The following is a 288,358-nucleotide window of genomic DNA, read 5'->3' as shown; positions in this document are numbered from 1 at the left end:
TCTGATGTTTCTTCTTTTCCTGTTTCTAATTGCAGTGTAACAGAGGAAGTGAAAGGAATGCAGGTAAAGTGTTTAAGAAAATAAGTGCCATAGATTATCTTATCCAAAGAGTCTTGACTTAATAGAAGACATCCTGGTTTTATGCCAAACTCTCTAGGATACTCACTGTTTTTAGTGGGGGGAACCACACAAAACCAATAATGTTCATAATTAAAAGCTTGAGTAAATACATTATAATTGATATTGCTGTCATCACAAGTTGTTTAAAATAATCTCACCTGATCAATTAAACAGCTTTTTGTTGTATATGTCAGTTTCGGCAGATGTTCATTGAATCTAAAAATTCCAGCCCTAACTTACATGGATGTTCAAGTGGAGAGATTTGGAAGTTGCTAACTTTTTGAAGTAATTAGATAAGCAGGCATATTAAAAAATGAGTGTTCAAAGAATCTCATTAAGTTGCATGATGAACTATAAAAAATTTAGCAGATTATTCTGTATACTGAATGAATCAGGCTGCCTGCAGGAAAAGGTTCATTAGAGACCAAGTATCACGATGAAAGTCAAATCAAGACTGCACACCTAAGTGAAATTCTGATACTGCTTAGGGAGATGTATGCCATATGAAGATTTTCTCATTGTTCTGAAAAGGTCCTGTATGTTCCAAAAAAATACAAGTTTTTACTGGAATAAATGAGTGGGGGGAAAAGCTGATGTGTAGTACAGCACAGATATGTTGGGCTTGATTTTCTTAAGGCTTTGCAGTCTTTATTTCTTTTTTTTTTGGTGTTGCTTATTTCATGACATTCATCTAAGAAACCCTTAGCTGAACATCTGAGGACAAAACACAATCTAGTGTCTCTGTCTCTCTATCAAGATTTGATCTAATTAATTTTGAATGTACTGCATCACAGATAAGGTAGAAAAGCAAAAAAACCCGATGTCTGTCTTATTTTTCCGACTTTGAATATAACTTGAGCAAAGTCTTTATTATTTAGTTATGTTTTAAATTATGCTAGGGAAGATATATTTAACTGAATATTGAAGGCGTTAACAGCTTTTGTTATGAGGAAAAACCTACTTTTACAGTTTATACCTGTATATTTATATATGCTATAAAAGATGGAATCTCAGATTTTTTTTCAGTTTAAGGAAATCATATATTGTATTGACTTTTTTTTATTTGAAATGCAAAAGTAAATGGAGTGAGCATTTGAAATGGCTGATTATGGTTGGTGTAACCCTTTTAAAAAAGAGCCTCTGGCTATGGATTATTAAAGCTACTGTGCACATTTTACCTGTTCTTCTATATTCTTAAGTGGGCCTGATATGTATTTTCACTTAGGATACATAAAGTTCTATGCTATTAAGTGTGAACATTTAAAATATCTTTATGAGATCCAAATACTTATTAGTTAACCCTTTGTTTAGTGACAGTCTTGAGTCAGGTAAACATAGCTGCTTAAGCACATGTACTATTTTTATTATTTAAGTCACATGCATTCAATCATGAGAAGTCCTGCTACAGCTTTAATACCAGCAGAGTCATATGTTTGGGGATACAGATCTTCTCTTTTGGGAAAGATTAAGTTTCTGTAATTTATGCAGCATTAGCAATAGATTTAAGCAATATTTTTTTTTATACACACCTTATCATATTCACTCTATACAGACCTGAGAGGTTGTGGCTTGCTATAGGTAAGTTTTTACATCTAACAAGGCAGTGGTTAGAAATGTAACATTTTTCTGCAATATCAAAACAGTTTTCAGTCGGATTAATTTTAATAGCAACAGTATTTGTCTTAGACGATCATTATGAAATAAACTTGTGTGGAAGTCACATTTATTTGAAGATGGCTACTTCTCTGTGGATGTCTTGTTGGTTTTATTTAAATCCATTTGAGTTGCGGTAGCAAATGTAAAAAATAGAGATCTCTGCTGAAATAGGCAGCTCTTATAGTCTTCATATTTCTTCTGCTGCTTCTGAGATAAATGGAGGGGGAACAACCCAAAAAGATTGTGAGTGGGTCTATCTGTGCAGGAAGACAGGCACAGCACTTTTAGAATGTCCCCTTGGCAAAAATAATTAAAAAGATGCAATAGAGGTTTGGGGCTCCATCCTCAGGCTTCAGGAGTAGTTCATCTTTTTCTCATCCTTTTCAACACACGTCAAGAAAAATGCAGAAAAAGTCTGCAGTTATCTTCCTTTTCTACAAGTGATACCAACCGATAAAAGGGTAAATTTTATTTTCTGTAGTGCTTCATGGGTTAAGAAGAAAACAATATGGTAGATGCGCATCTGTGATCAGAATTAGTCTGCTGTATTTGACTAGAACGTTGTTCTGTCACTTATCTGCTCTTTGTATCAGTCCTATGTAAGTTCTCCATTTGCAAAATGTCAATGTTAAATATTTTTCCAAGTAAGAGTATGTACAAATGATGAATTAATGAGTTCGGGTATAATATTGGTCTGTGACTTATCAAATTGAAATAGAATTATTTTGTTCCTCCTGTGCATGCTAAGAAATGTCAAAGCAACATAACAGTGATTTTGAGGATGGACATTCAACGGGACATCAGGTATGGGCACCACATTGCGTCTACTGTTACAAAGCCTCTTTAGGAAAAAGTATTTATGTACTCAAATGTTGAGAAAATAATCATGAACAGGTGATCCTGTACCATACCTACAGATTTTTAAAGGCCTACTCATTGCTAAATTGAATCACTTTGTTCTCCTTAAGTAAGAACTTCTGCATTATTTTAGGAAAAATGTGTCTTTACTTGCTAGGTGCACAGAATCATAGAATCATTTTGGTTGGAAAAGACCCTCAAGATCATTGTGTCCAACCATTAACCTAACTCTGTCACTAAACCATGTCCTTAAGAAGTTCATCTACACATCTTTTGAATGCTTCCAAGAATGGTGACTCCACCACTTCCCTGGGCAGCCTGACAACCCTTTCTGTGAAGAATTTTTTCCTAATATCCAACCTAAACCTCCCCTGGGACAACTTGAGGCCATTTCCTCTTGTCCTATCACTTGTTACCTGGGAGAAGAGACCAACACACTCCATGCAACAGCCTCCTTTCAGGGTTGTAGAGAGCGATAAGGTCTCCCCTCAGCCTCCTTTTCTCCAGGCTAAACAGCCCCAGTTACCTCAGCCGCTTCTCATCAGACTTGTGCTCCAGACCCCTCGCCAGCTTCTTCACCCTCCTCTGCACTCTCTCCAGCACCTCAATGTTTTTCTTGTAGTGAGGGGCCCAAAACTGAGCACAGTATTCAAGGTGGGGCCTCACCAGTGCTGAATACAACAGACTGGTTAATATAGCTTATGCTACCAGGTCTTAAAATTCCTTTAATGTTCTTTTAAGGAATCTCCTGAGACCTCTTGTGTGAATACATCTGATACAGGTGGGTGTTTTCATTTACTTTTTAGATATTTTTTTTTTGCTTTTTGAAACTTGTATTACTCATGATCTTTTTATTCTTGTGCATATGAAAACTTGCTATTTTGCATAAATTAAACTATGGCTAGGCGGTTACCAGCATGTAATGATGAACAAAGCAGCTGCAGCAAAATATGGTTAGCTGGTGTTTAAATACTCTGGTATATATTAGGTACTTCACACGCATAGCTGTCACCAAGGCAGATGATTGCTTCCTTCTTGAGGGAAAACAGAAAAGAGCAATCATCTGAAATTTGTCCTCCTGTCATTTGAGAGTGTAATTTCAAATATGTATTTGAATGATAAAATAATTTCTGCAAAGTTAGAAAATGTAACCTTGTGTTTTCTCAACCCGTGTAGTGAAATACAGGAAACGAATTTCAGAGGCGTCTGTAGCTTAGCTTCTTTAAGTGTCCTTTGTGTCTTTTGCACTCATGGGATAAATGAGTGATGCAGTTCAGACTCTGATAGCTTCATAGCAGTGTGCGATAATATGATTATCCACTCCTCCTCCTCCTCCTCCTCCTCCTCCTCTTGTAAATGTTCTACGAAGAGACTGGAGAGGATTTATAGCAGCCTTGGTGAGTCCCAGCTATCTCCAAATGCAGTAGCTTCTTAGAGATGTTGGATTGGATTCCTCACTTAAAAATGGAATTCACCTAGGTGTTCTGGTTTGGGGGTTTGTGGAGTTTGGTTTGGTTTGGTTTTTTGTGTGTGTGTGTGTTTGGGTTTTTTTAATATACAAAAGGTTAGCAACAGGACATGCCAACTCTTAAGAAAAAAAGAGTATTTCTAGCTGCTTTAGCTAAAATTTTAGTTTTAGCAGGTTTCTTCCATCTTTAGTATTCATTCAGAGACACTTCTTAGCGAAGGCAGTGTTTCTTCCAGGTTTTATACAGTACTTTTGTTCTGAAAGTATGCGAAGCCTATCAACAGCAGGTACAAATAAACCAAACAGCTCTCACCTGTACATGAAAGTATTGGTATTCCCTTAATTGGGAAAATTATTAGGTCTACCTCCTTTGGTTTCACAGGAAGTAGCATGGCAAAGTACAGTGATATGTGAACAATTCCCTGTATCTATTAGGGTAGTATCACAGAATAATTAATTTGGAGAGAAAGGGGAAAGTTCAATCTGCGTTGTATATTTATCTAAGTGTATTTAAGTTTAGAAGATTGTATCAAAGTCAAAACATAATGTTTACAGTTACCTCCCTACTAATATGTTCAACTCTTCTGTAAGATATCTCTTTTAGGTAATGATATCTCTTTTAGATGACATTGTATTGAGTGCATTTCCAGTGAAATAACTTCCTGTATTATTGGTGAAATTTTTCAGAGAGAATGGTGGAAGTTTTCATTTTTTCTATGTCTCCTGCACTTGAGCAACAAAGGTGTTCCCGAATTTCCCTTTTGGCCCTTAAAAACACTTCAGGGATCCCTGGAGCAGATACTTGATTTTTTTTCTGTTTTGTGCCGTGCTGTGATCCTCTGCTAATAACGTTCTAGTGATTTGAAGTATGATTGACAATACATTGAAAACATATTTAAAATTACACTTTTGTGATGTTTCACACCTAAAAGGATATTCAATTTGTATGCACATCAACTTGTACGATACAACCTCCTTCTAGTAACTTGTAATTGACATGATGGAGTCAACCATTCTTGGACACTTGAGTTACCTTTATACAAGAACCTCTCATTTCTATAGCAGTCTAGTAATTTCTGACTGTTTAGGGAGCAGTGTGCCAGATTTGTGCCCAGTTCTACTGGATAAAGAAAACTGAATGGCAGAAAGCGAGTATCAGCTGTTAGAGCAGCAATTGGGGGCTGAAACTTTTCCAGATGATAACATTAACATTTTCACTGCTTCCTCCACTATTGATGCTTGGTAACTGGTTTCCTGTGGATAAAGTGATAACTTTTTTTTCTTTTAGTCATGTGGGAAGAAACTTTGATAATCTGACAAGTATGGGTTTCAGTTCTAATAAAACAATTCTGCTGGGGTCAGGTAAACTGTCAAAGACGACCCTCCGTTTGCTCAACATTTTCACCAGATGATGTGAAATTGTGTTGTTTCCCACAAAGATACAGTTTCTTTCATATGTGTCTTTATTTTAGCTCTATGGCAGCAGGTGTCCACAAAGCTTTAGGTGATGACTGCAGTGACGGGGACAAAAACGGAAGATGGGATAAGTTGGAATATATTTTCATTCGCTTTTTAATAATTTAGGGATAGTGTAAAGAGGCAGCGATGTCGTAGGTATCATAACCAGATCTTTCACTCTTTTTTTCCATTTTCAGGGGTATTCTCCTTTCCTCTTTCCCTCCCTGTGATGAACATGATCATGGGACAACGATATAACAGCCAGGGAATTTCAGAAATGAGAAGTTAGAATGCAGCTACATGTTTTCTGATCATGAAAGACTAAGGCTTTAGCTAGTGATGAATTGGAAGGTCTGATACACCTAGCAAAGAAATGCTTTATTGTGTTTCATTCACAAACATACCACATAGAATACCTAAAAATTAAGTTGGAAGATTTGGACTTGCTTTTTAATATTATTAAGTCTGTCTTATTTCTTGCCTTGGCAGTTCTAAGGCAGTCTTGACAAGAAGCAACTAGGAAAAGGAAGCATAGTAGAAGGTCCTTACTATCTTTGTTGGGAAATTTAGGAATGTAGTAGGAAATAAGTGGGAACGATACCTTAATTAATAGTGAATCTTGCCGTTCAGTACTTAGAAAATATTTCCCATCTGAAATTGTTAGCGTAAATCTTGAAGAACTGGTTGCAAACAAGTTATCTCCACTCTTTGTTCCACTCATGCCACTTAGGACTCTGTAAGCCATGCTTTTAAATTTGACTTGAAATGGAAAGGTAATACAGATAAACAGTTTTAGTGTAGAAACGAGTTTTCTAAAATGAAACCTGTTAGCAAATGAGTCATACAGGGTGTGTTTAAAAACATTTCTGGTTTGGTTTTGAGTTCAACTAGGTTTTATTTAGTATTTATTTTCAAATTGTAGGTGAAGAAAGTGATACCGACACAGTTTCAGTAAGAAGAAAATTTCAAGACATTCACTTACAGGTAAAAATTTCTGATGTCTAACGCAATGGAATAATTTTATGTTCAATAGACATGATTTGTAAGAAACAGTGCAGACTATATCCAATTTTTTTTTTTTTTTTTTTTTTTTTTTCCTACTTTGTCCTTTGAACCGTGAGGTGTGAGTTGATCCTCACTTCAGTAATTTTCCTGAAAAGCCTAAATTTGAAGGTTGTAGAGAAAAAGGGAGTTTTAGCTTTATTTTGGGTTTGGGGATAAGGGAGATTAGGGGCACGAAGGATTCTGTTACATGGTATGGCTTCTGTTTCCTACTCAAGTTGCCAGGGATGTATAAATTATCCAGGTAGATATACATGGAGATATATAGATTCTCATATTTGGGAAAGGGATTAAAATATGACACATAATGTAGAATTTGCAAAAATAAATAGCCTTTCCAAGATTAAACTGGTAACTCTTAAAAATTGATACTGAATTCTGACTAGACATTTTCTTCCTTGTCTGAAACTTATGAAGGCCCTTAGGACCATAACTATACAGGACCTATTATAGCAAGGAGAGAGTAGGAGAAGTCACAAATAAGGTTTGGTTGTTACTTCTAATGTGCAAAAAATTGAGGATATTAGATTGTGTCTTCTGTTTGTTTTTCAGTGAGAATGTCGAGGTTCGTCAAAAGGTCTGCATTTAGCTTCACCAGTGCAAGAATTGATTGGTACAGCTAAATTTTTTGGAGGTTGGTCAAATATTTTAGTTACAAAACATGTTTCTATTAAAATTTATTAGAAATATTTAATGTATTGAAAACACAGAGGCACTGTTTATCCAACAGAAAAGTTCAACGGACTGGATTCTTGAAGAGAAGACAGACATGATTTTGCTTATGGCAAAATGTGTTTGAAAAAATAGAAAATAAATAACTTGTATACATAAAAGCAGCTTTTCTTAAATAGCCCCAGGAAAAAAGAAAATGCATAGTTAGAAAATTCAGAAGCATTATGCTCCATTAAATGAAAGCGTAGTTTTTTGTTTCTGGAATGTCATGAATGGCTTTGGGTTGGCTGGTAACTGGTACTCAAAGTGGTACTTTACTAGTAAACTTCCTTTTTTCAGAAGTTCTCCAGACTTGATGCAAACCTAAAATAGAATTTTGGTGTAAATACTTCAAGCCTAACAACTACAAAAAGCATTACGTTAATCATGCTTTATGGCAAGCAAAGCTGCGTTGGTACTAGCCAACTACAATGCTTTAAAGTAATATAAAAATAGAGTAACAAAACCTGTTGGATAAGGCTGTTCCTTCTGTTCAGAAATCACGAAGAGCAAAGCATTCTTCCTCTACAATGAAAACATTTTAGATCTCTCTCTATCTATCTATCTATCAAGCTATTTTAAGATGGGGGAGGGGCTCCAACACATCTCTTTTCTGTCTTCTATACTCTGTGAAATCAATATGGTTAGAAAAACCTTTTATTTTTTTCTTCCTAATAGATTGTATGTTAATAATCCATTTAGCCTGGCAAAAAAGCTTAATGAAATATGCTATTACAGTAAGGCTTGTTTCTAAGTCATATACATTAGTGGAAGTGCCCTAATAGATTTGGGGCTTTTTTTCTTCTTCTTGTTTTGTTTTGTCATTAATTTGGTTGGTTTTTTTTAATAGGCAACCAAGCTGCTGTTTGCAGAAGGAAAACAAATTTTTGATGACAAGTATTATTTCTGTGTTTCCGATTCTGATTTAAATTGGAATTATTATCTGGAAAAAAGTAAAGGTTTGAAAAAAAAGCTGTTTCCCTTTTCAGTCTCAGGTTTAACATCTACAGTATTTGAGCAGTCCCACTTCTCTAGGACTTTAAAAATATTCTAGCAAAACAAAAGGCATGAAACTTGGATTTCTAATACAACGTACCAATGTGTTAAACCTCACTATCTATAGTTCTTTCTTAAACATGATTTAGGAAATTGCATAGGTGTGGGGAGATTAAGAAAACAATATTTATATGTATTCCTAGCTGAACACAACTGAGTTTATTTTTAAATTTATTTTCCACAACTCTGACTTAAACACCTGGTTGTATTTCAGGGGAATGTATACAAACATACGTGTGACTTCAGGTTGTTTTGGTTTTTGTCTTTGCCATAGGAGCTATTTTTTTGTCGGGCAACACTAGTTGTATCTGAGAAACAACAGCAGTTTTCATTTACCCTATAAAACCATAGTAAAGGCATGATCAGAGACATACAGGTGCCACTCTGAGTTCTCTATGTTTTCCCAATGTCCGTTTCAAGTTAATCTTACGTTCCAAGTACAAAATACGCGAGAGTTTGATTATATATCTTAGCTTTACAGATATACAACTCGCAGCTCTTTCCCACGTGTTCTTGTACTACCCTTACAGCTGTTGCCAGTTTGCTGTTTACATTTATAACTGAATACATTAAATATTTACTACTTTGGCAACAGCAGCAATAGAAGAAAAGCTGAATGCCTGTGCGAAGAAAAAAATTCGCCTCCTCAGATAACTACACTGCTGTCCCTTTATGTATAATAGCAGATGCAACCCATGACGGTTAACTGGTTGTGCTGGTTGTTGATGGAGAGTGAGAAATAAACAGAAAGAGAAGTCTATTAGACTAATTATAGTCTGTTCTGAAATAGTCTCTTGTATTCTATACTCTAATTTTAATTATCATTCAAGTAATTTACTGTCAAATGTAGCAAAAGCAGATTATTATTTTTTACGTATTACATATTTCTTCCAAAGAACCTGTAGCACTGTGTTCAGGGGCATTCTCACTCTATTGCAATCAAATTGCATATTTTTAAAAAAAATTGTTATATCTTTGAAAAAAAAAAGTCCTAAGCAAAAATTAGGCCCCTGGAAATAGTACATTATGATTCTAATGGGATAAGCTCAAATTTCATCAGGGTTTTCTGTCATAGTCTATCTCCGATGGGGAAAAGTAAGAGCCATGGTAGTTTGTTCATAAGAAACTATATTGAAGCTATTCTTAGACTAATGCGCTCCTCTGTGAAAGAGTTCATCATATAGCCAAAGGTTTCATGAGAAGGACGATTCTCGTTTTATTGTTCCAAGCTGGGAAGTGTAAGTGGCAGAAGTACTATATTTAATCATTATAAAGGTGAGAGTGTTTTGACTATCTAATACATGAATCTCTCTAGTATTAATTATATATTCCTGTTCTGCTGTTCTTTCACTTCTATTTGGAAACAGGGTCAAACTTGGAGTTGCACCCAAGTAAACACCTACCTTAGGTAATTTGCTCCATCTGGATGATGTTTTTACTTTTCTGAGCTTAGGGATGGAGTTACTCGTCTCCTCTTAGTATATTTTACAGTGCTGTAAACTATATTCAACAACAAAATACAGGCAAGTAAAAGACTTTCTAAAGACATAGTTACTTGTGCCTTTTCTCCTTTTTAAATCTATTATTGACGACTTTCTCTACCAACAGAGAAAAAACACGGGAACAAATAAACTTTTGGTCACTTGTCAGGTTTTCTCTTTGCAGGGCTCGTTATACTGTAATTGGAGGGGGGTGGAGAGGAGGAAGCAAACCAAAAAGAATAACCAAACAAACAGAAGCCCCCCAGACATTCTAAACTTTCCTGGATTAATTTCTGCAATTCAATACTACTGCAACTCAAAGGAGAAGATATAATCTTGTACTTACCTTTGGGGGCAGGGGACGGATTTAACAATTTGGGGCTAGAAATAGGTGTTTGTCCTCCTAACAGCATAAGAATAGGTAGCAGAAGTACTATGTTTGGTTCCTTCTTGTTCTAATGTATTTTGTTTAGAGAATCTCTCACAAAGGCTAACAGGAAGATACCATACTTCGACCAGTTTCTCCTACTGAAAAGGAACGTGAGGTGCGCAATATAGATACATGTCTAGCTGGACATGCCATCTATGGTATCGACTCATCATTCATACAAGCAGATTAATTACTTTGGTTGCTACCGGATTTAAAATGATCATCTGGAGCACAAAATTATTTGCTTCCTGTTCTTTCTGCAAATTTGTCAAGATGAGATAAAATTAGTGTTTTCCCCCCTCTCCAACTGAATGGTGAGATAAATAATATTACATACTAATGACCCTTAGATAAAGAAACCCATTAGAAGACTGATGAATGTTAAATTAGCATTAAACATGCTTCCACCTGTGTGAGTTTTTAAGGCACGATTAATTATCCGGAAAGGATTCCTTAAACTGCAATTAATTACTGCACAACTAATTGCTTTGTAAGTTATCAGCTTCATACTTCAGAAGGGAAGCAGCGCATTGTAAAATAAGCCTTCAGCACAGTAAATATATTAAGCACAAAACTAACACCAATCCTTAGTCTTCATTAATAAACCTTAATTAAGGAAGGTTTAAGCTGTCGATGATGACTCATCATCATCATGATTATTATTAATAATTTCAATTCAGAACCCTGACCAACTTGCTTGGAATACTAGTGCTCTACCAGTGTGTTTTTACTGCTGATTTGTTTACAAGTTTATAATACTGAAAAGATAACACTTACCTGTTTTTGTTGTTTCTAGGAATACTCCCCACCCTTAATCCAACAGACAATCAAGTTATGTTGGCAAACCTTGGATGCTCTTTTGTGTTGGACCTGGCAGCATGAATCTATCTCTACAGCTGCCACCAGTCTTTAAGGTCTCCAGCCTTTTTTTTTCCACCAGCTTTCTTAAAAACAGGAAGCGTGGTTCAGGCTTATGCAACCTCACTAGCAAACTGACAGTCTCCTTCAGTGTTTGCCTCATTCAAATGTGTAATTTCCTTCAAAGGAATTTGAAATTCATTTGCATATGTAATTATGTATGTCTTTATTAGTGTATTTATTATCCACCTGTCTTGCCACAGAAGAGCATGTACAGGAATATTAGTTCCATTTTATGTGATATAAACCTGCTTTTGTGATATTCACATGAGACCCACGCTCTAAGTCTTCCTGTTTGTGATGTTGTGTTGAATTCAACAAAATTATTTAGATACCTCTTAAACTAAATTACAGATCTATATTACCTAGGTGTGCTATTTGACTCTATCTCTTGAGATTTCTAAACCAAGCCTGAAAGTTCATCTCCGAGAGAGACTATGGTTTAGCTGAAATAGGATTCAGAGGCACAATGCAAAAATGATACCATTGCCAGCTCTGGAAGGTCAGGTTAGGATATCATGATATGTTTCCTCTATTCTTTAAAGTCTATAAATCTGGACCCACAATCCAGAACATTTGTGGAAAGACAGGGTACATCAGCATGTGGCTTACGATGTGTATTTATCTTTAAAATTTAATGAAACATGCCCGTGTTTGGGTAGAGAAGCCATTGGAGTAGCTTCTTCCAGAGGAAGATTGCACTCTGAGCACCGTCAAAGAAGTTTTCTCTTAACTTCTGAGGGTTTGTTTTTTTATTGTTTTTGTTTATTTGTTTGTTTTTGCAGAGCAGAAGATTTTATTTCCAATCGTGCATAATGTAGAAGGCGGAACGGTTTCTCAACAGAAAAAGTGAATCACATGACTACATTTATCTTTTTTGAATACCTACATTGAAATAGCCCTCAGTGTAGTCTAAGGAGCAATGTAAAACATTGTTCTTCAAGAAAAGTTCTTATGTGAGAAAATATCCTTTGCAGTATATGCTTATTTGAGATGTTATTTCTTTGGAAAATTATTTTTACATTAACTGCCTTAGATCAATGCTTAAGAAAAAATTTACTGGATTAGAATCCTATCTGAACATGAAGGAGCAGGTTAGTCTTGATTATAATATAATATAACCTTCCATCTGAGTCCAAAGGTGATATAGGCTCTTAACTATTTAGAGCTTTATCATAATGAAGAGAGTTGATGAGGAGAAATTAATATAAAAACGCTGAAAATTGTGGGAGTTCTTCCGCTTTATACCGTTCTTGAGGTAGTAATTAACATGATGAAAAATCGCATGAAAATGACACTATTTTAAAGTGGACATAGCTTTGGCATCTGCCAGCAACTGAATTTAGAGACCACACTCATAAATACGAGTAGAATCAAAATTTCTCATCGATAAACCAAAAGGCACGGGTCCATCACATTTCACTGAAAACCAGGATATATAATAGAACTAGAACTCCTTTTGGTAAGTGATGCATTCTATCATCTGTAGTCTGAACTGTGGCTTAAAGCAGGGAAGACATAGAGTTTTATGAAGTGGAGACTGCAATTCATGTGTTTGAAAGTAAAGGTTTTGTCACAAGCCCAGGGAAGGAGAAGGACTCAAGCAGTTATAAGGACTGGATTGAGTCATTCCATTTGTACGATCAAGTGAACAGAAGAGTCCTGGGGCCATCTGATAGGAGTCTGCACCTCAAGAGGAGGCCTCTTGTTAAGCAAAGAAGGATCTTGTACTGAAAGAGAAGCTGGGGAGAGTGGGAGATACGCATTGTAATACTGGAGACAGTTGCTTAGTTTCTCAGCTAAGAGCATGAGGAGTAAATCTACTGAGGAGTAAGTCTATTGGATTGGACACGAGCTTGGTATGCTATTTTGAGCAGCCTGCAACAGAATGGAAGCTCTCTTCAATAGCAAGAAATTATTTGCTGCAGGCTGTAAAATCCATTGTGAATATAAAGGACTTCTTACTTCTCTTTTTTGTCCTTTATATCAGTGTTACATTAAAAAACTTAGTGAGCCAGAGCATGCTTAAAGTACTGTTATTCGGGATGATAAAGACAAGGACAAATCAAGTCCAATTTTAGAAAGATGGGACATAAGGTAATATTAGTCCATCTACATCTATTGTGCACAAAGACATTTCCTCTTCTTTTCAAAGTCCCCAAGCTATAAACTGCTGGGTGCATATTCTGGGAAAGTATCTCTGACTGCTTGGCTACTTATGTGATCTTTGGTAAACATATGCTGCTGATGTCTCCAATGTAAGAATCTATGTCAAGTGGACATGTGACTTGGCTGGGAATAGCTGTTGGTATTTAAGTGCTTGGAGAAGGTAAATGGAGTATTATTAAATATTGACGTGCACAGCTGTATATGAAGGAGTAAGTCTGCTCAAATGGAGTCAAGCAAACAGTAATGTTTGGCTAAAGGCTTACATGATTGAGTAAAGCTGACTGAGATAACACTTGACAAAGTTAAAAAAAAAAAAAAAAGAGCTTATGAGGTAGTATTTTGTTTGTTGTTTTAGAGAACAACAAAGAGAAGCATCCTAAAGTAGGCATGAAAGACAACTCTAACTTAGGGAGGAAAGGCATACTTAGAAAGAAGAGCGCAGGTCTCAAATTTCTTTCTTTGAGCTTAGCTAAGTCTTCCTAAGCTTGATATTAGTGTACAGAAAGGGGGGCAGGGGAGAAGTATGTTATGGATGTAGGGGGCTGTTGTTGCTTTTTTGTTTGTATGTTTTTGTCTTGAATATACATTGTGCCATCTACAGAGTGGAATAGTTAGAAAACCTGGAAGTGCCTGTGTTCAGTACTCATGTTCTAGTAGATGGTAACTCACACTTACTATGAAGTTCCTTCTACATGTGTGTTTATCCATCAGTGGTATATATGAAATTGGAAGGTTTACACTAAATTTTTGAGGAAGGGGATATGTGGCAGCAGCCAGACAGGTTAGATATCTGTATCTAACTTTTGTGATGAGATAGCAGTGTTGCCATGGAGCATGGAGCTAAGGCAGTGGCCGACCAAGGAAAGATTATAATAGTGCTGAGATCCCAAGAGAGGAAGTGAGCCAGTTTCCAGAAGCAATACAGTTATCAGAATTTTTATATTTAAAGGGCTTTTCTGGTTGTGGATGAAGCATGGAAGGATGGAATGTTTTACTGTTGGTGTCTTAAAAAGGTAACAACACCCTTAGCAGTTGCCAGCAGGCTCTTCCAAGCCTGGAATTTGCTCTACATGAGCAGAAACCTCAAGGGAAAAGAATTTTCAGCCTTATTGACCTGAAAGCAGTTTCACAGTTTCTTCCTTTCCTCTAGCCTAAGAAGTCAAAAAGCTGTCTTGAATCCTTCCTCTCTGTTTTCAAAGAAGAAAGTGTTTTCTATGCCCCTGCAAGAAGACTTCTGGGGACTAGCTTAAATCTTGCTCCGAAAATGAGCGTTAAAACTAAATACTATATTTTTCAAGTGTATTTAAAGAAAATGCAAATTTAACAGGCAGCTGGCACGAGGCTTCAATGCATTGGACTTGATAAATCTGCATCTCTTATTTACTTAACAAGTAAATCTTTGGAGTTTTGCACAGGTCCATGTGGTGGGTTCGATAATCAACGTCTAGGATACCTGCAGACTGGTCCCTGTTTGCGTGGAGACAGTGTGCCTGAAAGTCTGTGTTCGTTAGCACCTGCTCTATCTATGCGTCGCTCCACACGCGTGTGAGTCCATGTCTTTCTCTCCACGAGCATGTGAGTTGATTTTGTTGCACAAGTGCATCTGCGCTAGTATTAAGCTCAGCGGAGTGTGTCTGTTGACACTTGGTGTGCGTTGGCTGTGCCTGTGTGTAACACAGCACAGTCATGACTGCTCAAGTGAACAGAGAAAAGGGAAACCATCTAGGTAGAGGCAACAAAGGAAAGCCGAGGCCGGATTGACATTTGCTAGACAGAGACGGATTCGCTGCGCTGATATTTCTCAGTTACACGAGAAGAAAGCTGAGCAGTAGATAGGCCAGAGAAATGTTTCCTAAGAGGGCATTTAGCGAATGAACAGCAGTGTGCGCAGCTTTCAGGAGCGTGCCTGTAAGGTGCCCAAACCAGCACAGCCTGTCTTCAAAAGCTAGTGCCTATGTGACTGCATTGATGCACGTTCCCGTGTCTGTGAGTGTATAGACGGCTGTTTCATGTTCACACAAAGGTAAATGGTCCGGTTTTTCTTCTGTGCGTGCACACGCGACTACATTCTCGCTTGCCGACAGAGGTAGGTCTATGCATGCAAAGCTAAGTGGTACAACACGTTTGCATATGTTTTGGTAAACAATCGAGTGTGCGTGTTCAGGCAGCGGCATCTACGCAGACGTCTCCACAGATCCAGCTCTGAAAGCCCCGCACCCCAGGACTTGAATGTATAAACAACCAATTGCACCCGTGTGCACAATCACATATTCAGAGGGGCGTCTTTAATCTCACAGAAGCACGAACGTATTTGCGTTCAAGCATATATCAGAAACAAGGTGTGAACAGAGGAGCTGCTGGTATTTTCTCTGTTCGGTGTGTTGTAGTGCATTCTCTGTATAAGGCAGTAGATGGCAGCAAACACCGTGAAATAATTAACCTCAGTCTAACCCTAGGTATATGCAGTTGTTTCTTACTATAGATGCATTGGATGCTAAAAATTCCCCCAAATTGTAATGAATCTGCAATAATTGTGTGAATACAAGCATCGCAAGAGCATCCAGTTTTTGGAGCACTTATGGAGCATGACAAAGCCAGACAGAGTCTGACAAAGCCCCACAGAGCCCAACAGGGCTTGGCAGAGCCTGATAGAAGTCGACAGGGCCCGACAAATACTGACAGCACTTGACAGCAAACAGTGGAGTCTGGCAGGGCCTGACAGAGGCTATCAAAGCACGACAGAGCCTGAAAGAGCTCACCAAAGCATTACAGAGCCCAACAACGCCTAGGAAAGCTTGAAAGACCCCAACAGGGACAAACGGAGCCTGATGGAGCCCGACCATACCCAACAGGGCTCCACAATATCCGACAGAGCCCTACAAATCCTGACATGGCCTAGCAAAGCCTGATAGACCCTGCCGAAGTCTGACAGAGCCCGACAAATCCTGCATAAGGGAAGAAAGCCTGACAAAGCCCGGCAAAGCTTGACAGAGCCTGACAGGTGTTGACAGAGCCTGACTAAGCCTCACAGTGCCTGACAATGCTCAACAGGGCCCACAGAGCCATGCAAATCCTGACAGAGCGCAACAGAGAACAACAGATTTCCACAAAGCTATATCGAGCAAGTCAAATCCTGACAGAGCGTGACAGGGCCCGACTGAGTAGGACAGAGCCCGTAAAGCTGGACACAGTTTCACATTGCCAAACAAAGCCTGACAGAGTCCCACAGAGACCAACAAAGCCTAACAGAGCCAGAGGATCCTGACAGAGCCCAGCAAACCCGACAGGGATAGACAAAGGCTGACAAGGCCTGACAGAGCCTGGGTGCTTGTGGAAAGGTTTCTGCCTGTTTTTCGGTGAGGAATGGTGTGTGTGCACGTGGAGAAACAGAAGGCATAGCAACTAGGTTCCAACACTGCAGAAGGCAGAAGGCAAGATTTCCCATGCTCTCTCTTTCTCTCCCTATAACTATTAAACGTTGTAAGGAACTGATCTTTTACTTATGTGACTGTGTACTAGCTGCGGTTCCAGTAACATGGAGAGTTCGATCACCTGAGACATGAATCTCTGTTGCACTTTGTCAGGCACTTTTTGGCTTAGTCGGGCCCTGTCAATACCTGTCTGGCTCTATCAGGCTTAGTCAGGCACTTTTGATCCCTGTCATACTCTGTCAGGATTTGTTGGGCTTTGTCGTGTTTTCTTGCCATTATTCAGGCTTTGTTGGGCTCTGTCGGGCTTTCTTAGGGTCTATCGGGCTCTGTCAGGCCATGTCAGGATTTGTAGGGCTCTGTCAGATTTTGTCGGGCACTGTAGGGTATTGTCGGGCTCTGTCAGGCTCCTTTGGGGTTGTTGGAGTCTTTCAAGCTTTGTTTGGCCTTGTCGGGCTCTGTAATGCTTTGTTGAGCTCTTTCAGGCTCTGTCATGCTTTGATAGCCTCTGTCAGGCCCTGCCAGACTCCACTGTTCGCTGTCAGGCACTGTCAGGATTTGTCAGGCCCTATTGAGTACTGTCGGACTCTGTCAGGGTTTGTCACACTCCATAAGTGCTCCAAAAACTGGACACTCTTGTGGTGCTTGCATTCACAGAATTATTGCATATTCATTACACTTTGGGGGAATTTTTAACATCCAATGCATCTATAGTAAGAAACAATAGCATAAACCTAGGGTTAAACTGACGTTCCTTATTTCACGGTCTTTGCTGCCATCTAGCGTATTTTAGAGAGCATGCAGTCTGTTTCGGTGGGGCTTCTGAGGAGCTTCAAGTCTCAGCTGATCGACCTCTGCACGTTAGCAGCTCTCCTGGAACCGCAACTGGTACACAGTTGCATAAGTAAAAGATTGGTTTCTTACTTACAACGTTTAATAGTTTTGCATAGTTACATGTGGTGGGCTCGACTATCAACGTCTAGGATACCTGCAGACTGGACCCTGTTTGTGTGGAGACAGTGTGCCTGAAAGTCTGTGTCCGTTAGCGCCTGCTGTATCTATCCGTCTCTCCACAAGCATGTGACATGTCTTTCCCTCCACAAGCATGTGAGTTGATTTCGTCGCACATGTGCATCTGCGCTAGTGTTGAGCTCAGCGGAGTATGAAGGCCTACCCGTGAGAACGATGGGAGTAAAGGAGTATCCGGAGATGTTAAGGATGTACCCATGAGAGAGAAGGGAGTAGAAGAGTAACAATGATGATAGCAAAATCAGCCAGTGAGATGTTACTGCTGTAACTTGTAACCAATAATGAAGAGTCACATTAATTGGTAAAACTGTATAAAAATGCACTTGTGGCAATAAAGGGCATCTACTACTTTCATCCTGGAAGAACTTGGTGTATGTCGTTTGTCCGTCTCAACCACAACATATGGTGACCCCGACGTGATTCTGCATGAAGACGATCTCGCATGAAGAAGAGACAGCAGTGAAGCTGTGACAGCCGGAGACGAGCTGTGGAGACAGAGCCCGGTACAGCTGATAGAGCAGCAGGGGGGAGCTGCCGAAGATCCGGATCCTTGAAAAGACACCACACCAAGAGTTGGTGAGCTACCGGGAACAGGGGGGGTGGAACTTATCTAAAGAAGATGGTATTATATTATCTACATGGAAGTTGCTTCTGAAGAAGCAGGGTATTAGCTTTCTGGAATTGACTTTTACGAAGGACTAAGTTACTATGGGGCAAAGCACTAGTGAAAGATCCAAAGCAGCAACTGAACTGTTAATAACATGGCACTTGTTGCTAGAGACTTTGAGAGGATTAAAAGAGCAACGGGAACATGCAGAGACAGTGGAGGGGGGTGGCTTCTCTGGACTAGATTTGGAAAAAAAAAAAAAAAAAAAAGCACTGTTCCAAACCCCGAACCCACCTGTTACTAATGATTCTCCAGCACCATTCAAGTCCACGTTATCTGATGACTTGGATGAAGATGAGGGTTTGCAGCATATTCTTGAAAAGTCAAAAGGAGTATGTATACAAGTTGCCCCGAGATCAGATAAAAACCATGAAAGACTCAAAGCAAAATTAGACCTATGCAATGTATCAGCTATAGATCATTTAGGACGGAACTATGGGGATTTGTTGAAAGGGGTGGGTATACCACAGCTCTTGGAAGAGACACTAATTGTCACACCACAACTACAGGCACTGATAAGTTTCTGAAATCCTGAGGCAGTCAACAGACCTCGCATATCAAGCTATAGTAGAGGTGTCTGAAACCAACAAAGCAGCCAAATCGTTTATAACTACTATCAGGGTCCCAATGAGAATTACATGCAATTTATTGACCATCTTCAAGAGGCCATCAATAAGGAGGTTGAAAACTTAGAAGTTAAGGAAGCACGGGTGTTGAGATAAGCAGTAGAGAATGCTAATGTTTGCTATCAACATGTTATTTGCGAGTTTTACAGTACATATTACATGCTTCTGTGTATTGCCTTTCTGAAAATCAAGCAGCTTGTCAGGAATGTGAGTTAATTGTTTCACGGGTTGCTATTAGACTTGTTTCTTTGTGGTATAAGTACACCGTAAAAAACCTTCTCCCCACTTTTCCCACTCACACTGCAAGCAGCCCTGTGCTTTTCCCCCCTCCCTCCCTCTTCTCATGGCTTTTACTTACGAGATGGGGTCAGAAACTACTGTTTTCAGTTGTGTTCCTAAGAAATCGGTATTGGGAGGTGTTTTAAAACATAGGAAAGCACTTGGAAATATGAGGAAGGAAGATTTTGTGAGATGTTGTAATTAAGGGTGGCTGCTGTATAAGTTAAATGATTGGGAAAAGTGTTCGGAGAATAGAATCTTGAAGTATAACACTTTGTTGCAATTCATGTTGTTTGTAAGGCAAGAAGAGCAGGACAAAATAAATCTCTACAAGAGATCATTAAATCATTTCAGACAGTTTTACAGGCGGAACGGTTTGAATTTCAACAAGCTGAGAGAGAATTAACTGATAACACACAGGTCAGAAAACTTGTTAAAGTCTGCAAGATGCTTTCCTTATTAACCTGTTTTCTTTGTAGGTATCTGTTTGTTACAGTTTTGGTAGGTCTTTGTTATATGGTACGATAAGTTCGCAGACTGTTAAATCATGAGAATCTGTTGACTCAAAATGTGCATTTTGTGATAATACAGAAGATCATGAGTAATTTAGTTTTTTACTGCGTGAATGTGATGGTAAAATTTTTGTGTGTAGTAGGTGTTACTTTTCTTTCTAGAATGCTAGCTTTATTCCGGTATCCAGACTTGCACAACTCTGTGATAGGCTGTGTCTCATCTCAATGTGCTGGATTTGGCTCTTTTGTATGCACATCAAGTAAAGAATCCTGGTTTTGGAATAACAGTTGCAGCACACCAGATGAGACACTAATAAAAGCCTTGCCCAGTCCAGCTTGTTGCTGCGGCGGTGGGGGGGCGGGTGCCGATTGGGCTCCAGCGCGCATTGACCTGTTTTGTCAGGGAGACCCAGCGGCACCTCTACCTGGCTGAGCAGTGATCGGCCCAAAGGTGCAATGCAAAAATCGAGATATTGTCTTGAATAAGTGTAACTGTGATCCATCTGCATATTTGAACTTGGTATTTGGTTTTCATATCTGAGCTCAGCATTTTAATTTGCATATTTCTATTTGGTACTAAAATAATTTTGTTTGGGGAGATAATTACAAAATGGAAACTGGTTCCACTGCTAAAATTCCACCTTGCTCCCCCTTAGGATGCATCCTTACACATTAGAGTAATTGCTTATATTGTTATCTAGTAATTTTGAGACCAGAAAAGAACTTAAATTGTTAAACTCTGCTTTGCATTAAAACAAACAAACAAACAAACAAAAACAACCACCAACCAACCAAACACCTAAATGCTATGTTGGATGTGAACTTGGTATTGTATGAGGTTGTATTTAAAAGCTGCTAGAATATGAACTGATTTGGATTTAGGAAAATGGATTGATGCTTAATATACTGTTTTTTGACATCTGTGAATTGTAAAAGGTAAATGGAGCTGAGGAGTGTGGCTCATTTGGGAAGCTTTAAACTAGGCTCGAAGGGGGATGGGGTTGTAGCTGGGCTTGTCCCAGTGGGGCAGCATTCTAAAACTGATGAGGACCAGGTGGCCTCCTATGCCCCTAGGGAGAAATTGGTGTGCTCTGCTCGCTCCCTGAAATGCCTGTACACCAATGTGCGCAGCATGGGGAATAAGCAGGAGGAGTTAGAATCCTGTGTTCGGTTGGGAGATTATGATCTGGTGGCAATTACAGAAACATGGTGGGACAGTTCACATGACTGGAATGTGGTCATGGATGGCTATGCCCTTTTCAGGAAAGACAGACCAGCCAGGCGTGGTGGTGGAGTTGCTCTCTATGTGAGAGAGCAACTACAATGTGCTAAATTCTGCCCAGGAGTGGATGACGAGCGAGTTGAGAGTGTATGGGTCAGGATCAAGGAGCAGGCTTGCAGGGGTGACACTGTTGTGGGCGTCTATTACAGGCCACCAGATCAGGCTAAGGAAGTTGATGAGGCCTTCTATGGGCAGCTGAGAGTGGCCTCACAGTCACAGGCCCTGGTTGTTGTGGGGGATTTTAACTTCCCTGATGTTTGCTGGAAGGACCATTCAGCCAGCCAGCCACAGTCCAGGAGGTTCCTCCAGTGCACTGATGATAACTTCCTCAGATGGTGGAGGAGCCGACTAGGAGAGGTGCACTGCTGGATCTCATCCTCACTAACAAGGAGGGTCTGGTCGAAGCAGTAAAGGTTGAGGGCTGCCTGGGTTGCAGTGACCATGAGATGGTGGAGTTCAGCATCTTGTGTGGCAGGAACAGAATAGCAAGTAGAATTGCAACCCTGGACTTTAGCAGGGCTAACTTTGGCCTTTTCAAGCAATTGCTGGGGGAAATCCCATGGGCAAGACTGCTTGAAGGAAAAGGGGCCCAAGATAGCTGGATTGCATTCAGAGATTGCTTCTTCCACGCTCAGGATCAGAGCATCCCCACACATAGGAAGTCAAGGAAGGGAGCCAGGAGGCCTGCGTGGTTGAATAGGGATCTGTTGGGTATGCTCAAGCAGAAGAGGAGAGTTTACATGTCATGGAAGCAGGGGCTGGCCACTTGGGAGGAATATAAGGCTGCTGTTAGAGGATGTAGGAAGGCAGCTAGGATAGCCAAAGCCTCCTTAGAATTACAGTTGGCGAGAGGGGTCAAGGACAGCAAAAAGAACTTTTTCAAATACATAGCAGATACAACTAATACCAGAGGCAATGTAGGCCCACTGATGAATGGGGTGGGTGCTCTGGTGGCAGAAGATACAGAGAAGGCAGTATTACTGAATGCCTTCTTTGTCTCGTCTACTCTGCTGGAGGCTGTCCTGGGGAGCCTTGTACCCCTGAGACCCCAGATGAAGCCAGGTCAATGGAGGAGTTTGCTTTACTCGATGAGGACTGGGTTAGGAAGCAATTAAATAGTCTGGACATCCATAAATCCATGGGTCCAGATGGGATGCATCCGTGGGTGCTGAGGGAGCTGGCTGAAGTCATTGCTGGACTACTCTCCATCATCTTTGCCAAGTCTTGGGAAACGGAAGAGGTGCCCGAGGACTGGAGGAAAGCAAATGTCACTCCGGTCTTCAAAAAGGGCAAGAAGGAGGACCCGGTAATTATAGACTGATCAGCCTCACCTCTATCCCTGGGAAAGAAATGGAACAGCTTATCCTTGGTGCCATCTCAAGGCATATCAAGGATAAGAGTGTTATTAGGGGCAGTCAGCATGGCTTTACCAAGGGTAAGTCATGCTTGACCAACCTCATAGCCTTTTATGAGAATGTAACAAGGTGGATGGATGATGGCAGAGCGGTGGATGTGGTCTACCTTGACTTCAGTAAAGCCTTTGACACAGTCTCCCACAGCATCCTCACAGCTAAGTTGAGGAGGTGTGGTCTAGACAATAGAGTAGTGAGGTGGATTGCAAACTGGCTTAAGGAGAGAAGCCAGAGAGTGGTAGTCACTGGTGCGGAGTCTAGTTGGAGGCCAGTATCTAGTGGAGTGCCTCAGGGGTCAGTACTGGGGCCAATATTATTCAATATATTCATTAACGATTTGGACGAGGGAATTGAGTGTACTATCAGCAAGTTTGCTGATGACACTAAGCTGGGAGGGGTGGCTGACATGCCAGAAGGCTGTGCTGCCATCAAGCAGGACCTGGACAGGCTGGAGAGTTGGGCGGGGAATAAGCTGATGAAATTTAACAAGGGAAAGTGTAGAGTCCTCATCTGAACAGGAACAACCCCAGGTTCCAGTATAGGTTGGGAAATTACAAATTAGAGAGCAGTGTAGGGGAAAGGGACCTGGGGGTCCTGGTGGACAGCAGGATGACCATGAGCCAGCACTGTGCCCTTGTGGCCAGGAAGGCCAATGGCATCCTAGGGTGTATTACAAGGGGGGTGGTTAGTAGATCGAGAGAGGTTCTCCTTCCCCTCTACTCCGCCCTGGTGTGACCCCATCTGGAATATTGTGTCCAGTTCTGGGCCCCTCAGTTCAAGAAGGACAGGGAACTGCTGGAGAGGGTCCAGCATAGGGCAACGAAGATGATTAAGGGAGTGGAGCACCTCCCTTATGAAGAAAGGCTGAGGGAGCTGGGTCTCTTTAGTTTGGAGAAGAGGAGACTGAGGGGGGACCTTATTAATGTTTATAAATACATAAAGGGTGAGTGCCATGAGGATGGAGCCAGGCTGTTCTCGGTGGCAAACAATGATAGGACAAGGGGTAATGGGATCAAGCTGGAACACAAGAGGTTCGACTTGCAGCTCCACTTAAATTTGAGAAGAAACTTCTTCTCAGTGAGGGTGACAGAGCACTGGAACAGGCTTCCCAGGGAGGTTGTGGAGTCTCCTTCTCTGGAGACATTCAAAACCCACCTGGACATGTTCCTGTGCGACCTCACCTCCAGCAGGGGGGTTGGACTAGATGATCTTTTGAGGTCCCTTCCAATCCCAAACATACTGTGATAGTGTGATAACTCTTGAGCTGGTTGGAATTGTGTATGAAGTGTGTTATGGTTGGAGTGAAATGGGAGAACAAAAAAGCAACATATCCCAGGCCTGTGCCTGAACATGGATTTCAGGCCTGTGTGAAGCTGCAAGATAAACTCAGCTCATTGCAATCGAGGACTTTGCCAGAGCCTCCCACTTCGTACCAGTGATTACGCCAGCTGCGTGGCCTTGGCTACATCCGAACTGCAGCAAGAAGACAAAGAAGAAAAGAAAATGGAAAAACCTGTTTGCCCGCTGCTAAGTGGAGAAAGGGGGGCTTTACTCACCCCGCTCTGTCTCTTTTTTTTTTTTTTTTCCTGGAGTATTGTAATCCATCCTTGTTGTGGCATCGCGTTGCTTCTCTGCTTTGAATCAGGGGTTGTTGGTGTTGTTTCTTTTTGCTTCTGTCTTTTTTTCCTAGGTTTTGACACATCTGGGGAGAGAGCTCATCATTTTACCTCCTTGCTGAGGTCGGTCTTTTCACACTGGTCAGCTTTTGGGGGTCAGAGTGCTCAGTGCTTCTCTGGGTCAGACTGGTACTGATTTGCGTGTGGAGTGGAGCCAGGTTGGTTTGATGTGGAGTTCGAACTGATCTGTTTTCATGCTGGGCTGGAGATCCTGCCATCTCAGATGGGGGCAAGAGGGAGGTTTTATTCCCCCCTCCCCAGCGATGTTACTGCTAGGGAACTGTCATACTGCATGAAGGAGAATGAGGGTTGAATTTTAAAGGCATTGCCAGTGGATCCATAGTTCTAATGAAGCTGGGAAATTAAACCAAAATTTTTTTTTTAATAGACTTATTCTGTGGTAACTAGTTGTAAGAGACTTCTCAGTAAATTCACCGTACTAGTTTTTGAGGCCATGGGAGAGAATGAAAGAAAGGCTGTTTTTTGAGACCAATAGAATGCCAAATTTGGAACAAAGTTTTGATACATGAATTCTTGTAGTTTCCAGAAAGTCCTATACCTCTCTTGGGTCAAGGTTTGTTAAGTAAATTGTAAGCTCAAATAATGTTTTCTGAGAATTGTGTTTAGTTGCATGGCCTACAAGAAGCTGCTTGGATGGTGCAGATCTGCTTGCTGCAAGTGAGAAATCTCCAAGGAAATTTCAAATGCTGCATTTCCACTAGTATTAACAGCCAATGTTTCGATAAAGCAAATACTACACTGATAGAACTGAAACAGAACTTCGATCCGGTAAGGGAAAACAATATCCAATAAATATGACAGCCAAAATGGTGTTAGAAACTTTGAGGAATAAATTTATGGCCAGCTTAAAAGCTAACTGTATTTGATTGGACTTGCAGATTTGTCTGTTTATAGCTACAACATAGAAACAACCTATTAACCTATTTATAGCTACAACATAGAAACAACCTAAATTTGAGTCTTAATAGGCTATGATCCTTTTGTCATACATGTACCATTTGTGAAATTTAATTTTGATTTTTTATTTGCAATCTACATCCTTGTAAATTACACTAGCTGATTTTTTTTAACAGTACGGCTTTTGGCATGGCTAAATGTAAATTGATGCAGAACCTGCAAGTCTTCAACGTCAGGTCACAGATCATACTTGTACTGGGTCTGATCCTACATACTTGCACAGTTTTTGTTGATGGTTCTGGGAAGTCTCATAAAGCTGTAGTGGTCTGGCATGAAGATAACAATTGGCATCATTCTGTAAAAATTATTGAAGGTTCAACCCAATTAGCAGAACTTGGCGCAGCTTTACATTACTTAGAGCTTTTTAAGGAGGAACCTCTAAATTTGATTTGTGATTCTGAGTACATAGTCAACGTCCAACACACACATCTGATTCTGAACTGTTTTGGTTTTTTTTTTAACAAAAAGGGGGGAGAAGTAGGGAAAACACCACAAACCCAATTGTCAAAAGCATTGTATGTGATGAATCACTTATATCTAAGAGGTGCAGCCTAAATTTGCCCTGTGATGAAACACTTTGCAAGTATGGCCCAAAACCATGCTAAATCATAAAAAACCTACATTACTTATGGCCAAATCACTAGTTAATGGTAAATGGAAAAGGCCACATCAATTGATAACCTGGGGAAAAGGTTATGTTTGTGTCACTACAGGCCGAGGATCGAAGTGGATTCCTGCGAAATGGGTTAAGCCATGGCTGAATAAAGACAACAAAGACTTGACGGATGCAGACGGACAGGAGGAAGCTTAGTTGTGAGGACTGTTTCAGATGTAAACCATGGATCCTAATTCAGTGTTATAGATGCTCACAGACCTGGTGGTCCAGAAGCCTATTAGCAAGCAGGTGGTGTACCTTCTGTGGAGAATGGCAATTTGAACAAACAGCAGGAGAGCCAAAAGGGTGATATTACACTTAGATAGTCAATGCAAAAATGAGGTAAAATTATGAGACATTCCTACCATAGTATCTACTGCACTCCTCCTCCCTAGTCTAGCAGCTGGTAAAGCTTTAGGAGACATATCAAAGTTAAGCTATTGGTCTTTTAAACAGGCTAATCTAACTTCTGAGATACTAACTCAATTAATAGTAGATGTTGATGGTATTAGGCATGTTACCCTTCAAAATCCTGTTGCTAGAGATTTTTGTTGTTATCATAAGGACATGGTTGTGATGAATTTAAGAGCAAGATGTTGTATTAACTTGTTTAATCATTCTGGATCTATTCATTGTACTTTAGACAAACTAAACCAGCACGTTAATAAGATTGCCATAGTAGAATTAGGGTTTGACAAATAGTGGGTAGTTGTTTGATCTTATTATGTAAGGCTTAGCTACATTATATGTAACTGTAATCATTGTTGTTAATCATATGTTGTATGCTGCAGTGTATTTCAAAGATGATTCCGCGCATTGTAAACAAGGCCTGGCTGGTTCAGAAACAAAAAGGGGAAATAGTGGGAGATTTGTGGAATTTTCTTGAGGTTGTTGTGTGGATGGCTTTCTATTAGATGGAGATTTATTTCTGAACTAGCCAAAGGAATCTCAAGGCCAGCTCCAAGGCTGAAAAACAGCACCTGCTGTGGGAGTGAGGCCTCAGGGCCTCAAAAAGATGTAAATCAACAGACCTATTAGCAGTGAGACTCGGGCGCATGGACAGCTCTTGAACATGGACAATATTCAATCAGCTAATGCATGCTTGGAGCATGGACACGTGATCAGAATATAGTTGCATATATAAGGAGGCTTGTTTCTGTAATAAATGGCTTTGCTTGAATTCCTATCGAATTGTGTGGAATCCATGAGTTTTCGCCCTCGCAAGCCTCGAGCAGGTGCTGGACACAAGCCCAGAGGGGTGAAGGGACACACCGACCGGCAGCTGAGAAGGTGGGGCGCTGCTTGGTGTTAAGGAGCACGGCCTTTTCTGGTGAATTAGTGAAGCGTTTCCTTCTTGCTTTGCAGGCCGCCTTTGGAATCAGATGAGCACTTGCGCTGAGCTGGGCTAGAGGCCAGAAAGAGCGTGGGGCTGGGGACTTGTCCCAAGCACTACAGTCATTTTGTTTCTTGCTGTCTTAGGTGCCATGAGTGACAAGGGCTTCAGCGTCCACCTCTGGAATGAGCAGGTGAATGGAATGCCATGGGAGTTTTGTGGAAGTGGCAGTTGTGGAAATAGTTATCACCGATGGATGCGATACTTATTGCTGGCACTGACTGGCTCTTCTTGCTGTTTTTTTGTTGCTGTTGCGGATGTTTTAAAGGAGTCTGGTGACTGCAGGAAGATGCCCACTAGATGATGCGGTGTTTCTTTTTGTTGCGGATGGATTCAGACCCATGCCTCTCTGAAAGCTAAGTGAAGGGACCAGGGCAGGGAAGGCGCTGGGAATTGCAGGGAGAGGTTTTAAAGTTGGTGTAGGGGATGGGATGGTCCAGGTACAGTCCCGTTTTGCCACATAATTAGCCGTGCAGCTACGGTATTTTACCTGTATTTTCACCACATTTTAAGTTGTTCACATACCTTATTTTACCTGAACATTCACCACATTTTTAGCAGTGCACGTGCCTTTCTTCACCTGTATATTCGCCACATCTTTATTGATGCAGCTGCCGTATTTTACCTGTATATTTGCCCCTTTTTTAGCAGTGTGTGTCCGGTGTTTCACCCGTATATTCGCCACGTTTCTAGCGGTGTAACTTTACTTTACCTGGATGTTCGCCACATTTTTAGCACTACAGCTACCGTATTTTACCTGTATATTTGCTACATTTTCAGCAGTGCAGCTACCGTATTAAACCCGTATATTCGCCAGTTTTTTATTGGTGCAGCTGTCTTATTTTACCGGAATATTCACCACATTTTTAGCGGTGTGTATGGGGATATAGCGGAAGATCTGGCGAGGAGGTTAGTTAAATGTAAATACGTTCAAGTGACTTGCACCTGTCTGTAGAAAAAGCACATAGGTCACACTAATTGTTTTACTGACCTTGTGTGCTTGATGAGTAGGACCTCTGTGTTAGATAACGTAGGCCTGTGAGAAACTCTAGGCACCTTATCACTATGTCTGAGATTCCTGCTTTGTTTTGAGAAAGAGCGGGAGGCTGCGCCTGCCTGAAGCCTTGAAATACAGGCGAGCTCAGTGGCCCAGTGATCTTCCAGCAGGGCTGAATTCACAAGCACCTGCCTCCCCGCTTGTGTCACCTCTGCCTGGGAGCTTAGGTGTGGCTTCGGAGATCCCCCAGTAGAGAGGTAACTAAAATAAAACTTGCTCTTTGCAATGCATTCATGGTCTCTGGCTCTTCTTGCAACGTGCCTGCGTATGTGTACACACAGTGTGTGTACCGTATTTTACATGTAAATTCACCACATCTTTTGCAGTGTAACTACCGCATTTTAACTGTATATTCGCCACAATTTTAGCGGTTTACGTACCCTATTTTACCTGTGTATTCGCCACATTTCCAGCGGTGCAGCTGCCGTATGTTACCACTATATTTGCCAGTTTTTTATTGGTACAGCTACCGTATTTTACCTGTATGTTTGCCACTTTTTTTGTAGTGCGTGTCCTATATTTCACTAGTATATTCTCCACGTTTTTATCGGTGGAAGTACCGTATTTTAGCTGTATATTCATCACAGTTTTAGTGGTGCAGCTACCATATCTTACCTGTATATTCGCCACTTTTTGTATTCGTGCAGCTACAGTATTTTGCCCGTACATTCACCGCATTTTTAGTAGTGCGTGTACAGTATTTTACCTGTACAGTCGCCACGTTTTTAGCGGTGCAGCTACCGTATATTAACTGTATATTCGTCACAGCTTTAGCGGTGCAGCTACCATATTTTGCTTGTATATTCACCATATTTTTAGTGGTGTAACTACCGTATTTTTCCCATATATTCACCAAATTTTTAGTGGTGCATCTACTGTATATTTCCTGTACATATCCACATTTTTAGTGCTGTCGCTACCATATTTTTCCAGTATATTCATCACACTTTTAGCGGTGCAACTACTGTATTTTACCCGTATATTCGCCACAATTTCAGTGGTTCATGTACTGTATTTTACCTGTATCTTCATGAAATTTTTAGCAGTGTAGGTACCGTATGTGGCAGAATGCAACCCCCCCTCTCTCCCCCTCCCTCCTTCAGTATGGAAGGAGTGGGCACATCTCCCTCTTTCTCTGCTAGTTGAGGCTAACAGCTTCTTTTGTTTGGCCCCAGAGCACCCTGGCCAGGGCCATTAGGAGAAGGGAGTGCCAAGGCACAATGAGCCGCGCCCAGCGTGGGGGATGTTTGGAGGCTTCAGGGGCACCCACAGACAGTGTGGGGGTGCAGAGAAGCTTCTAGAGTGCCTACAGTCAGATCTGATCAGATAAAAACAGGATTCTCGTCAAGACTCCGCCCATTGTCGTGGGTCTCTCGGAGCACGAGCAAGATGCTGCCGCCGAGAGCCCCTCTCCCCGGGATGGGGACTCCGCTTGCCTCGCCGCCACGGATGTGAGTAAAACTTCTCGCAGGATTGCGAGTATATTTATACTTTTCGTGCACATATGCACGTATAACTTTCCGCGCTCCATATGAGCGCGTGTAAAATTTACCCTCGCAGAATCGCGGGTGTATTTTCCTCCTGTGCACATATGCACGTGTAACTTTCCGTGCACATTTGCACGCGTACTTTAAATTATTTCCTCGCACAATCGCGAGTGTATTTTCCTTCTGTGCACACTTGCACGCATAACTTTCCGTGCCCAATACGAGCACGTGTATAAATTATTTCCTCGCACAATCGCGAGTGGCCGCCGAGAGCCCCTCGCACAATCGCGAGTGTATTTTCCTCCCATGCTTCCACATAAGCACGTGTAGGATTCTGTGCACACTTGCACGTGTAAGTAAATTAACTCTCGCAGGATTGCGAGAGTTAATTAGCTCTCTCACAGAATCGCGAGTGTACGCTTCCCGTGCGTGTATCTCTTTAAAAAATAATCCTGCACCGTGTTTAGGCAAGTGTGTATTTCTCAGGGACGGGTCCGGCATTGTTTTGCGTGAAGCCACGTGCATGCACACTGTGGACCGCCTGTTGTATTAGTTGCTGCCTTAAATAATTTTCCTCAACTGATATCCGAATCTGTATCTAAGTCACTTTTGGAGTGCTAAAACCCTGTTTCTCACCGGTTTAATAAAAGTTGTTCTTGGACCTTGTTGTCCCTTAAATTAACCTACGGGGTACCTCCGTGACACCGTACATTGCCTGTATACCTGCCACATATTTTGCGGTGCAGGTAACGTATTTTAGCTGTATGTTTTCACATTTTTAGCAGTGCGTTTACCGTATATCTCCTGTATATTCGCCAAAATTTTAGCCATGCAGCTAGCATGTTTTACCTGTTTGTTCTTCACATTTTAAGCCGTGCAGCTGCCATTTTTTACCTGTATATTCGCCATTTTTTTATTGGTACAGCTACCGTATTTTACCTGTATATTTGCCACTTTTTAGTAGTGCGTTTCCTGTGTTTTGCTAGTAGATTCCCCACATTTTTATTGGTGGAAGTAGCGTATTTTAGCTGTATATTCATCACAGTTTTAGTGGTGCAGCTACCATAGTTTACCTGTATATTCCCCACTTCTTTATTGGTGCAGCTACAGTATTTTACCCTAATGTTCACGACATTTTTAGTAGTGCGTGTACAGTATTTTACCTGTATAGTCACCATGTTTTATAGCGGTGCAACTGCCATATATTACCTGTATATTTGTCACAGTTTTAGAGGTGCAGGTACCATATTTTTCCTATAAATTCACCATATATTTAGCGGTGCAGCTCCTGTATATTACCTGTATGTTTTCACATTTTCAGTGGTGAAGGTACCATATTTTTCCTGTACATTCACCACCTTTTCAGCGGTGCAGCTGCCGTATTTTACCGGTATGTTTGCCACATTTCTGGCGGTGTAGCTTCTGTGTTTTTCCTGGATGTTCGGCACATTTTTAGTGCTACAGCAACCATTATTTGCCTGTATATTCGTCACAATTTTAGTGGTTAATGTACCATATTTTTCCTGTATATTCTCCACATTTTTAGTAGTACAGCTACCGTATAGTACCTGTTGTCGAGGGTTTAGTTTGCAGGGTGACAATAAAACCCTAGCAGATGTATTGTTAACCTCCTCTTCCCCCCCACTTCCCCCTTTTTTGCCTCTCCCTCTCCCCCCTTCCCACTAAGGACAGGTGATCGGGAGGAAAAGCAGGACAGAGAGAAGAGAGTTGGAAAAAATTAAAAATGTTTTACTAATGCTACTAATAAGAATAGAGAAAATAATACAAAATATACAAAACCAATCTTGAAAGTCTCAGCAACTGCACAGCCTGCACCCAAAGTCCTGGATTGGACTCTGCAGCCAATCGGAGGTGGATTCAGTCTGTCACAAGGCCTCAGTTCGCAGGGACAACTAGCAAGGTCCTCTCCTAATGTCAGCCATGAGGAAAAAGGGAAAAGGGCCGAGATCCTCGTGATCTCCCCCTTTTATCTGAAGTATGCGTGTGAATGGAATGTTATACACAATTGGTCAGTTTCTTGATCACCAGTTTCTCGTTGCCCCTCTCGTGAGATGTCCATCCATGCTTATCAGTAAGTTTGCATTCCATTGCTAGGTTTACCAAAATGTGTATCTGGTTCTTCAGGAAAATGCAGCCAATATGAAGGCTTTAACTGACAGGCAAATTCACTAAAAGAGAAACTTGTTTTTAACAAAACCAGGACATTCCACCCCTTATAATATGCCATTCACGGAAATACTTAAACCTTATCAATACAATCTATCAATACAATCTAATTAATCACTACTACTATATATATACATATGTACATATATACACAGGAGTAATTAATCTTAATCTGTGGACCATCCTTTGAAAAGTTCATTAAGTTCATTTTGTCACAGCAGTCTCCCAGGGCAGGAAAAAATGTTACATCAAGTGCATCTCATGACCACTGTTTGTGGGTTAAAGACATCAACTTTGAAGAAGTTGTCAGGCGCCACTCAAAGCAGCTAGCTCTTGTTTCATCATCACTGTCTTGATCTGAAAGACACTTATTAAACACTGTTAGTACAGCAATTGACATCATGGAGTTCAGTATTGCATATTTTCACCTAAAATCAATCCCCTTGAGGTACACACCTAACTTCTCCATCCTTAAGCATCACCCACCAGGTGCTGCCAGGTCCCTGGGCAAAAACAATCCCAGGAATGGGCTTGCCTTTGCCTGAGGCAGGAGTAACCCAGACTGCCTTTCCTAACATGTTTTTCATGTGTACTACAGGGACTTTATCTCCTTCTACAGTCCGTAGAATTTCTGATTGGGCAGGCCTGGCTCGATTGGTTGATCCCCTGGTGTTGACCAACCAAGTGGCTTTTGCTAAATGTGAATCCCAATTTTTAAAGGTTCCACCACCAAGTGCCTTTAGTGTAGTTTTTAGCAAACCATTGTACCTTTCAGTTTTCCCAGAGGCTGGTGCATGATATGGAATATGATATACCCACTCAATACCATGTTCTTTGGCCCAATTGTCTATAATGCTGCTTTTGAAATGAGTGCCATTGCCTGACTCAATTCTTTCTGGCGTACCATGTTGCCAAAGGACTTGCTTTTCAAGGCCCAAGATAGTATTTCAGGCTGTAGCATGAGGTACAGCATATGTTTCCAACCATCCAGTGGTTGCTTCCACCATTGTAAGTACATAATGCTTACCTTGACGTGTTTGTGGAAGTGTAATATAACCAGTCTCCCAAGCTTCTCCATACTTATACTTTAACCATCGCCCCCCATACCATACAGGCTTTAACCGTTTCGCTTGTTTGAATTCGACGCAAGTTTCATGTTCATGAATAACCTGTGAAATAGTGTTCATAGTTAAGTCCACCCCTCGATCGCGAGCCCATTTATATGTTGCATCTCTACCTTGATACCCTGAAGCATCATGGGCCCACTGAGCTAGGAAAAGTTCACCTTTATGTTGCCAGTCCAAGTCCACCTCAGCTACTTTAATCTTAGCAGCTTGATCTGCTTGTTGGTTGTTTAGATGTTCCTCAGTGGCTAGACTTTCAGGCACATGAGCATCTACATGACTAACTTTCACAGGCAGGCTTTCGAGGCGAGCAGCAATGTCTTGCCACAGTGTGGCAGCCCAAATGCGTTTACCTCTGCGCTGCCAGCTGCTTTTCTTCCATTGCTGTAGCCACCCCCACAAGGCATTTGCTACCATCCATGAGTCAGTATAGAGATAAAGTATTGGCCACTTCTCTCGTTCAGCAATGTCCAAAGCCAGCTGGATGGCTTTCACTTCTGCAAATTGACTAGATTCACCTTGTCCTTCAGTGGCTTCTGTAACTTGTTGTGTGGGACTCCACACAGCAGCTTTCCACCTTCGATGTTTTCCTACAAGACGACAGGATCCATCTGTGAACAGTGCATACTGCTTATCAGCCTCTGAAAGCGTATTATACGGTGGTGCTTCTTCAGCACATTTTACTTCCTCCTCATCTGCAGACATCCCAAAGTCTTTGCTTTCTGGCCAGTCTGTAATCACTTCTAAGATCCCTGGGCGATTGGGATTTCCAATTCGAGCTCATTGCATGATCAATGCAATCCATTTAGTCCACGTAACTTCGGTTGCATGATGTGGAGAGGGAACAGTCCCTTTGAACATCCAGCTCAGCACTGGCAGTCGAGGTGCTAGGAGGAGCTGTGCTTCAGTGCCAATCGCTTCTGAAGCAGCTCGAACTCCTCCATATGCTGCTAGTATCTCTTTTTCAGTTGGAGTATAGTTGGCCTCAGATCCTTTGTATCCTTGACTCAAAAAACCTAAGGGTCGACCTCAGGTTTCTCCTGGTGCTTTCTGCCAGAGGCTCCAGGTAAGTCCATTATCTCCGGCTGTGGTGTAGAGCACATTCTTAACATCTAGTCCAGTTCAAACTGGTCCAAGGGCCACCACATGATTTCTCTCACGCTTAATTTGTTCAAAGGCTTGTCGTTTTTCTGGGCCCCACTCAAATTGGTTCTTTTTTCGAGTCACTCGATAGAGAGGGCTCACAATCTGGCTGTAGTCAGGAATATGCATTCTCCAAAAACCTACAACGCCCAAGAAAGTCTGTGTCTTTTTTCTATTAGTATGTGGAGACATGGGTGCAATTTTGTTGATCACATCCACTGGGGTCTGACGACGGCCATCTTGCCATTTTATTCTTAAAAACTGGATCTCTCGTGCAGGTCCCTTGACCTTGCTTCGTTTTATGGCAAAACCAGCATCCAAAAGAATCTGAATTATTCTCTCACCTTTCTTGAAGACTTCTTTCGCTGTGTCGCCCCATACGATGATGTCGTCAATATATTGCAAGTGTTCTGCAGCTTTACCTTGCTCCAGTGTGGTCTGGATCAGTCCATGGCAGATGGTAGGACTGTGTTTCCACCCCTGGGGCAAGCGATTCCACGTGTACTGGATGCCCCTCCAGGTGAAAGCAAACTGCGGCCTGCACTCTGCTGCTACAGGGATAGAGAAAAACGCATTAGCAATGTCAATTGTAGCATACCACTTAGCTGCCTTTGACTCCAGTTCAAATTGCAGTTCTAACATGTCAGGCACAGCAGCACTCAGTGGTGGTGTATCTTCATTCAGGCCACGATAGTCTACAGTTAGTGTCCACTCGTCACTAGACTTACACACTGGCCAGATTGGGCTGTTAAAAGGTGAGCGAGTCTTACTGATCACACCCTGGCTTTCCAATTGACAGATCAACTTCTGGATAGGAATCAAAGAGTCTCGATTGGTGCGATATTGCCGGCCATGCACTGTTGTGGTAGCAATTGGCACCTGCTGATCGTCAACCATCAGCAGTCCTACAACAGAAGGGTCATCTGAAAGACCAGGCAAATTGGACAGCTGTTCAGTTTGCTCAGTGTCCACAGCTGCTATACCAAATGCCCACCTATACCCTTTTGGGTCCTTAAAATACCCTCTCCTGAGGTAGTCTATGCCAAGGATGCACGGAGCATCTGGACCAGTCACAATGGGATGCTTTTGCCAGTTTTTTCCAGTTAGGCTCATTTCAGCCTCTACAACAGTCAGTTCCTGGGATCCCCCAGTCACTCCAACAACATTAATGGATTGCGTTCCTTTATAATTAGAAGGAATTATTGTGCACTGAGCACCAGTGTCCACTAAAGCTTTGTACTCATGGGGGTGTGTTGTACCAGGCCATCGTATTTGTACAGTCCAATAAACTCTCTTATCCCTTTCCTCCACCTGGTTGGAGGCAGGGCACCTCTAATTTCTGTTTTGCACAGTGTCTGGGTGTGAATTAGAGGTTCCTTCAAGAGCATCAGAATCTCTTCTGCTCCTTTTGTAAACTGGAGCAGCCACCTTCCTAGGAGTTTTTCCTTTTATTTCATGTACTCGTTCTTGAAGTTCTGAAGTAGGTCTTCCATGCCACTTATTCATGATTTCTCCCTGCTCATGTAGGAAGAACCACAGTGAACCTCTTTTTGTGGGCTGCCTCTGTCCTCTCTCTCGAGATTGGAAATGCCTTCTCCTAATAGCTGAAACATAGGTTTGTACAGGTTGTGAATGGTAAGTGTCTTTCTGAGTTCTTTGATTTCTTGCAACAGCTTTTCAAACCGGTCATCAGATTTTTCACACAGTTTCTCCACAGCAGAGACACAAGCCCATAGAGAACCAGCAAGGCTGTCCTCAAAGTTCCGGAGCTGCTCAATCACTTCAGTAATATCTCGTACACCTCCAGCTGACCAGACCATTCCTGCCAATGACTTAGCATATGCAGGTGGTGCACTTTGTACAAATCTGCACCACAGAGGTCGTGTACAATTGATTCTGTCTGGGTCTGTCCCCTCTTGGCTGTTTGGTCCAAAATAGATGATCTCTCGCACAGCTAATTCTCTCAGGAACTGGATACCTCTCTCCATAGTATTCCATTTCCCTGACTTGGATATACAATCTTCCTTGTAGGGAAATCTTACTTTCATAGCTGCCAGGAGTCGGGTCCAGAGGGTAGTGGCTTTAGACTCTCTTAAAATTGTCCTATCAATGGTGGAATCTTTTGACAGAGATCCCAGCTGCCTGGCTTCACCACCTTCCAATTCAGTTGTTTCTGCCCCATTGTCCCAGCATCGGAGCAGCCAGGTTAAAATATTCTCGCCTTCATGACGACTGAAGTCTTTTCGCAGATCTCTCAGTTCACCTGGAGAAAAGGACCGAGTGGTGGTCACTTCATCTCCTCCCTGTGCTGATGATGCCCCTTGGGTTGATGTTGGCCCTGTGCCATCACCTGTTGCACAGGTAGTCTTTCTAGTGACTTTCTTACAACCGGCAACTGATGCTGATATGGGTTCACCATCATTTGATTCATTTCCAGAGTCTGAATGACTGTCACAGTGATTGCTGTGGTTACAGCAGCAACAGTGACCAGTGTGTGAAGAAGGGGGGGCTGCCTTGTTAGCCTTTGAGGCTGGAGAAGTTCTGTTATCTGCAGCGAACTTGGCAGAGGAACTCTGCGGAGGAGCTGTAGCTTCAGCCTGTGTAGCTGCGATTGGGGGGGCAGTGGCTGCAGCGGCATCTTTCTGTGTTTTGCTCTTTCTTGAGCGGCTAGGAGTGCTTTTTGCTAAAGCTTCCGAAGACGCACCGCAAATCTCAGGACTAAAAAGAGACGCAAACCTCCTATTGAACCTCATTTCTCTTAACAGTAAAACAAACTGACACACATTCAGCAAACCAGATAACACCATCACTGTTCTATCAAAGCTCCAAGGATATTCAAAGCTCTCTAAAACATTTGCAAACTGTCCCAGCGAAAAAACGAAAGTATTGTTACTCAGCCTTTCTAAAGATTCGCTCGACCAATTAGCAAACACAGAGCCGTACCGCCTTCTTATATCTCCCGAAGGCTTTTCGAGGTAAAGCAGAAATGAGTAGAAATACATTAGTGGCCGGAGTATAATGGAATAAACCAGTGCCAAACCACACAATATCACCAGAACCATTGTCCAGTTTCTTGTTGTTGTACAATGAATACTTCGATTCAAAAGGAAACCCCAACACAGTTATGGAATCAGTGAGCACAATGTAGAAAATAACTGATACAACTTTTGCCATAACATCTTTAAATCTATGTAATTCAATTTTCCTTAATACCACTAACTAATGTGCAAAGCAAACAGACACATGAGTATCACAACTCTATGAGTTGGCACAGGGCCAAGAAAAATAAAAGGTACGTCAGAGCAGTAGGAAAGCCAAAAATCTCAAAATTTATCCCTTTCTCTCGCCCCATGTTGGCCACTAATTACCTGTCGAGGGTTAAGATTGCGGGGTGACAATAAAACCCTGGCAGATGTATTGTTAACCTCCTCTCCCCCCCCACTTCCCCCTTTTTTGCCTCTCCCTCTCCCCCCTTCCCACTCAGGACAGGCAGTCGGGAGGGAAAGAAGGACAGAGAGAAGAGAGTTGGAAAAAATTAAAAATGTTTTACTAATGCTACTAATAAGAATAGAGAAAATAATACCAAATATACAAAACCAATCTTGAAAGTCTCAGCAACTGCAGAGCCGGCACCCAAAGTCCTGGATTAGACTCTGCAGCCAATCGGAGGTGGATTCAGTCTGTCACTAGGCCTCAGTTCGCAGGGACGACTAGCAAGGTCCTCTGCTAATGTCAGCCATGAGGAAAAAGGGAAAAGGGCCAAGATCCTTGTGATCTCCCCCTTTTATATGAAGTATGCATGTGAATGGAATGTTATACACAGTTGGTCAGTTTCTTGGTCACCGGTTTCTCGCTGCCCCTCTCGTGAGATGTCCATCCATGCTTATCAATAAGTTTGCATTCCATTGTTATGTTTACCAAAATGTGTATCTGGTTCTTCAGGAAAATGCAGCCAATATGAATCTGCAAGTGCAATCGAATGCAGTTAGCTTGTACGGTTGTCATAAATTCTATTCATCAAAGTTTCTAACTCCATTTTGGCTGTCATATACATTGGATATTGTTTTCCCTTACCGGATCGAAGTCCTGTTTCAGTTCTATCAGTGTAGTGTTTGCTTTACCGATACTTTGGTTGCCCATACTAGTGGAAACACAGCATCCAAAATTTCCTTGGAGATTTCTCACTTGCAGCAAGCAGATCTGCACCATCCAAGCAGCTTCTTGTGGGACATGCAACTAAACACAATTCTCAGAAAACATTATTTGAGATTACAATTTACTTAACAAATCTTTACCCAAAAGAGGTATAGGGCTTTCTGGCAAATAGAAGAATTCAGCTGTTAAAACTTTGTTCCAAATTTAGCATTCCATTGGTTTCAAAAAATGGTCTTTCTTTCCCACAATCTCAAAAGCTGTCACGGTGAATTTACTAAGAAGTCTTTTACAATTAGTTACCACAAGATAAGTCTATTAAAAGATTTTTGGTTTAATTTCTCAGTTTCATTAGAACTATGGATCTGCTAGGGATGCCTTTAAATGTCACCCTCAGACTGCCCTATTCAGTATTACAACATTGCTGCAGTGGCGGGGGTGGGGATAGAAAACCCCCCTTTCACCACTTTAAAAGCGGGCAGCCAGGTTTTTTCTTCTTCTTTTTGTTTTTTTTTTTTCTTCTTGCTGCAGTTTAGATACAGACAAGGCCACGCAGATGGCGTTAATTGCTGGTTCTAAGTGGGAGCTGCCAGGGAGCTAAGTTTATCTTGCAGCTTGATACAGGCCTGAAATGTTCAAACAGTACAGCACAGGCCTGGGATATTTTGCTTTTTTATTTTCCCAATTCATTCCAGCCATAATACACTCTATATGCAATTCTAATTAGCTGAGCAATAGTTACATTCCTCAGCCCCATTTACCGTTTGCAATGTCTTACAGAGTTTAACAACTTCAATTCTTTTCTGGTCTCAACATTATTAAATAACAATAAGAGCAATTACTCTAATGTATAAGGATGCATCCTACGGGGGAGCAAGGTGGTATTTTAGTAGCGGAACCGGTTCCCATTTTGTAATTATCTCCCCAAACAAGATTCTTTTGGTACCAAATATAAATATGCAAATTAAACTGCTGAGCTCAGATATGAAAACCAAATACCAAGTTCAAATATGCAGATAGATCACAGTTACACTTATTCAAGACAATATCTCGATTTTTGCATTGCAACTTTGGGCCGCTCACTGCTCAGCCAGGTAGAGGTGCCACTGGGTCTCCCTGACAAAACAGGTCAGTGCGCGCTGGAGCCCAATTGGCACCCGCCCCCCCGCCGCCGCAGCAACAAGCTGGACTGGGCAAGGCTTTTATTAGTGTCTCATCTGGTGTGCTGCAACTGTTATTCCAAAACCAGGATTCTTTACTTGATGTGCATACAAAAGAGCCAAATCCAGCACATCGAGATGAGACACAGCCTATCACAGAGTTGCGCAAGTCTGGATATTGGAATAAAGCTTGCATTCTAGAAAGAAAAGTAGCAGCTGTCACACACAAAATCTTATCATCACATTCACGCAGTAAAGAACTGAGTTACGGTCTTCTGTATAATCACAAAACGCACATTTTCAGTCCATGGATTCTCATTATTTAACAGTTTATGTACTTACCGTACCATATAACAGACAAAGACCTATTAAACTGTAATATGCTTAAACAGGTACCTACAAAGAAAACAGGTTAATAAGGACAAGTATCTTGCTGAGTTCAGCAAGTTTTCTATGACTTGTGTGTTATCAGTTAATTCTCTCCCAGCTTGTTGAAGTTCAAACCATTCCGCCTGTAAAATTGTCTGAAATGATTCAATGATCTCTTGTAGAGTTTTATTTTTGTCCTGCTCTTCTCGCTTTAGAAACAGCAAAGTGTTATACCTCAAGATTCTATTCTCCGGACACTTTTCCCAATCATTGAACTTACACAGCAGCCACCATTAATTACAATATTTCACAAGATCTTCCTTCCTCATATTTCCAAGTGCTTTCCTATGTTCTAAAACACCTCCCAGTACTAATTTCTTAGGAACATGACTGAAAACAGTCGTTCCCAACCCCATCTCGTAAGTAAAAACCGTGAGAAGAGGGAGGGAGGGGGGGGAAGCACGGAGCGGCTTGCGGCACGAGTGGGAAAAGTGGGGAGAAGGCTTACAGTGCACTTATACAAACATTATCACAAAGAAACAATTGTAACAACAACCAATAAAACAATTAACTCAGATTCCTGACAAGCTGCTTGATTTTCAGAAAGGCAATACACAGAAGCAGGTATTCCGTCATGTTCTGGTGGTTGTTATGGTTTGTAAGTAACTGGAAAGGTGAAAGAAAAATCGCCATTCTCCACAGCATTTTGCATCACCCCTTTGTGTTCTGCCATCTTAGTCATGAAGGGGTTACTGTGTGCTGTATAAGCATCGTTAAAATCAGGCAAAGGAGGTGCTGAGGGCAGAGTTTTAGACTCCTGACCCAGCTCCACACAAATTCCGGCCTTATCTTTACACAGCTGTGATGGCATTAATGATGGATATAAAACTGACTCTTTTTTGAGATCTACAGAGACAGACTCAAAAGGATAAGTGCTGTCAAGACTCAAAATCATTAGCAACCTGCTCATTTGTGTTTTTCTGTCCATCCTCTCAGATTAGGAAAGGAGCTACTGCTCAGGCAGTACATGTAGCAGGCAGAGAACTTGTTTACCTCTATAGCCTGACTGTGACAGAGAGCAGAAGCCTCCAGCTTCGAATAAAGGTATATGGCTCAATGTGAAAAACAATGTTTTATGCTCAGGCCTGCACTGATTTTTGCCTTACAGCAGCCATGTGAGAGAAGGTTCACCTATCAAAGGTAACTTAACTGCCAAAGAAAGTTGTTCTAAAAATGTTTGTGTGTCAATACTTAATTTTTATTTCCACCTCCTCTGCAGAAGAACTGTGAGATAATTTAAGACAGGTCACTACGTAGTTGTCACTGTGCTTACAACCAACACTGTAATGAAATACTCGCTTTTGAATTGCTAACCATCAAATACCACTGGCTCTGGCTTGAATGTCTAGTTGCTTTCAGTAAGGCCTGAACTTCTCAACTCATTTAAAGCTGCACTGCTTATAAGAAACCTAGACTGACCTACATCCCATACAGAATACCAGAAAGACTGGGAGGGTGGGTGGGAGTGAGCCGCAGAACACCAAAAAAGACCACAGGGAAAAAGAAGCAGGGGAAGAAACCTGGAGAGGAGGTAGAGGCGATCAGGCTCCATGAAACAGACATCATGGCTTGACAGCCTCTGGCCCTAAGGAACAAGCTCTAGAAGAAAGTCCAAATTTCAAAGTACGGAAAAGAGGAAAAGGAGAAAAGACAAAGGTGATGAAGAGGCATGTTCATGTTGTGACTGTTCTATGACTCAGATGATACTTGACAACTCAATTGCTTCTGCAAGTGCTCAACAAAACCTTAAACAGAAAGGATATGATATTTTGTCTCAGACTCTGTCCAAGATTTGCCTCTTCTTGCTGCCTTAATGGAACTAAAAACTTTTCCAACAACGCACCGTTGAAGGAATAGCCCAAAAGAGGTCATACACACTACCCTGTATAGGCCTAGCTCCTGCACAAAGGTACAAACCAAAACTGCCTTTCAAGATTGACAAGGAATTGACATTCAGAAGGAATCGGATTAGTAATATTACACATTAGGAATTTGAGATAGTGATGATCTGCCCCAGCAGTTTTTTATACCTCAGGACAGTGCTGGGGCACTACCGCTATTGCACTTTATTTCTCATGGACCAAGGGAATTAACCACTCAAGATGTCTTCTGTTTCTTCAGAGAGGATGTTCAACAGCCCAGCAAAACAAAGGTACCTTTTGTTGTTCCTCTCTATATTATTTTCATTAGCTGTCCAAATTAGTAAGGTACCAACAAGTGTGTTGGAATGCAGAATTTTGCATGCTGTGGAAAACTGTTTGTTTGGGAAACACAGTAATTTCTTCTCTCCCAGGTAACTAAATACCCTCTGAATGCCAATGATACTCGAGCGCTGTTTTTCACAACTGAGTCTGAGCAACTGATCTAAAGAGAAAATGGTCGATATTCCATTCTCCTATCCCATGAGCCATCTAGTCTTCTGGCATTTTGAATATACATAGCAATTACAGATTTTTTAAACTCCATTTTTCTTGGAAAACTCAAAGTACACTCAGAATAATAAATGAATGTGTGTTGTAGGAAAACAGGAAATTAGGATTTTAGGCCTATATCAGTGTTATAAGCTGTGCTGCTAAGGCTGAAAGTCTCAGCTTGTCCCCTGTATAGTCCTTACCCAGAACCATGAGCGTGGTTACCTTATGCTTGCTTTGTACCCTTAGTTAAGACATTGATAAATGCTATTCTTAGGGTTGCTGATTTCTATGCTAGACTGGTGAACTATGGATAACAAATGAGACAGGTGTAACTTCAAAAGAAGCTAGCCCTGCAACCTGATGACCTGTCGTTCTGTACTTGCCAAGAAAGAAGAAGTGGAACCTGCAGACCACTGGAACGGAAGGAACCTGAGGATATCGACAGTGATAGATATCGACAGTGATAGACAGTGATAGATTTTGTTTAGTTGCATAATACCTGTTAGAACCCTATATAATGACTAGTTATACTGCTGTATGATTGTCACTCTCTGAGGAGGTGACCCAACGCTGCTGTTCCTGTGAATCTTCTACAATAAATACTGCTCAGAGTAACCCACAAGAGTTCGAGTCTCTACCCAGCGCCTACCTACGACCTTTTTTTTTCAGTTGGCACCCCACAGATGGGACTCTGCAGCATAAACTGAAACAACGGGACCTGGCCAGGGACAGGTGAGTTCGAGTCTCTCCTGTTCTCCCGATTTGTTTCTTTTCTTTATATTTTTATTAGAGTTCAAGTCTCTAAATATATTTACAAGGATGGGGGCTGGACCCTCAGTTCCTAAAAATACGCCTTTGTCTGAAATGATTTCAAATTGGGGAAGATTGTCAGGAACCTCAGGGTTGCACATAAAAAGATTAATTGCCCTCTGCCAAGATGATTGGCCTTTTATAAGCAGAGTGGCTGGGGCTTCCCTTGATGATCGGTGGCCGATTTATGGCTCATTTGAAGAAACTAAATTGCAGTCTCTCCGTAAAATCCTGGAGGACCGCCAGCCCCAACAAATAGACTATTTGTATTTGTGGTTTGAATATGCTGATATACGAAAACGAAAACAACTCCAGAAGAGCATGAATAAACACCAACTACTTGCTTATCTGGATGGTGAAATAAGTGACAATTCTAAGCCCAAAACTGATTCACCTGCAGGTATTTTCCCTATGACTTTATCCTATGTGGCTAATCCTAGAGCTGGTCGTAGTAATGCTGGCAACCAGCCACCGCTTCTCGGGGTAACTACACATTACCCCTGGAAACCAGGTGATCTTTTACTCTGGCATGATAAAATGCCGCGACTCCTTGATGACGCGGAGCGATGCTCTAAAATAATTCGAACTATTGCCCGAGATTACTCACCCAGCTGGAATGATATGCAAACACTTTTGTCCGAATTATTTACACATGAGGAGAAACAAAAGATTCTGGCTAAAGATAAAGAATTGGCTGAACAGACACAGGGACATAATCCCTGGCCAGACCAAGATCCAAATTGGAATTTACATGAGGAGGACCAAAAAGCTACCTATTTAGTTGCAATTGATAATCTGATTGAAGCAATTCGAAAGTGTGATGAAACAGTGACTAATTGGTCAAAAGTTACAGAGTGCCAACAGGCTCCTGATGAACACCCGGGAGACTTTTGGCACGGCTTGAGAAAAGCTTTAATACAGTATGGAGGAATGACCGAAGATAATTTTCAGGAAACACTGGCTATTAGCATTTTTGTCAATCAGTCAGCCCCTGATATTCGAAAACATTTTCAAAAACATATGCCTGGCTGGCAAGCAGAGAATTTACAAAAAGTGCTCTCTGTTGCTAATTTTGTGTATAACGGCCGTACAGACGAGCAACAACGTAAGCTACAATTAGAAAGGGAGGCTGAGCGCCTTCGGCAGGAGAAAGAACGTGAGGTCGAATGTAGACGGTATCGGAGAGAAAGACAGGAAGATATGAACTTACTATCTGTAGCCATAGCTCAGGGGGTTTCCGCAACTCGGGGACGTGGGTATCCCCGAGGAGTCCGAGGGGTATTCCGAGCTCGCTTCCCTCGGGGCCGGGGACTCCTCGGCAGAGGAATCGGGATGGGAAGTTCCTTTCCACCCATGGGGGGTTCTTTCCCTGTTACAAACCCTGCTGTTACCAACCCTACGAATGACGCAATGCAATTAACCTGTTTTTGGTGTGGTAATTTAGGACACATGCAACGTGAATGCCCGTTGCGACCCCAATATCAACCAGGAGCTACTCTACCTGCACCTGCTGCCACTGCTGGTAGTCAACTTGGTGGTATTACTGACGCCCCTTCTTCTCCGCCGCCTCCATATCGTCGTAGCTACTCTCAGTAAGCATTGCATAATGACCTTAGAAATTTCCTCTACAGGCCATGTCTTAGCTGATGTTAATGGAAAATCAGTCTCTTTCTTAGTAGATACTGGGGCTACACTCTCGCTTCTCAACTTTGATGCGCCACAAACATTGCAGGAAATGATCGCTATCAAGGGTGTTACAGGCTCTGTGCTTAACCATGCTCTCTCTAAACCACTCCCTGTTACTTTAGGCGATAAAGTTACATGGGCTCGCTTTATTGTTGCACCGGGGGCACCGACTTCTTTGCTGGGACGAGATCTCTTACAAGAGTTTGGTACTCAATTGACCTATGGTAAAGGTAAAGCTAAATTGATTTTTATTGGAAGTGTTTTCACTCTAGATCATACTCCGAAGAAAGAAGTGGCCATTCCGTGGGAATTGCGGAATGTCCCTTCTGGACTTTGGAGTTGTACAACTAAAGATATTGGTCTTTTGAAGTCTGCGCTGCCGGTTGTCATTAAAACTAAAGGTGGTCCCCCTCCTGCTATTAAGCAATATCCAATACCAGCTGTTGCATTACCGAGTTTGCGAAAACAAATTCAAACCTTTCTCGATGAAGGGATTCTAAAACCTATTATGAGTCCATTTAATACCCCAATTCTTCCAGTTAGTAAAAATCGACTAGATGAGGATGGAGATCCTGAGTACCGTTTTGTACAAGATTTACGGGCTATCAACGATTATGTTGAAGCTCCGCACCCAGTTGTACCAGATCCAAGTTTAATTTTAACCGAAATTCCATCTTGGGCGCACTGGTACACTGTTTTAGATCTGACAGGAGCTTTCTTTAGCATACCTGTAGCAGAAGAAAGCCAACCTTTGTTTGCCTTCACTTGGGAAGGTCGCCAATTGACTTGGACTCGGCTCCCTCAAGGCTTTACTGCTTCCCCTACCTTGTTTTCGCAAATTCTCAAATATGATCTCCAAGATATTGAATTGCCAAACAAATCTGCACTGATTCAATATGTTGATGATTTGCTTGTTGCTAGCCGAACTCAGGAGGCCTGTGCAATTGATACAGAGCACCTTTGCATTCGACTATATCATAAGGGTCATCGTGCCTCATTAGCTAAGTTACAATTCTGTGAACCAGAGGTAAAATATTTGGGCTTTGTTTTAGCAGGAGGAGTTCGAAAGATTAATCCCAACAGAATCAACACTATTCTTCAAATTACACCACCTGTTACTAAAAAACAAATGAGAGCTTTCCTTGGCCAAGCCGGGTTCTGTCGACCATGGATTTTAGGGTTTAGCGAACTAGCTAGACCACTTATTGAAACTACAAAGGACAAAGCTCCAGAGCCAATTGTCTGGACGCCAGAATTGTCTGATGCCTTTGCATCTTTGAAGCAAGCCTTAGTCACAGCCCCAGCTTTAGGCCTGCCAAATTACTCAAAACCTTTCACTTTGTATGCTACCGAGAAGGGTGGCATTGCAAAGGGGGTCCTAGTACAACCTCATGGACCCTATGAAAGACCTGTGGGTTATTATTCAGTTGCTCTTGACCCAGTTATCAAAGGGTCGCCACATTGCCTTAGATCAGTAGCAGCAGCTGCGGAATTAGTGGAAAAAGTTCGCCCACTTGTTCTGGGTCACAAATTCATTGTTGCCGTGCCTCATGAAGTTGAACTTTTACTAACCCGATATGCTACCAAGTCTCTCTCACCGCAGCGCACACATCGATACGAAGCCATCCTGTTACTGACTGATAATATCTCTTTAAAACGGTCAAAACCCTTAAACCCATCTACCCTTCTACCTGAGGTGCACCTTTCCAATGACCCACACGACTGTGTGCAATTCGTCACCACTTATTCTAAAACCAGAGAAGATTTGCAAGATGTTCCTCTTGCCCACCCTGACCTTAACCTGTTCACAGATGGATCAAGTTACTATCTGCATGGTAAGCGTTTTACTGGTTTTGCTGTTGCCACTGAAAATCGTGTACTTTTTGCTGAACCTCTCTCTCCAGCACTTGGAGCACAAGCCGCAGAACTAATTGCCTTGACTCGTGCTGCAACGTTTGCTAAAGGTCTCCGAGTTAATATCTATACAGACTCTAAGTACGCTTTTGGCATTTGTCATTCTGTTGGCGCACTTTGTAAAGAACGCGTTTTTTTGACCTCCGCCGGTCGTACTATTGCTCATGGACAATTAATTCATGATTTGCTGCTCGCTATCCAGGAACCACGAGAAATTGCTGTTATTTACATTCCTGCTCATACTAAATGCCTTGATTCTTTCGCTCATGGCAACGCCTTGGCCGACTCCGCGGCGAGAGCGGCAGCAGTCCACGATGCATCTCCTGCTACAACTGTGGTTGCTACCCTTCTTCCTTTTCCTGTTGGTCCTGCCCTTTATGATGAACTGGATGAAGAAGAGCTCAACAAATGGAAACGCTGGGAAGCAACGCAACAGGACGGCATCTGGAAACTAGGTGATAAACCCTTATTGCCTATGAGGTATGTCCTTCCTCTAACTCGCTGGATTCACGATCGTACTCATGGGGGGCCTGAAGCTGTAGCTTCTAAAATCCAACAGTTGTGGGCAGCGCCTGGAGTTTACAGTGCTGCAAAACGCCTGACTGACTCTTGTACTCTTTGCAAGAAATATGGGGTCACAAAGGTCACAAAAGTCCCTGGCAAGCGGCCGCCTGCTTACTTTCCTTTCCAGAAACTGCAAATTGATTTCGCAGAACTCCCCCCTTCTATGGGATATAAGTACATTCTTGTTATTGTTGATCAACTTTCGCACTGGGTGGAAGCCTTTCCTACTCGCAAGAACGATTCGAAAATTGTGGTTAAGACCCTGCTTTGTGATATCATTCCGAGGTACGGTATCCCTGAAATTATTGATTCTGATAGGGGACCGCACTTTACTGCTGCTGTTCTAATGCAAGTTTATGTTGCTCTTGATATACAGGTTGCCTTTCACACGCCCTACCATCCACAATCTTCCGGACAGGTAGAGCAGATGAATCGCACTATTAAAGATAGTTTGGCAAAAGTCACTGCAGACACAGGTCTCAAATGGCCTGAAGCATTACCGCTTGTTTTATGGGATCTTCGTACAACTCCTCATGCTACTACTAAACTCAGCCCTGCTGAAGTTTTGTTCGGGTGAGTTTTGGCAGTTCCGTTTACCTTTATGTCTGCCAAAACTGCCCTCCTGGAAGGGGACGAGGCAGTAACGCAGTACTTGCTCTATCTGCAAAACAGTTTTACTCGGATCAGAAATTATATGCATTGGTATCAAGGAGTGACACCAGAAATTCAAGAATTGCGTAACCTATCTCAGATTGTTTTACAGAATCGAATGGCTTTAGACATCCTGTTAGCTTCGCAAGGAGGTGTCTGTACCATGCTAAACTCCAGTTGCTGTATGTATATCGATCAGAGTAAGCAATTGATAACTGAAGTGGATAAAATCTGGAAAGTTAGTCATGTTATGCAGCAAATTCAACAAGATGACGCTAACTGGGGTGTCGCAGACCTGTGGCAATGGATGACTTCCTGGTTTCCTGATCTCGGAACGTTAGTGAAGAAGATTTTGATGATTGTCATTGTCATTGTAATTGTCTTTGTGATCATTTTTGTTTTGATTCAATGTATGTCAATGTTTTGTAATTGTTGCTGTAATCTCTTGAATCAACAGAAGCTTTATTATCGTTATCAGTAAATTGGGAAATTTTAAAGAGAAAATGGGGGACTGTTGTAGGAAAATAGGAAATTAGGATTTTAGGCCTATATCAGTGTTATAAGCTGTGCTGCTAAGGCTGAAAGTCTCAGCTTGTCCCCTGTATAGTCCTTACCCAGAACCATGAGCGTGGTTACCTTATGCTTGCTTTGTACCCTTAGTTAAGACATTGATAAATGCTATTCTTAGGGTTGCTGATTTCTATGCTAGACTGGTGAACTATGGATAACAAATGAGACAGGTGGAACTTCAAAAGAAGCTAGCCCTGCGACCTGATGACCTGTCGTTCTGTACTTGCCAAGAAAGAAGAAGTGGAACCTGCAGACCACTGGAACGGAAGGAACCTGAGGATATCGACAGTGATAGATATCGACAGTGATAGACAGTGATAGATTTTGTTTAGTTGCATAATACCTGTTAGAACCCTATATAATGACTAGTTATACTGCTGTATGATTGTCACTCTCTGAGGAGGTGACCCAACGCTGCTGTTCCTGTGAATCTTCTACAATAAATACTGCTCAGAGTAACCCACAAGAGTTCGAGTCTCTACCCAGCGCCTACCTACGACCTTTTTTTTTCAATGTGGACTTATGGACCATTTGTGGTCCCATATAAGTCAATGATCCCATTGGTTGCAAACTGAAACAGAATTTCTTCATGCTAATATCTGAAGAATATAAGAAATGTTTGATTTATTCAGAATCTTATTAACCTTTTATGCAGCACAGTATTTCTGTGGGCTACTGCAGAAGGTTGTAGTGAAGGAATGAAATAAGTATTTTGGAAACACTTTAAAAAAATTAGTAAGGTGTTAGCACCATGACAATTTTCCTTTTAAAAATGAATGAAATATTCATGGAAAGGGTTGACACAGTTTTGAGTGTATCAAACGAAACTAAACTCCCATCAGGCTTCAGGCACAGCTTTTCATTCTTAGCATCCATTCACATGTTCTTTCTATCCCTGTCCCCAAAGCAAAATTATGTGGGGATTTTTTACACTGGCAGCATACCTCTGGCACATAACTTTAATGATTCTGGACAATATGGGAAGAGTTTGCATGTTTCCTCATCTTTTTATTTAAATTACAAATATTTGACCAACTGCTTCTATCCTGGAGGATTTCAAAACACTTCAGATTTAAAACACAGCTCACTCTTTAAGAGAGCTGCTAACACTTAGAGGAAAAAGTTGAACATTTGCAGTTAAATAGTTTTTTATTGTTCCTTGTTCCTTTTTTATACTAAAGGTGCTTACATCAAAAGAGGATCTTTATTCCCTTACCCTCATTTATTTTTTAATTAGGTCAGTCCCCCTTCTGTTCACCAGCTCAGCCTCTAATGGCAGCGTCAGCTAGCAAGCAAATTTGGTGAAGACCGTTTGTCCACGTGCACACAGACTAATCCTCACCAAAAACCACGCAGAAACCTATCCACAAGCACTCAGGTATGTGCAGCCACTACCACGTGCACGCACATGCAGCTAGAGAAAAGCACCCACCTTTTCACACACTGATGCGTAAGCAAATGCATGGCCACAAACATGCACACATCCGCAAGCGCGCCTACTCGCACCTTTTGACAGAAAGACGTACGGGAAATGTACTGACATGCCTGAGGGTAAACACATCTGTTCATGTATAGCGCACTGCACAAACGTATACATGGCTGCACGAGAATACACATACGGAGGGTACCTGCAGATATGTGCTTGTTCTTGGACGACCCTCTGCGTGAAATCATTTGTGCCTACCAACGTTTGTCTGTCCACATGTGTGTGCCTTGGTGCTGGCTCCATTCATGCTTAAGCTGGAGTGAGTGAGTGCACAGCTGCGCTGTTTGTTGGCGAGGTTCCGCGTGTTAAACAATGTTGCCCAGTGCTGCATTTCTCATGCGGACCGATGCAATGGAGCTCTGCTAGTAAAGGAACAAAGACAGTCGCAGGCAGTACTGAATGCTGCTCCGTGGTACCTCTCTCCTACGGTAAATGCTTCACAGTCGCCTGAGGAAAGACGCTTAGCAATCGATCTCCAAGAGAAACGAAACAGAGCATGCCATAACGCGAAAGAACAGCATGGCATCTCTTCACAAGCTTATTCCTGATCCTAAGCTGAGGGCAAACACTTGTGTGCTTGTGGGAGAGCATGTGTCTTTCCTGTAAGCATTTGGGAGTTTTGCGCAGGTCCATGTGGTGGGTTCGATAACCAACGTCTAGGACACCTGCAGACCGGTTCCTGTTTGTGTGGAGACTTTGTGCCTGAAAGTCTGTCTTCGTTAGTGCCTGCTGTATCTATGCATCGCTCCACACGCGTGTGAGTCCATGTCTTTCTATTCACGAGCATGTGGGTTGATTTCGCAGCACAAGTGCATCTGCCATAATATTGAGCTCAGCGGAGTGTGTCTGTTGACTCTTGGTGTGCGTTGGCTGTAACACAGTGTGTAACACAGCAGAGTCATGACTGCTCATGTGAACAGAGAAAAGGGAAACCATCTAGGCAGAGGCAACAAAGGAAAGCCGAGGCAGGACTGACGTTTGCTAGACAGAGATGAATTCGCTGCGCTGACATTTCTCAGTTATCGAACCCACCACATGGACCTGCACAAAACACCGAAACACCTTGTAAGCTTCTTGCTCAGGCTGATAAGCATTTCATTCTGAATCCTCTGCAGATCTCGGATTTACTCCTCATGCTCTTAGCTGAGAAACTAAGCAACTGTCTCCAGTATTACAATGCGTATCTCCCACTCTCCCCAGCTTCTCTTTCAGTACAAGATCCTTCTTTGCTTAACAAGAGGCCTCCTCTTGAGGTGCAGACTCCTATCAGATGGCCCTGGGACTCTTCTGTTCACTTGATCGTACAAATGGAATGACTCAATCCAGTCCTTATAACTGCTTGAGTCCTTCTCCTTCCCTGGGCTTGTGACAAAACCTTTACTTTCAAACACATGAATTGCAGTCTCCACTTCATAAAACTCTATGTCTTCCCTGCTTTAAGCCACAGTTCAGACTACAGATGATAGAATGCATCACTTACCAAAAGGAGTTCTAGTTCTATTATATATCCTGGTTTTCAGTGAAATGTGATGGACCCATGCCTTTTGGTTTATCGATGAGAAATTTTGATTCTACTCGTATCGATGAGTGTGGTCTCTAAATTCAGTTGCTGGCAGATGCCAAAGCTATGTCCACTTTAAAATAGTGTCATTTTCATGCGATTTTTCATCATGTTAATTACTACCTCAAGAACGGTATAAAGCGGAAGAATTCCCACAATTTTCAGCGTTTTTATATTAATTTCTCCTCATCAACTCTCTTCATTATGATAAAGCTCTAAATAGTTAAGAGTCTATATCACCTTTGGACTCAGATGGAAGGTTATATTATATTATAATCAAGACTAACCTGCTCCTTCATGTTCAAATAGGATGCTAATCCAGTAAATTTTTTCTTAAGCATTGATCTAAGGCAGTTAATGTAAAAATAATTTTCCAAAGTAATAACATCTGAAATAAGCATATACTGCAAAGGATATTTTCTCACATAAGAACTTTTCTTGAAGAACAATGTTTTACATTGCCACTTAGACTACACTGAGGGCTATTTCAATGTAGGTATTCAAAAAAGATAAATGTAGTCATGTGATTCACTTTTTCTGTTGAGAAACCGTTCCGCCTTCTACATTATGCACGATTGGAAATAAAATCGTCTGATCTGCAAAAACAAACAAATAAACAAAAAAAATAAAAAAAAACAAACCCTCAGAAGTTAACAGAAAACTTCTTTGACGGTGCTCAGAGTGCAATCTTCCTCTGGAAGAAGCTACTCCAATGGCTTCTCTACCCAAACACGGGCATGTTTCATTAAATTTTAAAGATAAATACACATCGTAAGCCACATGCTGATGTACCCTGTCTTTCCACAAATGTTCTGGATTGTGGGTCCAGATTTATAGACTTTAAAGAATAGAGGAAACATATCATGATATCCTAACCTGACCTTCCAGAGCTGGCAATGGTATCATTTTTGCATTGTGCCTCTGAATCCTATTTCAGCTAAACCATAGTCTCTCTCAGAGATGAACTTTCAGGCTTGGTTTAGAAATCTCAAGAGATAAAGAGTCAAATAGCACACCTAGGTAATATAGATCTGTAATTTAGTTTAAGAGGTATCTAAATACTTTTGTTGAATTCAACACAACATCACAAACAGGAAGACTTAGAGCGTGGGTCTCGTGAATATCACAAAAGCAGGTTTATATCACATAAAATGGAACTAATATTCCTGTACATGCTCTTCTGTGGCAAGGCAGGTGGATAATAAATACACTAATAAAGACATACATAATTACATATGCAAATGAATTTCAAATTCCTTTGAAGGAAATTACACATCTGAATGAGGCAAACACTGAAGGAGACTGTCAGTTTGCTAGTGAGGTTGCATAAGCCTGAACCACGCTTCCTGTTTTTAAGAAAGCTGGTGGAAAAAAAAAGGCTGGAGACCTTAAAGACTGGTGGCAGCTGTAGAGATAGATTCATGCTGCCAGGTCCAACACAAAAGAGCATCCAAGGTTTGCCAACATAACTTGATTGTCTGTTGGATAAAGGGTGGGGAGTATTCCTAGAAACAACAAAAACAGGTGTTATCTTTTCAGTATTATAAACTAGTGAACAAATCAGCAGTAAAAACACACTGGTAGAGCACTAGCATTCCAAGAAAGTTGGTCAGGGTTCTGAATTCAAATTATTAATAATAATCATGATGATGATGAGTCATCATCGACAGCTTAAACCTTCCTTAATTAAGGTTTATTAACGAAGACTAAGGATTGGTGTTAGTTTTGTGCTTAATATATTTACTGTGCTGAAGGCTTATTTTACAATGGGCCGCTCCCCTTCTGAAGTATGAAGCTGATAACTTACAAAGCAATTAGTTGTGCAGTAATTAATTGCAGTTTAAGGAATCCTTTCCGGAGAATTAATCTTGCCTTAAAAACTCACACAGGTGGAAGCATGTTTAATGCTAATTTAACATTCATCAGTCTTTTAATGGGTTTCTTTATCTAAGGGTCATTAGCATGTAATATTATTTATCTCACCATTCAGTTGGAGAGGGGGGAAAACACTAATTTTATCTCATCTTGACAAATTTGCAGAAAGGACAGGAAGCAAATAATTTTGTGCTCCGGATGATCATTTCAAATCCGGTAGCAACCAAAGTAATTAATCTGCTTGTATGAATGATGAGTCGATACCATAGATGGCATGTCCAGCTAGACATGTATCTATATTCCGCACCTCACGTTCCTTTTCAGTAGGAGAAACTGGTCGAAGTATGGTATCTTCCTATTAGCCTTTGTGAGAGATTCTCTAAACAAAATACATTAGAACAAGAAGGAACAAAACACAGTACTTCTGCTACCTATTCTTATGCTGTTAGGAGGACAAACACCTATTTCTAGCCCCAAATTGTTAAATCTGTCCCCTGCCCCAAAGGTAAGTACAAGATTATATCTTCTCCTTTGAATTGCAGTAGTATTGAATTGCAGAAATTAATCCAGGAAAGTTTAGAATGTCTGGGGGGCTTCTGTTTGTTTGGTTATTCTTTTTTGTTTGCTTCCTCCTCTCCACCCCCCTCCAATTACAGTATAACGAGCCCTGCAAAGAGAAAACCTGACAAGTGACCAAAAGTTTATTTGTTCCCGTGTTTTTTCTCTGTTGGTAAAGTCGTCATAATATATTTAAAAAGGAGAAAAGGCACAAGTAACTATGTCTTTATAAAGTCTTTTGCTTGCCTGTATTTTGTTGTTGAATATACTGAGAGGAGATGAGTAACTCCATCCCTAAACTCAGAAAAGAAAAAACATCATCCAGATGGAGCAAATTACTGATGGTAGGTGTTTACTTGGGTGCAACTCCAAGTTTGACCCTGTTTCCAAATAGAAGTGAAAGAACAGCAGAACGGGAATATATAATTAATACTAGAGAGATTCAGGTATTAGATAGTCAAAACACTCTCACCTTTATAATGATTAAATATAGTACTTCTGCCACTTACACTTCCCAGCTTGTAACAATAAAACGAGAATCGTCCTTCTCATGAAACCTTTGGCTATATGATGAACTCTTTCACAGAGGAGCGCATTAGTCTAAGAATAGCTTCAATATAGTTTCTTATGAACAAACTATCATGGCTCTTGCTTTTCCCCATCGGAGATAGACTATGACAGAAAACCCTGATGAAATTTGAGCTTATCCCATTAGGATCATAATGTACTATTTCCAGGGGCCTAATTTTTGCTTAGGACTTTTTTTTTTTTTTCAAAGATATAACAAATTTTTTTAAAATATGAAATTTGATTGCAATAGAGTGTGAATGCCCCTGAACACAGTGCTACAGGTTCTTTGGAAGAAATATGTAATACGTAAATATAATAATCTGCTTTTGCTACATTTGACCGTAAATTACTTGAATGATAATTAAAATTAGATTATAGAATACAAGAGAATATTTCAGAACAGACTATAATTAGTCTAATAGACTTCTCTTTCTGTTTATTTCTCACTCTCCATCATAGAATCACAGAATCACAGAATCGACTGGGTTGGAAAAGACCTCAGAGATCATTGAGTCCAACCCTTGGTTCAACTCTAGTCCGTTTACTAGATCATGGTACTAAGTGCCATGTCCAATCTCAGTTTAAAAACCTCCAGGGACAGCGAATCCACCACCTCCCTGGGCAGGCCATTCCAGTGCCTGACCACTCTCTCTGTAATGAATTTCTTTCTAATTTCCAGCCTAAATTTCCCCTGGCAGAGTTTAAGCCCATGCCCCCTTGTCCTATTGCTAACTGCCTGGGAGAAGAGACCAATCCCCACCTGGCTATAACTTCCCTTCAGGTAGTTAGAGAGAGTGATGAGGTCACCTCTAAGCCTCCTCTTCTCTAGACTAAACAACCCCAGCTCCCTCAGCCTCTCCCCATAGGTCTTATGTTCAAGTCCCTTCACCAGTCGTGTTGCTCTTCTCTGGACCTGCTCCAGCACTTCAATGTCTTTCCTGAACTGAGGGGCCCAGAACTGAACACAATACTCCAGGTGTGGCCTCACCAATGCAGAGTACAGGGGAAGGATCACTTCCCTTGTCCTGCTGACCACGCTATTTTTGATACAGGACAGGATACCGTTGGCCTTCTTGGCCACCTGGGCACACTGATGGCTCATGTTGAGCTTCCTGTCAATTAGTACCCCCAGGTCCCTTTCTGTCTGACTGCTCTCCGGCCACTGTGCGCCCAGCCTGTAGCGCTGCAGGGGGTTGTTGTGACCAAAGTGCAGCACCCGGCACTTGGCCTTATTGAACTTCATCCCATTGGAATCAGCCCATTTTTCCAGTCTATCCAGATCCCTCTGCAGAGCCCTCCTGCCTTCCAGCAGGTCGACACTCCCTCCCAACTTGGTGTCATCAGCAAATTTGATGATGATGGTCTCAATCCCCTCATCTAAATCATCAATAAAGATGTTAAACAGGACTGGACCCAACACTGACCCCTGGGGAACACCACTAGTGACTGGCCGCCAGCTAGATGCAGCCCCATTCACCAGCACTCTCTGGGCCCAGCCTTCCAGCCAGTTCTTAACCCAGCGTAGAGTACACTTGTCCAAGCCATGGGCTACCAGCTTTTGCAGGAGTATATTATGGGAGACAGTGTCAAAGGCCTTGCTGAAGTCCAGATAGACCACATCCACAGCTTTCCCTTCAACCACCGGGTGAGTCACCTGATCATAGAAGGAGATCAGGTTGGTCAGACAGGACCTGCCCCTCCTAAACCCATGCTGGCTGGGTCTGATCCCTTGTCCATCCTGAAGGTGCTGTGTGATTCCATTCAGGATGATCTGCTCCATAACCCTGCCAGGCACCGAGGTCAGGCTGACAGGCCTGTAGTTGCCAGGGTCAGCTTTGCAGCCCTTTTTGTGGACTGGGGTAACATTGGCCAATTTCCAATCATATGGGACCTCCCCAGTGAGCCAGGACTGTTGGAAGATGATGGAGAGCGGCTTGGCAAGTTCTTCTGCTAGCTCCCTCATCACCCTAGGATGGATCCCATCTGGTCCCATAGACTTGTGAGGATCCAGATGGCTCAGTAAATCACCAACTATTTCCTCCTGGAATACAAGGGGCCTATTTGGCTTCCTGTCTCTGTCAACCACCTCCAGAGATGAGTTGTCCTGAGGGCCACCTGTCTTACTGGTAAAAACTGAGGCAAAGTAGGTATTAAGTACCTCAGCTTTCTCCTCATCTTTGTTAACTATATTTCCCTCAAAGTCCAACAGAGAATGGAGGTTTTCCTTGCCCCTCCTTTTGTTATTAACATATTTGAAGAAGGACTTTTTATTATCCCTGACAGAATTGGCCAAATTAACTTCAAATTGTACTTTTGTTTCCCTGATTTTTTTTCTGCATGATCTAGCTATTTCCATAAATTCTTCATAAGTAGCCAGCCCTTTTTTCCACAGTCGGTAAAGTCTCTTCTTATTTCTGATTTCATTCAGAATCTCCCTGTTTAGCCAAGCCGGTTGTATTCCCCGACGGCTAGCCTTTCGGCACACTGGTATAGCCTCTTCCTGTGCACTCAAAACCTCCTGCTTGAAGCATGTCCAACCCTCCTGGGCCCCCTTGTTTTTAAGCATTGTTTCCCAGGGTATGCTCTGAACTACACTTCTGAATAGGCAAAAATCTGCCCTCCGGAAGTCCAGCGTAGAGGTTTTGTTAATGGTTCTCCCTGCATCTCTGAGTATTGAAAATTCTATTATTTCATGGTCGCTATGCCCCAGGCGGCCTCCAACCCCTACATCTCCCACCAGCCCTTCTCTGTTTGTAAACAGTAGGTCTAGCAGGGTCTTGCCCCTGGTAGGCTCATTTACCAGCTGATGAAGGAAATTGTCCTCTATACACTCTAGGAACTTCCTAGACTGCCTCTTCTGTGCAGTATTGAGCTCCCAGCAGATATCCGGCAGGTTAAAGTCACCCACAAGAACAAGGGCCGTCGATTTTGAGACATCTGCCAGCTGCTTGTAGAATAATTCATCTCCTTCATCGTCCTGGTTGGGCGGTCTATAACAGGCACCCACGAGGATGTCAGCCTTGTTGGACTTCCCTCTGATTCTGGTCCACAGGCACTCAACCTTGTCACTGCTGGCCTCAAGTTTAACAGAGTTGAGTGACTCTCTAACATATAAAGCCACCCCTCCACCTCTCCTACCCTGCCTATCTTTTCTGAAGAGCTTGTAGCCACACATAGCAGCACTCCAGTCATATGAGTCATCCCACCATGTTTCTGTGATGGCAACTATGTCATAGCTTTCCTGCTGCACGATGGCTTCCAGCTCCTCTTGTTTGTTGCCCATACTGTGTGCATTAGTGTACATGCACTTCAAGTGGGCAACAACCAGCACAAACAGTTAACCGTCATGGGTTGCATCTGCTATTATACATAAAGGGACAGCAGTGTAGTTATCTGAGGAGGCGAATTTTTTTCTTTGCACAGGTATTCAGCTTTTCTTCTATTGCTGCTGTTGCCAAAGTAGCAAATATTTAATGTATTCAGTTATAAATGTAAACAGCAAACTGGCAACAGCTGTAAGGGTAGTACAAGAACACGTGGGAAAGAGCTGCGAGTTGTATATCTGTAAAGCTAAGATATATAATCAAAATCTCGCGTATTTTGTACTTGGAACGTAAGATTAACTTGAAACGGACATTGGGAAAACATAGAGAACTCAGAGTGGCACCTGTATGTCTCTGATCATGCCTTTACTATGGTTTTATAGGGTAAATGAAAACTGCTGTTGTTTCTCAGATACAACTAGTGTTGTCTGACAAACAAATAGCTCCTATGGCAAAGACAAAAACCAAAACAACCTGAAGTCACACGTATGTTTGTATACATTCCCCTGAAATACAACCAGGTGTTTAAGTCAGAGTTGTGGAAAATAAATATAAAAATAAACTCAGTTGTGTTCAGCTAGGAATACATATAAATATTGTTTTCTTAATCTCCCCACACCTATGCAATTTCCTAAATCATGTTTAAGAAAGAACTGTAGATAGTGAGGTTTAACACATTGGTACGTTGTATTAGAAATCCAAGTTTCATGCCTTTTGTTTTGCTAGAATATTTTTAAAGTCCTAGAGAAGTGGGACTGCTCAAATACTGTAGATGTTAAACCTGAGACTGAAAAGGGAAACAACTTTTTTTTCAAACCTCTACTTTTTTCCAGATAATATTCCAATTTAAATCAGAATCGGAAACACAAAAATAATACTTGTAATCAAAAACTGTTTTCCTCCTGCACTTCAATTAAGGGCTGAAAATATTAAAATAAAAAAGTAAAACTAAGAGTTCTCCTGCTGCCTGGAAACACCAGGGAAAAAAAGGATTCCTGAATCAGAAAAATAAATGACAGCATTCAGGATCAGGAAAAAGGTACATACTTAGATCAGAACTTTATTTTAGGTATTTACTCTCTTTCAAACAAATCACAGGGTTGTAGTTTCTGTCTCAGTTACACGTGCTTCACTTCTCTTATGCAACAATACTGGTTTTGCTCCCTGAAAAAAAAAATAAAAATAAATAAATAAATAGAGTTTGTAGGAGAAGAAGGAAGGAGGACAAGGATGACTCTTATTAGTTAGGCACGACCTTGAGACTTTAAAGCTCTTGCCTTTGACACAGACTTCTTGTAGTTTTGGACAGGTTGCATAGGATGCGAATGCCGAGTGACTAATTGTAGACTAACCACGTTCCAAGCACTGCTGGTTCTTGACGTGGCCTGACAACATCTTCTCAAGGTATGATGTCCCTTTCTTTTAACTCCTTCTCTGAAAAATCAGAATGATATGTAGCTGCTTCATGGAGGTGTCATCCCTCCTCAAGAATGTCTGTACCTTGTAAAAAAGTGCCTCTCAACATGAAAAGTAGTATTGCTGTGATGGAGAACCCTCAAACACCTTTGGGAGAACTCTAGGAGAAAAGAAAGGACTGGAAATTGGTTGTTTAGTATAAAAGGAAGGAAGGATAAATGGCCACTGGAAGTAGAATGTGATAAAAACAGCTACAAGCCTGTCAGAAAGTTACATCTCTGTTTTGTCCCTTTTAAAAGAGAGTTCTGATATGAAGGAAACCTGCATCATAGAATTCCATGTGATTTGTGATTTTTTACTACCAAGGATTATCTTCTCTTGTTTCAACATCATAAATACATCTCTGGCTTGAAATAAAACAAAACTAATAGAGCTTTTGCAACCCCAGCATAATTAGGGAACAAAGCCCGTAAAGGAGCTGTCCCCAAGATGAGCTGGAGCCAGTCAACCAGGATAAAAAATCTCTGTCTTCTCAGCAGGAGCACATCCATTGCCTCCGCCACCTGTGGCTGGCAACACAGGAATGTGTATTCCTGTATTCTTTTACCTCAGCTTTCCTTTACGGACCAAACAAAACATCAGCCCCCTGAAGGAATCCAGCTACAGCAAAACCAAAGAAGTGTGTTAAGAACCTGCTCTAATCCCATCTTGAGAGTACCATCTAGTCTCTCCCCTTGACTGCTCTGTTCCAGCTAGACCTTTTAATGCAATATTAGTGGAAGTCCTTAGTTTTGGGGGCCAGGCTTTATTTCAAACATTCTGAATCTAGAAAAATATAAAACATGCCTCTAGGGAAGGTGAAAAATCTAGCTTCAAGCTCCTTTCACTCGTATTTGGCTCAGCATTTCCTCTGTAAAGGAAGGGTTTTCACAAGCCATTTGCAGCAACGCCAATCACTTTGGCCACTAGACTGTCACAAATAGGCTATTTTCTTCAGCATGGTTTGTGATGGAAAATCTGTATGAGTTAGGTTAATCGAAGAATTAATTAAATGGCAAAATTCATTTGGTGCAGGGGGAGTTCCTTCCTGTATTTCTAACATGGCTCCAAGGAGAGGTGAGCTCAGTGCAAAAGGAGGCTTTCTTTGTTTAAGTTGACACACCTTTTCCCAAGTGATTCTTCAGGAGCTGTTCAGGTTTTTCTCTGTAGTAGTTCACTGATTCCCAGCCACTTCTCCTTTGCACTACAACATCTACTTTCTCAGGAAGGAGAGCGAGGATATGAGTACAAGTTGTTTTAATAGGAAATGCAAGAAAAGACATAACCAGCCTTTGAAATCTGTTGCAGAGATTCTTAAACCCTGATGGTCTTAGCTATTATTCAGAGACATTTCCAGTGAAGTTGTTTTGACTGAATTAATCTTCAGAACTACATTCACGAACTCCAGAATTGAGCCCAAAATTTACTGCAAATAATAAGTTAAAGACAGTTACAAAAATAATTTCAAAGCTATTGACTTTTTTCTTTATCGATTTCTGACTTTTACTGCATCTTACAGGTAAACCAATAGTCCAACCTTTGGCCGAATTTCTATGAAATAGTAGTTCTGTTAACAGCTTCTTGACATTGCTCTCTTGTTATTTAGCATCTGGGTTTGATATTAATTATTTAGCTTGTATAGCAATGGCTGTCACAGAGTAAACAACAAAATAGTAGCTTCAATTACAGAAAGCAAAAATCAGCCCACCACAAAGAATACAGTAAAATTGTTGACAACACAAACTATGGAAATCTTTTCTCTCAGTTGCAGAAATGGACTGCCATTTTTCTGTCTGGGGAGTTTTGGCCTTTCTGAGTTTGGCTCTTGTTGTTTCGTTGATACTGAACATTTCATACTATATGAAAAAGAAGCAAGGTAAGTAATGTCTCTGTAAGGAATGGAGTTTGAGGGGTTAAAGTGTTTGCAGAGAAAGCCATCACTGCTTGGAGATTTCAAGCCAACAAATGGATTCATTATTTTTCGGCAAGAATGATTCTAGTAGAGAGCATGTAACTTTCAAACATGTTTAGGGGAGCCAGGTATGATTATACAATGGTTGCTAGCTGCCCAGTCCACTGCCAAACACAGCTACCTGAGTCCATTCTCTGAAGAAAAACCAACAGAACACGTACAAGTTGAGGAATTAAGTTTTGGCTAAATTTGTATTTTTAATGTGCATTTTTAACATCTGTAACTTCCTTTATTAAGGTGTACTTTTCATGTAACTGGTTGTTATTCGTACTTTAGTTTAAAAAGAATTTTAAGTAGCTGCACTGATACAAAATACATTTGAGAAAATTTTATCTTCCCAAAATTCCTGAATGCTTATTTGAATTTCAGATTTCATGCACATTTTATGCTTAATTAGTTTGTTTTGAAAAAGTCCAAATTGCTTTTCATCGTGGGATGCTAATGTAGCTCTTAAATCAATGTGTCACTCACAATAAGGAACTGGTTTGTTTAATTCATGTTAGAGGGCGACTACAGTCATACTCTTGTTTCGGTTAAAATTAACTATGACTTTCAACAGATTTGATGATGCCATTGCAACCTCTCTTATGCATGCAATTCTGTAGATTTAAGTTGCACATCCTCACCACGCCCATTCAGAGAAAAAGTGCGTTTCCACAGGGAAAACTGCACCTGTGCTATATGCACATGGGTGCTCACGCAAACACTAGCAGGTTCAATCACGTTAAACACACATACGTACATAACCTACATAAACAGGCCTATGCTTATGAACTGAACTCACCAAGTACAAGCGAATTAGAATATGACAGGATATTAAAAGAGCTGCTGGAGAGCTGTGGATGAGGGAGTGCCTTTTTGGTTTGTCTTTTAGTGCTGCTAGGCAGAGATTTCTACAATGAAAAATCACAGTCATTTAAAAAACTAATGCTGAGCAAGGTTTTGGTAAGGTTGGCTGATGTTGCATTGCTCATTTAATCGGAGCTTACTGTGCTAAATTCAGGAGTTCTGGAGCAGAAGATAGAAAGTCAAGCGTTCCTGAGTTATTAATCAAGCTCTAGCAACAAATCTCTTTGGAGCCAATGCCTCTCTGCCTCAGTTTCTTTTCTGCATGGTCACTCTTTCTGAGATATACGCAGCAGAACTAGCAAAATAAGTAAACAAATCCTTCGCCTTGTAATATAAACACATGATGCACCTCCCTAGGCAGAGAAAAAGATGAGGTAGAAGCAGAAGGAGAAGGAAATAAGAAATTAATCACAGGTGTTACAATACATTTTGGGGGACTTGTAAACTAATGTGGACTTTGCAGCCACAGGACAGGGTAGCACACCAACATTTCTTGTATTAGTCACAAGTATTTGAGAAAAGCAGGGGGACAAATGAAGTTCCTCAGAGCCAAGAGCATTCCATTTTACTGTCTACGGTGAAATCAAAAGCATGTCAGTTGGACAATTATCTGAAGTGTTCTAAAAATAGCATGTTTCATTTGCTCTTTCTTTTTTTTTTAACAATTTTTCCTGCTAAAAAGTATAAAGACTATGAAGACAACATTCCAAGGTAAGATTGATAAAATATTTCTTTCTGGAAAGGTTAAAATAAGCAATAAATAATGAGAGATGGCTTTGGAGGGACAGCATAGGGAAAAATCCAGTATGTCATGAAGCCCGCCTGGAAACACCAGAGAGCACGCTGGTTGTGGAAAAGAAAAATCCGAAGAAAACAGGAAAAAAATCATGTGGAAGTGATGTACTAAAAAATCATGTGGAAGTGATGTACTCCAGTCATTTCATCAAAAAAGAAATAATTGCATGTTAATATGAGAATTTTGTATACTGAAGTGCAAGATATAGAGATAAAACAATATTTACTATCACTCAAACTCAGTAAGTCTATAATAATTTAAGATAAATATCAGAAAACAATAAGTTACAATATAAAAAAACATGTATTTACATTTCATACCCTTATTTTATACATGATGTTCAAAAGCAATGAAATGGAGTCTGCATACAGCTGCTGGATACCTGATGATCTGTTACAAGTCTGTTTCTCTTATCCCATAGTAAAAAAAAAAATAGGCCAAACGTTAAAAAACAGAGATGGAAAGGGTCTCATGTCAACCAAAATATAAAAGGCCCTTGAAACAGAAATATAAAAGCCTTCACCTGTTTCCCCGAACCAATCCTCAATTACAAATTTACCTGAAGTTGGGAAGTCTCTGTTTTTAAGAGCATTGCCCCAAGAGACCCATTTATTGCTTTAGTTTGTATTGCAAAGCGGGCTCAGAGGACATGAAGTGGGTTCGTTTCAGTGATCAATAATACCTCTAGAACTACATCAAACGGTAGCTTAGTGGTCTTGAGATTAGCTTTATACTTAAGTAAGTTCCAGGAAAGAAGAGTTCTATTCTTGGCTAGATAACAAATCTCTCTTCAGAACATGCACATAGCCATTTCTGTGCTGTGTCCCTGCACTTGTTTCCCCCCACCCCGATATTTTTGGTCTTGTTTTTCAGATCACATACAATCTGCTTGCTACTGCCACATGCGTGTAAAATGTTTAAAGTCTAATAGTGAAGTCCTAAATCAAGCATATTCTGTGAATTACAAGTATTTTTCCGTTGCCCTTCTAGCTATGATGGCTACTACACAGAAGATGACCCAGTTTATGGCAATCTCAATCAAGATATTTTAGGTAAGCTTCACTTTGAGAACACGTGTCTGTTCAGAGGCTGTGATAAATGTGTAGTTAAAAACTGACTGACCAAAACTTTCTGTGTTTCTCAACACAGAATTAATACCAGCTTGGGATAGAACTGCAAACCATCGTACTGCACTACTCTTTTTAAGACCAGGTCTCATACTGAATTGGATTTTTTGCAGTCCAAATGATCCTGTTCAGCCAAATATCTCAAAACCAAGAGCTGTTCTTCATGTAAAGCTGCACCAGTTGAAATAACAGCTTGATCCATGCAGTTACAGCAATCTAAGACACATATTACTCCCTGCCCAAAGTCAATGCTCCCACACAAGATGGTACCCCTAGCAGTCTAAAATGACGCCCACTTAGTGAATAATGAGAAACTTTCCATCCATATGAACAGAAAATGCTTTTCATTTTCACAGTATGCATGTCTGAATTTCTTAGCTATTCGCCCTTCTGTTAATAGAGAAAGAGATCTGTATGTGAATTCAAAAAAAACCAAACTTCTACCAAAGTAAACTGGGGGAAGTTGGTTCTGTAACAGGGAGGAGCTGTTAATTTGATCTTTTAAGACTCAGTAGTGTGCCTTAATAACTAAAACATTTTTCTACTTTGATAAACTATAGAGGAATGTTGCTACGAGCAGATGAAGTCCCAGCCTCAAAGGCCAGTTAACCAGCTACAGGTATCTCTAAGTTTAATTCTGGATTTCTGAATTAGGGTAATGTGGTCTGTCTCAGAATTTTTGTGTGTATCCCATGACAATATATAACAAAAATTTTCACACTGCTCATCACGAAAATTACCATGCATTAGTGTCGTAGTTCATCAAGAAATTTAAGCACGGACTCGACCCTTTGTTCCATCTGGGACATTAATGAGGGAGCAGGAGAATTATAGACAGCTCATTTCCATCCATATGGCATAATAAAGCTCGGTCACAGGCATGCAGATCAGGCTGAATTGAATTCTCTCTCAGGATACTTCCAGGTGGTGGAAAATTTTTTTTTTTTTTCTCTTTTAAATCTAGACATTTGCTTTATTAACTTCACAGAAACAGACTAACCTATGAAAATTCCAATATGAAAAATGTTTGATAATTTGGCTTGAAAAACACAGAGAAAAACACGGGAAAGACACACGAGGCATACATTTTGCACTGCAAATGACATCATATTTACAGACGAGAATCACCCATCTTTAGTTTTCTGCACAGACCAAGCCTTTGAAAAATATAACTGGATTATAATTTAAAAAACAAACAAACAGAAACAGTAAGAAGAAAAGGAGATCAAATAATGTCTTACATCCCAAAGAACTTGGACCAATTATATAAAGTACCCTCTGTCCCACATTGAATCTTTCCAATAATAGCTGCCATAACCCTGTGGAGGGGTTTTGATAGATAAAGATTTGTTGCTGAATTAGTCTGGCTCAAAGGAATCTCAAGGCCGCTTCGAGAAGCTGAGAACAGAATCTGCTGTGAGAAAGAGGGGCCTTCCTCAATCAGCGGGGTCCCAACATGGCGTGAATCATTGGACGTATCATCAGTGAGACTCCAGCGCATGGACAGCCCGTGATACTCATTTAGCGAATCCATGCTTGGATCGTGGACGCGTGATTAGAATATAGTTGCATATATAAGGAGGCTTTTTTCTGTAATAAATGTCTCTGCGTGATTCACATTGAATCGGAATGCTGAGTTATTTATCGTTCCAACACTACCCCAAGAACACGAGTCATTTACTGTTAGGTTACGTTGGTCTGTTTTCTGTGCTGCCACAGCTGAATCATTTGTACTTTTAATGAGCTAATTTGGGTAAACTTCAGCCACTATTATGATTACGGTGTAGACATACTCAAAGTCTTAGACATAACTTTAGAGCAAGCATAACTACTGAATATTAAAGTGCATGTTCATCTAGGTGGAGTCTGCCCATCAGATGTGTTATGCCTCACTTGATCACAGTGTCAAGGGAAAACGCAGAAAGCCGAGGAGAAAGAAAGGCCTTTCATTAGAGGAGGATGAAGAAGCAAGATCATCTAACCCCACCATGATGGCTTCCAAAGTTAGCATTTATCTCAACAGTGAGCAGCTGGCTGCTGAAAACACGACAAACGTAGAAGCATTCATGATGATCCCATGAGATTAATGGGCTTGATTCATACTACAAAGGAGAGAACATTTGAAGTGGCTTCATAAACCAAATATGTAATCATAAAGTGATATCTGCTTCTTCGTTCTGGAAAAACAGTGAATGATTAGAGGCAATAACCTGACAAACTGACATACTAAACCATGTTATAAAATGGGTAAGTTAAGTGTTCTAAAGTGTCTTCCAAGCACATTTAGAGACTGAGCAAGAAATAAGATCCAGACTGCCACTTTGAAGGACCTGCCCTTCTGAAGACATTTTGGAAAGGAGTTGTAGAAGCTGGTATCTCAGCATTCACATGGTATTGATTCCAGTAAAAATTAATCCTTAGTTTAAAACAACCATCAACTTTCAAACAGTCCCAAAAGACCCACCCTGTTGTCTGTAGAGCTCTAGCAGAGTATAACTACTCTTCTATATAGGTTTTAACACCACCTTTGGAAGGAAGTTGTGTTTCATGCTTGCACACTTAACGATTTAGTTAAACTAAAAACAGATCATCTGTTCGACATTTTATACTTCCTTACGGTGACTGGTCTATGGTAATAACACAACATATCTAAAGCTAATTGGAGAATAAGTTAATAGTTTGTTTAAAGTAGTAATTGCACATCTTGCAAGATTTAACAATATCCTTATATATCTTTAGTTTCCTTCTCTGAGCAATACCAGGATACATCTCAAATCTCAACTCCTCTACTAATGTTATGTTGTATCCAGCCCACATTAAAGATATTAGCCAAATATCTGTAACATTAAATCTCCTAGGGAGGATTTTTTCCTTCTAATATTCTATGTGATGTTTAATATTCTGTGTGGGTTTTTCACTGCCATTGTTTCATCTATTTTACAAAAGTAGAAAGAGCCTTTTTATTTCCCCAAATAATTCACATATTGTGTGCACATTCATCTTAAGACTTTAAACTCATCAGATGGTAACCTTTTATAGAGTGGGGGTTTATTTTTATGTTCCAGGAGTCATTAAGTAGTAGAAGCAGGAAACAGTAAGGCATCGTGATGTATTAGGCTAGTGCAAAAGGAATTGTGGCTTTCACACTGTTGAAATTTTCCGTTTGATATTGGGATACATTCTTAAATAAATGTGGTTATTTTATGCATCATTTTAATGTTATTTTCTTGCTTTATGTTTTTTCTTCTTTTTTCTGCTTTTTTTTTTTTTTTTTGCTAATGACTTATTACTTGCTATATATTTTATGTTTATTTTAGACTATGGAAATGTTAGACAAAAATCAAAATTGAGTGGTTTTCTTATTCAAGTTCAAAATGAGTCATAAAGCAGTGAAGACAGCTCACAACATCAACCAGGCATTTGGCCCAGGAACTGCTAAGGAACGTACAGTGCAATGGTGGTTTAAGAAGTTTCACAAAGGAGATGAGAGCCTTGAAGATGAGGAGGGTAGCGGCCAGCCATTGCAAGTTGACAATAACCAGTTCAGAGCAATCATCAAAGCTGATCATCTTACAACTACAGGAGAAGTTGCTGAAGAACTTAGCGTCAACCGTCCTACGGTTGTTTGGCATTTGAAGCAAATTGGAAAGGTGAAAAAGGTGATGGATTGATGGAAAGTGAAATTTGTACAAAAACTGACGATGACCAGCTCTGTGGTTGGACAGAGAAGAACCTCCAAAAGACTTCCCAAAGCCAAACTTGCACCAAAAAAAGGTCATGGTCACTGTTTGGTGGTCTGCTGCCGGTCTGATCCACTACAGCTTTCTGAATCCTGGCGAAACCCAGAAAGTATGCTCAGCAAATCAATGAGATGCACTGAAAACTGCAAAGCCCGCAGCCAGCCCTTGGTCAATGGAAAGCGCCCAATTCTTCTCCACGACAATGCCCAACCGCACGTTGCCCAACGCTTCAGAAGTTGAATAAATTGGGCTACGAAGTTTTGCCTCATCTGCCATATTCGCCCAACTGTCACTTCTTCAAGCATCTTGACAACTTTTTGCAGGGAAAAAGCTTCCAATACCAGCAGGATGCAGAACATGCTTTCCAAGAGTTTGTCAAATCCCGAAGCATGGATTTTTATGCCGCAGGAATAAACAAACTTATTTATTATTGGCAAAAATGTGTTGACTGTAATGGTTCCTATTTTGATTTTTAAAGATGTGTTTGAGTCTAGTTATAATGATTTAAAATTCACAGTCCAAACCGACAATTACTTTTGCACCAACTAATAATGTGCCTACCTCTAAGTGTCAGAGAGTTCTGCCTTCTCAAAATAAGGATGTTAGAGCCTTTAAAATCCATGCAGAGCACAGTGTCAAGGAGTCTGAAAGTCTCAAGCACATAGAGCCCTGCAAGTGTTTCAGGTCCTAAAAAATAAAACCCTGAAAGCAGTTACAAGAAACAAACAAAAAAGCCCACAGTACAAAGAACCAACACCTCTTGTAAAGGCAGAAGTGGATGGACATATCCAGAGATGTGACAAATAGCTTGGTTCTTAGGCTGCAGAAACCAGGCAGACTTGGAATTAAAGCAACCATATTATCATGGTCTTAGACTGACTACCATTGGATAAGCAAAAGTAAATACTGTCAAAGCATTGATAAAAACCATTTTAATGAAGAAACATTAAATGATGACCCTTACTAAGAGCCTAAGCAGGGGGAAGGAGGATGGCAAATCCAATGCCAAAGATCCAAAGCTAAACACAGAGATATCAGTGCATGAGATACTAACTTAATTTAATTAGATTGGAAAGACTTCTACTTTGTTCCTTAGTAGCAGCAAAATAAGTAGTAAAATATTTATCATACAGTCTTGCTTAAACTTGCATATCAAAATTGTTTGAATACCATTAATATGCAAAACATTTATAGAAAATTTCAGTTTAGCTGGCACCAATCAGATCCAATACTCAGCCCTCTGAGATGATTAAAAGAGAAAGCCGTCTTAATCTCTCAAGCAAATAAACACATGACCAAGAGTCCATTTTCTACTATTTTCCAACATACAGCATCCCTCATTTCATGTGTATTTTAATGCAACTTGTGTATATTTTGTATAAAAGTTGCTATTTCCCAATTTTCTCACAGCATTTGCACTCTTGATTATGCCTTTCCTCTAAAAATCTCAAAGCCAAAGAACTTCTACGGGTTACCCAGCTTCCATCCGTCATTTCAGCCTGATCATTAATTTAATGGAAATGAAGTACACACTCCTCTCATCCAAGTATACATAATACAGTAAGTCCACTTCACAGCCTTTAGGTGCATCTAGTTTCCTCTGTATTCATAGTCTCTACTGTTTAGTCTAGCTATTTATTTATGCCAATTTTCAGCAGCTGCTTTCCCTTGCAACATAGCTTGCTAAAAGCAGGGCACTTCTGTAAATATTCTCCTTCAATGCATGCTTCCCTTCCACATTCAGTGACTGCTTCCATTAAATTATTCACTGCTGCTCTCACAGACTCTCCCCGCTTCAGGATCATCTTTAATGGCCTATCAACTGTTTCCAACGAAATAGCGCTACCACATTCCAGATTTAGTTTTATTCCTCAAGCTCGTTACCCTCTGTCTGCTTAAATAAGCAACTTAACGACCTATTTTTCTTTTTCTTCTTTTTTTTTTTTTTTTTTAATGACTTTTGGGGATAGTTTTCAAATGACTACTGAATTCTTACGTGAAATAGCACATCCAACATTGCTTCATCTTCATGTCATTGGAGAAAGACCTATATAAACTATCACAGATTAGTTAAATTTTAGCTTCAACTAATTACAACAAAATAAGGAGATACTAGGTTCTAGGTTTATGCTGTCTCAGTAACCTAACCTGTTTTTCCAGTGCTCTTCATAAAAATTTTGAAGCAGAGGGAAGCAGTATGAAGCTGTTTTTTGTCAGGGATTGGCTCAAGGAGCGTGGACATGAGTCCACTGAGCAACTGTACGAGCAGAGCCCATTTTAGGCCTGCATGTTTTCCTTGTGGGAAACTGCAGCGGGTCTGTGGAATCCTTGACAGAAAATATGAGAGTAGAGATCAGCCTTGAGATATTAAGATTTACCCTTGAGAAGGATGGGAGTAAAGGAGTATCCGGAGAGAGGAGAGATGTACCTGTGAGAGAGAAGGGGATAGAAGAATAACATGGATGATAGAAAAATTAACCAATGAGGTGTTAGTGCTGTAACTTGTAACCAATAGTGAAAAGACACATGAACTGGTAGAATTGTATAAAAATGCACTTGTAGCAATAAATGGCATCCATTACTTTCATCTTGAAAGAACTTGGTCCATGTCGTTTTTCCGTCTCAACCGCGACATGTGGTGACCCCGACGTGATCCTGCCTGAAGAGGATCTCGCATGACAAGGTGACAGCGTGAAGCTGTGAACAGCCGAAGAAGAGCTGTGGAGACGGAGCCCGGTACAGCTGATAAGAGCAGCCGAGGAGAGCTGCCGAAGATCCGGATCGATTGAAAAGACACCTCACAAAGGAGTAGGTGAGCTACCGGGAACAGGGGGGGTGAAACTTATCTAAAGAAGAGGGTACTATATTATCTACATGGAAGCTGCTTCTGAAGAAGCAGGGTGTTAGCCTTCCGGAACTGACTTTAAGAAAAATGTTACTATGGGGCAAAGCACAAGGTTTAGAGGTTAAACCTGTGACAGCATTTAGTGTGTCACAATGGATGGACTTGGGGGATAAACTGCTTGACAGTGCTACCCAAGGAAACAACTGAACTGTTAACGACGTGGCGCTTGTCATTAGATACTCTGAAAGAGTTAAAACAGCAACAGGCAGAGGTGGCGGAGGGGGATGGTCTTCCTGGCTCTCCTGGGCCAGATACGGAGAAAAAAGCAAGATTAAGTACTACTCCGATCTCCCCTGTTACTAAAGATTCGTCAAAACCGCCCAAGTCCATATTATCTGACACGGATAAGGATCCGTGGCACTTTCTTGGAAAGTTAAAAGAAGTAAAGGAGGAGCGTATGTATGTGTGGCCCCGAGATCAGAAAAAACTATGAAAGAGTCATATACATATGTGTGGCCCCGAGATCAGATAAAAGCTATGAAAGACGCACATCAAAAAACAGCGTTGGGTTATAAACAATCTCGGGAGGGGCCCTCGAAACACCGGTCAGAGCGGTGCGTTCGGCCGACTGCTCCACTGTCATTAATCACAGCTCGAACCTCTCCTCTACCATCACCAACCGCGGTTCTGCCGTCTGCGTCACCACCATTGATCACAGTTCAACCCTCTGCCCCGCCGCTATCAGTCGCAGAAGAAAAAAATGGACATTTTTTTTTCCTATTCCCCCTTGCCTGGAGATTTAGGTGGGGAGGACCCCCCCGTGGTGAGCCAGACCAAGCCAAATAACGTAATTCCTATGGATTTGAGTCCCTCCAACCTGCCCCCGCCTCCCTCCCACACTGCTGAAAAGTGAATTCCTGAGGGTGGGGGTAGAGTTTCAGAGCATAAACCGACCTTACCAAAAAGCTGGGATTTACCCCCAGTTTCAATTACAGTTAAACCACGGGACCCTGTGCGTTTCTGGAAGAGACACTAATTGACACACCACAACTACAGGCACGATAACTTTCTGAAATCCTGAGGCAGTCAACAGACCTCGCATATCAAGCTATGATAGATAAAGGTGCCTGAATCCAACAAAGCAGCCAAATCATTTGCAACTATTAATCAGGGTCCCAGTGAGAATTACATGCAATTTATTGACCATCTTCAAGAGGCTATCAATAAGCAGGTTGAAAACTTAGAAGCTAACGAAGCATTGCTGTTGAAATTAGCAGTAGAGAATGCTAATGTTTGCTATCAACATGTTATCTGCAAGTTTTACAGTACATATTATGTGTTTATGTGTATTGCCTCTCTGAAAATCAAGCAGCTTGTTAGGAATGTGAGTTAACTGTTTTACTAGTTGTTTTTCAGTGCGCCGTAAAACTCTCTCCCCATTTTTCCCAGTCGTGCTGCAAGCAGCCTGTGTTTTCTACCCCTCCCTCCCCCTTCTCAAGGTTTTTACTTGCAAGATGGGGTCAGGAATAATTGTTTTCAGTTGTGTTCCTGAAAAACCAGTATTGGGAGGTGTTTTAAAACTTAGGAAAGCACTCGGAATTATGAGGAAGGAAGTTCTTGTTAAATATTGGAATCAGTGTTCGCTGCTGTTTAAGTTAAATGATTGGGAAAAGTGTCCGGGGAATAGAATCTTGAAGTATAACACCTTGTTGCAATTAATGTTGTTTTTAGGGCGAGAAGAGTAGGACGAAATAAATCCCTACAAGAGATCATTAAATCATTTCAGACAGCTGAGAGAGAGTTAACTGATAACACACAGGTCACAGTAAACTTGCTAAAGTCTGCAAGATGCTTTCCTCATTAACCTGTTTTCTTTGTGGGTATCGGTTTAAGCATGTTGCAATTTTGGTAGGTCTTTGTTATATGGTACGATAAGTTCACAGTCTGTTAAATCATGGGAATTCATTGACTCAAAATGTGCATTTTGTGATAATACAGAAGATCATAAGTAATTTAGTTCTTTACTGCGTGAATGTGATGGTAAAATTTTGTGTGTAGTAGCTGTTATTAGTAGCTGTTATTTTTTTTTCTTTTCTCTAGCATGCTACCTTTATTCCGGCATTCAGACTTGCGCAACTCTGTGACAGGCTGTGTCTCATCTCGGTGTGCTGGATTTGGTTTTTCCGTATGCACATCATGTAAAGAATCCTGGTTTTGGAATAACAGCTGTGGCGCACCAGATGAGACACTAAAACAAAACAAAACAAAAAAGGCCTTGCCCAGTCCAGCTCGCTGTGGGGGCCGATGGGGCTCCAGCATGCACTGACTTTTTTTGTCAGGGAGACCCAGAGGTACCTCCACCTGGCTGAGCAGTAAGCAGCCCAAAGGTGCAATGTGAAAATTGAGATATTGTCTTAAATTGGTGTAACTGTGATCCATCTGCTTTTTTGAACTTGGTATATGGTTTTTGTATCTGAGCTCAGTATTTTCGTTTGCATATTCATATTTGGTACCAAAAGAATCTTGTTTGGGGAGATAATTACAAAATGGGAATCGGTTCCACTGCTAAAATTCCACCTTGCTCCCCCTTAGGATGCATCCTTATACATTAGAATGGTTGCTTATATTGTTAGAAAAGCATTTAAATTTTTAAAATGCTATGATAGCTGTGAATTTGGAAGAGGTTGTATTTAAAAATTACTAGAATATTAACTGATTTGGATCTAGGAAAATAGACTAATGGATTTATGTTTCTTATACTGGTTTATGCTGGTTTTTGACATCTCTAAATTGTAAAAGGTAAATGTAGCTAAGGAATGTAACTCTTTCTGTGCTACTTGAAATTGCATATAAAGTGTAGTTGGAATGAAATGGGAAAACAAAACAGCAGAACATCCCAGGCCTGTGTGCAGCTCATTGTAACTGAGAAGTTTCCCAGATCCTCCTACTTCGTACCAGCCAGTATGCTAGCTGCATGACCTTGGTTATATCTACACTGCACAGAAAGAAAAAACAACTGGAAAAACCTGGCTGCCTGCTTTTAAAGCAGTAAAAGGGGGGTTCTCTCTTCCCCCCACTGCAGCGATGTAATACTGAATGGAGCAGTCCAAGGGTGAAGTTTAAAGGCATCCTGAGCAGACCCGTAGTTCTAATGAAACTGGAAAATTAAACCAAAAATTTGTTAATAGACTTATTCTGTGGTAATTAGTTGTAAGTGACTTCTTAGTAAATTCACCATGCTAGTTTTTGAGGTCATGAGAGAGAACGAAAGAAAGGCCATTTTTTGAGACCAATGGAATACTCAATTTGGGACAAAGTTTAAAAACATGAATTCTTATAGTTGTTAGAAACTCCTATACCTCTCCTAGGTTAAGATTTGTTAAGTAAATTGTAAGCTCAAATAACGTTTTCTGAGAATTCTGTTTAGTTGCATGGCCTCCAAGAAGCTGCTTGGATGGCGCAGATCTGCTTGCTGCAAGTGAGAAATCTCCAAGGAAATTTCGAATGCTGTATTTCCACTAGTATTAACAGCCAATGTTTCGATAAAGCAAATACTACACTGATTGATCTGAAACAGGACTTCGATCTGGTAAGGGAAAACAATATCCAATAAATATGACAACCAAAATGGAGTTGGAAACTTTGAGGAATAAATTTATGACAACCTTACAGGTTGACTGCATTCGATTGGACTTGCAGATTTGTCTATGAAACAACCTGTGGCTATTGTGGGACAGTATGATGAGAATGTTAACAGACTGATATACTGCTTGTTACTCTGATCGAGAAAAGCAGGGAATGAATTTAAGTTTCAATAGGCCATGATCCTTTTGTCATATATGTACCATTTGTGAAATTTAATTCTTATTTTTTTTTATTTTATTTGTAATCTATGTCTTTGTAAATTGCACTAGCTGGTTTTCTTAACAGCACAGCTTTTGGCATGCATAAATGTAAAATGTAAATCGCTGCAGAACCTGCAAGTCTTTAACATCAGGTCATAGGCCATACTTGTATTTGGTCTGATCCTACATACTTGCAAAGTTTTTGTCGATGGTTTTGGGAAGTCTCATAAAGCTGTAGTGGTTTGGTGTGAAGATAATGACTGGCATCATTCTGTAAAAATTACTGAAGGTTCAACCCAATTAGCAGAACTTGGCACAGCTTTACATTACTTAGAGCTTTTTAAGGAGGAACCTCTAAATTTGATTTGTGATTCTGAGTACGTAGTCAAGGTCCAATGCACGTATCTGCTTCTGAACTGTGTTTTTTTGTTTTGGTTTTGTTCTTTTTTAAAACAAAACGGGGGAGAAGTAGGGAAAACACCACAAAACCAATTGTCAAAAGCATTGTATGTGATGAAATACTTTGCAAGTGTGACCCAAAACCATGCTAAATCAGAAAGAACCTACATTAGTTATGGCCAAATCACTAGTTTATGGTAAATGGAAAAGGCCACATAAATTGATAACCTGGGGGAGAGGTTATGCTTATGTCTTTACAGATCAAGGGCCGCAATGGTTGCTGGCACAAAACGTGAAACCTGTGTTATCTTCCTGACAATGATTGTTGCAGCTGCTGTGTTTTGGATGCCCGCACAGACAAAGACTAACATGTGGAGTACTTTAGCCAACATGACTGGCCAGGACTCCATATGCCTAGCTATGGCATTTCCGGAAAACCCGTTCCACACATGCTTGGTTGGCATCCCCCTTGATGACTACAGCAGCATCACACAATTGTTTCAAATAGTGGTCAGTGCAAAGGCACTGCATCAAAATGTAATAATATTAACATGGCACCTTGGATTAATTGCCTCCTGGAAGCAGATCTTGAACCACAGGAACTGGAATTGCTGGCATCTGTGCCCATGGACACTTGTATCCAGTCGGTTTGTGAAAAGTGCCAGGACAATATGCTAAAGCATGAATGGATAAAACTGCAAAATGTTAATGCTACCCTTGGTGACTATAGAAATGAAACTCGTCGGTGCAGTGCCTCGCAGAAGAATCCAAGGGATGTCATTGATAATGTGGGAACAGCGACCCCAAAACCTCCTGTATGGTGTATTCTTGATCTGTGGAGATAGAGCCTGACCAGGAATTCCTTCTAATGCTGTTGAAGGACTGTGTATTTTGGGACTATTAACTCTCTTAACGCCCAATGTATCTATGATAATAGATAACAGAAGAGCAAGACGTGTATATGAGTCAAAATGTGATGATAATGTAGATTTCTGGGGATCAAGGTTAAGGGTTTTAGGATCTCTTGTATCTGGTGTTGGCACAGCTTAAAGCTTGAAATATTTTAGAAAAATTAGGATGCTGGCTAGTTAAGCAAACTAACAGAACTTAAAAGGCTTTAAGTGGTCTTTTTCTAGATGTAGATTCTGTAAGACATGCCACCTGGCAGAGTAGGGCCGCGATAGATTTTTTGTTATTAGCTCAAGGACATGGGTGTGAAGATTTTGATGGGATTTGTTAAATAAATTGCTTAGTGGTTGAGGGTTTTTAAGATGGTTGTTATCAGTAGTGAAAACAGGACTGATCATTTTGATGGTTGTTGTGGTTGTGTTACTAATGTTGCCATGCATGATTTCTCTGCTGAAAAGGGCCCTGCAGCGGACAATGAGGGCAGCATTTTTAGCAAAAATTAAAAAAAGGGGGAATTGTGGGAAACTGCAGCGGGTCTGTGGAATCCTTGACAGAAAATATGAGAGTAGAGATCAGCCTTGAGATATTAAGATTTACCCTTGAGAAGGACGGGAGTGAAGGAGTATGCGGAGAGAGGAGAGATGTACCCGTGAGAGAGAAGGGGATAGAAGAATAACATGGATGATAGAAAAATTAACCAATGAGATGTTAGTGCTGTAACTTGTAACCAATAGTGAAAAGACACATGAACTGGTAGAATTGTATAAAAATGCACTTGTAGCAATAAATGGCATCCATTACTTTCATCTTGAAAGAACTTGGTCCATGTCGTTTGTCCGTCTCAACCGCAACATTTCCTCAGCCGCGTACTCGCAGTTTTTATTAACAGTAAGCTTCGCATTCAAGTATCAGTTCAATGAAACAGTGCGGAAAGAGTAAACAAGATGAAACATGGTGGAAGAAGCAAAATTCGTTGGAAGGGAAGAAGTATGGAGCTCAAAACAGAAGAGAGATCAAGTATCACCACGAAATTTTTGTGAGTCTCACACAGGTATACTCCAGTAGTCATTATAGCATCTGACAATCACTGCAGATGCATCTGTTTAAACAGTATTGTTAGGAAAAAACACCACAGACTTTTGGTTATATCATACTTTTAAGAGTCTTAAGACTCAAGTGGATGTTGGAGGGTCAAACTGTAAAAATAATTGTGTAAGCTTCTCCCATTTTTCTTTGCTATTGCTAGCTATAAAAAGGGATATGCTTACCTTCCAACACCTCAAGATTTTTCAAGAACCACCTCTTAAAATTATTTCAAAGTAATTTTCATGGAGACAATGAACTATTGCTGTGTAGCTTACCTTCCTACTTTGGTAAGCCTATATTCAGGTTGCAGTGCAGACATCGTATCTAGAGTCAGAACGTGTCCAAAACCCAATTCCAGTTTACATTTAATTTGCTTTAGAACAGAAAACATTGAGTTATGTAATCTCTCAGTATTGGTGTACCAAGCAATACTGGGAAATAACTACCTCAACAAACTCAAGGAGAAGGTAGTTCATAAAGCATATTCCCTACAGTTCATTTATGTCTGGAACTGGAAGAAAAATGAGCCACAAAAGCATTTCTAAAAGACAATCTTTTTTGCTGTTGTTGAAGGAAACATAATACACAAATTATGAGGGACAGAATGTGTGTGCATATTGCAGAAGTTCTTGTCTTACTGTAAACCTCACTGAAACTAGCTTCTTGTTCCTTTCAAGAAAAACACTTCAGATAACAAGATTTTGGTTTTAAGAGCTAAAATATCATAAAAACTCCTGTGTGCCCAGAAATGAAGTAAAGCCAAAGGAATGTGATTTTTTTCCTTTTCTGGAGCTCAGAAAGCTGACAAGGGGCAGGGTTGATAAAACAGAGTGTACTTGACCTGACACCACTAAAATAATCTCCTTGCCAAGAAAGAATGCAGCAATGAAAACCTGTGGGACCCAGCCACATCACTGATGTATTTGCTGTAGGGATACAAACTCCTCATGAGCATTCACATACCTGAAATAAAATGTTGAAAGCAGATAGTTGTTGAGAACGGGATTTTATTTAGAACGTATATTTTGTCAGAACACAGAATATAACTGTCAAATTCACTGAAACATATAAAGTTTTATTGAACAATCCACTCTGTGAGCTATGTAGAAAACTTAACATAGCAGGCATATAACAAGTCATAGTGTCTAATACTGCATTTCAATCATCCATCCCAGTTTAGAATTTTTCATTTAGTGTCAATACCCTTATAAAGCGCAAACAGGCAGGAATCCAGCAAAAAGAGCTTGATTCTCATCTTACGACTAATATGTTAAGAATCAAAGCGTATTAGCAGATAACAAGAAAATACTGATCACACTGTTAGAACAAACACTACTAACTACAAAATTTAAACTTTGCCATAGAACGGAACCCTGATTCCCTGCAATACCTGATGAAGCCAAAGGACTAAGCGCCCTCTCAGAAGGGATGAACCAGTCCTGAAGATTTACATTACAGGTAAGCATAAAACAGGACTAACTGCATGACACATACATAAAATACATCCCTAATTCTTGGAAGAAGAAAGAAAAACAAAACAAACCCAAACTTTATAAAGCAAAGTTTTTTCTGTAGCAGTCCATGAATGCTCCTTGGTGGGTTTCAACCAGGAAGTCACCCAAGCGATTGCTGGGATTTGTCATCTTTACCCACAGCGTAGCTTAGTTTTCTGGATACCCTATAGAAAAGAATGGTTAAGATTATAAAGTAAATTACACAAAAATACTATGCCTGCCAAAACTCTGATGAACAGAATGAAATTGAAACAAATCATCAAAGCAAGATATCTGAACATCTTGACTCTAAACAGCAGCAGGACTCCTTGTCCACATTCCTATGTGCTCTCAGCTAGAGAGAAAACTTTTCATCCTATGTCATTTTAATGTCTCCGTAATGCTACTCTCTTAACCTAAATTATATAAGTATCTCTTAAACTTCCCGATGTAAGCTCGGAATGTATTCACCAATAGCTAAAAGGGATAGATACAAGTGAGAATGTAATGATTCTCTTGCATATTACTTAAGAAACGGCACATTTTGAACCATTTTGGTTTACATCTGACAATTCAGTATAGCACTATAGCTGTACAACAGCAGTCACACAGAGCTCAAGAAAAGTTTTAGTTATGAACATTGCTTTTTCTGAAATACGTCTTTCATAATCACCTTCTCCAGAAAGGCTATCAAGTTTGAGACAGGAAGACAATACTGGTTTCTTTCCACCACCATTCATTACAAATGCAGCATTTTGCCACGTGGCTTAAGCATAAAACTTCTGAGGGCTCTGTAGCCATTAAACAAGAGCTTCACTCCTTGGAACCATATACAAGAACGACACACTACAGGCCCAAGGAAGCTTGTCAGCTGGCAGTCCATCTGAGTTATATCTAAAATAATAAATGCGTCTACAAGGAACAGAAAGAAGGACTGGAGTAGCTATTCAGTCAAGCCATCTTACTACCTTACGTTCACTGGCCAGCCATGCTGAAGTCTGGCTAGTTTTGTCCAGACACTTGCTTCCCAGTGTTTGAGTCTGCAGGTCTGATTAGCTTGGGCTTTCCCAAGCATCCGATCTGATTTTCATTCTAGAAGGACACATGTAAGCAACAGCCTCCACACCTTTAATATAGATGTAAAGCACCAAGAATTTCTTTTGGATTTTCTTTTTGAGGAAGAACTTACCTTTTGCGACAGTACTGTGCATTTCTGGGACTGCTGTAATTCTTCACTGCACTAGGCCAACCAGAGTTGGTACCTGCAATCCCAGATTCTGGTGGCAAAAAACAGTAGTATGAAAAGGGTAAGAACAATGCTGAGTAGCATGGACACTACTGTATGTTGTTAAAATGTTAGCCTGTTAAGACATGGGTGTGGCAGAATGCAAACCCCCCTCCCTCCTTCAGTATGGCACATCTCCCTCTTTCTCTGCTACTTGAGGCTAACAGCTTCTTTTGTTTGGCCCAGAACACCCTGGCTCCTGGGCCATTGGGAGAAGGGAGTGCCTAGCCGCTGGGCGCCAGAGGCCAGTGTAAGGCTTCAGGGGCACCCACAGCCAGTGTGGGGGGTGCAGAGAAGCTTCTAGAGTGCGTGCAGTCAGATCTAATCAGATAAAAACGGGATTCTCGTCGAGACTCAGCCCATTTTGTGTGTGGGTCTCTCGGAGTACGAGCTTAGCCACTGCCGCCAGGAGAGCCCCCCCTCCCCTGGATGGAGACTCCGCTTGCCTTGCCGCCACGGATGTAAAACTTCTCGCAGGATTGCGAGTATATTTATACTTTCCGTGCACATATGCACGTATAACTTTCTGCGCTCCATATGAGCGCGTATAAATTTACCCTCGCCGAATCGCGGGTGTATTTTCCTCCCGTGCACATATGCACGTGTAACTTTCCGTGTACATTTGCACGCGTACTATAAATTATTTCCTCGCACAATCGCGAGTGGCCGCCGAGAGCCCCTCGCACAATCGCGAGTGTATTTTCCTCCCGTGCTTCCACATAAGCACGTGTAGGATTCCGTGCACACTTGCACATGTAAGTAAATTAACTCTCGCAGGATTGCGGGTGTATTATAAATTTACCCTCGCAGAATCGCGAGTGTACACTTCCCGTACTCACTATGAGTGCATGTATCTCTTTAAAAATAATCCCGCACCGTGTTAGGCAAGTGTGTACTTCTCCGGGGCTCAGGGCCAGCTCCGGCATTTTTTTTTGAGTGAAGCCACGTGTATGCACACTGTGGACCGTCTGTTGGTTGTATCAGTTGCTGCCCCTTAAATAATTTTCCTCAGCTGATATCCGAACCTTTGTTTAAGTGACTTTGGAGTGCTAAAACCCTGTTCCTCGCCGGTCTAATAAAAGTTGTTTTGCACTCTGTTGTCCCTTAAATTAACTTACGGGGTGCCTCCGTGACAATTTTGGCGTAGTCGTGCAGGATATCAGAGACGGAGGAATTATTTGGGGGGTTGAGTAATATCTCTGCAGTAATCTGGGGTCTTGCAGTTATGGGGGCTGCGGTGTGTGCCAGTTTGAGTGTTTACTTAAAGATAACACAGGATCTGTGTAAACTTAAGGACCGAATGGAGGAAAACCTTTCGCGGGAGAGTGAACAACTTGACTCTTTAAGGCAGGACCTTTCGTGGCAAAGCAAACAGTTTGACTCTTTAAAGAAAAACCTTTCGTGGCAAAGTGAGCAGTCCGAGCTTGTTAAGCAGGACCTCTCGCGACAAAGCGAACGGTTTGACTCTTTAAAGGAGGACCTTTCGCGGCAAAGCAAACAGTTTGACTCTTTAAAGCAAAACCTTTCGTGGCAAAGTGAGCAGTCTGACTTTCTTAAGCAGGACTTTTTGCGGCAAAGCGAAAAGTTTGACTCTTTGAAGCAAAACCTTTTGCCGCAAAGCAAACAGTTTGACTCTTTAACACAGGACTTTTCGCGGCAAAGCATACGGTCGGATTATTTAGAACAGAGGCTTGGCTTGTTACAACAGAAACTTGGCTTTTTGGAACAAAAACTTGAGTTTTTGTTATTTAATATAAGAGCCGCCTCTAGCGTCTCCCCCGTTCAGGCGTGCCCCTCGGCCCCCCCGCTTCTCGACAAAGATACTGATTCTGAAAACAGTGTTGATGTGTGGGGGATAGAAACAAAGGACGTGCGTCCTCTTATTAGAACTGAGACACATACGGATGGACAAGGCAGAAATCCACGCACGGCTACCCATAGCACGCCATATTCAGGACTGGAGCTAGGGGATTTACAAACTAGATTCTCACGGAAGCCGGGCGAGACAGAGACTGAATATCTTTGGCGCGTTTCGCTTACTGGGGGTGATAGAATATTATTGAGTAAGGACGAGGCCACAGGTTTCTGGGGCCCAGGGGTATTTTTAAGTGATGGTCCAGACGGTGATCAGTCCATTACATCTCGTGTAGCTTACTGGGTTGGTGGTATAGATCCCATGGAACGTGGGGAGCCAGTGGCAATTGTTATAAAAGGTTTATCAGATCTTGCCGAGGGAGTTCAAAAGGCGGCTTGTATACAAGCAATGTATGAAAGAGGCCGGCAGTCCCCCCCTATGGCGGCGCCGGTGGATCCGGTCCACCTTCGGCTGCTTATTAAAGGATTACCGGATGCCTTAAAAATATATGTCCAGTCCCTTAAGGAAAAAATTCAGGGGGCTATTGATCGTAATAAGCAAAATCCCCGAAGTCCTCCTGAACATGTATTAACCTGGGTGGAAATTTTACACAATGTGGTTACACATGGGCGCGAGATGGGGTGGGTAGACCCGAGCGGCAGCCCGTGTAGAAGCCGGACGGTCTGGAAGACGAGCCGAGCCGAGCCTCTTCAGGGACCGCCCCCCACCAGGCCGCCCCCCCCCCGTCACAGAAACCGGAGCGTTTTGGCTGCCAGTCAAATCAGAGTAGCAGCTTGCAGCGGAGCGAACTCTGGTGCCGCACGACCGCTTTGGGTGTGCCCTGAACACTGCTACATAAGCTTTCCACTGAGCATTTACAGGAGCTAGTGGAATATTTAGAGGGAAGATCAGAGAACAAAGAGGAGGCACCAGGAACCGCCCCCCTCCCTGAGGACAAGCGAAACACTAACCCTTTCCTATCCTCACAAAGGGAGCCAAAAAAACAGTAGAAGCGGATGGGAACCAGGGCCGCCCCACCCGCTTTGTATTTTCTGGCCAATGGTCCAGAGCCATACATATATATCCCCGTGGGTCCAAGGCGGATAAGTGTGAAATTTCTAATTGACACGGGCACACAAATCAGTGTTTTGAACAGGCGGCAAGCTGACAAACTCGGGATTAAACCATCAAGGAAAGCCATCAATATAGTGGGGGTAACAGGTGTAGCAGAGAGGTGTCCTTTAGCTCGAACCCACCTTTTGCTGCCTGGGGAAAAGCGGACAAGTATTAGTTAAAATTTGAGGAAGGCAAAATAAACAGATGTTCACCTCAGATAAACAAATTATTTACAATTAACCAGCAATGAAAATGCAACAAGGCAAGAAACATGCAAAGAAGTACATTTCTTCTGCTATTTTCTTCTTGTATACCAGTTGACAATATTTCAAGGCATCTTCTTCAGTATTTTCCTTTACATGTTAGTTGTTATCTTGATGACAAGTTTCATAAAAATAAACCAAACTTAGTAGGAAAAAAAGTTCATGTTATGTTACAGACATGCTTTAAACCAAAATTAGATTTTAAAAAGAAAATCAAAAGATTAGCATTTTTGAATCTTAAACTAAGCTAGTTTTGGTGGTGTGTTTTTAAAATTCTAAAATTCTACTGTCCTGAATTAGCAAAAGCCTTTTTATCCAGGCTAACAATCTAATTCACCTAAGCAAGTGACAGTAGCATGCAACAAATCAATTGCAAGTTTTTGTAAAGATGAAGAATCCAAACAAAAGCATGTGGTTACTCAAGTGTAGGATTAATAAAGTATGCATTTCCTGCTGAACAGGTAGATATGTAAAGTAAAAGCAACAGCAAATTTTAAATAAAATAGAAAAAAGGAAGGGAGAAAACCAATGGGTATAAGCAACACTTTAGTAGGAAAAGTCCCAGTTAACCTAAAGAAAAGCTTCTTAAATTGCTGTTTACATGTGATTCAGAAAACCCTTTTCTGTATAGATTCCTTAAAGGAACACTTGAACATACCCAACTGTTACTGAGGAAGAAGAGCTGTCACCTAGACAGCAGTCTATTGAGATTTGTAGATCTACCCTTGAAGAAGTGCTTGTGATTGCTAAAGCAGTAATTCATAAAGTCTCTGAAACTAACCTTGCAAGGAAGTACCAGGAACACCAAGAAAAGTTTTATCTGATGCAGCATGAAATCCAGAGCCCTGAGAATAAAGCATTAACAGATTACATCGATGGAAAAACTCATGTATTATGTCACAGCTTGCCTCAGAAGAAATGACTGGGAACCTGGAAATAAGGGCTGGATTTAATATTTAAATCCACAAGTCTAATGATTTCAGTAGAACCCGGTAAAGTTTAATTGGTTTGCCTCAATTCGTTCACCTACAAAGTGTTATCATTTCAGAAGGACACCACCTTAATTAACAGGCTCACTGTCTGAGATTATTTAAACCAGTGACACAGTCCATTAAAACACATGATCCAGGAGACCTGATATGACTTATATTTTAGCAAATTAAAATCCCCCAAACCCCAAAGATGTAAAACAACTCTACTGACCAAATAGCACAAGAAGTAAGCTGCCACTTGCTTAAAAAGCTTCCAGCTCTAATCTATTTTTAAGCCCTTTTCCAAATATCAAAGACTGCACAATATTATAGTTTTACAAGGTCCTTTAACTACCTCACTCTGGCAGTTGTAACTGTCAAAAATGCTGGGGTTACTGACAATGTATGGGTTCAAAAACCTCATGCCGTTGGTCTGAAGTTCAGCGTTTCTTCTGTGAGCAATCTGTTCACATTTTGTTGAAGAAAGATAACGTTCCGGTATACCTCTCAGTCGCTTTACTGGTGAACAAAGAGGAACATTTTGGAAATTCCCCAGTCTTTTAACTCTGGGAGATGCAGATAAAGTTTGAACAGGTGAGTTAACCAGAGCATTTACAGTTTCTGACATCTGTACTCCTCCATACTTCTTTAAATTTGAAGCTCTCTGAAACCCAGGAAGTTTTGGAACACCCCCACTACACAATTGCTCATAGATCCTGTCAAATTCTCTATCACACGGTGTATGGGACCTCACAGAATGACTTAAATTACTCTTCACTAATCTTCCTTTACCTTCAAGGTTCTGTGAATTTGCAAGAGATCGTGTCAATGTCAAAGGCTTTTGGATTTCTTGGGGACACAGCTTGTAGTAGAGCTTTTCAAATGCATCTTTGTATTCCTGGGGCATCTTTGAAGGAGTCTGCTTTGTAGACAATGAGGAAAATAAGTGCTTGTGCTCGAAAGAAATTTGTCTTTCAGAGGTTATTTTTTTCAGGATTTATGAGCAAAGTATTTGATGCTCTTGCAAAATAACAGTTTGCGACATGTGTAAAAGCATGCTTCCTTTCCTTCAAAGGAAGACCAAAAAGGACACAACAGGCAGTCAAGTGCTCCTCAGGAGGACTCACATCTGGGGACAGACCCTGAGCCTTCCACCCTGATGTGTGTGAAAGCACTCAGAGGAATTGGCTACAATCACTTACATGTTAACACTGTCAAGCAGAGGGATGCCAGACTAGAATTTAGGGTGTGCCTACAGCCTATTCACTGATCTGCCAATGGCATGTGCATAACCTTGGGCAAATGACTTAGCTCTGTGCCTTGGGTCTTCTCTCAAACAAGGTTAATAAATCTTACTATGTTTTGTGAAACAGTTTGACATCTATGCCAGAGAGGCGTAAGTCATGGCATTCATTCAGCACATCAGTGACATTTGTCAGTCTAGGCAGGAGCCACATCTACAAAATGTCAGAGAGAGGAAAGGGTTTGGAGCAAAAGCCAATCCAGACAGTTTCAGCTGGTGCTGAGAAATTGTAGAAAGTGGTGAATAGTGAAAGGGGCAAGCATTCCTCATTCCTTTGCAAGGAAAATCTCATTCTTTGCTTCAATGATAGTGCAATTCAACTAGGTCTGATTCCTGAGCTTTGTGCCCTCAGTCCTCAACGATAAAAAGCTACCTTTGTTCTCACTTCTCCATTGCCACATGTAATAGAAAAGGGGATTGACCATTTCAAAGTAATGGCTGCCCTAGTAGTTGCTTGTCCTTCTATTCACAGACATGGTGGTTGAACTTGGGATCTGCCTTTATAAATGAGCTTACAGTTGGACGTATTTCAGTCATCAGAAGGCTTCAGAAGCAACCAGGTACTGTGGGTTGAGCCCTGCCACCAGACAAGCACCCATACACACCCCCGTGGGACAGGGGACAGAACAGGAAGAACAAATGCAAGAAAACTTGTGAGTCAAGATAAAGACAGCTGAGAAGGTGAAGGAAAGAGGGGAACAAGAACAACAAACTCTACAAGAACACTGCAAAGGCAATGACTCCCTACCTCCTATAAGCAGAGCTTGCTGAGCAATGGTCAACATGGAAGGAAAAAAAAAAACCTCTTCTTCTTCTTCTGACTAAGTTTTTACTGCTGAGCATGACATTATATGGCATGGAATATCCCTTTGGTCAATTTGGATCAGCTGTCCTGCTGTGTCCCCTCCCAACTTCTTGAACAGCCCCAGCCTACTCATACTCACTGCGGGGAGGGGGGGTACAGGGGGAGAGAGCAGAGTGGGGAAAAAGAAAAAGCCTCATGTTTGCATGCACTGTTCAGCAATAGTCACATAATTAATATCTTGCCAACACTGTTTTAACCTCAAACCCAAAACACAGCACCACACGGCTGCTATGAAGAAAGTTAGCTCCATCCCAGCCACACCCAGTACACCAGGAAACTAAACAGCAAAGTCCCATTCTGGCAGAGGACTGATTAGACTGGAACTGATTAAATTACTTCTTCACAAAATTAAACATGCTCTTGAACAACTGAGTTCAGTAAACAACCTTCAAAGAATGAGCAGCCCAGGAAGGGCAGCCTTAGAGCCTGCTCTGATTCCCTTCCAGCAGGCCTGCACCCCATGTTTGGAAATATAGAGCTAAATAATGTTACTCTGCCCAGTACCACGTTTAGGAGCTTAGCAAAGTATTTGACTTGACAGGGAAGATTTCCTATTTCTAATAACTTGTAATTGACATGATGGAGTCAACCATTCTTGGACACTTGAGTTACCATCGTCTGGGTGCAGCGGGATATTAAAAAAACAGTCTTTAAGGTCAATAACAGTTAAATGCCAATTTTGAGGAATCATAGTAGGGGACGGGAGTCCAGGTTGGAGGGCTCCCATGTCTTCCATAGCGTCAGTAATTTTCCTAAGGTCATGGAGCAAGCGCCACTTGCCAGTTTGTTTCTTTATAACAAAAACAGGTGAGTTCCAAGGACTGGTAGAAGGTACGATATGCCCTTTCATTAACTGTTCCGCAACTAATTCTTGGAGGGCGCGAAGCTTTTCCAGTGGTAGGGGCCATTGATTTACCCAAATAGGAGCATTGGTTTTCCATGTCAATTTTAGGGTGTCGCGCACCTCAATGGCCCCACCTAAAAATGGGTCCGAATGGACATTCCCCACTGAGACAACACATCACGCCCCCATAGAATCATAGGAACCAGCAACACAAAATGTTTAGCAGAGGCCATATGCCCCTCCGGACCTTGAATTTGGATTAGCTCCAAGCTCTGGTGACTACTACCAGTCCCTCTGATTCCTGCTAAGGTTTGGGAAACATTAGCTAAAGGCCATTGTGGGGGCCATTTAGTTTGCGATATCACCATAACATCAGCTCCTGTGTCAATAATTCCACTTAACACAACTTGTTGGTCCCCACGAGTAAGAGTACATTGATATACAGGTCGCTTCTGAGAAATAGCCTGTACCCACAAAATTTGTGGGCTCCCTGTAGATCCAAACCCTCCCCGTCTGTGTTGAGGCTGACTAGAAACTGGGGAGTCCACCCCTGTGGGGATCAATATCAATTGCGCTATACGGCTACCTTTCAGTACTGTGCAGGGGGGGAATGGGGTCCATGCCATAATCTTAATTTCATCAGTACTGTCGGAGTCAATGACCCCTGGTAGTACAAAAAGTCCTGACAATGTTGTAGATGATCTTCCTAACAATAGCGCTTGTGTTTTAGGGGGTAAGGGTCCCGTAATGTTTGTTGACAATAAATGGACTGAGGGATCAAGTAACGTTACTGTGTGAGAGGTTGCCAGGTCCAGTCCGGCACTGCCTGCTGTTGCTGGGCAAAGACTTGAGGCACCGTTGCCTCCCTCTGCGGGGGCTGGAAGGTCTGAGGTGGTGCCTGCACCGGCGCCGTTGGCTGCGACACTTGTGTCTGCGCGCACCGCTGCCCCGCGCTCCGTGATCGGTTTCCCTGTATCGGCTGGCCCTGAAAATCATATCTGGACTGACACTGATTAGCATAATGACGCCCTTTTCGGCATCTAGGACAAATCCCAGGAGCCTGAGGTCTGGTACTAGTATTGGTGGTTAAGCAATTCCTTTTTAAATGACCAGGTTTACCACAACCAAAACAGGTACCTGCCCCTTCCGGGCCACACATGGCTGCAAAAGCGGCGGCCGTGGCTTCAAATTTATGATCCACAGTACCAGTTCTGTTGAAGGCTTCTACCATTTCAACCAATGTGGGGTTTGGGTTAAAGAGAGATTTCACAAGTTTTTTTACAGTCCGTATTAGCATTTTCAACACCTAGTTTCAATAATAAAATTTCTCGCACATCTGCATTATCTATGTGTCAGTCTAAAGCCTGTTTCAGTCTATCAATGAACTTCATATAAGGCTCTCGGGGTTCCTGGGTTATCGTCGTAAAGGCTTTCTGCGGCTTTTGTAAATCAGGAACCTTAAAAAAAGCTTTTTTCGCTTCTTCATGAGTAGCCTCAAGAGCTTCCCAGGGGATGCGCTTGGCTTGGGCTACTGGATCAGAGTGCTGACCCATTCCTGTGAGATGTTCTATAGTCAGTGCAGCTATAGCTGCATTATTGTGGTGTGCATAACCTCCAAGAACCGTTTGAAGCCCCCCCCTCCAATGTGTTTCCCATAAGGTATACTGCGTTGGGGTCAACAACAGTTGTGCTAACGATTTTAAATCATTTGGAGTCATAACATAAGTATCAAAACCAGAGGATAATAAACTTGCAAAATACGGGGAAGAAAGTCCATGCTCAGTAACAGTACGGCGCAATTCCTTAACCACCGGAAAAGATATAGCCTCCCGCTGTGGTTGCTGCCCTCCTCGGCCCTGATATATGACAGGGGCCACAATAGTCTTAGCAATGTCCAAATCCCCCTCCTTCAAGGCTTGTCGCCTTATATTTACCCAAACATCATGTGGGTCAGGAGGGTACAAGTCTGGCTCTTTTTCAGGATCCACCGGTCCCAGGTCAAAGGGGTCCTCCTCAGGGGGGTACCCTGCAGCACTCACTTCCAGAGGCAGCGCAGTGGGTCCCACAGAAGAACCACCTTCCCCCTCCTTTTTGTCTTTTGGTCCCTTTTCCTGGGCTTTCAAAGTTTCAAAAATACTTCTCCACCACAAGAGCATGCGCTGTGCTTCGGCGTTCCCCATTGTTGCCGCATCCCACAGTTTCATCCCCACGTCATCCCAAAGTTCCCACGTAAAAAATAGTAGATGCAGTTACAGTGGGTATTTTAGCTTGCACCCATTTAAGCATCGCTTTAAGATCGTGCCCAGAAACATTCTTTCCATGCTTTTGAAGGAGAGCTTTCATCAGCTCATATACGTCCCTCTCTGGGGAAGACGCTTGATTTCCCATGTTTCCCACAGCTCACCTCTCTACTCCGGAGCGATTTCAGGCCAGCCGGCTCCTGCTTCCTTTCAGCAGCTCATTCAACGTTCTGTGGGACTCGCAGTATGCCATGCACATAGGTGGTTCTTGAGTCCTGGAATCACGTTGTGCGATCACGTCGGGGTCACCAATTTGCCGCGATGGAGAGACGGGACACAGCTTGATGCAAGCAAAATGTCAACTTTATTGTAATTTCTAACATATTTTACACCTATCCTAAACAGCGCGTCACACGCTGATTGGTTTGTTATTCTTGCTAGATACCTACTGATTGGCTAATGTTTGTTTAGGCAGTTGCTATCTTGATTAATGCACTCTCCTTAGTGTAGCAGAAGTAGCAATTCCTTCTTGACAACCTTAGTAACTCCTAATTCTTATCTACACAAAGGGTTTAGCACATCCTGTCTTTAAGTACTGTTTCTGTTTTTCCTCACCAGGGTCTGTGACCAAGAAGCTCCAGCACGTTTCCTTTTATCAACTGATAAGTGTTGGGAGTTTTGCTGATGCCAGCCAAATCCTGTCCCACAAAACGTACTGACATGCCTGAGGGTAAACACGTCCGTTGATGTATAGTGTCCTGCATAAACGTATACGTGGCTGCACGAGAATACAAATATGGAGGGTACCTGCAGATATGTGCTTGTTCTTGGCGTTATGGCATGATCTGTTTTGTTTCTCTTGGAGATCAATTGCTAAGCGTCTTTCCTCGGGCGACTGTGAAGCATTTACCATAGGAGAGAGGGACCACAGAGCAGCATTCAGTACTGCCTGCGACTGTCTTTGTTCCTTTACTAGCAGAGCTCCATTCCATTGGTCCGCATGAGAAATGCAGGACTGGGCAACATTGTGCAACACGCGGAACCTCGCCAAAAAACAGCGCAGCTGTGCACTCACTCACTCCAGCTTAAGCATGAATGGAGCCAGCACCAAGGCACACGCATGTGGACAGACAAACATTTGTAGGCACAAATGATTTCATGCAGAGGGTCGTCCAAGAACAAGCACATATCTGCAGGTACCCTCCATATGTGTATTCTCGTGCAGCCACGTATACGTTTGTGCAGTGTGCTATACATCAACGGACGTGTTTACCCTCAGGCATGTCAGTACGTTTCCCGTACATCTTTCTGTCAATAGATGGGAGTGGGAGCGCTTGTGGATGTGTGCATGTTTGTGGCCACGCATTTGCTTACGCATCAGCGTGTGAAAAGGTGGGTGCTTTTCTCTAGCTGCGTGTGCATGCACGTGGTGGTGGCTGCACATACCTGTGTGCTTGTGGATAGGTTTCTGTGTGGTTTTCGGTGAGGATTAGTCTGTGTGCACGTGGACAAACAGAAGGCATAGCAACTAGGTTCCAGCACTGAAGAAGGCAAAAGGCAAGTTTTCCGATGCTATCTCTTTCTCTCCCTATACCTAGTCGTGCAAAGCAAGCCCATAAGCCTGCGATCTTCAAGAGAGCTACAAGGAAGCATGCCGAACAGCGAAAATACCAGCAGCTCCTCGGTTCACACATTGTTTCTGATATATGCTTGAACGCAAATACGTTGGTGCTTCTGTGAGATTAAAGACGTCCCTCTGAATATGTGATTGCGCACACTGGTGCAATTGGTTCTTTATACATTCAAGTCCTGGGGTGCGGGGCTTTCAGAACTGGATCTATGGAGACGTCTGCGTAGATGCCGCTGCCTGAACACGCACACTCGATTGTTTACCAAAACATATGCAGACGCGTTTTACCACGTAGTTTTGCATGCACAGACCTACCTCTGTTGGGAAGCGAGAACGTAGTGGCGTGTGCACGCACAGAAGAAGAACTGGACCACTTGCCTTTGTGTGAACATGAAACAGCCGTCTATACACTCGCAGACACGGGAACATGCATCAATGCAGTCACATAGGCACTAGCTTTTGAAGACAGGCTGTGCTGGTTTGGGCACTTTTCAGGCACACTCCTGAAAGCCGCGCACACTGCTGTTCATTCGCTAAATGCCCTCTTCGGAAACATGTCTCCGGTCGATCTACCGCTCAGCTTTCTTCTCGTGTAACTGAGAAATGTCAGCGCAGGGAATCCGTCTCTGTCTAGCAAACGTCAATAATGCCTCACCTTTCCTTTGTTGCCTCTACCTAGATGGTTTCCCTTTTTTCTGTTATAGTGTTTTGAGAGCTGTTTAATGTTCACTATTTATAGAATGTTATTGGAAGTCGTTGTATTACTTAGAAGATGGCTCATGGGATAGGAGAATGGAATATCAACCATTTTCTCTTTAGATCAGTTGCTCAGACTCAGTTGTGAAAAACAGCGCTTGAGTATCATTGGCATTCAGAGGGTATTTAGTTATCTGGGAGAGAAGAAATTACTGTGTTTCCCAAACAAACAGTTTTCCACAGCATGCAAAATTCTGCATTCCAACACACTTGTTGGTACCTTACTAATTTGGACAGCTAATGAAAATAATATAGAGAGGAACAACAAAAGGTACCTTTGTTTTGCTGGGCTGTTGAACATCCTCTCTGAAGAAACAGAAGACATCTTGAGTGGTTAATTCCCTTGGTCCATGAGAAATAAAGTGCAATAGCAGTAGTGCCCCAGCACTGTCCTGAGGTATAAAAAACTGCTGGGGCAGATCATCACTATCTCAAATTCCTAATGTGTAATATTACTAATCCGATTCCTTCTGAATGCTTGTCAATCTTGAAAGGCAGTTTTGGTTTGTACCTTTGTGCAGGAGCTAGGCCTATACAGGGTAGTGTGTATGACCTCTTTTGGGCTATTCCTTCAACGGTGCGTTGTTGGAAAAGTTTTTAGTTCCATTAAGGCAGCAAGGAGAGCCATATCTTGGACAGAGTCTGAGACAAAATATCATATAATTTCTGTTTAAGGTTTTGTTGAGCACTTGCAGAAGCAATTGAGTTGTCAAGTATCATCCGAATCATAGAACAGTCACAATATGAACATGCCTCTTCATCACCTTTGTCTCTTCTCCTTTTCCTCTTTTCCATACTTTGAAATTTGGACTTTCTTCTAGAGCTTGTTCCTTAGGGCCAGAGGCTGTCAAGCCATGATGTCCGTTTCATGGAGCCTGATCGCCTCTACCTCCTCTCCAGGTTTCTTCCCCTGCTTCTTTTTCCCTGTGGTCTTTTTTGGTGTTCTGCGGCTCACTCCCACCCACCCTCCCAGTCTTTCTGGTATTCTGTATGGGATGTAGGTCAGTCTAGGTTTCTTATAAGCAGTGCAGCTTTAAATGAGTTGAGAAGTTCAGGCCTTACTGAAAGCAACTAGACATTCAAGCCAGAGCCAGTGGTATTTGATGGTTAGCAATTCAAAAGCGAGTATTTCATTACAGTGTTGGTTGTAAGCACAGTGACAACTATGTAGTGACCTGTCTTAAATTATCTCACAGTTCTTCTGCAGAGGAGGTGGAAATAAAAATTAAGTATTGACACACAAACATTTTTAGAACAACTTTCTTTGGCAGTTAAGTTACCTTTGATAGGTGAACCTTCTCTCACGTGGCTGCTGTAAGGCAAAAATCAGTGCAGGCCTGAGCATAAAACATTGCTTTTCACATTGAGCCATACACCTTTATTCGAAGCTGGAGGCTTCTGCTCTCTGTCACAGTCAGGCTATAGAGGGAAACAAGTTCTCTGCCTGCTACATGTACTGCCTGAGCAGTAGCTCCTTTCCTAATCTTTAGGTCAGAAGAAGTTGTCACATCACTGGAGAATAAAGCAAGGGTGAACCAAAGCCTGGTTATCGTATTTTACCTGTATATTCCCCAGTTTTTATTGGTGCAGCTACCGTATATTACCTGTATGTTCACCACATTTTTAGTAGTGCAGCTATCCTGTTTTACTTGTATATTTTCATATTTTTAGTGGTGGAAGTATCGTATGTTACCTGTGTGTTCGCCACATTTTTAGCTTTACGGTTGCCGTATTTTACCTGTGTTTTTGTCACGTTTTTAGTGGTTCACGTACCATATTTTACCAGTTTATTCGCCACATTCACGTACCGTACTTGTTGAATGATCTTTTTAGAAGAAGAAGAAAAAGAAGATGATGCACACCAAAAAGCGACAGAGGAGGTGAACTGAATGCAGTAAGAAGGTGAGTCAGCGTGTGGTGTCAGAGAGCAAGATGGGGAATCCTTGGGAGCCAGCGCGATCCCTGAGGAGGAATAAGGAGCTGAAAGGATCCGACGAGGAGCCCTGAGGATGACTGGGGAGCCTTGGGGAACTGAGGCATGACCTGGGGAGCTGAGATGAGTTTTGGGGGACCTTGGCCCTTGGGAGAATGGAGGAGACCTGGGGAGGACTGGAGAGTCTTGGGGAACGGAAGTGAGTCCTGGGGAGAAGGGGGGATTCCTGGGGAATACAGACAAGCCCTGGGTAGATGAGGTGAGCTTGGGGGACCCATGGAGAGCATTGCAGAGTCCTGGAGAGACCAAGGCAGATCAAGTGAGGCCTTGGGAGCCCTGGGGAAATGAGACAAGCCCTGGGGAGAACTTGGGTGCCTTGAGGAATCAAGGCGAGCCTTGGGCAGGACTGTGGATCTCAAGGGAGCCGTAGGGAGATGAGGCCCTACCTGGAGAGGGAGGCTCTGGGGAGCCCTGGAAGATGAGGGGAGGCCTTGGGAGTCCTGGAGAGGCAAGGCAAGCCCTAGTTTATTTTTTAGAAGAGATTCTTATGGAATCTAAGTCTGCTCTGTCCTTCAGTCCTTCCCAGAACATAGTTCTGGTAGAAGTTAGGTAGGATGTGTGGTCTTGCTAGAAATTCAGTGTAATGCAATAGGATTTTGATTATTTTTTTTTAAGGAAATGTAAGTACATAATTTCAATAATAATATAGTTACTGCATTTAATGAGCTGTTGGGAAGTAAGATGTGGGAAAGCAAGATGTGTGGTTCCAGCCACCTGGATGATAAAGGAAGATCAATACTAACATGACCATTTGGACGGTGAAAGACATAATACTTACATAATAATATCTAAAGGGCTTTGGACAGATTACTTTGAAGTTTGTTTCTCGTAATTGTAAGAAGTTAGAGCCCAGACTAGTGAGAATGGCATCTCGGGCCGGATAACCGCCCCCATGTGCCTGGGAAGTGTGTTCTTAATAACAGTTAGTGGAAAAACACCTTTTTGTAAACATCTTAGTCCATGCTCGTTCCTGTAAATCCTATAAATTGTCAATGGTGAATAAAGAAAGCAGCCTAGGCCTAGGTCAGCTCTCAGCTTGGCCACGCTGCGCTCCTTCCTGAACAAGATCTCTGCCTCTGCGTGAATTTCTGTCTGCGTCCCAGTATGCGTCGCTCCTAATCGCCGCAAATGGTGCCCTGTGCGAGTGTGTGACCCCTGGAAGCTCTTCATTGAGCAGTGTGTTTGGCGGCGACCACGCAATCCAACGGGTGAGTAAATTTTATTTGTGGCCACATTAATCCCTACGGTATAGATAGGGACAAGCAGTCCTTGTTGAATGAGAGAGCTGCAGGATTGCGTTAGTATAGGGCAAGCCGCTTCTCAGGAACATAAACTGTATTTGCAGGTTTTACTGCAGCTATTACGTTCTTCTGGTTATCGTACTTCTGAGAAGCAGGTAGCTTTGCTCCTGGTATGGGTGAGAGAGAATTGTGTTTGGTTTCTGAGTGAGGGGACTTTTGACAGTAAAATTTGGAAACAGGTCAGGGAACAGCTACATGCACAAAAGAATTCAGTTCCCAATAGTTTACATATTACTTGGAGATTTGTAAACTCTGCACTATCGCAGTTGCAGTCGGCAGAGCACATACTGCAAGGGCAAACAGGGGAGGATGGACAGAAAAACACAAATGAGCAGGTTGTTAATGATTTGAGTCTTGACAGCACTTATTCTTTTGAGTCTGGCTCTGTAGATCTCGAAAAAGAGTCGGTTTTATATCCATCATTAATGTCATCACAGCTGTGTAAAGATAAGGCCGGAATTTGTGTGGAGCTGGGTCAGGAGTCTAAAACTCTGCCCTCAGCACGTCCTTTGCCTGATTTTAATGATGCTTATACAGCACACAGTAACCCCTTCATGACTAAGACGGCAGAACACAAAGGGGTGATGCAAAATGCTGTGAAAAGGCTATGGAGAACGGCGATTTTTCTTTCGCCTTTCCAGTTACTTACAAACCATAACAAGCACCAGAACATGACGGAATACCTGCTTCTGTGTATTGCCTTTCTGAAAATCAAGCAGCTTGTCAGGAATGTGAGTTAATTGTTTTATTGGTTGTTGTTACAATTGTTTCTTTGTGATATTGTTTGTATAAGTGCACTGTAAGCCTTCTCCCCACTTTTCCCACTCGTGCCGCAAGCCGCTCCGTGCTTCCACCCCCCCCTTCCTCTTCTCATGATTTTTACTTACAAGATGGGGTTGGGAACGACTGTTTTCAGTCATGTTCCTAAGAAATTAGTACTGGGAGGTGTTTTAGAACATAGGAAAGCCCTTGGAAATATGAGGAAGGAAGATCTTGTGAAATATTGTAATTAAGGGTGGCTGCTGTGTAAGTTCAATGATTGGGAAAAGTGTCCGGAGAATAGAATCTTGAGGTCTAACACTCTGCTGTTTCTAAAGCGAGAAGAGCAGGACAAAAATAAAACTCTACAAGAGATCATTGAATCATTTCAGACAATTTTACAGGCGGAATGGTTTGAACTTCAACAAGCTGGGAGAGAATTAAATGATAACATACAAGTCATAGAAAACTTGCTGAACTCAGCGAGATACTTTTCCTTATTAACCTGTTTTCTTTGTAGGTATCTGTTTAAGCATATTACAGTTTAATAGGTCTTTGTCTGTTATATGGTACAGTAAGTTCATAGACTGTTAAATCATGAGAATGCATTGACTCAAAATGTGCATTTTGTGATAATACAGAAGATCATGAGTAATTTAGTTCTTTACTGCGTGAATGTGATGGTAAAATTTTTGTGTGTAGAAGCTGTTACTTTTCTTTCTAGAATGCTAGCTTTATTCCGGTATCCAGACTTGTGCAACTCTGTGATAGGCTGAGTCTCATCTCGATGTGCTGGATTTGGCTCTTTTGTATGCACATCAAGTAAAGAATCCTGGTTTTGGAATAACAGTTGTAGCACACCAGATGAGACACTAATAAAAGCCTTGCCCAGTCCAGCTTGTTGCTGTGGCAGTGGGGGGGCGGGTGCCAACTGGGCTCCAGCGTGCACTGACCCGTTTTGTCAGGGAGACCCAGTGGCACCTCTACATGGCTAAGCAGTAAGCGGCCCAAAGGGGCAATGCAAAAATTGAGATATTGTCTTGAATAAGTGTAACTGTGATCCATCTGCATATTTGAACTTGGTATTTGGTTTTCATATCTGAGCTCAGCATTTTAATTTGCATATTTATATTTGGTACCAAAAGAATCTTGTTTGGGGAGATAATTACAAAATGGGAACCGGTTCCGCTACTAAAATACCACCTTGCTCCCCCTTAGGATGCATCCTTGTACATTAGAGTAATTGCTCTTATTGTTATTTAATAATTTTGAGACCAGAAAAGAATTGAAGTTGTTAAACTCTGTAAGACATTGCAAACGGTAAATGGGGCTGAGGAACGTAACTATTGCTTAGCTAATTAGAATTGCATATAGAGTGTATTATGGCTGGAACGAATTGGGAAAATAAAAAAGCAAAATATCCCAGGCCTGTGCTGTACTGTTTGAACATTTCAGGCCTGTATCAAGCTGCAAGATAAACTTAGTTCCCTGGCAGCTCCCACTTAGCACCAGCAATTAACGCCATCTGCGTGGCCTTGCCTCTATCTAAACTGCAGCAAGAAGAAAAAAAAAAAAAGAAGAAAAACCTGGCTGCCCGCTTTTAAAGCGGTGAAAGGGGGGTTTTCTCTCCCCACCCCTACCACTGCAGCAATGTTGTAATACTGAATAGGGCAGTCTGAGGGTGGAATTTAAAGGCATCCCTAGCTGATCCATAGTTCTAATGAAACTGAGAAATTAAACCAAAAATCTTTTAATAGACTTATCTTGTGGTAACTAATTGTAAAAGACTTCTTAGTAAATTCACCGTGATAGCTTTTGAGATTCTGGGAAAGAAAGAGAGACCATTTTTTGAAACCAATGGAATGCTAAATTTGGAACAAAGTTTTAACAGCTGAATTCTTCTATTTGCCAGAAAGCCCTATACCTCTTTTGGGTAAAGATTTGTTAAGTAAATTGTAATCTCAATTAATGTTTTCTGAGAAATGTGTTTAGTTGCATGTCCCACAAGAAGCTGCTTGGATGGTGCAGATCTGCTTGCTGCAAGTGAGAAATCTCCAAGGAAATTTTGGATGCTGTGTTTCCACTAGTATGGGCAACCAAAGTATTGGTAAAGCAAACACTACGCTGATAGAACTGAAACAGGTCTTCGATCCTGTAAGGGAAAACAATATCCAAAATATAAGACAGCCAAAATGGTGTTAGAAACTTTGATGAATAAATTTATGACAACCTTACAAGCTAACTGCATTCGATTGGACTTGCAGATTCATATTGGCTGCATTTTCCTGAAGAACCAGATACACATTTTGGTAAACATAGCAATGGAATGCAAACTTATTGACAAGCATGGATGGACCTCTCGTGAGAGGGGCAATGAGAATCTGGTGACCAAGAAACTGACCAACTGTGTATAACATTCCATTCCCATTCATACTTCATATAAAAGGGGGAGATCACGAGGAGCTCGGCCCTTTTCCCTTTTTCCTCATGGCTGACATTAGGAGAGGACCTTGCTAGTCGTCCCTGCAAACTGAGGCCTAGTGACAGACTGAATCCAGCTTCGATTGGCTGCAGAGTCCAATCCAGGACTTTGGGTGCAGGCTGTGCAGTTGCTGAGACTTTCAAGATTGGTTTTGTATATTTTGTATTATTTTCTCTATTCTTATTAGTAGCATTAGTAAAACATACAGGTAAAATACCGTAGCTGCACCAGTACAAACTGGGGAATATACAGGTAAAATACAGTAACTGCAAGACTACAACTGTGAAAATATGCAGGTAATATACGGAAGCTGCACCACTAAAAATCCGGAGAATATACAGGAAAAATACGGTACATTAACCACTAAAATTGTGACGAATATACAAGCAAATAATGGTTGCTGTAGCACTAAAAATGTGCCGAACATCCAGGAAAAACACAGAAGCTACACCGCCAGAAATGTGGCAAACATACCGGTAAAATACGGCAGCTGCACCGCTGAAAAGGTGGCGAATATACAGGAAAAATACGGTACCTTCACCACTGAAAATGTGAAAATATACAGGTAATATACAGGAGCTGCACCGCTAAAAATATGGTGAACGTATAGGAAAAATATGGTACTTGCATCGCTAAAACTGTGACGAATATACAGGTAATATACGGCAGTTGCACCGCTATAAAACATGGTGACTATACAGGTAAAATACTGTACATGCACTACTAAAAATGTGGTGAACATACGGGTAAAATACCGTAGCTGCACCAATAAAAAAGTGGGGAATAAACAGGTAAACTATGGTAGCTGCACCACTAAAACTGTGATGTATATACAGCTAAAATATGCTACTTCCACCAATAAAAATGGGGAGATTATACTAGCAAAACACAGGAAACGCACTACTAAAAATGCGGCAAATATGCAGGTAAAATACGGTAGCTGTACCAATAAAAACTGGTGAATATAGTGGTAATATACGGAAGCTGAACTGCTGGAAATGTGGCGAATACACAGGTAAAATAGGGTACATAAACCGCTAAAATTGTGGCAAATATACAGTTAAAATGCGGTAGTTACACTGCAAAAGATGTGGTTAATTTACAGGTAAAATACGGTACACGCACTGTGTGTACACATACGCAGGCACGTCGCAACAAGAGCCAGAGGCCATGAATGCATTGCAAAGAGCAAGTTTTATTTTAGTTACCTCTCTACTGGGGGATCTCCGAAGCCACACCTAAGCTCCCAGGCAGAGGTGACACGAGCGGGGACGCAGGCACTGGTGAATTCAGCACTGCTGGAAGATCACTGGGCCATTGAGCTCGCCTGTATTTCCAGGCTTCAGGCAAGCGCAGCCTCCCGCTCTTTCTCAAAACAAAGCAGGAATCTCAGACATAGTGATAAGGTGCCTAGAGTTTCTCACAGGCCTACGTTATCTAACACAGAGGTCCTACTCATCAAGCACAGAAGGTTAGTAAAACAATTAGTGTGACCTATGTGCTTGAGCGTATTTACATTTAACTAACCTCCTCGCCAAATCTTCCCCTATATCCCCATACACACCGCTAAAAATGTGGTGAATATTCCAGTAAAATAAGACAGCTGAACCAATAAAATCTGGCGAATATACGGGTTTAATACGGTAACTGCACCGCTGAAAAATGTAGCGAATATACAGGTAAAATATGGTAGCTGTAGCACTAAAAATGTGGCAAACATCCAGGTAAAGTAAAGTTACACCGCTAGAAATGTGGCGAATATACGGGTAAAACACAGGACACACACTGCTAAAAAAGGGGCAAATATACAGGTAAAATACGGCAGCTGCATCAATAAAGATGTGGCAAATATACAGGTGAAAAAAGGCATGTGCACTGCTAAAAATGTGGTGAATGTTCAGGTAAAATAAGGTACGTGAACAACTAAAAATGTGGCGAAAATACAGGAAAAATACCGTAGCTGCACCGCTAATTATGTGGCAAAACGGGACTGTACCTGGACCATCCCATCCCCTACACCAACTTTAAAACCTCTCTCTGCAATTCCCAGCACCTTCCCTGCCCTGGTCCCTTCACTTAGCTTTCAGAGAGGCATGGGTCTGAATCCATCCGCAACAAAAAGAAACACCGCATCATCTAGTGGGCATCTTCCTGCAGTCACCAGACTCCTTTAAAACATCTGCAACAGCAACAAAAAAACAGCAAGAAGAGCCAGTCAGTGCCAGCAATAAGTATCGCATCCATCGGTGATAACTATTTCCACAACTGCCACTTCCGCAAAACTCCCATGACATTCCATTCACCTGCTCATTCCAGAGGTGGACGCTGAAGCCCTTGTCACTCATGGCACCTAAGACAGCAAGAAACAAAATGACTGTAGTGCTTGGGACAAGTCCCCAGCCCCACGCTCTTTCTGGCCTCTAGCCCAGCTCAGCGCAAGTGCTCATCTGATTCCAAAGGCGGCCTGCAAAGCAAGAAGGAAACGCTTCACTAATTCACCAGAAAAGGCCGTGCTCCTTAACACCGAGCAGCGCCCCACCTTCTCAGCTGCCGGTCGGTGTGTGCCTTCACCCCTCTGCGCTTGTATCCAGCACCTGCTCGAGGTTTGCGAGGGCGAAAAATCATGGACTCCACACGATTCAATATGAATTCAAGCGAAGCCATTTATTACAGAAACAAGCCTCCTTATATATGCAATTATTTCCTGATCACGCGTCCATGCTCCAAGCATGCATTAGCTGATTGAATATTGTCCATGTTCACGAGCCGTCCATGTGCCCGAGTCTCACTGCTAATAGGTCTGTTGATTTACATCTTTTTGAGGCCCTGAGGCCTCACTCCCACAGCAGGTGCTGTTCTTCAGCCTTGGAGCTGGCCTTGAGATTCCTTTGGCTAGTTCAGAAATAAATCTCCATCTAATAGAAACCCATCCACACAACAACCTCAAGAAAATTCCTCAAATCACCCACTATTTCCCCTTTTTGTTTCTGAACCAGCCAGGCCTTGTTTACAATGCGCGGAATCATCTTTGAAATACACTGCAGCATACAACATATGATTAACAACAATGATTACAGTTACATATAATGTAGCTAAGCCTTACATAATAAGATCAAACAACTACCCACCATTTGTCAAACCCTAATTTTACTATGGCAATCTTATTAACGTGCTGGTTTAGTTTGTCTAAAGTACTATGAATACATCCAGAATGATTAAACAAGTTAATACAACATCTTGCTCTTAAATTCATCACAGCCATGTCCTTATGATAACAACAAAAATCTCTAGCAACACGATTTTGAAGGGTAACATGCCTAATACCATCAACATCTACTATTAATTGAGTTAGTATCTCAGAAGTTAGATTAGCCTGTTTAAAAGACCAATAGCTTAACTTTGATATGTCTCCTAAAGCTTTACCAGCTGCTAGACTAGGGAGGAGGAGTGCAGTAGATACTATGGTAGGAATGTCTCATAATTTTACCTCATTTTTGCATTGACTATCTAAGTGTAATATCACCCTTTTGGCTGTCCTGCTGTTTGTTCAAATTGCCATTCTCCACAGAAGGTACACCACCTGCTTGCTAATAGGCTTCTAGACCACCAGGTCTGTGAGCATCTATAACACTGAATTAGGATCCATGGTTTACATCTGAAACAGTCCTCACAACTTCTCTCCCTCCTGTCCGTCTGCATCCGTTAAGTCTTTGTTGTCTTTATTCAGCCATGGCTTAACCCATTTCGCAGGAATCCACTTCGATCCTCGGCCTGTAATGACACAAACATAAACTTTTCCCCAGGTTATCAATTGATGTGGCCTTTTCCATTTACCATTAACTAGTGATTTGACCATAACTAATGTAGGTTCTTTCTGATTTAGCATGGTTTTGGGTCATACTTGTAAAGTGTTTCATCACAGGGCAAATTTAGGCTACACCACTTAGATATAAGTGATTCATCACATACAATGCTTTTGACAATTGGGTTTGTGGTGTTTTCCCTACTTCTCCCCCCTTTTTGTTAAAAAAAAAAACCAAAACAGTTCAGAATCAGATGTGTGTGTTGGACATTGACTATGTACTCAGAATCACAAATCAAATTTAGAGGTTCCTCCTTAAAAAGCTCTAAGTAATGTAAAGCTGTGCCATGTTCTGCTAATTGGGTTGAACCTTCAATAATTTTTACAGAATGATGCCAATTGTTATCTTCATGCCAGACCACTACATCTTTATGAGACTTCCCAGAACCATCAACAAAAACTGTGCAAGTATGTAGGATCAGACCAACTACAAGTATGGTCTGTGACCTGATGTTGAAGACTTGCAGGTTCTGCATCAATTTACATTTAGCCATGCCAAAAGCTGTACTGTTAAAAAAAATCAGCTAGTGTAATTTACAAGGATGTAGATTGCAAATAAAAAATCAAAATTAAATTTCACAAATGGTACATGTATGAGAAAAGGTTCATAGCCTATTAAGACTTAAATAAATTCCCTGCATTTCTTGATCAGAGTAACAATCGGTATATCAGTCTGTTAGCAATCTCATCATACTGTCCCACAATAGCCACAGCTTGTTTCTATGTTGTAGCTATAAACAGACAAATCTGCAAGTGCAATCGAACACAGTTAGCTTTGAAGGTGGTCATAAATTTCTTCCTCAAAGTTTCTAACACCATTTTGGCTGTCATATTTATTGGATATTGTTTTCCCTTACCGGATCGAAGTTCCGTTTCACTTCTGTCAGTGTAGTATTTGCTTTATCGAAACATTGGCTGTTAATACTAGTGGAAATACAGCATTCGAAATTTCCTTGGGGATTTCTCACTTGCAGCAAGCAGATCTGCACCATCCAAGCAGCTTCTTGTAGTCCATGCAACTAAACACAATTCTCAGAAAACATTAATTGAGATTACAATTTACTTAACAAATCTTGACCCAAGAGAGGTATAGGACTTTCTGGAACCTACAAGAATTCATGTATCAAAACTTTGTTCCAAATTTGGCATTCTATTGGTCTCAAAAAACAGCCTTTCTTTCATTCGCTCCCACGGCCTCAAAAACTAGTACGGTGAATTTACTGATAAGTCTCTTACAACTAGTTACCACAGAATAAGTCTATTCAAAAAAAAATTTTGGTTTAATTTCCCAGCTTCATTAGAACTATGGATCCACTGGCAATGCCTTTAAAATTCAACCCTCATTCTCCTTCATGCAGTATGACAGTTCCCTAGCAGTAACATCGCAGGGGAGGGGGGAATAAAACCTCCCTCTTGCCCCCATCTGAGATGGCAGGATCTCCAGCCCAGCATGAAAACAGATCAGTTCGAACTCCACATCAAACCAACCTGGCTCCACTCCACACCCAAATCAGTACCAGTCTGACCCAGAGAAGTACTGAGCACTCTGACCCCCAAAAGCTGACCAGTGTGAAAAGACCGACCTCAGCAAGGAGGTTAAATGATGAGCTCTCTCCCCATATGTGTCAAAACCTAGGAAAAAAGACAGAAGCAAAAAGAAACAACACCAACAACCCCTGATTCAAAGCCGAGAAGCAACTCGATGCCACAAGGATGGATGACAATACTCCAGGAAAAAAAAAAATTAAAGAGACAGAGCGGGGGGAGTAAAGTCCCCTTTCTCCACTTAGCAGCGGGCAAACAGGTTTTTCCATTTTTTTTTTCTTCTTTGTCTTCTTGCTGCAGTTCGGATGTAGCCAAGGCCACGCAGCTGGCGTAATCACTGGTACGAAGTGGGAGGCTCTGGTAAACTCCTAGATTGCAATGAGCTGAGTTTATCTTGCAGCTTCACACAGGCCCAAAATCCATGTTCAGGCACAGGCCTGGGATATGTTGCTTTTTTGTTCTCCCATTTCACTCCAACCATAACACACTTCATACACAATTCCAACCAGCTTAAGAGTTATCACACTATCACAGTATGTTTGGGATCGGAAGGGACCTCAAAAGATCATCTAGTGCAATCCCCCTGCTGGAGGTGAGGTTGCACAGGAACATGTCCAGGTGGGTTTTGAATGTCTCCAGAGAAGGAGACTCCACAACCTCCCTGGGAAGCCTGTTCCAGTGCTCTGTCACCCTCACTGAGAAGAAGTTTCTTCTCAAATTTAAGTGGAACCTCTTGTGTTCCAGCTTGATCCCATTACCCCTTGTCCTATCATTGTTTGCCACCAAGAACAGCCTGGCTCCATCCTCATGGCACTCACCCTTTATGTATTTATAAACATTAATAAGGTCCCCCCTCGGTCTCCTCTTCTCCAAACTAAAGAGACCCAGCTCCCTCAGCCTTTCTTCATAAGGGAGGTGCTCCACTCCGTTAATCATCTTTGTTGCCCTACGCTGGACCCTCTCCAGCAGTTCCCTGTCCTTCTTGAACTGAGGGGCCCAGAACTGGACACAATATTCCAGATGGGGTCTTAGCAGGGGAAGGAGGACCTCTCTCGATCTACTAACCACCCCCCTTGTAATACACCCCAGGATGCCATTGGCCTTCCTGGCCACAAGGGCACAGTGCTGGCTCATGGTCATCCTGTTGTCCACCAGGACCCCCAGGTCCCTTTCTCCTACACTGCTCTCTAATTTGTAATTTCCCAACCTGTACTGGAACCTGGGGTTGTTCCTGCCCAGATGCAGGACTCTACACTTTCCCTTGTTAAATTTCATCAGGTTATTCCCCGCCCAACTCTCCAGCCTGTCCAGGTCCCGCTGGATGGCAGCACAGCCTTCTGGCATGTCAGCCACTCCTCCCAGCTTAGTGTCATCAGCAAACTTGCTGATAGTACACTCTATTCCCTCGTCTAAATCGTTAATGAATATATTGAATAATATTGGCCCCAGTACTGACCCCTGAGGCACTCCACTAGATACTGGCCTCCAACTAGACTCCACACCATTGACTATCACTTTCTGGCTTCTCTCCTTAAGCCAGTTTGCAACCCACCTCACTACTCTGTTGTCTAGACCACACCTCCTCAACTTAGCTGTGAGGATGCTGTGGGAGACTGTGTCAAAGGCTTTACTGAAGTCAAGGTAGACCACATCCACCGCTCTGCCATCATCCATCCACCTTGTTACATTCTCATAAAAGGCTATGAGGTTGGTCAAGCATGACTTACCCTTGGTAAAGCCATGCTGACTGCCCCCAATAACCCTCTTATCCTTGATATGCCTTGAGATGGCACCAAGGATAAGCTGTTCCATTACTTTCCCAGGGATAGAGGTGAGGCTGACCGGTCTATAATTACCCGGGTCCTCCTTCTTGCCCTTTTTGAAGACTGGAGTGACATTTGCTTTCCTCCAGTCCTCGGGCACCTCCCCCGTTTCCCAAGACTTGGCAAAGATGATGGAGAGCAGTCCAGCAATGACTTCAGCCAGCTCCCTCAGCACCCACGGATGCATCCCATCTGGACCCATGGATTTATGGATGTCCAGACTATTTAATTGCTTCCTAACCCAGTCCTCATCGAGTAAAGCAAACTCCTCCATTGACCTGGCTTCATCCGGGGTCTCAGGGGTACAGGGCTCCCCAGGACAGCCTCCGACAGAGTAGACAGAGACAAAGAAGGCATTCAGTAATACTGCCTTCTCTGTATCTTCTGCCACCAGGGCACCCACCCCATTCATCAGTGGGCCTACATTGCCTCTGGTATTAGTTGTATCTGCTATGTATTTGAAAAAGTTCTTTTTGCTGTCCTTGACCCCTGTTGCCAGCTGTAATTCTAAGGAGGCCTTGGCTATCCTAGCTGCCTTCCTACATCTTCTAACAGCAGCCTTATATTCCTCCCAAGTGGCCAGCCCCTGCTTCCATGACATGTAAACTCTCCTCTTCTGCTTGAACATACCCAACAGATCCCTATTCAACCACACAGGCCTCCTGGCTCCCTTCCTTGACTTCCTACGTGTGGGGATGCTCTGATCCTGAGCGTGGAAGAAGCAATCTCTGAATGCAATCCAGCTATCTTGGGCCCCTTTTCCTTCAAGCAGTCTTGCCCATGGGATTTCCCCCAGCAATTGCTTGAAAAGGCCAAAGTTAGCCCTGCTAAAGTCCAGGGTTGCAATTCTACTTGCTATTCTGTTCCTGCCACACAAGATGCTGAACTCCACCATCTCGTGGTCACTGCAACCCAGGCAGCCCTCAACCTTTACTGCTTCAGCCAGACCCTCCTTGTTAGTGAGGATGAGATCCAGCAGTGCACCTCTCCTAGTCGGCTCCTCCACCATCTGCATGAGGAAGTTATCATCAATGCACTGGAGGAACCTCCTGGACTGTGGCTGGCTGGCTGAATGGTCCTTCCAGCAAACATCAGGGAAGTTAAAATCACCCACAACAACCAGAGCCTGTGTCACGGTTGAGGCGGACAAATGACATGAACCAAGTTCCTTCAAGATTGAAGTAATAGGGTAATAGGTGCCATTTATTGCTACAAGTGCATTTTTATACAATTCTACCATTTCATGTGTCTTTTCACTATTGGTTACAAATTACAGCACTAACACCTCATTGGTTAATTTTGCTGTCATCCATGTTATTCTTCTATCCCCTTCTCTCTCACGGGTCCATCTCTCTCACGGGTACAACTCCATACCTCCGGATACTCCTTTACTCCCATCCTTCTCAAGGGTATATCTTAATACCTTCAAGGCTGATCTCTACTCCCATATTTTCTGTCAAGGATTCCACAGACCCGCTGCAGTTTCCCACAATTCCCCCTTTTTTTATTTGTGCTAAAAATGCTGCCCTCATTGTCCGCTGCAGGGCCCTTTGCAGCAGAGAAATCATGCATGGCAACATTAGTAACACAACCACAACAATCATCAAAACGATCAGTCCTGTTTTCACTACTGATAACAACCACCCTGAAATCCCCCAGCTACTAAACAATTTATTTAACCAATCCCATCCATCATCAACTTGTAACTTTTGTACCCCTTCTTTCAACAATAGTATGCTTTTATGAATTGACTCAGAATGATCTGACAAGTTCATACAGCACATACCATCAAAATCTTCACACCCGTGCCCTTGAGCTAATAACAAAAAATCTATTGCAACTCTATTCTGCAGTGTAGCATGTCTTACAGAATCTACATCTAACAAAAGTCCACTTAAAGCCTTGAAGTTCTGTTAGTTTGCTTAGCTAGCCAACATCCTAATTTTTCTAAAGTATTTAGAGCTTTAGCTGTGCCAACACCAGGTACAAGAGATCCTAAAACCCTTAATCCTGATCCCCATGAATCTACTCTGTCGTCACATTTTGACTTATATGCATGCAAAAAATGTTTTTCCTGTGTCGCTTTTCTGTGATCTACTATCATGGATATTAGTATTATTACAGTTTGTTGCAATGCCTCTGCACCGACCACTATTTTGAAACAGTTGTGTGATGCTGCTGTAGTCATCAAGGGGGATGCCAACCAAGCATGTGTGGAACGGGTTTTCCGGAGATGCCATAGCTAGGCATGTGGAGTCCTGGCCAGTCATGTTGGCTAAAGTAATCCACATGTTAGTTTTTGTCTGTGCAGGCATCCAAGATGAAGCAGCTGCAGCAATCGTCATTAGGAAGGCAACACAGGTTTCACATTTTGCACAGGCAACCATTGTGGTCCTTGATCTGTAGAGACACAAGCATAGCCTCTCCCCCAGGTTAATAATTCATGTGGACCCGTCCATTGTCCTGTGCGCAAATCCCGCACCAACACTTTTGCCCCTGGACCCACCCTTTCTTGGGCCACTAAAGAGGAAAAGTGACGTAGAATGGGCGGCATCTGGGCATCATCAGAAACCTGCAAGAAGTTTAAAACATATGTGACTTTGGCCAAGCGTGCATCAGGTGGTTCACCCAACATTCCCCCTTTTTGTTTTAAAAGAAAACGCTTGAGTGTTCCATGAGCACGTTCCACAATACTTTGCCCTGTGGGAGAATGAGGAATACCTGTAACATGAGATACTCCCCAGAGCTGTAGAAATGAAGCAACTTTTCGGGATACATATGCTGAGCCATTGTCTGTTTTTACCTGTTGTGGAACACCCAAGAAGGAAAATGCACGCTGCCAATGACGTATTACCTCTCGTGCAGATTCTGCAGTATGAGCAGTGGCAACGATAGCAGAAGAAAAGGTGTCTATAGAAACATGAACATACTTCAAGCGCCCAAATTCAGGTACATGTGTAACATCAGTTTGCCAAATTTGCAAAGCTCGAAGGCCACGGGGATTGGTACCATAATAAGTAGGAATATGCTGACCTTGACAATCAGGGCACGCAGCAACAATAGCACGTGCCTCAGAATTTGAAATGTCAAAGTGTCGTCTCAAGGCACGATAGCCTTGATGATAGAAATGATGTGACGCTATTGCCTGTTGTTTAACATCAGGAACAGGTCCTAAAGTCACTGCTGAAACTAGAGAATCTGCTTTTGCATTTCCTTCTATTATGAAACATGGTAACGTAGTATGACTTTTAACATGCATGACATAATATTCATGATGACACTTCTGAATTTCCAGCCATAACAGTTTTAAAATACCAAATAACTTTTCATTAGACACATGTCCCAATACAGCTTTATCCAACCATTGTACAAGCCCAGCCACATAAGCAGAATCTGTCACAATATTCACAGGGCCAGGAAAGGCCTGAAGCGCCATGGTCATTGCTCTAAGTTCAACCACTTGTGGTGATCCTTCCTGATATTCTACTTGATGTCGCCACTGTGGCCCATCCTTCCAAACAATGGCTGCCTTGCCCATCCTTCCTGATCCATCTGTAAATACTGTAGGTCCATTTACTGGGCTCGATTGATTCAATTGCTTCTGACCAAATCTTACCTGACTGCCTAATTTAATCACTGGATGTGAGGGCAAATGATAACTGATTTGACCCGTATAATTCATCATAGCTGCTTGTAGTGCAGAACTATTAGCCATACACCACTCAAAATAATCACTTTGCACAGGAAGCGTGATCGTTTCTGGATCTCTTGCCATTAATTCCATGCAACGTAATCTGATTTTAATAATTACCTGAGCCACCAGTTCAAAAAGACCTGCGGCTGTCTTTTTTGATTTGGCTGGCAAAAAGACCCACTCTAAAATATGTAGAGGATCTCCCCACTTCTCATGCTATTGTGCGATCACAGCAAAAGGAATGCATTGATCAATCAAAACAATTGCTTGTACAGACACTGTCAAATCAATTCTCCATACGTGCTTACTACTGATTGCTTGTTCAATTTTCGCAATGACCTGCTGTGCTTCTGTTGTCAAAGTGCGAGGGGCAGAAATATTAGTGTCTCCTCGCAAGAGATCAATCAATGGCTGCAATTGAGAAGAGGGGATTCCTACATAAGGCCTTACCCAGTTGATCATTCCTGCCAATTTTTGCACATCATTCAGTGTTTTGATTTTTACTTGCAGTTTTATAGGTTGTGGTATCACTGTCTGATCCAAAATTTTCATGCCCAAATAAAGCCATGACTGTTGTCGTTGCACCTTCTCAGGTGCAACAACCAGCCCATACTGATTTAATGACTCACGTGCTGTATTTTCCATTTCACTCAATTCTTGTGGCGGCCAACAAAATGTCATCCATATAATGATAGCAATACCCTGATGGAAACAAAGCACGTACTGGACTCAGAGCTTTTGCCACATACCATTGACATATGGTAGGTGAATTTTTCATCCCTTGTGGCAGCATTTTCCAATGATACCTTTTCGCTGGCTCTCCATTATTTACAGATGGAACAGTAAAGGCAAACTTTTCCATGTCTTGTTCTGCTAAAGGAATAGTAAAGAAACAATCCTTCAAATCTATTACAACAATTTCCCATTGCATTGGAATCATTGTAGGAGAAGGTAAACCTGGTTGCAAAGCTCCAATAGTTGCCATAACCTCATTAACCTTTCGTAGGTCATGTAATAATCTCCATTTTCCAGACTTCTTTTTGATAACAAACACAGGAGTATTCCAAGGGCTATGTGAGACCTCTATGTGTCCCGCAGCTAGCTGTTCCATCACAAGAGATTGCAGGGCTGTAAGTTTTTCCTGAGCAAGGGGCCACTGATTGACCCATACTGGTCTTTCAGTTAACCATTTTAGTGCTAAAGTGGGCCGAGAAACACCCTGCATGACAGTGACCCCTGCTAAAAATCCATAGCTATCCGTACTCCCCACTGCCCTAGGCAATCCCTCCCCCATAAATTCAGCGGGGCTGGGGCCACATAAGGTCTCACTGTAGCCCTTTGGTTTTCAGGATTAGCAATCACTATTGGTTTAGCTGACATCAAACTGTTTGCGACTCCACCCAGTCCCATCACACCTACAGTATTTGAAACCAAAGGCCAAGAAGGAGGCCAGTCCTGTTGTGAAATTATAGTGACATCTGGTCCTGTATCAAGCAGTCCAGTAAGGGTCACCTGGCTGGGAACAAAAGCATTCATTATGAGTGTACAAACCATTTGTGGCCTTTTCTCTGACACTGTTTGAGACCAAAAAATAAGTGGCTTTCCAGTTGAACCAGGTCCATTGTCCCCACGAAGAACTTCCTCAGTCCTAGGAACAGAACTCAAAAAGGGCACAAACTGAGCTAAAAGCGTTCCTTTTTGTGTTGTCACAGGTGGTGTCGCTGTGGAAACCAAGGCACAAATTTGTCCTGTGTAGTCCGCATCAATAACCCCCACGTGTACCATTAATCCTCGCACGGTACTACTTGATCGTCCTATTAACAAAGCACTCAGTCCCCTGCCAATTGGCCCCCAAGCATCCAGGGGCACTTTATGCACCTCTTGAGTTGTTATAGTTACTGTGTGGGTGGTGGATACATCCATCCCGGCTGCTCCGCTGGTTTTTCCTGATAGTGCGTCACAGAGGACTGCATGTGCACTGACCCCAGAAACGGATTGCACGGGTTGCAAAGCGTTGTTGAAGGAGGCATTTGTGTCTGCACGCGCCCCTTCACGCTCTTCTTGCCGTTTCCCTGTGGCAGTAGCTGTCCGTTAGAATGATACCTAGAATGGCACTGCTTAGAAAAATGTCCCTTTTTTCCACATTTGAAGCAAGTTACTGAGGCTGTATCATAGACAGGTGTGTGTACAGCTTTTGAAGCCTGTTTGTTTGTATGTGGACTGATGAGTCTTACATGACCATTCCGACCGTGTTCATAGCACTTTTGATCTTTTCTTTTAGCTGCTGCCATAGCAGCAGCAAGTGCAGTCATTTTATGTTCCACTGAACTGACCTTGGCACAAGCAGTTATCATTGCTTCTAAAGTTGGATCCCCTGCAAAAGTTTCAATCACTTTTTGGCAATCTGAATTAGCATTATCACGAGCTAGCTGTTTTACTAGCAGTCCCCGGACATTCGCATCGAACACCTGACGTTCGACAGCCGCTTGTAATTTTTCAACGAAGGAAAGAAACGGCTCTTTAGGACCCTGCTTGATAGCGGTATATCTCTGTTTTGGTTCTGCCAGCTCTGCTGTTCTAATTATAGCCTGGATCCCTATGGCCTTCACTTGCTCAAGCACTAGAGGAGGCCATTGCGCTTGAAGTTGTGGATCAATAAACCACCCCGAGCCCATCAATACATCCACACCAGTAGCAGAACGGGGATCAGTGTCTGGGAAGTGTACGTTTACCACTGCTTGTGCCTCAGCCCTTTGCTGCCAAATACTTCGAAACACTGAGAGCTGTACAGGTTGAAAAATAACCTGAGCTAACTGAGAAACATCGTAGGGTGTCATAGCTTCCATAGATAACAAACGTAACAGCTGCATAACCACAGGGGAGTTAGGCCTGTACTGAGCAGTGGCTTTTTGCAAATCTTGAATTACTTTCCAGGAATATGAAACATGCTCATGGGGCTCACCCCCTGCAGGGTTATGGTATATGATGAGAAACGCCATAGAGTCAACAGGTTCAACGGGTGGCGCCTCAGTAACAGGGGTAGGAACCGATATAGTTTCAGATAAGTCCCAGTCCCCCACCGCCATAGCTTTTTCCTTCACCCTTTTCCAGAAACGCACAGGGTCCTGTGGTTTAATTGTAATCGAAGCTGGGGGTAAATCCCAACTTTTTGGTAAGTTCAGTTTACGCTCTGAAACTCTACCCCCACCCTCAGGAATTTGCGCTGCAGCAGCGTGGGAGGGGGGCGGGGGCAGGCTGGGGGGACCCAAATCTATAGGAATTACGTTATTTGGCTCGGTCTGGCTCACCACGGGGGGGTCCTCCCCACCTAAATCTTCAGGCAAGGGGGGATAGGAAAAAAAATGTCCATTTTTTAGTTCCGCGACTGATAGCGGCGGGTTGGGTGGTGGGTTTTGACGAATCTTTAGTAACAGGGGGGGTCGAAGTAGTACTTAATCTTGCTTTTTCCTCCGAATCTGGCCCAGGAGAACCAGGAAGACCATCCCTCTCCGCCACCTCTGCCTTATCCTGTTGCTGTTTTAACTCTTTCAGAGTATCTAATAACAAGCGCCACGTTGTTAACAGTTCAGTTGCTTCCTTGGACCCTTGGGTAGCACTGTCAAACAGTTTATCTCCCTAGTCCATCCATTGTGACACACTAAATGCGGTCACAGGATTAACCTCTAAACCTTGTGTTTTGCCCCATAGTTCCGGAAGGCTAACACCCTGCTTCTTCAGAAGCAGCTTCCATGTGGATAATATAGTACCCTCTTCTTTAGATAAGTTTCCCCCCATGTTCCTGGTAGCTCACCTACTCCTTAGCGAGGTGTCTTTTCAACGATCCGGATCTTCGGCAGCTCTCCTCGGCTGCTCTTATCAGATGTACCGGGCTCCGTCTCCACAGCTCTTCTTCGGCTGTTCACAGCTTCACGCTGTCACCTTGTCATGCGAGATCCTCTTCAGGCAGGATCACGTCGGGGTCACCAGATGCCACGGTTGAGACGGACAAACAACATGGACCAAGTTCCTTCAAGACTGAAGTAATAGGGTAATAGGTGCCATTTATTGCTACAAATGCATTTTTATACAATTCTACCTGTTCATGGGTCTTTTCACTATTGGTTACAACTTACAGCACTAACATCTCATTGGTTAATTTTGCTATCATCCATGTTATTCTTCTATCCCCTTCTCTCTCACGGGTACATCTCTTCTCTCTCCGGATACTCCTTTACTCCCATCCTAATATCTTCAAGGCTGATCTCTACTCCCATATTTTCTGTCAAGGATTCCACAGACCCGCTGCAGTTTCCCACAGGCCTGTGACTGTGAGGCCACTCTCAGCTGCCCATAGAAGGCCTCATCAACTTCCTCAGCCTGATCTAGTGGCCTGTAACAGACGCCCACAACAGTGTCACCCCTGCCAGCCTGCCCCTTGATCCTGACCCATACACTCTCAACTAGCTCGTCATCCACTCCTGGACAGAATTTAGTACATTGTAGTTGCTCTCTCACATAGAGAGCAACTCCACCACCACGCCTGGCTGGTCTGTTTTTCCTCAAAAGGGCATAGCCATCCATGACCACATTCCAGTCATGTGAACTGTCCCACCATGTTTCTGTAATTGCCACCAGATCATAATTTCCCAGCTGAACATAGGATTCTAACTCCTCCTGCTAATTCCCCATGATGCGTGCATTGGCGTACAGGCATTTCAGGGAGCGAGCAGAGCACACCAATTTCTCCCTAGGGGCATAGGAGGCCACCCGGTCCTCATGAGTTTTAGAATGCTGCTCCACTGGGACAAGCCCAGCTACAACCCCATCCCCCTTCGAGCCTAGTTTAAAGCTTTCCAAATGAGCCACACTCCTCAGTTCCATTTACCTTTTACAATTCACAGATGTCAAAAAACAGTATATTAAGCATCAATCCATTTTCCTAAATCCAAATCAGTTCATATTCTAGCAGCTTTTAAATACAACCTCATACAATACCAAGTTCACATCCAACATAGCATTTAGGTGTTTGGATGGTTGGAGGTTGTTTTGTTTGTTTGTTTGTTTGTTTGTTTGTTTTTGTTTTTTTTGTTTGCTTTGTTTTTGTTGTTGTTGCCGTTTTTTTTTTTTTTAATGCAAAGCAGAGTTTAACAATTTAAGTTCTTTTCTGGTCTCAAAATTACTAGATAACAATATAAGCAATTACTCTAATGTCTAAGGGGGAGCAAGGTGGAATTTTAGCAGTGGAACCAGTTTCCATTTTGTAATTATCTCCCCAAACTAAATTCTTTTAGTACCAAATAGAAATATGCAAATTAAAATGCTGAGCTCAGATATGGAAACCAAACACCAAGTTCAAATATGCAGATAGATCACAGTTACACTTATTCAAGACAATATCTCAATTTTTGCATTGCACCTTTGGGCCGATCACTGCTCAGCCAGGTAGAGGTGCCGCTGGGTCTCCCTGACAAAACAGGTCAGTGTGCGCTGGAGCCCCATCGGCACCCGCCCCCCCGCCGCCGCAGCAACAAGCTGGACTGGGAAAGGCTTTTATTAGTGTCTCATCTGGTGTGCTACAACTGTTATTCCAAAACCAGGATTCTTTACTTGATGTGCATACAAAAGAGCCAAATCCAGCACATCGAGATGAGACACAGCCTATCACAGAGTTGCGCAAGTCTGGATACCTGAATAAAGCTAGCATTCTAGAAAGAAAAGTAACAACTACTACACACAAAAATTTTACCATCACATTCACGCAGTAAAGAACTAAATTACTCATGATCTTCTTTATTACCACAAAATGCACATTTTGAGTCAACGCATTCTCATGATTTAACAGACTGTGAACTTATCGTACCATATAACAAAGACCTACCAAAACTGTAACATACTTAAACAGATACCTACAAAGAAAACAGGTTAATAAGGAAAGCATGCTGCAGACTTTAACAAGTTTTCTGACCTGTGTGTTATCAGTTAATTCTCTCTCAGCTTGTTGAAGTTCAAACCGTTCCGCCTGTAAAACTGGCTGAAATGATTTAATGATCTCTTGTAGAGATTTATTTTGTCTGGCTCTTCTCGCCTTAAAAACAACATGAATTGCAACAAAGTGTTATACTTCGAGATTCTATTCTCTGAACCCTTTTCCCAATCATTTAACTTATACAGCAGCCACCCTTAATTACAACATCTCACAAGATCTTCCTTCCTCATATTTCCAAGTGCTTTCCTATGTTTTAAAACACCTCCCAATACCGATCTCTTAGGAACACAACTGAAAACAGTTGTTTCTGACCCCATCTCGTAAGTAAAAGCCATGAGAAGTGGGAGGGAGGGGGGAAAAGCACAGGGCTGCTTGCAGTGTGAGTGGGAAAAGTGGGGAGAAGGTTTTTTACGGTGTACTTATACCACAAAGAAACAAGTCTAATAGCAACCCGTGAAACAATTAACTCACATTCCTAACAAGCTGCTTGATTTTCAGAGAGGCAATACACAGGAGCACATAATAGGTACTGTAAAACTCGCAAATAACATGTTGATAGCAAACATTAGCATTCTCTACTGCTAATTTCAATACTAATGCTTCCTTAGCTTCTGAGTTTTCAACCTGCTTATTGATGGCCTCTTGAAGATGGTCAATAAATTGCATGTAATTCTCATTGGGACCCTGATAGTAGTTATAAACGATTTGGCTGCTTTGTTGGTTTCAGACACCTCTACTATAGCTTGATATGCGAGGTCTGTTGACTGCCTCAGGATTTCAGAAACTTATCAGTGCCTGTAGTTGTGGTGTGACAATTAGTGTCTCTTCCAAGAGTTGTGGGATACCCGCCCCTTTCAACGAATCCCCATAGTTCCGTCCTAAATGATCTATAGCTGTTACATTCCATAGGTCAAATTTTCCTTTGAGTACCTCATGGTTTTTATCTGATCTTGGGGCAACTTGCACACATACTCCTTTTAACTTTTCAAGAATATGCTGCAAACCCTCATCTTCATCCGAGTCATCAGATAACGTGGACTTGAACGGTGCTGGAGAATCATTAGTAACAGGTGGGTTCGGGGTTTGGAACAGTGCTTTTTTTTTTTACAAATCTAGTCCAGAGAAGCCACCCCCCTCCACTGTCTCTGCATGTTCCCGTTGCTCTTTTAATCCTCTCAAAGTCTCTAGCAACAAGTGCCATGTTATTAACAGTTCAGTTGCTGCTTTGGATCTTTCACTAGTGCTTTGCCCCATAGTAACTTAGTCCTTCGTAAAGTCAATTCCAGAAGGCTAATACCCTGCTTCTTCAGAAGCAACTTCCATGTAGATAATATAATACCATCTTCTTTAGATAAGTTCCACCTCCCTGTTCCCGGTAGCTCACCAACCCTTGGCGTGGTGTCTTTTCAAGGATCCGGATCTTCGGCAGCTCCCCCCTGCTTCTCTATCAGCTGTACCGGGCTCCGTCTCCACAGCTCGTCTCCGGCTGTCACAGCTTCACTGCTGTCTCTTCTTCATGCGAGATCCTCTTCATGCAGGATCATGTCGGGGTCACCATATGTCGTGGTTGAGACGGACAAACGACATACACCAAGATCTTCCAGGATGAAAGTAGTAGATGCCATTTATTGCCACAAGTGCATTTTTATACAGTTTTACCAATTAAAATGTCTCTTCATTATCGGTTACAAGTTACAGCAGTAACATCTCACTGGCTGATTTTGCTATCATCAATGTTACTCTTCTACTCCCTTCTCTCTCACGGGTACATCCTTAACATCTCCGGATACTCCTTTACTCCCATCTTTCTCACGGGTAGGCCTTCATATCTTCAAGGCTAATTTCTGTTCCCATGCCCTCCGTCAGGGAATCCATGGACCCACCATAGTCCCCCCCACACACGTCAATCCTTCCTCGGTTTTGCTTTATTTCCTCTACCTAGATTATTTCCCTTTTCTCTGTTCACTTGAGCAGTCATGGCTGTGCTGTGTTACACACAGGCACAGCCAATGCACACCAAGTGTCACCAGACACAGTCCGCTGAGCTCAACACTAGCGCAGATGCACATGTGTAACGAAATCAACCCACATGCTCGTGGAGAGAATGACATGGACTCACACGCGTGTGGAGCTACTCATAGATACAGCAGGCGCTAATGAACACAGACTTTCAGGCACACTGTCTCCATGCAAACAGGGACCGGTCTGCAGGTATCCTAGATGTTGACTATTGAACCCACCACATGGACCTGCGCAAAACTCCCAAGATTTACTTGCTAAGTAAATAAGAGGTGCAGATTTATCAAGTCCAATGCATTGAAGCCTTGTGCCAGCTGCCTGTTAAATTTGCATTTTCTTTAATTACACTTGAAAAATGTAGTATTTAGTTTTAACACTCATTTTTGGAGCAAGAGTTAAGCTAGTCCCCAGAAGTCTTCTTTCAGTGGCATAGAAAACACTTTCTTCTTTGAAAACAGAGAGGAAGGATGCAAGACAGCTTTTTGATTTCTTAGGGTAGAGGAAAGGAAAGGAAAAAACTCTGAAACTGCTTTCAGGTCAATAAGGCTGAAAATTCTTTTCCCTTGAGGTTTCTGCTCATGTAGAGCAAATTCCAGGCTTGGAAGAGCCTGCTGGCAACTGCTAAGGGTGTTGTTACCTTTTTAAGACACCAACAGTAGAACATTCCATCCTTCCATGCTTCATCCACAACCAGAAAAGTCCTTTAAATATAAAAATTCTGATAACTGTATTGCTTCTGGAAACTGGCTCACTTCCTCTCTTGGGATCTCAGCACTATTATAATCTTTCCTTGGTCAGCCACTGCCTTAGCTCCATGCTCCATGGCAACGTTCTGCTATCTCATCACAAAAGTTAGATACAGATATCTAACCTGTTTGGCTGCTGCCACATATCTCCTTCCTCAAAAATTTAGTGTAAGCCTTCCAGTTTCATATATACCACTGATGGATAAATACACATGTAGAAGGAACTTCATAGTAAGTGTGAGTTACCATCTACTAGAACATGAGTACTGAAAACAGGCACTTCCAGGTTTTCTAACTATTCCACTCTGTAGATGGCACAATGTATATTCAAGACAAAAACATACAAACAAAAAAGCAACACCCCCCCCCTACATCCATAACATACTTCTCCCCTGCCCCCCTTTCTGTACACTAATATCAAGCTTAGGAAGACTTAGCTAAGCTCAAAGAAAGAAATTTGAGACCTGCGCTCTTCTTTCTAAGTATGCCTTTCCTCCCTAAGTTAGAGTTGTCTTTCATGCCTACTTTAGGATGCTTCTCTTTGTTGTTCTCTAAAACAACAAACAAAATACTACCTCATAAGCTCTTTTTTTTTTTTTTTTTTAACTTTGTCAAGTGTTATCTCAGTCAGCTTTACTCAATCATGTAAGCCTTTAGCCAAACACTACTGTTTGCTTGACTCCATTTGAGCAGACTTACTCCTTCATATACAGCTGTGCACGTCAATATTTAATAATACTCCATTTACCTTCTCCAAGCACTTAAATACCAACAGCTATTCCCAGCCAAGTCAGATGTCCACTTGACATAGGTTCTTACCTTGGAGACATCAGCAGCATATGTTTACCAAAGATCACATAAGTAGCCAAGCAGTCAGAGATACTTTCCCAGAATATGCACCCAGCAGTTTATAGCTTGGGGACTTTGAAAAGAAGAGGAAATGTCTTTGTGCACAATAGATGTGGATGGACTAATATTACCTTATGTCCCATCTTTCTAAAATTGGACTTGATTTGTCCTTGTCTTTATCATCCCGAATAACAGTACTTTAAGCATGCTCTGGCTCACTAAGTTTTTTAATGTAACACTGATATAAAGGACAAGAAAGAGAAGTAAGAAGTCCTTTATATTCACAATGGATTTTACAGCCTGCAGCAAATAATTTCTTGCTATTGAAGAGAGCTTCCATTCTGTTGCAGGCTGCTCAAAATAGCATACCAAGCTCGTGTCCAAGCCAATGGACTTTGCTTCTGTAGCCAGTCAAAGCTGACACTGTACAACAGAGATTTCCTCTTGGAGAGCATATTTATTAACACACTACCAGAACCACAAACCCAGAAATCCTTTGCTGCATTCTCAGTGTTCACCTTTCCATTATGCCCCAAATTATCTCCAAAGGAGTTTATTCCTTGTAAGCTTCTTGTTCAGGCTGATAAGCATTTCATTCTGAATCCTCTGCAGATCTCGGATTTACTCCTCATGCTCTTAGCTGAGAAACTAAGCAACTGTCTCCAGTATTACAATGCGTATCTCCCACTCTCCCCAGCTTCTCTTTCAGTACAAGATCCTTCTTTGCTTAACAAGAGGCCTCCTCTTGAGGTGCAGACTCCTATCAGATGGCCCCAGGACTCTTCTGTTCACTTGATCGTACAAATGGAATGACTCAATCCAGTCCTTATAACTGCTTGAGTCCTTCTCCTTCCCTGGGCTTGTGACAAAACCTTTACTTTCAAACACATGAATTGCAGTCTCCACTTCATAAAACTCTATGTCTTCCCTGCTTTAAGCCACAGTTCAGACTACAGATGATAGAATGCATCACTTACCAAAAGGAGTTCTAGTTCTATTATATATCCTGGTTTTCAGTGAAATGTGATGGACCCATGCCTTTTGGTTTATCGATGAGAAATTTTGATTCTACTCGTATTGATGAGTGTGGTCTCTAAATTCAGTTGCTGGCAGATGCCAAAGCTATGTCCACTTTAAAATAGTGTCATTTCCATGCGATTTTTCATCATGTTAATTACAACCTCAAGAATGGTATAAAGTGGAAGAATTCCCACAATTTTCAGCTTTTTTCTATTAATTTCTCCTCATCAACTCTCTTCATTATGATAAAGCTCTAAATAGTTAAGAGTCTATATCACCAATGGACTCAGATGGAAGGTTATATTATATTAATCAAGACTAACCTGCTCCTTCATATTCAAATAAGATGCTAATCCAGTAAATTTTTTCTTAAGCATTGATCTAAGGCAGTTAATGTAAAAATAATTTTCCAAAGTAATAACATCTGAAATAAGCATATACTGCAAAGGATATTTTCTCACATAAGAACTTTTCTTGAAGAACAATGTTTTACATTGCTCCTTAGACTACACTGAGGGCTATTTCAATGTAGGTATTCAAAAAAGATAAATGTAGTCATGTGATTCACTTTTTCTGTTGAGAAACCGTTCCCCCTTCTACATTATGCACGATTGGAAATAAAATCATCTGCTCTGCAAAAACAAACAAATAAACAAAAACCATAAAAAAACCAAGCCCTCAGAAGTTAACAGAAAACTTCTTTGACGGTGCTCAGAGTGCAATCTTCCTCTGGAAGAAGCTACTCCAATGGCTTCTCTACCCAAACACGGGCATGTTTCATTAAATTTTAAAGATAAATACACATTGTAAGCCACACGCTGATGTACCCTGTCTTTCCATAAATGTTCTGGATTGTGGGTCCAGATTTATAGACTTTAAAGAATAGAGGAAACATATAATGATATACTAACCTGACGTTACAGAGCTGGCAATGGTATCATTTTTGCATCATGCCTCTGAATCCTATTTCAGCTATACCATAGTCTCTCTCGGAGATGAACTTTCAGACGTGCTTTAGAAATCTCAAGAGATAAAGAGTCAAATAGCACACCTAGGTAATATAGATCTGTAATTTAGTTTAAGAGGTATCTAAATACTTTTGTTGAATTCAACACAACATCACAAACAGGAAGACTTAGAGCGTGGGTCTCATGTGAATATCACAAAAGCAGGTTTGTATCACATAAAATGGAACTAATATTCCTGTACATGCTCTTCTGTGGCAAGACAGGATAATAAATACACTAATAAAGACATACATAATTACATATGCAAATGAATTTCAAATTCCTTTGAAGGAAATTACACATTTGAATGAGGCAAACACTGAAGGAGACTGTCAGTTTGCTAGTGAGGTTGCATAAGCCTGAACCACGCTTCCTGTTTTTAAGAAAGCTGGTGGAAAAAAAATAGGCTGGAGACCTTAAAGACTGGTGGCAGCTGTAGAGATAGATTCATGCTGCCAGGTCCAACACAAAAGAGCATCCAAGGTTTGCCAACATAACTTGATTGTCTGTTGGATAAAGGGTGGGGAGTATTCCTAGAAACAACAAAAACAGGTAAGTGTTATCTTTTCAGTATTATAAACTTGTAAACAAATCAGCAGTAAAAACACACTGATAGAGCACTAGTATTCCAAGCAAGTTGGTCAGGGCTCTGAATTCAAATTATTAATAATAATTATTATGATGATGAGTCATCATTGACAGCTTAAACCTTCCTTAATTAAGGTTTATTAATGAAGACTAAGGACTGGTGTTAGTTTTGTGCTTAATATATTTACTGTGCTGAAGGCTTATTTTACAATTCGCTGCTTCCCTTCTGAAGTATGAAGCTGAAAACTTACAAAGCAATTAGTTGTGCACTAATTAATTGCAGTTTAAGGAATCCTTTCCGTAGAATTAATCTTGCCTTAAAAACTCACACAGGTGGAAGCATGTTTAATGCTAATTTAACATTCATCAGTCTTTTAATGGGTTTCTTTATCTAAGGGTCTTTAGTATGTAATATTATTTACCTCACCATTCAGTAATTGAGGGGGGAAAACGCTAATTTTATCTCATCTTGACAAATTTGCAGAAAGAACAGGAAACAAATAATTTTGTGCTCCAGATGATAAATTTAAATCCGGTAGCAACCAAAGTAATTAATCTGCTTGTATGAATGATGAGTCGATACCATAGATGGCATGTCCAGCTAGACATGTATCTATATTCCGCACCTCACGTTCCTTTTCAGTAGGAGAAACTGGTCGAAGTATGGTATCTTCCTGTTAGCCTTTGTGAGAGATTCTCTAAACAAAATACATTAGAACAAGAAGGAACCAAACATAGTACTTCTGCTACCTATTCTTATGCTGTTAGGAGTTCAAACACCTATTTCTAGCCCCAAACTGTTAAATCCGTCCCCTGCCCCTAAAGGTAAGTACAAGATTATATCTTCTCCTTTGAGTTGCAGTAGTATTGAATTGCAGAAATTAATCCAGGAAAGTTTAGAATGTCTGGGGGGCTTCTGTTTGTTTGGTTATTCTTTTTAGTTTGCTTCCTCCTCTCCATCCCCCTCCAATTACAGTATAACGAGCCCTGCAAAGAGAAAACCTGACAAGTGACCAGAAGTTTATTTGTTCCCGTGTTTTTTCTCTGTTGGTAGAGAAAATCGTCAATAATAGATTTAAAAAGGAGAAAAGGCACAAATAACTATGTCTTTAGAAAGTCTTTTACTTGCCTGTATTTTGTTGTTGAATATAGTTTACAGCACTGTAAAATATACTAAGAGGAGACGAGTAACTCCATCCCTAAACTCAGAAAAGTAAAAACGTCATCCAGATGGAGCAAATTACCTAAAGTAGGTGTTTACTTGGGTGCAACTCCAAGTTTGACCCTGTTTCCAAATAGAAGTGAAAGAACAGCAGAACAGGAATATATAATTAATACTAGAGAGATTCAGGTATTAGATAGTCAAAACACTCTCACCTTTATAATGATTAAATATAGTACTTCTGCCACTTACACTTCCCAGCTTGGAACAATAAAACGAGAATCGTCCTTCTCATGAAACCTTTGGCTATATGATGAACTCTTTCACAGAGGAGCGCATTAGTATAAGAATAGCTTCAATATAGTTTCTTATGAACAACCAACATCGCTCTTACATTTCCCCATCGGAGATAGACTATGACAGAAAACCCTGATGAAATTTGAGCTTATCCCATTAGAATCATAATGTACTATTTCCAGTGGCCTAATTTTTGCTTAGGACTTTTTTTTTTTCAAAGATATAACAAATTTTTTTAAAAATATGCAATTTGATTGCAATAGAGTGAGAATGCCCCTGAACACAGTGCTACAGGTTCTTTAGAATAAATATGTAATATGTAAAAAATAATAATCTGCTTTTGCTACATTTGACAGTAAATTACTTGAATGATAATTAAAATTAGAGTATAGAATACAAGAGACTATTTCAGAACAGACTATAATTAGTCTAATAGACTTCTCTTTCTGTTTATTTCTCACTCTCCATCAACAACCAGCACAACCAGTTAACTGTCATGGGTTGCATCTGCTATTATCCATACAGGGACAGCAGTGTAGTTATCTGAGGAGGCGAATTTTTTTCTTCGCACAGGCATTCAGCTTTTCTTCTATTGCTGCTGTTGCCAAAGTAGTAAATATTTAATGTATTCAGTTATAAATGTAAACAGCAAACTGGCAACAGCTGTAAGGGTAGTACAAGAACACGTGGGAAAGAGCTGCGAGTTGTATATCTGTAAATCTAAAATATATAATCAAAATCTTGCGTATTTTGTCCTTGGAAAGTAAGATTAACTTGAAACGGACATTGGGAAAACATAGAGAACTCAGAGTGGCACCTGTATGTCTCTGATCATGCCTTTACTATGGTTTTATAGGGTAAATGAAAACTGCTGTTGTTTCTCAGATACAACTAGTGTTGTCTGACAAACAAATAGCTCCTATGGCAAAGACAAAAACCAAAACAACCTGAAGTCACACGTATGTTTGTATACATTCCCCTGAAATACAACCAGGTGTTTAAGTCAGAGTTGTGGAAAATAAATTTAAAAATAAACTCAGTTGTGTTCAGCTAGGAATACATATAAATATTGTTTTCTTAATCTCCCCACACCTATGCAATTTCCTAAATCATGTTTAAGAAAGAACTATAGATAGTGAGGTTTAACACATTGGTACGTTGTATTAGAAATCCAAGTTTCATGCCTTTTGTTTTGCTAGAATATTTTTAAAGTCCTAGAGAAGTGGGACTGCTCAAATACTGTAGATGTTAAACCTGAGACTGAAAAGGGAAACAACTTTTTTTTCAAACCTCTACTTTTTTCCAGATAATATTCCAATTTAAATCAGAATCGGAAACACAAAAATAATACTTGTAATCAAAAACTGTTTTCCTCCTGCACTTCAATTAAGGGCTGAAAATATTAAAATAAAAAAGTAAAACTAAGAGTTCTCCTGCTGCCTGGAAACACCAGGGAAAAAAAGGATTCCTGAATCAGAAAAATAAATGACAGCATTCAGGATCAGGAAAAAGGTACATACTTAGATCAGAACTTTATTTTAGGTATTTACTCTCTTTCAAACAAATCACAGGGTTGTAGTTTCTGTCTCAGTTACACGTGCTTCACTTCTCTTATGCAACAATACTGGTTTTGCTCCCTGAAAAAAAAAATAAAAATAAATAAATAAATAGAGTTTGTAGGAGAAGAAGGAAGGAGGACAAGGATGACTCTTATTAGTTAGGCACGACCTTGAGACTTTAAAGCTCTTGCCTTTGACACAGACTTCTTGTAGTTTTGGACAGGTTGCATAGGATGCGAATGCCGAGTGACTAATTGTAGACTAACCACGTTCCAAGCACTGCTGGTTCTTGACATGGCCTGACAACATCTTCTCAAGGTATGATGTCCCTTTCTTTTAACTCCTTCTCTGAAAAATCAGAATGATATGTAGCTGCTTCATGGAGGTGTCATCCCTCCTCAAGAATGTCTGTACCTTGTAAAAAAGTGCCTCTCAACATGAAAAGTAGTATTGCTGTGATGGAGAACCCTCAAACACCTTTGGGAGAACTCTAGGAGAAAAGAAAGGACTGGAAATTGGTTGTTTAGTATAAAAGGAAGGATAAATGGCCACTGGAAGTAGAATGTGATAAAAACAGCTACAAGCCTGTCAGAAAGTTACATCTCTGTTTTGTCCCTTTTAAAAGAGAATTCTGATATGAAGGAAACCTGCATCATAGAATTCCATGTGATTTGTGATTTTTTACTACCAAGGATTATCTTCTCCTGTTTCAACATCATAAATACATCTCTGGCTTGAAATAAAACAAAACTAAGAGAGCTTTTGCAACCCCAGCATATTTAGGGAACAAAGCCCGTAAAGGGGCTGTCCCCAAAATGAGCTGGAGCCAGTCAACCAGGGAAAAAAATCTCTGTCTTCTCAGCAGGAGCACATCCATTGCCTCCGCCACCTGTGGCTGGCAACACAGGAACGTGTATTCCTGTATTCTTTTACCTCAGCTTTCCTTTACGGACCAAACAAAACATCAGCCCCCTGAAGGATTCCAGCTACAGCAAAACCAAATAAATGTGTTAAGAACCTGCTCTAATCTCATTCTGAGAGTACCATCTAGTCTCTCCCCTTGACTGCTCTGTTCCAGCTAGACCTTTTAATGCAATATTAGTGGAAGTCCTTAGTTTTGGGGGCCAGGCTTTATTTCAAACACTCTGAATCTAGAAAAATATAAAACGTGCCTCTAGGGAAGGTGAAAAATCTAGCTTCAAGCTCCTTTCACTCATGTATTTGGCTCAGCATTTCCTCTGTAAAGGAAGGGTTTTCACAAGCCATTTGCGGCAACGCCGATCACTTTGGCCACTAGACTGTCACAAATAGGCTATTTTCTTCAGCATGGTTTGTGATGGAAAATCTGTATGAGTTAGGTTAATCTAAAAATTAATTAAATGGCAAAATTCACTTGGTGCAGGGGGAGTTCCTTCCTGTATTTCTAACATGGCTCCAAGGAGAGGTGAGCTCAGTGCAAAAGGAGGCTTTCTTTGTTTAAGTTGACACACCTTTTCCCAAGTGATTCTTCAGGAGCTGTTCAGGTTTTTCTCTGTAGTAGTTCACTGATTCCCAGCCACTTCTCCTCCTTTGCCACTACAACATCTACTTTCTCAGGAAGGAGAGCGAGGATATGAGTACAAGTGGTTTTAATAGGAAATGCAAGAAAAGACATAACCAACCTTTGAAATCTGTTGCAGAGATTCTTAAATCCTGATGGTCTTAGCTATTATTCAGAGACATTTCCAGTGAAGTTGTTTTGACTGAATTAATCTTCAGAACTACATTCACGAATTCCAGAATTGAGCCCAAAATTTACTGCAAATAATAAGTTAAAGACAATTACAAAAATAATTTCAAACCTATTGACTTTTTTCTTTATCGATTTCTGACTTTTACTGCATCTTACAGGTAAACCAGTAGTCCAACCTTTGGCCGAATTTCTATGAAATAGTAGTTCTGTTAACAGCTTCTTGACATTGCTCTCTTATTATTGAGCATCTGGTTTTGATATTAATTATTTAGCTTGTATAGCAATGGCTGTCACAGAGTAAACAACAAAATAGTAGCTTCAATTACAGAAAGCAAAAATCAGCCCACCACAAAGAATACAGTAAAATTGTTGACAACACAAACTATGGAATTCTTTTCTCTCAGTTGCAGAAATGGACTGCCATTTTTCTGTCTGGGGAGTTTTGGCCTTTCTGAGTTTGGCTCTTGCTGTTTCGTTGATACTGAACATTTCACACTATATGAAAAAGAAGCAAGGTAAGTAATGTCTCTGTAAGGAATGGAGTTTGAGGGGTTAAAGTGTTTGCAGAGAAAGCCATCACTGCTTGGAGATTTCAAGCCAACAAATGGATTAATTATCTTTCGGCAAGAATGATTATAGTAGAGAGCATGCAACTTTTAAACATGTTTAGGGGAGCCAGGTATGATTATACAATGGTTGCTAGCTGCCCAGTCCACTGCCAAACACAGCTACCTGAGTCCATTCTCTGAAGAAAAACCAACAGAACACGTACAAGATGAGGAATTAAGTTTTGGCTAAATTTGTATTTTTCATGTACATTGTTAACATCTGTAACTTCCTTTATTAAGGTGTACTTTTCATGTAACTGGTTGTTATTCGTACTTTAGTATAAAAAGAATTTTAAGTAGCTGCACTGATACAAAATACATTTGAGAAAAATTCCTGAATGCTTATTTGAATTTCAGATTTCATGCACATTTTATGCTTAATTAGTTTGTTTTGAAAAAGTCCAAATTGCTTTTCATCGCGGGATGCTAATGTAGCTCTTAAATCAATGTGTCACTCACAATAAAGAAATGATTTGTCTAATTCACGTTAGAGGGTGACTACAGTCATACTCTTGTTTCGGTTAAAATTAACTATGACTTTCAACAGATTTGATGATGCCATTGCAACCTCTCTTATGCATGCAATTCTGTAGATTTCAGTTGCACATCCTCACCATGCCCATTCAGAGAAAAAGTGCGTTTCCACAGGGAAAACTGCACCTGTGCTATATGCACATGGGTGCTCACACAAACACTAGCGGGTTCAATCACGTTAAACACACATACGTACATAACCTACATAAACAGGCCTATGCTTATCAACTGAACTCACCAAGTACAAGAGAATTAGAATATGACAGGATATTAAAAGAGCTGCTGGAGAGCTGTGGGATGAGGGAGTGCCTTTTTGGTTTGTCTTTTAGTGCTGCTAGGCAGAGATTTCTACGATGAAAAATCACAGTCATTTACAAAACTAATGCTGAGCAAGGTTTTGGTAAGGTTGGCTGAAGTTGCATTGCTCATGTAATTGGAGCTTACAGTGCTAAATTCAGGAGTTCTGGAGCAGAAGATAGAAAGTCAAGCATTCCTAAGTTATTAATCAAGCTCTAGCAACAAATCTCTTTGGAGCCAATGCCTCTGCCTCAGTTTCTTTTTCTGCATGGTCACAGGATATATATCCCTCTTTCAGAGATATAAGCAGCAGAACTAGCAAAATAAACAAATCCTTCGCCTTGTAATATAAACACATGTTGCACCTCCCTAGGCGGAGAAAAATATGAGGTAGAAGCAGAAGGAGGAGGAAATAAGAAATTAATCACAGGTGTTACAATACATTTTGGGGGACTTGTAAACTAATGTGGACTTTGCAGCCACAGGACAGGGAAGCACACCAACATTTCTTGTATTAGTCACAAGTATTTGAGAAAAGCAGGGAGACAAATGAAGGTCCTCAGAGCCAAGAGCATTCAATTTTACTGTCTACGGTGAAGTCAAAAGCATGTCAGTTGGACAATTATCTGAAGTGTTCTAGAAATAGCATGTTTCATTTGCTCTTTCTTTTTTTTTTAACAAATTTTCCAGCTAAAAAGTATAAAGACTATGAAGACAACAGTCCAAGGTAAGATTGATAAAATATTTCTTTCTGGAAAGGTTGAAATAAGCAATAAATAATGAGAGACGGCTTTGGAGGGACAGCATAGGGAAAAATCCAGTATGTCATGAAGCCCGCCTGGAAACACCAGAGAGCACGCTCGTTGTGGAAAAGAAAAATCCGAAGAAAACAGGAAAAAAAATCATATGGAAGTGATGAACTCCAGTCACTTCATCAAAAATGAAATAATTGCATGTTAATAAGATAATTTTGTATACTGAAGTGCAAGATATAGAGATAAAACAATATTTACTATCACTCAAACTCAATAAGTCTATAATAATTTAAAATAAATATCAGAAGACCGTAAGTTACAATATATAAAAACGTGTATTTACATTTCATACCCTTATTTTATACATGATGTTCAAAAGCAATGAAATGGAGTCTGTATACAGCTGCTGGATACCTAATGATCTGTTTCAAGTCTGTTTCTCTTATCCCATAGTAAAAAAAAAATAGGCCAAACTTTAAAAAACAGAAATGGAAAGGGTCTCATGTCAACCAAAATATAAAAGGCCCTTGAAACAAATATACAAAAGCATTCACCTGTTTCCCCAAACCAATCCTCAATTACAAATTTACCTGAAGTTGGGAAGTCTCTGTCTACTGCTGCCTGTTCAGTTGAAAAATATCACGGTAAAAGTGGTGTTAGATTCCATTATTTCATTCCCTTGACAAGGCACAGTACATGGATGCAAAAGGAACAAGGTTGCTCAGTGCTTCCCACTAACAATTCCCATTTTACAAACATGGTTAAAAATATTTCCAAGTGACACGGGCTGATAAAACACAGAACACCGTTCAAAATTCAAAGCTGAGCTTTGCCTTGGTCTTCTCTAGTTGGGTCAACGTAAACATTTTTGTTGAATCAAGACTGGAGTTTTTAAGAACATTGCCCCAAGAGACCCATTTAGTGCTTTAGTTTGCATTGCAAAGTGGGCTCAGAGGACATGAAGTGGGTTCGTTTCAGTGATCAATAATACCTCTAGAACTACATCAAACGGTAGCTTAGTGGTCTTGAGATTAGCTTTATATTTAAGTAAGTTCCAGGAAAGAAGAGTTCTATTCTTGGCTAGATAACAAATCTCTCTTCAGAACATGCACATAGCCATTTCTGTGCTGTGTCCCCACACTTGTTTCCCCCCCCACCCCGATATTTTTGATCTTGTTTTTCAGATCACATACAATCTGCTTGCTACTGCCACATGCGTGTAAAATGTTTAAAGTCTAATAGTGAAGTCTTAAATCAAGCATATTCTGTGAATTAAAAGTATTTTTCCGTTGCCCTTCTAGCTATGATGGCTACTACACAGAAGATGACCCAGTTTATGGCAATCTCAATCAAGATATTTTAGGTAAGCTTCACTTTGAGAACACGTGTCTGTTCAGAGGCTGTGATAAATGTGTAGTTAAAAACTGACTGACCAACGCTTTCTGTGTTTCTCAACACAGAATTAATACCAGCTTGGGATAGAACTGCAAACCATCGTACTGCACTACTCTTTTTAAGACCAGGTCTCATACTGAATTGGATTTTTTGCAGTCCAAATGATCCTGTTCAGCCAAATATCTCAAAACCAAGAGCTGTTCTTCATGTAAAGCTGCACCAGTTGAAATAACAGCTTCATCCATGCAGTTACAGCAATCTAAGACACATATTACTCCCTGCCTAAAGTCAATGCTCCCACACAAGCTGGTAGAAACAGACACAGACCAGTTCTCTGTTGTGGCTGTCCACAAACCATCAGCAATGTTGAAAATATGCTGGAACAAGTCTGAAAACTGTGAGGAAATAATCTGTTTTACTGATGGCTAAAATGAGATACGTGATGAAAAAAATGACTTACACCAGATTTTTCAGAAAACTGGAAGTAGAGTCAGGAATACAATTTAATCACCAGCTGCTGCAACTCACAGCCTCTTTTGTGGCCCAGTATAAGTTTGCCCGTGCTGAAAAATACCCTATTATGTGGTTACGCTCTAATTGCAAGATGTACCCCTAGCAGTCTAAAATGACACCCACTTAGTGAATAATGAGAAACTTTCCATCCATATGAACAGAAAATGCTTTTCATTTTCACAGTATGCATGTCTGACTGAATTTCTTAGCTATTCGCCCTTCTGTTAATAGAGAAAGAGATCTGTGTGTGAATTCAAACCAAAACAAACTTCTACCAAAGTAAACTGGGCAAAGTTGGTTCTGTAACAGGGAGGAGCTGTTAATTTGATCTTTTAAGACTCAGTAGTGTGCCTTAATAACTAAAACATTTTTCTACTTTGATAAACTATAGAGGAATGTTGTTACGAGCAGATGAAGTCCCAGCCTCAAAGGCCAGTTAACCAGCTACAGGTATCTCTAAGTTTAATTCTGGATTTCTGAATTAGGGTAATGTGGTCTGTCTCAGAATTTTTGTGTGTATCCCATGACAATATATAACAAAAATTTTCACACTGCTCCTCACGAAAATTACCATGCATTAGTGTCGTAGTTCATCAAGGAATTTAAGCACGGACTCGACCCTTTGTTCCATCTGGGACATTAATGAGGGAGCAGGAGAATTATAGACAGCTCATTTCCATTCATATGGCATAATAAAGCTCAGTCACAGGCATGCAGATCAGGCTGAATTGAGCCTACATCTAATTCCAGGGCTTATGTAAAGAATTACTTGTATTTATTTTGGACATCATTCAAGTGAAAACACAAGCGGCATCACGTGATAATCATGAGTTTGACTGGCTCTCTCTTGCCCAACACAAAATCTATATGCCTTAAATAAATGCCTGTTTTTGTATCGATTTATATTTTGTTGAGATACCTGGATGCCTAAAAGCATGCAACCTTCAGCTGAAATTTGTCTGTAATTGAAGCATTCCTAGCATCGATTTCCTGAGTTGATTTCCAGCTTCTCTCTCAGGATACTTCCAGGTGGTGGAAAATTTATTTTTTTTTTCTTTTAAATCTAGACATTTGCTTTATTAACTTCACAGAAATAGACTAACCTATGAAAATTCCAATATGAAAAATGTTTGATAATTTGGCTTGAAACACACAGAGAAAAACACGGGAAAGACACACGAGGCATACATTTTGCACTGCAAATGAGATCATATTTACAGACAAGAATCACCCATCTTTAGTTTTCTGCACAGACCAAGCCTATGAAAAATGTTGCTAGTAACTGGATTATAATTTAAAAAACAAACAAACAGAAACAGTAAGAAGAAAAGGAGATCAAATAATGTCTTACATCCCAAAGAACTTGGACCAATTATATAAAGTACCCTCAGTCCCACAGTGAATCTTTCCAATAATAGCTGCCACTACCCTGTGGAGGGGTTTTGATGGATAAAGATTTGTTGCTGAATTAGTCTGGCTCAAAGGAATCTAAAGGCCACTTTGAGAAGCTGAGAACAGAATCTGCTGTGAGAAAGAGGTGTGTTCCTCAATCAGCGGGGTCCCATCATCGGACGTATCATCAGTGAGACTCCAGCGCATGGACAGCCCATGATACTCATTTAGCAAATCCATGCTTGGAGCGTGGACGTGTGATTAGAATATAGTTGCATGTATAAGGAGGCTTGTTTCTGTAATAAATGGCTTTGCGTGATTCACATTGAATCAGAATGCTGAGTCCTTTATCGTTCCAACAAATGGTGACCCCGACGTGATGATCTGGCGTACCACTACAATCGGGGAAAAGCCTGGAGCGGCCCAGCCGGGAGCGGCTTCAGCTGGACTGAAGACTGGACAGAGGCGTAAGGACGCCCTGGGAATAAAGTCGTCAACGCAGCAAAGGGAAAAGGTGAGTAGCTGGGAGCAGGAGGAGGGAAGAGTAAAGTTATGGGGCAGAATGTGTTCTCTGAAGCACAAGCTGCAGTTAAGTTCCTCCTGCATATTCTCTCTATGAGAGGACTTACATAGGAAAAAAGTAACATATGTAGGCTATTAATTTGGTGTAGAATTCACGGCTACCCGGGAGAAAACGAGAAGGCTTTTAAACGTTAACTTTGGGACGATAAAGGGCAGAAAATATGGAATAAGGTCAGCAATGGAGATGATAAAGAAACTAATACATTAGCGACTACATGGAAGCTTATAATTTCCACCTTAAAAGACTTTAAGGCTGAGTGGGCTGCAGTTGCCGGAATTTTTTCAACGTTGCACCCTGATAGCAAACCTAATAATAACCATAAAGTTTACTCGGATTGTGTCTTTTGACCCCCTCCCCACTCCATCCCCTGTTGTGCCGTCGGCACCCCCGATGATACAGCAGTCTGTTGCGGAGGGAGGAAAATTACCGAGTGGATGGACTCCTATACCATTACCCGACTCTAGAGAGATCAAGAAGACTAAAGGACTGGAATCAGACAATTTGTCAAAAGAACTGGTGAAAGCCGAGAATGCTAAAGTCGTAAATAAGTGTAATATCAGTCCTTTTACTGATTCGTGCCCGCCTTTACCGACTTCTACCCGCCTAACTCCTACGAGAGAGTAGAAGGAGTCGCCGGATAAGAACTGGGCAAAAGAACTGTGTGAAAGATCAGATCAGCTATTAGCGAGTGAATCCAACAGTCAGCAATGCGGTCATGCTGATCGTGACGGGAAAGGGGATGCGCTTGAGGACTCAGGTTATAGGAATAATTATGATGCTACAAAGTATTGCTGAGAATGTGCAATGTTCCGAACCCCCCTGTTACTAATGATTCTCCAGCACCGTTCAAGTCCGTGTTATCTGATGACTCAGAAGAGAATGAGGGTTTGAAGCATTTTTCTTGAAAAGTAAAGTATGTGTACGAGTTGCCCCGAGATCAGATAAGAAACATGAAAGACTCAAGCAAAATCAGACCTATGCAATGTAACAGCTATAGATCATTTAGGACAGAATGATGGGGATTCGTTCAAAGGGGCAGGTATCCCACAACTCCTGGAAGAGACACTAATTGACACACCACAACTACAGGCACAATAACTTTCTGAAATCCTGAGGCAGTCAACAGACTTTGCATATCAATCTGAGAGGTGCCTGAAACCAACAAAATAGCCAAATCATTTGCAACTATTAATCAGGGTCCCAATGAGAATTACATGCAATTTATTGACCACTTTCAAGAGGCCATCAAGAAGCAGGTTGAAAACTTAGAAGCTAAGGAAGCATTAGTATTGAAATTAGCAGTAGAGAATGCTAATGTTTGCTATCAACATGTTATTTGCGAGTTTTACAGTACCTATTATGTGCTCCTGTGTATTGCCTCTCTGAAAATCAAGCAGCTTGTTAGGAATGTGAGTTAATTGTTTTACTAGTTGTTTTTAAGTGCGCTGTAAAACTCTCTCCCCATTTTTCCCAGTCGTGCTGCAAGCAGCCTGTGTTTTCTACCCCTCCCTCCCCCTTCTCAAAGTCTTTACTTGCAAGATGGGGTCAGGAATAATTGTTTTCAGTTGTGTTCCTGAAAAATCAGTATTGGGAGGTGTTTTAAAACTTAGGAAAGCACTCGGAATTATGAGGAAGGAAGATCATGTTAAATATTGAAATCAGCGTTCGCTGCTGTTTACGTTAAATGATTGGGAAAAGTGTCCGGGGAATAGAATCTCGAAGTATAACACCTTGTTGCAATTAATGTTGTTTTTAAGGTGAGAAGAGCAGGACAAAACAAATCTCTACAAGAGATCATTAGATCATTACAGACAGTTTTACAGCTGGAACGGTTTGAATGTCAACAGCTGAGAGAGAGTTAACTGATAACACACAGGTCACAGTAAACTTGCTAAAGTCTGCAAGATGCTTTCCTCATTAACCTGTTTTCTTTGTGGGTATCGGTTTAAGCATGTTGCAATTTTGGTAGGTCTTTGTTATATGGTACGATAAGTTCACAGTCTGTTAAATCAAGAGAATTCATTGAGTCAAAATGTGCGTTTTGTGATAATACAGAAGATCATAAGTAATTTAGTTCTTTACTGCGTGAATGTGATGGTAAAATTTTGTGTGTAGTAGCTGTTATTTTTTTTTTCTTTTCTCTAGCATGCTACCTTTATCCCAGCATTCAGACTTGCGCAACTCTGTGACAGGCTGTGTCTCATCTCGGTGTGCTGGATTTGGTTTTTCCGTATGCACATCATGTGAAGAATCCTTGTTTTGGAATAACAGCTGTGGCGCACTAGATGAGACACTAGAAAACAAAACAAAACAAAACAAAAAGGCCTTGCCCAGTCCAGCTCGCTGCGGCAGCAGGTGCTGATGGGGGTCCAGCGCGCACTGACTTATTTTGTCAGGGAGACCCAGAGGTACCTACCTCCACCTGGCTGAGCAGTAAGCAGCCCCAAGGTGCAATGCAAAAATTGAGATATTGTCTTAAATTTGTGTAACTGTGATCCATCTGCTTATTTGAACTTGGTAGATGGTTTTCACATCTGAGCTCAGTATTTTAGTTTGTATATTCATATTTGGTACCAAAAGAACCTTGTTTGGGGAGATAATTACAAAATGGGAACCGGTTCCACTGCTAAAATTCCACCTTGCTCCCCCTTAGGATGCATCCTTATACATTAGAGTAATTGCTTATATTGTTAGAAAAGCATTTAAATTGTTAAAATGCTATGATAGACGTGAATTTAGAAGAGGTTGTATTTAAAAGTTGCTAGAATATTAACTGATTTAGATCTAGGAAAATAGAATGATGGATTTATGTTTGCTATACTGGTTTATACTGTTTTTTGACATCTCTAAATTGTAAACGGTAAATGGAACTAAGGAATGTAACTATTTCTGAGCTACTTGAAATTTGTAGTTGGAATGAAATGGGTAAACAAAAGAGCAAAATATCCCAGGCCTATGTGCAGCTCATTGCAACTGAGAAGTTTCCCAGAGCCTCCTACTTTGTACCAGCCATTATGCCAGCTGCGTGACCTTGGTTATATCTAAAACTGCAGCAAGAAGAGAAAGAAAAAACAACTGGAAAAACCTGGCTGCCCGCTTTTAAAGCAGAGAAAGGGGGGCTTTACTCCCCCCGCTCTGTCCTTTTTTTTTCCCTGAAGTATTGTCATCCATTTTTGTTGTGGCACTGTGTTGTTTTTCGGCTTTGAATCAGGGGTTGTTGGTGTTGTTTATTTTTGCTTCTGTCTTGTTTCCTAGGTTTTGGCACATCTGGGGAAAAGAGCTCATAATTTTACCTCCTTGCTGAAGTCAGTCCTTTCACACTGGTCAGCTTTGGGGGGTCACAGTGTTCAGTGCTTCTCTGGGTCAGACTGGTACTGATTTGAGTGTGGAGTGGAGCCAGATTGGTTTGATGTGGAGTTCTAACTGACGTGTTTGCATGCTGGGCTGTACGTCTTGCCATCTCAGATGGGGGTGAGAGGGAAGTTTTATTCCCCCCGTGCCCCTCCCCCAAGCAATATTACTGCTAGAGAGCTGTAATGCTGCATGAAGGAGTCTGAGGGTGAAACTTAAAGGCATCACCAGTGGATCCATAGTTCTAATGAAACTGGAAAATTACAGCAAAAATTTGTTAATAGACTTATTCTGTGGTAATTAGTTGTAAGTGACTTCTTAGTAAATTCACCATGCTGGTTTTTGAGGTCATGAGAGAGAACGAAAGAAAGGCCGTTTTTTGAGACCAATGGAATGCCAAATTTGAAACAAAGTTTAAATACATGAACTCTTATAGTTGTTAGAAACTCCTATACCTCTCCTAGGTTAAGATTTGTTAAGTAAATTGTAAGCTCAAATAACGTTTTCTGAGAATTCTGTTTAGTTGCGTAGCCTACAAGAAGCTGCTTGGATGGCGCAGATCTGCTTGTGCAAGTGAGAAATCTCCAAGGAAATTTCGAATGCTGTATTTCCACTAGTATTAACAGCCAATGTTTCCATAAAGCAAATACTACACTGATTGATCTGAAACAGGACTTCGATCTGGTAAAGGGAAAACAATATCCAATAAATATGACAGCCAAAATGGAGTTGGAAACTTTGAGGAATAAATTTATGACAACCTTGCAGGTTGAGTGTATTCGATTGGACTTGCAGATTTGTCTATTTATAGCTACAACATAGAAACAACCTGTGGCTATTGTGGAACAGTATGATGAGATTGCTAGCAGACTGATATACTGCTTGTTACTCTGATCAAGAAAAGCAGGGAATGAATTTAAGTTTCAATAGGCCATGATCCTTTTGTCATATATGTACCATTTGTGAAATTTAATTCTGATTTTTTTATTTTATTTGTAATCTATGTCTTTGTAAATTGCACTAGCTGGTTTTCTTAACAGCACAGCTTTTGGCATGCATAAATGTAAAATGTAAATTGCTGCAGAGCCTGCAAGTCTTTAACATCAGGCCATAGGCCATACTTGTATTTGGTCTGATTCTACATACTTGCACGGTTTTTGTTGATGGTTCTGGGAAGTCTCATAAAGCTGTTTTGGTTTGGTGTGAAGATAACAATTGGCATCATTCTGTAAAAATTATTGAAGGTTCAACCCAATTAGCAGAACTTGGCACAGCTTTACATTACTTAGAGCTTTTTAAGGAGGAACCTGTAAATTTGATTTGTGATTCTGAGTACGTAGTCAAGGTCCAATGCACGTATCTGCTTCTGAACTGTGTTTTTTGTTTTGGTTTTGTTCTTTTTTAAAACAAAACGGGGGAGAAGTAGGGAAAACACCACAAAACCAATTGTCAAAAGCATTGTATGTGATGAAATACTTTGCAAGGGTGACCCAAAACCATGCTAAATCAGAAAGAACCTACATTAGTTATGGCCAAATCACTAGTTTATGGTAAATGGAAAAGGCCACATCAATTGATAACCTGGGGGAGAAGCTCTGCTTGTGTCTTTACAGATCAAGGGCCGCAATGGTTGCTGGCACGAAACGTGAAACCTGTGTTATCTTCCTGACAATGATTGTTGCAGCTGCTGTGTTTTGGATGCCCGCACAGACAAAGACTAACATGTGGATTACTTTAGCCAACATGACTGACCAGGACTCCATATGCCTATCTATGGCATCTCTGGAAAACCCTTTCCACACATGCTTGGGTGGCATCCCCCTTGATGACTACAGCAGCATCACACAACTGTTTCAAAATAGTGGTCAATGCAAAGGCATTGCATCAAACTGTAATAATACTAACATGGCACCTTGGATTAATTGCCTCCTGGAAACAGACATTGAACCACAGGAACTGGAATTGCTGGCATCTATGCCCATGGACACTTGTATCCAGTCGGTTTGTGAAAAGTACCAGGACAATATGCTAAAGCATGAATGGATAAAACTGCAAAATGCTAATGCTACCCTTGGTGACTATAGAAATGAAACTCGTTGGTGCAGCGCCTCGCAGAAGAATCCAAGGGATGTCATTGATAATGTAGGAACAGCGACCCCCAAACCTCCTGTATGGTGTATTCTTGATCTGTGGAGATAGAGCCTGACCAGGAATTCCTTCTAATGCTGTTGAAGGACTGTGTATTTTGGGACTATTAACTCTCTTAACACCCAATGTATCTATGATAATAGATGACAGAAGAGCAAGATGAGAAAAACACTTTTTGTGTGTATATGAGTCAAAATGTGATGATAATGTAGATTTTTGGGGATCAAGGTTAAGGGTTTTAGGATCTCTTGTATCTGGTGTTGGCACAGCTAAAAGCTTTAAATATTTTAGAAAATTAGGATGCTGGCTAGTTAAGCAAGCTAACAGAACTTAAAAGGCTTTAAGTGGATTTTTTTTTAGATGTAGATTCTGTAAGACATGCCACATGGCAGAGTAGGGCCGTGACAGATTTTTTGTTATTAGCTCAAGGACATGGGTGTGAAGATTTTGATGGGATTGGTTAAATAAATTGTTTAGTAGCTGGGGGCTTTCAGGATGGTTGTTATCAGTAGTGAAAACAGGACTGATCATTTTGATGATTGTTGTGGTTGTGTTACTCATGTTCTCTGCTGCAAAGGGCCCTGCAGCGGACAATGAGGGCAGCATTTTTAGCAAAAATAAAAAAAGGGGGAATTGTGGGAAACTGCAGCGGGTCTGTGGAAACCTTGACAGAAAATATGAGAGTAGAGATCAGCCTTGAGATATTAAGATTTAGCCTTGAGAAGGATGGGAGTAAAGGAGTATCCGGAGAGAGGAGAGATGTACCCGTGAGAGAGAAGGGGATAGAAGAACAACATGGATGATAGAAAAATTAACCAATGAGATGTTAGTGCTGTAACTTGTAACCAATAGTGAAAAGACACATGAACTGGTAGAATTGTATAAAAATGCACTTGTAGCAATAAATGGCATCTATTACTTTCATCTTGAAAGAACTTGGTCCATGTCGTTTGTCCGTCTCAACCACGACAGATGTGTCAACTGAGGACCTTAGAAAATGGCAGGAGGAACTACTTGACGTAGCTATTAATGTAGTCCTACTATGCAGTTTGTCGTAATGTTTCTTTTTCCTTAATATATAATATCTATAGGAATAAATTCAAATCTCGCTGTGCCATATCATATTTGCAAGAGGTATTAATCAATTAATTCAACATCTGCCTTAAAATAGGAGTTTAGGATAAATTGGTTAAGTCTGTCAAATGAGACAGACTAAAATAGATGACACCACTAGTAAACCTGGAAAAAATAAATATTTTTTTTTTACATCCAGGCTGATTGCCTGACTTCTCAATTAACTTAGAATTACAATTTTCTCTTGGCTTGTTTACCTATGAGTTTTTGCTTCTCCAATTGTTTTGGAGGCTGTTTGGATTTGATACATTAAACAAGCAGTTATTACTTTTACTATTTCCTGAACTCCCTCGTAAGTACTCAAGAGTGAATTTATTTTAAATCTCAGTGTTTCTGGCGTAACTGCAAAAAGTCACCTTGTTGCTACATTCCTAATATCTGCCTAAAAAGCTAAGTTATGTGGTGTGCCTTGGTAGTTAACACAGAAGCTGTTTGGAACCCCACAGAGTGAGGGGACAAAGGGTAAAATTCAGTCTTGGGAAACAAGAGATTATCTAATGGAGAGAGCAAAGGGGCTGTATTTCCCTTTCCTTTTCCACTCCTGGGTAATATCTTGTGCATCATCTACTAATCCTTGCTGCACAACTTTACAGACTAAATACATTAAGGACTGTAAGAGGAATTATCTGTCTTAGCCTGGGCCAAGGTAGCTAAAGCTTACATTCTTGTAGCGATTTTAACAGCAATAGTATGACAAGAAGTAAGTGATCAGGTAACCTTTAACATCTATTGTATTTGTGGCTTTTCTCATCAGGCCGTGGGAAACCTGATGGAAATGGAATTATTATTTAGGAAGTGCCTAGTTGTGAGATGTACCAAAGAAAACAAAGGCATCCATTAATTACTATTCCAATATTCTTCTGATGTTTCTTCTTTTCCTGTTTCTAATTGCAGTGTAACAGAGGAAGTGAAAGGAATGCAGGTAAAGTGTTTAAGAAAATAAGTGCCATAGATTATCTTATCCAAAGAGTCTTGACTTAATAGAAGACATCCTGGTTTTATGCCAAACTCTCTAGGATACTCAGTGTTTTTTGTGGGGGGAACCACACAAAACCAATAATGTTCATAATTAAAAGCCTGAGTAAATAGATTATAATTGATATTGCTGTCATCACAAGTTGTTTAAAATAATCTCACCTGATCAATTATACAGCTTTTTGTTGTATATGTCACTTTCGGCAGATGTTAATTGAATTTGAAAATTCCAGCCCTAACTTAGATGTATGTTCAAGTGGAGAGATTTGGAAGTTGCTAACTTTTTGAAGTAATTAGATAAGCAGGCATATTAAAAAATGAGTGTTCAAAGAATCTCATTAAGTTGCATGATGAACTATCAAAAATTTAGCAGATTATTCTGTATACTGAATGAATCAGTCTGCCTGCAGGAAAAGGTTCATTAGAGACCAAGTATCACGATGAAAGTCAAATCAAGACTGCACACCTAAGTGTAATTCTGATACTACTTAGGGAGATGTATGCCATATGAAGATTTTCTCATTGTTCTGAAAAGGTCCTGTATGTTCCAATAAAATACAAGTTTTTAATGGAATAAATGATTGGGGGGAAAAGTTGATGTGTAGTACAACACAGATATGTTGGTGTCCTGGATTTGCTAAAAACAAGTTTCTCTTTTAGGGAATTTGCCTGTCAGCTAAAGCCTTCATAATGGCTGCATTTTCCTGGAGAACCAGACACATGTTTTGTTAAACCTAGCAATGGAATGCAAACTTATTGAGAAGCACGGATGGACATCTCGCGAGAGGGGCGACGAGAAACAAGTGAGCAAGAAACTGACCAACTGTGTATAACATTCCATTCATGTGAATACTTCATATAAAAGTGGGAGATCACGAGGATCTCATCCCTTTGCCCTTTTTCCCTTCTGCTTATGGCCGACATTAGGAGAGGACCTTGCTAGTTGTCCCTGCAAACTGAGGCCTAGTGAGAGACTGAATCCAGCTCCGATTGGCTGCAGAGTCTAATCCAGGACTTTGGGTGCCGGCTCTGCAGTTGCTGAGACTTTCAAGACTGGTTTTGTATATTTGGTATTATTTTCTCTATTCTTATTAGTAGCATTAGTAAAACATTGTTAATTTTTCCAACTCTCTTCTCTCTGTCCTTCTTTCCCTCCCAATCGCCTCTCCTTAGTGGAAAGGGGGGAGAGGGAGGGGCAAAACGGGGGAAGTGGGGGGGGAGAGGGGGTTAACAATACATCTGCCAGGGTTTTATTGTCACCCCGCAATCTTAACCCTCGACAACCTCATTTTTTATTTTATTTTATTTTTTTTCAGAAGTTCTTACTTAAGGAGAACAAAGTGATTCAATTTAGCAATTAGTAGGCCTTTCAAAATCTACTTTATAGGTATGGTACAGGATCACCTGTTCATGATTATTTTCTCAACTTTTGAGTACATAAATACTTTTTCCTAAAGAGGCTTTGTAACAGTAGACGCAATGTGGTGCCCATACCTGATGTCCCGTTGAATGTCCATCCTCAAAATCACTGTTATGTTGCTTTGACATTTCCTAGCATGCACATGAGGAAAAAAATAATTCTATTTCAATTTGATAAGTCACAGACCAATATTATACCCAAACTCGTTAATTCATCATTTGTATATACTCTTACTTGGAAAAATATTTAACATTGACATTTTGCAAATGGAGAACTTACATAGGACTGATACAAAGAGCAGATAAGTGACAGAACAACGTTCTAGTCAAATACAGCAGACTAATTCTGATCACAGATGCGCATCTACCATATTCTTTTCTTCTTAACCCATGAAGCACTACAGAAAATAAAATTTACCCTTTTATCAGTTGGTATCACTTGTAGAAAAGGAAGACAACTGCAGACTTTTTCTGCATTTTTCTTGACGTGTGTTGAAAAGGATAAGAAAAAGATGAACTACTCCTGAAGCCTGAGGATGGAGCCCCTAACCTCTATTGCATCTTTTTAATGATTTTTGGCAAGGGGACATTCCAAAAGTGCTGTGCCTGTCTTCCTGCACAGATAGACCCACTCACAATCTTTTTGGGTTGTTCCCCCTCCATTTATCTCAGAAGCAGCAGAAGAAATATGAAGACTGTAAGAGCTGCCTATTTCAGCAGAGATCTCTATTTTTTACATTTGCTACCTCAACTCAAATGGATTTAAATGAAACCGACAAGACATCCACAGAGAAGCAGCCATCTTCAAATAAATGTGACTTCCACACAAGTTTATTTCATAATGAACCTCTAAGACAAATACTCTTGTATTAAAATTAATCCGACTGAAAACTGTTTTGATATTGCAGAAAAAAAGTTACATTTCCAACCACTGCCTTGTTAGATATAAGAACATATCTATAGCAAGCCACAACCTCTCAAGTCTGTATAGAGTGCATATGATAAGGTGTGTATAAAAAAAAAATATTGCTTAAATCCATTGCTAATGCTGCATAAATTACAGAAACTTAATCTTTCCCAAAAGAGAAGATCTGTACCCCAAACATATGACTCTGCTGGTACTAAAGCTGTAGCAGGACTTCTCATGATTGAATGCATGTGACTTAAATAATAAAAATAGTACATGTGCTTAAGCAGCTATGTTTACCCGACTCAAGACTGTCACTAAACAAAGGGTTAACTAATAAGTATTTGGATCTCATAAAGATATTTTAAATGTTCACACTTAATAGCATAGAACTTTATGTATCCTAACTGAAAAGACATATCAGAATATAGAAGAACAGGTAAAATGTGCACAGTAGCTTTAATAATCCATAGCCAGAGCCTTTTTTTTTTTAAAGGGTTACACCAACCATAATCAGCCCCTTCAAGTGCTCACTCCATTTACTTCTCCATTTCAAATAAAAAAAGTCAATACGATATATGATTTTCTTAAATTGAACAAAATCTATGAGATTCCGTCTTTTATAGCATATATAAATATACAGATATAAATACTAATCTGTAAAAGTAGGTTTTTCCTCATAACAAAAGCTGTTAACGCCTTCAATATTCAGTTAAATATATCTTCCCTAGCATAACTTAAAACATAACTAAATAATAAAGACTTTGCTCAAGTTATATTCAAAGTCGGAAAAAATAAGACAGACATCGGGTTTTTTTGCTTTTCTACCTTATCTGTGATGCAGTACATTTAAAATTGATTACATCAAGTCTTCATAGCATTAAATAAACTCCAAGTCAGTTCCTTCAATAAGCACTTCTAAGGTATTCAGACCTTAGGTCAACACACAAAGATTAACAAAAACTTATTTCTGAAAGACTTCCAACACTGTACCTTTTAAAAAAACTAACTGCTGGATGCTTACTTTCCGAGTTTTACCACAGATTGTAACCAGTCATTTTTTGTAGTTTTCAGACCCTTCGGCATATATTTTCTAAAAGCTGGAGGCAAAGGCCTGGACCATCTGAATCTTTTTATATCAGACCCTTCCCAGCTCAACGTTTTAATTATACGCTGATTCAAAGTATACCTGAAGCCTGTATGGAAAACCTTTTTGGTAGGATTATAGAGAGACAGAGACACTAGATTGTGTTTTGTCCTCAGATGTTCAGCTAAGCGTTTCTTAGATGAATGTCATGAAATAAGCAACACCAAAAAAAAAAAAAAAAAAGACTGCAAAGCCTTAAGAAAATAAAGCCCAGCATAACTGTGCTGTACAACACATCAGCTTTTTCCCCCACTCGTTTATTCCAGTAAAAACTTGTATTTTATTGGAACATACAGGAACTTTTCAGAACAATGATAAAATCTTCATATGGCATACATCTCCCTAAGTAGTATCAGAATTACACTTAGGTGTGCAGTCTTGATTTGACTTTCATCGTGATACTTGGTCTCTAATGAACCTTTTCCTGCAGGCAGACTGATTCATTCAGTATACAGAATAATCTGCTAAATTTTTGATAGTTCATCATGCAACTTAATGAGATTCTTTGAACACTCATTTTTTAATATGCCTGCTTATCTAATTACTTCAAAAAGTTAGCAACTTCCAAATCTCTCCACTTGAACATACATCTAAGTTAGGGCTGGAATTTTCAAATTCAATTAACATCTGCTGAAACTGACATATACAACAAAAAGCTGTATAATTGATCAGGTGAGATTATTTTAAACAACTTGTGATGACAGCAATATCAATTATAATGTATTTACTCAAGCTTTTAATTATGAACATTATTGGTTTTGTGTGGTTCCCCCCACAAAAAACACTGAGTATCCTAGAGAGTTTGGCATAAAACCAGGATGTCTTCTATTAAGTCAAGACTCTTTGGATAAGATAATCTATGGCACTTATTTTCTTAAACACTTTACCTGCATTCCTTTCACTTCCTCTGTTACACTGCAATTAGAAACAGGAAAAGAAGAAACATCAGAAGAATATTAGAATAGTAATTAATGGATGCCTTTGTTTACTTTGGTACATCTCACAACTAGGCACTTCCTAAATAATAATTCCGTTTCCTTCGGGTTTCCCACGGCCTGATCAGAAAAGCCACAAATACAATACATGTTAAAAGTTACCTGATCACTTACTTCTTGTCATACTATTGCTGTTAAAATCGCTACAAGAATGTAAGCTTTAGCTACCTTGGCTCTGGCTAAGACAGATAATTCTTCTTACAGTCCTTAATGTATTTAGTCTGTAAAGTTGTGCAGCAAGGATTAGTAGATGATGCACAAGATATTACCCAGGAGTGGAAAAGGAAAGGGAAATACAGCCCCTTTGCTCTCTCCATTAGATACTCTCTTGTTTCCCAAGACTGAATTTTACCCTTTGTCCCCTCACTCTGTGGGGTTCCAAACAGCTTCTGTGTTAACTACCAAGGCACACCACATAACTTAGCTTTTTAGGCAGATATTGGGAATGTAGCAACAAGGTGACTTTTGGCAGTTACGGCAGAAACACTGAGATTTAGAATAAATTCACTGTTGAGTTCTTATGAGGGAGTTCAGGAAAAAGAAGTAACTGCTTGCTTAATGTAAGTACTCAGAATAAAAAAATACAGATCACACAACAGTAATGGCTTTAGCCTGACAAAGACAGCAAGTGCTGAGACTGCAAAGATACTTTAATTACTTTAGCATTATTTTGCAGGGAAAAAAAAAAAGAAAAAAAAAAAATCTAATGATGAAACCAGTAAGCCCTCTGGAACTGAAGAGCTGATTACCCCTGAACCAAGATAAATTGATTAAATGCTTGTTAACTTCAATGACAATATTCTGATGAGATCCATAATACCTCTTGCAAATATGATATGGCACAGTGAGATTTGAATTCATTCCTATAGATATTATATATTAAGGAAAAAGAAACATTACTACAAACTGCATAGTAGGACTACATTAATAGCTACCTCAAGTACTTCCTCCTGCCATTTTCTAAGGTCCTCGGTTGACACATCTTCCCATGATTTTGGTCCTAGAAATAACAAGAGACATCATTATAAACACAGCTTTTCTTATAGCACTATATATACCCAGTATCACTCTAACAAACATAAACATTTAGGAAGAACATATTACATAGTAACAACACATTATCAAATCTGAACAGCCTCCAATACAATTGTAGAAGCAAAAACTCATAGGTAAACAAGCCAAGAGAAAATTGTAATTCTAAGTTAATTGAGAAGTCAGGCAAAACAAAACAAAAACAAAACAACAACAACAACAAAAATCACATGCTAATTCTAGCAACACTAAGCTAAAATCCAAGGAGCATTACAGCCGCACATGCCATGAAGAGAGCGAAAAAGGCAAATTATTTTACTCTTAAAATTTTATTGAATGCATGCTGACTACATGGTATCTGACGTTAGTTAAAGCCACAGTTAAGGCTTGACAGGACTGAGATCCATATTAATTCCATACTGAATAGAGGTTAGTAAACCAAAAGTATAAGCCAGCCTTTACAAATCAACGGTTGTGAATTACAGTGCTGTATGCCACCCTCTCCTTCTCTTGATGGACAACGCATACAAAATGCTATGAAATGCAAGTTTCCCAGTCTGTAAAAGCCTTTAAAAGGTAAATCATATTTGGTGCAATGATTAGATAAGGCTTGGTACTGTGGTAGTACATCACGTGTACGTGTGGTAAGTTCTACTTTACAGGAATTGATAAAGTGACTTACAAAACATAATCATCACTTCAGTGATAATAAAAACTGGAAGAAAATTTCATTTCCCTGTAAAGCCACCAAGACGCTAAGTCATAAGTCCTACTAAAACCCCAAGCAAAGTATTTTAGAACAACAGGGGTTTTTTATCCCCAATAAACTCTGCATAAGCATTGTCAACTCTATAATGGATCAACATTTATAATGAAACACTGGAAAAATATGACATAGCACAATGTGGTACAGATTTATGCTAACCACTGAAACATTCAATGAAAAGTTAAAGAGACTATCCACCCAGTTCCCTCTGACATTTGACATAAGAGAAACTTATCAGAGCAGCTTTCAGAATACTAAGCGGAAAGGAAATTACACAGTCCATTCATGTGTATCAACTTCCTGCTAATACCTCCATTCACAGAATCACAGAATGTTAGGGATTGGAAAGAACCTCAAAAGATTATCTAATCCAATCCCCCTGCCGGAGCAGGAACACCTAGATGAGGTTACACAGGAAGGTGTCATTCCTTTGTTTCCTCTCAGTCTTCTTCACTTTGATTCTTCTTCTTACAAGTCATCTAAATATTAACCATTGTTATCCTGAACTTCGCTAATAACTCTTTTCTGTTGTCTAAAACAGAGCACGCAATAGACCAAAATGGTGCATGTAAAGAAAATCTCCAGGTATTACATGCATGCCTCAAAGTTTACATATGAAAGGCCACACCAAAGTGTACAAAATTCAGCATCTTCTGCCATCAAATGTTATATAACTTCCACCAGTTGCATGCCTGACTAAGTATAAATACACAGCACGTAAATATTGAAGCTTTACGACGTTCTTACTGTCAGGAATACTCTAAGTGAGAGTTTCCATGGAGATAAGTAAATCATCTTCAAAAGGATGATTATACTAAATAAAAAGGACCATTAAAGATTAGAATAAATGCTTACAGTGATGTTTTTAACATGCATTTTAAGTACTGTTTTTACACAATTTTGTTTTGACCAAAACATGAAATTATCCACATGCTGCTCTATTGGCTGAAATTAGCAATCTCAAAACTTTAATTCCTAGAAAAAACACACATATTTTAAGCATATGTATGAGTTGTTCAATCTCAAGGCATAAGCCAGTTGCTGACAAAATGAGGCTTCAGCGAGTTTTCAAAAACGCTTAAGTTACTTCATTACAGAGCTTCTAAACTCCCTCTGTCGTAACTGGAAGCAGCCACTTACCGGAGACCTACAGGTGATGACATATGAAAATGTCATCCAGTCTAATGCGAGATGAGGAAAACATTCTAGAAACAGAGTCTTGTGGCTTTTTTTTAAGTTGTTGGAAACCATTGCTGAGGTACTAACAGGCTAAATCCTGTTCTTACCTCTGCTGTCAGAGTGGTTCCAAAGAATGTTTATTGATATGGTAATAGGTGCTTTGTATATAAATATGGCCTTATATATAAATATATATATATATATATGTATAAATATAGCCTTATGCCAGCACCTAGACATTAACACAAACCATTTATCTGAACTGCAAAGCTGACATCCCTGAATAAATACGTGCATCTCTGGATGGAGGTGTATGGTTCTCACATCTTTAGCAGAAAATACCTCTAAAGTAAGGAGGATTTGTGGAGGGAGTTTCACTTCTGTCTGTAATTTTTTTGAAAATACCTCATCTAATGCTAGCTGAAATGGATTAAGGGCACTACAAAGACAACTTGGACTTCTAAGTTCAAAAAAAAAAACTGGCAATCCCTGATCTAAGTGTTACTCACGCCAAAGCTCAGCACAAACTGCGAAGCTGCGTGAGGCCCCGGGGGACTGCTGCTTTCATCAGCCAGGAAAAACGGGAGCTTGTGACACCAGAAGTAACTAATTGACAAAGAGAATTCAGTGCCAGTTACTGCAAATCAGCACACAGAAAGAAAAATGAACGTGTCGGTGCTAACAGAGCAGGACTTAAGAGGTGGCCAGGGAGGATCAGAGTGGAGAGCCCGGCCAATGCGCCAGGCGAGGTGGGCAGAGAAGGCCTGCTGGAAGGGAATCGGAGCAGGCTCTAAGGCTGCCCTTCCTGGGCTGCTCATTCTCTGAAGGTTGTTTACTGAACTCAGTTGTTCAAGAGCATGTTTAATTTTGTGAAGAAGTAATTTAATCAGTTCCAGTCTAATCAGTCCTCTGCCAGAATGGGACTTTGCTGTTTAGTTTCCTGGTGTACTGGGTGTGTCTGGGATGGAGCTAACTTTCTTCATAGCAGCCGTGTGGTGCTGTGTTTTGGGTTTGAGGTTAAAACAGTGTTGGCAAGATATTAATTATGTGACTATTGCTGAACAGTGCTTGCAAACATGAGGCTTTCTCTTTTTCCCCACTCTGCTCTCTCTCCCTCTACTCCCCCTCCTCACAGTGAGTATGAGTAGGCTGGGGCTGTTCAAGAAGTTGGGAGGGGACACAGCAGGACAGCTGATCCAAATTGACCAAAAGGATATTCCATGCCATATAATGTCATGCTCAGCAGTAAAAACTTAGGCAGAAGAAGAAGATGAGTTTTTTTTTTTCCTTCCATGTTGACCATTGCTCAGCAAGCTCTGCTTATAGGAGGTAGGGAGTCATTGCCTTTGCAGTGTTCTTGTAGAGTTTGTTGTTGTTGTTCCCCTCTTTCCTTCACCTTCTCAGCTGTCTTTATCCTGACTCACAAGTTTTCTTGCATTTGTTCTTCCTGTTCTGTCCCCTGTCCCACGGGGGTGTGTATGGGTGCTTGTCTGGTGGCAGGGCTCAACCCACAGTACCTGGTTACTTCTGAAGCCTTCTGATGACTGAAATACGTCCAACTGTAAGCTCATTTATAAAGGCAGATCCCAAGTTCAACCACCATGTCTGTGAATAGAAGGACAAGCAACTACTAGGGCAGCCATTACTTTGAAATGGTCAATCCCCTTTTCTATTACATGTGGCAATGGAGAAGTGAGAACAAAGGTAGCTTTTTATCGTTGAGGACTGAGGGCACAAAGCTCAGGAATCAGACCTAGTTGAATTGCACTATCATTGAAGCAAAGAATGAGATTTTCCTTGCAAAGGAATGAGGAATGCTTGCCCCTTTCACTATTCACCACTTTCTACAATTTCTCAGCACCAGCTGAAACTGTCTGGATTGGCTTTTGCTCCAAACCCTTCCCTCTCTCTGACATTTTGTAGATGTGGCTCCTGCCTAGACTGACAAATATCATTGATGTGCTGAATGAATGCCATGACTTACACCTCTCTTGCATAGATGTCAAACTGTTTCACAAAACATAGTAAGATTTATTAACCTTGTTTGAGAGAAGACCCAAGGCACAGAGCTAAGTCATTTGCCCAAGGTTATGCACATGCCATTGGCAGATCAGTGAATAGGCTGTAGGCACACCCTAAATTCTAGTCTGGCATCCCTCTGCTTGACAGTGTTAACATGTAAGTGATCATAGCCAATTCCTCTGAGTGCTTTCACACACATCAGGGTGGAAGGCTCAGGGTCTGTCCCCAGATGTGAGTCCTCCTGAGGAGCACTTGACTGCCTGTTGTGTCCCTTTTGGTCATCCTTTGAAGGAAAGGAAGCAACCATTCTGCGTGACCCCATCCATGCCTGCAGCTTGCACAAATGAACAATTGCAGTCAGATACATGGGAGGCGATATCAAAGCATATTCATCTGTAACAGAGGCCACTAAAAACGGCTACCTACCCTCTGTCCTGCATGAGCACATTAAATTGTTTTAAAATGTTTGAACACAGCATTCATTGTGATCAATGTCGTTCTGTTGATCAGATCAGCGGCAGTGAAAAAAAACACATTTACTCAACAACAAATATTGGCAGTGGTTCTGAAACAGGCCAAGAGCTTATTGAAAAGAATATTGATTGAGCCAAGAAAACATCAAGCAGTTATAAAAGCTTAATCATATTCTCATTCAAGCCTGCCTTCTGTGCCAGGAATTAAAATTCTCCCATCTCCTGAGGATGGAAGATACACTTCCATAATGTTCTGTAACTTCCAACGCTCTGCGTCTGTACTGAATGGTGGAATTATTCATTGCAAATGATTCAGTTGAGATACAGAGGCCTTTCTACTGTGAACATACAAATTATGCATAAAAAAGCTGTGTTTTTTTTTTTAATGTTTCTGATTTGCAATAGTTTAACAAAGACCTGGGAAAACCAGAGTTAGCTCACCAGGTATTTTTGAAGTGGCCAAAATAAATATTTGGTCTGGATTTGTCCATGTGGTCTGGATGTGTCCATGTCCTTATTAGAAAACTGCTCATAAACATTTGCACTTACCTGAGAGAACTACTTTATGCAGAGACTGAAAGGCCATTTTTCAGAATGGCATATTTTGACACAAATGCTATGGCAGTGTCTGGTTATAAAAGCTGTATGTGGTTTAAGAGCACAGAAGAAGTCAGTGCTTCCTGGGAGAAAACAGGAAGAAAACTAAGAATCTGTATGTATGTGATGGGAAAATACACTCAAACACTGGGAGGCAAGTGTCTGGACAAAACTAGGCAGACTTCAGCATGGCTGGCCAGTGAACGTAACGTAGTAAGATGGCTTGACTGAATAGCTACTCTAGTCCTTCTTTCTGTTCCTTGTAGACGCATTTATTATTTTAGATATAACTCAGATGGACTGTCAGCTGACAAGCTTCCTTGGGCCTGTAGTGTGTCGTTCTTGTATATGGTTCCAAGGAGTGAAGCTCTTGTTTAATGGCTACAGAGCCCTCAGAAGTTTTATGCTTAAGCCACGTGGCAAAATGCTGCATTTGTAATGAATGGTGGTGGAAAGAAACCTGTATTGTCTTCCTGTCTCAAACTTGATAGCTTTTCTGGAGAAGGTGATTATGAAAGACGTATTTCAGAAAAAGCAATGTTCATAACTAAAACTTTTCTTGAGCTCTGTGTGACTGCTGTTGTACAGCTATAGTGCTATACTGAATTGTCAGATGTAAACCAAAATGGTTCAAAATGTGCCGTTTCTTAAGTAATATGCAAGAGAATCATTACATTCTCACTTGTATCTTTCCTTTTTAGCTATTGGTGAATACATTCTGAGCTTACATCTGGAAGTTTAAGAGATACTTATATAATTTAGGTTAAGAGAGTAGCATTACGGAGACATTAAAATGACATAGGATGAAAAGTTTTCTCTCTAGCTGAGAGCACATAGGAATGTGGACAAGGAGTCCTGCTGCTGTTTACAGTCAAGATGTTCAGATATCTTGCTTTGATGATTTGTTTCAATTTCATTCTGTTCATCAGAGTTTTGGCAGGCATAGTATTTTTGTGTAATTTACTTTGTCATCTTAACAATTCTTTTCTATAGGGTATCTAGAAAACTAAGCTACACTGTGGGTAAAGATGACAAATCCCAGCAATCACTTGGGTGACTTCCTGGTTGAAACCCACCAAGGAGCATTCATGGACTGCTACAGAAAAAACTTTGCTTTATAAAGTTTGGGTTTGTTTTGTTTTTCTTTCTTCTTCCAAGAATCAGGGATGTATTTTATGTATGTGTCATGCAGTTAGTCCTGTTTTATGCTTACCTGTAATGTAAATCTTCAGGACTGGTTCATCCCTTCTGAGAGGGCGCTTAGTCCTTTGGCTTCATCAGGTATTGCAGGGAATCAGGGTTCCGTTCTATGGCAAAGTTTAAATTTTGTAGTTAGTAGTGTTTGTTCTAACAGTGTGATCAGTATTTTCTTGTTATCTGCTAATAAGCTTTGATTCTTAACATATTAGTCGTAAGATCAGAATCAAGCTCTTTTATCTGGATTCCTGCCTGTTTGTGCTTTATAAGGGTATTGACACTACATGAAAAATTCTAAACTGGGATGGATGATTGAAATGCAGTATTAGGCGCTATGACTTGTTATATGCCTGCTATGTTAAAATTTCTACATAGCTCACAGAATGAATTTTTCAATAAAACTTTATTTGTTTCAGTGAATTTGACAGTTACATTCTGTGTTCTGACAAAATATATGTTCTAAATAAAAACCCGTTCTCAACAACTATCTGCTTCCAACATTTTATTTCAGGTATGTGAATGCTCATGAGGAGTTTGTATCCCTACAGCAAATACATCAGAGTGATGTGGCTGGGTCCCACAGGTTTTCATTGCTGCATTGTTTGCCAGATAAACAGTGCCTCTGTGTTTTCAATAAATTAAATATTTCTAATGAATTTTAATAGAAACATGTTTTCTAACTAAAATATTTGACCAACCTCCAAAAGATTTAGCACTGGTGAAGCTAAATCCAGACCTTTTGACGAACCTTGACATTCTCTCTGAAAAACAAACAGAAGACAATTTTTTGCATATTAGAAGTAACAACCAAACCTTATTTGTGACTTCTCCTACCCTCTCCTTACTACAATAGGTCCTGTATAGTTATGGTCCTAAGGGCCTTCGTAAGTTTCAGACAAGGAAGAAAATGTCTAGTCAGACTTCAGTAACAATTTTTAAGAGTTAGCAGTTTAATCTTGGAATGGCTATTTATTTTTGCAACTTCTATATTATGTGTCATAGTTTAATCCCTTTCCCAAATATGAGAATCTATACATGGAGATATCTATACACCTGGATAATCTATACATCCCTGGCAACTTGAGTAGGAAACAGAAGCCATACCATGGAACAGAATCCTTCGTGCCCCTAATCTCCCTTATCCCCAAACCCAAAATAAAGCTAAAACTCCCTTTTTCTCTACAACCTTCAAATTTAGGCTTTTCGGAAAACTTACCGAAGTGAGGATCAACTCACACCTCAGGGTTCAAAGAACAAAGTAGAAAAAAAAAGAAAAAAAATTTGGATATAGTCTGCACTGTTTCTTACAAATCATTGCTGTCAGAGACCTGAGATGCTGTGATATTTATGTAAGTAGCAAGCAAGAGAGGAACAATGATAGAACAGCAGAGAAGTTGTATTAGAATTCATGGTGCTGCACAGTTAGAGAGCTCTTACTTTATTCTACTTAGCTAATAACTTAGAACAGGTGAAATATGTTACCATAATCCATCCGGGAATTTTTCTAACATTGTCTTGAACTATCACATGCACGTTTACTTTCTCTTGTATTTTCCCATCACGTACATACAGATTCTTAGTGGGGGAGAAAAAAAAAAAAAGTTAAATTCAAAACACAGAAGATACTGACACTGACAAACCCAAACAACATTACTTAGATTTGTTTCAAACTACTATTATTCAGATGAGGATACCCAACCTGCATAAACTTATTTTTAATGAAGACATTTTATGCTAAAAATATCCCAAGAGGGAACCGTATGTGAAGACAAATTAAAAAAAAAAAAAAAAAAAAAGATAAATAGCTAGTTTCTTGATGCAGAATAAAGGACACACTGCCTCAGAAGACCTACTGATAAATACAAACCCCAAAATCCCCAAACAACAAAGAAAAAAAAGGAGTCCTAGTGTTAGGTTACAAATCACTGGTAATTACAGCTGCAAATCTTTATATATAGGTTGTTAATATTCCCTGAGTTCATATACAAATTAAGGCCTACTCTGTAATTCACCTCTATGTAAAATCTAAAAGCATTTGGTGATAAACAGCAAATGTTTTCCATTAGTGAAACTCTTGCTTTCTGAAGTGGTTTGTATTAGTTGTTGTCAGAGACATGACAATGCCTAGCACTATGCTGAACAAGCAAGGACAGTAAATTCAATTTTCGTAATTGGTATTTGAGCAAGCAGAACACAGGATTAGTATGGCTGCACACACACAATGTGTGTTGTACTTTTCCACATCAGTGTAACTACTCTGGGTAGCCCATAGTGTCGTCTGGGAAACAACAGCTGGATATTACAGTCTGCTTTTGTTATGGTAGCCATTATCTCAGATTTATTTATTGTTATAAAAAACAAAACACCATGTTACCTGTTTATGTTAGGCTCTCAGGTGAATGATCATATTTTTATAAGTTTTTTCATTTTGTGATTCATCTGGTTATTCTTTTTCTATACCTATCGTAGCCTTTCTCAGAGTTGCCTGTTTCATGCTTGGAATGGCTTGTATGGCTTTCTCTGGTATACTAATAATACCAAGACAAAATATTACTTCATATTGGCCTTCATGACATTATTTATTGAACCTCTCTCTTGTTATACTTGCTGAAAATACGCATTAATATGCAGGCTACATGGAGTCTTCTGCTGACTGCATCAACACCTCAGGCATGCGTGTGGGAAACTGCCGCGGGTCTGTGGAATCCTTGACAGAAAATATGGGAGTAGAGATCAGCCTTGAAGATATTAAGATTTACCCTTGAGAAGGAAGGGAGTAAAGGAGTATCTGGAGATATGGAGTTGTACCCGTGAGAGAGAAGGGGATAGAAGAATAACATGGATGACAGAAAAATTAACCAATGACATGTTAGTGCTGTAACTTGTAACCAACAGTGAAAAGACACATGAACTGGTAGAATTGTATAAAAATGCACTTGTAGCAATAAATGGCACCTATTACTTTCGTCTTGAAAGAATTTGGTCTATGTCGTTTGTCCGTCGCAACCGCGACATCTGGTGACCCCGACGTGATCCTGCCTGAAGAGGATCTGGCATGACAAGGAGACAGCGTGAAGCTGTGAACAGCCGAAGAAGGGCTGTGGAGACGGAGCCCGGTACAGCTGATAAGAGCAGCCGAGGAGAGCTGCCGAAGATCCGGATCGTTGAAAAGACTCCTCGCTAAGGAGTAGGTGAGCTACCGGGAACATGGGGGGAAACTTATCTAAAGAAGAGGGTACTGTATTATCCACATGGAAGCTGCTTCTGAAGAAGCGGGGTGTTAGCCTTCCGGAACTGACTTTAAGAAAAATGTTACTATGGGGCAAAGCACAAGGTTTAGATGTTAATCCTGTGACAGCATTTAGTGTGTCACAATGGATGGACTTGGGAGATAAACTGTTTGATAGTGCTACCCAAGGGTCCAAGGAAGCAAATGAACTGTTAACAACGTGGCGCTTGTTATTAGATACTCTGAAAGAGTTAAAACAGCAACAGAATAAGGCAGAGGTGGTGGAGGGGGATGGTCTTCCTGACTCTCCTGGGCCAGATACGGAGGAAAAGGCAAGATTAAGTACTACTCCGACCCCTCCTGTTACTAAAGATTCGCCAAAACCGACCAAGTCCATATTATCTGACACGGATAAGGATCCGCGACACTTTCTTGGGAAGTTAAAAGGAATAGAGGAGGAGCGTACGTATGTGTGGCCCCGAGATCAGAAAAAAATTATGAAAGACTCGTATACATATGTGTGGCACCGAGATCAGATAAAAACTATGAAAGACTCACATGAAAAAACAGCGTTGGGTTATATACGATCTCGGGAGGGGACCCTGGAGCACCGGTCAGAGCGGTGCGTTCAACACACTGCTCCGCCGTCATCAATCACGGCTCAAACCTTTGCTCTACCATCATCAACCGCGGTTCCGCCATCTGCGTCACTGCCATTAATCACAGTTCAACCCTCTGCCCCGCCGCTATCAGTCAAGGAAGAAAAAAATTGACATTTTCTTTCCTGTCCCCTCTTGCCTGGAGATTTAGGTGGGGAGGATCCCCCCGTGGTGAGCCAGACCGAGCCAACTAACGTAATTCCTATAAATTTGGGTCCCCCCAGCCTGCCCCCGCCCCCCTCCCACGCTGTTGCAGAGCAAATTCCTGAGGGTAGGGGTAGAGTTTCAGAGCATAAACCGAACTTACCAGAAAGCTGGGATTTACCCCCAGCTTCGATTACGGTTAAACCACGGGACCCTGTGCGTTTCTGGAAGAGGGTGAAGGCTAAAGCTCTGGAAATTGGGGACTGGGATTTATCAGAAACTATATCGGTTCCTACCCCTGTTACTGAGCCGCCACCCATTGAACCTGTTGAATCTATGGCATTTCCCGCCATATACCGTAACCCTGCAGGGGGGGAGCCCCATTAGCACGTTTCATATTCCCGGAAAGTAATTCAAGATTTGCAAAAAGCCACTGCTCAGTACGGGCCTAACTCCCCTGCGGTTATGCAGCTGTTACGTTTGTTATCTATGGAAGCTATGACTCCCTACGATGTTTCTCAGTTAGCTCAGGTTATTTTTCAACCTGTACAGCTCTCAGTGTTTCGAAGTATTTGGCAGCAAAGGGCTGAGGCACAAGCAGTGGTAAACGTACACTTCCCAGACACTGATCCCCGTTCTGCTACTGGTGTGGATGTATTGATGGGCTCGGGGTGGTTTATTGATCCACAACTTCAAGCGCAATGGCCTCCTCTAGTGCTTGAGCAAGTGAAGGCCATAGGGATCCAGGCTATAATTAGAACAGCAGAGCTGGCAGAACCAAAACAGAGATATACCGCTATCAAGCAGGGTCCTAAAGAGCCGTTTCTTTCCTTCGTTGAAAAATTACAAGCGGCTGTCGAACGTCAGGTGTTCGATGCGAATGTCCGGGGACTGCTAGTAAAACAGCTAGCTCATGAAAATGCTAATACAGATTGCCAAAAAGTGATTGAAACTTTGCCAGGGGATCCAACTTTAGAAGCAATGATTACTGCTTGTGCCAAGGTCGGTTTAGTGGAACATAAAATGACTGCACTTGCTGCTGCTATGGCAGCAGCTAAAATACAATATCAAAAGTGCTATGAACGCGGTCAGAATGGTCATGTAAGACTCATCAGTCCACGTACAAACAAACAGGCTTCAAAAGCTGTACACACACCTGTCTATGATACAGCCTCAGTAATTTGCTTCAAATGTGGAAAAAAGGGACATTTTTCTAAGCAGTGCCATTCTAGGTATCATTCTAACGGACAGCTACTGCCACAGGGAAACGACAAGAAGAGCGCGAAGGGGCATGTGCAGACACAAATACCTCCTTCAACAATGCTTTGCAACCCTGGCAATCCGTTTCTGGGGTCAGTGCACATGCAGTCTTCTGCGACACACTATCAGGAAAAACCAGCGGAGCAGCCGAGATGGATGTATCCACCGCCCACACAGTAACTATAACAACTCAAGAGGTGCATAAAGTGCCCCTGGATGCTTGGGGGCCAATTGGCAGGGGACTGAGTGCTTTGTTAATAGGACGATCAAGTAGTACCGTGCGAGGATTAATGGTACACGTGGGGGTTATTGATGCGGACTACACAGGACAAATTTGTGCCTTGGTTTCCACAGCGACACCACCTGTGACAACACAAAAAGGAACGCTTTTAGCTCAGTTTGTGCCCTTTTTGAGTTCTGTTCCTAGGACTGAGGAAGTTCTTCGTGGGGACAATGGACCTGGTTCAACTGGAAAGCCACTTATTTTTTGGTCTCAAACAGTGTCAGAGAAAAGGCCACAAATGGTTTGTACACTCATAATGAATGCTTTTGTTCCCAGCCAGGTGACCCTTACTGGACTGCTTGATACAGGACCAGATGTCACTATAATTTCACAACAGGACTGGCCTCCTTCTTGGCCTTTGGTTTCAAATACTGTAGGTGTGATGGGACTGGGTGGAGTCGCAAACAGTTTGATGTCAGCTAAACCAATAGTGATTGCTAATCCTGAAAACCAAAGGGCTACAGTGAGACCTTATGTGGCCCCAGCCCCGCTGATTTTATGGGGAGGGATTGCCTAGGGCAGTGGGGAGTACGGATAGCTACGGATTTTTAGCAGGGGTCACTGTGATGCAGGGTGTTTCTCGGCCCACTTTAGCACTAAGATGGTTAACTGAAAGACCAGTATGGGTCAATCAGTGGCCCCTTGCTCAGGAAAAACTTACAGCCCTGCAATCTCTTGTGATGGAACAGCTAGCTGCGGGACACATAGAGGTCTCACATAGCCCTTGGAATACTCCTGTGTTTGTTATCAAAAAGAAGTCTGGAAAATGGAGATTATTACATGACCTACGAAAGCTTAATGAGGTTATGGCAACTATGGGAGCTTTGCAACCAGGTTTACCTTCTCCTACAATGATTCCAATGCAATGGGAAATTGTTGTAATAGATTTGAAGGATTGTTTCTTTACTATTCCTTTAGCAGAACAAGACATGGAAAAGTTTGCCTTTACTGTTCCATCTGTAAATAATGGAGAGCCAGTGAAAAGGTATCATTGGAAAATGCTGCCACAAGGGATGAAAAATTCACCTACCATATGTCAATGGTATGTGGCAAAAGCTCTGAGTCCAGTACGTGCTTTGTTTCCATCAGGGTATTGCTATCATTATATGGATGACATTTTGTTGGCCGCAGCAACGCCACAAGAATTGAGCGAAATGGAAAATACAGCACGTGAGTCATTAAATCAGTATGGGCTGGTTGTTGCACCTGAGAAGGTGCAACGACAACAGTCATGGCTTTATTTGAGCATGAAAATTTTGGATCAGACAGTGATACCACAACCTATAAAACTGCAAGTAAAAATCAAAACACTGAATGATGTGCAAAAATTGGCAGGAATGATCAATTGGGTAAGGCCTTATGTAGGAATCCCCTCTTCTCAATTGCAGCCTTTGATTGATCTCTTGCGAGGAGACACTAATATTTCTGCCCCTCGCACTTTGACAACAGAAGCACAGCAGGTCATTGCGAAAATTGAACAAGCAATCAGTAGTAAGCACGTATGGAGAATTGATTTGACAGTGTCTGTACAAGCAATTGTTTTGATTGATCAATGCATTCCTTTTGCTGTGATCGCACAATAGCATGAGAAGTGGGGAGATCCTCTACATATTTTAGAGTGGGTCTTTTTGCCAGCCAAATCAAAAAAGACAGCCCCAGGTCTTTTTGAACTGGTGGCTCAGGTAATTATTAAAATCAGATTACGTTGCATAGAATTAATGGCAAGAGATCCAGAAACAATCATGCTTCCTGTGCAAAGTGATTATTTTGAGTGGTGTATGGCTAATAGTTCTGCACTACAAGCAGCTATGATGAATTATACGGGTCAAATCAGTTATCATTTGCCCTCACATCCAGTGATTAAATTAGGCAGTCAGGTAAGATTTGGTCAGAAGCAATTGAATCAATCGAGCCCAGTAAATGGACCTACAGTATTTACAGATGGATCAGGAAGGACGGGCAAGGCAGCCATTGTTTGGAAGGATGGGCCACAGTGGTGACATCAAGTAGAATATCAGGAAGGATCACCACAAGTGGTTGAACTTAGAGCAATGACCATGGCGTTTCAGGCCTTTCCTGGCCCTGTGAATATTGTGACAGACTCTGCTTATGTGGCTGGGCTTGTACAATGGTTGGATAAAGCTGTATTGGGACATGTGTCTAATGAAAAGTTATTTAGTATTTTAAAACTGTTATGGCTTGAAATTCAGAAGCGTCATCATGAATATTATGTCATGCATGTTAAAAGTCATACTACGTTACCATGTTTCATAATAGAAGGAAATGCAAAAGCAGATTCTCTAGTTTCAGCAGTGACTTTAGGACCTGTTCCTGATGTTAAACAACAGGCAATAGCGTCACATCATTTCTATCATCAAGGCTATCGTGCCTTGAGGTGACACTTTGGCATTTCAAATTCTGAGGCACGTGCTATTGTTGCTGCGTGCCCTGATTGTCAAGGTCAGCATATTCCTACTTATTATGGTACCAATCCCCGTGGCCTTCGAGCTTTGCAAATTTGGCAAACTGATGTTACACATGTACCTGAATTTGGGCGCTTGAAGTATGTTCATGTCTCTATAGACACCTTTTCTTCTGCTATCATTGCCACTGCTCATACTGCAGAATCTGCACGAGATGTAATACGTCATTGGCAGTGTGCATTTTCCTTCTTGGGCGTTCCGCAAGAGGTAAAAACAGACAATGGCTCAGCATATGTATCCTGAAAAGTTGCTTCATTTCTACAGCTCTGGGGAGTATGTCATGTTACAGGTATTCCTCATTCTCCCACAGGGCAAGGTATTGTGGAACGTGCTCATGGAACACTCAAGCGTTTTCTTTTAAAACAAAAAGGGGGAATGTTGGGTGAACCACCTGATGCACGCTTGGCCAAAGTCACATATGTTTTAAACTTCTTGCAGGTTTCTGATGATGCCCAGATGCCGCCCATTCTACGTCACTTTTCCTCTTTAGTGGCCCAAGAAAGGGTGGGTCCAGGGGCAAAAGTGTTGGTGCGGGATTTGCGCACAGGACAATGGACGGGTCCACATGAATTATTAACCTGGGGGAGAGGCTATGCTTGTGTCTCTACAGATCAAGGACCACAATGGTTGCCTGTGCGAAATGTGAAACCTGTGTTGCCTTCCTAATGACGATTGCTGCAGCTGCTTCATCTTGGATGCCTGCACAGACAAAAACTAACATGTGGATTACTTTAGCCAACATGACTGGCCAGGACTCCATATGCCTAGCTATGGCATCTCCGGAAAACCCGTTCCACACATGCTTGGTTGGCATCCCCCTTGATGACTACAGCAGCATCACACAACTGTTTCAAAATAGTGGTCGGTGCAGAGGCATTGCAACAAACTGTAATAATACTAACATGGCACTTCGGACTAACTGTCTCCCGGAAATAGACATTGAACCACAGGAACTGGAATTGCTGGGATCTGTGCCCATGGATGCTTGTATCCAGCTGGTTTGTGAAAAGTGCCAGGACAATATGCTAAAGCATGAATGGATAAGATTGCAAAATGTTAATGCTACCCTTCATGACTACAGAAATGAAACTCGTTGGTGCAATTCCTCGCCGAAGTATCCAAGGGGTGTTGTTAACAATGTGGGACAGCGACCCCGAAAACTCCCGTACGGTGTATTCTTGATCTGCGGAGATAGAGCCTGGCCAGGAATTCCTTCTAATGCTGTTGGAGGACCATGTAGTTTGGGACGATTAACTCTCTTAATGCCCAATGTATCCATGATAGCAGATCACAGAAAAGCGACACGGGAAAAATGTTTTTTGCATGCATATAAGTCAAAATGTGATGACAGAGTAGATTCTTGGGGATCAGGATTAAGGGGTTTAGGATCTCTTGTACCTGGTGTTGGCACAGCTAAAGCTCTAAATACTTTAGAAAAATTAGGATGTTGGCTAGCTAAGCAAACTAACAGAACTTCTAAGGCTTTAAGTGGACTTTTGTTAGATGTAGATTCTGTAAGACATGCTACACTGCAGAAGAGAGCTACAATAGAATTTTGTTATTAGCTCAAGGGCACGGGTGTGAAGATTTTGATGGTATGTGCTGTATGAACTTGTCAGATCATTCTGAGTCAATTCATAAAAGCATACAATTGTTGAAAGAAGGGGTACAAAAGTTACAAGTTGATGATGGATGGGATTGGTTAAATAAATTGTTTAGTAGCTGGGGGCCTTCAGGGTGGTTGTTATCAGTAGTGAAAACAGGACCGATCGTTTTGATGATTGATGTGGTTGTGTTACTAATGTTGCCATGCATGATTTCTCTGCTGCAAAGGGCCCTGCAGCGGACAATGAGGGCAGCATTTTTAGCACAAATTAAAAAAGGGGGAACTGTGGGAAACTGCAGCGGGTCTGTGGAATCCTTGACAGAAAATATGGGAGTAGAGATCAGCCTTGAAGGTATTAAGATTTACCCTTGAGAAGGATGGGAGTAAAGGAGTATCCGGAGATATGGAGTTGTACCCGTGAGAGAGAAGGGGATAGAAGAATAACATGGATGAAAGAAAAAGTAACCAATTAACCAATGAGATGTTAGTGCTGTAACTTGTAACCAATAGTGAAAAGACACATGAACTGGTAGAAATGTATAAAAATGACTTGTAGCAAGAAATGGCACCTATTACTTTCCTCTTGAAAGAATTTGGTCCATGTCATTTGTCCGTCTCAACCGCGACACATATGTAAGCTATTCAAATAATTAAATCATGTCTATTGAACATAAAATTATTCCATTGCGTTAGACATCAGAAATTTTTACCTGTAAGTGAATGTCTTGAAATTTTCTTCTTACTGAAACTGTATCGGTATCACTTTCTTCACCTACAATTTGAAAATACTAAAAATACTAAATAAAACCTAGCTGAACTCAAAACCAAACCAGAAATGTTTTTAAACACACCCTGTATGACTCATTTGCAAACAGGTTTCATTTTAGAAAACTCTTTTCTACACTAAAACTGTTTATCTGTATTACCTTTCCATTTCAAGTCAAATTTAAAAGCATGGCTTATAGAGTCCTAAATGGCATGAGTGGAACAAAGAGTGGAGATAACTTGTTTGCAACCAGTTCTTCAAGATTTACGCTAACAATTTCAGATGGGAAATGTTTTCTAAGTACTGAATGGCAAGATTCACTATTAATTAAGGTATCATTCCCACTTATTTTCTACTACATTCCTAAATTTCCCAACAAAGACAGTGAGGACCTTCTACTATGCTTCCTTTTCCTAGTTGCTTCTCGTCAAGACTGCCTTAGAACTGCCAAGGCAAGAAATAAGACAGACTTAATAATATTAAAAAGCAAGTCCAAATCTTCCAACTTAATTTTTAGGTATTCTATGTGGTATGTTTGTGAATGAAACACAATAAAGCATTTCTTTGCTAGGTGTATCAGACCTTCCAATTCATCACTAGCTAAAGCCTTAGTCTTTCATTATCAGAAAACATATAGCTGCATTCTAACTTCTCATTTCTGAAATTCCCTGGCTGTTATATCGTTGTCCCATGATCGTGTTCATCACAGGGAGGGAAAGAGGAAAGGAGAATACCCCTGAAAATGGAAAAAAAGAGTGACAGATCTGGTTATGATACCTACGACATTGCTGCCTCTTGACACTATCCTTAAATTATTAAAAAGCGAATGAAAATACATTCCAACTTATCCCATCTTCCGTTTTTGTCCCCTGTCACTGCAGTCGTCACCTAAAGCTTTGTGGACACCTGCTGCCATAGAGCTAAAATAAAGACACATATGAAAGAAACTGTATCTTTGTGGGAAACAACACAATTTCACATCATCTGGTGAAAATGTTGAGCAAACGGAGGGTCGTCTTTGAGAGTTTACCTGACCCCAGCAGAAGTGTTTTATTAGAACTGAAACCCATACTTGTCAGATTATCAAAGTTTCTTCCCACATGACTAAAAGAAAAAAAAGTTATCACTTTATCCACAGGAAATCAGTTACCAAGCATCAATAGTGGAGGAAGCAGTGAAAATGTTAATGTTATCATCTGGAAAAGTTTCAGCTTCCAATTGCTGCTCTAACAGCTGATACTCGCTTTCTGCCATTCAGTATTCTTTATCCAGTAGAACTGGGCACAAATCTGGCACACTGCTCCCTAAACGGTCAGAAATTACTAGACTGCTATAGAAATGAGAGGTTCTTGTATAAAGGTAACTCAAGTGTCCAAGAATGGTTGACTCCATCATGTCAATTACAAGTTCTTAGAAACAGGATATATAATTACCTAAAAGAGATATCTTACAGAAGAGTTGAACATATTAGTAGGGAGGTAACTGTAAACTGTAAAGTTTTGACTTTGATACAATCTTCTAAACTTAAATACACTTAGATAAATATACAATGCAGATTGAACTTTCCCCTTTCTCTCCAAATTAATTATTCTGCGATACTACCCTAATAGATACAGGGAATTGTTCACATATCACTGTACTTTGCCATGCTACTTCCTGTGAAACCAAAGGAGGCAGACCTAATAATTTTCCCATTTAAGGGAAGACCAATACTTTCATGTACAGGTGAGAGCTGTTTGGTTTATTTGTACCTGCTGTTGATAGGCTTCGCATACTTTCAGAACAAAAGTACTGTATAAAACCTGGAAGAAACACTGCCTTCGCTAAGAAGTGTCTCTGAATGAATACTAAAGATGGAAAAAACCTGCTAAAACTAAAATTTTAGCTAAAGCAGCTAGAAATACTCTTTTTTCTTAAGAGTTGGCATGTCCTGTTGCTAACCTTTTGTATATTAAAAAAACCCAAACACACACACACACAAAGAAACAAACCAAACCAAACTCCACAAACCCCCAAACCAGAACACCTAAGTGAATTCCATTTTTAAGTGAGGAATCCAATCCAACATCTCTAAGAAGCTACTGCATTTGGAGATAGCTGGGACTCACCAAGGCTGCTATAAATCCTCTCCAGTCTCTTCGTAGAACATTTACAAGAGGAGGAGGAGGAGGAGGAGTGGATAATCATATTATCGCACACTGCTATGAAGCTATCAGAGTCTGAACTGCATCACTCATTTATCCCATGAGTGCAAAAGACACAAAGGACACTTAAAGAAGCTAAGCTACAGACGCCTCTGAAATTCGTTTCCTGTATTTCACTACACGGGTTGAGAAAACACAAGGTTACATTTTCTAACTTTGCAGAAATTATTTTATCATTCAAATACATATTTGAAATTACACTCTCAAATGACAGGAGGACAAATTTCAGATGATTGCTATTTTCTGTTTTCCCTCAAGAAGGAAGCAATCATCTGCCTTGGTGACAGCTATGCGTGTGAAGCACCTAATACATACCAGAGTATTTAAACACTCATTTTTTAATATGCCTGCTTATCTAATTATTTCAAAAAGTTAGCAACTTCCAAATCTCTCCACTTGAACATCCATGTAAGTTAGGGCTGGAATTTTTAGATTCAATGAATATCTGCCGAAACTGACATATACAACAAAAAGCTATCTGTTTAATTGATCAGGTGAGATTATTTTAAACAACTTGTGATGACAGCAATATCAATTATAATGTATTTACTCAAGCTTTTAATTATGAATATGATTGGTTTTGTGTGGTTCCCCCCACAAAAAACAGTGAGTATCCTAGAGAGTTTGGCATAAAACCAGGATGTCTTCTATTAAGTCAAGACTCTTTGGATAAGATAATCTATGGCACTTATTTTCTTAAACACTTTACCTGCATTCCTTTCACTTCCTCTGTTACACTGCAATTAGAAACAGGAAAAGAAGAAACATCAGAAGAATATTAGAATAGTAATTAATGGATGCCTTTGTTTACTTTGGTACATCTCACAACTAGGCACTTCCTAAATAATAATTCCGTTTCCTTCGGGTTTCCCATGGCCTGATCAGAAAAGCCACAAATACAATACATGTTAAAAGTTACCTGATCACTTACTTCTTGTCATACTATTGCTGTTAAAATCGCTACAAGAATGTAAGCTTTAGCTACCTTGGCTCCGGCTAAGACAGATAATTCTTCTTACAGTCCTTAATGTATTTAGTCTGTAAAGTTGTGCAGCAAGGATTAGTAGATGATGCACAAGATATTACCCAGGAGTGGAAAAGGAAAGGGAAATACAGCCCTTTTGCTCTCTCCATTAGATACTCTCTTGTTTCCCAAGACTGAATTTTACCCCTTGTCCCCTCACTCTGTGGGGTTCCAAACAGCTTCTGTGTTAACTACCAAGGCACACCACATAACTTAGCTTTTTAGGCAGATATTGGGAATGTAGCAACAAGGTGACTTTTGGCAGTTACGGCAGAAACACTGAGATTTAGAATAAATTCACTGTTGAGTTCTTATGAGGGAGTTCAGGAAAAAGAAGTAACTGCTTGCTTAATGTAATTACTCAGAATAAAAAAATACAGATCACACAACAGTAATGGCTTTAGCCTGACAAAGACAGCAAGTGCTGAGACTGCAAAGATACTTTAATTACTTTAGCATTATTTTGCAGGGAAAAAAAAAAAAAAGAAAAAAAAATCTAATGATGAAACCAGTAAGCCCTCTGGAATTGAAGAGCTGATTACCCCTGAACCAAGATAAATTGATTAAATGCTTGTTAACTTCAATGACAATATTCTGATGAGATCCATAATACCTCTTGCAAATATGATATGGCACAGTGAGATTTGAATTCATTCCTATAGATATTATATATTAAGGAAAAAGAAACATTACTACAAACTGCATAGTAGGACTACATTAATAGCTACCTCAAGTACTTCCTCCTGCCATTTTCTAAGGTCCTCGGTTGACACATCCTCCCATGATTTTGGTCCTAGAAATAACAAAGGAGATCAGTATAAACACAGCTTTTCTTATAGCACTATATATACCCAGTATCATTCTAACAAACGTAAACATTTAGGAAGAACATATTACATAGTAACAACACATTATCAAATCTGAACAGCCTCCAATACAATTGTAGAAGCAAAAACTCATAGGTAAAGAAGCCAAGAGAAAATTGTACTTCTAAGTTAATTGAGAAATCAGGCAAAACAAAACAAAAACAAAACAACAACAAAAAAATCACGTTAAGTCTAACAACACTAAGCTAAAATCCAAGGAGCATTACAGCCGCACATGCCATGAAGAGAGCGAAAAAGGCAAATTATTTTACTCTTAAAATTTTATTGAATGCATGCTGACTACATGGTATCTGAGGTTCGTTAAAGCCACAGTTAAGGCTTGACAGGACTGAGATCCATATTAATTCCATACTGAATAGAGGTTAGTAAACCAAAAGTATAAGCCAGCCTTTACAAATCAACAGTTGTGAATTACAGTGCTGTATGCCACCCTCTCCTTCTCTTGATGGACAACGTATACAAAATGCTATAAAATGCAAGTTTCCCAGTCTATAAAAGCCTTTAAAAGGTAAATCATATTTGGTGCAATGATTAGATAAGGCTTGGTACTGTGGTAGCACATCACGTGTAGGTGTGGTAAGTTCTACTTTACAAGAACTGATAAAGTAACTTACGAAACGTAATCATCACTTCAGTGATAATAAAAAATGGTAGAACATTTAATTTCCCTGTAAAGCCACCAATACAGTGCACACACAGGATGAGATTAATTACTTTCTTTTGACATTCCCTAGCTTAGGAGTCACTCAGTTTACAACCATCTTCTAATTTCTTAATATGTAATTTTAAACTAGATATAGAAGTAGCCTCAGACATTTTGTATTTGAAGTAATCACCAACCTGGGAAAATAAGGGTGTGTTCCTGTTATTTCAGTTTCATTGGGAGAAGATCAGTCTTTCAGCCAGTCTACCCAGTTGTTACTTTTGGCTGTTTGGAATTCCTGCAACACTTCACTAGACTGACAGGAGCCCTCAATTGCAAATAATTTCTTACACCACCCCTGCGAGAAAATGAGAGGGGCATTCAGCAGTTGCACATGAAAACTATCCTATAGCAGTAGTAACTGGTATATTTGATAGGGTATAACCAAAAATTTCAAACTCCATGACCTTAGGAATCACAAAGTCAATGAACGTTAGCTAATGCTTTTGCCCAGAGTATGCATTTATGCAGACTGCAAAGCAAGATAGTGCATCAAACTGTAAACAAGCAAAAGAAATGAAACAAGGAAAAACTATAATGTTAAAATGTTGATGTTAAGGAAACAGCAGCTGTCATTTGTCTTGTGTGACCTGAGAATGGCCTGTCTTTTCTGAGTGCTCCTCTGTACTTCTTTTTGGAAACTACCAGTTACCCCATTGACTGGCAAAGCTCACCCAGCTGCACAGTCAGTTTGAAATCTGTGGTTCTTCTCAAGGTGAATATGGTGACAAAATTATTAGCCATTCTCAGCACACATCTACCTTAATTAAAACCTACCCCCCCTGTGATGATGATATAGGCAGCCCAGCTTCTCCAGACACTCACAGCTGGCATCTGCATCAATCTTGTTGACAAAGACACTTCTTGAGAGCAAGTGCTAGACTGTTTTTTTCTCTCCCAGGCGGGGCTTTGAAGCAAAAGCATTCCTGTGGGCTCTGGCAGCCCTCAGGATCAGCGGCTCAGCTCTGCCCCTTCACCGCTCGTATTTGCTAAGGGTTATAATGTAACATGAGCTAACATTAGGCTTTCTTTTTCCTTTTCTGCTGCCTATTAAACTAGCAAGAAGCATTCCGATAATCAGGTCAACTTACAATATACCTTCATGACTTCAAAGCACCTCCCCAACAACAAGTTGCAGCTTCATGTTGGTTTAAAACAAGACTTTGGGGAGTCACACTTGAAAGTTTTTTTTCCATGTGCCACTTGTTTTCACTGAGATGCTTTATGAACAGCTGATGAATTCAGAAGAATGACACCAATAGAAAATGGTGAGCATAATGCATTTATTTTCTAAAATTTATTTTCTATTTATTTTCTAAAATGAAACCTGTTAGCATATGAGTCATACAGGGTGTGTTTAAAAACATTTCTGGTTTGGTTTTGAGTTCAACTAGGTTTTATTTAGTATTTATTTTCAAATTGTAGGTGAAGAAAGTGATACCGACACAGTTTCAGTAAGAAGAAAATTTCAAGACATTCACTTACAGGGAAAAATTTCTGATGTCTAACGCAATGGAAGAATTTTCTGTTCAATAGACATGATTTGTAAGAAACAGTGCAGACTATATCCAAATTTTTTTTGTTTTTTTTTTGTTGTTTTTTTTTTTTTTTCTACTTTGTCCTTTGAACCGTGAGGTGTGAGTTGATCCTCACTTCAGTAAGTTTCCTGAAAAGCCTAAATTTGAAGGTTGTAGAGAAAAAGGGAGTTTTAGCTTTATTTTGGGTTTGGGGATAAGGGAGATTAGGGGCACGAAGGATTCTGTTACATGGTATGGCTTCTGTTTCCTACTCAAGTTGCCAGGGATGTATAGATTATCCAGGTAGATATACATGGAAATATATAGATTCTCATATTTGGGAAAGGGATTAAAATATGACACATAATGTAGAATTTGCAAAAATAAATAGCCTTTCCAAGATTAAACTGCTGACTCTTAAAAATTGATAGTGAATTCTGACTAGACATTTTCTTCCTTGTCTGAAACTTATGAAGGCCCTTAGGACCATAACTATACAGGACCTATTATAGCAAGGAGAGAGTAGGAGAAGTCACAAATAAGGTTTGGTTGTTACTTCTAATGTGCAAAAAATTGAGGATATTAGATTGTGTCTTCTGTTTGTTTTTCAGTGAGAATGTCGAGGTTCGTCAAAAGGTCTGCATTTAGCTTCACCAGTGCAAGAACTGATTGGTACAGCTAAATCTTTTGGAGGTTGGTCAAATATTTTAGTTACAAAACATGTTTCTATTAAAATTTATTAGAAATATTTAATGTATTGAAAACACAGAGGCACTGTTTATCCAACAGAAAAGTTCAACGGACTGGATTCTTGAAGAGAAGACAGACATGATTTTGCTTATGGCAAAATGTGTTTGAAAAAATAGAAAATAAATAACTTGTATACATAAAAGCAGCTTTTCTTAAATAGCCCCAGGAAAAAAGAAAATGCATAGTTACAAAATTCAGAAGCATTACGCTCCATTAAATGAAAGCGTAGTTTTTTGTTTCTGGAATGTCATGAATGGCTTTGGGTTGGCTGGTAACTGGTACTCAAAGTGGTACTTTACTAGTAAACTTCCTTTTTTCAGAAGTTCTCCAGACTTGATGCAAACCTAAAATAGAATTTAGGTGTAAATACTTCAAGCCTAAGAACTACAAAAAGCATTATGTTAATCATGCTTTATGGCAAGCAAAGCTGCGTTGGTACTAGCCAACTACAATGCTTTAAAGTAATATAAAAATAGAGTAACAAAACCTGTTGGATAAGGCTGTTCCTTCTGATCAGAAATCACGAAGAGCAAAGCAGTCTTCCTCTACAATGAAAACATTTTATCTATCTATCAAGCTATTTTAAGATGGGGGGAGGGGCTCCAACACATCTCTTTTTTTCTGTCTTCTGTAGTCTGTGAAATCAATATGGTTAGGAAAAACCTTTTATTTTTTTCTTCCTAATAGATTGTATGTTAATAATCCATTTAGCCTGGCAAAAAAGCTTAATGAAATATGCTATTACAGTAAGGCTTGTTTCTAAGTCATATACATTAGTGGAAGTGCCCTAATAGATTTGGGGCTTTTTTTCTTCTTCTTCTTGTTTTGTTTTGTCATTAATTTGGTTGGGTTTTTTTAACAGGCAACCAAGCTGCTGTTTGCAGAAGGAAAGTAGAATTGTCAAATGAATGTTCTTCATCCAGACCTCCACAGTTAGGATTTTCTGATGTTCCCATATCAACAAAGACAATCACCATACCCAGGCATCAGACTTCCCCAGAACTGAATAAAACTTGGTGTGATAGTATCTTGGAAGAATACCAGTCTGCAGATGAGGAATACTCCTGGAGCAATGTAACTCTTGCAGACTTGTATCCAGGGATGTCAGAGTTACTTACAAGGCACATGACAAAGCAGACTCGGAGAAAAGAGTCAAAATACATGTTTGGACAATTAAGGCACAGAAGACACCCTTCTGGAAGACCAAAGCTCAGTGTCACCTTAGTCAAAATAAGAGGGTTCAGACCTCCTAAACTGAAGCGAGCACAGCCTAGCATATGCAGCAGTAGATATGAAGACATACAGAATCAAACTTTTGGAAATGAGAATAGAGAACTTCGTGATGACAAGAGGTCCATTAATAATTTGTCTGGTGTGGTACCTTATTCTTACATTGATACAAATGAAATCAAAATGGACTGCTCTGACTCAAGTTTAGTACCTAGAAAAGGCCCAAAATTCTCCAAACGGACTGTTTTTCCTGATGTTATAACTACAATGGGAGAGACGTTTCTAGTTGAAGATGAGTTACAGACTACTGTCTCACTTAATCCAAAATGCAAAGAAAGTGAAAAATTTGCTTACCAGTGTCCTTCAGAATACTGTTTTATAACGTCTGCTGCCAGTTCAGGGTCAACAGGACTTCATCCGGTAAAAGAGAGTAAAACTCAAAAAAATTACTTTTCTTGTGGTGATACCTCAGAGTTGTGTTCATCTACTTGCAGTTCCTATGGCAATAGTCATGCTTTTACACCTGTCGCAAACTGTTCTCTTGCAAGAGCATCAAATACTTTGATCATAAATCCCGAAAAAATAACCTCTGAAAGACAAATTCCTTCAAAAAGACAAAGTCCTTCAAAGATGCCCCAGAAATACAAAGATGCATTTGAAAAGCTCTACTACAAGCTGTGTCCCCAAGAAATCCAAAAGCCTTTCACATTGACACGATCTCTTGCAAATTCACAGAACCTTGAAGGTAAAGGAAGATTAGTGAAGAGTAATTTAAGTCATTCTGTGAGGTCCCATACACCGTGTGATAGAGAATTTGACAGGATCTATGAGCAATTGTGTAGTGGGGGTGTTCCAAAACTTCCTGGGTTTCAGAGAGCTTCAAATTTAAAGAAGTATGGAGGAGTACAGATGTCAGAAACTGTAAATGCTCTGGTTAACTCACCTGTTCAAACTTTATCTGCATCTCCCAGAGTTAAAAGACTGGGGAATTTCCAAAATGTTCCTCTTTGTTCACCAGTAAAGCGACTGAGAGGTATACCGGAACGTTATCTTTCTTCAACAAAATGTGAACAGATTGCTCACAGAAGAAACGCTGAACTTCAGACCAACGGCATGAGGTTTTTGAACCCATACATTGTCAGTAACCCCAGCATTTTTGACAGTTACAACTGCCAGAGTGAGGTAGTTAAAGGACCTTGTAAAACTATAATATTGTGCAGTCTTTGATATTTGGAAAAGGGCTTAAAAATAGATTAGAGCTGGAAGCTTTTTAAGCAAGTGGCAGCTTACTTCTTGTGCTATTTGGTCAGTAGAGTTGTTTTACATCTTTGGGGTTTGGGGGATTTTAATTTGCTAAAATATAAGTCGTATCAGGTCTCCTGGATCATGTGAGGAAGTTCACTATATTTAATAACCTTGAAAGTGGTTATACAATGCTCAATAATAGATTGTGTTTTAATGGACTGTGTCACTGGTTTAAATAATCTCAGACAGTGAGCCTGTTAATTAAGGTGGTGTCCTTCTGAAATGATAACACTTTGTAGGTGAACGAATTGAGGCGAACCAATTAAACTTTACCTGGTTCCACTGAAATCATTAGACTTGTTGATTTAAATATTAAATCCAGCCCTTATTTCCAGGTTCCCAGTCATTTCTTCTGAGGCAAGCTGTGACATAATACATGAGTTTTTCCATCGATGTAATCTGTTAATGCTTTATTCTCAGGGCTCTGGATTTCATGCTGCATCAGATAAAACTTTTCTTGGTGTTCCTGGTACTTCCTTGCAAGGTTAGTTTCAGAGACTTTATGAATTACTGCTTTAGCAATCACAAGCACTTCTTCAAGGGTAGATCTACAAATCTCAATAGACCGCTGTCTAGGTGACAGCTCTTCTTCCTCAGTAACAGTTGGGTATGTTCAAGTGTTCCTTTAAGGAATCTATACAGAAAAGGGTTTTCTGAATCACATGTAAACAGCAATTTAAGAAGCTTTTCTTTAGGTTAACTGGGACTTTTCCTACTAAAGTGTTGCTTATACCCATTGGTTTTCTCCCTTCCTTTTTTCTATTTTATTTAAAATTTGCTGTTGCTTTTACTTTACATATCTACCTGTTCAGCAGGAAATGCATACTTTATTAATCCTACACTTGAGTAACCACATGCTTTTGTTTGGATTCTTCATCTTTACAAAAACTTGCAATTGAGTTGTTGCATGCTACTGTCACTTGCTTAGGTGAATTAGATTGTTAGCCTGGATAAAAAGGTTTTTGCTAATTCAGGACAGTAGAATTTTAGAATTTTCAAAATACACCACCAAAACTAGCTTAGTTTAAGATTCAAAAATGCTAATCTTCTGATTTTCTTTTTAAAATCTAATTTTGGTTTAAAGCATGTCTGTAACATAACATGAACTTTTGTTCCTACTAAGTAAAATGTTTGTTTTATTTTTATGAACCTTGTCATCAAGATAACAACTAACATGTAAAGGAAAATACTGAAGAAGATGCCTTGAAATATTGTCAACTGGTATACAAGAAGAAAATAGCAGAAGAAATGTACTTCTTTGCATGTTTCTTGCCTTGTTGCATTTTCATTGCTGGTTAATTGTATATAATTTGTTTATTTGAGGTGGACATCTGTTTATTTTGCCTTCCTCAAATTTTAACTAATACTTTATGTATTATGTTTTTTTTTTTTTCTGGTATCAGCAGTTCCTTCTACGTTTTTCTAATGGCATAAGCATTTTTGCAGAAATACAGCTTATACTTAAGTACAGTGTGCAAAATGTATTTGAAATTAAGTTTTGCCAGCACCTTTTGCATTAGAATATTTTTGTAAGGAAACTTGCTCATTGAAGTATGCCAGTGAAGTATTACCCATGTCTTAACAGGCTAACATTTTAACAACATACAGTAGTGTCCATGCTACTCAGCATTGTTCTTACCCTTTTCATACTACTGTTTTCTACCACCAGAATCTGGGATTGCAGGTACCAACTCTGGTTGGCCTAGTGCAGTGAAGAATTACAGCAGTCCCAGAAATGCACAGTACTGTCGCAAAAGGTAAGTTCTTCCTCAAAAAGAAAATCCAAAAGAAATTCTTGGTGCTTTACATCTATATTAAAGGTGTGGAGGCTGTTGCTTACATGTGTCCTTCTAGAATGAAAATCAGATCGGATGCTTGGGAAAGCCCAAGCTAATCAGACCTGCAGACTCAAACACTGGGAGGTAAGTGTCTGGACAAAACTAGCCAGACTTCAGCATGGCTGGCCAGTGAACTTAAGGTAGTAAGATGGCTTGACTGAATAGCTACTCTAGTCCTTCTTTCCGTTCCTTGTAGACGCATTTATTATTTTAGATATAACTCAGATGGACTGTCAGCTGACAAGCTTCCTTGGGCCTGTAGTGTGTCGTTCTTGTATATGGTTCCAAGGAGTGAAGCTCTTGTTTAATGGCTACAGAGCCCTCAGAAGTTTTATGCTTAAGCCACGTGGCAAAATGCTGCATTTGTAATGAATGGTGGTGGAAAGAAACCTGTATTGTCTTCCTGTCTCAAACTTGATAGCCTTTCTGGAGAAGATGATTATGAAAGACGTATTTCAGAAAAAGCAATGTTCATAACTAAAACTTTTCTTGAGCTCTGTGTGACTGCTGTTGTACAGCTATAGTGCTATACTGAATTGTCAGATGTAAACCAAAATGGTTCAAAATGTGCTGTTTCTTAAGTAATATGCAAGAGAATCATTACATTCTCACTTGTATCTTTCCTTTTTAGCTATTGGTGAATACATTCCGAGCTTACATCTGGAAGTTTAAGAGATACTTATATAATTTAGGTTAAGAGAGTAGCATTACAGAGACATTAAAATGACATAGGATGAAAAGTTTTCTCTCTAGCTGAGAGCACATAGGAATGTGGACAAGGAGTCCTGCTGCTGTTTACAGTCAAGATGTTCAGATATCTTGCTTTGATGATTTGTTTCAATTTCATTCTGTTCATCAGAGTTTTGGCAGGCATAGTATTTTTGTGTAATTTACTTTGTAATCTTAACCATTCTTTTCTATAAGGTATCCAGAAAATTAAGCTACACTGTGGGTAAAGATGACAAATCCCAGCAATCGCTTGGGTGACTTCCTGGTTGAAACCCACCAAGGAGCATTCATGGACTGCTACAGAAAAAACTTTGCTTTATAAAGTTTGGGTTTGTTTTGTTTTTCTTTCTTCTTCCAAGAATCAGGGATGTATTTTATGTATGTGTCATGCAGTTAGTCCTGTTTTATGCTTACCTGTAATGTAAATCTTCAGGACTGGTTCATCCCTTCTGACAGGGCGCTTAGTCCTTTGGCTTCATCAGGTATTGCAGGGAATCAGGGTTCCGTTCTATGGCAAAGTTTAAATTTTATAGTTAGTTGTTAGAGCGAAATAAGGGCTCAGCAAAACAAGTCGATTCAATATGAATCACGCTAAAGCCATTTATTACAGAAACAAGTCTCCTTATATACGTAACTATATTCTAATCACGCGTCCGCGCTCCAAGCATGAATTCGCTAAATGAGTATCGTGGGCTGTCCATGCGCTGGAGTCTCACTGATGTTACGTCCGTTGATTCACGCCGCGCCAGGACCCCAGTGATTGAGGAACGCCCCTCTCTCTCACAGCAGATTCTGTTCTCAGCTTCTCGAAGCGGCCTTGAGATTCCTTTGAGCCTGACTAATTCAGCAACAAATCTTTATCTATCAAAACCCCTCCACAGTTAGTAGTGTTTGTTCTAACAGTGTGATCAGTATTTTCTTGTTATCTGCTAATAAGCTTTGATTCTTAACATATTAGTCGTAAGATGAGAATCAAGCTCTTTTTGCTGGATTCCTGCCTGTTTGTGCTTTATAAGGGTATTGACACTACATGAAAAATTCTAAACTGGGATGGATGATTGAAATGCAGTATTAGGCACTATGACTTGTTATATGCCTGCTATGTTAAATTTTCTACATAGCTCACAGAGTGGATTGATCAATAAAACTTTATATGTTTCAGTGAATTTGACAGTTATATTCTGTGTTCTGACAAAATATACGTTCTAAATAAAAACCCGTTCTCAACAACTATCTGCTTTCAACATTTTATTTCAGGTATGTGAATGCTCATGAGGAGTTTGTATCCCTACAGCAAATACATCAGAGTGATGTGGCTGGGTCCCACAGGTTTTCATTGCTGCATTCTTTCTTGGCAAGGAGATTATTTTAGTGGTGTCAGGTCAAGTACACTCTGTTTTATCAACCCTGCCCCTTGTCAGCTTTCTGAGCTCCAGAAAAGGAAAAAAATCACATTCCTTTGGCTTTACTTCATTTCTGGGCACACAGGAGTTTTTATGATATTTTAGCTCTTAAAACCAAAATCTTGTTATCTGAAGTGTTTTTCTTGAAAGGAACAAGAAGCCAGTTTCAGTGAGGTTTACAGTAAGACAAGAACTTCTGCAATATGCACACACATTCTGTATTATGTTTCCTTCAACAACAGCAAAAAAGATTGTCTTTTAGAAATGCTTTTGTGGCTCATTTTTCTTCCAGTTCCAGACATGAATGAACTGTAGGAAATATGCTTTATGAACTACCTTCTCCTTGAATTTGTTGAGGTAGTTATTTCCCAGTATTGCTTGATACACCAATACTGAGAGATTACATAACTCAATGTTTTCTGTTCTAAAGTAAATTAAATGTAAACTGGAATTGGGTTTTGGACACGTTCTGACTCTAGATATGATGTCTACACTGCAACCTGAATATAGGCTTACCAAAGTAGGAAGGTAAGTTTGTTTAAGCTACACAGCAATAGTTCATTGTCTCCATGAAAATTAGTTTGAAATAATTTTAAGAGGTGGTTCTTGAAAAACCTTGAGGTGTTGGAAGGTAAGCACATCCCTTTTTATTGCTAGCAATAGCAAAGAAAAATGGGAGAAGCTTACACAATTATTTTTACAGTTTGATCCTCCGACATCCACTTGAGTCTTAAGACTCTTAAAAGTATGATATAACCAAAAGTCTGTGGTGTTTTTTTCCTAACAATACTGTTTAAACAGATGCATCTGCAGTGATTGTCAGATGCTATCATGACTACTGGAGTATACCTGTGTGAGACTCACCAAAATTTCGTGGTGATACTTGATCTCTCTTCTGTTTTGAGCTCCATTCTTCTTCCCTTCCAACGAATTTTGCTTCTTCCACCATGTTTCGTCTTGTTTACTCTTTCCGCACGATACTTGAATGCGAAGCTTACTGTTAATAAAAACAGCTTCACACTGCTTCCCTCTGCTTCAGAATTTTTATGAAGAGCACTGGAAAAACAGGTTAGGTTGCTGAGGCAGTATAAACCTAGAACCTAGTATCTCCTTATTTTGTTGTAATTAGTTGAAGCTAGAATTTAACTAATCTGTGATAGTTTATATAGGTCTTTCTCCAATGACATGAAGATGAAGCAATGTTGAATGTGCTATTTCATGTAAGAATTCAGTAGTCATTTGAAAACTATCCCCAAAAGTCATTTAAAAAAAAAAAAAAAAAAAAAGAAGAAAAAGAAAAATAGGTCCTTAAGTTGCTTATTTAAGCAGACAGAGGGCAACGAGCTCAAGGAATAAAACTAAATCTGGAATGTGGTAGCGCTACTTCATTGGAAACAGTTGATAGGCCATTAAAGATGATCCTGCAGCGGGGAGAGTCTGTGAGAGCAGCAGTGAATAATTTAATGGAAGCAGTCACTGAATGTGGAAGGGAAGCATGCATTGAAAGAGAATATTTACAGAAGTGCCCTGCTTTTAGCAAGCTATGTTGCAAGGGAAAGCAGCTGCTGAAAATTGGCATAAATAAATAGCTAGACTAAACAGTAGAGACTATGAATACAGAGGAAACTAGATGCACCTAAAGGCTGTGAAGTGGACTTACTGTATTATGTATACTTGGATGAGAGGAGTGTGTACTTCATTTCCATTAAATTAATGATCAGGCTGAAATGACGGATGGAAGCTGGGTAACCCGTAGAAGTTCTTTGGCTTTGAGATTTTTAGAGGAAAGGCATAATCAAGAGTGCAAATGCTGTGAGAAAATTGGGAAATAGCGACTTTTATACGAAATGTACACAAGTTGCATTAAAATACACATGAAACGAGGGATGCTGTATGTTGGAAAACAGTAGAAAATGGACTCTTGGGCATGTGTTTATTTGCTTGAGAGATTAAGACGGCTTTCTTTTTTAATCATCTCAGAGGGCTGAGTATTGGATCTGATTGGTGCCAGCTAAATTGAAATTTTCTATAAATGTTTTGCATATTAATGGTATTCAAACAATTTTGATATGCAAGTTTAAGCAAGACTGTATGATAAATATTTTACTACTTATTTTGCTGCTACTAAGGAACAAAGTAGAAGTCTTTCCAATCTAATTAAATTAAGTTAGTATCTCATGCACTGATATCTCTGTGTTTAGCTTTGGATCTTTGGCATTGGATTTGCCATCCTCCTTCCCCCCGCTTAGGCTCTTAGTAAGGGTCGTCATTTAACGTTTCTTCATTAAAATGGTTTTTATCAATGCTTTGACAGTATTTACTTTTGCTTATCCAATGGTAGTCAGTCTAAGACCATGATAATATGGTTGCTTTAATTCCAAGTCTGCCTGGTTTCTGCAGCCTAAGAACCAAGCATATACTGACTTGATTTCTGCGCACAAAAGCAAGTGCTAGCGCAAGACAGGCAGTGACACTGGGCAGCTTTGGATGCGAGGGCTGGCCTTTTGGTCTTGCATAGAAGTTAAGGCAAGTTAAAGAGGCTCGTTAACTATGAGCTAAACAAAACATGAACCAGGCTGTCAAAGAACTATTTCTTTTTTTTTTTTCCTTGTTAAATTTGTCACATCTCTGGATATGTCCACCCACTTCTGCCTTTACAAGAGGTGTTGGTTCTTTGTACTGTGGGTTTTTTTGTTTGTTTCTTGTAACTGCTTTTAGGGTTTTATTTTTCAGGACCTGAAACACTTGCAGGGCTCTATGTGCTTGAGACTTTCAGACTCCTTGACACTGTGCTCTGCATGGATTTTAAAGGCTCTAACATCCTTATTTTGAGAAGGCAGAACTCTCTGACACTTAGAGGTAGGCACATTATTAGTTGGTGCAAAAGTAATTGTCGGTTTGGACTGTGAATTTTAAATCATTATAACTAGACTCAAACACATCTTTAAAAATCAAAATAGGAACCATTACAGTCAACACATTTTTGCCAATAATAAATAAGTTTGTTTATTCCTGCGGCATAAAAATCCATGCTTCGGGATTTGACAAACTCTTGGAAAGCATGTTCTGCATCCTGCTGGTATTGGAAGCTTTTTCCCTGCAAAAAGTTGTCAAGATGCTTGAAGAAGTGACAGTCAGGCGAATATGGCAGATGAGGCAAAACTTCGTAACCCAATTTATTCAACTTCTGAAGTGTTGGGCAACGTGCGGTTGGGCATTGTCATGGAGAGGAATTGGGCGCTTTCCATTGACCAAGGGCTGGCTGCGGGCTTTGCAGTTTTCAGTGCATCTCATTGATTTGCTGAGCATACTTTCTGGGTTTCGCCAGGATTCAGAAAGCTGTAGTGGATCAGACCGGCAGCAGACCACCAAACAGTGACCATGACCTTTTTTTGGTGCAAGTTTGGCTTTGGGAAGTCTTTTGGAGGTTCTTCTCTGTCCAACCACAGAGCTGGTCATCGTCAGTTTTTGTACAAATTTCACTTTTCATCAATCCATCACCTTTTTCACCTTTCCAATTTGCTTCAAATGCCAAACAACCGTAGGATGGTTGACGCTAAGTTCTTCAGCAACTTCTCCTGTAGTTGTAAGATGATCAGCTTTGATGATTGCTCTGAACTGGTTATTGTCAACTTGCAATGGCTGGCCGCTACCCTCCTCATCTTCAAGGCTCTCATCTTCTTTGTGAAACTTCTTAAACCACCATTGCACTGTACGTTCCTTAGCAGTTCCTGGGCCAAATGCCTGGTTGATGTTGTGAGCTGTCTTCACTGCTTTATGACTCATTTTGAACTTGAATAAGAAAACCACTCAAATTTGGTTTTTGTCTAACATTTCCATAGTCTAAAATAAACATAAAATATATAGCAAGTAATAAGTCATTAGCAAAAAAAAAAAAAAGAGAAGAAAAAAGAAGAAAAAACATAAAGCAAGAAAAGAACATTAAAATGATGCATAAAATAACTACATTTATTTAAGAATGTATCCCAATATCAAACGGAAAATTTCAACAGTGTGAAAGCCACAATTCCTTTTGCACTAGCCTAATACATCACTATGCCTTACTGTTTCCTGCTTCTACTACTTAATGACTCCTGGAATATAAAAATAAACCCCCACTCTATAAAAGGTTACCATCTGATGAGTTTAACGTCTTAAGATGAATGTGCACACAATATGTGAATTATTTGGGGAAATAAAAAGGCTCTTTCTACTTTTGTAAAATAGATGAAACAATGGCAGTGAAAAACCCACACAGAATATTAAACATCACATAGAATATTAGAAGGAAAAAATCCTCCCTAGGAGATTTAATGTTACAGATATTTGGCTAATATCTTTAATGTGGGCTGGATACAACATAACATTATAGAGGAGTTGAGATTTGAGATGTATCCTGGTATTGCTCAGAGAAGGAAACTAAAGATATATAAGGATATTGTTAAATCTTGCAAGATGTGCAATTACTACTTTAAACAAGCTATTAACTTATTCTCCAATTAGCTTTAGATATGTTGTGTTATTACCATAGACCAGTCACCGTAAGGAAGTATAAAATGTCGAACAGATGATCGGTTTTTAGTTTAACTAAATCGTTAAGTGTGCAAGCATGAAACACAATTTCCTTCCAAAGGTGGTGTTAAAACCTATATAGAAGAGTAGTTATACTCTGCTAGAGCTCTACAGACAACAGGGTGGGTCTTTTGGGACTGTTTGAAAGTTGATGGTTGTTTTAAACTAAGGATTAATTTTACTGGAATCAATACCATGTGAATGCTGAGATACCAGCTTCTACAACTCCTTTCCAAAATGTCTTCAGAAGGGCAGGTCCTTCAAAGTGGCAGTCTGGATCTTATTTCTTGCTCAGTCTCTAAATGTGCTTGGAAGACACTTTAGAACACTTAACTTACCCATTTTCTAACATGGTTTGGTATGTCAGTTTGTCAGGTTATTGCCTCTAATCATTCACTGTTTTTCCAGAACGAAGAAGCAGATATCACTTTATGATTACATATTTGGTTTATGAAGCCACTTCAAATGTTCTCTCCTTTGTAGTATGAATCAAGCCCATTAATCTCATGGGATCATCATGAATGGCTTCTACGTTTGTTGTGTTTTCAGCAGCCAGCTGCTCACTGTTGAGATAAATGCTAACTTTGGAAGCCATCATGGTGGGGTTAGATGATCTTTCTTCTTCATCCTCCTCTAATGAAGGGCCTTTCTTTCTCCTCGGCTTTCTGCATTTTCCCTTGACACTGTGATCAAGTGAGGCATAACACATCTGATGGGCAGACTCCACCTAGATGAACATGCACTTTAACATTCAGTAGTTATGCTTGCTTTAAAGTTATGTCTAAGACTTTGAGTATGTCTACACCGTAATCATAATAGTGGCTGAAGTTTACCCAAATTAGCTGTCACGGAGGCAACCCACAGGTCAATTTTAGGGACCACAAGGTCCAAAAACAACTTTTATTAGACCAGCGAGGCACAGGGTTTTAGCACTCCAAAAGTGACTTAAATACAGGTTCGGATATCAGTGGAGGAAATTATTGAGAGGGGCAGCCACTAATACAACAGGAGGTCCACAGAGTGCATGCACGTGGCTTCACCAAAACAATGCCGGAGCCGTCCCCGAGTCCCGGAGGAGTACACACTTGCCTAAGCACGGTGTGGGATTATTTTTATAGAGATACACGTACTCGCAGTGAGTACGGAAAGTGTGCACTCGCGATTCCGCGAGAGTAAATTTATAATACGCTCGCAGACCTGCGAGAGTTATTTTACACGTGCAAATGTGCACGGAATCCTACACGTGCTTATGTGGAAGCACGGGAGGAAAATACTTGCGACTGTGCGAGGGGCTCTCGGTGGCCACTCGTGATTGTGCGAGGAAATAAAGTACTTGTGCAAATGTGCACGGAAAGAAATATACTCGCAATCCTGCGAGAAGTTTTACTTACACCGTGGCAGCGAGGCAAGCGGAGTCTCCATCCCGGGGAGGGGGGCTCTCGGCGGCAGCATCTTGCTCGTGCTCCAAGAGACCCGCGGCAATGGGCGGAGTCTCGACGAGAGTCCCGTTTTGTTATCTGATCACACCTGACTGTAGGCATTGTATAAGCTTCTCTGCACCCCCCACACTGAGTGTGGGTGCCCCTGAAGCCCTCAAACATCCCCCACACTGGGCGCGGCTCAGTGTGCCTTGGCACTCCCTTCTTCTAATGTCCCAGGAGCCAGGGTGCTCTGGGCCAGACAAAAGAAGCTGTTAGCCTCAAGTAGCAGAGGAAGAGGGAGACGTGCCGTGCTGCAGGAGGGAGGGGGGTTGCAATCTGTCACATTAGCTCATTAAAAGCACAAATGATTCAGCTGTGGCAGCACAGAAAACAGACCAACGTAACCTAACAGTAAATGACTCGTGTTCTTGGGGTAGTGTTGGAAAGAAAAAGGACTCAGCATTCCGATTCAATGTGAATCACGCAGAGATATTTATTACAGAAACAAGCCTCCTTATATATGCAACTATATTCTAATCACGCGTCCACGCTCCAAGCATGGATTCGCTAAATGAGTATCATGGGCTGTCCACGTGCTGGAGTCTCACTGATGATACGTCCGATGATGGGACCCCGCTGATTGAGGAACACACCTCTTTCTCACAGGAGATTCTGTTCTCAGCTTCTTGAAGCGGCCTTGAGATTCCTTTGAGCCAGACTAATTCAGCAACAAATCTTTATCCATCAAAACCCCTCCACAGGGTAGTGGCAGCTATTATTGGAAAGACTCACTGTGGGACTGAGGGTACTTTATATAATTGGTCCAAGTTCTTTGGGATGTAAGACATTATTTGATCTCTTTTTCTTCTTCCTGTTTTTGTTTGTTTGTTTTTTAAATTATAATCCAGTTACTAGCAACATTTTTCATAGGTTTGGTCTGTGCAGAAAACTAAAGATGGGTGATTCTTGTCTGTAAATATGATCTCATTTGCAGTGCAAAATGTATGCCTCGTGTGTCTTTCCCGTGTTTTTCTCTGTGTTTTTCAAGCCAAATTATCAAACATTTTTCATATTGGAATTTTCATAGGTTAGTCTGTTTCTGTGAAGTATAATAAAGCAAATGTCTAGATTTAAAAGAGAAAAAAAAAATAAATTTTCCACCACCTGGAAGTATCCTGAGAGAGAAGCTGGAAATCAACTCAGGAAATCGATGCTAGGAATGCTTCAATTACAGACAAATTTCAGCTGAAGGTTGCATGCTTTTAGGCATTCAGGTATCTCAACAAAATATAAATTGATACAAAACCAGGCATTTATTTAAGGCATATAGATTTTGTGTTGGGCAAGAGAGAGCCAGTCAAACTCATGATTATCACGTGATGCCGCTTGTGTTTTCACTTGAATGATGTCCAAAATAAATACAAGTAATTCTTTACATAAGCCATGGCATTAGATGTAGGCTCAATTCAGCCTGATCTGCATGCCTGTGACTGAGCTTTATTATGCCATATGAATGGAAATGAGCTGTCTATAATTCTCCTGCTCCCTCATTAATGTCCCAGATGGAACAAAGGGTCGAGTCCGTGCTTAAATTTCTTGATGAACTACGACACTAATGCATGGTAATTTTCGTGAGGAGCAGCGTGAAAATTTTTGTTATATATTGTCATGGGATACACACAAAAATTCTGAGACAGACCACATTACCCTAATTCAGAAATCCAGAATTAAACTTAGAGATACCTGTAGCTGGTTAACTGGCCTTTGAGGCTGGGACTTCATCTGCTCGTAACACCATTCCTCTACAGTTTGTCAAAGTAGAAAAATGTTTTAGTTATTAAGGCACACTACTGAGTCTTAAAAGATCAAATTAACAGCTCCTCCCTGTTACAGAACCAACTTTGCCCAGTTTACTTTGGTAGAAGTTTGTTTTGGTTTGAATTCACACACAGATCTCTTTCTCTATTAACAGAAGGGCGAATAGCTAAGAAATACAGACATGCATACTGTGAAAATGAAAAGCATTTTCTGTTCATATGGATGGAAAGTTTCTCATTATTCACTAAGTGGGCGTCATTTTAGACTGCTAGGGGTACATCTTGCAATTAGAGCGTAACCACATAATAAGGTATTTTTCAGCACGGGCAAACTTATACTGGGCCACGAAAGAGGCTGTGAGTTGCAGCAGCTGGTGATTAAATTGTATTCCTGACTCTACTTCCAGTTTTCTGAAAAATCTGGTGTAAGTCATTTTTTTCATCACGTATCTCATTTTAGCCATCAGTAAAACAGATAATTTCCTCACAGTTTTCAGACTTGTTCCAGCATATTTGTCAACATTGCTGATGATCTGTGGACAGCCACAACAGAGAACTGGTCTGTGTCTGTTTCTACCAGCTTGTGTGGGAGCATTGACTTTGGGCAGGGAGTAATATGTGTCTTAGATTGCTGTAACTGCATGGATCAAGCTGTTATTTCAACTGGTGCAGCTTTACATGAAGAACAGCTCTTGGTTTTGAGATATTTGGCTGAACAGGATCATTTGGACTGCAAAAAATCCAATTCAGTATGAGACCTGGTCTTAAAAAGAGTAGTGCAGTATGATGGTTTGCAGTTCTATCCCAAGCTGATATTAATTCTGTGTTGAGAAACACAGAAAGCGTTGGTCAGTCAGTTTTTAACTACACATTTATCACAGCCTCTGAACAGACACGTGTTCTCAAAGTGAAGCTTACCTAAAATATCTTGATTGAGATTGCCATAAACTGGGTCATCTTCTGTGTAGTAGCCATCATAGCTAGAAGGGCAACGGAAAAATACTTTTAATTCACAGAATATGCTTGATTTAGGACTTCAGTATTAGACTTTAAACATTTTACACGCATGTGGCAGTAGCAAGCAGATTGTATGTGATCTGAAAAACAATACCAAAAATATCGGGTTGGGGAAACAAGTGTGGGGACACAGCACAGAAATGGCTATGTGCATGTTCTGAAGAGAGATTTGTTATCTAGCCAAGAATAGAACTCTTCTTTCCTGGAACTTACTTAATTATAAAGCTAATCTCAAGACCACTAAGCTACCATTTGATGTAGTTCTAGAGGTATTATTGATCACTGAAACGAACCCACTTCATGTCCTCTGAGCCCACTTTGCAATACAAACTAAAGCACTAAATGGGTCTCTTGGCGCAGTGTTCTTAAAAACTCCAGTCTTGATTCAACTAAAATGTTTACTTTGCTAGTTCTGCTGCTTATATCTCTGAAAGAGGGATATATATCCTGTGACCACGCAGAAAAAGAAACTGAGGCAGAGATCATTGGCTCCAAAGAGATTTGTTGCTAGAGCTTGATTAATAACTCAGGAATGCTTGACTTTCTATCTTCTGCTCCAGAACTCCTGAATTTAGCACAGTAAGCTCCGATTACGTGAGCAATGCAACATCAGCCAACCTTACCAAAACCTTGCTCAGCATTAGTTTTGTAAATGACTGTGATTTTTCATCGTAGAAATCTCTGCCTAGCAGCACTAAAAGACAAACCAAAAAGGCACTCCCTCATCCCACAGCTCTCCAGCAGCTCTTTTAATATCCTGCCATATTCTAATTCTCTTGTACTTGGTGAGTTCAGTTTATAAGCATAGGCCTGTTTATCTAGGTTATGTACGTATGTGTGTTTAACGTGATTGAACCCGCTAGTGTTTGTGTGAGCACCCATGTGCAGAGAAAAGTCCCATCAGAGTTCCAGACCCGAGCGGACGGAGGAAGGAATGCGGTCGACCCAATATGAGTGATAAAGCATACTTCAACTTTATTGCCCGAGATAGCGTGCATTTATACCAAATACCATAATTATGCATACTTGTCTCTATCTAATAGGCTAAGCACATTTACTTACTCCACCTACTTGGGTTTAGCTAGCTATGCGCATCCCACATTCTTCTGACTCTTATCTCTTCAAAAATATCCTGACCCTGCCTTAGTTAGTACTTTTCCGTTCCCCCCTTTCCCACAGCCTAATAGACAAGCTAACTAAGGCGTACTTATGTCAACTAAAATGGGCTCTGCTCGTACAGTTGCTTGGTGGACTCATGTCTGTGCTCCTTGAGCCAATTCCCGACATCTCCCCCCTTTTCTTTTATTAATGAGCAGAGCTTGCCCAAGTGTCTGCTCTAAAATCTTCTTAATACATGATATAGCACAACTCAAGCATATTAATGCAACTACTACTATGATTAAGAGAGCCAGAGCACTCTGCAAAAGCCCTTTTACCCATCCTCCTAGTCCAAACCAGTTCATGAGGCCCTCTAAGCCAAAGAGGCCCACATCCTCTCTGATCTTCTGTGAATGGTCCGTAAGTTGTTTAATCTCCTCGTGGATGGATCTCGACTTATTCTGTAAATCCATAAAAGTGTTTTTCTCGTCTTGCTCTTTTGTGATCTATTATCATAGATACATTGGACGTTAAGAGAGTTAATAGTCCCAAAATACACAGTCCTCCAACAGCGTTAGAAGGAATTCCTGGTCAGGCTCTATCTTCACAGATCAAGAATACACCATACAGGAGGTTTTAGGGTCGCTGTCAATGACATTCCTTGCATTCTTCTGTGAAGCATTACACCGTCGAGTTTCATTTCTGTAGTCACCAAGGGTAGCATTAACATTTTGTAGTTTTGTCCATTCATGTTCTTGTATACTGTTCTGACACTTTTCACAAACCGGCTGGATACAAGTGTCCATGGGCATAGATGCCATCAATTCCAGTTCCTGTGGTTCGATGTCTGCTTCCAGGTGGCAATTAATCCAAAGTGCTGTGTTAGTATTATTACAGTTCGTTGCAATGCCTCTGCATCAACCACTATTTGAAACAGTCGTGTGATGCTGCTGTAGTCATCAAGGAAGACACCAACCAAGCATGTGTGGAACGTTTTTTCCAGAGACATCGTAGTTAGGCATATAGATGGTCAGTCATGTTGGCTAAAGTAATCCACATGTTAGTCTTTGTCTGTGCAGGCATCCAAAACACAGCAGCTGCAACAATCATTGTCAGGAAGATAACACAGGTTTCACGTTTCGTGCTGGCAACCATTGCAGCTCTTGATCTGTAAAAACATAAGCATAACCTCTCCCCCAGGTTATCAATTGGTGTGGCCTTTTCCATTGACCGTTAACTAGTGATTTGACCATAATTAATGCAGGTTCTTTCTGATTTAGCATGGTTTTGGGTCATAGTTACAAAGTGTTTCATCACAGGGCAAATTTAGGCTGTACCACTTAGATACAAGTGATTCATCACATACAATCCTTTTGACAATTCCCCTTTTTGTTTAAAAAACAAAACAAAACAAAACAAACAAAAGAAAACAAAAACACAGTTCAGAATCAGATACGTGCGTTGGATCTTGACTACGTACTCAAAATCGCAAATCAAATTCAGAGGCTCCTTAAATTTCGCAAATGGTACATATATGACAAAAGGATCATGGCCTTAAATTCATTCCCTGCATTTTCTTGATCAGAGTGACAATTGGTATATTAGTCTGTTAGCATTCTCATCATACTGTCCCACAATAGCCACAGGTTGTTTCATAGACAAATCTGTAAGTCCAATCAAATGCAGTCATCCTGTAAAGTTGTCATAAATTCATCCCTCAAAGTTTCTAACTCCATTTTGGCTGTCATATTTATTGGATATTGTTTTCCCTTACCGGATTGAAGTCCTGTTTCAGATTTCTTAGTGTAGTATTTGCTTTATCAAAAACATTGGCTGTTAATACTAGTGGAAATACAGCATTCAAAAGTTCCTTGAAGATTTCTCACTTGCACAAGCAGATCTGCACCATCCAAGCACCTTCTTGTAGGATATGCAACTAAACAGAATTCTCAGAAAACGTTATTTGAGCTTACAATTTACTTAACAAATCCTGACCCAAGAGAGGTATAGGACTTTTGGGCAAATACAAGAATTCATGTATTAAAACTTTGTTCCAAATCTGGCATTCCATTTGTCTCAAAAAACGGCCTTTCTTTCGTTGTCTTTAGCATGGTGAATTTACTAAGAAGTCTCGTACAATTAATTACCATAGGATAAGTCTATCAACAAATTTTTGGTTTAATTGTCCAGTTTAATTAAAACTATGGGTCTGCTCAGGATGCCTTTAAACTTCACCCTCGGACGGCTCCATTCTATTACATCGCTGCAGTGGGGAGAGAGAGAACCCCCCCTTTCACTGCTTTAAAAGCAGGCAGCCAGGTTTTTCCAGTTGTTTTTTCTTTCTGTGCAGTGTAGATATAACCAAGGTCACGCAGCTGGCATACTGGCTGGTAAGAAGTAGGAGGCTCTGGGAAACTTCTCAGTTACAATGAGCTGCACACAGGCCTGGGATATTTTGCTCTTTTGTTTTCCCATTTCATTTCAGCCATAATACACTTTATATGCAATTTCAAGTAGCTCAGCAATAGTCACATTCCTTAGCTCCATTTACCTTTTACAATTTAGAGATGTCAAAAAACAGTATAAACCAGTATAATAAACATAAATCCATTATTCTATTGTCCTAGATCCAAATCAGTTCACATTCCAGCAACCTTTAAATACAACTTCATAACTTCATACAATACCCCAAGTTCACATCTATCATAGTATTTTAACAATTTAAATGCTTTTCTAACAATATAAGCGATTACTTTAATGTGTAAGGATGCATCCTAAGGGGGAGCAAGGTGGAATTTTAACAGTGGAACCGGTTCCCATTGTAATTATCTCCCCAAACAAGATTCTTTTGGTACCGAATATGAATATGCAAACTAAAATACTGAGCTCAGATACGAAAACCATATACCAAGTTCAAATAAGCAGATGGATCACACTTACACCAATTTAAGACAATATCTCAATTTTTTGCATTGCACCTTGAACCGCTTACTGCTCAGCCAGGTGGAGATACCTCTGGGTCTCCCTGACAAAATGGGTCAGTGCGCGCTGGAGGCCCATTTGGCATCCGCCCCCCCCCGCAGCAAGCTGGACTGGGCAAGGCTTTTTATTAGTGTCTCATCTGGTGTGCTACAACTGTTATTCTAAAACCATGATTCTTCACTTGATGTGCATACAAAAAGGCCAAATTTAGTGCACCGAGATGAGAGACAGCCTGTCACAGAGTTGCGCAAGTCTGGATATTGGAATAAAGCTAGTACTCTAGGAAAAAATATAACAGCTACTACACATAAAATCTTAACATCACATTCACGCAGTAAGGAACTAAATTACTCATGATCTTTTGTACTATCACAAAACGCACCTTTTGAGTCAACCGATTCTCATGATTTAACAGTCTGTGAACTTACTGTACCATATAACAAAGACCTACCAAAATTGCAACATGCTTAAACAGATACCCACAAAGAAAACAGGCTAATAAGGAAAACATTGTGCAGACTTCGGCAAGTTTACTGTGACCTGCGTGTTATCAGTTAACTCTCTCTCAGCTGTCTGAAATGATTTAATGATCTCTTGTAGGGATTTATTTTGTCTTACTCTTCTCGCCCTAAAAACAATATTAATTGCAACAAGGTGTTATACTCCAAGATTCTATTCCCCGGACACTTTTCCCAATCATTTAACTTATACAGCAGCCACCATTAATTACAATATTTTACAAGATCTTCTTTCCTCATATTTCCAAGTGCTTCCCTATGTTTTGAAACACCTCCCAATACCGATTTTTTATGAACACGACTGAAAACAGTAATTTCTGACCCCACGGAGAAGCACAGGGCTGCTTGCAGCGTGAGTGGGAAAAGTGGAGACAAAGTTTTACGGTGCACTTATACCACAAAGAAACAATTCTAACAACAACCAGTAAAACAATTAACTCACATTCCTGACAAGCTGCTTGACTTTCAGAGAGGCAATAAACAGCAGCACATAATATCCACTGTAAAACTTGCAAATAACATGTTGATAGCAAACTTTAGCATTCTCTACTGCCAATTCCAAAACCAGTGCTTCCTTAACTTCTAAGTTTTATACCCTGAGTCCCCAGGAGCACCCCCTTTTCCCATCACGATTATCATGACCACATTGCCGACTGTCAGATTCACTTGCTGTTAGCTGATCTAATCTGTCACACAGTTCTGTTGTCCAGTTCTATTTTCTATTTTGCTTCTATCCGCCGCTTCGGATCGCCGGTTCGGGCGCCAATTGCAGAAAAAAGTCCCATCAGAGTTCCAGACCCGAGCGGATGGAGGAAGGAATGCGGTCGACCCAATATGAGTGATAAAGCATACTTCAACTTTATTGCCCGAGATAGCGTGCATTTATACCAAATACCATAATTATGCATACTTGTCTCTATCTAATAGGCTAAGCACATTTACTTACTCCACCTACTTGGGTTTAGCTAGCTATGCGCATCCCACATTCTTCTGACTCTTATCTCTTCAAAAATATCCTAACCCTGCCTTAGTTAGTACTTTTCCGTTCCCCCCTTTCCCACAGCCTAATAGACAAGCTAACTAAGGCCTACTTATGTCAACTAAAATGGGCTCTGCTCGTACAGTTGCTTGGTGGACTCATGTCTGTGCTCCTTGAGCCAATCCCCGACACCCATGTGCATATAGCACAGGTGCAGTTTTCCCTGTGGAAATGCACTTTTTCTCTGAATGGGCGTGGTGAGGATGTGCAACTGAAATCTACAGAATTGCATGCATAAGAGAGGTTGCAATGGAATCATCAAATCTGTTGAAAGTCATAGTTAATTTTAACTGAAACAAGAGTATGACTGTAGTCACCCTCTAACATGAATTAAACAAACCAGTTCCTTATTGTGAGTGACACATTGATTTAAGAGCTACATTAGCATCCCACAATGAAAAGCAATTTGGACTTTTTCAAAACAAACTAATTAAGCACAAAATGTGCATGAAATCTGAAATTCAAATAAGCATTCAGGAATTTTGGGAAGATAAAATTTTCTCAAATGTATTTTGTATCAGTGCAGCTACTTAAAATTATTTTTAAACTAAAGTATGAATAATAACCAGTTACATGAAAAGTACACCTTAATAAAGGAAGTTACAGATGTTAAAAATATACATTAAAAATACAAATTTAGCCAAAACTTAATTCCTCAACTTGTACGTGTTCTGTTGGTTTTTCTTCAGAGAATGGACTCAGGTAGCTGTGTTTGGCAGTGGACTGGGCAGCTAGCAACCATTGTATAATCATACCTGGCTCCCCTAAACATGTTTAAAAGTTGCATGCTCTCTACTAGAATCATTCTTGCCGAAAGATAATTAATCCATTTGTTGGCTTGAAATCTCCAAGCAGTGATGGCTTTCTCTGCAAACACTTTAACCCCTCAAACTGCATTCCTTAGAGAGACATTACTTACCTTGCTTCTTTTTCATATAGTGTGAAATGTTCAGTATCAACGAAACAGCAAGAGCCAAACTCAGAAAGGCCAAAACTCCCCAGACAGAAAAATGGCAGTCCATTTCTGCAACTGAGAGAAAAGAATTCCATAGTTTGTGTTGTCAACAATTTTACTGTATTCTTTGTGGTGGGCTGATTTTTGCTTTCTGTAATTGAAGCTACTATTTTGTTGTTTACTCTGTGACAGCCATTGCTATACAAGCTAAATAATTAATATCAAAACCAGATGCTCAATAATAAGAGAGCAATGTCAAGAAGCTGTTAACAGAACTACTATTTCATAGAAATTCGGCCAAAGGTTGGACTATTGGTTTACCTGTAAGATGCAGTAAAAGTCAGAAATCGATAAAGAAAAAAGTCAATAGCTTTGAAATTATTTTTGTAATTGTCGTTAACTTATGCATTCAACTTATGCATTTAACTTATGCATTAAAAGGTCTGGCTGGAACAGAGCAGTCAAGGGGAGAGACTAGATGGTACTCTCAGAATGAGATTAGAGCAGGTTCTTAACACACTTATTTGGTTTTGCTGTAGCTGGATTCCTTCAGGGGGCTGATGTTTTGCTTGGTCTGTAAAGGAAAGCTGAGGTAAAAGAATACAGGAGTACACGTTCCCGTGTTGCCAGCCACAGGTGGCGGAGGCAATGGATGTGATCCTGCTGAGAAGACAGATTTTTTTCCGTGGTTGACTGGCTCCAGCTCATCTTGGGGGCAGCCCATTCATGGGCTTTGTTCCCTAAATATGCCGGGGTTGCAAAAGCTCTCTTAGTTTTGTTTTATTTCAAGCCAGAGTTGTGTTTATGATGTTGAAACAAGAGAAGATAATCCTTGGTAGTAAAAAATCACAAATCACATGGAATTCTATGATGCAGGTTTCCTTCATATCAGAACTCTCTTTTAAAAGGGACAAAACAGAGATGTAACTTTCTGACAGGGTTGTAGCTGTTTTTATAACATTGTACTTCCAGTGGCCATTTATCCTTCCTTTTATACTAAACAACCAATTTCCAGTCCTTTCTTTTCTCCTAGAGTTCTCCCAAAGGTGTTTGAGGGTTCTCCATCACAGCAATACTGCTTTTCATGTTGAGAGGCACTTTTTTACAAGGTACAGACATTCTTGAGGAGGGATGACACCTCCATGAAGCAGCTACATATCATTCTGATTTTTCAGAGAAGGAGTTAAAAAAAGAGACAACATACCTTGAGAAGATATTGTCAGGCCACGTCTAGAACCAGCAGTGCTTGGAACGTGGTTAGTCTACAATTAGTCACTCGGCATTCGCATCCTATGCAACCTGTCCAAAACTACAAGAAGTCTGTGTCAAAGGCAAGAGCTTAAAATCTCAAGGTCGTGCCTAAATAATAAGAGTCATCCTTGTCCTCCTTCCTTCTTCTCCTACAAAATCTCTTTTTTTTTTTTTTTTTTTTTTTCAGGGAACAAAACCAGTATTGTTGCATGAGAGAAGTGAAGCACGTGTAACTGAGATAGAAACTACAACCCTGTGATTCGTTTGAAAGAGAGTCAATACCTAAAATAAAGTTCTGATCTAAGTATGTACCTTTTTCTTGATCCTGAATGCTGTCATTTATTTTTCTGATTAAGGAATCCTTTTTTTCCCTGGTGTTTCCAGGCAGAAGGAGAACTCTTAGTTTTAATTTTTTATTTTAATATTTTCAGCCCTTAATTGAAGTGCAGGAGGAAAACAAATTTTTCATGACAAGTATTATTTTTGTGTTTCCGATTCTGATTTAAATTGGAATTATTATCTGGAAAAAAGTAAAGGTTTGAAAAAAAAGTTGTTTCCCTTTTCAGTCTCAGGTTTAACATCTACAGTATTTGAGCAGTCCCACTTCTCTAGGACTTTAAAAATATTCTAGCAAAACAAAAGGCATGAAACTTGGATTTCTAATACAACGTACCAATGTGTTAAACCTCACTATCTATAGTTCTTTCTTAAACATGATTTAGGAAATTGCATAGGTGTGGGGAGATTAAGAAAACAATATTTATATGTATTCCTAGCTGAACACAACTGAGTTTATTTTTAAATTTATTTTCCACAACTCTGACTTAAACACCTGGTTGTATTTCAGGGGAATGTATACAAACATACATGTGACTTCAGGTTGTTTTGGTTTTTGTCTTTGCCATAGGAGCTATTTGTTTGTCAGACAACACTAGTTGTATCTGAGAAACAACAGCAGTTTTCATTTACCCTATAAAACCATAGTAAAGGCATGATCAGAGACATACAGGTGCCACTCTGAGTTCTCTATGTTTTCCCAATGTCCGTTTCAAGTTACTCTTACGTTCCAAGTACAAAATACGCGAGATTTTGATTATATATCTTAGCTTTACAGATATACAACTCGCAGCTCTTTCCCACGTGTTCTTGTACTACCCTTACAGCTGTTGCCAGTTTGCTGTTTACATTTATAACTGAATACATTAAATATTTACTACTTTGGCAACAGCAGCAATAGAAGAAAAGCTGAATGCCTGTGCGAAGAAAAAAATTCGCCTCCTCAGATAACTACACTGCTGTCCCTTTATGTATAATAGCAGATGCAACCCATGACGGTTAACTGGTTGTGCTGGTTGTTGATGGAGAGTGAGAAATAAACAGAAAGAGAAGTCTATTAGACTAATTATAGTCTGTTCTGAAATAGTCTCTTGTATTCTATACTCTAATTTTAATTATCATTCCAGTAATTTACTGTCAAATGTAGCAAAAGCAGATTATTATTTTTTACGTATTACATATTTCTTCCAAAGAACCTGTAGCACTGTGTTCAGGGGCATTCTCACTCTATTGCAATCAAATTGCATATTTTTAAAAAAATTTGTTATATCTTTGAAAAAAAAAGTCCTAAGCAAAAATTAGGCCCCTGGAAAAAGTACATTATGATTCTAATGGGATAAGCTCAAATTTCATCAGGGTTTTCTGTCATAGTCTAACTCCGATGGGGAAAAGTAAGAGCTGTTGGTATTTAAGTGCTTGGAGAAGGTAAATGTAGTATTATTAAATATTGACGTGCACAGCTGTATATGAAGGAGTAAGTCTGCTCAAATGGAGTCAAGCAAACAGTAGTGTTTGGCTAAAGGCTTACATGATTGAGTGAAGCTGACTGAGACAACACTTTTCCCAATCATTTAACTTATACAGCAGCCACCATTAATTACAATATTTTACAAGATCTTCTTTCCTCATATTTCTAAGTGCTTCCCTATGTTTTGAAACACCTCCCAATACCGATTTTTTATGAACACGACTGAAAACAGTAATTTCTGACCCCACGGAAAAGCACAGGGCTGCTTGCAGTGTGAGTGGGAAAAGTGGAGAGAAAGTTTTACGGTGCACTTATACCACAAAGAAACAATTCTAACAACAACCAGTAAAACAATTAACTCACATTCCTGACAAGCTGCTTGACTTTCAGAGAGGCAATAAACAGCAGCACATAATATGCACTGTAAAACTCGCAAATAACATGTTGATAGCAAACATTAGCATTCTCTGTTGCTAATTTCAACACCAGTACTTCCTTAACTTCTAAGTTTTATACCCTGAGTCCCCAGAAGCACCCCCTTTCCCGTCACGATTATCATGACCACATTGCCGACTGTCAGATTCACTTGCTGTTAGCTGATCTAATCTGTCACACAGTTCTGTTGTCCAGTTCTATTTTCAGTGACTTCTTCTGTTCTCTTGTGGAAGTTAGAGGGTTAAAATGCAGGAAAAGCAGATTGGTAAAATTGGTAAAAGGACTGATAGTACACTTGTTTACAACTTTAGCATTCTCAGCTTTCACAGGTTCTTTGAGTAAGTTGTCTGACACCAATCCTCTGGACTTGCTGTTCTCACCAGGGTTAGATGATGGTACAGGAGGCTAACCGTTTGGCATTGTTCCTCCCCCTGCCCCGGACTGCTGAACCATCGGGGGTGCCGAAAGCACAGCAGGGGATTGAATAGGGAGGGTATCGCAGACACAAACCAGGTGAACTTCACCGCAACTTTCAGGATACTTATCAGGCTGCAACGCTGCAAAAATTCCGGCAGCAGCAGACCGTTCAAGCTTCCATGTAGTTACTAATGATTTAGCTTCTGTATCTCCATTGCTGACTTTATCCCATAATTTCTGCTCTATACTGTCCCAAAGTTCAAGTTTTGAGTCACTAATGCTCGTAACAGTCTTTTCAGGTTTTAATTGCTTCACTGTAGTATTTATCAGTTTCCAGATGGTTACAAGGCCGAGAATATATCTTTCGCGGTGACTAATTGCCTTCCACAACACAGTTCCCATCTTTTTCCAAGTCTCTATTTGAAAAACTCCTGACAGGTCAGCAGGATACCTATTGCCTCTGCACCAAGTTAATAGTCTTTTAAGGTTCTTCGCTGATAACGCAGATATGCCCGTTTCCATCGGCGGAGCGGAAGGCTCCATTTTGCCGAGTTTCTGTGAAGCTACCGCGGCTAAATTCTTTTCCATTTTATGACACTTAATATTATTAATTACTTCCCTCCACGGTTTCATCAGTTTCTTAGCTGTTTTATCCTCGTCTATGACCATATCCCACAACACATCCCCCAATTTCCTCCACTCCTTCATCAAACAATCAATCAGGATCCTGAAAACACCCCTTAGTTTTCCCCGTTGCTACTAGACCAGCTAGCTGTTTAACGCAACTATAATCAACCCCCCGCTTTTCTAAAAAGCTTTGTAATAAATCTAGGGCTACTTCTAAATCCATTTCTCTGTTTTTCATCATTTTAATCCGTTTCTCCGTTATTCATCATTTTAATCCATTTCTCCGTTATTCATCACTATAGTACGGTACCTCTTGCTAAATTAAGAGACCTCTTGCAGCCCTTGTTTCCTGTAGCCCAGCACTGGCGAACTTCAGTCGGTTCAGGCTTCGGAGTCGACACACCGCAGCACAGTGTTCGGTCCCTCTTGCCCGCTGGTCGCTGCTCTCCCGGCGCCTTTGGCTTCTATCCGCCGCTTCAGGTCCCTGTTCGGGCGCCAATTGCGGAGAGAAATCCCATCAGAGTTCCAGACCCGAGCGGACGGAGGAAGAAATGCAGCCGACTCAATATGAGTGATAAAGCATACTTCCACTTTATTGCCCGAGATAGCGTGCATTTATACCAAATACCATAATTATGCATACTTGTCTCTATCTAATAGGCTAAGCACTAAAAGGTTACATTTACTTACTCCACCTACTTGGGTTTAGCTAGCTATGCGCATCCCGCATTCTTCTGACTCTTATCTCTTCAAAAATATCCTGACCCTGCCTTAGTTAGTACTTTTCCGTTCCCCCCTTTCCCACGGCCTAATAAACAAGCTAACTAAGGCCTACTTATGTCAACTAAAATGGGCTCTGCTCGTACAGTTGCTTGGTGGACTCATGTCTGTGCTCCTTGAGCCAATCCCCGACAAAGAGCCATGGTAGTTTGTTCATAAGAAACTATATTGAAGCTATTCTTAGACTAATGCGCTCCTCTGTGAAAGAGTTCATCATATAGCCAAAGGTTTCATGAGAAGGACGATTCTCGTTTTATTGTTCCAAGCTGGGAAGTGTAAGTGGCAGAAGTACTATATTTAATCATTATAAAGGTGAGAGTGTTTTGACTATCTAACACCGGAATCTCTCTAGTATTAATTATATATTCCTGTTCTGCTGTTCTTTCACTTCTATTTGGAAACAGGGTCAAACTTGGAGTTGCACCCAAGTAAACACCTGCCTTCGGTAATTTGCTCCATCTGGATGATGTTTTTACTTTTCTGAGTTTAGGGATGGAGTTACTCGTCTCCTCTTAGTATATTTCACAGTGCTGTAAACTATATTCAACAACAAAATACAGGCAAGTAAAAGACTTTCTAAAGACATAGTTACTTGTGCCTTTTCTCTTTTTTAAATCTATTATTGACGACTTTCTCTACCAACAGAGAAAAAACACGGGAACAAATAAACTTTTGGTCACTTGTCAGGTTTTCTCTTTGCAGGGCTCGTTACACTGTAATTGGAGGGGGGTGGAGAGGAGGAAGCAAACCAAAAAGAATAACCAAACAAACAGAAGCCCCCCAGACATTCTAAACTTTCCTGGATTAATTTCTGCAATTCAATACTACTGCAACTCAAAGGAGAAGATATAATCTTGTACTTACCTTTGGGGGCAGGGGACAGATTTAACAATTTGGGGCTAGAAATAGGTGTTTGTCCTCCTAACAGCATAAGGATAGGTAGCAGAAGTACTATGTTTGGTTCCTTCTTGTTCTAATGTATTTTGTTTAGAGAATCTCTCACAAAGGCTAACAGGAAGATACCATACTTCGACCAGTTTCTCCTACTGAAAAGGAACGTGAGGTGCGGAATATAGATACACATCTAGCTGGACATGCCATCTATGGTATCAACTTAAGCAACCTCACTAGCAAACTGACAGTCTCCTTCAGTTTTTGCCTCATTCAAATGTGTAATTTATTTCAAAGGAATTTGAAATTCATTTGCATATGCAACTATGTATATATTTATTAGTGTATTTATTATCTACCTGCCTTGCCACAGAAGAGCATGTAAAGGAATATTAGTTCCATTTTATGTGATACAAACCTGCTTTTGTGATATTCACATGAGACCCACGCTCTAAGTCTTCCTGTTTGTGATGTTGTGTTGAATTCAACAAAAGTATTTAGATACCTCTTAAACTATTTTACAGATCTATATTACCTAGGTGTGCTATTTGACTCTTTATCTCTTGAGATTTCTAAACCAAGCCTGAAAGTTCATCTCCGAGAGAGACTATGGTTTAGCTGAAATAGGATTCAGAGGCACGATGCAAAAATGATACCATTGCCAGCTCTGGAAGGTCAGGTTAGGATATCATGATATGTTTCCTCTATTCTTTAAAGTCTATAAATCTGGACCCACAATCCAGAACATTTGTGGAAAGGCGGGGTACATCAGCATGTGGCTTACGATGTGTATTTATCTTTAAAATTTAATGAAACATGCCCGTGTTTGGGTAGAGAAGCCATTGGAGTAGCTTCTTCCAGAGGAAGATTGCACTCTGAGCACCGTCAAAGAAGTTTTCTGTTAACTTCTGAGGGCTGGGTTTTTTATGTTTTTTCTTTATTTGTTTGTTTTTGCAGAGCAGACGATTTTATTTCCAATCGTGCATAATGTAGAAGGTGGAACGGTTTCTTAACAGAAAAAGTGAATCACATGACTACATTTATCTTTTTTGAATACGTACATTGAAATAGCCCTCAGTGTAGTCTAAGGAGCAATGTAAAACATTGTTTTTCAAGAAAAGTTCTTATGTGAGAATATATCCGTTGCAGTATATACTTATTTGAGATGTTATTACTTTGGAAAATTATTTTTACATTAACTGCCTTAGATCAATGCTTAAGAAAAAATTTACTGGATTAGCATCTTATTTGAACATGAAGGAGCAGGTTAGTCTTGATTAATATAATATAACCTTCCATCTGAGTCCAAAAGTGATATAGACTCTTAACTATTTAGAGCTTTATCATAATGAAGAGAGTTGATGAGGAGAAATTAATAGAAAAACGCTGAAAATTGTGGGAATTCTTCCGCTTTATACCGTTCTTGAGGTTGTAATTAACATGATGAAAAATCGCATGAAAATGACACTATTTTAAAGTGGACATAGCTTTGGCATCTGCCAGCAACTGAATTTAGAGACCACACTCATAAATACGAGTAGAATCAAAATTTCTCATCGATAAACCAAAAGGCACGGGTCCGTCACATTTCACTGAAAACCAGGATATATAATAGAACTAGAACTCCTTTTGGTAAGTGATGCATTCTATCATCTGTAGTCTGAACTGTGGCTTAAAGCAGGGAAGACATAGAGTTTTATGAAGTGGAGACTGCAATTCATGTGTTTGAAAGTAAAGGTTTTGTCACAAGCCCAGGGAAGGAGAAGGACTCAAGCAGTTATAAGGACTGGATTGAGTCATTCCATTTGTACAATCAAGTGAACAGAAGAGTCCCAGGGCCATCTGATAGGAGTCTGCACCTCAAGAGGAGGCCTCTTGTTAAGCAAAGAAGGATCTTGTACTGAAAGAGAAGCTGGAGAGAGTGGGAGATACGCATTGTAATACTGGAGACAGTTGCTTAGTTTCTCAGCTAAGAGCATGAGGAGTAAATCCGAGATCTGCAGAGGATTCAGAATGAAATGCTTATCAGCCTGAACAAGAAGCTTACAAGGAATAAACTCCTTTGGAGATAATTAGGGGCATAATGGAAAGGTGAACACTGAGAATACAGCAAAGGATTTCTGGGTTTGTGGTCCTGGTGGTGTGTTAATATATCTGCTCTCCAAGAGCAAATCACTGTTGTACAGTGTCAGCTTTGACTGGCTACAGAAGCAAAGTCTATTGGATTGGACACGAGCTTGGTATGCTATTTTGAGCAGCCTGCAACAGAATGGAAGCTCTCTTCAATAGCAAGAAATTATTTGCTGCAGGCTGTAAAATCCATTGTGAATATAAAGGACTTCTTACTTCTCTTTCTTGTCCTTTATATCAGTGTTACATTAAAAAACTTAGTGAGCCAGAGCATGCTTAAAGTACTGTTATTCGGGATGATAAAGACAAGGACAAATCAAGTCCAATTTTAGAAAGATGGGACATAAGGTAATATTATTCTATCCACATCTATTGTGCACAAAGACATTTCCTCTTCTTTTCAAAGTCCCCAAGCTATAAACTGCTGGGTGCATATTCTGGGAAAGTATCTCTGACTGCTTGGCTACTTATGTGATCTTTGGTAAACATATGCTGCTGATGTCTCCAAGGTAAGAAGCTGTGTCAAGTGGACATGTGACTCGGCTGGGAATAGCTGTTGGTATTTAAGTGCTTGGAGAAGGTAAATGGAGTATTATTAAATATTGACGTGCACAGCTGTATATGAAGGAGTAAGTCTGCTCAAATGGAGTCAAGCAAACAGTAATGTTTGGCTAAGGGCTTACATGATTGAGTGAAGCTGAATGAGACATCACTTGACAAAGAAAAAAAAAAAAAGAGCTTATGAGGTAGTATTTTGTTTGTTGTTTTAGAGAAAGACAAGGAGAAGCATCCTAAAGTAGGCATGAAAGACAACTCTAACTTAGGGAGGAAAGGCATACTTAGAAAGAAGAGCGCAGGTCTCAAATTTCTTTCTTTGGGCTTAGCTAAGTCTTCCTTAGCTTGATATTAGTGTAGAGAAAGGGGGGAAGGGGAGTAGTATGTTATGGATGTAGGGGGGGCTTGTTGCTTTTTTGTTTGTATGTTTTTGTCTTGAATATACATTGTGCCATCTACAGAGTGGAATAGTTAGAAAACCTGGAAGTGCCTGCGTTCAGTACTCATGTTCTAGTAGATGGTAACTCACACTTACTATGAAGTTCCTTCTACATGTGTGTTTATCCATCAGTGGTATATATGAAATTGGAAGATTTACACTAAATTTTTGAGGAAGGAGATATGTGGCAGCAGCCAAACAGGTTAGATATCTGTATCTAACTTTTGTGATGAGATAGCAGTGCTGCCATGGAGCATGGAACTAAGGCAGTGGCTGACCAAGGAAAGATTATAATAGTGCTGAGATCCCAAGAGAGGAAGTGAGCCAGTTTCCAGAAGCAATACAGTTATCAGAATTTTTATATTTAAAGGGCTTTTCTGGTTGTGGATGAAGCATGGAAGGATGGAATGTTTTACTGTTGGTGTCTTAAAAAGGTAATAACACCCTTAGCAGTTGCCAGCAGGCTCTTCCAAGCCTGGAATTTGCTCTACATGAGCAGAAACCTCAAGGGAAAAGAATTTTCAGCCTTATTGACCTGAAAGCAGTTTCACAGTTTCTTCCTTTCCTCTAGCCTAAGAAGTCAAAAAGCTGTCTTGAATCCTTCCTCTCTGTTTTCAAAGAAGAAAGTGTTTTCTATGCCACTGAAAGAAGACTTCTGGGGACTAGCTTAACTCTTGCTCCAAAAATGAGCGTTAAAACTAAATACTACATTTTTCAAGTGTAATTAAAGAAAATGCAAATTTAACAGGCAGCTGGCACAAGGCTTCAATGCATTGGACTTGATAAATCTGCATCTCTTATTTACTTAACAAGTAAATCCTGGGAGTTTTGCGCAGGTCCATGTGGTGGGTTCGATAATCAACGTCTAGGACACCTGCAGACCGGTTCCTGTTTGTGTGGAGACAGTGTGCCTGAAAGTCTGTGTTTGTAAGCGCCTGCTGTATCTATGCGTCGCTCCACACGCATGTGAGTCCATGTCTTTCTCTCCACGAGCATGTGGGTTGATTTCCTCGCACAAGTGCATCTGCACTAGTATTGAGCTCAGCGGAGTGTGTCTGTTGACACTTGGTGTGCGTTGGCTGTGCCTGTGTGTAACACAACACAGTCATGACTGCTCAAGTGAACAGAGAAAAGGGAAACTATCTAGGTAGAGGCAACAAAGGAAAGCCGAGGCAGGATTTGCTAGACAGAGACGGATTCCCTGCGCTGACATTTCTCAGTTACACGAGAAGAAAGCTGAGCGGTAGATCGACCAGAGAAATGTTTCCAAAGAGGGGATTTAGCGAATGAACAGCAGTGTGCACAGCTTTCAGGAGCGTGCCTGAAAGGTGCCCAAACCAGCACAGCCTGTCGTCAAAAGCTAGTGCCTATGTGACTGCATTGATGCACGTTCCCGTGTCTGCGAGTGTATAGATGGCTGTCTCATGTTCACCCAAAGGCAAATGGTCCGGTTCTTCTTCTGTGCATGCACACGCGACTACGTTTTCGCTTCCTGAGAGAGGTAGATCTGTGCATGCAAAACTACATGGTGAAACACGTACGCATATGTTTTGGTAAACAATCGAGTGTGCGTGTTCAGGCAGCGGCATCTACGCAGACGTCTCCACAGAGCCAGTTCTGAAAGCCCCGCACCCCAGGACTTGAATGTATGAACAACCAATTGCACCCATGTGCGCAATCACATATTCAGAGGGACATATTTAATCTCACAGAAGCACAAACGTATTTGCGTTCAAGCGTATATCAGAAACAAGGTGTGAACAGAGGAGCTGCTGGTATTTTCTCTGTTCGGTGTGTTGTAGTGCATTCTCTGTACAAGGCACTACATTGCAGCAAAGACCGTGAAATAATTAACCTCAGTCTAACCCTAGGTATATGCAGTTGTTTCTTACTATAGATGCATTGGATGTTAAAAATTCCCACAAATTGTAATGAATCTGCAATAATTGTTTGAATACAAGCATCGCAAGAGCATCCAGTTTTTGGAGCACTTATGGAGCATGACAAAGCCAGACAGAGACTGACAAAGCCCCACAGAGCCCAACAGGGCTTAGCAGAGCCTGATAGAACTCGACAGGGCCCGACAAATCCTGACAGCACTTGACCGCTAACAGTGGAGTCTGGCAGGGCCCGACAGAGGATATCAAAAGACAACAGAGCCTGAAAGAGCTCACCAAAGCATTACAGAGCCCAACAAGGCCCAGGAAAGCTTGAAAGACCCCAACAGGGCCAAACGGAGCCTGATGGAGCCCGACCATACCCAACAGGGCTCCACAAAATCCAACAGTGCCCTACAAATCCTGACATAGCCTGGGAAAGCCTGATAGACCCTGCCGAAGTCTGACAGAGCCCGACAAATCCTGCATAAGGGAAGAAAGCCTGACAAAGCCTGACAAAGCTTGACAGAGCCTGACAGGTGTTGACAGAGCCTGACTAAGCCTCACAGTGCCTGACAATGCTCAACAGGGCCCACAGAGCCATGCAAATCCTGACAGAGCAAAACAGATAACAACAGATTTCCACAAAGCTATACCAAGCAAGTAAAATCCTGACAGAGCGTGACAGGGCCCGACTGAGTAGGACAGAACCCAGTAAAGCTGGACAGAGTTTCACATTGCCAAACAAAGCCTGACAGAGATCCACAGAGACCAACAAAGCCTGACAGAGCCAGAGGAGCCTGGCAGAGCCCAGGAAACCTGACAGGGATAGACAAAGCCTGACAAGGCCTGACAGAGCCTGGGTGCTTGTGCAAAGGTTTCTGCCTGTTGTTCGGTGAGGAATGGTGTGTGTGCACGTGGACAAACAGAATGCTTAGCAACTAGGTTCCAACACTGCAGAAGGCAGAAGGCAAGATTTCCCACGCTCGCTCTTTCTCTCCCTATAACTATTAAACATTGTAAGGAACCAATCTTTTACTTATTTGACTGTGTACTAGTTGCAGTTCCAGTGACATGGAGAGCTCAATCACCTGAGACATGAAGCTCTTCAGAAACTCCGCCGAAACAGACTGCGTTCTCTGTAAATAAGCTAGATGGCAGCAAAGACTGTGAAATAAGGATCACCTGTCTGACCCTAGGTATACGCAATTATTTCTTCCTATAGATGCGTTGTATGTTCAAAACTGCCTCCCGCTCTTGCTCAAAACAAAGCAGGAATCTCAGACATAGTGATAAGGTGCCTAGAGTTTCTCACAGGCCTACGTTATCTAACACAGAGGTTCTACTCATCAAGCACACAAGGTCAGTAAAACAATTAGTGTGACCTATGCGCTTTTTCTACAGACAGGTGCAAGTCACTTGAGCGTATTTACATTTAACTAACCTCCTCGCCAAATCTTCCGCTATATCCCCATACACACCGCTAAAAATGTGGTGAATATTCCAGTAAAATAAGACAGCTGCACCAATAAATAACTGGTGAATATACAGGTTTAATACAGTAGCTGCACCGCTGAAAATAAAGCAAATATACAGGTAAAATATGGTAGCTGTAGCACTATAAATGTGGCGAACATCCAGGTAAAGTTACACCACTAGAAACGTGGCTAATATACAGGTAAAACACAGGACAGGCACTGCTAAAGAAGTGGTAAATATACCGGTAAAATACGGCAGCTGCATCAATAAAGATGTGGCGAATATACAGGTGAAAAAAGGCACGTGCACTGCTAAAAATGTGGTGAATGTTCAGGTAAAATAAGGTACGTGAAAAACTAAAAATGTGGCGAAAATACAGGTAAAATACCGTAGCTGCACCACTAGTTACGTGGCAAAACGGGACTGTACCTGGACCGTCCCATCCCATACACCAACTTTAAAACCTCTCCCTGCAACTCCCAGTGCCTCCCCTGCCCTGGTTCCTTGACTTAGCTTTCAGAGAGGCATGGGTCTGAATCCATCAGCAACAAAAAGAAACACTGCATCGTCTAGTGGGCATCTTCCTGTAGTCACCAGACTCCTTTAAAACATCTGCAACAGCAACAAACAAAAAACAAGAAGAGCCAGTCAGTGCCAGCAATAACTATCACATCCGTCAGTGATAACTATTTCACAGAATCACAGAATCGACTGGGTTGGAAAAGACCTCAGAGATCATCAAGTCCAACCCTTGGTCCAACTCTAGTCCATTTACTAGATCATGGCACTAAGTGCCATGTCCAATCTCAGTTTAAAAACCTCCAGGGACAGCGAATCCACCACCTCCCTGGGCAGGCCATTCCAATGCCTGACCACTCTCTCTGTAAAGAATTCCTTTCTAATATCCAGCCTAAATTTCCCCTGGCAGAGTTTAAGCCCATGCCCCCTTGTCCTATTGCTAACTGTCTGGGAGAAGAGACCAATCCCCACCTGGCTATAACTTCCCTTCAGGTAGTTAGAGAGTGTTAGAGAGAGTGATGAGGTCACCTCTAAGCCTCCTCTTCTCTAGACTAAACAACCCCAGCTCCCTCAGCCTCTCTCCATATGTTCGAGTCCCTTCACCAGTCGTGTTGCTCTTCTCTGGACCCGCTCCAGCACTTCAATGTCTTTCCTGAACTGAGGGGCCCAGAACTGAACACAATACTCCAGGTGTGGCCTCACCAATGCAGAGTACAGGGGAAGGATCACTTCCCTTGTCCTGCTGACCACGCTATTTTTGATACAGGACAGGATACCGTTGGCCTTCTTGGCCACCTGGGCACACTGATGTCTCATGTTGAGCTTCCTGTCAATTAGTACCCCCAGGTCCCTTTCTGTCTGACTGCTCTCCGGCCACTCTGCGCCCAGCCTGTAGCGCTGCAGGGGGTTGTTGTGACCAAAGTGCAGCACCCGGCACTTGGCCTTATTGAACTTCATCCCATTGGAATCAGCCCATTTTTCCAGTCTATCCAGATCCCTCTGCAGAGCCCTCCTGCCTTCCAGCAGGTCGACACTCCCTCCCAACTTGGTGTCATCAGCAAATTTGCTGATGATGGTCTCAATCCCCTCATCTAAATCATCAATAAAGATGTTAAACAGGACTGGACCCAACACTGACCCCTGGGGAACACCACTAGTGACTGGCCGCCAGCTAGATGCAGCCCCATTCACCAGCACTCTCTGGGCCCGGCCTTCCAGCCAGTTCTTAACCCAGCGTAGAGTACACTTGTCCAAGCCATGGGCTGCCAGCTTTTGCAGGAGTATATTATGGGAGACAGTGTCAAAGGCCTTGCTGAAGTCCAGATAGACCACATCCACAGCTTTCCCCTCATCCACCAGGTGAGTCACCTGATCATAGAAGGAGATCAGGTTGGTCAGACAGGACCTGCCCCGCCTAAACCCATACTGGCTGGGTCTGATCCTTTGTCCATCCTGAAGGTGCTGTGTGATTCCATTCAGGATGATCTGCTCCATAACCCTGCCAGGCACCGAGGTCAGGCTGACAGGCCTGTAGTTGTCAGGGTCAGCTTTGCAGCCCTTTTTGTGGACTGGGGTAACATTGGCCAATTTCCAATCATATGGGACCTCCCCAGTGAGCCAGGACTGTTGGAAGATGATGGAGAGCGGCTTGGCAAGTTCTTCTGCTAGCTCCCTCATCACCCTAGGATGGATCCCATCTGGTCCCATAGACTTGTGAGGATCCAGATGGCTCAGTAAATCACCAACTATTTCCTCCTGGAATACAAGGGGCCTATTTGGCTTCCTATCTCTGTCAACCACCTCCAGAGATGAGTTGTCCTAAGGGCCACCTGTCTTACTAGTAAAAACTGAGGCAAAGTAGGTATTAAGTACCTCAGCTTTCTCCTCATCTTTGTTAACTATATTTCCCTCAAAGTCCAACAGAAAATGGAGGTTTTCCTTGCCCCTCCTTTTGTTATTAACATATTTGAAGAAGGACTTTTTATTATCCCTGACAGAATTGGCCAAATTAACTTCAAATTGTACTTTTGTTTCCCTGATTTTTTTTCTACATGATCTAGCTATTTCCATAAATTCTTCATAAGTAGCCAGCCCTTTTTTCCACAGTCAGTAAAGTCTCTTCTTATTTCTGATTTCATTCAGAATCTCCCTGTTTAGCCCTGTTTAACTATTTCCACAACAGCCACTTGCGCAAAACACCCATGGCATTCCATTCACCTGCTCATTCCGGAGGGGGACGCTGAAGCCCTTGTCACTCATGGGAACCTAAGACAGCAAAAAAAAATTAAAAAAAAAAAAAATGCCTGTACTGCTTGGGACAAGTCCCCAGCCCCACGCTCTTTCTGGCCTTTAGCCCAGCTCAGCGCAAGTGCTCAACTGATTCCAAAGGTAGCCTGCAAAGCAAGAAGGAAACGCTTCACTAATTCACCAGAAAAGGCCATGCTCCTTAACAATGAGCAGCACCCCACCTTCTCAGCTGCTGGTTGGTGTGTGCCTTCACCCCTCTGGGCTTGTGTCCAGCACCTGCAAAAACAAAACAAAGGCACATCCTCAGACACTGCCCAAAAGCACAGCTTGCCCCCAGCCAGTCCCACCTCCCGCTCCTTTACCTTGGCCACTCCCCCATTTGGCCCCAGCCCTATGGGCTGCCACCTCGACCACGTGGAGGCTCAGGCACCATCTGTGAAACACAACCAAAGGATGCTCATACCTGCACCAGCAACACAACCCCTAAAAATGAGCTGCTGCTTCAGCCCTGCACTCAATGCTCACCTTGCCCTAGTAGCTGCAGTGCCGATACCCACGTTTCCTCATTGTTTTGTTTAATAGGTGTGAAGCAATCAAGCAAATTTATACAGAGGTGTTGGGACATGGCTAATAGAGAAGGGGCATGGCTCTATTGATCCGTTGTATCAGGAGAATTTTGTTCTAAGTTAGCATGAGTAGGCCTCAGTTAGCATGAGTCTGGTGCAGTATAAGTGGAAAAGTACTGAGCGGTCGCTCTCTGGTTAGCTGAGCGTCTAAGATAAACAAGCTGGGGAATTATCTCTAGCAGGGTGAGAAGGTTGCATTCCAGAGAAACCACAAGAAGGTTGAGCTCATTATGTATACTATCCAATTAATAGAAGACGAGTAGGCATAATTATTGTATACTATCCAATTAATAGAAGACGAGTAGGCATAATTATTGTATGCTATCCAATTAATAGATGACAAGTAGGCATAATTACTGTAAGTCTTATATAAACCAGCTTAGTGTCTCAATAAAGCGAGGTATGCTTATCACTCATATTGGGTCGACCGCATTCCTTCCTCCGTCCGCTCGGGTTTCGAACTCTGATGGAATTTTTTTCTCGGCAATTGGCGCCCGAACCGGAGATCCGAAGCGGCGGATAGAAGCAAAAGGCGCCGGGAGAGCAGCGACCGGCGGGCAAGAGCGACCGAACACTGTGCTGCGGTGTGTCGTCTCCGAAGCCTGAACCGACTGAAGTTCGCCAGTGCTGGGCTACAGGAAACAAGGGCTGCAAGAGGTCTCTTAATTTAGCAAGAGGTACCGTACTATAATGATGAATAACGGGGAAATAGATTAAAAATGATGAATAACGGAGAGATAGATAACAGAGAAACGGGTTAAAAGTGATAAATAACAGAAAAACGGGTTAAAAGTGATAAATAACAGAGAAACGGATTAAAAGTGATGAATAACGGAGAAACGGGTTAAAATGATGAATAACAGAGAAATGGATTTAGAAGTAGCCCTAGATTTATTACAAAGCTTTTTAGAAAAGCGAGGTGTTGATCATAGTTATGTTAAACAGCTAGCTGGTCTAGTAACATTGGGAAAAACTAAAGGCTGTTTTCAGGATCCTGATTTATTGTTTGATGAAGGAGAATGGAGGAAATTGGGGGATGTGTTGTGGGATATGATCATAGACGAGGATAAAACAGCTAAGAAACTGATGAAACCGTGGAGGGAAGTAATTAATAATATTAAGCGTCATAAACTGGAGAAGAATTTAGCCGCGGTAGCTTCACAGAAACTCGGCAAAATGGAGCCTTCCGCTCCGCCGATGGAAACAGGTATATCTGCGTTTTCAGGGGGGCCAACGCTGCCACCCTCAGGACAAGACGATTTGTTATTTAGTACATGTAAGGCTCCTGTTTCTCCGTGCTGGCAATCGGTGCGTGTAAAAAAGAAAGCAGAGTTGAGTTCTAGTTGGAATGTAGATCAAGTACAGCAGTCGCAGCAGCAGAAACAAAGTTGTGAGGAGTATAACGATCGGAAAGCTATAAGTGAGTCAGAGATGGAGAAAGTTGTAAAGGATACATCTAAGAGACCAGTCAGGTGTCCAGCACTAGTTAATTGGAAAAAGGTAATGGAGGATGCTGCAGACAATGGAGATTTTGGGCCAGATTCACCTTTTGCGTTCCCCGCACTATTTGAGCGAGATAGACATGGAGATATGCACGGGCAGTATAATCCGATTAGTTGGAAATTATTGTCGCAGTTGAGAGCTACAGTTTCGGAATCAGGGTTGCATGGAGAGCCGACTAAACAGCTTTTAAATTATTTGTTTGGGAGTACGTTATTGTGTCCAGAAGACATTAAGGTAATAATGAGAATGATAATGACACAGTCACAGTTGTTATTGTGGCAAGCACATTGGCAGAGATTTTGTGAGGCTTCTGTACAGCAAGCGAGAAATCCTAATGATCCTTTAAGTGATGTAACGGTAGAACAGTTAATGGGGTTAGGACCATTCCTTCAAGTTCGAGCTCAATTAGAAATGGGCCCCGAAAAATGTGCTGAGGCTATGAGAACAGCTCGAGAAGCCATTGAGCATGTTAAAACATCACAGCCATCTCCGTCGTACATGAGTATTAAGCAAGAAAGGGATGAATCATTTGCACAATTTATAGACAGGATTACTTCAGCAATAGAACAATCAGATGTACCAGGCTGGATGAGGGCAGCTTTGTTAAGACAGTGTGCATTGCAGAATGCAAATTCAGTAACTAGAGGTATCTTAGTGACGTTACCTGCAGACGCTACCATAGAAGCTATGTTAGACAGAATGAGCAGAGTTCCGGTAGGGCCACAAGCCATGATGGTAGAGGCTATGGAGAAGCTAGGGAGAGACCTCCTGCAAGCCCAGCAACAGGCATTTGCTGCATTAGCCCCGCTACGTGCTACTGCTGTGGAAGTAGAAAGACGACCACGCCCGAATGAGGGAAGACAGAGTAATAAATGCTTCAGATGTGGAAAAGAAGGTCACTTTCGCCGTGACTGCCGGGTGCCTCGAGTTTGGTGTGAGAACTGTAAATCTAGCGGTCATAATACTGAAGCATATTTCTCGGGAAACGGGAGAATGAGCGCGCCGAGCCGCCGCGCTCCGACAAAAGTGGCAGCTCCAGCAATCGAAACGCCAAAGGATCTACAGAGAGAGCACCACATGACAGTGACAGCTGCTCCACTGGTACGCTCCAACCTGCAACAGCCGGGAGCCTCGGATTGGACTTGGCAACCTCAGTAGATATCAGTTTGATCGATCAGCGGCCACAAAAGATACCATCCACCTTTAAAGGACCTTTAATAATTAATGGACAATCACAAGGGGCATTGTTAATTGGTCGTTCGTCGAGTGGTATGAAAGGCCTTACGATTATCCCGGGACTTATTGATGCCGATTACAAAGGGATTGTACAAATTATGGTTCAGACACTGTTTCCTCCGATTTTCATTCCGAAGGGTAGTCAAATAGCACAATTGATACCACTTCCGCAATTAACAAAGGACATGACGCCAGCATTATCTTCAGAAAGAGGAGGTGGTGGATTTGGATCGACAGGACCTGCTGTGATGCTAACTATGTCAATGAGCCGGCGACCAACTGCGTCAGTTCGAATGGAATCTAGAGGACAATTTATTTTACTTACAATGTTACTGGACACTGGGGCTGATTTGACCATCGTAGATGAGGGCGCCTGGCCTCAGGATTGGCCAACAAAACTTATGGACGGGGGCGTTGAAGGAGTAGGAGGTCATTCATCAGTACGTCAAAGTATTGAACGTATTCTGTTCATCATAGACGGGAGAAAAGCCAATACATTTGTTACAGTGATGACTCTTCCTGCAGGTGTAAATGGACTAATAGGCCGAGATATATTGGATCAGCTAGGAGCTGTTTTGACAACTGAAAGGGCTTTTCGCTAACGGTCACTGCAAAATGGGCTTTCCCGATCCCTCTTAAATGGACTTCAGATGACCCTGTATGGATCGAGCAGTGGCCGTTAAAGATGGAAAGTCTTGCAGCAGCACATCAGTTGGTACAAGAACAGTTTGATCAAGGACATTTGCAACTGTCAACAAGCCCATGGAATACGCCTATATTTGTGATTAAGAAAAAATCAGGAAAGTTCCGACTGCTTCATGATTTGAGAGCTGTAAATGCACAAATGCAACCGATGGGAGCATTACAACCTGGTCTTCCGAATCCGGCAATGCTTCCTGAACACTGGAAGTTGTTAATTGTGGATTTGAAGGATTGCTTTTTTACTATTTCTTTGCACCACCTCGATACACAGCGATTTGCCTTCACTTTGCCAGCAATAAATAGGGAAGCTCCTGCTCAGCGGTTTGAGTGGACTGTGTTACCGCAAGGAATGAAAAATAGTCCGACATTGTGTCAATTGTTTGTGGACAATGCGTTGCGTCCTATTCGTGATGCCTGGCCTACAGCGATGGTGTATCACTACATGGATGATATTCTTATTGCACAAGAACAAGACTTTACTGAGCAACAATTGCAATTTTTACATTGTCAGTTGTATAAGGAGGGTTTAGTAATTGCTAAGGAAAAAATTCAGCGACAAGAACCGTGGTTGTACTTAGGGTGGAAAATTACTGACTCCCAAATTCGACCGCAAAAACCGCATATTACCACAGATATTAGGACACTTCATGATGTTCAGAAACTCATGGGGGATTTACAATGGTTAAGGCCTGTCGTGGGTATTACCAATACGCAGTTAGAGGTGTTACGACCATTGCTGCGTGGAACCGATCCCTCCACTCCGGTGGATCTCTCTATGGAGCAAAAACAAATGATCCAGAATTTAGCTCACTTAATCACATTGGGTTTTACAAGGAGACGTGACCCTGCAATACCTGTAGATTTTTCTGTTTTTCAAACAGATGGTCATTTAATTGGGGCTCTTACACAGCACAAAGAAAAAAAAAGGGGAGCGAGAGGAACTTGGGATACTTGAATGGGTATTTCCAAAGCTACAGCCAAGAAAGTCAATACAGCAAAAGGTCGAAACTTTAGCAGATTTAATAAGGAAGGGTAGGAAGCGTGTAATTCAGATCACAGGGCAAGAGTTGCAGACAATATATGTTCCAATGAAAAAAGAAGCAATAGAGTGGTACCTTCAGAATAGCGAGGAGTTGTGTGAGTGTTTATTCTCATCAGCTACAACTATATCCTTGTCTCCTGTAAAGGCGGCAATAGTGCAGTTTATTGGTCACAATGAATGGATGCAGAAACCTCTCCGCAGTAAATCACCCCTAGAAGATGCCCAGACAGTGTTTACGGATGCAGGAAAAAGGTCCAGAAGAGCTGCAGTTACCTGGATCTCTTGTGGTGAGTGGCACCACCACTTGCTGGAAGCTGTTCCGGGAGATTCCTTGCAGACATTGGAGCTTGCTGCTGTTGTATGGGCCATGGGAAAATGGAGAGAGGAAACAATTAATATTGTGACCGATTCGCTGTATGTCGCGGGTGTGTTACACAGGATAGAAGATTCTCAGATTAAGGATGTTAAGCAACTGCGCTTGGGAGAACTGTTTAGACAGTTGCGTACATTAATTCAAGGAAGAACAAAACCATATGCAGTGATTCACATCCGTAGTCATATGTGGGATTGTGGCCTTGGGGAAGGGAATGCTAGAGCAGATAGGTTGGTAGCATGTTCTGCCCCTGTTAGTGATTTTGTCAAGGCTAGAGAATCACATAGTGTGTTCCATCAGAATGCGAAAGGATTATGTTCACAGTTTAAGATCACTGTAGAGGAAGCTAAGGGAATTGTACGGACTTGCCCTCAGTGTAGTCATCATGGTTCTGGTCTAGGCGTAGGGGTTAATCCTAGGGGGTTGGGTCCTAATGAGATATGGCAAATGGACGTGATGCATGTGCCCTCAATGGGTAGGCTCAAATATGTACATATTACAGTTGATACATATAGTCATTTTGTATGGGCAACGCCACAGGCAGGAGAAAAAGCTAGTCATGTGATTCGTCACTTGACGGCGTGTTTTGCTGTAATGGGGGTACCAGCACAGATTAAAACGGATAATGGGCCAGCTTATTGTAGTGAGAAGATGCGTAAATTCTGTCAGTTATGGGGAGTACAACATGTTACAGGGATTCCACATTCCCCAACGGGACAAGCAATTGTAGAGAGAATGAATCAAACGCTGAAGCAATATTTGCAGAAATTTCAAGATATCACGGACAGTCAAGAAAGGGTTATGAAAACATTGTTTGTTTTAAATTACCTCTGTATATTTGGATCAGATGAGGAGCCACCAGTAAAAGTGCATTCAGGTCTCTCAAAGAAAGTAACTGTTCAAATGAAGGTGTTTTATCGAGATCCAGAAACTGGACAGTGGAAAGGGCCTGCAGAAGTTCAATACATTGGCAGAGGATACATGTGTGTACTTACTCCTACAGGGCCAAGATGGATACCTGCAAAATGGACTCGGCCAACATTAAAGGACTGATGGTGTTTATTTTGACTGCCATTGGTGCAACAGCTGTCCCGCATTTGTTGATGAAGCAACAGAACATTTGGTTAACTTGGGCCAATAAGACGCACAATCCTAATTTCTGTCTGAGTCTCGCTTCAGCTCAAGAGCCATTCAAGACGTGTCTAATTGGAATACCTTTATCAGTCAATGAATCTATTGAGATGCTTACAGGACTGTATAATGTGTCTGTTTGGAACAACTGTAATTGTACGGGGGAACCTGATGCTTGTTTAGCTCATTTACCCTTTAATAATGCATCTTGTCGATTAGCTTTCCAATCGCTAGGTGGTGGGCCTCGCTAGGTTTTCCTTCATGGCTGTTGTCATTCTTTAAACCAGTATTGGTAGGAATTGCCTTTATTTTGCTTATATTGCTTATTGGTATGTGTTGCCTTTCATGTATTAGGCAATTATGTTTAAAGATAATTGATGCTACTTTTCGCAAGGAAGTGTTATTAGCCCAAAGAGAAAAAGGGGGAATTGTTGGGACATGGCTAATAGAGAAGGGGCATGGCTCTATTGATCCGTTGTATCAGGAGAATTTTGTTCTAAGTTTTTCTCTCGGCACAGAGGCACCTGGCACACCTTCCCTCTGACACCGCTCACCAACCCACCTTCTTACAGTGCTCCACCCGCCTCCTCTGTCGCTCTTTTGTGCACATGTTGTCCCCTGGCCTCTGAAAAAATGTGCATCAAACAAGTCACCCGGATGCTGACAATCAAGAGATCAACCATTCCAGAGGTCTGCTTTCCAGTTAGAAACACCGCCTGGAGTCCAGCTACAGCCTGCCATTCAAAAAACAGTCCAAACATTAAGACCCACCCATACAAGCCTTAACACCTTACAGATTAAACCGCCTTCCATCCCACCCAACAGCCCCTCCCAGAAGGCTCCGATCCTTTTCATAAAATGCTGCGGAAGCGACTGCCCAGACTCCCTTCCCACGGCTGCTCCATCCCAGATAACTGCACAACCTTTGCCTACACAATCTATGCGTATCAACCTATTAACAACCATGGACGCTTAGTGCTATTCCACCAGCCACGACTCAACGCCTCCAGGCAGAGCAGTTCCTGTGCATTTGCACGCAGTCCCTTAAACTGGATGGCTAGAAAGCAGAGCTGCCAACGCAGCCCAGAACGACACCATAAAACACAGTCGACTGGAGAAGTCCAAGGCGCAAAACCCATCCATGCTTTCCGCTCATTACGCAAGAACACCGGCTCCCAATTGGCACTAGGCCAATCAGCACTGGCATTCCAGAGCCCAGGAATGCACCTGAGAAGACTGCCCTGCCCCTCGAGCACAACAAGCCACAGCATCATCTAACAGGCACAAGGCAGGCTTCGTAAACTACTCAACAGTGCAGTCCCCTTCTCCCAGGGACTCACTTCCGTTCCCCAAGACTCTCCAGTCCTCCCCAGGTCTCCTTCATTCTCCCAAGGGCCACGGTCCCCCAAAACTCATCTCAGCTCCCCAGGTCATGCCTCAGTTCCCCCAGTCATCCTCAGGGCTCCTCGTCGGCTCCTTTCAGCTCCTTATTCCTCCCCAGGGATCGTGCTGGCTCCCAAGGATTCCCCTTCTTCCTCTCTGACACTGCACGCTAACTCTCCTTCTTACTGCATTCAGTTCACCTCCTCGGTCGCTTTTTGGTGTGCATCATCATCATCTTCTTCTTCTGAAAAAGATCATTCAACAAGTACGGTACGTGAATGTGGCAAATAAACTGGTAAAATATGGTACGTGAACCACTAAAAACGTGACAAAAACACAGGTAAAATACAGCAGCCGTAAAGCTAAAACTGTGGCGAACACACAGATAACATACGGTACTTCCACCGCTAAAAATATGAAAATATACAAGTAAAACAGGATAGCTGCACCACTAAAAATACGGCGAATATACAGGTAATATACGGTAGCTCCACCAATAAACACTGGGGAATATACAGGTAAAATACGGTAACTGCAAGACTAAAAATGTGAAAATATGCAGGTAATATACAGAAGCTGCACCGCTAAAAATTCAGAGAATATACAGGAAAAATATGGTACATTAACCACTAAAATTGTGACAAATATACAGGCAAATAATTGTAGCTGTAGTGCTAAAAGTGTGCCGAACATCCCAGAAAAACACGGAAGCTACACCGCCAGAAATGTGGCAAACATATGGGTGAAATATGGCAGCTGCACCGCTGAAAAGGTGGAGAATATACAGGAAAAATACAGCACCTTCACCACTAAAAATGTAAAAATATACAGGTAATATACAGGAGCTGCACCGCTAAAAATATGGTGAATGTATAGGAAAAATATGGTACCTGCACCGCTAAAACTGTGATGAATATACAGGTAATATACGGCAGTTGCACCGCTATCAAACGTGGTGACTATACAGGTAAAATACTGTACATGCACTACTAAAAATGTGGCGAAGATACGGGTAAAATACCGTAGCTGCACCAATAAAGAAGTGGGGAATATACAGGTAAACTATGGTAACTGCACCACTAAAACTGTGATGAATATACAGCTAAAATATGCTACTTCCACCGATAAAAATGGGGAGGCGATACTAGCAAAATACAGGAAGCGCACTACTAAAAATGCGGCAAATATACGGGTAAAATACGGTAGCTGAACCAATAAAAAACTGGTGAATATACTGGTAAAATATACAGGTAAAAAACTGGTGAATATACAGGTGAAAAAGCTGCATGGCTTAAAATGTGAAGAACATACAGGTAAAACACAGTAGCTGCATGGCTAAAATTTTGTCGAATATACAAGAAATATACGGTAAACACACTGCTAAAAATGTGAAAACATACAGGTAAAATACGTTACCTGCACCGCAAAATATGTGGCGGGTATACAGGCGATATACGGGACCTACACTGCTAAAAATTTCACGAAGATACAGGTAAAATACAGTACAGGAACCACTGAAATTGTGGCGAATATACAGGTAAAATACGGTAGTTGCACAGCTAAAAGTGTGATGAACATACAGGAAAAATATGGTAGTTTCAGCACTAAAAATGTGGCGATAAGAATGTCATCCATGTATTGAATGATTGTCGTGGTCGGGTCACTGCGCCAAACTGGTGTCAGCGCCCGATCCACCGTGATCTGGCAGATGGTAGGCGAGTTGATCATTCCTTGAGGCAGCACTTTCCACTGGAAGCGTAGGTTAGTACGTTGACTGTTTGGAAACACGATAGAGAAAGCAAACCGCTCCTTGTCTTCTTCATGTGAAGGTATTGAGAAAAAACAGTCTTTAATATCAAGAACGGCGCAAGGTTGCCCCTCTGGTATCATAGAGTTCATGGGCAGCAACGTTTGAACAGGACCCATTGGTTGAATTGTCTTGTTTACTTCACGCAGATCATGGAGGAGAGAAACCCTTCACCAGTTAGCTTGGGTATTACAAAAACAGGAGTGTTCCAAGGGCTGGTAGAAGGCTCTATGTGACCCCGTTGCAGTTCGCAGTCGACTAACTCGAGAAGAGCATCCATTCGAGGCTTTGATAGGGGCCACTGCTCGACCCACACTGAATCGGACGATTTCCATGTCAGTTTGATCGGTGGAAGTGGGTATGCGGCAGTGGCCCTCACAGTAAATTTGTCACCCTGGTTTTCAATAGGGCTAAAGCGTCCCTTCCCAACAGGGGTGGGACTCCTGGCAAGACATACGGGAAGAGAATAATGTTTTTTTCCGGTCCCTTTTCTGTGTGAATTGTGATTGCAATCAATTGAACACTCTTCCGAGCTCAGGTTAGTCCCCCAACTCCACCCACCATTGGAGCATCTTCCAGTTCCCAACACGGAGGCCAGTTTGCCTCAGGGATAACTGTAACGTCTGCTCCGGGGGGACACTAATGGTGGTGCTATTTGGGGTATTATAAAGGGAGCAGATCCCCCACACCACTGGCGGGCTATCACACGTTACGGCCAGAGCCACCCTGGGGTCTCGCCCCCAGGGGGTGGTGCTTGCTGTCCCTGAGATGAAGGCAGGTTTGGCTGGACAGCCGGTTGTGCTGTAAGGTTGGTCACCTCTTGAGTGGGCAGTGGATTCGGGGGAACCGGTTTTTGGGGCACCGGGTTTGGAAGCACTGGGTTCGGGAGCACCGCACTCCATGTGGGGTTGGCGTAATTGGGCCGCCTCATATCCCAAGTGGGAGAGGGCTGTGCACGGCCCAATTGCCCTCTCCCCCACCCGTTTCCCTGGGTCTTAGATCTGCATTCCCTGGCAAAGTGCCCCCTCTTTTCACAGGCCCAGCACGGTCCTTTGGGTCGGTTTTGGTGTGAGGGGAGCGCTGTTGACGGACTTGACGGATCCCCCAACTGAGGGCAATTTGCTGTGACATGGCCTGCCTGGCCACATTTAAAACATACCATCATGTTAGTTATTGCGGTGCGAACAGATGCCTGGATCGGGGCTAGGTGCTCTTCTTTCGCAACATGTTTAATCATGTCCGCGATGCTGGACCCTGCTGGCAGTGATCGCAAAATATCTTTGGTCGTTGAATTGCACTGCTGGCGTAGGCATTCTGCTGCGACTGGGCCCTTTGCCTCCGAAGGCAGTGTCGAGGAGTCGATCGCTGCCTGGAGGCGATCTACAAATTGCATGAAGCTCTCGCTTTCACTTTGTTTTATTGTTGACCATGGCGATGGTTTGGCAATAATTCTACAGGCTGTGTGAATAGCCTCTCTGGCTGCACGTGTAGTTTCCGTGACTTCTTGGGCCCGCAAGCCCTGGGCCTGTAATTGGGGGGTGATCATTGTTGGATCCGAGCCCATTAGCCGCTGCAGGTTAGAACCATGTAGCGGGTGATCCGCCCCAGTTACTTGGGCCAGTTGTTTCGTACAGCTGTCCTCCCATTCTTGTTTAAAAACGATCATCCCTGCTCAGTCAAAGAACAGCCTACAGGCTTGTTTAATATCAAACGGGAGCATGTTGTCTCCCCCAAAAACACCGTCTATGAGGGTGGAGACCATGGCAGAATTAAGCCCTTTATCTGCGATGGCTTTAACAATCACTTGTATATCCTTAGGGTTTATCGGTGTGTGAACCCTTTGTCCCCCATCCAACACGCGGACCGGGAATGCCATCACGGCCGATGGGGCGCAGTTGGCACACGCTATCTTAATCTTCCTCCAATCCGTAAGAGGAATTTTTTCCCCTTGCGGTTCCGCTTTATTTCAGAAGGGGATATTTTTGCTTTTAATTCTGTTTGTCCCCATTTCCTCCTCCGAATATGAATCCGTATCTGAATCGGAGTCGGAACTCGACTGATCAGTCACTTCCATATCTGATCTGGAACCGGAACTTGACTGACCGGTTACTTCCGAGTTCCGGCCCAGCCCACCACCCTTGTGGGCGGGCCGCTCTCTGCTCCGGTCCCGCCCACTACCCTTGTGGGCGGGCCGTTCCCTCCCTCTTGGCTCGCCCCGCCTTCTGCTCGGGGAGGTGTCCACCCCCCAGTGGCACCTCTCCAGATGAACACCTTGGTCGGCTCTCCGCCCCTTGTCCATGCCTCCACGGCCCCCAAAGCTATTTTCTCTATTGTTCTCTTCTACCCGTTCACGCGCGCCAGCCAGGTCCAAAACTACCTCCACATTCCCGCCAAGAGCATCTTCGTCCCACCCCCCGCCCACGCGTTGGGGGCCATCTTGGGGGGCATATGGCGGGGGTCTCGTCCAGACTTCCTCAGACCCTGGTTTCTCAGCGGCGCGCCTGGCTTCCTCAACTAACCCGCCCCAAAAGGATTTAGCTCACTCCTGCGCCTCCGTGAGCGGGTCGGGGTTCGGGGATTGGGGGGGGGTTTCGCCCTCTCGCAGATCTTTCGGTTTGGCAGTATCGTCATTATCTGGGGGGTGCGGGGTCTGCGTAGCCGCCCCAACCCCCAGTTGCAGGGTGGCCCACAAGCAAGCCTGTGCTGCCTTCCAGGTCTCCTGCGCCTGCATGGCCTTCCGCAGGGCCTGTACAACTTTCCCCCACGACTTAAGGTTTTTCCCACAGCCCGAGGACATCGTTTCCTCGGCAAACGCTTTAGTGCACTTGTCCCACGCCTCAGGGTGGAGAATATCCACCGGCTTGTCAATGACCCCGATTTGCAAAAGCCTCGCAACTGCGAAAGTAAAGTCTTTAGGCTTACAATCAATACCCCATTGCTTATGTAATTGAGATACGACCTTCACGAGGGCTTCCATCCTCCTCGTGGCTCCGGAAGTGTCCTCCTCGCCAGGCTGGTCCTACCGCTCCGGCCGCTGTTCACCTGAGTCCAAGCGATTTTCCCGGGTTTCGGCACCACTTGTTGCCTCTAGGAGGCAGTAGCGACCTGGTTCAGGAACAGCACGGCGACCAACCCCAGGTCGCTCGGTCCATCAGCTCGCAGACACCAATGTGGTGGATGGCAAATGGCGTTTATTGGCAGGTAACACAGGTTTATATACCTTGAGTTTACAACGTCACTTCCGTTTGCTTACATCACACACTCCTACCTGTCTAGAGAGGGGCTACTACCTTTCCGTACAGCGCGAGATCTTCCGGCCGCCAGACCCTAATTACCTACACCCGGATTACCCTCCATGGTGTTTCACAGGCTTTCTTCACTCTAGAATGATGAATCCAGGCATTCTGTTCTCTAATATTGGTAGCAATGAAGGATATCAGGAGGTCTTGAAACGGACCTTCCTATTATGATTCCAAAGTTCTCTGCAAAAGACTTCACATACACATAAATAAAATGTGGCCCTCTATCAGAGGATATAACAGCTGGAACTCCAAACCTTGGTGTTATTTCATGGATCAATGTTCTAGTCACCTCCTAAACTTTTGCTGTCTTGGTAGGGAATTCTTCTGGCCAACCTGAAAAAGTATCAGTTAATACCAACAAATATCGGTACCCCCCTTTTCCTGGGAGTTCTGAAATCTCAATTTGCCATTGTGGTCCAGGCGCATTCCGCTTCCCCATTTGACCCATTTCTAGCTTGGGCATATTTTTGGGATTAGTCTGGAGGCAAAGATCACACTGCTGTCACCTGTTTTACAGTGATATACAAATTTCTAGCTCCTGTTTCCCTAATCAAATGTTTGCATAGTGGTTCTACTCCCCAAAATCCTTTCTTATGTTCTTCCCTTACTAAAGGCCAAACTAGGTGAAAGGGGACAATAAGTTTTCCCTGGGGGATGTGAACCCACCCTTCCTTATTATATGATTCCTCTAAAACTATGATGAGTTTCGATTCTCTTTAGTATACTCTGGCTTACCTTTTAAAGAGACCTGCCCGCCAAGGACTAGAGCACTTTCTGTTTTTACCTTTTGCTTAGCCGTTTGTTTTGCCTCTCTGTCCGCCATCCTTTTCTGGTTCCGAGCTCACTTTCTGGTGTGCCTTAATATGCATGGTTGCCATTTTCTTAGGAAGTTGAACTGCTTCCGGTAGTTTCAATATCTCCTCCGCACGTTTGATATGTTTGCCTTGAGAGTTCAAAAGTCCCTTTTCTTTCCAAATTGCTCTGTGCACATGCACAAGCCTCACCGTTAGCTGCTTCCGTTTTCAGAGTTTTCAATAGGAATGTCTTTTAGATCTGGTCGATTGGATTATGTTGCTTCGATGGTCTCCAGGCAGTCATGATGAACTGGTTCTCCAAAGTTACCACTGAGGAAAGAAGCTGGGTTGACAATGTTAGTGACGATAATTTCTACACCGTCTTGTTAGACACTGTGTGGGATGCTAGCACAGTCATTTTCTGACCCATGGTAAATCTCCAGGCCTCCTGCATATTCAGTACCACTGCGGCAACTGCCTGCAGGCATCCAGGCCACCCCTTTGCAGTTGCGCCTAACTGTTCGGAGAAATAGGCCACTGCTCGTTGATATGGGCCAAGATCCTGTGCCAATATACCCAAGGCTATTCCCTGTTTCTCGTGAAAGAATAGGAAAAATGGTTTACTCACATATTGGAGTCCTAGAGCAGGGGCTGACATCAAAGCCTTTTTAAGTTCTTTAAAGGCTCGTGTGGCTTCCTTATTCCATTGCAGGTGTTTCTGGTCCATAGGGTCCAGGTCATGCACATCTCCTTGGTTCTAGTAGCGATTAAAATGTCATCCACATATTGTAGCATCCGTCCCTCATCAGACGAGGCTTCCCAGGATTCAAAATCTTTAGCAAGCTGATTTCCAAATATTGTCGGGCTATTCGTGAATCTTTGTGGCAACACCGTCCATGTGAGCTGGGTTTTACATTTATTTTTAGGGTTCTCTCATTCAAATGCACGTATTGTCTGGCTAGCTTCATGGAGAGGGAGGCAAAAGAAAGCATCTTTTAAATCTAAAATGATAAACCAAGTCAAATTAGGTGTTAATACTCTCAGAAGGGTGTATGGGTCTGCTACCACTGGGTAGAGGTCCTCAGCTATTTTGTTTATAGCTCATAAGTCCTGAACCACCCAATATGACCCATCTGGCTTGCGGACAGGCAACATAGGGGTGTTATAACTGGACTCACATTCCTTTAATAACCCTATTTGCAGGAATTTCTCTATTACTGGCCGAATTCCTACTTCTGCCCCTCCCCGCTTCATCCCTCGCGGGCGGCGAGCCCGGAGGAGAGGCAGTCAGCTTTTCACCTTTTTTTTTTTTTCTTTCGCCGCAGCTTATCAAGGGGAAGCTGCTGGGCATAGGCTTGGGCTCCTCTTGCCCTTTTTCTCTCTTCATTTAATTCCTGCGACTATAAACTTTATATGCAATTCTGCAATTCCAATTAGCTGAGCAATAGTTAGGTCCCTCAGCTCCTACCTTTTGTAATTTCTTACAGATGTCAATAGACAGCATATTAAGCATCAATCCCTTACATTAATTTTAGATCCAAATCAATCTATCCACAGAACAACACTAACTGCAATACAGCTAACTCAGAATTTCACATTCAAATCACTTCCCCCACTAATTTACTCTCATGTGTACAGATGCATCTGAAGGGGGAGCAAGGTGGTACTTTAGTAACAGAACTGGTTCTCATCTTGTAATTATCTCCCCAAAGAAATTCTTTTGGTACCAAATATAAATATACAAACTAAAATACTGAGCTCAGACACGCAAACCAAATACCAAGTTCAAATATGCGAACAGATCACAATTACACTTCTTCAAGCCAATATCTCAGTTTTAGCATTGCACCTTTGAACCGCTCACTGCTCAGCCAGGTGGAGGCACCGCTGGCTCTCCCTGACAAAACAGGTCAGTGCGCGCTGGAGCCCCATTGGCACCCTCCCCCCACCGCTGCCGCAGTGAGCTGGACTGGGCAAGGCTTTTATTAGTGTCTCATCTGGTGTGCTACAACTGTTATCCCAAAAACAGGATTCTTTATCCGGTGCACAAAAATACACAAACCAAACCAAAACAAATACACAAACCAAACCAAATGCCGAACCTACAGAGGTTTTCCTCTGTCTGACGGACGGCGCCTAGGCTGTACCTCAGGAGCTCCCTGCCCAACCGAGCATGGCTTTCGCCGCGTCTGACCGGCAGGCTACCAAACCAAACCAAACCAAATATTAGGTACCCGAAACCCAAATAATAAAAGCACCTTCTTACCAATCAGAGGTCCGTCGAGAGCAGCGGAGGGTCGGTCGCGTCCGATGCGCTCCCTAAGAATACCTCGGTGCTAGCCGGAGTGGGATCGAGACGCGATTCGCCTCAGCAGTGCCCACGAGGTCCCACCTGGGTCGCCAAAAATGTTAGCAAGCGAAAACACATAACCACGAACGTAGTTATATGCGGTGCTTTTATTTCAGCACTGGGAAACCAGGGGTTCGCACCCAAAGCTGGTTTCAACCACTGATTTGAACTCCACTACATTTATACAATTTGGTCACATACGTATTCATTAGGATTACAACATATGTATTGCATATTCATTAGATTCCACAACTATTTCGCAATATCAATTACAACATCTTTGGAACTACTCTAAGCGTGCGCAGTGTCCTCTGGTGGTCGTTTAGGTGGTCTTCAGGATGAAGTAAGTAGTCTTCTTCACTCGTGTGCTTTTCACCTCTTGTCACAGCACATGCGCCACTATCCATATGCTCATTATAGAATCCTGTGAGACTCTTGGATGCACATCCTACACTTTCAAGATAAGATAAGGACTAACTTTCAGCTCTCTATTCTCAAACTAAGATAAGAACCTGAATACAACCTGCAAAGCTTCAAGATGAGGTAAGAATCTTGGACATAGTTTACAAAACCGAATACAGCTTACAAAAAAACAGTTCAACTATAACAAATATACAGCTAAAATACGGTACTTCCACCGATAAAAACATGGAGAATATGCTAGTAAAATATAGGACACGCACTACAAAAAAAGTGGCAAATATACAGGTAAAATACGGTAGCTGTACCAATAAAAAACTGGTGAATATAGTGGTAACATACGGCAGGTGCACCGCTGGAAATGTGGCGAATACACAGGTAAAATAGGGTACATAAACCGCTAAAATTGTGGCGAATATACAGGTAAAGTACGGTAGTTACACCACAAAAGATGTGGTGAATTTACAGGTAAAATACGGTACATGCACTGTGCGTACACGTACGCAGGCACGTCGCAAGAAGAGCCACAGGCCACGAATGCATTGCAAAGAACAAGTTTTATTTAAGTTACCTCTCTACTGGGGGATCTCCGAAGCCACACCTAAGCTCCCAGGCAGAGGTGACACAAGCGGGGACGCATGCGCTGGTGAATTCAGCCCTGCTGGAAGATCACTGGGCCTGCTGACCTCGCCTGTATTTCAAGGCTTCAGGCAGGCGCAGCCTCCCGCTCTTTCTCAAAACAAAGCAGGAATCTCAGACATAGTGATAAGGTGCCTAGAGTTTCTCACAGGCCTACGTTATCTAACACAGAGGTTCTACTCATCAAGCACACAAGGTCAGTAAAACAATTAGTGTGACCTATGTGCTTTTTCTACAGACAGGTGCAAGTCACTTGAGCGTATTTACATTTAACTAACCTCCTCACCAAATCTTCCGCTATATCCCCATACACACCGCTAAAAATGTGGTGAATATTCTGGTAAAATAAGACAGCTGCACCAATAAAAACTGGCGAATATACGGGTTTAATACGGTAACTGCACCGCTGAAAAAGGTAGCGAATATACAGGTAAAATATGGTAGCTGTAGCGCTAAAAATGTGGCGAACATCCAGGTAAAGTAAAGTTACACCGCTAGAAATGTGGCGAATATACGGGTAAAACACAGGACACGCACTGCTAAAAAAGGGGCAAATATACAGGTAAAATACGGCAGCTGCATCAATAAAGATGTGGCAAATATACAGGTGAAAAAAGGCACGTGCACTGCTAAAAATGTGGTGAATGTTCAGGTAAAATAAGGTACGTGAACAACTAAAAATATGGTGAAAATACAGGTAAAATACCGTAGCTGCACCGCTAGTTACGTGGCAAAACGGGACTGTACCTGGACCGTCCCATCCCTTACACCAACTTTAAAACCTCTCCCTGCAACTCCCAGCGCCTCCCCTGCCCTGATCTCTTCACTTAGCTTTCAGAGAGGCATGGGTCTGAATCCATCCGCAACAAAAAGAAACACCGCATTGTCTAGTGGGGATCTTCCTGCAGTCACCAGACTCCTTTAAAACATCTTCGTAAACTACTCAACAGTGCAGACACACAGGCCGGAGCTGCCCTGCCCAGCACAACCTGGCATCATGCTGAAATGTTCCCTGCCCCGTTTTCCTGCTTAAAGGGGACTGTTCCGGGATGGCCCTCTCCCCTATGTCAACTTTCATTATATTCATCGATGACTTGGATGAGGGAATAGAGTGTACTATCAGCAAGCTGGGACGAGTGGCTGATACGCCAGAAGGCTGTGCTGCCATCCAGCGAGACCTGGACAGGCTGGAGAGTTGGGCAGGGAAAAATTTAATGAAATATAACAAGGCACGTATCCTGGAGCGGGACGGCTGCGTGGCGAGTGAGCCAGCGAGGCTCTGTGTCCCTGAAGCCTCGTCTCGTAGGAGTCCCGACACCCCAATGCGTTCTCCTAGGCTGAGGACAGCTGAACGCCCGGAGTTATGGAAGAGGAAGGGAGGAGAGGAGGAGACAGGAGCACCTGAGCTGTTAGAAGCCTCCCGGCAGCTGCAAGAGCGAGAGCTGCTGTGAGTCCCTGGCCCTTGGGGCCTCGGCCCCAGCTCGTGTGTCCTGTTGCCTCCCTGGCCCTCCGTCTCCTTTTTCCCCACGCTTTCTCTGGCCTGTTCTTTTCCTCTCCGTGTACATACCTGCTGCTCTGTCTCCCCACCTTCCTGTCTTTGGCTTTCCTTCCTCCCTTCCTTTGCCTTCTCTCTCTATGCCTTTGTCGGGCTGAGTGTTGCCAGCTTTTTTCTTTCTGTATGGCACTGTTCCCATCCTCATTCCTGTTCTGAGCCTTTGTGCTCCTCCCTGCCCCCCGTTCCTTTTTTCTTTTTTTCTTTTTCCTGTCCTCCGTCTCTGTGTGGGGCTCCTAATTCCTCTCTTTCTTCCTCCAACCCCCTGTGCTTCTCGCAGTCTCTCTCTCTCTGTCATTGTTTTTTGTGGGAAACTGCAGCGAGTCTGTGGAATCCTTGACAGAAAATATGAGAGTAGAGATCAGCCTTGAGATATTAAGATTTAGCCTTGAGAAGGATGGGAGTAAAGGAGTATCCGGAGAGAGGAGAGATGTACCTGTGAGAGAGATTGGGATAGAAGAATAACATGGATGATAGAAAAATTAACCAATGAGGTGTTAGTGCTGTAACTTGTAACCAATAGTGAAAAGACACATGAACTGGTAGAATTGTATAAAAATGCATTTGTAGCAATAAATGGCACCTATTACTTTCATCTTGAAAGAACTTGGTCCATGTCATTTGTCCGTCTCAACCGCGACATACGGTGACCCCGACGTGATCCTGCTTGAAGAGGATCTCGCATGACAAGGTGACAGCGTGAAGCTGTGAACAGCCGAAGAAGAGCTGTGGAGACGGAGCCCGGTACAGCTGATAAGAGCAGCCGAGGAGAGCTGCCGAAGATCCGGATCGACTGAAAAGACACCTCGCTAAGGAGGAGGTGAGCTACCGGGAACAGGGGGGGTGAAACTTATCTAAAGAAGAGGGTACTATATTATCTACATGGAAGCTGCTTATGAAGAAGCAGGGTGTTAGCCTTCCGGAACTGACTTTAAGAAAAATGTTACTATGGGGCAAAGCACAAGGTTTAGAGGTTAATCCTGTGACAGCATTTAGTGTGTCACAATGGATGGACTTGGGGGATAAACTGTTTGACAGTGCTACCCAAGGGTCCAAGGAAGCAACTGAACTGTTAACGACGTGGCACTTGTTATTAGATACTCTGAAAGAGTTAAAACAGCAACAGGCAGAGGCGGTGGAGGGGGATGGTCTTCCTGGCTCTCCTGGGCCAGATTCGGAGAAAAAAGCAAGATTAAGTACTGCTCTGACCCCCCCTGTTACTAAGGATTCGTCAAAAACGCCCAAGTCCATATTATCTGACATGGATAAGGATCCGCGGCACTTTCTTGGAAAGTTAAAAGGAATAGAGGAGGAGCGTACGTATGTGTGGCCCCGAGATCAGATAAAAGCTATGAAAGACTCACATGAAAAAACAGCGTTATGGTCTCGGGAGGGGCCCTCAGAGCACCAGTCGGAGCACCAGTCAGAGCGGTGCATTCGGCCGACCGCTCTGCTGTCATCAGTCACGGCTCAAACCTCTCCTCTACCATCATCAACCGCAGTTCCGCTGTCTGCGTCACCGCCATTACTCACAGTTCAATCCTCTGCCCCGCCGCTATCAGTCGTGGAAGAAAAAAAAATGGACTTTTTTTTCCTATCCCCCCTTGCCTGGAGATTTAGGTGGGGAGGACCCCCCCGTGGTGAGCCAGACCAAGCCAAATAACGTAATTCCTATGGACTTGGGTCCCCCCAACCTGCCCCCGCCTCCCTCCCACACTGCTGAAAAGTGAATTCCTGAGGGTGGGGGTAGAGTTTCAGACCTTACCAAAAAGCTGGGATTTACCCCCAGTTTCGATTACAGTTAAACCACGGGACCCTGTGCATTTCTGGAAGAGACACTAATTGACACACCACAACTACAGGCACGATAACTTTCTGAAATCCTGAGGCAGTCAACAGACCTCGCATATCAAGCTATGATAAAGGTGCCTGAAACCGACAAAACAGCCAAATCATTTGCAACTCTTAATCAGGGTCCCAGTGAGAATTACATGCAATTTATTGACCATCTTCAAGAGGCCATCAATAAGCAGGTTGAAAACTTAGAAGCTAACGAAGCATTGGTGTTGAAATTAGCAGTAGAGAATGCTAATGTTTGCTATCAACATGTTATCTGCAAGTTTTACAGTACATATTATGTGTTTCTGTGTATTGCCTCTCTGAAAATCAAGCAGCTTCTTAGGAATGTGAGTTAACTGTTTTACTAGTTGTTTTTCAGTGCGCCGTAAAACTCTCTCCCCATTTTTCCCAGTCGTGCTGCAAGCAGCCTGTGTTTTCTACCCCTCCCTCCCCCTTCTCAAAGTTTTTACTTGCAAGATGGGGTCAGGAATAATTGTTTTCAGTTGTGTTCCTGAAAAATCAGTATTGGGAGGTGTTTTAAAACTTAGGAAAGCACTCAGAATTATGAGGAAGGAAGATCTTGTTAAATATTCAAATCAGTGTTCGCTGCTGTTTAAGTTAAATGATTGGGAAAAGTGTCCGGAGAATAGAATTTTGTTGTAATTAATGTTGTTTTTAAGGTGAGAAGAACAGGACGAAATAAATCTCTACAAGACATCATTAGATCATTACAGACAGTTTTACAGCTGGAACGGTTTGAACGTCAACAAGCTGAGAGAGAGTTAATTGATAACACACAGGTCACAGTAAACTTGCTGAAGTCTGCAAGATGCTTTCCTCATTAACCTGTTTTCTTTGTGGGTATCGGTTTAAGCATGTTGCAATTTTGGTAGGTCTTTGTTATATGGTACGATAAGTTCACGGTCTTTTAAATTATGAGAATCCGTTGACTCAAAATGTGCGTTTTGTGATAATACAGAAGATCATAAGTAATTTAGTTCTTTACTGCGTGAATGCCATGGTAAAATTTTGTGTGTAGTAGCTGTTATTTTTTTTCTTTTCTCTAGCATGCTACCTTTATTCCGGAATTCAGACTTGCGCAACTCTGACAGGCTGTGTCTCATCTCGTTGTGCTGGATTTGGCTTTCCCTTATGCACACCATGTACAGAATCCTGGTTTTGGAATAACAGCTGTAGCGCACCAGATGAGACACTAAAAAAAAAAAAAGAAAAAAAAAAAAAAAAAAAAGCCTTGCCCAGTCCAGCTCGCTGCGGGGGCCGATGGGGCTCCAGCGCGCACTTACTTTTTTTGTCAGGGAGACCCAGAGGTACCTCCACCTGGCTGAGCAGTAAGCGGCCCAAAGGTGCAATGCAAAAAATTGAGATATTGTCTTAAATTGGTGTAACTGTGATCTATCTGCTTATTTGAACTTGATATATGGTTTTCGTATCTGAGCTCAGTATTTTAGTTTGCATATTCATATTTGGTACCAAAAGAATCTTGTTTGGGGAGATAATTACAAAATGTGAACCGGTTCCACTGCTAAAATTCCACCTTGCCTCCCCTTAGGATGCATCCTTACACATTAGAATGATTGATTATATTGTTAGAAAAGCATTTAACTTGTTAAAATGCTATGATAGATGTGAATTGGGAAAAGGTTGCTGGAATGTGAACTGATTTGGATCTAGGAAAATAGAATAATGAATTTATGTTTATTATACTGGTTTATACTGTTTTTTGACATCTCTAAATTGTAAAAGGTAACTGGAGCTAAGGAATGTAACTATTTCTGAGCTACTTGAAATTGCATATAAAGTGTAGTTGGAATGAAATGGGTAAACAAAAGAGCAAAATATCCCAGGCCTATGTGCAGCTCATTGTAACTGAGAAGTTTCCCTGAGCCTCCTACTTCGTACCAGCCAGTATGCCAGCTGCGTGACCTTGGTTGTATCTACACTGCACAGAAAGAAAAAACAACTGGAAAAAAATGGCTGCTTGCTTTTAAAGCAGTGAAAGGGGGGTTCTCTCTGCCCCCCACCACTGCAGCAATGTAATACTGAATGGAGCAGTCCGAGGGTGAAGTTTAAAGGCATCACCAGTGGATCCATAGTTCTAATGAAACTGGAAAATTAAACCAAAAATTTGTTAATAGACTTATTCTGTGGTAATTAGTTGTAAGTGACTTCTTAGTAAATTCACCATGCTAGTTTTTGAGGTCATGAGAGAGAACGAAAGAAAGGCCATTTTTTGAGACCAATGGAATACTCAATTTGGGACAAAGTTTAAATACATGAATTCTTATAGTTGTTAGAAACTCCTATACCTCTCCTAGGTTAAGATTTGTTAAGTAAATTGTAAGCTCAAATAACGTTTTCTGAGAATTCTGTTTAGTTGCATGGCCTACAAGAAGCTGCTTGGATGGCGCAGATCTGCTTGCTGCAAGTGAGAAATCTCCAAGGAAATTTCAAATGCTGTATTTCCACTAGTATTAACAGCCAATGTTTCCATAAAGCAAATACTACACTGATTGATCTGAAACAGGACTTCGATCTGGTAAGGGAAAACAATATCCAATAAATATGACAGCTAAAATGGAGTTGGAAACTTTGAGGAATAAATTTATGACAACTTTACAGGCTGACTGCATTCGATTGGACTTCGAGATTTGTCTATTTATAGCTACAACATAGAAACAACCTGTGGCTATTGTGGAACAGTATGATGAGATTGCTAGCAGACTGATATACTGCTTGTTACTCTGATCAAGAAAAGTTTCAATATGCCATTATCCTTTTGTCATATATGTACCATTTGTGAAATTTAATTCTGATTTTTTTATTTTATTTGTAATCTATGTCTTTGTCAATTGCACTAGCTGGTTTTCTTAACAGCACAGCTTTTGGCATGCATAAATGTAAAATGTAAATTGCTGCAGAACCTGCAAGTCTTTAACATCAGGCCATGGGCCATACTTGTATTTGGTCTGATCCTACATACTTGCAAAGTTTTTGTCGATGGTTCTGGGAAGTCTCATAAAGCTGTAGTGGTTTCGTGTGAAGATAACAATTGGCATCATTCTGTAAAAATTATTGAAGGTTCAACCCAATTAGCAGAACTTGGCACAGCTTTACATTACTTAGAGCTTTTTAAGGAGGAACCTCTAAATTTGATTTGTGATTCTGAGTACGTAGTCAAGATCCAATGCACATATCTGCTTCTGAACTGTGTTTTTTGTTTTGGTTTTGTTCTTTTTTAAAACAAAAAGGGGGGAGAAGTAGGGAAAACACCACAAAACCAATTGTCAAAAGCATTGTATGTGATGAAATACTTTGCAAGTGTGACCCAAAACCATGCTAAATCAGAAAGAACCTACATTAGTTATGGCCAAATCACTAGTTAATGGTCAATGGAAAAGGCCACATCAATTGATAACCTGGGGGAGAGGCTCTGCTTGTGTCTTTACAGATCAAGGGCAGCAATGGTTGCCTGCACGAAACGTGAAACCTGTGTTATCTTCCTGACAATGATTGTTGCAGCTGCTGTGTTTTGGATGCCCGCACAGACAAAGACGAACATGTGGAGTACTTTAGCCAACATGACTGACCAGGACTCCATATGCCTAGCTATGGCATCTCTGGAAAACCCGTTCCACACATGCTTGGTTGGCATCCCCCTTGATGACTACAGCAGCATCACACAATTGTTTCAAAATAATGGTCGGTGCAAAGGCATTGCATCAAACTGTAATAATACTAACATGGCACATTGGATTAATTGCCTCCTGGAAACGGACATTGAACCACAGGAACTGGAATTGCTGGCATCTATGCCCATGGACACTTGTATCAACCTGGTTTGTGAAAAGTGTCAGAACAACATAAGAGAACATGAATGGATAAACTGCAAAATATTAATGCTACCCTTGGTGACTATAGAAATGAAACTCAATGGTGTAATTCCTCGCAGAAGAATCCAAGGGGTGTCATTGATAATGTGGGAGAGCGACCCCAAAACCTCCTGTATGGTGTATTTTTGATCTGTGGAGATAGAGCCTGACCAGGAATTCCTTCTAATGCTGTTGAAGGACTGTGTATTTTGGGACTATTAACTCTCTTAACGCCCAATGTATCTATGATAATAGATCACAGAAGAGCAAGACGAGAAAAACACTTTTTGCATGTGTATGAGTCAAAATGTGATGATAATGTAGGTTTTTGGGGATCAAGGTTAAGGGTTTTAGGATCTCTTGTATCTGGTGTTGGCACAGCTAAAAGCTTTAAATATTTTAGAAAATTAGGATGCTGGCTAGTTAAGCAAACTAAGAGAACTTAAAGGGCTTTAAGTGGACTTTTTCTAGATGTAGATTCTGTAAGACATGCCACATGGCAGAGTAGGGCCGCGATAGATTTTTTGTTATTAGCTCAAGGACATGGGTGTGAAGATTTTGATGGGATTGGTTAAATAAATTGTTTAGTAGCTGGGGGCTTTCAGGATGGTTGTTATCAGTAGTGAAAACAGGACTGATCATTTTGATGGTTGTTGTGGTTGTGTTACTCATGTTCTCTGCTGCAAAGGGCCCTGCAGCGGACAATGAGGGCAGCATTTTTAGCAAAAATAAAAAAAGGGGGAATTGTGGGAAACTGCAGCGGGTCTGTGGAAACCTTGACAGAAAATATGAGAGTAGAGATCATCCTTGAGATATTAAGATTTAGCCTTGAGAAGGATGGGAGTAAAGGAGTATCCGGAGAGAGGAGAGATGTACCCGTAAGAGAGAAGGGGATAGAAGAATAACATGGATGATAGAAAAATTAACCAATGAGATGATAGTGCTCTAACTTGTAACCAATAGTGAAAAGACACGTGAACTGGTAGAATTGTATAAAAATGCATTTGTAGCAATAAATGGCACCTATTACTTTCATCTTGAAAGAACTTGGTCCATGTCATTTGTCCGTCTCAACCGCGACATATGGTGACCCCGACATGATCCTGCCTGAAGAGGATCTCGCATGACAAGGTGACAGCGTGAAGCTGTGAACAGCCGAAGAAGAGCTGTGGAGACGGAGCCCGGTACAGCTGATAAGAGCAGCTGTTGTTCTCTCTCTTGCTCCCCGTTGATAAGAGGAACAAAAATCTTTTAGAAAGCTCTCGGCATAATGTAGCAAGACTAGGCCTAATGTGACAGAAACCTAACTGAGAAAAAATAGCTCTATAGAGACTGGAGGTGAGGCAAAGCGGGATGTCCTTGCCTTGCAAGCTGGGAAAACGGAACGTTCCACTAAATGGAGAAAGAGCTACCTGTTGACCATGCCAGGTTTTTTCCTCTATTTCCGCCCTGCTGCTGCCACAGTGATTTTTTGTTTTTGTTTTTTTTTTTCTTTCACTGTCCTATTCCTTGGTGCTCTTTTGGTCTCTTTTCCTCTGTCCCTGCTGCATTTTTCTCTGTCATGTTTTTTCAGATGCCTCTCCCTTTTTTCTGTCTTGCTTTTGAAGAGAAGCTGCCAAGTTAACGTATACTGTGATGAAGTTATAGAATATGTACCCATCATTAACCAATTGACATGAGGTAAAGGCTTTCTGACCATCTGCACAGTGAGGGGATATTTTTAACGTTTTAGATTCTTCTGCATGACAAGAGGGAGACAGAAGATTAAGTAACACATTGTTTAGAAGCTGAGGGCTTGGTTTATATTTAACTAATAATTAACAGATGTAATGTCAGTAAGAAACTAAACAATTATAACTAACATCATCAAATATTTCCTAGTATAGATGTATGTCAAACTTTTCAAAAATTGTAATGCAGTTTCTCTGTCCCGTTCCCTCTTTGTTTTTGTTATTCTGTCAGTCTGCCCCGCTCCCTGTCTCGCAGCTCGGTGCCCACTTGTCCTTCATCTGTCTCTCCCGCTGCCCGTTCTAGGATATTTTTCCCCCACCGTCTCTGTCCTGCTCCCCGTCTCCGATTTTGGCCTCCTCTTCCCCTTGCCCTGCCTCCCTGTCCCTTTTGCCTCTCTCTCCCTCTCTCTGTGTCGCCTTGTCTTGCTCCCTGTCCCTCTCTGACAAGCTGACCTGCTCTTTGCCCTCCTGTTTTGTGGATTCACAGGCTCATTCTGCTTGGAAAAGACGTGCAATTTTATAATCTCTTGACCGTTTAGAGAAACGGCCTGGAAGACATCATTCCTTTTTGCCTGTTTTTTCTCTTGCCTGTTTTTTTCTCTCTCAGATAGTTCCTGAGCCTCGACGTGGAATGCCATGGGAGTTTTGAGGAAGTGGCTGTTGTGGAAATAGTTATCGCCGACGGATGCGATACTTATTGCCGGCACTGACTGGCTCTTCTTGTTGTTTTTGTTTGTTGCTGTTGCAGATGTTTTAAAGGAGTCTGGTGACTGCAGGAAGATGCCCACTAGACCATGCGATGTTTCTTTTTGTTGCGGATGGATTCAGACCTATGCCTCTCTGAAAGCTAAGTAAAGGGACCAGGGCAGGGGAGGCGCTGGGAGATGCAGGGAGAGGTTTTAAAGTTGGTGTAAGGGATGGGACGGTCGGGGTAAAGTCGAGTTTCGCCACATCATTAGCGGTGCAGCTACGGTATTTTTACCTGTATTTTCGCCACATTTTTAGTGCTGAAGCTACCATATTTTTCCTGTATGTTCATCACACTTTTAGCGGTGCAACTACCGTATTTTACCTGTATATTCGCCACAATTTCAGTGGTTCCTGTACTGTATTTTACCTGTATCTTCATGAAATTTTTAGCAGTGTAGGTCCCGTATATTGCCTGTATACCCGCCACATATTTTGCGGTGCAGGTAACGTATTTTACCTGTATGTTTTCACATTTTTAGCAGTGTGTTTACCGTATATTTCCTGTATATTCGACAAAATTTTAGCCATGCAGCTACTGTGTTTTACCTGTATGTTCTTCACATTTTAAGCCATGCAGCTTTTTCACCTGTATATTCACCAGTTTTTTACCTGTATATTTTACCAGTATATTCACCAGTTTTTTATTGGTTCAGCTACCGTATTTTACCTGTATATTTGCCGCATTTTTAGTAGTGCGTTTCCTGTATTTTGCTAGTATCGTCTCCCCATTTTTATCAGTGGAAGTAGCATATTTTAGCTGTATATTCATCACAGTTTTAGTGGTGCAGTTACCATAGTTTACCTGTATATTCCCCACTTCTTTATTGGTGCAGCTACGGTATTTTACCCGTATGTTCGCCACATTTTTAGTAGTGCGTGTACAGTATTTTACCTGTATAGTCACCACGTTTGATAGCGGTGCAACTGCCGTATATTACCTGTATATTCATCACAGTTTTAGCGGTGCAGGTACCATATTTTTCCTGTACATTCACCATATTTTTAGCGGTGCAGCTCCTGTATATTACCTGTATATTTTTACATTTTTAGTGGTGAAGGTGCTGTATTTTTCCTGTATATTCTCCACCTTTTCAGCGGTGCAGCTGCCATATTTCACCCATATGTTTGCCACATTTCTGGCGGTGTAGCTTCCGTGTTTTTCTGGGATGTTCGGAACACTTTTAGCACTTCAGCTACCATTATTTGCCTGTATATTCGTCACAATTTTAGTGGTTAATGTACCATATTTTTCCTGTATATTCTCTGAATTTTTAGCGGTGCAGGTTCTGTATATTACCCGCATATTTTCACATTTTTAGTCTTGCAGTTACCGTATTTTACCTGTATATTCCCCAGTGTTTATTGGTGGAGCTACCGTATATTACCTGTATATTCGCCGTATTTTTAGTGGTGCAGCTATCCTGTTTTACTTGTATATTTTCATATTTTTAGCGGTGGAAGTACCGTATGTTATCTGTGTGTTCGCCACAGTTTTAGCTTTACAGCTGCTGTATTTTACCTGTGTTTTTGTCACGTTTTTAGTGGTTCACGTACCATATTTTACCAGTTTATTTGCCACATTCACGTACCGTACTTGTTGAATGATCTTTTTAGAAGAAGAAGATGATGATGATGCACACCAAAAAGCGACCGAGGAGGTGAACTGAATGCAGTAAGAAGGAGAGTTAGCGTGCGGTGTCAGAGAGGAAGATGGGGAATCCTTGGGAGCCAGCACGATCCCTGGGGAGGAATAAGGAGCTGAAAGGAGCCGACGAGGAGCCCTGAGGATGACTGGGGGAACTGAGGCACGACCTGGGGAGCTGAGATGAGTTTTGGGGGACCGTGGCCCTTGGGAGAATGGAGGAGACCTGGGGAGGACTGGAGAGTCTTGGGGAATGGAAGTGAGTCCCTGGGAGAAGAGGGGATTCCTGGGGAATACAGACAAGCCCTGGGGGACCCATGGAGAGCATTGCAGAGTCCTGGGGAGACCAAGGCAGATCAAGTGAGGCCTTGGGAGCCCTGGGGAAATGAGACAAGCCCTGGGGAGAACTTGGGTGCCTTGAGGAATCAAGGCGAGCCCTGGGGAGGACTGTGGATCTCAAGGGAGCCCTAGGGAGATGAGGCCCTACCTAGGGAGGGAGGGTCTGGAGAGTCCTGGAAGACGAGAGGAGGCCTTGGGAGTCCTGGAGAGGCAAGGCAAGTCCTAGTTTACTTTTTAGAAGAGATTCTTATGGAATCTAAGTCTGCTCTGTCCTTCAGTCCTTCCCAGAACATAGTTCTGGTAGAAGTTAGGTAGGATGTGTGGTCTTGCTAGAAATTCAATGTAATGCAATAGCATTTTGATTATTTTTTTTAAGGAAATGTAAGTACATAATTTCAATAATAATATAGTTACTGCATTTAATGAGCTAGCTTTTTATACAGCTTAGTATGATATCTTTTTCTCTCTATGCCCTAGAAAACTGAAATTTAAATCCTTACTCAGTCACATTGCAGATGTGATAGATGTAGTTGTAGGAAAAGGGCAGGTGTTGTCATTTCCAGTAAAGGTCCAGGTGATTGGGGTAAGGGGGTGGGGGGGAGGAGGAGGAGGCCTTGGCTATATGAGCCACAGCCTCTCATGTTCCTGCAGTAGTTTGCAGGTTCTGAGCTGGAGAAGCAGAGGTGTCTGTTTGAGGTAAGAGCTTCAGAACCAAGCCAGGTTTAGTAGCATATATGACAGAAAGTGTGCTTGTCAGTGGGCTTGGTTTGGCTTTTGCTTTGCTTAGTATGTGTGGTATGTTTTGTTGTTGTTTTTATTTTTTTGTTTATTTGTTTTATATCTCTTTATTGCAGATATTGAAGACGCATCTGGCAATTACAGGAAGGTCTCCCTTAGTCTATGTGGTGTTTTCCTTTTTTGAGGATGGGTATTAGCCCTCTGAAAGCTAAGTGGAGGGACAGGGGCTGGGGGGACTGGGAATTGCAGGAAGGGGTTTAAAGTTCACAGAATCACAGGATGTTAGGGATTGGAAGGGACCGTGAAAGATCATCTAATCCAAGCCCCCCACTGGAGCAGGAACACCTAGATGAGGTTACAAAGGAAGGTGTCCAGGCAGGTCTTGAATGCCTCCAGAGTAGGAGACTCCACAAGCTCCCTGGGCAGCCTGTTCCAGTGTTCTGTCACCCTTGTTGAGAAGAAGTTTCTTCTCAAATTTAAGTGGAACCTTTTGTGTTCCAGTTTGTACCCATTACCCCTTGTCCTATCATTGGTTGTCACTGAGAAGAGCCTGGCTCCATCCTCGTGACACTCACCCTTTATCTATCTGTACACATGAATGAGGTCACCCCTCAGTCTCCTCTTTTCCCAGCTAAAGAGACCCAGCTCTCTCAGCCTTTCCTCATAAGGGTGTTGCTCCACTCCCTTAATCATCTTTGTTGCCCTATGCTGGACTCTCTCCAGCAGTTCCTTGTCCTTCTTGAACTGTGGGGTCCAGAAGTGGACACAGTATTCCAGATGGGGTCTCGCCAGGGCAGAGTAGAGGGGAAGGAGACCCTCTCTGGACCTACTAACCACTCCCCTTCTAATATACTCCAGGATGTTCTTGGCCTTCCTGGCCACAAGGGCACAGTGCTGGCTCATGGTCATCCTGCTGTCCACCAGGACCCTCAGGTCCCTTTCCCCTACACTGCCCTCTAATAGGTCATTCCCCAACCTATACTGGAACCTGGGGTTGTTCCTACTCAGATGAAAGACTCTACACTTTGCCTTGTTATATTTCATTAAATTTTTCCCTGTCCAGGTGTCACTGGATGGCAGCACAGCCTTCTGGCGTATCAGCCACTCCTCTGAGCTTTGTGTCATCAGCAGACTTGCTGATAGTACACTCTCTTCCGTCATCCAAGTCATTGATGAATGTATTGAAAGTTGACATGGGGAGAGGTCCATCCCGGAACAGTCCCCTTTAGGCAGGAAAACGGGGCAGGGAACATTTCAGCATGATGCCAGGTTGTGCTGGGCAGTCTTGCTCCAGCCTGTGTGTCTGCACTGTTGAGTAGTTTACGAAGCCTGCCTTGTGCCTGTTAGATGATGCTGGCACTTGTGCTCAAGGGGCAGGGCAGTCTTCTCAGGTGTGTTCCTGGGCTCTGGAATGCCAGGGCTGATTGGCCTAGTGCCAATTGGGAGCTGGTGTTCTTGCATAATGAGCAGAAAGCGTGGGTGGGTCTTGCGCCTTGGACTTTTCCAGTCGACTGTGTTTTATGGTGTCGTTCTGGGCTGCGTTGGCAGCTCTGCTCTCTAGCCATCCAATTTAAGGGACTGCGTGCATGTGCGCGTTTGGCTTGGAACTGCTATGCCTGGAGGCGTTGAGTCGTGGCTGGTGGAATAGCACTAAGCATCCGTGGTTGTTAATAGGTTGATACGCATAGATTGTGTAGGCGAAGGTTGTGCAGTTATCTGGGATGGAGCAGCCGTGGGCAGTCACTTGCGCCGCATTTTATGAGAATGATCAGAGTCTTCTGGGAGGGGCTGTTGAGTGGGATGGAAGGCAGTTTAATCTGTAAGGTGTTAAGGCTTCTAGGGGTGGGTCTTAATGTTTGGACTGTTTTTTGAATGGCAGGCTATAGCTGGACTCCAGGCGGTGTTTCTAACTGGAAAGCTGACCTCTGGAATGGTTTATCTCTTGATCGTCAGCATCTGGGTGACTTGTTTGCACAACTTTTCAGAGGCCAGGGGACAACACGTGCACTAAGGAGGGAAGGAGGAGGCGGGTGGAGAGCTGTAAGAAGGTGGGTTGGTGAGCTGTGTCAGAGGGAAGGTGTGCCAGGTGCCTCTGTATAAATTTGCTTGATTGCTTCACACCTATTACCCACATTTCCTCATTGTTTTGTTTATCAGCCCTGCAGCTATTCGGAGGAGGTGAGCATTGAGTGCAGGGCTGAAGCAGCAGCTTGTTTTTAGGGGTTGTGCTGCTGGTGCAGGTATGAGCATCCTTTGGTTGTGTTTCACAGATGGTGCCTGAGCCTCCACGTGGTTGAGGTGGCAGCCCAAAGGGCTGGGGCCAAATGGGGGAGCAGCCAAGGTAAAGGAGTGGGAGGTGAGACTGGCTGGGGGCAAGCTGTGCTTTCGGGCAGTGTCTGAGGAAGTGCCTTTGTTTTGTTTTTGCAGGTGCTGGACACAAGCCCAGAGGGGTGAAGGCACACACTAACCAGAAGCTGAGAAGGTGGGGCGCTGCTCATTGTTAAGGAACATGGCCTTTTCTGGTGAATTAGTGAAGCGTTTCCTTCTTGCTTTGCAGGCCGCCTTTGGAATCAGATGAGCACTTGCATTGAGCTGGGCTAGAGGTGAGAAGGAGTGTGGGGCTGGGGGCTAACCCTCAGCTCCAAAGAGGTATTTGATTTCCTTTTAGGGGAGCTCACTCTAGAAGAATTTATCCACAGTGTGGAAAGAGATGAGGACCTAATGGAATTGATTCTGATAAGTTTTGACCTTTCCAACATGCTCAAGGTCATACAGAGCGGCAGGTGCCACAGTGTCTGAAGGATCAAGTGATGCAGGTGGCATCTGTGTCATCAGTTGAAGGAAGATAATATTTGAAATGTTCAGAGAGCTCTAAATTGTCCAAGCTTGCCAAGGCAACACCAGGTGGCCTGCTCCAGGAGTAACAATTTTCACTCTTGACTCTGTAGCTCTCCTGTTCTTTATTATTTCCCTCATTAATGACTGTGGCAGCCACAGAACACAAACCTTTGCCCACATAAAACAGGCAAGTTTTTTGATGCAGTACAAGTAACTCACTTGGTCTCCATGAACACTGTTCAGAGTAAACAATAAAATAATGAAAATACCACTAAATGCAACCTTTATAGAAAACACTGAGTTAACAAATTTCTTCTTTTAAGTACAGGCTCTTTAATCTACTATCTGAAGTGTTGACACAAACTTCTAGGAAGGACTGCATTCTATCTGGATCAATTAAGAATAAAGCCTGGTTTGCATGAAATTAACAGTTGCTCCAAGTTTTTAAAATGGGAGTAGGTTCTCTGGGAAGTTATGCTAGGGAAGATATATTTAACTGAAGCTTTTAATTATGAACATTATTGGTTTTGTGTGGTTCCCCCCACTGAAAACAGTGAGTATCCTAGAGAGTTTGGCATAAAACCAGGATGTCTTCTATTAAGTCAAGACTCTTTGGATAAGATAATCTATGGCACTTATTTTCTTAAACACTTTACCTGCATTCCTTTCACTTCCTCTGTTACACTGCAATTAGAAACAGGAAAAGAAGAAACATCAGAAGGATATTAGAATAGTAATTAATGGATGCCTTTGTTTACTTTGGTACATCTCACAACTAGGCACTTCCTAAATAATAATTCCGTTTCCATCAGGTTTCCCATGGCCTGATCAGAAACGCCACAAATACAATACATGTTCAAAGTTACCTGATCACTTACTACTTGTCATACTATTGCTGTTAAAATCGCTACAAGAATGTAAGCTTTAGCTACCTTGGCCCAGGCTAAGACAGATAATTCCTCTTACAGTCCTTAATGTATTTAGTCTGTAAAGTTGTGCAGCAAGGATTAGTAGATGATGCACAAGGTATTACCCAGGAGTGGAAAAGGAAAGGGAAATACAGCCCCTTTGCTCTCTCCATTAGCTACTCTCTTGTTTCCCAAGACTGAATTTTACCCCTTGTCCCCTCACTCTGTGGGGTTCCAAACAGCTTCTGTGTTAACTACCAAGGCACACCACCTAACTTAGCTTTTTAGGCAGATATTAGGAATGTAGCAACAAGGTGACTTTTGGCAGTTACGGCAGAAACACTGAGATTTAGAATAAATTCACTGTTGAGGTCTTATGAGGGAGTTCAGAAAAAGAACTAACTGCTTGCTTAATGTAAGTACTCAAAATAAAAAAAAATACAGATCACACAACAGTAATGGCTTTAGCCTGACAAAGACAGCAAGTGCTGAGACTGCAAAGATACTTTAATTACTTTAGCATTATTTTGCAGGGAAAAAAAAAAAGAAGAAAGAAAAAATCTAATGATGAAGCCAGTAAGCCCTCTGGAACTGAAGAGCTCATTACCCCTGAACCAGGATCAATTGATTCAATGCTTGTTAACTTCAATGACAATATTCTGATGAGATCCAAAAGTACACATGTTAAAAAAAAAAAAAAAAAAAAAAAAAAAAAAAAGAGAGAGATGGCACAGTGAGATTTGAATTTATTCTTATAGATGATATATATGAAGGAAAAAGAAACATTATTACAAACTGCTTAGTAGGACTACATTAATAGCTACCTCAAGTACTTCTTCCTGCTGTTTTTTTAAGGTCCTTGCTTGACACATCCTCCCATGATTTTGGTCCTAGAAAAAACAAGAGACATTAGTATAAACACAGCTTTTCTTATAGCACTATATATACATCCAGTATCATTCTAATAAACATAAACATTTAGGAAGAACATATTACATAGTAAAAACACATTATCAAATCTGAACAGCCTCCAAAACAATTGTAGAAGCAAAACCTCATAGGTAAACAAGCCAAGAGAAAATTGTAATTCTAAGTTAATTGAGAAGTCAGGCAAAACAAAACAAAAACAACGTTAGTTAAAGCCGTAGTTAAGGCTTGACAGGACTGAGATCCATATCAATTCCATACTGAATAGAGGTTAGTAAAGCACAAGTATAAGCCAGTCTATACAAATCAACGGTTGTGAATTACAGTGCTGTATGCCGCCCTCTCCTTCTGTTGATGGACAACGTATACAAAATGCTATGAAATGCAAGTTTCCCAGTCTGTAAAAGCCTTTAAAAGGTAAATCATATTTGGTGCAATGATTTGATAAGGCTTGGTACTGTGGTAGTACATCACGTGTAGGTGTGCTAAGTTCTACTTTACAAGAATTGATAAAGTAACTTACAAAACATAATAATCACTTCAGTGATAATAACAACTGGAAGAACATTTCATTTCCCTGTAAAGCCACCAGGACGGTAAGTCATTAGTCCTACTAAAACCCCGAGGAAAGTATTTTTGAACAACTGTTTTTTTTTTTTTTTTTCCCCAATAAACTCTGCATATGCATTGTCAGCTCTATAATGGATCAACATTTATAATGAAACACTGGAAGAATATGACATAGCACGATGTGGTACAGATTTATGCTAACCACTGAAACATTAAATGAAAAGTCAAAGAGACTATCCACCCAGTTCCCCCTGGAATTTGACATAAGAGAAACTTATCAGAGCAGCTTTCAGAATACTAAGCGGAAAGGAAATTACACAGTCCGTTCATGTGTATCAATTTCCTGCTAATACTTCCATTCACAGAATCACGGAATGTTAGGGATTGGAAAGAACCTCAAAAGATCATCTAGTCCAATCCCCCTGCCGGAGCAGGAACACCTAGATGAGGTTACACAGGAAGGTGTCATTCTTTTGTTTCCTCTCAGTCTTCTTCACTTTGATTCTTTTTCTTACAAGTCATCTAAATATTAACCATTGTTATCCTGAACTTTGCTAATAACTCTTTTCTGTTGTCTAAAACAGAGCACGCAATAGACCAAAATGGTGCATATAAAGAAAATCTCCAGGTATTACATGCATGCCTCAAACTTTACATATGAAAGGCCACACCAAAGTGTACAAAATTCAGCATCTTCTGCCATCAAATGTTATATAACTTCCACCAGTTGCATGCTTGACTAAGTATAAATACACAGCACGTAAATATTGAAGCTTTACGAAGTTCTTACCGTCAGGAATACTGTAAGTGAGAGTTTCCATGGAGATAAGTAAATCATCTTCAAAAGGATGATTATACTAAATAAAAAGGACTGTTAAAGATTAGAATAAATGCTTACAGTGATGTTTTTAACATGCATTTTAAGTATTGTTTTTACACAATTTTGTTTTGACCAAAACATGAAATTATCCACATGCTGCTCTATTGGCTGAAATTAGCAATCTCAAAAGTTTAATTCCTAGAAAAAACACACATATTTTAAGCATATGTATGAGTTGTTCAATCTCAAGGCATAAGCCAGTTGCTGACAAAATGAGGCTTCAGCGAGTTTTCAAAAACGCTTAAGTTACTTAATTACAGAGCTTCTAAACTCCCTCTGTCATAACTGGAAGCAGCCACTTACTGGAGACCTACAGGTGATGACATATGAAAATGTCATCCAGTCTAATGCAAGATGAGGAAAACATTCTAGAAACAGAGTCTTGTGGCTTTTTTTAAAGTTGTTGGAAACCATTGCTGAGGTACTAACAGGCTAAATCCTGTTCTTACCTCTGCTGTCAGAGTTCTTCCAAAGAATGTTTATTGATATGGTAATAGGTGCTTTGTATGTAAATAAGGCCTTATATATAAATAAATATATATATAAATATAGCCTTGAAATAATTACGCTTTTTCTATGGATAAACAACGTTTAATCCAATTCCTTGTATTCCTTACACACGTGTTCATTAGAGCATAAGCAAAACAGCGCTGGGTGCGTGGGGGATTCACTCCACCCAACACGCACACTTTTAAGAATAAGAAATGTGCTTAAATACCGTATGGTATTACATATACATAATGACCCCAGAAACGCCTATACATATTCGTGACCTTTCCCGCCCTTTATTAAAATGAGTCTCAGGTAACCATTTACATATTCCCCTCCTTGATCCTCCCCTGTTGCACCTGCGCAATGTCACTTGGTGAATTTGAGGAAGGGTCTTTAGGGGTCTTTGGATGAAGGCTCCTTCAGCTTCGTCACAGTGGACTTTTTACCTTTGGCTCATTAGGAGGAACTGGCTGGAATCCAAGCTACCAAACCGACTGGAACCAGACTGGTGCCTCCTTTTTGCTGTAAATCTTGGCTATCTTGTCTCCTCAAGGTTGCAGCTGGTGCTGTAAAACTTCTTATCTCGGCATTTAATGAAGTCCTGCTTTTTCTTTTTTTTTTTAGCACAATTAGTTACATACAGCTCTAAACTAGATATTGATTATGTGGTTTAAAATGTTAGCTTGTTAGTAGGCCCTTATTATATAGTTGCTTAACCCTTAAAATGTTAGTTCGCTCTATCAATATAACTTCCTAAACAAGTTTCATAACTTTTTACATAGAACTTAACCACCTTTCCCTTTTCCAAGTTCAGAGTCCGTGCCTCATTTGGTTATACCTGTAAACATGAAACATCTTAGCACGAATCACAACCGCATTTTTCACAATTCCCCCTTTTTCTTTTTATCCTATTGATTCGTGCTTTGGCCTTAAAGTTAGCCAGCACCTGCCTAGCGGCAGCTAGGTCCAGTTTGGTGTTATCTTTTAAAATCATCAATTTATGCCCCATTCCTTTTGTTGCCATTTCAGGATCTATAGGCATAGCTGAGATTTGCATGCCTTGGACTACTGAATGTATTAACCGAATAAAGCACGGGATCATACATGGTACAAACAGTAAACCCAGAAATGCGCATAATATCATGAACCCTATTTTCTTCCACCAGGCTCCCCCAAATAAGTTATCCCACCAATGGCTAGTAAGTATAGAATTCCATTTCTGTACTGGTACATGTGCAACTCGTTTTATCTCCTCTGCTATTTTCATTATAGCTTCCCCATTATCATCTATTTCCAAACAACACTCAGAAGTATTCCATTTCCCACAGACGCCCCCCTCTTCAGCTAAAAGATAATCTAAGGCTACCCGATTTTGGTACACTGCAGCCCTGGTCTGAGACAATTGTCTTGCTATAAGATTCAGTGCCTCAGCTGTCCGGTTGCTTGTTATTTCAACCACTGCTTGCAAACGGATAATTCGGTTTAGCATATATATTGGGGTACGGTATCCCCAGCTTCCATCTTGGGCCCAGGTGGCTGGATCATAGTATTCAATTATCCTTTTCGCAGGCCATTCATCAGCTTTCCAAGTTTGCATTCCTCCTATGGGGACATTTATTAAACCCCTCTTCTCTCTGTTTAAAGTTTCGTACAGAGGTTTCCCCAGATGACTCCCTTTTTCCTTTGGTAAAAGGAAAAATGCTGGTTGAATTATCCCTATTGTACAGGACCCTCTCCACCTAGGCATTAACTCATTATAAGCTCTATTCCCGCATATCCAAAATAATCCATCAGGGGCTTTCCATGGTTCGTTTATATCGGTAGAGCCAGGATTCTGCCAATATCTCCTTAAATCTCCAATTTCCTCAAAGGGGTTTGCTTTGCTTTGATTCTTCCAGCATATTGTTTCATTTCCCAGGCTACAATTTCAAGACCAATATCCATTAGGTGGACCTGGCCACCAAGTGGGAGGAATAGAAGTATTTTATGAATTTGCCCGCAACACTAACTTACAAGGGGTTTGTCCAACGTATTCAGTAAAATCTCGTTTACCATCATCCCTTGATATGCACATCTGCCCTATTATTAAGTGACTTAATACCCATCCTTCTGGTCTTTTTTCTCGAGTTACATGCATTCTGTTCCATACCAGTAATCCTTCTGGGCTTACACTCTCTCCTCTCCAAGGCCACTGTTCTGCCATTTGAGACCTCCCACATATCCAGCATGATGTGACATTTAATTCCCAGGCTATCTTTTCCATAAGGTCTATAAACAGGTTTTTCCCTACTGTTGGTAATTGTAATCCCTTGTCTTTTTGCCTGATTTCTTCATACCAATCACTGCTTTTCTGTACCACTTTCTGTTTCTCTCGCCTTCTTTTCAATTCCTAAGTAGCACTCTTAACTAACTCCTCCTTATACTGATCTTGCACTCCCCCTCCATCTGAATAGCCCCACATACCAGTTTGTGAAAAACAGATACTCTGTTCTCCCCTAGGGCAGGAGACAGAGCCTACACCGAGTCCACCTTTCCCTAGATTAGTTGCTACCCATAACTTCTGCCCTTGGATTTCACATTTTTTCAATTTTGTTCTATCATAACATCCAGGATTAACATGAGTGTGATAATTGAGAACATATTGTGTCAGTCGTCCTATTCTCACGCGCTCATAGCACTTGGTACAGGGATTGGCCAGGCTAAGTTGGGAACAATAAGTCACCACTCCTAGCAAGAGGATCAGGTCCAGGTTTCTACACCCTCTGCCTCTCTGGCCTACCAGGTTGCAGCTGGCAGCCGAGTTCATCATCTTCTCAGCAGCAAGGGTAGTGTCCCCGCCTTTCCTATTTTTGCCGTAAGGTGATGACTTTTTATCGTATTCCAAACTCTTGGCCTTCAGTTCCCAGGAGCAACAGGACAACACGAAATTTGATTTCTCTTTTTACACTCTATTCTTCCTATCACTGGTGGACTCTCTAAATTCCCATACACCCCTTTAGTAAACACCTCCCATCATTCTTCACTATTCTTTTTGTATTCTTCCAGTGACTGTTAGAATTCTCAACCTAGCTTTGGTTTCCTTATCTTCTATTCTTAAATGCTTATTACACAATCCTGTTGGTAATTTCCCTTTGTGGATATGCTTATATCACAGTTCATTACAACCTAAACATCAAATACAGATAAGAGAATTACATATACAACTTAGTTCAACATGCTTAACTATTAAGACATTCTGATTTTCATTTATACTGGACATTCATATGAACAATACTGATAGTAGTTACATCACCGATCCCATGTTAATTTCAATTTCAATTTCAATTCCCCTGGTCCTTGAGTTACTTTCCAGGTTCTTTCTTCTGTCAGGGGTCCTTTAACTCGAGAGGCGTGTGTCCATCCTTTCTCTGCAGTCCGAACCGCTGTTTCTGTAGTTAACAAAACAAGAAAAGGCCCCTCCCATCGTGGAGTTAGAGTATCTTCTTTCCAGGTTTTAATTAGTACTTTATCCCCAGGTTGTACTTTATGAATTGGAAACCCTAAAGGCGGAGTCTGATTTAAAATCCCTTTCTCTCTTAGTTCATTTTGATTTTTGTTTACCATGATCACATAGTGTTGGAAAGATAAAGCTTCAATTTCAGGAGGGGATGTTGGCATCCACTGAGTAAACGGCATGCCATACAACATTTCATAAGGGGAAAGGCCAGTGTCTGAATTAGGCATTGTCCTTATGTTCAGTAAAGCTAAAGGCAAGCACTTTATCCAAGATAATTGAGTTTCAATCATCAGTTTAGATAGTTGTTGTTTCAGAGTCTGATTCATTCTTTCTACCCTTCCGGAACTCTGGGGATGCCATGGAGTATGATATTCCCAGGCTATGCCTAAAGCAGATACTACAGCCTTTAGTATTTTAGATGTAAAATGCGTTCCCTGATCTGAATCAATGGCCAAAATCATCCCAAACCTGGGGATGATTTGTTCTAACAATATCTTGGCCACAAACAGAGCATTAGCTCTCGCTGCTGGGAAGGCTTCAATCCAGTGTGTTAATTGATCCACTATAACTAGCAGATATTTGTGCCGAACCACTTTTGGAAGTTCTGTATAATCTACTTGGATCCTTTCAAAAGGTCTATAGGCAGTTTTTCTTCCCCCTGCTTGGGCCCGCCTCATGTTTCCTTTATTTATCTTTTGACAAGTCATGCACCCGTGGGTGATTTGTTTCGCTAGTTCATATATCCCAAAACACCCAAAATACTTAAGAAATTGATCACCCAATGCTTGGCTTCCCCAATGAGTTTTCTGATGCAACTGGTGTAAAATTACCCTAGCATAACTTTTTGGAACCATTTCTCTATTATCTGGTAATATTCACTTATTATTTTTAAATTGTGCTCCTATCTTTTCTAATTCTTGCATTTCTTTTGGAGTGAACTACTTCTCTCCCGTACTTTCTGATCCTTCTTTCAGAGGCTGTAAAACAACTGGTTTTAAAGGTAGCACTGCTGCTTTCCTGGCTTCTTGGTCAGCAAAATTATTCCCTCTAATTCTTAACCCTGTTCCTCTCTGATGCCCCCTTACATGAACCACTGCTATCACTGAAGGCTCCCTCAGGGCTTGCAACACTCTGATTATTAACTCTTGGTGTACTAGCCCCTTTCCTTGAGTGTTAACGAGCCCTCTCTCTTCTCAGAGCTTTCCAAATGTGTGCACCATTCCATAAGCATATTTGGAATCTGTATATATGGTACCTTCTTTCCCTCTTAAAAGTTTTCATGCTCGATATAGAGCAAAAAGTTCACAAGCCTGCGCCGACCACGCAGGGCTTAAAGATCCTGACTCGAGAACGCTCATAGTTTTTCCATTTACTATCGCATATCCCGATTTTCGTTTCCCGTCTACCACTCTCGAAGACCCATCAATAAAATACTTTTCTACTTTTGTTAATTCCTCTTCTTCTAAATCGGGTCTGATTTTAGTTTGTAATTCTATCACTTGCACACAATCATGTTTAGAAGATTCAGCTACATTTCCAAATAGGAATTGTGCTGGATTCCTAGCTACCGTTGTTTTCAGCTCTAAGCGAGGGGAGCTCAGGAGAATGGTTTCATATTTCAGCATCCTGCTATCTGTTAACCATTTCTCTGCTTTCTGTTGTAAGATCCCTCTTACATCATGTGGGGTATAAACAGTTAATTCCCCCCCAAATGTTACTTTCTTAGCTTCCTCCACCAACAAAGCTACTGCCACTAAAGCTTGTAAGCATGTAGGCCATCCTCGGCTTACAGGATCTAATAATTTCGAGTAATACCCTATAGGTTTCTTGCTCCCTGCCCAATCTTGGGTCAGTACTCCATATGCAGTTTGGTTAGTTGTTTCTACAAAAAGCTGAAATGGTCTCCCTACATCAGGTAAACTTAAAACAGGGGCTGTCATCAGAGAGTTTTTTAATATTCTCAAACGTTCTTCATCTTTGTCACTCCATTTGAGTGAGTTCATTGCTAGTTTCTCATATAAAAATTTTACTTTCTCGCTATAGCCTTCTATCTACTGTCTACAATATCCTAATAATCCCAGCAATTGCCTGACTTCTCGCTTACTTTTTGGTGCAGGCAAGGCTATAATCCCTGACACTCGGTCTGGGTATAACTTCTTCTGCCCTTTCACTAGCCAGTGTCCTAAATACTTTACTTCTGGCTCCACGAACTGCAACTTGCTTTTTGAAACCCTCAGTCCTTTTTCCCCCAAAAAAATGAGTAATCTAATAGTCCCTGTTCGCACTGCTTCTTCTTCCTTTCCAGCAACTAATAAATCGTCTACATATTGTATGAGTTTTACCCCCAAAGGTGATTCAAATTCTAACAATAATTTTTCCAGTGCTTGTCCGAACAGGTTGGGAGATTCAGTGAATCCCTGGGGCAGCACAGTCCACCTTAACTGTTGCTGTCTCCCCGTGTCAGGGTCCTCCCACTCAAATGCAAAATAATTTCTACTATTTTCATCTAGAGGACGAGCCCAGAACGCATCCTTTAGGCCCACTACACTATACCAAATATTTTCGGGAGATATCTGATTTAATAACGTATACGGGTTTGCCACTACAGGAAATCGGGTTTTAGTTTGCTGGTTTACTGCTCTTAAATCTTGAACGAGTCTGTATGTCCCGTCTGCCTTTTGGATTGGCAGGACTGGGGTATTATGGGGAGACATACACGGCTCTAAGGTGCCATGTTTTAGCAACCTTTCTATTACAGGTTTTAATCCCTTACTTCCTTCCAGGGGAATAGGATATTGGCACACTCGAATTGGAGTGTCCGGGTCTATTACTTCTATCCTTATAGGTTCTATTTCTAATTTTCCCACGGTTTCAGGGGCTGACCACACAGCAGGATTGATCTCTGTTTCATCATTCGAGGTTAAGGTATAAATCTTTACTTTCAACTCCCCCTGCTCAACCCCTATGGTCAGCCCTAAAGCTACAATCAAGTCCCTCCCCAGCAAATTATTCTCAGCTTCAGAAACTAACAACAAATCATTAAGGCAAATTCGATTTTCTGATTCTATTTCTACATCACATAAAACAGGGACCTTGAAGGGTTCTCCCTTTGCCCCAACTACAAAAGCAGTTTTTCTACTTAATGAGCATCCTTTAGGAAGTTGCTGTACTGTGGATCTTTCTGCTCCCGTATCTACTAAAAATGTTATTTCTTCATGATAGGGGCCTATTTTAAGTTTTATCAAGGGCTCGTTAGTCGCTTTGGCCCCTAACATAATAATCATTTTCTCATCTTTCTCCCTTTTTAGACACACCTGCTGTATATGCCCCTTTTTCCCACAATAATAACAAGTAGGAATGCTTTCCCGTTGACCTGTGTTAACTGATACGCTGTTTACTGGGGCTGACCTTCCCTGTGGTCTGTTCCTAGGCATCCAGTTTATTGGGGCTGCTCTCCCTCTCTGTGAATTCTGTTCTTCCCTAAGTGGCATGTTATCTTCCTTTTTCTGGCACTCCCTCACTGCAGCTACTAAGACTTTTGATTTTGCCCTCTGCTTTTCCTCATCCCTTCTCACATACACCTTCTGTGCTTCCCTCAGAAGCTCCTGTAATCCCCTGTCTTGCCAATCATCTATCTTTTCTAATTTCTTTCTTATGTCCCCCCAAGATTTAGCTACAAACTGAGTTTTCAATAATGTGGCACCCACAGGGGATTCGGGATCTAATCCCGAGTACATCTGTATACTCTTTCTAAGTCATTCCAGCCAATCTGTGGGGGATTCATCCTGCCTTTGGTACTCATTAAAGGCTTTATTAATATTTTGTCCTCGAGGGACTGCCTCTCGGATACCTTGTATAACCATTTCCCTTAAATCTATCATATTTTGTCTGCCCTGTGGGTCCTGGGAATTCCAATTAGGTCTCTGGGTTGGCCATTTTAGGTCCCCCTGGGGTCCTTGTTGGTGTCTCCTTTCCCAATCTCGCATACCTGCCACTCGAATAATTTCCCTTTCTTCTGTAGTAAATAAAATACTCAGACTGAGGTTCCTCCCAGGTATATATATTGGGGCCTAAAAATTGGTCCAGCCCTTCTGACACACCTATTGGATCATCTAATAATTTCCCCATATCCTTTTTGAAATTCCTGACATCTCCAGTGTTTAAGGGCGCCGTTACAAACCCTATGCCCCCTACATTACCCCCCATAGGCACTTCTCTAAGAGGGTATAATTTCCCTTCACTCTCACCCTCTAGCTCCTCCTGACTCATAGTTTTACTCCTTGTCCTGCTTGAAGAGGGGGAGGTAGGAGGGGCTGGAGCTGTAGTAGCGGTAGAGATATTTTCAGCAGGAGATGGGGGTTGCCCGTGATACGGCGGAGGTAAAGCCTCTAATGGGTCCCAGGGACTTTTCTCATCCTCTTCTTTCTTGAGAGCATACAATCCTATCATTTTTGAACTACCTCTCCAGCAGGCAGCATAATCCATTTCCTCCTGACAAAAAGGTTCTTTGCCATTTACATATAAATTTAGAACCTGACACATCCAATCATCAAAAGTTCCAAAAATAGGCCAGTATATGTGATCAGGTCTAATTTCCTCCTTAGTCCATTCTACCATACAATACTGAATCATTTTCTCTTTACTCTTACATTGAGTAAACTTCTCCTCATCCCAAAATTCCAGCATAACCCCCAAGGGACTGTCTGGGGGTATTTCTGGTAGGTCGCTCCCCTTCGACCTCTTGGGCCTCCCTCCCCTGGGATCCCGAGAACCTAGGGACTTACTTTTTCCCTGGCCCATCCCAAATGGTGCTTCTTCCAGGGCCATGGCGCACGGGCTGGGCTCCTCCGCGGCGCTGCGGGAATGGCAGCGGCCGCTCCGCACACGCACCCAGCCGTGCGCGTTTGCTCACCCCGACCCCAACCCGACTTCCACCGCCGTCAGACGCTCCCACCCTGCCCCACGCCAATTCAAATTGCGCACTGACTCGCCCCCTCTGCCCCTACCCCACCTCTGACTGGGTCTCGCACAGGCACCGCAGCCCATCCGAGTACGCAGCCAGGAGCGCTTCTTATTCTGATTGGCTGCTAGAGCTGCCGAGCACCCACCCCCTCCTCACCGCCAGTTCACCTCAAGGTCCTCCCATTGGCTACGGGGCTCGCAGCGAATCGGGGGTTGGACGCGGCGCGAAGTCTCTGTTCTACTTAGCAACAGTGTCCCACCATGAGCTCCCATTGGCCGCGGGGTCAGGCGCAGGCGCAGCCCGCCGAACTCTTTGCTTGGGTTGGGGGGCGGTGGCGGCCCCGGCCTTGTGGCTGTTTCCCGACCGCGGGCTCCTCCTGTCGGGTGGGTCCTGGAGCCGTGGCCCGCCTGCGGGCTGTAGCCGCTGCTTAGTGGTCGTGGGCCCTGTGGGGTTGGGTGCTCTGAGGAGAGCTCTGCCAGCGGGAACGCTGCTGGGGTGAACGTGGCGACCCAGGGGCCCCACGGGTGGCCGCTGTGAAAGCGGGTGCCGAGACCAGAAAATTCTGCTTTCCCTGCAAGGTGGTGCCCTGCCGTCGGCAAAAGGCCATTATTTTAAAAAAAGACCATGAGCCACTTCATGTAAAACTGTTTGTTTGTTTGTTTTGACTTTGTTTTGTTTTTTGTATGTTTGTTTTAAGCAAGGCTTAGCCAGGGCTCCCTGGGTCTGCAGGCTGTGCTGCCCCCCAGCTGGGGAGCGGTATGGACCGGGCAATCACAGAATCACAGAATGTCCTGTGATCCACAAGGATCATAGAGTGCAATTCCTGTCCCTGCATATGACAACCCCACAGTTCACACCATGTGTCTGAGGGCCTTGCCCAGTCTCTTCTTGAACACTGTCAGGCTTGGGGCCGTGACACCTCCCTGGGGAGCCTGTTCCAGTGCTCCACCACCCTCTGGGGGAAGAACATTTTCCTAATGTCCAACTTAAACCTCCCCTGCAACATCTTCCTGCCATTCCCTCAGGTTCTGTCACTGGTCACCAGAGAGAAGAGATCAGCGCCTGCCCCTCCTCCTCCCCTTGTGAGGAAGCTGTAGCCCCATGAGGTCTCCTCTCAGTCTCCTTCAGGCTGAACAAACCAAGTGACTTTAGCCACTCCTCATACAGCTTCCCCTCCAAACCCTTCACAACTTTGCAGCCCTCTTCTGGACAGTCTCTAGTGGCTTAATATCAAACTGTGGCTCCCAGTGGGGAGCTCTGGGCAAAGCAATACAGAATGTAACCTTCCTGTTGTGTTCCGCAGAAATGGCCAGAGGAACAAGGGCTGGAAAACTGGACTCTAAGTGGCCACCACGACTCATGCCCTTTCTGGTTGTTCTCCATTGGGTCCTGGAGGGTTGCAGGCCTGAGGCCACTGAGGAGAAGGGCTGGAACTGGCACCACCGAAAGCATTGCCAGTCTGCTGGCACTGGTATTTTTGATATCATCCCATTCCTCTCCCAATATTCCTAAACCAACCGTTTTCTATAAATAAAGATTTAATTTTTAAAAATTGCTATCAGTACATCGAGTTGCCTGGAACCTCCCATTCCAAAAACCTTTGCTATTTCACCGATATAAAGGCTTAGATGCATGTTTTCAGAATGGCATCTTCATAACGGCATCTTGTCTAAAGCTGACTTTTACTTATCTACTAACTTTTTATGTGTTCAGTTGTAATAAATGTTATTTTATGTCTAGTTGGAGGCCAGTATCTAGTGGAGTGCCTCAGGGGTCAGTACTGGGGCCAATATTATTCAATATATTCATTACCGATTTAGACGAGGGAATAGAGTGTACTATCAGCAAGTTTGCTGATGACACTAAGCTGGGAGGGGTGGCTGACACGCCAGAAGGCTGTGCTGCCATCCAGCAGGACCTGGACAGGCTGGAGAGTTGGGTGGGGAATAACCTAATGAAATTTAACAAGGGAAAGTGTAGAGTCCTGCATCTGGGCAGGAACAACCCCAGGTTCCAGTATAGGTTGGGAAATTACATATTAGAGAGCAGTGTAGGGGAAAGGGACCTGGGGGTCCTGGTGGACAACAGGATGACCATGAGCCAGCACTGTGCCCTTGTGGCCAGGAAGGCCAATGGCATCCTGGGGTGTATTAGAAGGGGGGTGGTTAGTAGATCGAGAGAGGTCCTCCTTCCCCTCTACTCCTCCCTGGTGAGACCACATCTGGAATATTGTGTCCAGTTCTGGGCCCCTCAGTTCCAGAAGGACAGGGAACTGCTGGAGAGGGTCCAGCGTAGGGCAACGAAGATGATTAAGGGAGTGGAGCACCTCCCTTATGAAGAAAGGCTGAGGGATCTGGGTCTCTTTAGCTTGGAGAAGAGGAGACTAAGGGGGGACCTTATTAATGTTTGTAAATATATAAAGGGTGAGTGCCATGAGGATGGAGCCAGGCTCTTCTCGGTGGCAAACAATGATAGGACAAGGGGTAATGGGATCAAGCTGGAACACAAGAGGTTCCGCTTAAATTTGAGAAAATACTTCTTCTCAGTGAGGGTGACAGAGCAGTGCAACAGGCTGCCCAGGGAGGTTGTGGAGTCTCCTTCTCTGGAGACATTCAAAATGCGCCTGGACATGTTCCTGTGCGACCTCACCTAGGCGTTCCTGCTCCAGCAGGGGGATTGGACTAGATGATCTTTTGAGGTCCCTTCCAATCCCATACATACTGTGATACTGTGATACTGTGTTTTTTTAAAATTACACAACTAAAGAAAAATACTTTTTTTCATCCATTTTTAAGCATTCTTACTATTATGTGGTTGTGAAATTTCCACAGTGTCGAGGTTTTGATTGTGGGATGACAATAAAACTGGCAGATGTTTTTTTTACCCCCTCTCCCCCCACTTCCCCCTTCAGCCCCTCCCTCTCCCCCTTCCCACTGAGGACAGGCGATCGGGAGGGAAAGAAGGACAGAGAGAAGAGAGTTGAAAAAATTAAAAATGTTTTACTAATGCTACTGATAAAATAGAGGAAAAGAATACCAAATATACAAAACTAATCTTGAAAGTCCCGGCAACTGCTCTGGCAGATGTTGGGCTGGCACCCGAAGTCCTGGACTGGACTCTGCAGCCAACCAGAACTGGGTTCAGTCTGTCACTAGGCCTCAGTTCCCAGGGACGACTAGCAAGGTCCTCTCCTAATGTCAGCCATAAGGAAAAAGGGACGAGATCCTTGTGATCTCCCACTTTTATGTGAAGTATTCACGTGAATGGGATGTTATACTCTGTTGGTCAGTTTCTGGTTACCTGTTTCTTGTTGCCCCTCTTGTGAGATGTACATCCATCCATCCTCATCCATGACCTCATATTCCATTGCTGTGTCTACCAAAACATGTATCTGGCTTTTTGGGAAAGCAGCTAATATGAAAGCTTTAGCTGACAGGCAAATTCACTAAAAGAGAAACTTGTTTTTTAACAAAATCAAGAGACACAGTTGACAAGTTTTGCATTAAGGCCTCACCCTGTTTTTAGCAGGTCTTACCCTTTTTCTGGTTCTGCATTAAGGACTTACTGTTTTTCAAGGTACGATTTTTCTGCCACCACTGCATGGGCCCCTGTGGTCAGTGGTTAAATCACATTTACAAGAGTAGCAAAGTGTTGATTTCAGCTAGCAGGATGAGAAAAGATGAGTGTGGTAATACAAATCTTGATGAACTAGATCACACTCCTGCATTTGTCACTCTTCTCCCACTGGGATGAATGCAAGACAAATAATCTAAAAACCAGAACATCACTGAGGATCGCCTAACTGCATGTTCTTTATTTTCTTGATATCCACCTGGGAGGAAATTTGCAGAAGCTCTCAGGACTTTCTCTTGCTGTTCACTTTAATGGAAGATAGACTTTGAATATATAAAAGCATATATAAACTTTCTATGACAAAAAAAAAAAATTCTAAATACCCTGAATAAATCAGATTTTGTGTAGCTCAGATTGACTTGACAAAATTGGTGCGCATGTAGTAGTTTGAATCAAGTCCCTGCAATCTTTCCCATGGGCAAAAGAGGAATACTGCTACTACTACTTTTACTCCCCTGAATACCGGAAAAATAAATTCTGTGGTACTTTCAACATGGTCAAATATTGGGATAGGTCAGAATAGCAGTAGGAAGTTTATTAGTAAACAAGTAATTCTGTACCTGTTCAGGGCAAAGTTTACATGATCTGTAATAAACAAAACTTGAGGTGCCACACTTAAAGAAGTATAAAAAGAAGTATTGGATAATGAACAATTCAGTTCTTTCAACAAAGTGCTATTCCCATGGGAAAAAATGTATCATAAAGTCACTTGTGAAAAAAAAAAAAAAAAGCATGATAAAGTCTCTGTTGTAGGGATTGGAAGGGACCTTGTCTTATGTTCTACTCCCATAAAGATACTCAAGAAATCATTAAAACTATTTCTGGAGTCACGAGTAAACTGAGTACTGGGAGGAGTGGTTTGCAGTCCTCATGTGAGTGGGGATGGCTAGGTTGTAAAGCTGTAACTGTGCAATCTGCGGCATGAGGAAATGTGGGTTTTGGATGGTACCAGCAGAGAGATGAAGATGTCCTGGTCCCACCATCAGTGCACAGGCAGACTTCTGAGGCTTTGCTTTTAAATCGGTTCTCACTCTTGCTCTGCCACTGGGAAAGGCCATACTGACATCAGCAGGAAATTTCTTAGGGTGTGAAGACAGCCAGAATCTTTTTAATCTTATGATTAAGTAAACAATGAACATTGTGCCACTTTTTGGCTACAAAAGATGATATTGTTAATTAATATGATGCAGAAACACAGGCATTTCAAGAAGAAAACTCCTTTGGTGCCTATGTAATGCTAGAAGCTTGTCCTCTGTTCTGTCCAAGCTCCACATTTTCTGCAATTCTGTTGAGTAGGTCTGCACAGAAGTGATTGACAGAAGATCTAACCTCAACTTCTCTTGGATTAATTTGGCTTACAGAAGAATAATTTGTGGGACTGAGTTCTGTGTGCCATTGCTTACCCCGTGGTATGCTGCCATATGTACTTGTTTTATTTATGGTCTTTATTCATATCTGCAGAGGGCTGTGCCCACTCTAGCTCATCAGTTGGTCCAGCCCCAAGCTGCATTTTATCCCTTTAATCATTTAATCACTTTTTTATAAATCAAAACATCTGCACTAAGTGATCATTTTTACTATTCTACTCTGAACTCTTACAGTCAATATCTTTGAGTATGTAGGCATCTGGAATAGTAAATAATGTCTGAAGAACCATATAAAAAAGTGATTTACACATCCATTCTCTGTAAATGTTGATCTTCAGATACAGCCAAAACATCACATTGACTCTTGAAATGACAAACTCATGTCTCTTCAGTACATTTCTTTGGGATTGCACGCTGCTCCCTTTGTACAAGGGAGTATGAAAGCATAAAATAACTGCTCTTTTGCAGAAACCCTTGCACAGCTCAGATTGTGTCAACTCAGTGAATATAATTAGAGATTCAGAGGCTGTGAAAAACGACTGAGAAGTGTGGAGAGGGGAGTAGCTGTGGAAGAGCTGGTAGCCTGTGGTAAAGGGAGCATGAGCATCACTGGAAAACATCGTGGTAAATTAGTCAGCACAGGCCAGGTGCTGCAGCAGGTGCCATGTACCATCGCCTCTGCGAGGAGTCCTGCCTTCCCTGCTCTTCTAGAGGTAGGACAGAAAATGGTATTTTACTCTAACCAAAGCCACAAATTTCTTCTTTCACGGAAGGCAGTCCCTGCATGAGTGTCTGTTAAATGGACAACTGTTTCCAAACCTTATAATAATTAAACACACCCAACCACTCATAACTCTGTTTATACAAAACATAAAAGAAACCAAACCAACCATGGCTGGCCATCAGGAAGCCATCACAAATCTTCCCCGTCAAGTCAAATACTTTGCTAAGCTCCTAAACGTGGTACTGGGCAGAGTAACATTATTTGGCTCTATATTTCCAAACATGGGGTGCAGGCCTGCTGGAAGGGAATCAGAGCAGGCTCTAAGGCTGCCCTTCCTGGGCTGCTCATTCTCTGAAGTTTGTTTACTGAACTCAGTTGTTCAAGAGCATGTTTAATTTTGTGAAGAAGTAATTTAATCAGTTCCAGTCTAATCAGTCCTCTGCCAGAATGGGACTTTGCTGTTTAGTTTCCTGGTGTACTGGGTGTGGCTGGGATGGAGCTAACTTTCTTCATAGCAGCTGTGTGGTGCTGTGTTTTGGGTTTGAGGTTAAAACAGTGTCGGCAAGATATTAATTATGTGACTATTACTGAACAGTGCTTGCAAACATGAGGCTTTCTCTTTTACCCCACTCTGCTCTCTACCCCTCTACCCACCCCCCCCTCTCCCACCCCGCAGTGAGTATGAGTAGGCTGGGGCTGTTCAAGAAGTTGGGAGGGGACACAGCAGGACAGCTGATCCAAATTGACCAAAAGGATATTCCATGCCATATAATGTCATGCTCAGCAGTAAAAACTTAGGCAGAAGAAGAAGTTTTTTTTCTTCCTTCCATGTTGACCATTGCTCAGCAAGCTCTGCTTATAGGAGGTAGGGAGTCATTGCCTTTGCAGTGTTCTTGTAGAGTTTGTTGTTGTTGTTCCCCTCTTTCCTTCACCTTCTCAGCTGTCTTTATCCTGACTCACAAGTTTTCTTGCATTTGTTCTTCCTGTTCTGTCCCCTGTCCCACGGGGGTGTGTATACTATATCCTGTATACTATTTAACTGCCAATGTTCAACTTTTTCCTCTAAGCGTTAGCAGCTCTCTTAAAGAGTGAGCTGTGTTTTAAATCTGAAGTGTTTTGAAATCCTCCAGGATAGAAGCAGTTTGTAATTTAAATAAAAAGATGAGGAAACATGCAAACTCTTCCCATATTGTCCAGAACCATTAAAGTTATGTGCCAGAGGTATGCTGCCAGTGTAAAAAATCCCCACATATTTCTATTTGGTACCAAAAGAATTTTGTTTGGGGAGATAATTACAAAATGGGAACCAGTTCCACTGCTGAAATTCCACCTTGCTCCCCCTTAGGACGCATCCTTACACATTAGAGTAATTGCTTATATTGTTATCTAGTAATTTTGAGACCAGAAAAGAACTTAAATTGTTAAACTCAGCTTTGAAAAAAAAAAACAAAAAAACAAAAATCAAAACCAAACAAACAAACGAAAAAACAACCACCAACCAACCAAACACCTAAAAGCAATGATGTGAACTTGGTATTGTATGAGGTTGTATTTAAAAGCTGCTAGAATATGAACTGATTTGGATTTAGGAAAATGGAATAATGGATTGATGCTTAATATACTGTTTTTTGACATCTGTGAATCGTAAAAGGTAAATGGGGCTGAGGAGTGTGGCAACACTTGAGCTGGTTGGAATTGTGTATGAAGTGTGTTACGGTTGGAGTGAAATGGGAGAACAAAAAAGCAACATATCCCAGGCCTGTGCCTGAACATGGATTTCGGGCCTGTGTGAAGCTGCAAGATAAACTCAGCTCATTGCAATCGAGGAGTTTGCCAGAGCCTCCCACTTCGTACCAGCGATTACGCCAGCTGTGTGGCCTTGGCTACATCCGAACTGCAGCAAGAAGACAAAGAAGAAAAAAAAAAATGGAAAATGGGGCTTTAAACCCCCTGCTCTGTCTCTTTTTTTTTTTCCTGGAGTATTGTCATCCATCCTTGTTGTGGCACCGTGTTGCTTCTCGGCTTTGAATCAGGGGTTGTTGGTGTTGTTTCTTTTTGCTTCTGTCTTTTTTTCCTAGGTTTTGACACATCTGGGGAGAGAGCTCATCATTTTACCTCCTTGCTGAGGTCGGTCTTTTCACACTGGTCAGCTTTTGGGGGTCAGATTGCTCAGTACTTCTCTGGGTCATACTGGTACTGATTTGGGTGTGGAGTGGAGCCAGGTTGGTTTTTTGTGGAGTTCGAACTGATCTGTTTTCATGCTGGGCTGGAGATCCTGCCATCTCAGATGGGGGCAAGAGGGAGGTTTTATTCCCCCCTCCCCAGCGATGTTACTGCTAGGGAACTGTCATACTGCATGAAGGACTCTGAGGGTTGAATTTTAAAGGCATTGCCAGTGGATCCATAGTTCTAATGAAGCTGGGAAATTAAACCAAATTTTTTTTTTTTAATAGACTTATTCTGTGGTAACTAGTTGTAAGAGACTTCTCAGTAAATTCACTGTACTAGGTTTTGAGGCCATGGGAGAGAATGAAAGAAAGGCTTTTTTTTGAGACCAATAGAATGCCAAATTTGGAACAAAGTTTTGATACATGAATTCTTGTATTTGCCAGAAAGTCCTATACCTCTCTTGGGTCAAGATTTGTTAAATAATTGTAAGCTCAAATAATGCTTTCTGAGAATTCTGTTTAGTTTCATGGCCTACAAGAAGCTGCTTGGATGGTGCAGATCTGCTTGCTGCAAGTGAGAAATCTCCAAGGAAATTTCGAATGTTGTATTTCCACTAGTATTAACAGCCAATGTTTCGATAAAGCAAATACTACACAGATATATTCGAAACAGGACTTCGATCTGGTAAGGGAAAACAATATCCAATAAATATGACAGCCAAAATGGTGTTAGAAACTTTGAGGAATAAATTTATGACCACCTTAAAAGCTAACTGTATTCGATCGGACTTGCAAATTTGTCTATTTATAGCTACAACATAGAAACAAGCTGTGGCTATTGTGGGACAGTATGATGAGATTGCTAACAGACTGATATACCGATTGTTACTCTGATCAAGAAATGCAGGGAATTAATTTAAGTCTTAATAGGCCATGATCCTTTTGTCATACATGTTCCGTTTGTGAAATTTAATTTTGATTTTTTATTTGCAATCTACGTCCTTGTCAATTACACTAGCTAATTTTTTTTACCAGTACAGCTTTTGGCATGCATAAATGTAAATATATGCAGAACCTGCAAGTCTTCAACATCAGGTCACAGACCATACTTGTAGTGGGTCTGATCCTACATACTTGCACAGTTTTTGTTGATGGTTCTGGGAAGTCTCATAAAGCTGTAGTGGTCTGGCATGAAGATAACGATTGGCATCATTCTGTAAAAATTATTGAAGTTTCAACCCTATCAGCAGAACTTGGCGCAGCTTTACATTACTTAGAGCTTTTTAAGGAGGAACCTCTCAATTTGATTTGTGATTCTGAGTACGTAGTCAAGGTCCAACACACACATCTGATTCTGAACTGTTTTGGAATTTTTTTTAAACAAAAAGGGGGGAGAAGTAGGGAAAACACCACAAACCCAATTGTCAAAAGCACTGTATGTGATGAATCACTTATATCTAAGAGGTGCAGCCTAAATTTGCCCTGTGATGAAACACTTTGCAAGTATGACTCAAAACCATGCTAAATCAGAAAGAACCTACATTAGTTATGGTCAAATCACTAGTTAATGGTAAATGGAAAAGGCCACATCAATTGATAACCTGGGGAAAAGGTTATGTTTGTGTCATTACAGGCCAAGGATCGAAGTGGATTCCTGCGAAATGGGTTAAGCCATGGCTGAATAAAGACAACACAGACTTGACGGATGCAGAGGGACAGGAGGGAGATAAGTTGTGAGGACTGTTTCAGATGTAAACCATGGATCCTAATTCAGTGTTATAGATGCTCACAGACCTGGTGGTCCAGAAGCCTATTAGCAAGCAGGTGGTGTACCTTCTGTGGAGAATGGCAATTTGAACAAACAGCAGGAGAGCCAAAAGGGTGATATTACACTTAGATAGTCAATGCAAAAATGAGGTAAAATTATGAGACATTCCTACCATAGTATCTACTGCACTCCTCCTCCCTAGTCTAGCAGCTGGTAAAGCTTTAGGAGACATATCAAAGTTAAGCTATTGGTCTTTTAAACAGGCTAATCTAACTTCTGAGATACTAACTCAATTAATAGTAGATGTTGATGGTATTAGGCATGTTACCCTTCAAAATCCTGTTGCTAGAGATTTTTGTTGTTATCATAAGGACATGGTTGTGATGAATTTAAGAGCAAGATGTTGTATTAACTTGTTTAATCATTCTGGATCTATTCATAGTACTTTAGACAAACTAAACCAGCACGTTAATAAGATTGCCATAGTAGAATTAGGGTTTGACAAATGGTGGGTAGTTGTTTGATCTTATTATGTAAGGCTTAGCTACATTATATGTAACTGTAATCATTGTTGTTAATCATATGTTGTATGCTGCAGTGTATTTCAAAGATGATTCAGCGCATTGTAAACAAGGCCTGGCTGGTTCAGAAACAAAAAGGGGAAATAGTGGGAGATTTGAGGAATTTTCTTGAGGTTGTTGTGCGGATGGCTTTCTATTAGATGGAGATTTATTTCTGAACTAGCCAAAGGAATCTCAAGGGCAGCTCGAAGGCTGAAGAACAGCACCTGCTGTGGGAGTGAGGCCTCAGGGCCTCAAAAAGATGTAAATCAACAGACCTATTAGCAGTGAGAGTCGGGCGCGTGGACAGCTCGTGAACATGGACAATATTCAATCAGCTAATGCATGCTTGGAGCGTGGACGCGTGATCAGGAAATAACTGCATATATAAGGAGGCTTGTTTCTGTAATAAATGGCTTCGCTTGAATTCATATTGAATTGTGTGGAGTCCATGAGTTTTCGCCCTCGCAAGCCTCGAGTATTCGCCACATTTTTAGCAGTGCGTGTACCGTATTTTACCTGTAAATTACCACATCTTTTGCAGTGTAACTACCGTATTTTAACTGTATATTCGCCACAATTTTGGCGGTTTACGTACCCTATTTTACCTGTGTATTCGCCACATTTCCAGCGGTGCACCTACCGTATTTTACCACTATATTTGCCAGTTTTTTATTGGTACAGCTACTGTATTTTACCTGTATGTTTGCCACTTTTTTTGTAGTGCGTGTCCTATATTTTACTAGTATATTCTCCACGTTTTTATCGGTGGAAGTAGTGTATTTTAGCTGTATATTCATCACAGTTTTAGTGGTGCAGCTACCATATCTTACCTGTATATTCGCCACTGTTTGTATTCGTGCAGCTACAGTATTTTGCCCGTACGTTCACCGCATTATTAGTAGTGCGTGTAGAATATATTACCTGTACAGTCACCACGTTTTTAGCGGTGCAGCTGTCGTATATTAACTGTATATTCGTCACAGCTTTAGCGGTGCAGCTACCCTTGGGAGAATGGAGGAGACCTGGGGAGGACTGGAGAGTCTTGGGGAACGGAAGTGAGTCCTGGGGAGAAGGGGGGATTCCTGGGGAATACAGACAAGCCCTGGGTAGATGAGGTGAGCTTGGGGACCCATGGAGAGCATTGCAGAGTCCTGGGGAGACCAAGGCAGATCAAGTGAGGCCTTGGGAGCCCTGGGGAAATGAGACAAGCCCTGGGGAGAACTTGGGTGCCTTGAGGAATCAAGGCGAGCCTTGGGGAGGACTGTGGATCTCAAGGGAGCCCTAGGAAGATGAGGCCCTACCTGGAGAGGGAGGGTCTGGGGAGCCCTGGAAGATGAGGGGAGGCCTTGGGAGTCCTGGAGAGGCAAGGCAAGCCCTAGTTTACTTTTTAGAAGAGATTCTTATGGAATCTAAGTCTGTTCTGTCCCTCAGTCCTTCCCAGAACATAGTTCTGGTAGAAGTTAGGTAGGATGCGTGGTCTTGCTAAAAATTCAGTGTAATGCAATAGCATTTTGATTATTTTTTTTAAGGAAATGTAAGTACATAATTTCAATAATAATATAGTTACTGCATTTAATGAGCTAGCTTTTTATACAGCTTAGTATGATATCTTTTTCTCTCTATGCCCTAGAAAACTGAAATTTAAATCCTTACTCAGTCACATTGCAGATGTGATAGATGTAGTTGTAGGAAAAGGGCAGGTGTTGTCATTTCCAGTAAAGGTCCAGGTGATTGGGGTAAGGGGGTGGGGGGGAGGAGGAGGAGGAGGAGGCGGCGGCGGCGGCGGCAGCGGTGGCGGCCCTGGCGATATGAGCCACAGCCTCTCATCAGGGAACTCATTTTGCTCCTGGGCTGCTTTGCTGTTTGTGTTCTGCTGTTCCTTTGTTCCTGCAGTAGTTTGCAGGTTCTGAGCTGGAGAAGCAGAGGTGTCTGTTTGAGGTAAGAGCTTCAGAACCAAGCCGGGTTCAGTAGCATATATGACAGAAAGTATGCTTGTCAGTGGGCTTGGTTTGGCTTTTGCTTTGATTAGTATGTGTGGTATGTTTTGTTGTTGTTTTTATTTTTTATTTATTTGTTTTATATCCCTTTATTGCAGATACTGAAGACGCACCTGGCAATTACAGGAAGGTCCCCCTTAGCCCATGTGGTGTTTTCCTTTGGGTATAGTCCCTTAGCCCTCTGAAAGCTAAGTGGAGGGACAGGGGCTGGGGGGACTGGGAATTGCAGGAAGGGGTTTAAAGTTCACAGAATCACAGGATGTTAGGGATTGGAAGGGACCGTGAAAGATCATCTAGTCCAAGCCCCCCACCGGAGCAGGAACACCTAGATGAGGTTACACAGGAAGGTGTCCAGGCAGGTCTTGAATGCCTCCAGAGTAGGAGACTCCACAAGCTCCCTGGGCAGCCTGTTCCAGTGTTCTGTCACCCTTGCTGAGAAGAAGTTTCTTCTCAAATTTAAGTGGAACCTTTTGTGTTCCAGTTTGTACCCATTACCCCTTGTCCTATCATTGGTTGTCACCGAGAAGAGCCTGGCTCCATCCTCATGACACTCACCCTTTATCTATCTGTAAACATGAATGAGGTCACCCCTCAGTCTCCTCCAAACTAAAGAGACCCAGCTCCCTCAGCCTTTCCTCATAAGGGCGTTGCTCCACTCCCTTAATCATCTTTGTTGCCCTACGCTGGACTCTCTCCAGCAGCTTCCTGTCCTTCTTGAACTGACGGGCCTAGAACTGGACACAGTATTCCAGATGTGGTCTCGCCAGGGAAGAGTAGAGGGGAAGGAGAACCTCTCTGGACCTACTAACCACCCCTCTTCTAATATATCCCAGGATGCCCTTGGCCTTCCTGGCCACAAGGGCACAGTGCTGGCTCATGGTCATCCTGCTGTCCACCAGGACCCTCAGGTCCCTTTCCCCTACACTGCCCTCTAATAGGTCATTCCCCAACCTATACTGGAACCTGGGGTTGTTCCTACCCAGATGAAAGACTCTACACTTTGCCTTGTTATATTTCATTAAATTTTTCCCTGCCCAACTCTCTGGCCTGTCGAGGTCTCGCTGAATGGCAGCACAGCCTTCTGGTGTGTCAGCCACACCTCCCAGCTTAGTGTCATCAGCAAACTTGCTGATAGTACACTCTCTTCCCTCATCCAAGTCACTGATGAATATATTGAAAGTTGACATAGGGGAGAGGGCCATCCTGGAACAGTCCTATGGGAAACTGCAGCGGGTCTGTGGAATCCTTGACAGAAAATATGGGAGTAGAGATCAGCCTTGAAGATATTAAGATTTACCCATGAGAACGATGGGGGTAAAGGAGTATCCGGAGATATGGAGTTGTACCCGTGAGAGAGGAGAGATGTACCTGTGAGAGAGAAGGGGATAGAAGAATAACATGGATGATAGCAAAATTAACCAATGAGATTGTAACTTGTGTTGTAACTTGTAACCAATAGTGAAAAGACACATGAACTGGTAGAATTGTATAAAAATGCACTTGTAGCAATAAATGGCACCTATTACTTTCGTCTTGAAAGAATTTGGTCCATGTCGTTTGTCTGTCTCAACCACGACACAGTCCCCTTTAGGCAGGAAAATGGGGCAGGGACTCGATGATCTCTGAGGTCTTTTCCAACCCAGTCGATTCTGTGATTCTGTGATTTCAGCATGATGCCAGGTTGTGCTGGGCAGGCCAGCTCCGGCCTGTGTGTCTGCATTGTTGAGTAGTTTGCGAAGCCTGCTTTGCGCCTGTTAGACGATGATGGCGCCTCGTTGTGCTCAAGGCCCAGGGCAGTCTTCTCAGGTGCATTTCTGGGCTCTGGAATGCCAGTGCCGATTGGCCTAGTGCCAATTGGGAGCTGGTGTTCTTGCATAATGAGCAGAAAGCGTGGGTGGGTCTTGCGCCTTGGACTTTTCCAGTCGACTGTGTTTTATGGTGTCGTTCTGGGCTGCGTTGGCAGCTCTGCTCTCTAGCCATCCAATTTAAGGGACTGCGCGCATGTGCGCGTTTGGCTTGGAACTGCTATGCCTGGAGGCGTTGAGTCGTGGCTGGTGGAATAGCACTAAGCATCCGTGGTTGTTAATAGGTTGATACGCATAGATTGTGTAGGCAAAGGTTGTGCAGTTATCTGGGATGGAGCAGCCGTGGGCAGTCACTTGCGCCGCATTTTATGAGAATGATCAGAGTCTTCTGGGAGGGGCTGTTGAGTGGGATGGAAGGCAGTTTAATCTGTAAGGTGTTAAGGCTTCTAGGGGTGGGTCTTAATGTTTGGACTGTTTTTTGAATGGCAGGCTGTAGCTGGACTCCAGGTAGTGTTTCTAACTGGAAAGCAGACCTCTGGAATGGTTAATCTCTTGATCGTCAGCATCTGGGTGACTTGTTTGCACAATTTTTCAGAGGCCAGGGGACAACACGTGCACTAAAGAGGGAAGGAGGAGGCGGGTGGAGCGCTGTAAGAAGGTGGGTTGGTGAGCTGTGTCAGAGGGAAGGTGTGCCAGGTGCCTCTGTATAAATTTGCTTGATTGCTTCACACCTATTAAACAAAACAATGAGGAAATGTGGGTATCAGCACTGCAGCTATTCGGAGGAGGTGAGCATTGAGTGCAGGGCTGAAGCAGCAGCTTGTTTTCAGGGGCTGTGCTGCTGGTGCAGGTGTGAGCATCCTTTGGTTGTGTTTCACAGATGGTGCCTGAGCCTCCACATGGTTGAGGTGGCAGCCCAAAGGGCCGGGGCCAAATGGGGGAGCAGCCAAGGTAAAGGAGTGGGAGGTGGGACGGGCTGCGGGCAAGCTGCACTTTTGGGCAGTGTTTGAGTATGTGCCTTTGTTTTGTTTTTGCAGGTGCTGGACACAAGCCCAGAGGGGTGAAGGCACACACCAACCAGAAGCTGAGAAGGTGGGGCGCTGCTCATTGTTAAGGAGCATGGCCTTTTCTGGTGAATTAGTGAAGCGTTTCCTTCTTGCTTTGCAGGCCGCCTTTGGAATCAGATGAGCACTTGCGTTGAGCTGGGCTAGAGGCCAGAAAGAGCGTGGGGTTGGGGACTTGTCCCAAGCACTACAGTCATTTTGGTTTTTGCTGTCTTAGGTGCTATGAGCGACAAAGGCTTCAGCATCCCCCTCCAGAATGAGCAGGTGAATGGAATGCCATGGGAGTTTTGCGCAAGTGGCTGTTGTGGAAATAGTTATCACTGACAGATGAGATACTTATTACCGGCACTGACTGTCTCTTCTTCTTGTTTTTGTTTGTTGCTGTTGCAGATGTTTTAAAGGAGCCTGGTGACTGCAGGAAGATGCCCACTAGATGATGCGGTGTTTCTTTTTGTTGCGGATGGATTCAGACCCATGCCTCTCTGAAAGCTAAGAGAAGGGACCAGGGCAGGGGACGTGCTGGGAGATGCAGGGAGAGGTTTTAAAGTTGGTGTAAGGAATGGGATGGTCCAGGTACAGTCCCATTTTGCCATATTATTAGCGGTGCAATTACAGTATTTTACCTGTATTTTCGCCACATTTTTAGCAGTGCACGTGCCTTTTTTCACCTGTATATTCGCCACATCTTTATTGACGCAGCTGCCGTATTTTACTTGTATATTTGCCCCTATTTTAGCTGTGCATGTCCTGTGTTTTACCCGCATATTCACCACGTTTCTAGCGGTGTAACTTTACCTGGATGTTTGCCACATAGCGCTACAGATACCGTATTTTACCTGTATATTCGCTACATTTTCAACGGTGCAGCTACTGCGTTAAACCTGTATATTCGTGTGGCAGAATGCAACCCCCCCCCCCTCTCTCCCCCTCCCTCCTTCAGTATGGAAGGAGTGGGCACATCTCCCTCTTTCTCTGCTAATTGAGGCTAACAGCTTCTTTTGTTTGGCCCCAGAGCACCCTGGCCAGGGCCATTAGGAGAAGGGAGTGCCAAGGCACACTGAGCCGCGCCCAGCGTGGGGGATGTTTGGCGGCTTCAGGGGCACCCACAGCCAGTGTGGGGGGTGCAGAGAAGCTTCTAGAGTGCCTACAGTCAGATCTGATCAGATAAAAATGGGATTCTTGTCGAGACTCCGCCCATTGTCGCGGGTCTCTCGGAGCACGAGCAAGACGCCAAAATTGTCACGGAGGCACCCCGTAGGTTAATTTAAGGGACAACAAGGTCCAAAAACAACTTTTATTAAACTGGTGAGAAACAGGGTTTTAGCACTCCAAAAGTGACTTAGATACAGATTCGGATATCAGTTGAGGAAAATTATTTAAGGCAGCAACTAATACAACAGGCGGTCCACAGCGTGCATGCACGTGGCTTCACCCAAAACAATGCCGGAGCTGTCCCTGAGTCCCGGAGAAATACACACTTGCCTAAACGTGGTGCAGGATTATTTTTAAAGAGATACACGCACTCGTAGTGAGTACGGGAAGCGTACACTCGCGATTCCGCGAGGGTTAAATTTATAATACACCCGCAATCCTGCGAGAGTTAATTTACTTACATGTGCAAGTGTGCACGGAATCCTACACGTGCTTATGTGGAAGCACGGGAGGAAAATACACTCGCGATTGTGCGAGGGGCTCTCGGCGGCCACTGGCGATTGTGAGAGGAAATAACTTATACACGTGCTCGTATTGGGCACAGAAAGTTACGCATGCAAGTGTGCACAGAAGGAAAATACACTCGTGATTGTGCGAGGAAATAATTTAAAGTACGCGTACAAATGTGCACGGAAAGTTACACGTGCATATGTGCACAGATGGAAAATACACCTGCGATTCTGCGAGGATTGATTTTACATGCACTCATACGGAGCGCGGAAAGTTATATGTGCATATGTGCACAAAAAGTATAAATATACTCGCAATCCTGCGAGAAGTTTTGGAGTGCTGAAACCCTGTTTCTCACCGGTTTAATAAAAGTTGTTCTTGGACCTTGTTGTCCCTTAAATTAACCTACGGGGTGCCTCCGAGACAATTTGCTAGTTATTTATTGGTGCAGCTGTCTTATTTTACCGGAATATGCACACTGCTAAAAATGTGGTGAATGGGGATATAGTGGAAGATTTGGCGAGGAGGTTAGTTAAACGTAAATACGCTCAAGTGACTTGCACCTGTCTGTAGAAAAAGCACATAGGTCACACTAATTGTTTTACTGACCTTGTGTGCTTGATGAGTAGAACCTCTGTGTTGGATAACATAGGCCTGTGAGAAACTCTAGGCACCTTATCACTATGTCTGAGATTCCTGCTTTGTTTTGAGAGAGAGCGGGAGGTAACTTTGAACATACAACGCATCTGAATAAAGAAATAATTGCATATACCTAGGGTTAGACAGACGATCGTTATTGCACTGTATTTGTTGCCATCTAGCTTATTTACAGAGAATGCAGTCTGTTTTGGCGGAGCTTCTGAAGAGCTTCATGTCTCAGGTGATCGAGCTCTCCATGTTACTGGAACCGCAACTAGTACACAGTCACATAAGTAAAAGATTGGTTCCTTACAACGTTTAATAATTATAGGGAGAGAAAGAGAGCGTGGGAAATCTTGCCTTCTGCCTTCTTCAGTGTAGGAACCTAGTTGCCACGCCTTCTGTTTGTCCACGTGCACACACACCATTCCTCACAGAAAAACAGGCAGAAACCTTTCCACAATCACCCAGGCTCTGTCAGGCCTTGTCTATCCCTGTCGGGTTTGCTGGGCTCTGTCAAGCTCCTCTGGCTCTGTCAGGCTTTGTTTGGCAATGTGAAACTCTGTCCAGCTTTACTGGGCTGTGTCCTACTCAGTTGGGCCCTGTCACGCTCTGTCAGGATTTGGCTTGCTCGGGATAGCTTTGTGGAAATCTCTTGTTCTCTGTTGTGCTCTGTCAGGATTTGCATGGCTCTGTGGGCCCTGTTGAGCATTGTCAGGCACTGTGAGGCTTAGTCAGGCTCTGTCAACACCTGTCAGGCTCTGTCAAGCTTTGCCAGGCTTTGTCAGGCTTTCTTCCCTTATGCAGGATTTATCAGGCTGTGTCAGACTTAGGCAGGGTCTATCAGGCTTTCCCAGGCTATGTCAGGATTTGTAGGGCTCTGTTGGATTTTGTGGAGCCCTGTTGGGTATGGTCGGGCTCCATCAGGCTCCGTTTGGCCCTGTTGGGGTCTTTCAAGCTTTCCTGGGCCTTGTTGGGCTCTGTAATGCTTTGGTGAGCTCTTTCAGGCTCTGTCGTGCTTTGATAGCCTCTGTCAGGCCCTGCCAGACTCCACTGTTCGCTGTCAAGTGCTGTCAGGATTTGTCGGGCCCTGTGGAATTCTATTAGGCTCTGCCAAGCCCTGTTGGGCTCTGTGGGGCTTTGTCAGACTCTGTCTGGCTTTGTCATGCTCCATAAGTGCTCCAAAAACTGGATGCTCTTGCGATGCTTGTATTCACACAATTATTGTATATTCATTACAATTTGGGGGAATTTTTAGCATCCAATGCATCTATAGTAAGAAACAACTGCATATACCTAGGGTTAGACTGAGGTTAATTATTTCACGGTGTTTGCTGCCATCTACTGCCTTATACAGAGAATGCACTACAACACACCAAAAAGAGAAAATACCAGCAGCAACTCTGTTCACACCTTGTTTCTGATATACGCTTGAACGCAAATACGTTCGTGCTTCTGTGAGATTAAAGACGCCCCTCTGAATATGTGATTGTGCACACGGGTGCAATTGGTTGTTTATACATTCAAGTCCTGGGGTGCGGGGCTTTCAGAGCTGGATCTGTGGAGACGTCTGCGTAGATGCCGCTGCCTGAACACGCACACTCGATTGTTTACCAAAACATATGCAAACGTGTTGTACCACTTAGCTTTGCATGCATAGACCTACCTCTGTCGGCAAGCGAGAACGTAGTTGCGTGTGCACGCACAGAAGAAGAACTGGACCATTTACTTTGTGTGAACATGAAACAGCCGTCTATACACTCACAGACACGGGAACGTGCATCAATGCAGTCACATAGGCACTAGCTTTTGAAGACAGGCTGTGCTGGTTTGGGCACCTTTCAGGCACACTCCTGAAAGCCACGCACACTGCTGTTCATTCACTAAATGTCGATCTACCGCTCAGCTTTCTTCTCGTGTAACTGAGAAATGTCAGCGCAGGGAATCCGTCTCTGTCTAGCAAATGTCAGTCCTGCCTCGGCTTTCCTTTGTTGCCTCTACCTAGGTGGTTTCCCTTTTCTCTGTTCACTTGAGCAGTCATGACTGTGCTGTGTTACACACAGGCACAGCCAACGCACACCAAATGTCAACAGACACACTCCGCTGAGCTCAATACTAACGCAGATGCACTTGTGCGACAAAATCATACCACATGCTCGTGGAGAGAAAGACATGGACTCACATGCGTGTGGAGCAATGCATAGATACAGCAGGCGCTAACGAACCCAGACTTTCAGGCACACTGTCTCCACGCAAACAGGGACCGGTCTGCAGGTATCCTAGACGTTAATTATCAAGCCTACCACATGGACCTGCGCAAAACTCACAAGATTTACTTGTTAAGTAAATAAGAGATGCAGATTTATCAAGTCCAATGCATTGAAGCCTTGTGCAAGCTGCCTGTTAAATTTGCATTTTCTTTAATTACGCTTGAAAAATGTAGTATTTAGTTTTAACACTTATATTCTGAGAAAGAGTTAAGCTAGTCCCCAGAAGTCTTCTTTCAGTGGCATAGAAAACACTTTCTTCTTTGAAAACAGAAAGGAAGGATTCAAGACAGCTTTTTGATTTCTTAGGGTAGAGGAAAGGAAAGGAAAAAACTCTGATACTGCTTTCAGGTCAATAAGGCTGAAAATTCTTTTCCCTTGAGGTTTCTGGTCATGTAGAGCAAATTCCAGGCTTGGAAGAGCCTGCTGGCAAGTGCTAAGGGTGTTATTACCTTTTTAAGACACCAACAGTAAAACATTCCATCCTTCCATGCTTCATCCACAACCAGAAAAGCCCTTTAAATATAAAAATTCTGATAACTGTATTGCTTCTGGAAACTGGCTCACTTCCTCTCTTGGGATCTCAGCACTATTATAATCTTTCCTTGGTCAGCCACTGCCTTAGTTCCATGCTCCATGGCAGCACTGCTATCTCATCACAAAAGTTAGATACAGATATCTAACCTGTTTGGCTGCTGCCACATATCTCCTTCCTCAAAAATTTAGTGTAAATCTTCCAATTTCATATATACCACTGATGGATAAACACACATGTAGAAGGAACTTCATAGTAAGTGTGAGTTACCATCTACTAGAACATGAGTACTGAACGCAGGCACTTCCAGGTTTTCTAACTATTCCACTCTGTAGATGGCACAATGTATATTCAAGACAAAAACATACAAACAAAAAAGCAACAAGCCCCCCCTACATCCATAACATACTACTCCCCTTCCCCCCTTTCTCTACACTAATATCAAGCTAAGGAAGACTTAGCTAAGCCCAAAGAAAGAAATTTGAGACCTGCGCTCTTCTTTCTAAGTATGCCTTTCCTCCCTAAGTTAGAGTTGTCTTTCATGCCTACTTTAGGATGCTTCTCCTTGTCTTTCTCTAAAACAACAAACAAAATACTACCTCATAAGCTCTTTTTTTTTTTTTCTTTGTCAAGTGATGTCTCAGTCAGCTTCACTCAATCATGTAAGCCCTTAGCCAAACATTACTGTTTGCTTGACTCCATTTGAGCAGACTTACTCCTTCATATACAGCTGTGCACGTCAATATTTAATAATACTCCATTTACCTTCTCCAAGCACTTAAATACCAACAGCTATTCCCAGCCGAGTCACATGTCCACTTGACACAGCTTCTTACCTTGGAGACATCAGCAGCATATGTTTACCAAAGATCACATAAGTAGCCAAGCAGTCAGAGATACTTTCCCAGAATATGCACCCAGCAGTTTATAGCTTGGGGACTTTGAAAAGAAGAGGAAATGTCTTTGTGCACAATAGATGTGGATAGAATAATATTACCTTATGTCCCATCTTTCTAAAATTGGACTTGATTTGTCCTTGTCTCTATCATCCCGAATAACAGCACGTTAAGCACGCTACTGGCTCACTAATTTTTTTAATGTAACACTGATATAAAGGACAAGAAAGAGAAGTAAGAAGTCCTTTATATTCACAATGGATTTTACAGCCTGCAGCAAATAATTTCTTGCTATTGAAGACAGCTTCCATTCTGTTGCAGGCTGCTCAAAATAGCATACCAAGCTCGTGTCCAATCCAATAGACTTTGCTTCTGTAGCCAGTCAAAGCTGTCATTGTACAACTTTGATTTGCTCTTGGAGAGCAGATTTATTAACACACCACCAGGACCACAAACCCAGAAATCCTTTACTGCATTCTCAGCGTTCACCTTTCCATTATGCCCCTAATTATCTCCAAAGGAGTTTATTCCTTGTAAGCTTCTTGTTCAGGCTGAGAAGCATTTCATTCTGAAGATAAATGTAGTCATGTGATTCACTTCTTCTGTTAAGAAACCGTTCTGCCTTCTACATTATGCATGACTGGAAATAAAATCATCTGCTCTGCAAAAACAAACAAATAAAGAAAAACGATGCAAAAACCAAGCCCTCAGAAGTTAACAGAAAACTTCTTTGACAGTGCTCAGAGTGCAATCTTCCTCTGGAAGAAGCTACTCCAATGGCTTCTCTACCCAAACATGGGCATGGTTCATTAAATTTTAAAGATAAATACACATCGTAAGCCACATGCTGATGTACCCTGTCTTTCCACAAATGTTCTGGATTGTGGGTCCAGATTTATAGACTTTAAAGAATAGAGGAAACATATCATGATATCCTAACCTGACCTTCCAGAGCTGGCAATGGTATCATTTTTGCATTGTGCCTCTGAATCCTATTTCAGCTAAACCATAGTCTCTCTCGGAGATGAACTTTCAGGCTTGGTTTAGAAATCTCAAGAGATAAAGAGTCAAATAGCACACCTAGGTAATATAGATCTGTAAAATAGTTTAAGAGGTATCTAAATACTTTTGTTGAATTCAACACAACATCACAAACAGGAAGACTTAGAGCGTGGGTCTCATGTGAATATCACAAAAGCAGGTTTGTATCACATAAAATGGAACTAATATTCCTGTACATGCTCTTCTGTGGCAAGGCAGGTGGATAATAAATACACTAATAAATACATACATAATTACATATGCAAATGAATTTCAAATTCCTTTGAAGGAAATTACACATTTGAATGAGGCAAAAACTGAAGGAGACTGTCAGTTTGCTAGTGAGGTTGCATAAGCCTGAACCACGCTTCCTGTTTTTAAGAAAGCTGGTGGAAAAAAAATAGGCTGGAGACCTTAAAGACTGGTGGCAGCTGTAGAGATAGATTCATGCTGCCAGGTCCAACACAAAAGAGCATCCAAGGTTTGCCAACATAACTTGATTGTCTGTTGGATAAAGGGTGGGGAGTATTCCTAGAAACAACAAAAACAGGTAAGTGTTATCTTTTCAGTATTATAAACTTGTAAACAAATCAGCAGTAAAAACACACTGGTAGAGCACTAGTATTCCAAGAAAGTTGGTCAGGGCTCTGAATTCAAATTATTAATAATAATCATGATGATGATGAGTCATCATCGACAGCTTAAACCTTCCTTAATTAAGGTTTATTAATGAAGACTAAGGATTGGTGTTAGTTTTGTGCTTAATATATTTACTGTGCTGAAGGCTTATTTTACAATGCGCTGCTTCCCTTCTGAAGTATGAAGCTGATAACTTACAAAGCAATTAGTTGTGCACTAATTAATTGCAGTTTAAGGAATCCTTAATTAATCTTGCCTTAAAAACTCACACAGGTGGAAGCATGTTTAATGCTAATTTAACATTCATCAGTCTTCTAATGGGTTTCTTTATCTAAGGGTCATTAGTATGTAATATTATTTATCTCACCATTCAGTTGGAGAGGGGGGAAAACACTAATTTTATCTCATCTTGACAAATTTGCAGAAAGAACAGGAAGCAAATAATTTTGTGCTCCGGATGATCATTTTAAATCCGGTAGCGACCAAAATAATTAATCTGCTTGTATGAATGATGAGTCGATACCATAGATGGCATGTCCAGCTAGACATGTATCTATATTGCGCACCTCACGTTCCTTTTCAGTAGGAGAAACTGGTCGAAGTATGGTATCTTCCTGTTAGCCTTTGTGAGAGATTCTCTAAACAAAATACATTAGAACAAGAAGGAACCAAACATAGTACTTCTGCTACCTATTCTTATGCTGTTAGGAGGACAAACACCTATTTCTAGCCCCAAATTGTTAAATCTGTCCCCTGCCCCCAAAGGTAAGTACAAGATTACATCTTCTCCTTTGAGTTGCAGTAGTATTGAATTGCAGAAATTAATCCAGGAAAGTTTAGAATGTCTGGGGGGCTTCTCTTTGTTTGGTTATTCTTTTTGGCTTGCTTCCTCCTCTCCACCCCCCTCCAATTACAGTGTAACGAGCCCTGCAAAGAGAAAACCTGACAAGTGACCAAAAGTTTGTTTGTTCCCGTGTTTTTTCTCTGTTGGTAAAGAAAGTCCTCAATAATAGATTTAAAAAGGAAAAAAGGCACAGTGTCAAGGAGTCTGAAACTCTCAAGCACATAGAGCCCTGCAAGTGTTTCAGGTCCTGAAAAATAAAACCCTGAAAGCAGTTACAAGAAACAAACAAAAAAACCCACAGTACAAAGAACCAACACCTCTTGTAAAGGCAGAAGTGGGTGGACATATCCAGAGATGTGACAAATTTAACAAGGAAAAAAAAAAAGAAATAGTTCTTTGACAGCCTGGTTCATGTTTTGTTTAGCTCATAGTTAACGAGCCTCTTTAACTTGCCTTAACTTCTATGCAAGACCAAAAGGCCAGCCCTTGCATCCAAAGCTGCCCAGTGTCACTGCCTGTCTTGCGCTAGCACTTGCTTTTGTGCGCAGAAATCAAGTCAGCATATGCTTGGTTCTTAGGCTGCAGAAACCAGGCAGACTTGGAATTAAAGCAACCATATTATCATGGTCTTAGACTGACTACCATTGGATAAGCAAAAGTAAATACTGTCAAAGCATTGATAAAACCCATTTTAATGAAGAAACGTTAAATGACGACCCTTACTAAGAGCCTAAGCAGGGGGAAGGAGGATGGCAAATCCAATGCCAAAGATCCAAAGCTAAACACAGAGATATCAGTGCATGAGATACTAACTTAATTTAATTAGATTGGAAAGACTTCTACTTTGTTCCTTAGTAGCAGCAAAATAAGTAGTAAAATATTTATCATACAGTCTTGCTTAAACTTGCATATCAAAATTGTTTGAATACCATTAATATGCAAAACATTTATAGAAAATTTCAATTTAGCTGGCACCAATCAGATCCAATACTCAGCCCTCTGAGATGATTAAAAAAGAAAGCCGTCTTAATCTCTCAAGCAAATAAACACATGCCCAAGAGTCCATTTTCTACTGTTTTCCAACATACAGCATCCCTCGTTTCATGTGTATTTTAATGCAACTTGTGTACATTTTGTATAAAAGTTGCTATTTCCCAATTTTCTCACAGCATTTGCACTCTTGATTATGCCTTTCCTCTAAAAATCTCAAAGCCAAAGAACTTCTACGGGTTACCCAGCTTCCATCCGTCATTTCAGCCTGATCATTAATTTAATGGAAATGAAGTACACACTTCTCTCATCCAAGTATACATAATACAGTAAGTCCACTTCACAGCCTTTAGGTGCATCTAGTTTCCTCTGTATTCATAGTCTCTACTGTTTAGTCTAGCTATTTATTTATGCCAATTTTCAGCAGCTGCTTTCCCTTGCAACATAGCTTGCTAAAAGCAGGGCACTTCTGTAAATATTCTCTTTCAATGCATGCTTCCCTTCCACATTCAGTGACTGCTTCCATTAAATTATTCACTGCTGCTCTCACAGACTCTCCCCGCTGCAGGATCATCTTTAATGGCCTATCAACTGTTTCCAATGAAGTAGCGCTACCACATTCCAGATTTAGTTTTATTCCTTGAGCTCGTTGCCCTCTGTCTGCTTAAATAAGCAACTTAACGACCTATTTTTCTTTTTCTTCTTTTTTTTTTTTTTTTAAATGACTTTTGGGGATAGTTTTCAAATGACTACTGAATTCTTACATGAAATAGCACATTCAACATTGCTTCATCTTCATGTCATTGGAGAAAGACCTATATAAACTATCACAGATTAGTTAAATTCTAGCTTCAACTAATTACAACAAAATAAGGAGATACTAGGTTCTAGGTTTATACTGTCTCAGCAACCTAACCTGTTTTTCCAGTGCTCTTCATAAAAATTTTGAAGCAGAGGGAAGCAGTGTGAAGCTGTTTTTATTAACAGTAAGCTTCGCATTCAAGTATCGTGCGGAAAGAGTAAACAAGACGAAACATGGTGGAAGAAGCAAAATTCGTTGGAAGGGAAGAAGAATGGAGCTCAAAACAGAAGAGAGATCAAGTATCACCACGAAATTTTTGTGAGTCTCACACAGGTATACTCCAGTAGTCATGATAGCATCTGACAATCACTGCAGATGCATCTGTTTAAACACTATTGTTAGGAAAAAAACACCACAGACTTTTGGTTATATCATACTTTTAAGAGTCTTAAGACTCAAGTGGATGTCGGAGGATCAAACTGTAAAAATAATTGTGTAAGCTTCTCCCATTTTTCTTTGCTATTGCTAGCAATAAAAAGGGATGTGCTTACCTTCCAACACCTCAAGGTTTTTCAAGAACCACCTCTTAAAATTATTTCAAAGTAATTTTCATGGAGACAATGAACTATTGCTGTGTAGCTTAAACAAACTTACCTTCCTACTTTGGTAAGCCTATATTCAGGTTGCAGTGTACACATCATACCTAGAGTCAGAACGTGTCCAAAACCCAATTCCAGTTTACATTTAATTTACTTTAGAACAGAAAACATTGAGTTATGTAATCTCTCAGTATTGGTGTATCAAGCAATACTGGGAAATAACTACCTCAACAAATTCAAGGAGAAGGTAGTTCATAAAGCATATTTCCTACAGTTCATTCATGTCTGGAACTGGAAGAAAAATGAGCCACAAAAGCATTTCTAAAAGACAATCTTTTTTGCTGTTGCTGAAGGAAACATAATACACAAATTATGAGGGACAGAATGTGTGTGCATATTGCAGAAGTTCTTGTCTTACTGTAAACCTCACTGAAACTGGCTTCTTGTTCCTTTCAAGAAAAACACTTCAGATAACAAGATTTTGGTTTTAAGAGCTAAAATATCATAAAAACTCCTGTGTGCCCAGAAATGAAGTAAAGCCAAAGGAATGTGATTTTTTTCCTTTTCTGGAGCTCAGAAAGCTGACAAGGGGCAGGGTTGATAAAACAGAGTGTACTTGACCTGACACCACTAAAATAATCTCCTTGCCAAGAAAGAATGCAGCAATGAAAACCTGTGGGACCCAGCCACATCACTCTGATGTATTTGCTGTAGGGATACAAACTCCTCATGAGCATTCACATACCTGAAATAAAATGTTGAAAGCAGATAGTTGTTGAGAACGGGTTTTTATTTAGAACGTATATTTTGTCAGAACACAGAATGTAACTGTCAAATTCACTGAAACATATAAAGTTTTATTGAACAATCCACTCTGTGAGCTATGTAGAAAATTTAACATAGCAGGCATATAACAAGTCATAGTGCCTAATACTGCATTTCAATCATCCATCCCAGTTTAGAATTTTTCATGTAGTGTCAATACCCTTATAAAGCACAAACAGGCAGGAATCCAGCAAAAAGAGCTTGATTCTCATCTTACGACTAATATGTTAAGAATCAAAGCTTATTAGCAGATAACAAGAAAATACTGATCACACTGTTAGAACAAACACTACTAACTGTGGAGGGGTTTTGATAGATAAAGATTTGTTGCTGTATTAGTCAGGCTCAAAGGAATCTCAAGGCCGCTTCGAGAAGCTGAGAACAGAATCTGCTGTGAGAGAGAGGGGCGTTCCTCAATCACTGGGGTCCTGGCGCGGCGTGAATCATCGGACGTAACATCAGTGAGACTCCAGCGCATGGACAGCCCACGATACTCATTTAGCGAATCCATGCTTGGAGCGTGGACGCGTGATTAGAATATAGTTACGTATATAAGGAGACTTGTTTCTGTAATAAATGGCTTTAGCGTGATTCACATTGAATCGACTTGTTTTGCTGAGCCCTTATTTCGCTCTAACAACTAACTACAAAATTTAAACTTTGCCATAGAACAGAACCCTGATTCCCTGCAATACCTGATGAAGCCAAAGGACTAAGCGCCCTGTCAGAAGGGATGAACCAGTCCTGAAGATTTACATTACAGGTAAGCATAAAACAGGACTAACTGCATGACACGTACATAAAAAACATCCCTGATTCTTGGAAGAAGAAAGAAAAACAAAACAAACCCAAACTTTATAAAGCAAAGTTTTTTCTGTAGCAGTCCATGAATGCTCCTTGGTGGGTTTCAACCAGGAAGTCACCCAAGCGATTGCTGGGATTTGTCATCTTTACCCACAGTGTAGCTTAATTTTCTGGATACCCTATAGAAAAGAATTGTTAAGATGACAAAGTAAATTACACAAAAATACTATGCCTGCCAAAACTCTGATGAACAGAATGAAATTGAAACAAATCATCAAAGCAAGATATCTGAACATCTTGACTGTAAACAGCAGCAGGACTCCTTGTCCACATTCCTATGTGCTCTCAGCTAGAGAGAAAACTTTTCATCCTATGTCATTTTAATGTCTCTGTAATGCTACTCTCTTAACCTAAATTATATAAGTATCTCTTAAACTTCCAGATGTAATCTCGGAATGTATTACAGTATAACGAGCCCTGCAAAGAGAAAACCTGACAAGTGACCAAAAGTTTATTTGTTCCCGTGTTTTTTCTCTGTTGGTAGAGAAAGTCGTCAATAATAGATTTAAAAAGGAGAAAAGGCACAAGTAACTATGTCTTTAGAAAGTCTTTTACTTGCTTGTATTTTGTTGTTGAATATAGTTTACAGCACTGTAAAATATACTAAGAGGAGACGAGTAACTCCATCCCTAAACTCAGAGAAGTAAAAACATCATCCAGATCGAGCAAATTACCTAAGGCAGGTGTTTACTTGGGTGCAACTCCAAGTTTGACCCTGTTTCCATATAGAAGTGAAAGAACAGCAGAACAGGAATATATAATTAATACTAGAGAGATTCAGGTATTAGATAGTCAAAACACTCTCACCTTTATAATGATTAAATATAGTACTTCTGCCACTTACACTTCCCAGCTTGGAACAATAAAACGAGAATCGTCCTTCTCATGAAACCTTTGGCTATATGATGAACTCTTTCACAGAGGAGCGCATTAGTCTAAGAATAGCTTCAATATAGTTTCTTATGAACAAACTACCATGGCTCTTACTTTTCCCCATCGGAGATAGACTATGACAGAAAACCGTGATGAAATTTGAGCTTATCCCATTAGAATCATAATGTACTATTTCCAGGGGCCTAATTTTTGCTTAGGATTGTTTTTTTTTTCAAAGATATAAAAAATTTTTTAAAAATATGCAATTTGATTGCAATAGAGTAAGAATGCCCCTGAACGCAGTGCTACAGGTTCTTTGGAAGGAATATGTAATGCATAAAAAATAATAATCTGCTTTTGCTACATTTGACAGTAAATTGCTTGAATGATAATTAAAATTAGATTATAGAATACAAGAGAATATTTCAGAACAGACTATAATTAGTCTAATAGACTTCTCTTTCTGTTTGTTTCTCACTCTCCATCAACAACCAGAACAACCAGTTAACCGTCATGGGTTGCATCTGCTATTATACATACAGGGACAGCAGTGTAGTTATCTGAGGAGGCGAATTTTTTTCTTCGCACAGGCATTCAGCTTTTCTTCTATTGCTGCTGTTGCCAAAGTAGGAAATATTTAATGTATTCAGTTATAAATGTAAACAGCAAACTGGCAACAGCTGTAAGGGTAGTACAAGAACACGTGGGAAAGAGCTGCGAGTTGTATATCTGTAAAGCTAAGATATATAATCAAAATCTCGCGTATTTTGTACTTGGAATGTAAGATTAACTTGAAACGGACATTGGAAAAACATAGAGAACTCAGAGTGGCACCTGTATGTCTCTGATCATGCCTTTACTATGGTTTTATAGGGTAAATGAAAACTGCTGTTGTTTCTCAGATACAACTAGTGTTGTCTGACAAACAAATAGCTCCTATGGCAAAGACAAAAACCAAAACAACCTGAAGTCACACGTATGTTTGTATACATTCCCCTGAAATACAACCAGGTGTTTAAGTCAGAGTTGTGGAAAATAAATTTAAAAATAAACTCAGTTGTGTGCAGCTAGGAATACATATAAATATTGTTTTCTTAATCTCCTCACACCTATGCAATTTCCTAAATTATGTTTAAGAAAGAACTAGATCGTGAGGTTTAACACATTGGTACATTGTATTAGAAATCCAAGTTTCATGCCTTTTGTTTTGCTAGAATATTTTTAAAGTCCTAGAGAAGTGGGACTGCTCAAATACTGTAGATGTTAAACCTGAGACTGAAAAGGGAAACAACTTTTTTTTCAAACCTTTACTTTTTTCCAGATAATAATTCTAATTTAATTCAGAATCGGAAACACAAAAATAATACTTGTCATGAAAAATTTGTTTTCCTCCTGCACTTCAATTAAGGGCTGAAAATATTAAAATAAAAAAGTAAAACTAAGAGTTCTCCTTCTGCCTGGAAACACCAGGGGAAAAAATGGATTCCTGAATCAGAAAAATAAATGACAGCATTCAGGATCCAGAAAAAGGTATATACTTAGATCAGAACTTTATTTTAGGTATTGACTCTCTTTCAAACGAATCACAGGGTTGTGGTTTCTATCTCAGTTACACGTGCTTCACTTCTCTTATGCAACAATACTGGCTTTGCTCCCTGAAAAAAAAAAAAAATAAAATAAATAAAGAGAGTTTGTAGGAGAAGAAGGAAGGAGGACAAGGATGACTCTTATTATTTAGGCACTAACTTGAGAATTAAAAGCTCTTGCCTTTGCAACAGACTTCTCGTAGTTTTGGACAGGTTGCATAGGATGCAAATGCCGAGTGACTAATTGTAGACTAACCACGTTCCAAGCACTGCTGGTTCTTGACGTGGCCTGACAACATCTTCTCAAGGTATGATGTCCCTTTCTTTTAACTCCTTCTCTGAAAAATCAGAATGATATGTAGCTGCTTCATGGAGGTGTCATCCCTCCTCAAGAATGTCTGTACCTTGTAAAAAAGTGCCTCTCAACATGAAAAGTAGTATTGCTGTGATGGACAACCCTCAAACACCTTTGGGAGAACTCTAGGAGAAAAGAAAGGACTGGAAATTGGTTGTTTAGTATAAAAGGAAGGATAAATGGCCACTGGAAGTGCAATGTGATAAAAACAGCTAAAAGCCTGTCAGAAAGTTACATCTCTGTTTTGTCCCTTTTAAAAGAGAGTTCTGACATGAAGGAAACCTGCATCATAGAATTCCATGTGATTTGTGATTTTTTTCTACCAAGGATTATCTTCTCTTGTTTCAACATCATAAATACATCTCTGGCTTGAAATAAAACAAAAGTAAAAGAGCTTTTGCAACCCCAGCATAATTAGGGAACAAAGCCCGTAAAGGGGCTGTCCCCAAGATGAGCTGGAGCCAGTCAACCAGGGAAAAAAATCTCTGTCTTCTCAGCAGGAGCACATCCATTGCCTCCGCCACCTGTGGCTGGCAACACGGGAAACGTGTATTCCTGTATTCTTTTACCTCAGCTTTCCTTTAAGGACCAAACAAAACATCAGCCCCCTGAAGGAATCCAGCTACAGCAAAACCAAATAAGTGTGTTAAGAATCTGCTCTAATCTCATTCTGAGAGTACCATCTAGTCTCTCCCCTTGACTGCTCTGTTCCAGCTAAACCTTTTAATGCAATATTAGTGGAATTCCTTAGTTTTGGGGGCCGGGCTTTATTTCAAACTCTCTGAATCTAGAAAAATATAAAACATGCCTCTAGGGAAGGTGAAAAATCTAGCTTCAAGCTCCTTTCACTCATGTATTTGGCTCAGCATTTCCTCTGTAAGGGAAGGGTTTTCACAAGCCCTTTGCAGCAACGCCAATCACTTTGGCCACTAGACTGTCACAAATAGGCTATTTTCTTCAGCATGGTTTGTGATGGAAAATCTGTATGAGTTAGGTTAATCGAAGAATTAATCAAATGGCAAAATTCACTTGGTGCAGGGGGAGTTCCTTCCTGTATTTCTAACATGGCTCCAAGGAGAGGTGAGCTCAGTGCAAAAGGAGGCTTTCTTTGTTTAAGTTGACACACCTTTTCCCAAGTGATTCTTCAGGAGCTGTTCAGGTTTTTCTCTGTAGTAGTTCACTGATTCCCAGCCACTTCTCCTCCTTTGCCACTACAACATCTACTTTCTCAGGAAGGAGAGCGAGGATATGAGTACAAGTGGTTTTAATAGGAAATGCAAGAAAAGACATAACCAGCCTTTGAAATCTGTTGCAGAGATTCTTAAACCCTGATGGTCTTAGCTATTATTCAGAGACATTTCCAGTGAAGTTGTTTTGACTGAATTATTCTTCAGAACTACATTCACGAACTCCAGAATTGAGCCCAAAATTTACTGTAAATAATAAGTTAAAGACAATTACAAAAATAATTTCAAAGCTATTGACTTTTTTCTTTATCGATTTCTGACTTTTACTGCATCTTACAGGTAAACCAATAGTCCAACCTTTGGCCGAACTTCTACAAAATAGTAGTTCTGTTAACAGCTTCTTGACATTGCTCTCTTATTATTTAGCATCTGGGTTTGATATTAATTATTTAGCTTGTATAGCAATGGCTGTCACAGAGTAAACAACAAAATAGTAGCTTCAAATACAGAAAGCAAAAATCAGCCCACCACAAAGAATACAGTAAAATTGTTGACAACACAAACTATGGAATTCTTTTCTCTCAGTTGCAGAAATGGACTGCCATTTTTCTGTCTGGGGAGTTTTGGCCTTTCTGAGTTTGGCTCTTGCTGTTTCGTTGATACTGAACATTTCACACTATATGAAAAAGAAGCAAGGTAAGTAATGTCTCTGTAAGGAATGCAGTTTGAGGGGTTAAAGTGTTTGCAGAGAAAGCCATCACTGCTTGGAGATTTCAAGCCAACAAATGGATTCATTATCTTTCGGCAAGAATGATTCTAGTAGAGAGCATGCAACTTTTAAACATGTTTAGGGGAGCCAGGTATGATTATACAATGGTTGCTAGCTGCCCAGTCCACTGCCAAACACAGCTACCGGAGTCCATTCTCTGAAGAAAAACCAACAGAACACGTACAAGTTGAGGAATTAAGTTTTGGCTAAATTTGTATTTTTAATGTACATTTTTAACACCTGAAACTTCCTTTGTTAAGGTGTACTTTTCATGTAATTGGTTGTTCATTCATACTTTAGTTTAAAAATAATTTTAAGTAGCTGCACTGATACAAAATATATTTGAGAAAATTTTATCTTCCCAAAATTCCTGAATGCTTATTTGAATTTCAGATTTCATACACTTTTTATGCTTAATTAGTTTGTTTTGAAAAAATCCAATTTGCTTTTCATCGTGGGATGCTAATGTAGCTCTTAAATCAATGTGTCACAATAAGGAACTGGTTTGTTTAATTCACGTTAGAGGGTGACTACAGTCATACTCTTGTTTCGGTTAAAATTCACTATGATGTTCAACAGATTTGATGATGCCATTGCAACCTCTGTTATGCATGCAATTCTGTAGATTTCAGTTGCACATCCTCACCACGCCCATTCAGAGAAAAAGTGCGTTTCCACAGGGAAAACTGCACCTGTGCTATATGCACATGGGTGCTCAGGCAAACACTAGCGGGTTCAATCACTTTAAACACACATACGTACATAACCTACATAAACAGGCCTATGCTTATCAACTGAACTCACCAAGTACAAGCGAATTAGAATATGACAGGATATTAAAAGAGCTGCTGGAGAGCTGTGGGATGAGGGAGTGCCTTTTTGGTTTCTCTTTTAGTGCTGCTAGGCAGAGATTTCTACGATGAAAAATCACAGTCATTTACAAAACTAATGCTGAGCAAGGTTTTGGTAAGGTTGGCTGATGTTGCATTGCTCATGTAATCGGAGCTTACTGTGCTAAATTCAGGAGTTCTGGAGCAGAAGATAGAAAGTCAAGCGTTCCTGAGTTATTAATCAAGCTCTAGTAACAAATCTCTTTGGAGCCAATGCCTCTCTGCCTCAGTTTCTTTTTCTGCGTGGTCACAGGATATATACCCCTCTTTCAGAGATATAAGCAGCAGAACTAGCAAAATAAATAAACCCTTCGCCTTGTAATATAAACACATGATGCACCTCCCTAGGCAGAGAAAAAGATGAGGTAGAAGCAGAAGGAGAAGGAAATAAGAAATTAATCACAGGTGTTACAATACATTTTTGGGGACTTGTAAACTAATGTGGACTTTGTAGCCACAGGACAGGGTAGCACACCAACATTTCTTGTATTAGTCACAAGTATTTGAGAAAAGCAGGGAGACAAATGAAGGTCCTCAGAGCCAAGAGCATTCAATTTTACTGTCTACGGTGAAATCAAAAGCATGTCAGTTGGACAATTATCTGAAGTGTTCTAGAAATAGCGTGTTTCATTTGCTCTTTAGTTTTTTTTAGCAAATTTTCCAGCTAATAAGTTTAAGGACTATGAAGACAACAATCCAAGGTAAGATTGATAAAATATTTCTTTCTGAAAAGGTTGAAATAAGCAATAAATAATGAGAGACGGCTTTGGAGGGACAGCATAGGGAAAAATCCATTATCTCATGAAGCCAGTCTGGAAACACCTGAGAGCACGCTCATTATGGAAAAGAAAAATCCGAAGAAAACAGGAAAAAAATGATGTGGAAGTGATGTACTCCAGTCATTTCATCAAAAATGAAATAATTGCATGTTAATATGATAATTTTGTATACTGAAGTGCAAGATATAGAGATAAAACAATATTTACTATCACTCAAACTCAATAAGTCTATAATAATTTAAGATAAATATCAGAAAACAATAAGTTACAATATATAAAAACATGTATTTACATTTCATACCCTTATTTTATACATGATGTTCAAAAGCAATGAAATGGAGTCTGTATACAGCTGCTGGATACCTGATGATCTGTTACAACTCTGTTTCTCTTATCCCAAAGTAAAAAAAAATAGGCCAAACTCTAAAAAACAGATATGGAAAGGGTCTCATGTCAACCAAAATATAAAAGGCCCTTGAAACAAAAATACAAAAGCCTTCACCTGTTTCCCCAAACCAATCCTCAATTACAAATTTACCTGAAGTTGGGAAGTCTCTGTCTACTGCTGCCTGTTCAGTTGAAAAATATCACGGTAAAAGTGGTGTTAGATTCCATTATTTCATTCCCTTGACAAGGCACAGTACATGGATGCAAAAGGAACAAGGTTGCTCAGTGTTTCCCACTAACAATTCCCATTTTACAAACACGGTTAAAAATATTTCCAAGCGACACGGGCTGATAAAACACAGAAAACCATTCAAAATTCAAAGCTGAACTTTGCCTTGGTCTTCTCTAGTTGGGTCAACGTAAACATTTTAGTTGAATCAAGACTGGAGTTTTTAAGAACATTGCCCCAAGAGACCCATTTAGTGCTTTAGTTTGTATTGCAAAGCGGGCTCAGAGGACATGAATTGGGTTCATTTCAGTGATCAATAATACCTCTAGAACTACATCAAACGGTAGCTTAGTGGTCTTGAGATTAGCTTTATACTTAAGTAAGTTCCAGGAAAGAAGAGTTCTATTCTTGGCTAGATAACAAAACTCTCTTCAGAACATGCACATAGCCATTTCTGTGCTGTGTCCCCACACTTGTTTCCCCCCCCACCCCGATATTTTTGGTCTTGTTTTTCGGATCACATACAATCTGCTTGCTACTGCTACATGCGTGTAAAATGTTTAAAGTCTAATACTGAAGTCCTAAATCAAGCATATTCTGTGAATTAAAAGCATTTTTCCGTTGCCCTTCTAGCTATGATGGCTACTACACAGAAGATGACCCAGTTTATGGCAATCTCAATCAAGATATTTTAGGTAAGCTTCACTTTGAGAACACGTGTCTGTTCAGAGGCTGTGATAAATGTGTAGTTAAAAACTGACTGACCAACGCTTTCTGTGTTTCTCAACACAGAATTAATACCAGCTTGGGATAGAACTGCAAACCATCGTACTGCACTACTCTTTTTAAGACCAGGTCTCATACTGAATTGGATTTTTTGCAGTCCAAATGATCCTGTTCAGCCAAATATCTCAAAACCAAGAGCTGTTCTTCATGTAAAGCTGCACCAGTTGAAATAACAGCTTCATCCATGCAGTTACAGCAATCTAAGACACATATTACTCCCTGCCTAAAGTCAATGCTCCCACACAAGCTGGTAGAAACAGACACAGACCAGTTCTCTGTTGTGGCTGTCCACAGATCATCAGCAATGTTGACAAATATGCTGGAACAAGTCTGAAAACTGTGAGGAAATAATCTGTTTTACTGATGGCTAAAATGAGATACGTGATGAAAAAATGACTTACACCATATTTTTCAGAAAACTGGAAGTAGAGTCAGGAATACAATTTAATCACCAGCTGCTGCAACTCACAGCCTCTTTCGTGGCCCAGTATAAGTTTGCCCGTGCTGAAAAATACATTAATATGTGGTTACACTCTAATTGCAAGATGTACCCCTAGCAGTCTATAATGATGCCCACTTAGTGAATAATGAGAAACTTTCCATCCATATGAACAGAAAATGCTTTTCATTTTCACAGTATGCATGTCTGTATTTCTTAGCTATTTGCCCTTCTGTTAATAGAGAAAGAGATCTGTGTGTGAATTCAAACCAAAACAAACTTCTACCAAACTAAACTGGGCAAAGTTGGTTCTGTAACAGGGAGGATCTGTTAATTTGATCTTTTAAGACTCAGTAGTGTGCCTTAATAACTAAAACATTTTTCTACTTTGATAAACTGTAGAGGAATGTTGTTACGAGCAGATGAAGTCCCAGCCTCAAAGGCCAGTTAACCAGCTACAGGTATCTCTAAGTTTAATTCTGGATTTCTGAATTAGGGTAATGTGGTCTGTCTCAGAATTTTTGTGTGTATCCCATGACAATATATAACAAAAATTTTCACGCTGCTCATCACGAAAATTACCATGCATTAGTGTCGTAGTTCATCAAGGAATTTAAGCACGGACTTGACCCTTTGTTCCATCTGGGACATTAATGAGGGAGCAGGAGAATTATAGACAGCTCATTTCCATCCATATGGCATAATAAAGCTCGGTCACAGGCATGCAGATCAGGCTGAATTGAGCCTACATCTAATGCCATGGCTTATGTGAAGAATTAATTCTATTTATTTTGGACATAACTGAAGTGAAAACACAAGCGGCATCACATGATAATCATGAGTTTGACTGGCTCTCTCTTGCCCAACACAAAATCTATATGCCTTACATAAATGCCTGGTTTTGTATCGATTTATATTTTGTTGAGATACCTGGATGCCTAAAAGCATGCAACCTTCAGCTGAAATTTGTCTGTAATTGAAGCATTCCTAGCATTGATTTCCTGAGTTGATTTCCAGCTTCTCTCTCAGGATACTTTCAGGTGGTGGAAAATTTATTTTTTTTTTCTCTTTTAAATTTAGACATTTGCTTTATTAACTTCAC

The 288,358-nt window shown here is 41.4% G+C and overlaps 2 long non-coding RNA genes across 2 annotated transcripts in view; both read left to right on the top strand.

Annotated features, from left to right (window-relative positions):
* The window catches only part of LOC135577493 (uncharacterized), a 4,645-nt gene extending 1,227 nt beyond the window's left edge, over positions 1-3,418 (top strand). Inside the window, exons 2-4 of the long non-coding RNA XR_010469295.1 lie at positions 36-63; positions 2,525-2,580; positions 3,376-3,418. This is a non-coding gene — a long non-coding RNA (uncharacterized LOC135577493). The remainder of the gene's footprint in view (positions 1-35; positions 64-2,524; positions 2,581-3,375) is intronic.
* Positions 3,419-238,478: 235,060 nt separating this feature from the next.
* On the top strand, positions 238,479-238,814 carry LOC135577494 (uncharacterized). The gene is made up of 3 exons (XR_010469296.1): positions 238,479-238,551; positions 238,638-238,692; positions 238,768-238,814. It is a non-coding gene; the product is annotated as an uncharacterized LOC135577494 (long non-coding RNA).
* Positions 238,815-288,358: the final 49,544 nt, after the last annotated feature.

This window comes from Columba livia (genome assembly GCF_036013475.1).
Source record: "Columba livia isolate bColLiv1 breed racing homer chromosome W unlocalized genomic scaffold, bColLiv1.pat.W.v2 SUPER_W_unloc_4, whole genome shotgun sequence".
In the NCBI taxonomy this organism is placed as follows: domain Eukaryota; kingdom Metazoa; phylum Chordata; class Aves; order Columbiformes; family Columbidae; genus Columba; species Columba livia.
This window is presented reverse-complemented; position numbering and strand designations above follow the sequence as displayed.